This window comes from Centroberyx affinis, unplaced genomic scaffold, assembly GCF_046629955.1.
Source record: "Centroberyx affinis isolate AG114_WGS23_722 - 3 ecotype Tasmania unplaced genomic scaffold, CSIRO-AGI_Caff_v1 ptg003599l_1, whole genome shotgun sequence".
Lineage (NCBI taxonomy): Eukaryota > Metazoa > Chordata > Actinopteri > Beryciformes > Berycidae > Centroberyx > Centroberyx affinis.
In genome coordinates, this window is record NW_027281519.1 from 72,091 (window position 1) to 360,448 (window position 288,358).

Genomic DNA, 288,358 nt, shown 5'->3' on the forward strand with positions numbered 1-288,358 from the left:
GCCCACATTGATTAGATCTTGACTCACACATGTGCAAAACTTAATATATACCCACCCACACACAAAATGATGACATGAGCACAAGCTTGAATGACCGATGGAATCTGTTTGAAGGACACATCCAGGAGAAACTGCTTTATCAAAGACAGCAGGACACAATTCTAATAAGCAAGCTAGCAAGCACAAACACAACACACACACACATACACAGACACACACACACACACACACACACACACACACAACCTCTTGCTGCATAATCCTACTCTGATGCCAGTTCTTTTCTGTAATGTGTACAAAAGGACACCTGGCCTGATGCACAGTCTACTTCCAATTATTCCTGAAAATAAGAGTTATAGCCAAATCATGGTACACTATGGCCATGACTAGTTAGACTGCAGTTAGCAATGACCCTTAATTAAAAAGAGGAACACTCACAATGCTGACACGGTAGGTGAAGTGAAGGACAAATGTAAAATTTTAAATACAGTTTGCATTAACTATTGTTATGCAAATAATGATGTATGGAATTAGGAAGGCTGAATGGAAATGGAAAATTCTGATAAAAATTCCTCAAAGAAGCAAATACGTTTTTAGTGCTTGGTTGAGGCGGAAAAGATTGTTGTTGCTCAGGAAATTAGCCTGTGATAAACAGCTATTGAAATGTGTCAAATAATAGTGGGGTAAGCTTGGCATTATCAGTCCAATTATCAGCCTGGTTCAATCTAATGGCACAACACAACAAAAGTGGCTTTGAATATTGTGAAAGCCATTAGTTGGTGCATTAGTATACTGGAAAAAGCAATTCTTTGTTTTGGCATTCAGACAGCATGAAATATGGCCAACATCAGCTGATATGAAAGAAGAGTAAAATCTCACAGACTACTAATCAATTCTTGATAGACTTTTTCCATTTTTTTTTAAGGGTATTTTCTGATACAGTTCTACATTCAAGAAACCGATTTATTTGCTTCAACCCAGCTGATGGAAACACACCTAATTCTCATTTTGTTTTTTGCAACATACCAAAGTTTTGCTTAAAATTAGCTTGACAGGATTGAAACATAGCTAACGAAGTGTCTGGTGAAGTAAAATAACCAACTAAAAATGTCTAGCTACCCCAGTATTGTACTGTCTCTGACTGTGTACAATGGCACACCATCACAGAGAAGGGAAGAAGACAACAGTGGTGGGCAGGCTACAGGACATCATGAGTCCTGAGAGCAAGCACGGGGCTTGCAACACACAACCTTTGCCCTCTATCCTCTGACAACTCCAACAACAGCTAGTGGTCAGTGGTCAGTAATGCCTTAGGGTTAGGAGTGAAGGAAAATGGTACATGATGTAAGCTCATAAGATTTGTATTTCTGATCAGATGATTTATATCAGGTAAATTCCAAGACTGGGGTATTTTTATTTTCACTCAAATTAAAATTGTTTTAAAAAAATCTCACAAAAAAGTCATGAAAGTCAGATAAACTCTGGGTCAGATACTCCTTACATAACATGTGAAGTTTGTTTCCCATCAACATGATCAAATTTGACATACTCCTTTAGGACAATCTGCAAAGGTCAAAATGCATCCTGACTCAATGTCCAGGCCTTAGGGTGGTGTACCAGCTAAAAACTTCACCATAGGCCCTGGTTGCTTGGACTCAGCCCCGTTAATCCCTCAGTTTTGTTTTTGTACACATTCACCCATGCCTACTGTCTTTGATGCTGCTTTCCTGGTGCCACAACTATGGTCTGTTATGTGAAAGTAATTCTATGCCAATATTATATAGAGGTTCATATTATCGATAAACCCAAAGCCAATGGTGACGCTAGCTTGCTAGGAGACAGTCCTGCCCTCAAATTTCAAGTTTAATCAGACATCTTGATGCGTGCATGATCAAAATGTCTCCACAGAGGAAATTCTACACTCTGAGGCAATGGTGGTGGGAGGGAAGTTTATTGACTGGTATATTACCCAAGGGCCTGGACACTGAGTCAGTCTCCCATCCACACTGCAACAAAATACTCAAAGCTCAAGGAGTCCATCATAATGCTGACATCTTACAGAGATGCAGTGTGCTTCAAGAGGCTGCATTTGGGTCTTAGCAGAGAATCTTAAAGCTACAACATGCAAGTTTTCTCCTTGAGGCAGGAAGTGTATTGTTAGTCCCTCCTCCCCCTCAGTTGGTCAAGTTCACGACCCAACACTTGTCACTCATCTTGATGAGCTGTCTACCTTGAAAAGGCTTCCAGCCTGAGGCTGAGACAACCAGCCTCCGTAAAGCCCACAACAGGCGTTGAGGAAGCAACGGTGAATGCAGGCAATCTGCATTTTTTAAAAAAAAAGCAATGTCGACATCTTTGCTGTTTTTTCATTCGTTACTGCTTTCCACCATTGCTGTTGTTGCTATGACTTGCCTGCTATGCCTGATAGTAAAAACCCAGCTCACCGCTGGCCGCACCCATATAACACTCACCCACAATAAGTGGTATACACCCAAACTCATCCTGAACATCATTGAAAAGCCAATTTAAGCATGTACAAAGAGGACCACAGACAGACACAGACTGGTAATGTAGAAGATATCCTATTTAATTATTATTTGAAAGTAAAAAATGTGCATATTCTAGTGTCAATATTCTGGAAATGATGATGGGTCCAAAACTTCATTAGAAAAAGAATAATAATGTTAACCCAATACTTGGAGAATGACTACATAATTGATACTTTTTTTTTTTTTTTACATGCAAGTAAGAATATCCCAAACATGAATAGCAGATAGTCTATTCTCCTCATATATACACCTGTTATCAGAAATACTGATGCATTTAGTTACCAGCAATATGAGCCAATGTCACTTCAATGTTTAAGTACTTGCGAGACTGACTGCATATGACCAGACAGACCCTGTCCTTAAGTATTACACACCGACTTGTAATGGGGGATGTGCATTTAGATTAAACCCCCCGCCAACTGAGAGACCCATTAACTAACTGGGGCCATTTGTTTAAGAGCATTGACCAGATTAATGGACTAGGTTCAGTTGTCAGTTTGCTAAGACCTGTTTGTTTATCTGTTGTTGTGTCTGGCTGCTGTGGCTGAGTCTAGTAGTGAGCCAGGATGTGGAGACGGTGGTGGTAGAGAAAGGTTGGGGTGCTACAGGAGATATTTCTAGGTCAAACATGGCTGAGGACTGCTACTCCTGTCCTCTGTCAGGCTCACAGTGACAGGCGGCCTCCTGTCTGCTCTACCTAGCTCTGCAGGGGACTGCAGTAATCTAGTAGGCCTATACGTCCATTACAGCCTAGCATCTCCATTAGTCACCAATCCACCAGTAAGCTTTCTGCAAATGCACAAATGTTGAAACTGATTTGTATCATAATGGCAGTTTTATGATTTCCATTAGTTTTTACCATGACACAGTCACCACAGTACCATCGTCTTCAAGAGCCAAAGTCAGATCAATCAGAGGTTGACATCCTTCACTCCTCAATGCCTTTTTTAAGATTTTTTTTTTTTTACATTTGCAACTTCATTGGACAGATCAAAGTAGAGAAAGACAGGCAGGATGGGTGAGAGAGAGGGGGATGACATGCAACAAAGGTCTTGAGCTGGCTTTGAACCCAGGATTCGCACCTTAGACCACTGAGCCACCAGGACACCCAGCATACTGTTATATAAGCAGTGTGTAAGTATGTAATATCTTATAAGCTATGTCTGCTAATGGCTCAGTTGCTAATGTTAACTAGCAAGCCAAGTAGCATACCATTACTGTATTCTCCATAGAAGAGATGAAGGCAGCTGATCATCTGGGGAGCCAGAGCGGAGATCAAATTCAAATAAATTGATAATTATTTAGGTCCACCATAAATAATGAATCAACATAAACATAAAAAAGACATTAAAAGGATATGGAAATGTAAGATATTATAAATACATACATTTGCCGTGGGACTGTACAGAATCTGTACTTAAATTTTAGTTTCAGTTTACAAAAGTGTTTTCAACTCATAGCTTTAGCTTTAACTTTAAGAGTGCAAACGTACTAGTCCTTCTATCTTAACAGGTAAGAGGGTGGATGCCAGGGACGATGAAGAGTTTAGCCAATATCGGACATGTTGTGCTAGAGTGATAAGAGGAGAGGAAGGGATTCCAGGGAACAAACGAGATGGTGCTCTAGAAGAGATTAACTAGGCCAGCTAAGCAAAACATTACACATTAATGAGGTTATCCATTCATGCACTCTCGTATTTTCCTTGAGGTGTGATTGATAAAGACAAGAATGGCTGTTGACAGAGATTTATGAGGCTGAGTGTAAAGCTGTCTATAATGCGTCTACCAGGACCCTCCTCAGACCAGCCATCTCATTAGAAGTCATTGCATCTTCTAAATCAAACCTAGAAATCAATGCCAGACTACCTGCCAGAACATGTATACCTTACTATTGTCAAGTCCTGCAAATCACACACAACAAAATAAAACAAAAGCCAGGCAAATCCCATTAGTAGCAGATTAAGAAGTGGCTGGGAATAGAAACTAAATACAGAGATTAAGGCAGAAGGTCCAACAACGCCTCCACACTGCCCCCAGAACCGTTACCTCCCCACTTACTGGCCCCCCAGGAGCCGGCCAGGGCCTTGGAGCCAGTGTGTGTGTGTGTGTGTGTGTATAGCCGGCTTATTCTTCAGCTCCTCAGTTCCAGGTTGGAGATATAATTCCAAATGTCTCTTTAATGAGTAATCAGTCAAATAAATCAATCAGTCCATAAGCACACAATTGCAATATCTCTCAGCCTTAATAGTCCATGCCCTCCTCAACATCATCATGTCGAGTTATGGGCAATTCCTTCACAAAAACAGATTAGGCCTACACCGTGCGACAGATTGTGGTGTGGTGCTGCTGACACAGAGCCAAGCGGTGAGGTATCTATGCAGCTCATGTAACCAAAACCTCACTGCGTGGAGCCAGGAGCCACCAAGAGGACACAGCTATCCAGGACAGGCCCAGTGGCCATGGAGACCATGACAGTCTCTCTGTGGATGTGGAGCAGGGTGGGGTGAGGGTGGGGTGGGGCCAGTGAGGTGACGGGACTCTAGCAGTGGCAAATGGAGGGCAATCCTCTCCTCGTTGCGAGTAGGAAGAAGCGCGGCTCAGTGTCTGCTCTAATCGCTCCTCAATGGATCAGACAAACAATCCCCTGACCTACTATGATACAGCCTACTGTACTCATCCTCCCACACACAGCACACTGTGGCACACAAACACACACGCAAGCTACTGTAAGCTGCCCTATCCCACCCCCACCGCCCCCTGCCCCACACACACACAGAGACTGTGCTTCTAACAGACACACAACACACCCACACCACATGTAACAATATATCAACACACAATATGGGTCCAGTCACCACCTACACTCATGCTAGCCTGAGTGATGTGCAAAAGCCTCCACACTAGTCGATACAGTCAAGAAAGAAACAAAATGGACTCGGAGAAAGAAAATAACTCCTCAGGAACTATAAGGAAGGATGAACTACAAGGAAGCAAAAAAGGGGGCCTTCTAGTCTAGTATTTTTCATACATAAACCCTCTGAAGACAAAAAATATTTCTGCCACGAAGCCAGTATGCAACTTCCAACCGTATATATATATAGCTCATAATAGAAAAACAATATCACACAAGTGTTGTCATTTAGGCCTGTGCACATCCATGCCCAACCAATCAACTGACCAATCCCATTAACACAAAGACCATTCAACCACACTCATTTTCAACAATGAGAAACAGCAATTATGTTAATGTATACAGTGGAAGATTTGTGTACCCCTGTCCCGGGCCAATGCTGTGATGAAGACAGATAGATAAGCCTGATGTGGCCTCGCTCACCCCCTTCTTTGTGCACAAATCATGTCAGGGGCCATGATAGTGGTTCTATGAAAGAAAACCCCATTAAGACCAGATCGGTCTTTGAGCCGGGCTGTGACAACACTCACATAACAAAAAAAAACACATAGGCCTAATAGATGATTTCCCAAATGTGTCCTTCATATGTTAATATGTCACTGAATAATTGTCCTCTGGCCCTTTACCAAAGCAATCATGGAAAACAAACAAAAACTAACACACAAAGAAATGCTGTTACAATCAGCCTGCCTATCATGGCCATAACTAGGCAATGGGGCACTGCTGAGACAGAGAACTGGTGGAGTAGTGAATATCCTCAAGGTGGGTAACAAAGCATGGCCTACATGAACACTAACCTTTTCAAAACATGGCAGCTGTATGCTTTCTCCAAATTCAAAATGGAAAGTGGGGCATATAAGTGCGACGGTTCAGAAGAATAGCTCTTTTCAAAAAGGCGAGGGTGAAAGTGGGGCATCGAGGAATGCCTCGGAGCTAAACCCTCGCCTTTGACCGGGCAGACACACATCAGGCTATCGCTCGCAGGGGAGTGACAGCAGCTCAGAAAGCAGGGCAGAGCCAGCAGCATGAGGGGCAGCGCCACCACCTCTCTCCGTCTACCCTCCTGTCCCTCACCCCTCCTCCCCTCCCAGAGCTGATTTCCTCTTGCCCAGCTGGTCTGTTTTTCACTGCACCAGTTAATCAGGGAGAGGGAGAAATAGAGCCCAGCACAATCAGCCGCCCGCAGGGAATTAGGTCTGTGCACATGTTAGACAGCCACACGGCCACCCTGCACCAGGGGAATGGGACACTCACACAAACACACACACACCTCCCTGCAACACCAACAAAGGAGCTATGAGCCTAGACATGCACCACCCACCCCAACCCATCACAAAAAAAAATAAGCTCATCTTTCTCCTTGTTACAAATGGAAGGCAGAGTGAAAAGAATATAACAAACCTGAACGACACACCCTGCTGACCGCATAATTACGTTGTTCTGCTTATCAGGAACATCAACAGCGGAAAATTGGGCTAGAAAGTAACTAATTACATTTGTTCTGTTTGTACTGTATGAGTATTTCTGTACTACTCTCTATATATATATGGTGCATATATGTGTTTCTTGTGTTTCATTTGAGTTTTTCCAATTTAGAATTTGAATTTGTGCTTTGTCTCCACTCTATTCATTTTTAAAATATGCTACTGAAGTGCAAGCATCATATTTCTCCATCACTGTAATGCAGCCAAGAACCTCCACTCACTTCACACCAACTGACACCCTCTCAGTGAGTTTGGGGGTGGCACACCTCCGTGTTGCTCCAAGTCAGCTTGCCTGTTATACTCAGATGAGCCTGGGGGGTGGGCAGTCAGATCCCAAAAAGCGGCACACAAAGCCTGTCCCGCCAAACTGGCCCCATACAATGGAGGAGTCAGCAGAGAGTTGGGGCCAGCAGTCCGAGCCTTTCCTGTTTGCAGAGATGAGGCAGCCAGAGACACATATGCATCAGAGGCCCCTCCGCAGGCTGCTGATCCAGGCCTGAATGCCCTGCTGAATAGGCCAGCAGCAGCCCATTGTTGACCTGTAGCATCACATTCATCAAACACTCAAGCGGCCAGCACGCCCTCCACACGCAGACACACACACGGTGTGGACTTCAGTTTTAGGCACCAGCTCGGTATATGTTCAATATGTCAAATGATAAATGGTTTACTCAAATAAGGATTATTTCATTTCTAGGCTTATTTTTTAAATGAAAAACACTGTTTCTACAAAATTAACTTAATTCCAAATAAATATAGAATAATCTGAATTAATTATCCCATTCTATTAATGAAAAATGTCTACATTATTCAACTATTATTCATTCATATTAGTCATATTCATCCTTCAATAAAATATTTAAATACAAATCTGTGGAGAAAAACTATTTGTGGTTAATTTACTTACAATAATATAATTTACTTATTATAAAGGGGAACACCATTAAATTCAAGAATTCATACATGGTCCTGTGATCTTGGACAATCTAATCAATATTTGTAATCATGAATAACTCTCTCATGAATCTAGGAACCAGACAACCAGGATTTTATCTGATATCAAACTAATGTATAGCCTGGAGCTGCTCCATGTACAATGGAAGCATTGTACATGACTTTGTAGAGAATATCAGTCTTAATGTTCACATCCAAATGAGCTTGATGTTATATGAAGACTTTCCGGACTAGAAAATGCAAGCCTATGCCCAGAAAAATAGTGTCAGTGTCACATTTTCAATCTTTTTGAATTATTAGGCAGTGAGACAAGCTCCATTCTCTTATCTCTGTCAATGGGAGACATTAGTGAATATTCTCTAAAATAGACTGAACTATCTGTAGGAATAGCAAGTTTCAAAGCTGAAATTTAACCCTAAGTATTTTCCCTAAGAACTCCCTGAAACTGTGTATATAAGTGGAAGCGCACTGTGTATATAAATAATTTTGGAAATGTTAGCTGGCCATGTAACTTGAAGAATATTCTATAATAATCCTACTGGTTGAATATTATGCATCTCAGAAGGTCAAAAGGATGCAACGCTGTTTAACAGGGAAGTTAAGATAATAAACATCTACTGCATCTGCACGGCCTTCTTCCCACTGTAGCAATTTTGGCCCAATCGTTGCATTAGCCTATTTATAAGAACCACTTTCAGATTCAATTGGCACAGCCTGGACAAGGAAAGGCAGAAATTATACTGGCTGCAGCTCATGCCCTGCTTCTGTTGCTGAATGAGTCCTGAGTTTAGCCTGTGCTTTGAAGTAGGGTTGGCTGGGGAACTCAGGGAAGCGGCATCAATCTCCGGGGCTGCAAGAAATCCAATTTGAGGGACTTGTGACCAAATTAAAAACATGAGTGGATGAAATATTCATGCAGATCAGGGTAATCTACTGTGGATTGGTTGCTGTCATTCTAAAACAGGCAAAAACCAACCATGTGTGAGCATTGTCAGCATGCCTAGGTCACATCCTGAACTCTGTCTCTCCCCATGGACCCAAAGTAGGCTCACTTGCAGCGGCCTGTTCCTGTGTGTGTGTGTGTGTGTGTGTGTGTGTGTGAGACAACCTAGGTGACTGACACATGGACTGATGTCAGCGCAACTTGATCTAAATGATGTTGCACATCATTATAGCAAAGTTTGGGTAGCCTATGATGTTTTCTATCTTTGACTATACAGATAAGTGACTGTATATGGAGCATGGGGGTGGCGTTCTGTGGGAGAAAATGTGTTTTGCAATAACAAAGTATTAACTTGTGTGCTCAACGTGCTATTGTGTATATTACAAAATTGCTAATTACTGAATTCACCAAAGCAAAAGTAGGAGGTCTATCTCATGTGTACCATCTTGTGCCCTTCATGTAGTATACAGGATGTTTCAAAAGCAGGTATAGGCTACATTTTTAAATACATGAAATCAATGCAGACAAAGGACTGTGCAAGACGATGGGTGACAGCATCGCAGAGTGAATGCAAGAATAAGTAAATGATGGGGAACAATTGGAACATTTAGGCTATGCAAGTGAGGACTGAAGTCGTACTACTCCTGGTATTAACGTTCTATAAAGTAGGCTATTTGTAGTATTAGGCTACTAGGCAAATGCCTAAATTTAATTGTTTTGTTAAAATTACTAAATAAGTTAAAAATGACTAAAAGTTTACAGCTTTGATTTTCATTATTATTATTAGTATCAAAAACTGTATACCTATTTTTGAAAAACCCTTGGTGAATTTCAAGAATTTGAGCACATCCAGTTGGCAAAATCTTCCATTTTCTTCACAGGCTCTATGCTGAGCAATAATGTGATGGAATGTAACGGTGGAAAATATCACAAGAACAACAAGCAGCCTATAACATTTCAAGAAGCTTCACCACTTCATGGACAATATACGTAGACTACATCACACCCTGCAAACTGTTCACATATTTTCTCATGAAAGCTGTACTATAAGGACATGGATATGGAACCTGAGCACCACATTTAAAACTAATAAAGCCCCCTAGCCATTTTGATATGTAAAAAAACCACCGTCACCATTTTCATCCCAAACTGTTCTCACCCAGTCTGTTTGCCCCCGCACCTCCCCCTGCCCCAACATTGTTGCTTTGTGTCAAGAAAGGTGAAAAATGCACAATAACTGATCTTTAATGGACAACTTATACCAGAATGTATCACAAACTATAGACAATGTGTGACATTATCCTGCTGCCTAATACCGAAAGCAATGACTTGGTAGATGACACAAGCAAATTATCAGGGAAAGTAACAGCAGCAGACATCCACACCAAAGTGATGTGCCATCCAAAAATATAGACTACAAAACAACATTAATACTAAAAAAACGTGAGAACCACTATTTTATTCGATCACAGCCAAAACAAGTCCGAGCCGCTGCTTGAAGCAGTCTGACTTCTTTGTGGACGACACGGCACGATTGTGAGCCTTCATTCAACAAACTGCATCTTACAAGTCTACTCCTCAAACTAGGGCTGCAACTAACGATTATTTTCATTGTCGATTAATCTGTCGATTATTTTCTTGATTAATCGATTAGGCCTAGTTGTTTGGTCTATAAAATGTCAGAAAATGGTGAAAAATGTCGATCAGTGCTTTGCAAAGCCCAAGATGACGTCCTCAAATGTCTTGTTTTGTCCACAACCCAAAGATATTCAGTTTACTGTCATAGAGGAGTAAAGAAACCAGAAAATATTCACATTTAAGAAGCTGGAATCAGAGAATTTTTATTTATTTTTCTTAAAAAATTACTCAAACCGATTAATCAATTATCAAAATAGTTGGCGATTAATTTAATAGTTGACAACTAATCGATTAATCGATTAATCGTTGCAGCTCTACCTCAAACCAATCAAAAGCCAGCCCAAGCAGCACCACTACATCACCCACTGCAGGAATCACACCAAGACACACATTTATAATACCAGACCTGTCATCCAGCACATACAATGTCTCAAATTCATCATATCTGAAAACTGACTTTGTAATTAGCTGAGTCTTATCCAGAAAAAAACGTACAATGACTAAGCACAGAGGGGTTCAGAGTCTTGCTTAATAACACTTCAACAAGAGATATGGCTACTGCGGGGATTGAACCTGTGACCATTGGTTACAGGATGCTTTACAAATGTTCAAAATTGTGCTTAGATGGCACCTGTCAGCATGTCTTGTTATTCATGCATGCAGTTGAGACGGTCCAATACCAACAATTCTTGCATTTATGAGTACCCAAATAAATGGTCAAATAATGCTCAACTCAAAATCACAAATGTCAGAGTTGTTTGGCATAGGTCTATGACTTGAATGGGCAGTGAGACATTACACTTTCAGATTCCTGAAGTGATGAGCAACATTATGTAACCCTGTGAAGCACAGGTGCATAGATGGCACTGTGTAGAATGTCTGCCTCTGCATGAAAAATCTGCCACACCAGGGGCACTGAGTATAAAACAAACACTTCCAGTCACACAACTTAAAAAAAACAACCAGAGTGCATTCATTAAGAGCATGAAGCATTGGTCGTCCTAGCGGTGCCTCTTGTTTTTCTGTGGCAAACTTTATGACTGTTGTTGTAGTAAAGCATGAAACGTGCAACAGTATATTTTGGGACTCATCAGCTGTGATGTATGTTCAATTCAGACAAGATTCTGTTCCAACCATCGTCAGACAGTGTGAAATGCATGTCATTATAGTCTTGTGACATTTCTGAAAAATTTCAACGTCTGAGGCTGACGTAAGGTGTGCCCAGATAATCATGACAGGATCCAATCCGGTCATGACTTTCTCTCCTGCATTGCCCTTACTGTCTCCCTCTCTGTTTTCCAACTATCTTAATAAATAAAAAAAATTACTAAAGGTGAGTGGACAGCCTTGCATCCTTTTATAATTCTATGTGATCTACGTTTCCATTTATGTAACATCGTACAGCAGACTTTGAAATAAGGCAGTCAACAGTCAACACCAAATCCAACAAAGCAGTCAGAGGATGCCTGCCACCACTAACAGATAATGGTCTTCCCATTTTATTTCATAGTGGCTTCTCAGTGATGACAACCAGAGTGATGCATCGGCTAAACTTTATCTATCTAGGTCAAGGTCATAAATTCACTCATTTTCATCCTAGGTCCCCAATTCTGGGTTTTGTTTCATGGCTCCATCCTTAATGGTTATAAAGATATGGTGGTGGATGGGCGCACAGAAAAAGACACAGAAACATGGCAAACATAATAGGCTACATCTCTGTGTGCACAACATGTAATCACAGTTAGGACTTCTGTACATGAAAATTCCTTTGTGAAGTGAACACTCCCCATCAAACTGATGTATGTCTTTCTGCTTATTCATTACAAATATTTATGTGTTGTTATTAGTGTGTATAGCTCTTAGTAAAAGAATACTCTGGACTGGCCACCTATAGGTGCAGCTTGCTTGCTGATTGCTACTTCTAGCCCATCGATTCCACTAAACAGCCTACAAAAAAATCCATGGAACAGCTGTGGCTGTCTGTTGTATGTGTTGGATCTTAAGTAAAAATGAACTATTGAGTATATAACTGTCTCACTTTGTGCTTCCGCCCTGGAGTGTTACACTCTACAGTCTTTAAATCAATACTCCCACACTCTCCTTCACAGTTTTGTGGCCTGCGGCATAAGATATTGGGCTCAGGGTCATAATATACTGCAGTCAGGTGAACCCTACCAAAGTTAGGTAGTACTCCCAATGTAACTGAAATACATACAGTATTTAATTACATTTCTGAATTTTGTGACTTCCATTTGACAAGCATGACATAAGCAATGTACTTCTGAGAACAGTGCTTTTGTATTTTAAAAGAGTCTTCTACTTCCAAAAACATCACCCTGATTGGTTGGTCATCACCCTGGTCGTCCCAGCTCTAAACCAGTCCCTGATTAAACAGCTAGAATGAAAACTATCTGGAAGATCAGAAAAACAGTAGTACTCTGGATGCCGAGGACCGGATTTGAGAACCACTGGTCTACATCATAAGGTCTTAGCAATAGATGAGGACAAGGACAACTATAGTCCTCTTAACCAATGCAAGTTAAGGGGTTTAAGGGGATACTGAACCAGAACCTCAGGACCTTTTCAGCAGCTTTAAAACTACACTAAGCAATTTTTTCTGACCACTAGAGGGTGACAGAAACCGCAACACATTTTGTAAATACACACAGCAAAGCTGCTGGGCGACGGAAGCCCTTAAGGACAAACCGTGCATAAAGGCTAATGGCTAAAATAAACGTACCTACGGAGTAATATTGCCGGTTACCAGTCTCGCTTTGCCAGCTTTTTCTCCCGCTGAAGGTTACATGTCCCACAATGACAAGTGAAGAGGTAGGTAGGTAGCAAGTTTACCAGTTGAAAACGTTTACTCGCTCGCTTCATCGATTTCGCCATTACGCCGAATTTGACAACAAGCTTTAGGAAAGATACACAGCTGGTCCGCGTGTGTGGCTATTTGTTTATATCATTATGTCTCACGGAAATCTCCACGTAGCACACGTTAGTTTCAGGATTGGTTACAGGGTCTGAAATTGCTTATTGCAGGTTTAAAGACCCTATAGAGAACTTTTTTGCTTTAACTTATCATTATGAAGTAAATGTTGATTGCACAGTGTAATGGCTATAGAATAATGACACCATCGGCATTTAGATTGGTTCCCTATAAGCCTCACTTTCACTATGCAATTCTGTCTGCCACCGGGTATGATCTCCTGGGAGAATGAAGGCTCGATTTACGGCACAAAGGAAGTGCGTCATCCATTGCTCAACCAACAATAGGTTTTCCCTGGTAGCTATCGGTAGCGGTAGCCATGTTGCTACCGCTACTGCTAGCAGCTAGAAAATGAACCAGGAGCTACAAGGAAGCCAGGACCAGCCAGAAACAAACATAGTTAGATGTTTGTTGCTGCTAGCATTAGCTAGTGTAGCTAGTGTTAGCAACTTTAGCCATGTTGCTAACGCTAGCTAACGCTAACAGCCAGAAACAAACAAATGATCCATTGTCCATTTGATAATCTAAACAAAGAACACGTTTTCTTGCAGTGGCCTTTCTAAAATGAGCAGTGGTGAGAGTTAGGCTACTATATTGTGTTATGATCAAGGAGTTGATAAGTAGACAGATGGTTTGTTCTGTTGCACGGAGCTAGGCTCTAATAGAAAGCGATCCGGTTGTCTTTGCGACAGCGGCGCAAACAACAATACCACTTGGAAACACTAGGGGGAGGCCAACGGGGGGAAAGTTGAAAAGTTGTCTGTATCCACTTGAAGCCAATAAACACTGAAACACTATTTTTCTATCTATCCAACTACTAGGGACAGTGGCTACTGGCAGAAGAAATCAAGAACACATGTTCAGACGTTGGCAGGGTGCATCACAAAAAATGAATGCAGCTCAGAAAAATAGAGAAGCTTTTGGTATTATTTTTTGCTTTAAGAATTAAACCTCCTTTACCTCCCAGATGGAGTGACTTTTAGGACCCATAGAATCCACCAATTGAAAATTTTGCTACTCCTAAATAAACATGACATAGGCTTCCTGCAAGCTAGCAAACATTTCATGTAGGCAGGATGATAGCCTCTCCCATCAAACATGTATGATGCAGCTAGCAGATAGTGCTACCTACAATGGCAGGTTATAAAACCTACAATATTATACTCAGTGCTTTTGCATCTGTGCACGAGGTATATGTTCAGGATTAGTAGTAAAATTATTTATTTTCACTCACTTTTGTCAAAGAATGCAATTTAAGGTTGCTGGGTCATGGGATCTGAGAAGTCCACCAGACATATGAAGAATTTTTACCATGGAAAGCTGGGAGAACTAAGTGATTTAAAGCCTGTAGCACTGACAGTAAATTACTCCTAAACTCTGTTTTTCTCTGGAAGGTAGTTAAGCTATTAAAGCACTGAAATACCTCTTTCTATCTACCTCAATCAGCCAGTCAACTCTATTAAGAAGAATTTGAACCAGGGTTTAAATTTTAGACGCAGGGCTATTTGCCATCTATATTAATAACACGGTGCCACTGAATAAATGTGAATTGTATATTTTATGCAGATGACACCATTGTTCACTCCAGTGCTTCAGTTTAGTAGACCACTGTTGGTATTCAGGAAAAATGAATTTGTTACACAGAAATAAGTTTATGGTTTTCTGGAGATACACAATATTAATGCTGATGCTGAAAAATTATACTTAATAAAATGCATAAAAAATACATTTTCAGCATTTTTATGAGTTTTGCAATCATTTTCTGTCCTTAAACACAGGGCACACCTGAGTGAGAGCTTTGTTTTCAGGATGCCAAGTTTGACAGGAGCGCATGTGTGTGGTGTTTGACTCCTGGGACAAATTCAGCTGGAGAGAAAATGGCAAACTATCCACGGTACTGTGGTTCCACAGACCTAAACAAGAAATGAGGGCCGAGAGTCTGCAGGTTTTCATTCCAAAGACTACACCAGGTGATTTTAGTGATTAGCACAACCAGAGAGGAAGAACTGATCAGTGAAATCACCTGGTGTTGTCTTTGGTTGGAACGAAAGCCAGCACACTCTCTGCCCTCCATGGCACATGGTGTGAGACCCCTGGCTTAGGGTTACTGATATGGTTCACTGCAGCACAATGAATCTGTGAATGGCAGGAATTGAAAAAAAGCTTGTTCGGGAGGGATTTTGAGCATCAGCACTACGGGGGGCCCACATTCACATTCCCTTTCCATTGTTGAATGCTGTCCATCTAGCCAGCCATCCAGCGAGCCAACAAGCCAGCCATTCCTCATCCATTTACCGTCCGGATCTATTGTCTCACCATCATGAGGCTTTACAGGCATTTGAACCCATAGGCATGAATACAATGAGTAGGTATGCTCCGACTGAGATTTTTGAGGCAACAACTATAAACAAACAAACAAAAAAAATCACTTATGTTTTAATACTAATTCACTGACATGTAGTATGTTTAACATATTTTTCTGGATTGTTTTGGTAGATGTTCTTCCTGGAAGAGCTAAAATGCAGTTCAAACTGGAAAACTGACTCACTAAGCCATTTTATTGCCACTGCATCCATTGTCAAAGTCAAGATCAATATGCTGGCATTCCTTTGTAATGCAAACCTCTTGTAATGGTTATAAAAGAACATTTCTGAAGCACAATTTTTTTTTAAATATTTTGATAAACAATACTTTTAGTTTATTAGGCTATCACCTTGTTGACAGATTGCACTGTATAGAACTTTTGTGCATTGTGACATTTTGATTTGTTAATAAATTATGTTACATTAAAATTACATTAAAACAATACAACACATACAATACATTAAAAAAAAAAAAAGAGTGTCCCTCTCTGAGTAGCTCTACCAAAGGTTTCTTCCATTTTTGTCCTAATGAGGTTTATGTGGGAGTTTGTCGTTTTCATAATGTGGGCATTGTGAAGCCCTTTGAGACTGTAACAGTGATTAAGGACTGTACAAATAAACTTCACTTTTTAATAGACATGAAGGCTACTAAACACCACCCTAACATAGGATTACATGGTCCTTTTGTACTTGCTTTGAGGAATTATGATAATGGAACAACCGCATCACCCAACTGGGATACTATATCTGTGGCTTCCCTAGAGGTCACAGATAACCCAGATAGGATATATGGTTTAGGTGAGAATAGCTGAAAATAGTGAGGCAGCACTCATTTTCAAGAGATCTAGGGACCAGTGTGTTATGATGTCACCAAGTAATACAAGAAGTTTGTCTCTGCAGCTTTACCAAATATATACATATTGGAGGTTCACAGGGGTACTTAAGTTGTTGATGTGCTGATATCCATTACTCCTCATATCTATTACTCCTGATAGAAACGGACAGATTTAATTTCATGCATGTGGCAGGTGCCATTAGTTCATCAGAGGCCAAGGACAGGCCTTTAACTGAGAGTTATGAAACTGTTTGTAGGAAGGTTACTCACAACTGATGTTGTTTTGTGTGTGTGTGTGTGTGTGTGTGTATGTTTCTGACCTGCCCGCTTTAAAGACAAGAAATAACTCTAGCAGAAGCCTGTGTGAGCACTGTATGATATTCTAATCTGTAGCTACACTCTGTTGTGCTACATTTCACTTTATCAATGGAATTATGGGGATGGGATCTCCTCAATGTAGAGTGATGAATACAAGAACTGCACAATAGCCCATAAATTTTTCTAAGTGCACTTAAAATGGTACCATGCATAATCCATGGTGTCATTTTTCCTGTAATTCCAACACGAACAGTGTTTTCATCACATCCATGTAACAATAGCAGGCCTCTGCTGCCAGATTTCAGCCGCGGCTCCAATGGGATTTTGTTAATTATGAAATATGCTTGGTCTGGTACACATTTACACTTCATGTACGCCAGTGCTCTGCGTGCATCATATCAACAACAGTGAACAGGGGGGGAAGTCATCATGTCGCCCTCTGGTGGCACCATTCAAAGCTCAGTGAGAGAAGGCCTGACTTCTCTATGGGGAATTTTACTTGAATTAAAAGATTCTATTTCCATATGAAAAAAATCCTTTATTTTACATTCTTTTATTTTATTATAGGTTAAGGTTTCTATACATAATGTATTAAGTTTTATGTATAATGTATTAAAACAACTGGTCTGGTCATTGGTCTGGTTCATTCAGTTAATTATTTGAGAAATTATTTTTGTCAGTGGGAGGATGAATGGTGGTTTTCCGCAGGATGAATGTAACGAGCAGGGGTGCTGGATGTTATGGTACTGTGGACGTTTTAATTCATTCTGGGTAATATTTCTTGTTTATGGATTCATTCAAACCAGATTTGGGGAGAAAGAAATTCATTTACTTAGCTGTTAACCATGCTACCTTGTTGACTTCCTTTAATTGTGAACAAATGATTTTCATTGATGATGGCATGATAGCAGTGAAATAAATGTGACTACATTTGGGACTGAGGGGCTGGTAGCAGTGGTTTCCATTCCTGGTCCTCAGGACCCAGGGTACTGCTGGCTTTCTATCCTACCAGGTAGTTAATTGCAATCACCTTGCATCCCAGGTGTAAAATAGTCCTTGATTAGATGGGTAGAATGAAACCCAGCAGGACTCTGGGTCCTGAGGACCAGTATTAAAAACCACTGGCCTAGTGGATAGTAGCGACCATCCCGTAATGGAAAGGTAACAGGTTTGATCCTTGCAACAGCCATGTGTCCCACCAAAATGCCCTTGAGCAAAACATTGAACCACTTCTTATTCCATTGAAGTTGCTCTGGATAAGGACATCAGCAAAATACCATAAATGTTGATTTTTTTTACTGATGCGGGTTGACCAACCCATCACACCCAGTTAGCCAATCTAATGCTGTACTCTTTAACTACATTTTTGTCCTACAGTGTCCCTCATCCATGCATCTCTTCTTCCCCAATTTATCTTGTTTTCACAAAAATACATCAGATCACCATGCCTCTTTGGTGTGGGAAGATAAACCTTTATCAGTAATGACCACTCCTCTCCATCATGACAATAACTAATGAGTATAGTTGCCATGTATGCCATCCAAAAACATTGGATTTCCAAAGGCTTTATTTATAGGAATGGAGAATAAGAGGTTGATTTTATTATTATACACGCCCATCCGTTTTTTTTAACAGCAACAACAATACATGTTCAATGTATTGCCTTGTCCCTGGGCCATGAACCATGCCCTGCACGTGGGATGGGAGACAGCAATGTCAGCTCGCAATTACTTCAAAAGGTAGTATTGGCAAAATTGGAGATAAGATGTTTACTTGCTTGTTAGGAATATGATGCGCTTACACTTTTCAAGTTGTTCAAAGAGCTTTTGTTTTCAACCATCCTTTACTGGAAAGACTACCTTTACATACTTTTACCTGATGCACTCGTGCTATGACTCACAGCCTAGGCCATGCACGCAGTAAATCTCAGTCCTATCATAACATAACCACACAGCCCACAATGTCGAAAACAAAATTGCAGCTTACAAGATGCCAGCACTATGGCCAGTCTTGATAAAATAACCGGTAATAACCTGGATGGCAGGCAACAAGGTATTTAGGTTAATAGCTGATGTTACATCAAAGATCCACAGGCTTGTTGTACACGCAGATAAAATGTGGCTGCGTTTGACATCGATTCAAACAAAGGCAAGAGACAGACACAGAGAGAGAGAGATGGTTCCCAATCGCTAGTTAAGTAACGTACGGCATTGCAGTCAGCTACACGTTTCACCAAGGTAGCTAACATAGTAGACTCGTATATCTTCTCATTTAAGCCGTGATCTCTTTCAGAAGAGTTGCAAAAAATGCACTGGCTGCAATACAATAACGTTATCTGTTGGCTGGAAAGCTAATAGCTGTAGCTAGCTAACAGCAGCCAGCCACCTGAATATTACAGCCAGGAGCTTCCCTCATTAGCCTTGTGTTTGGCGTTGTTATTGGTGGGTAGCCTACTGGTGGTGGAGGATGAAAAAGGAAAAAAAAAATCACGCTTACCCCTTATTTTTCTCTTCTGGCAAGGAGGCAGTCGATTTTTTTTCTACCGCGTCACTAAATAGGATATTTCACCAGACATGAAAATATCTTCCCTCACTACCGAGACAAACGACTTAGCTACTTGAAATTTTAACGGTTAGAATCCCAGGTGACACTGATAGCGTCTTTTCCGTTAAATCCGCATCCTTGAAACAGATCTTTCCGCGCTGCTAGCAGTGCAGCACCGCATGTTACGAAACCAAACCAGTCTTTTTTATCTTCTATCCGCTAGCTTTACACATTACACGGACGGGTAGCGGGAGAAACGGCAACGACGATGAAACCCCGTTTTGAGGCAGTTTATCAGATGGATATCCGCAGCAGCTTCCCCCGTGGCCGAGCATCCGAAGGGCCGTCCCTCACTCCCTGCCGCTTTACTACTCCCGTTCAACAGGGAGAAGAAAGAAAGAGAGTGGATGTGGTGATGATAGTTAGGATGGTGGGTAGGTGGGTGGTGGGTGGGGGGCTGACCCCACGCAGTCAGTCACATTGGAAACACCGTGCACAGCTTCCAGTCTTCTCCACGATGACTACATGACATTGCATGAGGGTAGGATGTCCTGTCCTGTCCTGTCCTGTCTCTGGTGCTGTCCCTGGTGCTAAAACTGCGAGCTTCCTACTTTTATAGCCTCCAGACTCAGCTACCATTATTGTTGTATTTCAAGTGAGTTATTTTGGGAGGATACAATCAGATTTCCCATATGAAAAAGAACTACAGCCCAGTAATCCTATAATAAACTGCACGAGGATGCTATTGAAATGCCATACCAGAACTATAAACCACATTGCATATACAAAATATTAGGGACATCTTCCTAGGATATGATATTGAGTCACAAGCCACATCTGTTGTCTCAAAGCTTAAAAGTCCTGCTTATAGATAAGGAAAAGTCAGCCTCTCTTTGTCTGCATCTCCTCCTTTGTGATTGGTATAGATTTAATGAGGGAAATCAATAAGGGATAATGGCTTTATACATGGATTCACCTCATCAGTGTGCTTCATGAAAAGACTAAGTGTCCCCAGTATTTTGCACATTCAGTGTCCTACTATATCCATATATCCTGCAGTAATATTATAGGGTTATATTATAGTGATACCATAGGAGATACAACTACTGTAAAGCACAATATGGTCACTATAAATTCACTACTGAGCACCACAGACACATTTTAAGTCCCTGAATAATATTGTGATTTTTCTTCAGGGTTTACTAGGGCAGACGACATCTTGCAGAGGGGGGAGTAGCTGTGGATGGAGGGCAGTTTCTCTGAAAGCCATTTCATGCTCTGAATACCTGTGTGACATGTTCAATAAAACATGGATTCCAGCTCTACTTATCGCATTGGTTGCCAGACAGATCCTTTAATTAATCTAACCAGTTTAAAATATAAACTACAGGTTTCATGTGTTTACAGATGGTCACTAAGAAAGGTCCTTGACATTTTGTTGTGCTACAAAGTGGTTTTAAAATAAATGCATTTATTTGCTGTTTTATGCAAATATATTCACGCAAGATAAGCTGTCTAAGAATATATCCGAGTAAAAGGAAACTCTGGCAATTTATGTCAATGTATAACATTAAAATGACTGAGAAATCTAGTTCATAAATGGCTTTTAGTGTTGTAGGGAGGGTGGTGCTTTCTTGAGAATACTTGAACACAGTGTAGAATACATAATGTCTTTTGTCAGCTCCAGAGAAGAAAAAAGACTATACTATTCTTAAAGATGCTGCTTGTGGGATAGTAGTCCCAATGACCTGATTTACATTTTCATGTGGTCCAATTTTGGAGTTTATGGCCTTAAATGCCTGCAAAAACTAATTAAAACCTGCCCAGTAGAATGACAATTTGCACATTAAAGCAGTGGGAAAAGGAACATGAAATATGTGGATAGAAATCAGCTCCTATACTATAGTACTATACTATAGATGGTCATTAATACATTAATTTTACAATGTGAGTGCTATCATTTGGACATCACACCCTTTTTTGGTTCATGCTATTATCAATTTGAATATGAAATGGCATAATGACTATGAGGTCCAAGTGCAGATTGTCAACATCAAATTCATTTTTGACTTTCAGCCATATCAGCCCTCTTTAGCATGTAGTCACAAATTCTTTCTCTCCAGGTTTCTAGACATCTGAAACCCATGAGCACCAGACTCTTGATATCTTATTTTCAGTTTTCCTTTCCATCCTTTTTTTTTGCATTTCAGTGTTTCTCTGTGCCTGTTCAGCTGTGGCTCCACATGGCTCTAAATCACTCCGAGGCAGCAAGCTGTACCTGGTGGGGGATATGAGATTAAGAAAAAGATGTAAGCTAGGCTCTGGGTTATTCATAACGCTCCGAATGATCTTGCTTATGCAACAGAGCCTCAAGATTGGGATAGCAGGTTTTTTCCCCTACTACTTTTTTTTCTTTTGAACGTTTTGTGTAAATCAGCAGAGAACTGATAGTCATTGCAGTTGAGTCAGAAAGGCTCTTTTAAGGAGGGCTGAGCAGTTTGGAAAATAAGCTATAAGCAGTTATTGGTAATGAAGAAGGCTCTGCTGTCTTAACATATGATAGAATGGTTCCAGTATTTTGTGTTTTTGCTTTGTACGTGTTATTGTATTTGAAGCTATTACCAAGTAGGCAGATTCCTTTCAGCTGTGGCTTTAGCATCAATGGGCTGTATTGATTTGCGCTGTCAACATATTTGAGTAAATTTGTTGCTACTCAGAAATTTGTATTGCACTAAGCACCTGACTCAACAGCCTTTTTTTTTACTGGGGCTGATGGACAATATAGAGTTTAAATAGGGTCTGGCAATACCACTGTGATTAAAAAGGGTTTTTTCAATGTGCCTCAAAGAGCTCACTCAGCCAGTGTCGCATGAAAACTGGGTGTTGTAATTTTTTTAATGAATCAAAATAGCCTGGTATATTTACATATCAAAAGCAGGGATGGGATGAAATATCTCAAGAGAAATGAGCTGATGGCTATAGAACACAGCAAAGATAGTTGTAAGCTCAGTAAGTATTTGGATAGAGACACGTTTTTGTTTTGGCTTAATATTCTTATTATTTTGGATATGAAATGATTCTATGACTATGAGGTTAAAGTGCAAATTAACATCAGCTTGAGGGGATTTTCAACCATATCAGATGTACTGCTAAAGTTTAATCTTCGAGAGAAAACATATTAGTGTGAGCTTGACAAAATGAAACAAAAATAAAATAATGCCATGTCCCCGCAATGAAATGAGGTCTGTTTGTCAGCATCCTTTGGCCAGTGTGTTAGCAAGCTGGAGATGGCACACATTTGTTTCCTCAGGTCTTTGTTTGGTGAACTTGTTAATTGGATCCCCACTCGTTCCATACAAAGCTCTCTCTCTTGTAGTGATGTTGCCCTACAAGAGAGAGCCTGTAAGGTTGCCTATCAATATGTGCCTAGGAGTGGTTGTCCCCAAATTGCCTTCAACCAAACTGAGACAAATTGTGATCCTTGATGAAAGCCCTGAAAATGTCTAATTTTCTTCACATCAAAATCATGAAAACATCAAATTCATTTGTCTCTTGGTCCTCAAACTCCATATATCAAGCTTATATTGAACATGCTCTACTACCTTTACCAACACTGCAAAGATTTGATGGTTTTTGTCTTTTAATCAAACTGAGAGATCCATACATGTTTTTATGTAATTTCACTTGAACTGCTCTAATGCCTTGTTCTCCTGTCTCATGATAAATGAGACAGGAGAACGAACAAGACAAGGCACAACTCCAGATTGTGCATAATTTGGCTTTTAGGTTATAGAGAGCGACTAACAACAACAGAACAACATTACTCCTGTTTTAGCTTCTTTGCATTGATTGGCTGTTGCATTTAGAATTGATTTTTAAGATTTAATTGATCACTTTTTTTTTTTTAAACATCTCTTTATTGAATTTTCAAAAGGTCCTGGTACACATAATACAAGATCATCATATAATATACAAAATATAAAACTGCCCTCCCCTTTCCCAATAATTGATCACTTTTAAGGCTCGGCTAGGTGTGATCATTTTGCTGTATTGGCTAAAAGTCAACATTGCAGGCTTTGACACGCCCTGCCTGAGGAGCTTAGGCTGGTCACTGTCACTTATCAAAGCACATTTTTACAGACAAACTTTTATTTAATTTTAGTTTTTACTCTTGTATTTGCCTGTTTTATTCTTCAGTAACACTGTTTTTAAATCAGATCAATTTTTATGTTTATCTCATTGGCTTTTATTTGATTTTGTTTACTGCCTGTAAAGCACTTTATAACTCTGCTTTGAAAAGTGCTGTACAAAAAAAAATATTTTCCTATTAATAGTAGTGACCATCACAAGGTCAACAACTACTAATATAAAAAACAACTTTCTGTTCTTGAAAATACCTTATTTTGATGTGTCTTGCATTGGTCTGTTAGAACTTGCTGGATAAAATATTTCACAATAAAAGATGGGTAAAGTGAGTTCAGGTGGATTTACCCATTACTTCCCTGGGGGCAAAGTGTAAAACACACCAGGCCGTCTGTCCAGATGCTATAGGGTGGGAGAGAAAGCCCCAGGGCTAGAAACACCAGGCATCTGAGCTGTGTGCATGTGTGTGTGTGCATCAGCGTTGATAATACACACACACACACAACTTGTTTACGCCCACGGCCCCTGTCCCCACCCCTACCAGCCCCCTCTGCTCACAAACCCACACCCACAGCCCAGCAGAGAGCTCATCCACAATCCACTGTGACAAAGGGAAAGAGCTGAGCGCAGGATATAAGGGTGCCACTGGCTGCCAGACTGTGTCCAGCACAGTGCTTATGAAAGGGTGCTTTCTGCAGATTGCAGCAGTTTGAGCTAACCCCCCCTCTGTCTGCTCACTATAGACGGGACCTAGTGGGGGGGGATTGGGGGGGGGGGAAGGGTGGAGGCATCATGAGTGCATGCAGTGGGCCGGGTGGGGTTGGTGGCTTGTGTTTGGTGAAGTTGGTGTGACTGTGTTGCTTCACAGCTGGGTGGCCGAGATCTCTACTGTTTTTTTGCCAGCGTGATGTGTGTGAATGTGTGTGTGAGGTTGATATTCCCAACCTTAAAGCTGAATCATATGAGTCCAGTCCCGGGTGAGGGAGGGGGTTTCTGTGTTGCCCCTTGGGAAAGTCTCTGAGGCAGGTACAGAAACATGATGAAGGAAGCATGAGAATTTACCCCAGATATTGGAAATCAAACAGGTTTCTGTAGCCTGGAGCAGCACAGTACACACATATCCTGCTGCTGATATGTTCAACCTTATCCCCCCTGCTGCTGTGAATGCAAACCTTTTCTCTCAGCTTGTTTTTAGATATGTGACAGACATCGTATGGCATAAAGATGAGTTATTAGAGCCCTATGTGCTAATCTTTATGTTGTTAAATGAATAAGCTGCATGCATATCAGGAGGAGGGCCATATCATTTTTATTAATAACAAAAAAAATGACTCATAAAGAGACACATGACTCATAAAAAGACACAGCGCTAACTCAAGGCTGCAGGTTTCTAACAAGAAGCTCCAGTGCAAAGCTTGGACCATTACAGTCCCATAGTTATGTTTACTTTCAAAGATGTATTCATTGCCACTGGGCAGATTACTTAAGATTCAAACCCCTTCTTTCAAAGAGCATAATTCATAGTTACATCCTAGTTTATTTTAGTTTATGTACTTCCTCCCTACAAGGCTGTCCTCCTGGCATTTGTTACCTTATTGGCAGCACGTCTGATGCTCTGATAGCGATTCTTCTTCCAAATTTGGCCAGATTGGGAGATCTTTCTTTGCTTATGCAGAGAAGCTTTACCTCCCATCTCTCCTCTAGTAAAGCTGTTGTTCAATCATTTTTCATTTTGAAGGTTAATGATGTGCCAATGTTGTGGGATGATGCGTGACTGTCTGTCTAACCAATGTTTTGATTCTATTAGACCAAAATCTATAAAGACTGACAAAGATCTACCAAGATCTATGATCTACCTAAACATTTATATATTTGTTTATTTAATATTTTTGCAGGCCTTTGGTAGGCTATTATTTTCTCATGATGATTTTCTCAATGTGCTATAAATAGCACATTGTCTAGACTGTGTAAAAAGTATTAGAATATAGTACTCCATAAGGAAAGATGATGGATGATCAAAATAAAGCCATTTCAGAACACATCAATATTATTTGGTTATGTTGTAAAATTTAGTTGCCCAACTTCCTAGTCCTCTGTAAGCTGTATTTGACCAACAAAGAAGAAAGTTTCAAAGCGGCAGTCTTCAGCCACCAGTACCCAGTGGGTTACTCTCCGGTCAATGCGACCTACTAAAAGATATTTATATTCCTCCACCACTTATTGAGTCATCTCCCAAGGACAGCTCGGCTATTTCTGTTGTGGTTCTTGCTCATTCTCTGTCTCTCCCTTCCCTTCCCTTATCTCTCTTTCTCCCTAAACTAGTTGCTGGAGGTCACCCTGCTGTTCTAGTTTGAAATTATATAATAATTCGACAGAATGAAACCAGGACAGAGAGGAGCTATGGTGCCACAGCAACGTGACTCGCTGAGCTCACAAGATGGGAACCATAGGTCTGGGCCAGAGATTTCCTCAGAGGAAGACATCGCTCTGTGAGTTATAACACCCATTTCAAGATCTGCAAATCAGCAGGCAGACTGTGTAACATGCACTTAACATTTTTGGCTCACATGATGATGTTATGTGCTCTCACATGGTAGCCCCATTCATATGTCACTAGAGGGGAGGAGCATTTCCAGGTGTAAAACATACCTTGTCCTGATGAAAATAAGATGTGTCCAATACATGGGACACAGGGGATGAAAGACAGTATTTCTGTTCATCTGTGCCACTCCTAATAATAATCCTAGATTTTAACCTCTAACTTCTTGCAACTACTAATAACATAATCATGTTTAAGCCAAGCCAGAAATGTTGTTTTGTTGCCCTTTACCAGCCCTGTTTCAGTAAAAGCTGACTAAAACGTCTAAAACTCTCAATGACTAAACTGACTAAAACAATATTTTCCTTTTACTGTAATGTGTCTTTGGTAACAGTAAAGCTCAAATAAATAGAGGCAACACCGTGTATGTTTTTGCTGACTTTTCACTAAACCGTTCACATGGGACATCTGTTGGTATTAAGATAGATTGCTGATGATATAATCCTAAAAACAAACAGCAAAAGGCCTAATACCATGTCTTTTTTGTACAGCTATGATGCAGTGAGTGGTCTTGTTTAAGTCGGTGTGAAGTGCACACACAGTATAGCGCAGAGTGGGGATATTGCTTAATAACAAACTGTGTACTACGACCATAAAAATACAGACAGATATGGGGAATAATTATGTTTCAGGATTCCTTCAAAGCATGGCCCACTTTCCACACATTATATACATATGAGTGGACAAAATTAGAGTCCATATGTGGTGTTAAAGGATGATCCATGGTTCTTGTTGGTTTTACAAAAAGGAATGTCTGCATTAGGCATTATAGGTTGGCTAATCTGTAAAAGCAGATCCCAAAAGGCACTTTGTTTTTCATTAATTCATGAAAAATCGACACTGTTTCTTCTCCACAACTTGGAAATAAAGAATGATGAACACAAATCATACAATCAATGATTACTGTAGTGGCAGTGAGATACTGTGTCTATATTGACACACATAATGACTTGGATTTACCTCACCTCCACTCCTCAAATACATTTAGCCTTCTTTGCCATTTTGCTATTTTGCATTATTGCAACATAATAGGAACAAGATGATAGTGATAGCAAAGATTATGAGCACTGAGCTGGACTAATGGCATACATACATGTACAAGCAGCTCCCCCTAGTGAAAGATGTTGTGAATGATTTTCCCACCCATTTTTTAAATGGTTGAATTTTGGCAAACAAAAACAGATAATAGTAATAGGTAATAATAGTAATAGTAAATGAAAGGGTTAATTTGGTTATCTTAAAGTAAGGCAATGACAACGACTGACTTGGGCAAGCAAGAGAAAGACTTGTGTTTAAGGATAGGGTTGAGGTTTGCCTCATGGTTAGACACTTGGTTGTTAGAAAACAAATTTAAAAAAGTGTTATTCCCTAACCTGAGGCTTTATTCGTGAGAGTTAGGTTAAATTATAGGCTGTGTGACAGGTTGCAGCTCGTGTTTTTGGTGCAGGGTGTATTCTGAAGCTCTGGATCACATCTCTTCTCACATCTGTGACGTCCCCCAGTGATCAGACTGGCTGATAGAGATCTGCTGCCTCCTCATCGGGAAATGTCACTCTAGACTAATTATACTCTAATGAGGTGCTGCACCTTTGGGGCCTTAAAAACTTCAACAGCCTATTTAAAGCTTTTATGCAGGCATTTTTGTTTTATCAATTATGGATGCACATTGATATCTAAAGGGTAGGACTTGCTGATAGTGAATATTCTCTTTTCATCTATTAAATTCCAATGTAACTCAAAACACAGGCCCATTTCTCCTTTTAAAAAGCATGCAAAAGAAAATAAAGCATTTACATCTTGACCGTCATTTGAATCTTATGCTCAGTTACAACATCATCCCTGTCCTTATAATAATTAACTCAAGCAAACTGAGGGTACAAAATTTGTCCAATGCAATCAAGTAAATGAACAAAACAAGCACTGAGCAACACACACCGAGGCGTGACCAGGGAAAAACGCACGTCACATACAGTTTTGCATCCCGGTTTTAGCCGCCTTGTGTGACTCACTATGGCATTTAAAGTCATGAGCTGTACAAGGCCATTTTTGGCAACAGTCTGCCACTGAGGTCACTTTGGGCATCAGTGATCAGTTTTTCCTGTGAGTCAGAAAAGCAATCTACTAGATAAAAACTATCAACGTGAAAGATTGAACGCCATCCACATGCATGTCAAATACGCATCTAAAACAGGCTCAACAATGTGGCATTCAGGATACAAAGTGAGAAAAGATTTAAATTACAGTCGTAGAGCTGGTCCTTAATCTTGCCAGTTCAATGCGATGTCGACTCTGTAATCAATATTCTAACCATATCATTATCCAAAAGTGAGTTCAAAGCATAGTTCAGGATCCTCTTTTGACTGCATTTAAATTTCAAGTGACAAAAACTGTGATTTATGAATAAACCCCAGCTCAGGGAGACACAGATGCATCATGGAATATCCCACCAGTAGCCTATTTATCCATTCTCTCCTGTGTGAGCCTTGTTACCCCTGGCAGCTATTTCTGTCTTTGCACAGCCACTCCAGGTAGTAATCTGGAAGGGGGGGACCTCATAATCTCCTCAGCAGCAGCTTAATTTGATGACACTTTAATTTAATAACTGCAATACTAACTAAGGTTCAACTGATATGGGTTTTGAAGGCCAATATGGATACTTATCATTTTCGACTGAAGCTGCTGATAGCCTGTATTTTGTGCTGATATTTGATCTCTTTGAATTTGACCATTTTCATGTCAAAGAAATTACAAGTATTTGGTGTTTCCTCCAGAATTTTATTCTTGGAAGGGATGAAAAGCCTCTGAACAAGCATTTAGTGGTCTAACTGCTTGTTCAGAGGCTTTTCATCCCTAACACTACACTAAAACTCTCCCATTGAAAGCCAGACTAATAAAATTATTTTAGGTGGGTAGAACTTCAGGAGGCAGGAAGACCCACCCCACCTGTTAGGGTAAACTCTGGGATGTATTTGGACTTTAAAAGGAGAATTAATTTACAAAAACATAACTGAACAATTAAATGAATAGATGTAATGTAGGCCAGTTCACCTGTAAAGACAGAGAGGCAACTCCTGTCTAGGCAGAAGCTCTGCGTCAAACTCACCTCCTCATGTTCACACCAACATGCAATCAGCTGAGCAGGAATTGATGTCATCCTCACCGATGATGTCATCCTTATTGATGTCAGCTGTGGTGGAGGGTTATGTTTTCTGCCCCGGCTTAAAATTAGAACTGGCGGTCCCAAAACTGAGATATAAGAACCAAGTTCAAGTGTCACTGTGCCCAAAACCTGCCTTCAAGGACCAGGTTAAGTAAAAAACAATTTCCTTCTGTCCTCATCTCTGTTTCCCTATCATATGTAGGGATTCCAGTATCACAGGAGTATTTTGGTAGATGTGTTGTCAGACTGTACTGGTTCTGATGCCTGCACTCCTTACTATTGGTTGGCTGTGATGTTGGTAATCTAGGAATTAAAGCCTTTCTACACTCACTGTAAGTCACTGTGGATGGGAGTGTCCGCTAAATGTCTAAAACGCAAACATAATGCTTCTTTATGCTGCAAGATAGCCACAGACCGCTATAGACGGCGTGTAACAGCCATGAAACACTTACTTTACTTTACAAAAAAAAGTTGCTTTAAAAGTGAAAATCAAGTCTGTAAATGTTTGATGTTTGTACAGTGAGGTGAGGAGCAAAAGAGCAGAGGAATAAACCTGTGGAGGGAGGCCTCCCCTGCTGCGTGCCCAGTTTATTTGCTTTCCAGGCGTGTTTCAAAAGGTCAGCACTGAATCCCACATTAGCAGTCCCCCATACTGCTTAAAACGACTGTATGGGAACTCTTTGCTTCACCGGTTGAAAGTGTCTGCCTGTCAGATATGTAGGCTTTGATGTAATACTCACTATTTTCAGTTCTCATAAACCTATCCATTTTTAAACCAGATGTCTTCATATAAAAGAGGAAATAGCACCCATTAATCAGTAAGTATTTAAAAATCCATTTATAACTGAGCGTTAGAAAGTGACAACCATGCCATAACCATCAAAAACCACACACACAAAAAATAACAAATGTCTGAGTGGTTGACATCTGTTTTTTAATTAAAATTGTTCTTTTCTCAAGAGCCTCTTTGGTTTGTAAATACATAAATGCAGCAATTTTGTCAAAAGATGTCACAAATTTTCTTTTTTTTTCCTGAATCAGCTACAAACATTCCCCCTAGATTCACTGCTAAGCGCATTACCTTTTTGTCTAGCTTAAAGTCCACTTAGGTGCACATGTCAAAATAATACAAAACATTTAGGCTTCCAATACTATACATCAACAAAAATACAGGGGTAGATAGGCACCAATCTTTCAGAAAAGGATATTCCACTGAACAAACTGTACAATCAATCAAAATCATCAGTCAAATTGACGCATGGTTAAAAAATACAATTCAGAGAGAGATATTTCCCAGATAGAGGATGTCCACTTAGAATTAGACATTAAAGACCGTGGCCCTAAGTGGGAATGTAAAGGGGAATACAACAAAATCTAAAAGTTCACATGGCATTCCTATAATCTGGGACAGTCTGATCAATATTTATATATATAAGAACAACTTTCTTCCAGAGATAGAAACCAGAGAATAAACATTTGTAATGAAACCTGTGACGTTATTCCAGATTTTACATCTTAATTCACTAATTTGTGTCTTAGTTCTCTGGTTTGTGGCTTTGGAAGGGAGAGCTACAAGTTCACAAATACTGACTCGTTATAATGTTATAGACAATAGGAATAACATATATAAAGCCTTAAATTTGTGTGGTATTCTCTCTTTAGCACGTTTCCTCATTAAAATGACAGAATGTTTGAGATCAAGGATTGAAATTAAGAATAGAAGATCAATGCAACAGGGACACGAATAAAGAAATTCACAAAATGCACATTAAAAAGTTAATGAACAAACAGTTAAAAAAAACAATAATTACAAAAAATGCGTAACAAAACAAACCTATGTCTTTGTCTGCGTTGATTTATTTTTTTAACATGTGCAATGGGGAGTGAAAGAGGAGCAGACAACGATACATTTTGTACATTTCAAATGAGCCTTTCCTATGATTTGGCTCGTAATGAAAAGACATGATTTTAGGAACACTGTGTACACCTGGTCCCATGTTTTAAGTATGAGACAGAGGTGTACTGCAGTATGTGCGTGCGTGTTTGTGTGTTTTGGGTAGATAAAGATAAACAGAGAGACAGACAGAGGTTACCGAGCTCTGGGACGGACACACATGTTGGGCCTCCGCGCGGCCACAAAGCCGTGTTTGCAGTAGCACTTGAATGAGCCTATGGTGTTCACACAGCGGGCGTTCTTGCATGGATTAATACGAACTCCTGGTTCAGCACACTCATCAATGTCTGAAAAGACACAAGGACAAGAGTGTGTATCAGTGTGTGTGTGTGTGTGTGTGCATGTGTGAGGGAGAGAGTCATCTGATTTACAGTACAAATAATTAAAAAAAAGGCTATTATTTGAGGTTAAATGTAATTGTAACTTTAAATATGCTACAAGTAGGAATTTTGGTTTGGTTTGCAGACAGGGTTAATAATAAAAACATTATAAAAAATTCATTTAAAAGATTAAAAAACACAATAGAAACAATAAAAAACATTCTTAAAACACAAAAAACAACAAAAACAAAAACCTAAAAGCAAACTTCAATATAATAAATAAAAACAAAATATACAGTACAGGCAATATCAGTTGAGAAGACTAGATAGGGAATCAATACATTGATATGGTCCAATAAAAGATCGCTTATCAGTGCAAAATACAAACCTTCCTACACAGGCATATGATGCTAAATCATTTCATACACGCTGCCATGCCAGTATTCTCTACATTACTGTATCTGGAAACCTGTATTGACTGTATTCCTCCTTAATAATACAAGCAATAATTCATGACGAAAAAGGAGAAACTTCAGTCAGTGGTCTGATGAGAATTTAATGAGACAAAGAAAGCGGAGGTGTAAACGTACCTGTGCAGCGGGTGCGGGAGTGGTCCAGCCTAAAGCCTGGGTTACACTCACACATGGTGCCCAGGTAGGAACGCACACAGCGGCCATTGGCGCAACTGCATTCATCTGAATCCTCCTCCGAACTGTCACCTTTAGACCATAAACAGGTGGGATGAGGGAAAGAGAGAATGAGAGGGAAAGACAGAAAGAGAGAAGGTGAGGGTGGGTTGGGGCCGAATACATCATTGTGTTACTGAGTCTGACACGTTTGTGAAGAAAGATATCGTAGGACGCTACCTGGGTTGTAGTTGGCAAAAGCTGCCAGGAAATCTAGCTCCCCGTCAGACTCGGTCTCCAGATGCATCTCACACAGACGGCTGAAGATCACTGGACAGAAGGAATAAAGGACTCGTCAGCTCAGGAGAAAGTGGGACTCGGGAGGACAATGCGTTCAAAACTGAGAAGCTCGAGTGCCAGCGGGTCTTCCCCACCTGAGTTTCTCTGCGGACAGGTGCGGCACTCGGGCCCCCAGCCGCGGCCGTAGTGACAGCAGCACTCTGAGTAGGTCACCACCAGGCCGCTCCTGGGCAAGCTGCAGATCAAATCCTCATCAACCTGCAGGAAACACACGTCCTTATGGGCTGCGGTGCGGTCTGGGCGAAAAAAGAAGGATGGAAAACATGTGTATAATGTTACTAACTGTATATGCATAACAATTAACAGTGAAGTGAGATCTTCATTATTTTCTTCAAAACTTTAACGATTAAGGAACTGTCAAGTATACATCAAGTTTTTGCGCTTGTATTACAGTATTATACTGTAAGCAAGCATCATTCAGACACTGCTGATCTCTATGATTTACATGATTACTCAATGTGTTGCAAGCCAATAAGAAGATATCCACAGTGATTTTTGCCTGTTAAACATCAATTTTGTAACTTTAAGCATCCATGTCATGAGTGTGCACAACTGCAAGTATTCAGCAACATGGAATTTCATTCAAAGTGGAGATGAAGCACGGAAATTCAGGGTTGTTAGAATAAAATGATATGGCACACTACTGACAAATGTACAATATTTGACTTGGAGGGAAATCATTAAATCGATTCACATTTTCAGCAGTAGGGCACAGCTGTGTCACAACCTAGATGATGGCATCACTCACAAGGCTGTGATAGCTCAATAAATGTTTAAGTTATGAAACCCAGTTGAGGTAATAAGCTTCAGTAGAAAATACTTGTCAACATGAATAAGAGGGAGTGTAAAATAGGGAGTGTAACTGCATAAAATATACCACCCCATAATCCATGCATACTGCTCCATTTAACAGATCCATTTACTGTACCTGCCATAGCCTACAGCAGCGAGCCATAACACAGGATTTATTTTATGCTTTTCAGCTTGCTAGCTTATACATTCCCTGTGTAAATAACACATACAGCAAAGAAAATGTCTTGATTTTTTTCCCCAGCTGGACCGATTATTTATACCAGCGGCAGGCTGTTTATACTGTATGGAGACCTGGTCATGGCAAGTGGAAGCTGATCCGCTTTACTAACTTAGCTTATTTACTTAATTTAATTTAGCTACTGGCATCTACAGACTAATGTAAAACTAACAAACTAATCTAAGAACCAATGTAATATCTACAAACTAGATGGAAACCATTTACTTTGCCTCCGCCTAAGTATTCATTACGTTCACCTCCAGGCTACATACAGTATATGTGGCTGTAGCTACTTAATTGCCCATAACAGTCATCTGAAATGTCAGGTTGATTTCTCTATACATAATCATCATCTGAAATTGCTATAGGTGCCTGTTGCCAATGACAAATGAACTGCTACAGGCGTAAGATAAGTTGATGAGAAGGGCAATCAAACGCTGACCTATTTAAATCGTTTTTTGGTAGAGTCACTGATGTCTAGCTACCTACTTACCAATCTCTCATGCACAGTGCTTACTGGTAAACATGATGTGTGGTTGTGTGATACGCTTAATAGGATGATGCTGACTGCAGGTGTTGCCTTTATGCTCACAGTTCACAGTTATGCTCACAGTTCACTGTCATTACAGGAAAACATCTCACTGCCAGAATAGTTTGTTACTGCCTGACTGCTTGTGGATTAATGTGTCAATAATGTCAATAATGTCCTACTGCTCTTCTGCTGGCTATAATGCTTCATGTTTAATCAATTTCACTCATAAAAGTCCATTATCTTACCAGCTTTGTAATGTAGCATACAGTACAGTAGATCATGCCAACCATTATCATGACATCTCTGTAAAAATGGTGGTGCACTAGCATCAAAAAGCATTTTAATATTGTGGATATGCATAAGTGATCATTTGTATCTTTACATGTCAAATTATCACTAGTGAAGCTTGTTGGGTAGAGCTCAGACCTTTCTGCAACTGAATGTACAGTTTAATCTATCATATTCCTACCATATCAAGGTCCAAATCAACATTATCATCTATGATAGTGTGTGATCAATCGATAACATCGATAACACAAAGCAAGACATGAGGAGAGAAAAAAACGATTTGGGAAAAATAAACATGCAGAGAAAATGCCAAAAGCAATCACATTTTCTCATACTGAGCATAATTTGATATTACTTTGCGTGTATAAATGCATACATACGATATGTATTTTTAAAAGTGCTATCATGTCATCTCTCACCAGTAATGGAAGCTGTTTCTACAGAGCAGGTAATAGGGGAAGTGGTGTACCTGAACATAAAGCCAGTACCGGCCAGATGGGACACAAATTGGGAGGAGTTGAAAAGAGTAACATGAGTGGCAGATGTCAAGGTAAGCCAAAACTCATTTTGACTGGTCAGGCTCGGGTGAGCCGACGCTCGGTTGATTTTACCCACCGTCATAGACGCACTGTTTGAGCGCTGCACTGAAGGTGAGGGGCTGGTTGCAAATACAGTGAAAGGAGCCGGGCGTGTTCACACACCTCCCATTCTTACAGTACGAGGGGTCCTGGCACTCATTCACATCTGCAAAGGGCACCATAGACACTGGTTACAATATGAACATCTGCTTGGGGCCAGCTCTCAGCTATGTCCCGTAAGCTGTGGGTAGATATGTAGGCAGATCACTAGGTTTACTTTCTGAGGACATGCCGATAATCAGTATGAAACAGCCCGCCGTTGAGCTGAAGATTCAATCATTTAATTCATGGCTAGGAACTAGACGTTAAGCAGGGTTTGCGATTAATTCTGTAATTTGTGTGACATTGCTGCCAGATGAAAAATCAAACGAGGGAGCAAATAGCAAGTGTCTGTGCCGGGTTGCATAAAATATCTAACTTTCTACCTTTAAATCTCTCGTGCAAGTTGTTTCCTTCACCTTGGGTATTTGCTGATGGGTACTGCTAATGCTGCTTAAGTCAAAGAATTGAGTGTTTTACAGTGGCTTCAGGCATAAGACTGTAATTGGGTCTCTAGTTACCATGCAACTATTGCCTGCACTATTTGCAGTAAAGTTGCCGGTTAAAATAGAAAGCTTGATCGCAGTGGCACATCAACCAAGGGATCTTCTATTTACCAAGTAGTTTGCAGCCACTGTGTATGATGGATTACTTGCAGAGGTAATGATGCTACCATGTATTAAGCTAGTGTGACTTGAATGCAGCAAGTTGTGTTTGTGTGGCTTTGAATTTTGAACAGACAAAATTTTTCAACAAAAGCTGCAGTGCATTATAAATTTATGTTATATCAAATCATGTTTAACTACTTTCTTAAAACCTATTTCTCTTTTTGGCCAGTGTCATAGAAATGGCTATATGCTTGCTAAGTGGAATAAAACTTGAGGAAACAGTTAGCTTGGTAGATACTTGGCTAAAGTTTAGACCTAAAAGACTGAGTCAAAAAATCAACAGACTGATGTAGGACATTATATCAACTTTGTAGACTGCAACATCATGCGTGACCGCAAAGAATGAGTGCCTTGTAATTTGCGTATGGCATGTTCAAAATAGACATCCGGATGTCTACACCAAGTTTTATAATGATGTTCCAAAGTTTAGATGTTTCTTGTCCCCAGAACATGTTTACCAAATTTGATGAAATCCAATTGACCAGATTGAGTGAAAGTTTTGGTGTTGTGGTGTCCCCAATTAGATCTGTTTTAAAAAGCCTTTGCAGACATGATTCCTTATCTGTCCTCAACATGGGTACCAAGGTTCATGATTAATGGACAGTTATCAGCAATTTCGTGATAGGCCAACCCCTTTCTCAAGTTCATTAGTTAATGGCAAATGTTGTTTATCCTGCTGGGCTGATTTTAAGATCATTACTCTTTGCTACTCAAATAATAATATGTACCAACTTTGGTACATGTTATCAAATTACTAACCAAAAAAAAAAAAAAAACACCCATTGTGGAAAGTCCATCAGGCTGAAAATCCATCAGGGCAAATGTGATTCCATGGACAAATCTGAACAGGATGTGAGATGTGAGATATATGTGTATATGTACCAAGTTTTATTGTGTAGGATCCATGATGAGGGAGTTACAGCCTTTTAAACGGTTAAAAATCTATATCTTTTAACACTTCCTTCAGACCAAATGGGGCAAGAACCTGGATTTATTACCTCCACCGGGGAGGTCATGTTTTTGCCCATTGGTTTGTTTGTCTGTCTGTCAGTAGGATAGCTCAAAAACTAATGAATGGATTTCCAAGAAATTTGGTGGACAGATCGGCCTTGGGCCAAGGAACAATTCATCTGGGATTTCCATCATTAGATGATTGCCATAACTATGAAACTAACGATTCATGATTCATGAAACTAATGATTCCAAATCCTAAGGATATGTTTGCAGTTAAGTTATATGAAGGATATCTTGTAGGAGCAAGTTGGAGAATTGTTAAGCATTAGCAGAGGTTTGCGCTCGGTTTTGTTGTCGTTTTAAATTCATGATTTTATCTTGCTATTTTTGTCTTGCTATTTTAGCTTGCTATCGGCTATAAACACATATTGGTGGGCAAACTCAAATTCAACAAATTCAAATACATGAACATAACACATCTCTGCAGATGCCTTATTTATATACTGTATATTTTCATAAAATGCTATCATATAAGATGGCAGCATAGATCAAATGACTGCATATAAATCACTAACTTGCCTGAAAAAAACTTTTTCCTGAAATATCTCTTTGTTTCCTCAGCAGTAAAAATCAGCGTCACAAAATCCCAAAACTCCTTGTGCCAGATGTCTCCATGCAGCTTCAGAATTGCAGGGCTCATTTCATTGAGAAATATAGATTCCACACACACACAGACGCATACATACATGCACACATACATACATTTGTGCACAATGCCTACTGTCCTAGCCAGGAGCTACTCTCTGTGAAGTACAATTGGTCCAGTTCATTTCAGTGTCTCTATATGTTTATTAAAGCTAAAATACACAAGCTAAATCACACAATGCTTATCAGTCATGTTTAACGGTACGGTACTGTCTTATTTGACTTGAAACGTGTAGTTCATTTCAGCTCTTTAGGTTTCAAAGAAAAAATAAATTATCATCCATCACTATATGTGAAAATACATATGGTATGCTCTCATTCTATCTCAGGATATTATTGTCAATTACATACTCAAAGTCACAATGTAACGTGATGAAAACACTCTGAACTACTTGAAAGATGATGAAAACACTCTGAACATGTGTATTATAAAGATAAAAATTAGCATAAGTTACTTAGTATGCTCGCATAATTTGCTAAAATCTCCAGTTGTGACTACAGTACATTATGGGCACAATGCTTGACCTCCCTATTCAGCATGATTATGTTGATATCTAGTGCTTTTCATTAGTTCTAGGGTAGCTAGTACCTGTTGCTACTTAGAGAGATGGTATCTATCTTGTTCTCAGGCAAACTAGCTTGCAGAGTTTGGTGCAGCTCATGTGGATAGATGACCATTAAGGAAAAGTTGGGGGTAAAAACATCCTTAACCTTCTTTATGCAACCGGGCACTGAGGAATAAGTGTGAGGTATTATCAAACTCAAGTGGTTTTGTCTCATTCATCCTATCTCCCACATGTGCGCACAGGCAACACTATGAATTTTCTCCAGAATACACGACCCACTGCCTAGTCACCCACCGCAATCTACCCACAGCACAGGGCCTGCACTCACCAGCCTGCTCCTCGGGCGTCACACAGCTGTTACGGTCGGTGGCCAGGGTCCAGGGTGGGGAGCAGATACAGTAGTAGGACCCCGCGGTGTCCACACAGCGGCCGTTCTTACAGTTGGCCGGGTCCTGGCACTCATTCACACCTGCACCACAAAAAGGTCGACTCAGTACTCAACACTCAAGGTAAGTCTTCCAGCAGTTAGAGCAAACCTGCTAGTTCAGATGCAGAATAAACTGTCACACAGAAAAATAAAGGTGCTGAAAATGGTTCTTTGGAGTAATGCCATAGAAGAATAAATTCTGGCTCCACAAAGAACCATTTCTGCACTCCTTTGCTTAGACACCTGCATTGTGTTTTTGTTTATATGCCCTTGTATAGCCTCATTTGCAATAGCACAATATATAATATGGAGGGGTTTGGTTATTTTCCACATTTATGCCATCAACCACCATCCAATAACTAGGAATTAAGAACCTTTTAAATACTAAAAGGTTCTTGAAAAGGTTCTTTGTGGACCCAGAAATGGTTCTTCTATGGCATCACTCCGAAGAACCATTTTCGGTTCCAGTTCCAGTTTGCACCTCTATTTTTCTGTGTGTGGTCTTAGAGGGGAAGATACAAGTTGAGTCACCTGTTACTGTGGTGATCACACACTTCTTCTTGTTGGAGTCCGGGGTCCAGGGGGCGTTGCAGTTGCAGTAGAAAGACCCTCTGGTGTTCACGCACTGACCGTTAGTGCACAGAGACTCGTCGTGGCATTCGTTCACATCTGAAGGAGAACACGCAACCATAAACATCAGGAATCAGTAATGAAGCATCAACAAAAGTATGTGAGTGTGGGCGTTGCATAACTCAAAATATATCTCTGTTTACATTTACCTTTACAAATGTTGACAAAGCTTTAACAGCCTTTTACAGTGTGTGTGTGTGTGTGTGTGTGTGTGTATTTTAGTAATTACCAATGCACTCGAGGAGGTTGCTGTCATAGTAGAAGCCCTGCTGACAGTAGCACTCATAGCCCGGCTGCGTGTTCATACAGCGACCCTCCTTACAGATCTCATTGGCAAACAGCACACACTCATCGATATCTGTAGACGAGGACAGAAAATCCCATCTCAGTGACAGACACTCGCAGGTGGATCACTAACAACATGTGATCAGGGATGATGAAAGATTACCTGTCAGTGAAAGGGTATGAAAGGTTACTGATTACTGAAATTTAAAGGTATTATCGATTACTGCTGAATGTCTCCTTTACATGAGGGAAATGTTTTTGGAGTAGGTTATCCACATGCCAAAGGCTTGGTAAAAAAAAAAAAGATACAGGTCTGTTTCATTAGAAAAGTAAACAAAGATTTTTACAGCCTCAAAATAAATGTAAAACTCATATTTAGCTGTCAAATACTGTCCTTACATCAAAAGCTCCAATCATAAATTTCAGAATGAAAAAAAATCAGTATGTACACAAAGCCATACATCTGAAATTGCACTACTACATACAGGTACTACAATTACTACAATACTACAATTTCAGATTGGGCCTTTAAACTATTTTATTGCAGATTACTGCCAAACAAACCACCCAACCCACTTGTTTGGTACAACCCTTCAGACAGAAACCCAAAAATAAATGACGAATAAATAAATGATGAACCCGAAATAAACGGGGAGGAATGTTCTTCAGAGCTGAACTGGTATGCACTGATATAGAGACTCAGGTTACATAATATGTACCCCGGTGGAGAGACAGGCCGTATTCAGTGGTTCCTTCCTCATGGTAGAAACCTCGCCCCACTGGACACAGGGAGTGGAACTCGGCTGGGTAGAAAACACAAAATAGAGACCAATCAAACTGCGAGTCAAACACATTTGAGTAGATATCATGCACACGATATAGAATATGACGTAATGTAAAACAATTGTTCACAAAAAAAAAAGAATATGACGTAATGTATGCCATTTGGTGGACGCTTTTATCCAAATGCAACCCCCACCCTCACAGTGTTTGTACTGTACCATGCTTAACTCAGTGAGCTAGAGCAACGGTTCCCAAAATGGGGTGCAGGGCCTTCTACAGGTCCTTGCAAGGGTCCTAGAGGGTCCTCAGCAAATGATAGTTTAATTTCGCTATTACTGTTACTTCATCCTCTACAACTTAGTGTAATAAAAGAATGTAGAAGAAATCATGTCTTGCTAAAATCTGCTATTGTGTGTCTTGTGCTTTGTTCTGCTTCCTTTTGTCTGTCCTATATCATTCTGTTCTACGATTGATTGTTCAGTTAGATCTAGTTAGGCTCATTCTCTCTACAGTAATTTGAGACATGCTTGTGATAAAGGGCTATATAAATAAACAAACTTGAACTTGAACTTGAACTTGAAGAATGACACTTATCTCACTCTCTCCACTGTCATCTCCCCAATTATAATATGAGCAGTTGTTTACTTCTTTTCCAAATCAGCTCTAACAAGAAAAATCTTCTGAATAGGGGATGTGGGGCAGAATCTTATAAAATCTGTGGTTTGATGTAAATCAGTGTTGGGGGTCCTTGAAATGAAAACGTTTAGGAAGCCATGAGCTCACATGCACTCAACACATGCACTGTATGAAGAGTGTTTGAATGTGCATGTACAGTATGTGCGTGTGTTGTCAATGTACCAGAGTGGTAGACAGGGCAGGGGTAGATCTCACAGTGGTCGCCCCATCCCACCCCGATAGAGCAGCAGCACTCCTGCTTGGTGACGTTGGTGGCCAGGACGCTGTCGCAGAACACAGTGTCATCGAGGTTCAGGTAGCACTCCTTCTTATCGTCCATCTGCATTTCAACTACTGGAAGAGGGAGAGGAGGGAGAACGGGTCAGCGTGACTGTGGTGAAGGTTGAGAATGAGAGTTAGGAAACATTAGAGTCCAAAATCCGATGACTTGACAGGACTGCAAGAGGGTTCGCCAAGCTGGCCTGAATTTCTCATTCCATTGTTCCAGTTTGGATCGGGCTCAGGTTCAAAAGTATTACAGAAAAATACAGGTATTAGTAATTTATCATGGCAAATTATTATAATTTTTAGGCTTTCAGGCCCTCAGGTTTGGTTTGGGTTTGGACTGAAATGTTTTGGTTTTGGGTCAGGCAGGGATCAAACTTTCAGGCCCCAGTAAAGCCGTGGGATGAATATGGTTCAAGGGGTCTAGAGTAAAGCAGCAGATATCAGAGCAGGCTTACCCTCACAGCTGTGTTTGTCCTCTGAGAGGACAAAGCCGTGGTTGCACACACACACATATGAGCCCGGTTTGTTCTCACAACTTCCATAGGGCTGGCAGAGACTTCTGTCTGCTGCACACTCATCTACGTCTGGAGAGGAGACAGTGAAATGACACAGGCTGCTTTGAGTGTTTCTAACATAAGCTGTGTTTCTATACAACTGTCATGCAGAAAAACTAAATGTGAAGTAAGTGTGTTTCCATCAGCTGACATAAATAGGCTTCCTGAATGTCAAAAAACATCTTTTAAAAAATGATTTGTACTGGGCAAGTTATTGGTCTTTCAGCTAAATTTGGCTATATTTCATGTTTTTATCCAATAAAAATACAATATATATGTATTCTAATACACCAACTAATGTCATAAAATCAAGACAGGCACCATATACATCATATACATAGGACTGACAGCAGGTTTGTCGTTTCAGAATGTCCAAAGCCACTTTTAAACTGTTATGCAATCAAACTGAACCATTCATCAGACTGATCTTGCTGAGCCTGTGTCATTATTTCTTTGACAAATGCATTTCCATCTCTATTTCTCATATAATGTTTTTGGGGGGATTTTTTTATAAAGAAAAACACTTTCTGTTTCAAGCAAATGTAAAAACCTTTTTGTGGTACTGGATTGCTGTTTCTATTCAACTTCTCTAATTCAATACATCACATTGCTCAAAAAATACTTAAATGGAAACCCAGATGTAGACTCCATTTCAATCAAGCATGCACATTATGCACGTTAGAGGTTGCTAGCGTGAAAGCGACTGACAGCATCCTTTTTTCCACTAAAGGTCTGATCACAAAGGTTTCAGGAGCAGGTGGAGACTGACCTTGGCATTTCCTGCCTCCCACCAGCGTGTAGCCCTTCTGGCACTCGCAGCGGTACGAGCCCATACTGTTGATGCAGCGGCCGCTCTGACAGTTAGCCGGCCTCTCACACTCGTTGACGTCTGAAAGGAGGAACAAGAAATCTTGACAAGTAAATAATGGTTCCCAGGGATGATAGAGTGTGTGGCTAAGCAGGGAGGTGCACACCATTATAGCCTGACATTTATGAATCCTGAACTGGAAAAGACCAAACTAGACTAGGTCACAGTTTATTTGGATAGTCCAGTCCTGATACTCAACTTACTAGCAAGTGAATACAATGTATCACTAAAAGGTCTACTGAGTTTCAGGTGATACAACAGTGTGAAAAATAGTCTATAGATATTTAATGTCTGGATTAGGGTTAATCTTAGGGTTGCGTTAGGGTTTGGGTTATAAAGCCTGTAGAGATGCAGCAAATATGCAAGTGCCCCTTTGTTAAACATCTACTTTTTCTCACCTGATAGTTAAGTATCAACTTTGGACTATCATATAATAGTGTTACCCTGTACCCAACAGGCTTGGCTCGAGAATAATTATCAATCAATTGGTCAGGCTTGGATTTGAAAAACATTGTTGAAACATTATCAGGAATTTCAGGCTTTAGCCAGGTTTTGAGCTTGCAAAAAGGAATCTACCCCTTGGCTCAGTAAAGCGGTGGCAATAATGTTTTGGGATTTGATCAGACCGGGTTTAAATTTTCAGGCCTTTTTCTTATTGTTATTGTTGTCTTTATTGTGTAATATTGTTGTATTGTAATTGATGCTATGATGAGATACAGTCTGTGGTACTGATGTGATGTATATATAATTATGTTTTAATTATTTTGTCGAAGCCACAGATGAAAATAATCTTTTAGTGTGAGGATACCGTGAAGCAAACAACAAAACTGCTATTAAAATTACAAAAAAAATCCCAAGAACATACCAACATGCTGTGCATCTCAGTGTATCACACCCACATAATTACAATATATGGTGTCTGTAATGAGAAATAAGTCATGCCTTCACAGTGGCTGCCCTCCTGTGTGCGCTGGTATCCTGGGTAGCACTGGCACTGGAAGGAGCCTTCTGTATTAACACAGCGCCCATTGGCACACAGCCTGTCATCCTCGCACTCGTCAATGTCTGTTTGGGAGAAGGAATAACAAGCAGGCTGTAAATATCTGCAAAACCTCCACCTCCTTTTAGAATTCCCCATTATAGCTTCAGCATTGCATGGCTCTACTGTGTAATAAGCAACTCAATCCCATCTAATCCCACGCAAAGGTGAACGACACGTTGTCTGTGTTACTGACCGCTGCAGCCTTTGCTGTCTGCAGATGGGAGGAAGCCTTCATCGCACAGGCAGCGGTAAGTGCCAGGGAGGTTTTCACAGCGGCCGTTAGGACACACGCCGTGCTTCTGACATTCATTGATATCTGGTGGAACAGGGATAGAGAGCAAGCGTCAGATGGAGTTAAAATACAGTGACGTAATGATACACAAGTAGCACCGGACAGCTGGTTTTTATTTGGATTCTTGCATCATGAAAGAAATATTCTCCAAATCCCCTTTATTGAATTATGTCCCTAAATTATACGTTCATCGCACGCTAACTAATCCGACTGACTTCTTTTCTTTTTATTATTTTAATTTTCAGCAAGTAAAGTTCACGCTTTATGGAATTGTTTTGAATGGTAAATAAGGCCAGATTGTCTTCAGAGTGTATTTGCAGTCTTGCATTGTGAGTAACTTTTCAGCAGGGTGGGCCCCCGCTGCTGAGTGAATGCAGGGTAAACTGCTGCCCACTATGATTGATGTCGTCCATTTTCCACCATAGATTCGCTGCTGAATTCTTCGCATATTACCCTTCAGATGACACATGGGAATGGCATGGTTACAACATGCTCTTAAAGGGTAATTCCCGTTATTTTCAGCCTGGGCCTTAATTTTCCTGCTTTTTGCCTGTTTTTTTGCCAACAGCATTGCTTTGTTTTCAGGAGCAGATTATCTTAGAAGAGTTTGCGCAACAGTAATGCTCACTAGCTGGTAGTGCCTCATAGAAACACACTGACAGAAATAAAGTTAAAGAGTTAAACCACCATGGCGATGCATTTTGCTGTATGACAGAGCGGCTCTCACCGTAGCAGGTGCCGCCTCGCGCCTCATGACCATGTAAGCAAGGAACACACTCATAGGAGCCTGGCGTGTTCTCACATTGCTCATTGGGACAAGTGTTGGGGTTCAAACACTCATTAATATCTGAAATAAGAGAGTGCATGTTTTACATACCTGGATTGGTGCAAGAACTCACAAACACACGCATATATTTGAGCAGAAATATAAGGACACACACACTTTGAATGATGCTTGAGTGCAAACACTTTCACTAATATCCAAAATGAGAAATGCCCTGCATACCTTCACAGGTTGGCTGACGGTGTGACTTGCTCCTGAAGCCTTTGTGACATTCACATTTATAGGAACCGGGCAGGTTCACACACTGACCGCCCACACCGCAGATGTCTTGTTTAGAGCACTCGTTCACATCTGTAAAGCAGAAACATTACAGCAAATGCCAGATCTGATAACTTAGAGAAGAAATGTTTCAACACGGCAACCCCTCGGCCGAACTCACCTACACATTTAAGTCTCCCATGATGCACCATGTGTTTGTAGCCTTGGCGACAGCGGCATTGGTAGGCTCCTAAAGTGTTGATGCAAATGCCTCTGCCGTGGCCACACGGCTCTGAGTCACATTCATCATCATCTAGTTGGCAGGAGTAAGGACAGGGAAAGCTACATTAACTGCACATTATAATTTCAATGTGACTACATATTAAATATTAAAGACAGTTAGAGAGGGTCACAGACCTCAGAGGACACAGTACTGTGATTCCAGGAAGTGTTTTTCCCTGTTTTCACCACCCACTGCAACATCACTCCTTTAGCAATAATTGCCTGTGTCATATACTAGATCAGCTGTCCCCAACTTAGTACCAGGGTGAAGGCCCATTCACGTCTATGATATCTATAAAGATAACTATAAAGGCCCATTCACATCTAGAACGATAACTATAACGATAAAAACATTTAAATCATTCTATGTCAATAGAATGAGTAGCTGTATTCCCACTACAGCGATATCTATAAAAAACATCCAAAATTATACTAGATGTTTGGTTCGATCTCAGAGTGATTTTTTTGGATGCAGAGACAACAATAAAACATTTTGAACCAATCAAATTAAAGTTGTAAGAAAGAAGGGGACGGGAGAATTCGGTAGCTCACTGCAGTGATGCTTCATCTGTTGAGAAACTGAGGATAGATGTTGTTGTTGTGTGAAAGCTTGAGCAACAATGTATCATTATAGTTTATAGTTATCTTTGTGGTTATCATTCCAGATGTGAATAGACCTTTACAGTCAAGGCAAGACCAGGACTGGGTCTAGTTGTGAGTGTGCAAATCTTCTAAAATTGCTATATGATACACTAAGATGACATATATCTATTTTCAATTCAGAGTATATACTCACTGTAGCCTATGTAATGTTGCTAACTTAAATTAGCCACCTAGAAGAGGCATTGGTGGGAGAGAGATTACAAAGAAAGAGAAAGTGCATAAAGTCAAGAACTTTGAAAAACCTAAGACCAAGACTAATTCAGTGTGAAGTTAGGTGAAGTTTTTAGTGGATGTCCTGCTAGCTCTAAGTAACAGGAGATTTTATGCCAGCTGATCTTAACAATATTAATGAAGCAAGTTCCCTTTCTATCCATCCTCCAACTGTTTGGGTGAAACAGTTTGCTACCAAATGAATAATAAAAATAATTTCCTGGAAGCACAGTGAGTTGTGTTTGCCAGGGGATGAGCATATCAGCCTGGAGTATTTCTGGTCACTCTCACTCTCTCTCTCTCCCATGCCCACACTTCCTCTGATCATCATTTGCGGCGTTTTCTTCTCTTACCGACACAGATGTTCCTCTGGGGGTGCAGACGGTAGCCGGGGTGACAGTGGCAGGTGTAGCCGCTCGGGCTGTTTTCACACTCTCCATGGCCACAAATGTTCCTGCTTAGCCTGCATTCATCTGTCTCTGCTTCAAGGAGGGAGCACAGAGCATTCTCACTGTTTATCTTTTCTCATCTCGTGTTCACCTGTAAACTTACATAAAGCGCCTGCTGTTCGCTGTTTCAGCTGCCGCAGTTTGTTGGTTCTGGGCATATCTGAAGTGTTTTCTGAAATATCCAGGGGACTATTTTACACACTAGTAGAGACATGACTGTCACAATGACAGATAACTCATATAGGTGAGAAATTAAGTATCCAAAGTGTGTTTTAGATGCATTTTGGAGACACAGGGATTTACTTCAGTTTCAAATCAAAATTTCTGCCAAAGCAATGGATAGAAATAAAGCTGCTGGGGGTAGATAGAAAATCAATGGTAGCTAATGGAGGTTGATGGTAAAAAAAAACAACCTTGATAACATGAGTGCCATACTTGAATGCCTCTGTGCCTGTGCTTCTTTAAGGCAGAGTGAAGCACTTTCTAATGCTCAGACAAGTTCAACATCTCAGAGGAACATGCACAGCATGGACCGCTTTTTTGAGAGCGGACCAATCACAATGACAATGTGTTGGGGTTTCACAGTACGCAGGCAGTTGGCAGTTTACAACAACAATGAAAATGGAGAAAGTAGTAGCAGAGAAGTTCGTAGGAGTTGTTGGCAAATTCTCTGAAACACTTCATACTCATAAAGCATTGCAACATTGGCTGTGTTGTGGGGGTTTGTGTTTGAGAGTTGGACACAAGTACTGTTTGCTGATAGTAGCAGCTACTACAGGTCACATACAATTTTAATGGAATTCTTTTGTATTTGTGGAAACAAAGTCACCCGCTTTTCATTATCAGCATAAAATGCAGTTGAGGCAGCGTTTTTTCTACAAAAAAAACCTAATAGTGTGACCATAGCCTTACAGTACTGACTCTGTAGGGTAATGGAGAATATATCTAGTGGTGGTGCTAGTTATCTTGAGTGTGCAGTGGAACTCACGCGAGACTTGCGTCTGTGTTTCAAAGCGCTCGTAGTCTGGGTTCTTCTTGACGATGGGCTGAGGGGTCGACTTAGTAACTGTGGATCCAAAAGAAGAGAAATGTAGTGGGCAAAACTTTAGTCCTGCTATTTTTCTTCTCCAAACACAAGGAGAACATTTCTACATTGGTCTGTCAGGCATTGTTGTGTATTGGGACTGATGGGTGCTACTAGCCTCAGCTAACAGACTGTGTTGTTGTGTGGCCTGCAGTAGCAATTTGGATAACATGTGCTAACATTAGCTATTGTGCTAACATGAATTTATGGTTAACTGAAGCACCAATAAAGAAAATTCCCCCATATTGTGACTGGTTAAGAAAGATAACGTGTCGAGGTATCTCTTACATGTTCACTCGTGTTTCGACATGCTCTATCGTTGGAGTTATAGAGTATGGAGTAGAGTATGGTTGTTGTGTTTAGCTGTGAATTTACCAGGCACTCGAGGACTGCTGGTGCTGATGGGAGCCTGCTGCACGGCGGTGCTCGTCTCTGGTGGCCTCTCCTGGTCGAAAGACATGATCAGATCTTACAAGAGCTAAAAATAACCACAAGCTGTTATTATTACTGTATTAGCCACAGAAATAATGTCTTACCGGCGGCTTGATTTCTGTAAGGAGAAGGGATAGAGGAGAGGTATTAAAACTATGAATTTGAATGTTCCTTAGGCAGGACTGGCAAAGTAATATTAGTAATGTTTGGTGCCTTAGAGAAATCCTGAGTGGTGTAGCCTACTGTATTTGAGGACTCACCCTCCTGTTGCGTCTTGTCAGGCTTGCGGATGCCCTTCTCTGGGAAGCTGTAAATATGGGGACCGAAGGCCACAGTCTCTCTTCTATTCTGGAGGAAGTAGCCTTTCCCAGCAGGGCAAATCTTACTGAAGGCCACTGAACACCACAAGGGACAGGCAGATAAAGAGAGAAAGAGGGGATGCTTACAAACTATGGATTCTATTGCTGTTTAAAGACACATTTCACTTAGGTAGAATCTCACATTTTGCAAAATAAACATCGCACAAAAAGTTCGGAACTTTGTGTTTGGTAGATTATTTCTCTGTTGTAACAATGCTTCTTGGCAATACATTTTATACCGTTGGAAAGCCTGTTTATTTCCCTTTTAAATGGTGCCTCATTTGTAAGGAACATGCATTTGTGGGATGAGCAGCACAGCTGAGTATGTGGGTTGCGCTCATGTAAAATTTACTAAATCTCCTCTGCCAATGCCAAACAGCTTATTCTGCTGTTGCTATTGACTCTTGTTTGAGCTTCCGGTACCCCCAGGTGCTGACAATCAGGTACCTGATTGGCACCTGCACTGGAACCTGAACATGTGGAGGAACGTTATGTTCAGCGATGAGTCCAGATTCTGCCTACGGAAGTTGGATCGTAGGGTCAAAGTGTGGAGAAGACGGGGAGAACGCTATGCTGATTGCTGCACCGATAGAGTAACACCTTTTGGTGGAGGCAGTGTGATGGTGTGGGGCGGCATCTCCATCACTGGAAAAACGAGGCTTGTCATCATTGGAGGCAATCTCAATGCAGAGAGATATCGAGATGAGATTCCGCAACCGGTGGCGATCCCATATCTCCACAGTCTGGGACCGAACTCCATCCTCCAAGATGACAACACTCGCCCCCACAGAGTGGGGTTTATCAGAGACTACCTCCAGAATTTGGGAGTAGAGAGAATGGAATGGCCTGCCAACAGTCCTGACCTCAACCCAATTGAACACTTATGGGATCAGCTTGGGCGTGCTGTTCGTGCTAGAGTGACCAACACAACCACGTTGGCTGACTTGCGACAAATCCTGGTTGAGGAGTGGAATGCCATCCCACAGCAGTGTGTGACCAGGCTGGTGACCAGCATGAGGAGGAGGTGCCAGGCTGTTGTGGCTGTGTATGGTTCTTCCACACGTTACTGAGGCTCCTGACTGTTTGTTATATGAATAAATTGTAAAATTGCCAATATGTCTTGTTTCTTCCTTGTTACTGATAGACTTCAATCATCCAATCCACCAAACAACACCAAACAAGAGTCAGCAATAGCAGAATAAGCTGTTTGGCATTGGCAGAGAAGATTTGGTAAATTTTACATGAGCGCAACCCACATACTCAGCTGTGCTGCTCATCCCACAAATGCATGTTCCTTACAAATGAGGCACCATTTAAAAGGGAAATAAACAGGCTTTCCAACGGTATAAAATGTATTGCCAAGAAGCATTGTTACAACAGAGAAATAATCTACCAAACACAAAGTTCTGAACTTTTTGTGCGATGTTTACATACAGTAGCAGGCCCAATAATCAACAATTCCAACTTTTTCCCCCCAAACTTGTGCTTTTGATATTTGCAAGCACTAAAAATTGCTTCTTGTAATCTAACGCATAGTTTGTATATATCCATACAGAATGTATAAACTTAAATCTTCTACGAAAGTGATACTGTAGTACAGCAATCCACCCACCTCATATATTTTATTAAATTTCATGACAGTAGATGATATAGAGAAACATAGAGATATATAGTGTGTAGCATGAGCTGTAATTGTAACCCCTGTAACCCGTCTAACTTGTATTTCCCACACAGTACACTGGGATGTAGCGATTAGCCATATTCACTATTAATCACACTTGACAGATACTGCAATGTAAGCATTTTAGTGGCTTATATTATCATTAGCTTTTATTAAAAAGGAAAAAAAGGAAAAAAAAATTAAGACCATAAAACTATAATATTATCTGAGACTGTTATTGTACTGTCTAACAATCTCACACCTTTACATCCACAGTTTCTATTAAGACAGATGAGGAGTATGAGCAACTCTCCTCATGAGGAGCAAGAGGCACTTGAGCTGCCTAATGTCCCGCCGTAATCACCATGATATATTAAACATAATGAGTATGCTAATGAAGTTATTCATTAAGCTAATTACTGCATTCATTTGCAAATAGTTCTATATCAACATACTTGTTTTCACATGAGTGGTATTAATATGAACTCCATATATTAAAGCATTAAGGAGCTAGTTTCAAGAAAATCAGTTTTCCTCATTAATATGCAAATGTATGTACACAGGTGCTCCAAAATCTAATCAGATAATCTCCTCTATAGGGGGAACCTGTGTAAGTCTGAAGTTTCTATGTATTTTTCTTGAATTATTGTGTTCATAAGAATGTATCTACACACAGACAGACACACAGACATGTATATGATGTATTACGGTATATAATGTATGTGTATGACAGTATGTAAAGCCCTCTGAGACATGCTTGTGATAAAGGGCTATATAAATAAACATGACTAGACTAGACAGCATAATGTCCCACATGCCATGACATACTGTAAAAGAGGCCTGTAATTGGGACTGCAGATTATCTGACATCACAGAAATCCTCAAAGCATTTCCCCGGCCGCCCCGGCACTCGTCTCCTTCCACTCACCTGTGCCCACCTGAGGACATCGCTCACAGCTGCTGCCCCAGGCCGAGCCCACCGTGCAGCAGCACATCTCCTGGGTGAGCGGGGTGGGCAGGGCGTGCTCACAGCGCCCCACCTCCGACACCATCAGGAAACACTGAGCCTGTTCAGCTGGAGACTCTGACACACAGACATAAGGATTTCATCTGAATCATCTGTCCATATCTCCACAAAAACAGATGATTGTATCTTCAAAAAACACAACTATTTTCAGTCAAAGGTTTTAAGATAGCTTTAATTCTAACCCATAATGTGGTTTACTGTGATGCCAGCAATTATATTGTAAGAGCAACAGTTAATTTTCTCAAATGTTGAATATCCCACTTTGGAATGAAACCCTTCAAGTTGCTCGAATGATGACAGGGTGCAACTGGGCACAGAATGCTAATAGGGAAAACAGGAGAATCCCACATAAAGATCTGCTTTCTCTTGGTTTAGCGCTGAGGCAGGCTGATCTGAAGCGAGCAGCAGAGCAGAGCGGGCAGAAGACCCAGAGAGGCCTCTTACTCACCGACACATCTGTTCCTGTCAAGCACCAAACCAGCCTTACAGGAACACATGAAGCTGCCCAGTGTGTTCAGGCAGTCTCCGTTCTGACACACGCCCTGCATGGAGCACTCATTGATGTCTTCCAGGTGAGGGGGCCGGGGGGGAAAAAGGGCAGTAGAGGGAGATATTATTATTTTGACATAAGAGATGACAGCAATTAAGGAATATAGGAACTTTGTAACACAGAAAACTATAAGTAGCAAACTTTAAGTAGCAAATTAATAACTGGAGATGATTTTCTTTAGTTATCTTGAAGTCATTTTCATGCTACAGCTGCCACATGTCACAAACTGTGTTCTGATGGGTGATTTGTCTGTGCTATCAGCTACATCGTGCCCGTGTTACCTTGACAGTGAGTGCTGTTGAATCTTTTATAGCCCTGTGGGCAGGTGGAGCCGTAGTCCTCCACTATAGTCTGCTTGACTGATGCATCTGAGGGAGAAGGAGACACGGCTGAGTAAGGAAGGGAAGGTGAGAGGAGCGAGGGAGGAGGGGTGGAGGTGGAGGACAGGCAGAATGATGTGAATCGCCCTTGGAAATAAACTACTTAAAAAAGTAAAAATAGCAGAAAATCTATCATGACACATTGACAGAGGAAGGATAGCTGCATAGGTGGAGCGGGTATAATGAATATACTGTAGGGCTGACAGTGGCTTCAAGGTTTTACAGTTTTACTTATTTAAAGCACCGCAATTGGGTCAGGTGATGGATTACCATTTTTGATCATGGTAATCAGGTTCAGGTCTCTTTTCTCTTTCAGAAGAAGAAGAAGAAGGAGAAGAAGAAGCTTGAACACCTAATATAACAACGGATTTCAGCCCTTTCAAGGCTTGAAACTCTAAATAGCTGCAAATCCTCTGCTCCAGCCTGTATGGGAATGTTAAAGATTTAACACTGTCAGGGTCAAGAACTTTATGGGGACATTTAACGATTATCTTTTATCACTCACAGTATGTTTCATCCACCTGTTCACATGGTGACATTTATGATGATGTATACGCAGGCACCTTGTGATTCTGTGTAGGTACAGTAAATGGATGGAAGGCACTAAAACTGAGTTAGGGGTTCAATTCCTACTGGGGCCACCCTTGCTAAAAAATATAGGCCTCTGCTGTAAGGTGCTTTGGAAAGCATCCATCAAACAGCACTTGGTATGCTGAGGTTAATCTGTGTGTTTACATTACTGTGAATGGTGAAACACTGAAATGACTAAACTTCCTCAAAGGTTTATTAGACAATACTGGAAAAAATCTAATATTTCTCAAAAAAATCAAAATACCAAACATTTCAAATTATGCTTCAGGAGGCAAATCGGTAGAGGAAGGCAGACGGGCCAAGTCTGTTATGGGTGGAAGTTTCATATCTCTAGCGAGTAAAATCTCCCATGAAATTGAACAAACAAGTTTGGAAAAACAAACAAAAACATACAGCAAAAACAGGGTTACAGGGTAACAAACCAATAAACCAAAAGAAAAACAAAGAAAGAAATCACAAACAAGGAAAAAAAAGGCGAGTCTCTACTTTCCATATGGGAGTAGAAACATGTAAGAATGTTTTAGTGGAGATTTTTGAAAGCAGAATGAAGAGAAGGGCAAGCTCCAGGTTTACATTTGCCTGTTTCATTATAAAGAGTATCTTAAATATAGATATGACTGTAGCAAAATCGACAAGCTTTCCAGACAATACTCCAGCTGTCCCCGTCTAAAGAATAACCAGACCTATCAGGTTTTGTCAAAGGCCGCATTGTCTGAGTCAGAACCGAGAGACGGAATAATAGCGGAGTGGAAAAAAGTGAGTAGCCAGGATTTTCTTGAAATTCAATCTTCAGCAATGTGATGACAGTCCTCTACTGGGCAGGCCCATAGGAACATGCTTAAGTAGAGGGTTATTTTCCACATTCTCTCTTTCTGTCTCACTGTCTGCGCGTAATTCCCATCATTTCTTCCGCTTTCTCCTTCCCAACCTTTCACACACTCCCCACTCCTCCCCACCCCTAACTTTCATCTGCACATTCACACACACTTTTATAGATGTATAAATTGATTGTTCTAATGCAGGGCCATAATTTCACGAGGTGGAAGGTATAAATTGCTGGGAATGCTTGACATTTTTGGCTCCACAAACAATGATTTAGTTCCTGGCACAGACGCTAGATGTAGATCAGATAAACATCTGCCAAACATTAGTTTGAAAAAAAAACAACATGTTGCACCTTCTCATCTGACGAGACACATCAGATAAGAGTCAGTAAATAGTATGTGACATCTAGGAGGCCGGAAAAGAAAAAAAAGATGCTGAAAAAATCAAGTAAAAGAGATATATCATCATGCGGAACAGATACACAAAGGCTTCAGTAAATAAGCAGACATCTTAACAAATATGTATTGTAACTCACTTGGCAGTTTGGGGCATTGATAGCATTTGTTTTGTCCCCACGAATTCCCCACACTTCCACAGCAATCCTCCTGGTTGGTCAGGACTGGAAGCGGGGTGCTGTTGCACTACAGCAGCGAGACAGACAGAAGGACATGTGATCGGCGGAAATGACAAAATTAACTTTCGGAGGTAATCCGCGGTAATCATCAAATCAATCAAAACTCACAGCTTGTTTGGGCGTGGTCTCCTGGAAGCAGCGGCCCTTCGGCTTGTGCCTCTGCGGGGGCAGGCGGGTCACGGCCTTGTGGGGGGGCTTGGCGTCCGACGGGTCGAGAGGGTGAATGACTACAGAGGTGTCCGGGGTGTGGTGGACGCGTACATTAATCTGCACTGGAACCAGAGAGAGAGTGGAGGGAGAGAAAAGGTAGACAACGGAGGAATAAAAAACGTCACAATATATATTTTCGCTGTCGTTCAAAAACCAGCTGAAGGAGGCTGAAGTTCGACAGGTGCGCTTGTCATTTTATGAATTGCTGTTGTCATTGGAATAGAGAGTCATTCTTATCTGTTAAAGTAATTTTAATGTAATGCAATGGTTTTAATCCATTTATTGTTTGTAATCCATTTATTGTCTTAATCAATCTATTATATGTAAAGCATTTTGTTTGCATTAGGCGTGAGTGTGTTATGTGTAGTGTGGTATACCATGTATATGATGTGGTGTATAATGTAGTATATGACGTATTATATGATGTGTAGAATGTATATGGTGTTGTAAACAATGTATATGACCTAGCATAGGATGTATATGATGTGTAGTATGTATGTATGCATGTATATGTATGATGTAGTGTGGTATATGATGGTATGTAAACCCCTTTGAGACTTGACTGTGATAAAGTGCTATATAAATAAACAAGACAAGACTAGACTAGACATTCTATGTATGAATGGTGCTGTATAAATAAACTTCTCATTGTTATGATAGATACCTTCTGATGAGTGGTGCCCTCCTTGTGTCAAGGGCAGGGTGAAAATGGAGTGTGTTTGTGCCAGCTGGGTGCGCCCGATGGCCGTTTGCTCCCCTTGGTTGTGGCTGTCTGGCTTCAGCGATACGGGGTAGACGGGCTGCTTGTTGCCGCGTGCCGCCTGAGCTTGCTGCATCTGCTGGAGTGGAAACTGGCACAGCCGGCCGGTGAAACCGGGCGGGCACAGGCAATGCGTCCTCGAGCTGCACACTCCTCCATTCATACACGTCAGCGGACACACGACTGCAGAGACAGGGGAGGAGAGGCGTCGTTACCAAAGCTCGACAGATCACAGAGGTAAATATCCCACAGCATGACGTGTGTATGAATCACATCAGACGAGAGGGAGAGGAGTGACTTACAAACGTGGCCGACAGCATGTAATACTCAAGATTAAGGATGGGACTTTATATCGAAATTCAATATATCGCAATACAAACATGTGACAATACGTATCGTGGGGCAGAAAAATGAATCGCGCTATTAGCTCCATTTTATTCTGCTGTAGTAGTCACAAATGAGACGGCTCGCGCATCACAATTTCACAACCTCTCCGTACAAATTATATTATCTGCACTTTGTAATGACATTTTTAAAAATGTTGTTTACATTCTGGCAAGCCAATGCCCTCGCTAGAAAGATTTGTGGCTCAGAAATAAACATAATTCTGCACAGTCACACTTAGTTTGTTGTCACTGAACTTGTATTTATTATATTGTATTGTAGTTGTATATCGAATTCTGAACCCCGTATCGCATATCGAATCCTATAATGAGACAAGCATATTGTCCCATCCCTACTCAAGATATAGAACGAAAAAACTGAATGTTAGATGCAAATGTCAGATCTGTCAGGATACTTTCTATCAGCCTTCATTCATAAGTCTCCTCAGGGTGGAACTGCTGATTTTGGATCAGTTTCCTTCAGAGTCAGACTGAGGTTTATATGATCATGTGAACTGCCCGCTGGTTTTCGTTTAGCGCTACCATACTTCAAAACTTCATAAATATGGCTCAACAGAACAGCTCTTGGCATGAGCGGAGGCAAGTAAAAAATTCACTTTGAATTGTACCATGGTAAAATCACATGAGCTTGATGGACTACCAGGCCCCTCCAGCCAATCAGCAGCAGCGGGCGGCGAGGCTGTCTGTGCAGGAAAGCAGGTAAAGGCAGTGATCTGTTTGACAGCTTTTTTACTAACATATGGGAAAGATCTTGAGGTCTATGGGACGACTGCTGGCAAGAAAGAGGTTTGTGGCATAAACAGTATTTGTGACAGATTTATAAGGCTTCCCATTGTGTTTATTTCAAGTCCAGTTGTTCTTTCATTCACACAATAGAACAATCAAAGGAAAGAGAGAGCTGAGTTGTGGGGAAAACTGCAAGCACATAATATATCCAGAGAGAGAGCGGAGAAAGTGGTGAAACAAATGAACCAAATACTATTAGTAGTACTACTACAACAACAACTACTACTACTGCTACTACAACTACTACTACAACTACAAATTCTATTATTACTGCTGCTGCTACAAATAATACATTAAAACTGCACTAGGCAAGATGTTTCTGTAAAAATACACCCGTCTTACCAGCCTAAATCACAGAGACCCTGTAGATTCACTGTATTTGCCCAAATGAAATGATTGCGTTGGGTTTGTAGACTTCTCTGTCCACAGGAAGCGACAAATCAAAACTTAAGAGCGAAACACAAATAGTCTCCTATACAGCAGCGAGTTTAGGAGAGAAAACAGGACTCACTAACATTAGATCTTTTACCCGTCTTGTCCCTGTGGGATCATTTGCTATAAAGGAATCACAGATGTTACATTACATCAGGGTATTAAACATCAAATTTTTAAACCAGTTGCCTCTCGTTTCCATTTGGAGCTGCCAATGTGTGAAGTCAGCTAGTGAAGCTTTAACAAAGCTTGAGCGCTTTTTTTTTTTTTTTTACAAATCTATCAAAGAGAAGAGAAGAGAGGAGAGGATAAAGGAGAGGAGAAAGAAGAGAAAGGAGAGGAGAACGGAGAGGCCTCTTTGTGTTGCTGAGCCAAGTGTGCACACATGGAAGTAATTAGGTGTGGACTGCCAGGGAGTCTGGGCCGCGGCGTAATTAGGGGACTAGATCACTTTAAACGCAGCAGGGACATCCTCAGCCAGTGAAAGTCGGGCAGAAAAGTTCAAGGACCTCGATGAAACGACGCGAGGTTGTGGGGTAAAAATGTTCGAATCCATAGCAAGATGGATTGTTCTGACGAGGCCTTCCACTACCTCACCATAACAACACGTGACAGTGGTCTTTAACCATAGGATTCGGAGCAGGCAGCAACATGCAGAGTCAGCCTGGAAGGCTCAGACACGGCAGGGAACACGAGGAGAGCAAGTCCAGACTGTAAACGACAGACTACCCAGCCTTGTCAGACTTCTCCTGGCATATAAAGTGCACTCGAGTTACTGCGGGTTCAGAGTTTGTCTCAGCACTAGATGGAGAATAAAAGGAAACTGGGAAAGATGTGGGATTTGAAAAATTAGGATTGCAGACACAGAAAGAGAGGAAAAGAAAGCAAAAGAGGAACAGAGGCGTAACCTCTTTCCAAATGTGATTATACAACCCAAGTCTACACAGAGGCTGGAGAGACAACGTAGGAAAAGTTTGGACAGAGGAGAGGCCGGCATGGCAGGAGGAGGCGTCTCAGTGAGATCAGGTCAATGCCAGACTATAGAAACACAGGCACACACACACCCCCACACACACACACATACTCACACACACCTTGGCATAAAGCTACCCCAGCTTTTGGGTAATATTTATGGGTGGGAGTGGGAGTGGGGCTCCTGAGAATGAGTCCGTTTGATGTTGTGAAAGCAGCCCAGCATGAGGCCAAGCAACACAGAATACACAGCACAACACACAGCACACCTCTCTCTATAGTCTTCACATTATTATTCCTTTCTCCAGTAACCACCATAAAAAGGGAGAAATAGAATTCATGGTTAGACCCAAAGTTTATGCGGGACCTGCCTATGGACAAAAATTATATTATTAAAATGATCTTTTTAAATTGCTTTTGAGTTGCTCTTTGAAACATAGCTGCTGATGTCAGTTAAGTGATTTAAACATTTAGGGTTACATTCACAGTCAAACAAAAATGGAATACGCAAAATTAAAAACAAGTGGAGTAGGAATAATCCCAGGAGTAAATAAAGGTCACATACGCTGACCAGTAATCAAATGCAGCACAGAACAAGATGATTTTTGTCCAGAACATACACAACTGTAGAAAATCCTGAAACTCTAAGTACTGTCTGTACTAACTGTACTACATTTTGTTACAAACAGTGCTTGAGAAATTTCAATATGGTGCACGATAATGTCAAATGGTGGTGCATGGCTGGTGTCACACAGGTGATGGGACTCTGTGATTGGTCAGTTTTACCATTACTCACACAACACACAGTATTAACCATTTAGTGTTTTTTTCTTGTGTCTACTAGTAGTAAGTAGGAAATATACAAACGAGCTGCTGGTGATGGCATGTGTGTAGCTCACTGAATTATTTTTTAAATATCTCATATCTTCCCGATTTGATCAATAAAATGACATTTTTATAATCCAGAAATGAATCATTTAATTCATACTTGACGGCCACAAAGGGCAAGATGTAACCTCGCTGTGATGAAAGTTATTGATCGGAGTCTATCGGATGTCTATCACGTCAAGGTAAACACATCCTCCTTCAGGTGAGGAGGAGGGTTTCCAGTTCCTCTCATCACAGCTTCACACAAGACCGCACTAAATCTTCCTGACAGCAGCTCGTCTGCCTGACAGCCAGAGGTCGTCTGAGTCTGTTGTAACTGCTTGACTGTGTGTTACTATCCACATGGTATCAGCCTTTGAAACTGCACTTTTAATTCACGCCTGTATTATAATGATTATTCGACTCTAGTTGAATTAGTCGTCTCATGTCTGATCAATTTATATGTTATCATACTGTAACTCCTCTCCTTCACATCTGCCTCCTCTATCTAAACCCAGGCCATATTGGCAAGACGTACCGTAGGTGCAAACGATGCATGGGCTAATGCATTCTGCAGAGCTTGTACATGTATGGGTGTGTTCGTCTGTGTGCGTGTGTGTGTGTGCTTTCTGCTAGTGCTATTAACTGGGGAGTGTACCGTCTCCTGGAGAACCACTGTGGTTAGGTGACTGTTCCACATTACATACTGCAACAGAGCACAAAGGTTTAGGGCTGAGATCATAACGAGGATTTTCTTCTCTTTTCGAGTGGATTTTCCCTTTTTAAAGCACCGCCTCGGAGTTCATTAGCAGAGCGTACGATCTGCAATCGCTCATTCAGTTGGCTTGGCATCGCCAGTTGAAGCTCATTCAGAGAGGCAGTCACTCTCCATTTCGCCACACCTTTGTCTTTACAGATCTAAGACATTTCTGAGACTAGAGCTGGTGTGTTATTAAAAATCAAACACACCTAAGTGTTATTTGGTGGTATGAATGAATGTGAGGCATGAGCGGAGTTGGCTGCTCAGAGGAAGAAGGGGGGGGTGGGATCTGTGAATGTGGAGCTGTTATCATGATCCTTTTTTCCACATGGCCTGGTTGAAGAAACAGTTCCTGGAAAAAGTTAAGACCAATCCAGGATCCCATACAAAGGCTAATGATCTTGCATTTATGGTATTTAGACCTATACAAACTGGAGCTACATAACTATTTGATACAATAATTTGATTAAATGCATTTTCCAATTTGAACAGAGACAAAACTACACTACCATAAACCATAAAGCCGCCTTTTTATAAAAATATGGTTTGAATTAAGCTATGACAACATTCAATTTTTACTTTCTTCTTTACTGCCATGGCTTTTGAACCTAATTTAATATTGAAAATTGGCTCGCAGGTACGTTCCAAGACAGTCAGGAAGCGTATAATTTTCCCATGCAGCATTCAGCTGCAACCAAAGGAGAGAATTGAGCGGTGAGTGAAGAGTGAGAAAGGGAAAAAAAAAAAGAAAAATCTTTGTCTCAGAGCTCTTCTCGTCAGAGTGTTTCATGTGACAGAGGAGTGAGAGCTCCCTCCTCATAATGTCATGATTTACTCAGAGACAGTGTGAGGAGAAAGACAGGTCTCTCCACAGCACGAAATGGAAGGGGGGGTTGAAATATCATTTGAAATATCATATATCAGGGAAAGCGAGAGACAAAAGGAAAAAGGGAGCTACAAGAGAGAGACAGAGAAACGGGAAAACTATGTAAAATCCAGAGAATAATAAAAAATAATGTGATGTTTCAGCTGGGCTGTTGTGTCTCCCAGATGTTTTTTTTTTTACTTTAAACAAAACCCATAGGCCTACATTCCTTAACTGGTGAATGAACTGGCAACTGGAAGAGAAAACACAGACACATGCGTGACGAACAGAATATACTGGAAAAAAAAAACGTGTATTGACCATACATACACACTGAGACACACATTTTCATATTCATACCAAATTATGTGTGAATCATTGCTTGTGGGAAAATCCTACTCGTCTGTACATTTTGTGCAAGATGAATAGAAAAACGTCTGTGCCTGTGCATCTACGGAAGAAAGAAAGAAAGTAAGAAGGAAAGAAAGGAAGCAAGAAAGAAAGAAAGATAGAAAGAAAGAAAGAAAGAAAGAAAGAAAGAAAGACAGAAGAAGAGGGGGAGGGTGTTTGCCCTCTGCGTGCCCTGTGACCACCCACCCACTCACTCCTGTCTGTCTGGAGATGACGCACCGTCAGCCCCCTCCCCTCCCCTCCCCTCCCCTCCCACCACAGCATCCCTTTCAGCCACAGCCGCACCCTCCCAGCTCACATATTCCCAGCACAAAAACAACAAATTATAGCTCTTAAAACTGCAGTTCAAACGCTCACCAGCTCGCTGAGCTCAAAGCTACAGCAGACATCGTTTCTGGAGTGAATGTGACAGCTCTTGTGTCTTGGAAGACTGTCCTGAAATACTGCAGAGGGCTAGAAAAAAATACAGATCAGGCTTATACAATGGCTTGATCTGACTCTTTTTTGGATATATAGTTATATTGTGGCAAAATGACACATGGCAATTTGTGTTGACTGAGAGTGATGATGATGCCCAGTGAGTCACTTCTACTATGATTCAATCTCAGTAATAATTCACAGCTCATCCTGAATCAACTATTTAAAAATGTATTCCATTACACTTACCATCGCAAAATTCAGGATGAGACAATGAACACCTGCCACAATTTAAACGGCCTTCTGAGTTTCTCACTTTCACTTTAAAAGTATTCCCATAAGTTATCCTCTAATTTGTGTCTGTAATCACAATACATTATGGTTTTTAAGCAACGTAACGCCATACGGTTCGATATTTTTTCTATTCAGAGTACGTAAGAGCGGTTCAAGTATTCCGTCCCTGCCCAACCCCGTTCACCACCAGAGCTGAAGGGACAAAGGGAAAAACAACACTGGATCGCAAAAAGGGTAAACAGTGCTGCCGTTGGAGCCACTGTTTAAAAAGAGAATGGTGACAGCAGTGGAACGTCTATCATCTCGTGACGCGCTTCCCTTTACGATCAGTTGCAAAGCAGGAAACCGCATCCCCAAATACGCCTACGTTCTCCTGGCACTGGCACACCGCATACCACACGGAGAGAGACAGCGACGTATGAAGTGGGTCAGACTCCTGCACCCGAGCCAGTCATTGGGAGTAAATGACATAATCACTGCCTTTTGAAAACACAAACCTGAGTATCCATTCCTCACCCTGCAGCCCCCGGGCCTCTGGGCTCCATCAGCCCCCAGGAACACTTGGCAAGGGAGCTGAGCGGCCCTGGCCCCGGCTATCCAAACAACGGTGTCTCCCCACGCCGGAGTCGACCGCAGTCACAAAGCATTCATCAGCCTGTTACAGTCGGTCAAAGACAACCGTTCGTTACCTCCTTGGATCGGGGCGGCGATGAGCAAACTGAATCAGCCCTCATCAGGAAGAATCAGGCCTGATCTGAGCACAAAGGTTCACAATTATCCAAATCCCCGCAATCAAACTCCACATTGGCCGATGTGATTTTCACATGTCATGAAAGTATGTGGTGAGTGGTTTCCATAGCTCTTGGGTGGGATCCAGAGTTACCCTGTCACTCCCCTACTGGCAGCGATGTTTGTGGAAAGAGAGTCAGAGAGTCAGACAGGATCTTGGCATGGCTGTGAATGATGTCATATAATGAGGGTCTAAATGCCTCTGCTATAGGGACTGTGCAGCGGGCAGGTAGAGGAGTGCTGACACTGCTGCGCTGAGGTTATGTCAGATACCTGCTGCGGGACGCCCAGCGCTCAGCAGCGGAGCGAGTGGCAGTAGAACGGCAGTAAAGGCCCGGCTGGCTGGCTTTCTGGTTGGTGGGTTCAGGCCGTGGCAGCGGCCCTGGCAGAGGCCGTGTTACTCTGTTTACCCTGGCTAATCGCTGCAGCTACAGGGTCCTGTGTGGAGCGGCTGCAGTCTGTAGCGCTCACATTCCTCTGCGCTGCTTTAAATAACCGCTCCGTTTCTCCCCCCTTGCTAAGCAAATGGGAGGAGAGTGTTAAAGATGGCAGAGAAGGCTGTTTGTTTGAGCTGGATTCAGCACACTGCTCTTGATTCCCTCCACCCGTATACACACACACACACACACACACACACACATACTCACACACACATGCACACACAGTGTTCCCTTGTGACTTTCCAAACAAGACCTCTAATTGGTGCTTTGTTTTGGTAACTTCATTTACCCGGATACTTTTTTCAACCTGCACAGCACTATTGACTTTATTGCAGGCAGTGATGACATGGAGGAGTCTGATTCCATGGGAAACTCCTGCTAAAGTAACTAAATAAACGTGGATATGTGCATCTGGGTGCCGACTGTTCTGGTGCTGTATCAACCCTAACAGATGTCAACACATACAAGGAAGTGACTGTGAATTTAATGAGATTGACAGACCCCAAATAACCCCATGTATTATTTTCCCTCCATACCGAGGAGCATAAATAGACAGAGAGGCGGCCCGAATACACATCCATAAATATTCAAGCACAGCCTTCAGAGGAAGTTGATGATATGGCTGCAAACACACACGATGAATGCAAATTTCACCAAAGATGAGGCAACAAGAAGCTTTCACAATCAATCAGCTACAAATAAATGCGCATGACTCTCTCTCTCTCGCGCGCGCTCGTGTGTGTGCCTGTTTGTGTTTGGGAGGGTGTGAGAGGGTGGGAGCCATGCCCAGCTTCACCTCTGGGTGCAGTCCAACCTGTGGCAAAATCCGGAGTGCTGCAGGTTTTTGGTTGCCCATGTTAGACCACCCTTTCCAAAAGTTTGGCATAAGGGGAGGAAGAGTGTGTGGGGAAGAGCAGAGGGCTTTGAAAGGTAAAATAAACTAACTTCCTAAATAAGGGGAAAAGCAACTCTGGCTCTGTCTATTTGACTGACTTCTCCTCATTTTCAGTCTCCCATGGACCTCTGACCCATGCCAAGGGGAAACCAAAACAAACCACAATTATACGCAGGGTTACTACTGTCACATTACTCCCTAAATACAGAACCACATGGGATATCCTGAAATAGCTGTACCCACTTCTCATGATACCCATCTTAGGTGGAGACGTGGGCAGAGCGGGACGCGATAAGACCGTTCCCTGTACGACTCGAGGCACTCGGTTATAGTTATGCCAGTAAAAGCCAAGAGCGGAGAGAGCAGCCCGGACTCCTGGAGCCCTAATGAGAAGGGATGCTGCTGAGATGGAGGAGAGAGACGCGGCTCAGAGAGCTGTCTGGGAGCGGAGCAGCTGCTGTCAGTACGGCTGATAGATGGGATGCCTCTGCGCTAGCAACGCCAAAATAAGCCAAGCCGGGCAAATGCCAAACGCAGCGAACCGGAGAGACCGGGAGCAGTTCGCACTAGGATTTCTGTTTGCCGCACAAAGTGTCTGCTTGGGTTTCAGTTTGTTGGACAAACTGAATTCCAGTCAAAACAATCGATGCGTGTGTGCATAATATGTTAAATTATTACGTAACCACTAGATTTCAAAATGAGCTTTTTGTCAGCAGCTGAAAATAAAAGTACCCAAAAGATGATAACATATGACTTTAAAAAATTTGGAGAATAGATGCACACACACACACTCACACACACACACACATACACACACACACAGTCCCCAAGGGGCAGAGAAGGCTCTTCATTCACCTCATAACACACAGGTCTGCCTTGTCCTCTTTCTCTCCACTTCCCTCCTTCCTACATCTTACAGCTCACTTTGAAGTGTCCAGGATAAAAAATAATTTGGCTGGTCTGTAATTTCTCAACCAAAATTACAGAGATAATTACAAATACAGTCGTCCATCTGAGACGCATTGTTTCCCTTCCCAACTGGTAAATAGGCTCAAGAGAGAAATCAGTGTGCGAAGACTTATTCTAGGCTCTTATGATATTCTGATTTAAAATCCAACTAATAACCTTTGTCACATGGCATTTCCTCTTTCCTCTCTCTTTCTGTATGCCGTACTGTCTAATAAAAGAAGAGAGAGAGAGAGGGAAATTAAACTGCAGAGACCAGAATGACGTGCACTCTTTCTTTCATTCCTACTGTGCAGCAAGTAACTCACATAAGGGCGACCCACGCTGGTCCCTATAGCTATCAGACAGCTGGAGGAATGCTGTGCTTTCCTCCACCCCGCCGAGTCCGATGACGAGTTACAGTGCCCTTCACTGATATACGCCGCGGAATCCAAGAATAGGGCATATGGGCTATAAACATCTAGTTTTTTTTCCTGCCTGCCAACATGGCTGGGAGCCTTTCAACTTTCCACGCATTCATCATTTGTAGGAAGTGCATAGGTAAAATACAGATGTATCAGTGACATGTAGACTCCCATTCCACATCCCTGGAAACATATGACCAGAGATTTGGTGTATTTGGCATATTTTACACTGGTTGTAATGTGGTTCATGTCGTGTAGGTAAAGTGCATCCTTCCTAAAAAGCTTCTTATCCTGATAAACATATTAGCATGACAGAGAATACTAGAGCTCAGGTAAGATATGTAATGTAATGATCACATAGAAGAACATTTATGGACTGGTATGATGCATTATGTACTGTACATTAAATAGACTAGTACTAAGTCTAACAGCTGTTTACCTAGCTATAACAGATCTTCTATAATCTCTGTCAAGACTGTCTGAGTATGGATACGAATCCAACGTTACAAACAGCTAGAAGCCTCTCTCTAATAGCAACTTAGTACAAAAGAGCGAGTGATTTGTCCTCATGTGCAGCAGGTAATCCAGACCAGGATCACACACACTCCTCTACAGTAGCTGCTGCCATGGGTCTCACCTCACATCATCCAGTCTGGCAAGAGCTGATAAGGTTGAAAAAAATCATCTCCACTTCTTTGAGATGATGTATGCAGAAAACCAACAACAAAAGTTAACGCTATGATTGTTTACCTTCACCACTTGATTGAAATTTAAATGACTTAAGCTTATGTTTATGTACAATGTTTGCTTGGTGCCCTGATGAAGACGGCTCACCCGGCGAAACGTCGGTGAATAAATATTCTCTGCATCGGAGTTATGAGTGTGCGGCTACTTTTTTCAGTTCAGTGTTTGCTTATAAACATAAGCTTATGCATGTAAACAAATGAAGAAACCAGAAGTCACTCGGAGAGTGCAAACCACCGCCAACGCTGAGCTGAATTCAGCAACTTGCTGTAACACCCAAAGGCATGATTCCTGTGACTTAAATTTGAAGTGAAATTGATTTCTTGACCCTGCAAACAGACCCTAAGGATTTGGAATCAAGTCTCTATACCCATTAGGGTTAGGGTTAGGGTCTCTATTCATAGTTATGTTTCATAGTTATGGCTATAAAATGATAATAGCAGAAATCCCAGATCCAGATCACTACCAAAATCGAATCAGTTGTTCCTAGGCCCAAGGCCCATCTGTCCACCAAATTTCATTGAAATCCATTAATACTTTTTTGAGATTCCCTGTGGACAGACAGACAGACAGACGAAGTAATGGGGATGAAAACATAACCTCCTTCCTGCTGACAGGCGGAGGTCATTATAAAATAACTGTACTTTCAATCACACTATAGCAAACATGTATTGAAAGTTGTTTCAGATATTCTGAAAATGTTTTGACAGAAAATAGATTTTTTTGAAGAAACGTCTGCATCAGGTTTGCTCAGTATAGGCCTGAGCCTCGGTGCTGCTGATGTCACAACCACACAAATATGGAAAAGTCTTCATATTGTTGCCATGGCCGTTTTAACATGGGAGAGAGAAATTTCCACTCGTCCGCACCACATTCCAGTCCACACACAAAACAACACACTTCTCCTCTGCGAGCTGAAGTTGAACTCTGTTTCCCCTGCCAGACAAACCCACGCAGCCGAGCAGCCGCCTTTTCAGATACGGCTCACCTCAGCCGTGAAACCCCAGAGACAGGTGACGGTAAAGCAGTTTGATTATCCAGACCAAATGTGAGGCTGCATGAGGTATGCGAGGAATTTAAAATGTCTCTCTTGAGCTATTTGACACAGAAGCTCCAAAACGTGACGTACCGCAAGGAAATCAGAGAAGAAAAGGGAGGACTGGTGGCTTGCCAACTCTCTGAGTCTGCAGCACTACATGGAGTCAAGGAGGGAAAAATACTGTCATGATTTTACAAGTAGAATTCACTTGACCTCGATCACATCCACCACACTTACTTCCACCTGCACATATCAAAGAATACGGCTATATGGGCTACTTCTATATGAGCAGCACATACCAGGAAACACATGTACTACAAAACTGTGTGTGATAGATGTAAGAGCCACCACATCCCAGCGAACAAATGGTCAATAGCTTGCTTATGATCTATACTTATTGACTTCCTTATTGACTTCCTTCATTGACTTCCTTCCTTCCTTCCTTCCTTCCATGGATAAATATCTATTGTATGTAAAGGGATCGCTTAAGAGACGTTTTTCATTCAATAGCACTGCAACTGCTTTAACACCAAGCTTCTTCGAGCTTCAAGCTTCTTCTTCGAACCCCATTCTCTACATATCTGGAGCACTGAGCTCCACATGCTAACTGCAACACAACACGCATCTGAGCATCCAGACATCAAGACAAAGCCCCCCTTAGGACTTGAAGCAAAAACAGGGGTCCCAACATTAGCGATATATGGTTTTAGAAAATGTCTAATTTGAATGTGCTCTATCTCTAGGAAGACGCAGTAGAAAGGAAGATGGTTCAGGCGCCAATGTGGCAAGTCTACAGGAATGTGAGGCTGCACACTTCAAGTGGAATGCAGGTGGACTTCATCCGAACTTTATCAAACATACACACATTTCCATAAATGAAAAGCAATAGTCCAAGGATGAACCCTAAATCACGCAATGTCAAGTCAAGTCAGATTTATTCATTAAATACTTTTAACAAAAGTCACAATGTGCTTAACAAAGCAACAAAGGACTTTTAATCTAGATAAAAAAAAACAAGAAAGGATAAACACATCCTGGCTCTAAAGTATTGTTGTTATCTATAACATATTACTGTAGACTGCTGCTTCTTATATATATTAGTTATAACATGTGGCTTCTCTCTCACACACAGCTAAGCTAACCATTTCAGAATATACCCATGAAAACTGCAGTGCTCCACTTTAGAGGTTAAAGTGATTGACAGCATCTTACAGCTTAAGAAAAATACCAAGGGCAAACTGTTACTCATGGAAGTCAGGGTTTTATCAAGCTATAGCAGGGCCATACACATGGGATACCTTGTAAAAATCTAAATTGAGTTTTGTAAAGAATATGGGGTTTATGATAATACAGTTTTGATGAGTTTGGGGAAACAGGATGAAACAGATAATGGATGATAATTAGCGTCTCCTGGTATAAAGAAAGAAATAACTCTGTGTTTATCTCCTGTGGAACAACATCCGCGAGAGGCTGAGGCTCCTTTATCAGTTTTGCACTTAGTTTATCATGGCCCGGCTTCTCGGATCGTTAATACCTTCCATTGCTCTCTCAGTATTAAGTAGCGTTAAGGGAGAGAAAGGGGGGACAGTGAACTCCAGCGTGGGCTTCAGGCTGGTGTAGACTGTGAGGCTCCATGTCTCACCACAGCTGATCTGATACAGCACAGAAAGGCCCGACTCATGCCAACCAGGCATTGTGGAGAGGAGACTGGAGCAGGGGAAAGTATACAGCTAATGTATACTGTGTATCTGTGTGCACTTATACAGTAATGAGCCATGTCTCGGTAATGAAACTGTTATTGTCACATTTTCCAGGGATGTAGTGGAGGGTAAACCTACTTCAACTCATCTTACGCACCTTTTTGTTTGAGGAACACAGTTTACTCGCCTGATATAAATATTAATGAGATAAGTCTGTGGTAAATATTATAGCAAGTATCAAATTGATTAAGTTATATGATGATATAGGGCCTTTTGAGGGGGATAAAGCATGAATGAATGCTTTTCTGAAGTTATAAATGCTTTCTGTTTAGTGGTTGTTAGTCTTATGGTGATCAATGATAGGAAGTCATAGTTTACCTTTTTACTCACCACTACATCTCTGATTACACCTAATAATGATGGAAGGTGATTTGTAGATACAAACAGCCCATTTATGGACCAAGCAGGCCTTTCCCCCCTCTTAAGAGGCTTGATAGGAAAGAAATGCCATTAGACAAGAGTTCAGGGAGCACTATTACTTAATCACAGCGGCCTAACTATATCCCCTTATAAATAAACACCATTGTTCAGGACAGTGTCACTCACCAACCCTGAAGCCGGGTCCGGTAAGCGTGTCCGCCGCCTGTCCGTTCTCCCCTATCAGCGTGGTGTTGTTGCCCTGCTCGCAGGTATCCTGGCACTGTCCCTTCAGGCAGATCCTCTTGCAGATCAGAGGTGCGATGACCACTTTGAAGCGCTCCCGTGTGGAGGAGCGCTCCGTGCACCACACCAGCCTGTGGACGCTCAGCCAGATGACAAGCAGATGGGAAATCAGAGAGGGCATCCTGGCATCTCTTCACTGCCGTCCACGCAGAGCTTGGGACTAAAGCAAACGGGCTCAGCTCCGACCCGAGACCGCTCGAGCGCTTTGACGGGGTTCACTCCGTTGCTGCCTCGGCCGCTGTGGATGTCTCACACGGCGGAAAAGGGAGTAAACTCCAGTGCGTGCTTCCTCCCCTCTTTTTTCCCTCAAGGAAAAAAATCAATCACTTCCCTCGCGTACATAAGTGATCCGTCTGGAAAAGCAAAATGTTGGGCATCTTTGGAACTTTGTTGCCAAGTTGCCGAGAGGGGGGTAAATGTGATTTCAAAGTTGCCGAACTCCTCTTCGCTTTTGTCGGTCTTCCTTCTCCCTGTTGCTTTGGAGAGTTGGAGAGTGCGTATGAGGGTTTAGGAAAGAAAGAAGGGAGGAGAGAGAGAAGAGAAGGGGTGAGCCAATCCTCTCTGGAGAAACCTGGCTGCGGGCCAGGCAGTGCAGTGCAGGAGCTAAGCTGAAAGTGGTTTCCTTGTTGGTTATTTCTCCCAACACCCCCCTCTCCCCCATAACCCCCATTCTGCAAACGATAACTGCACAGCTGTGCGCGTCGCTCTGAAAACAAACACACACACACACACACACACACACACAAATATAAGCCTGTATTACACCATCCAGTGGCATTTGGCGAGCCTCTCTAATGTGTGAATGTGCAATAATGTGAGAATGTGACAGAGCTATGGAAATGTTATAATCAGTGATATAGTGGTGAATACAAATGTGGGTGAACTATGACCTCCAGCTGATAATCACGAGGCAGAAGACCGCCATTAATTAATGACCTTATCCTCAGGTGACTTACACCAGTTTGATATGACTTATGAATTTGTGTCAGCAAAAATATGTCAGCCTAAAAACAGTGAGTAAACTTATTCCACATATTTGAAGGTGAGTAAACTTGCGTTGAAGTAGGTTTACCCTCCACTACACCTCCACCTGCTTATGATAGAAGTAAAGAGGGGGTGGGGGTGGGGGGAACAGAGACAGGGAGAGAGAGAGAGAGAGAGAGAGAGAGAGACAGAGAGAGAGAGGGAGAAAATGTTAACAATAACACAGTGAGTCTGACAATCTGCAACATGAGTCATTGCAGTATAGCAGTATAAAGATGTGATTTATTTATTTCCACTTACTCTGTCTCCAAAGATCATAGAATACTACATTAATCACATTATCTATTACAAATTATAGACTGTAACTCGAACCCTGCATCACTTGCAGCCATGACAAACCAGTACAAAATGATTTGTTTGGCTTCAGTAAAGCACATTTCTTTCCTTTTCAACATGTCTCAGTAATTAAAGACGTGATCATCCAATTTTTCCCACAGATCTACTGTCAGACTGTAACAGATTCCGGTCCCCATTTTTTTGTAAAATCAGTGCATGTGACCGATTAATCCCCAAACCTGCTGCTATCCAGGAAAAAACAGTTATTTACCGGATCTGATGCTCTGCAGTCTAGAGGATAGACGGCCTGTAAAGCAAAACCTCAAGTCAATCCAATGATATTTTAATTGGCTGTGTAATACCTCCAAACAGCCGCCTGCCTGGTATACAGCTGAGGGAAACACAGCATGCTGATTGACCGCACATTACAATAAAAAAAAAGTGAAGGTGCACCATTGTTAGGATCACTGACCGGCCAGTGAGTGTTTGGGGTCACGTGACCAGCCAGGGGGTGAAAGTGTGTGTGTGTGTGTGTGTGTGAAAGAGAGAGAGAGGGAGAGAGAGAGAGAGAGAGAGAGAGAGAGAGAGAGGATTGAGTCACTTCCTCTCCAAAAAAGTGAGAATGTTTACTTTCAGTCGCTAAGGAAATGACTGCATGGGCCTTCGGAGAGTTCACAGCCTGCTCTCACATTTCTCTTAGCCTCTGCTACCCGCCATTACAGCGACATCCACTGCCAAGACACACACACACACACACACACACACACACACACACACACAGGGGAGATGAGTTGTAAATGACACATAAACCCATCCCTGCCCTGAGCCTAATGATTATTATTATTATCATTATTTCTAATTATTATTTACACATAGCTCTTCACTGCCCTTTTCCCCAAATTCACTGAAAATGCTGTGCTAGAGCTCAGCACAACTTTATATATTATAGGGGATAAGAAGAAGAAGAAGAAGAAGAAGAAGAAGAAGAGGAAGAAGAAGGAGAAGAAGAAGAAATAAATGAGTCTATACGTGCCTATATACGGTATATTTATATGGGCCTGCACACAATGGGAAGAAATACTAAAAAAGAATTCTATTTGAGGATGAAATATATAAGTGAGGTTATTGCCATGCTTGCATCTGATTCAGAGTATGTCTGAAGATGTGTGTAATGGCCTAATGATGTAATTCAAACATTTTCAGCTTGGGATACAAGGATTTAGTGTCCATGGTATCCAGGCTAATGAAGACATATAGCCATACTCAATGTGGGTAAGGATATTAAAATACCAAACTGACATCCACTGCATTTTTCTGATTATATGAATCAATGCTCATAAAAAATAAAATTGTATGAAATCCCGTTGGCATGGTCTTGTTACGGTTGGCTGAGTCAATTAAGAGACAGGAAAACGTGTTAACTTCCAAACTCTCTCATGTGTTGGAACGAAATATCAAAGACAGGAGGAGAATGAAAACACGCACACTGGTCTTGCAGTGCGGCTCTATTTAGTCGGATGAATAAGCGCTTTTGTACTGCAAAAGCATATTTGCAGTGCATTTTGTGTGGGATTTCCTTTGCCCTCTGGGACTGATGTCATTAAAGTAGCTGTTGCGACTTGTTTAGATGCTGCTCTCTCTGCTCTTCACCACACTCAGACAAAACCACTGAGGTGCTTCACCCTCTTGTTGTTCATGAATCAAGCTTGGTACAGGTTGAGCGTTCAAAGAGCTTCCACAGGCCATACATTCAAGACAATGATGTGTGTAAGAGCACTTTTCTGTTACATTCAATTTGAGTTTAAGTAAAGGAAATCCGTAGGTTGCCTTGTAATGTATGGACCGACCGCATGCAGGCCGACAACCCACTGGGTCCTAATATAAGAGTTTCAGAGACACTTTATTCTTTTCTAATGGGATTATCGACAGGTAATTAAATAGCTTGGCTTACATCTATAGCATTTCCAATTTCTCTCATACAACACCAAAACTGTCTCAACAACATGGAACATTATTACAATCATAGAACAGCTTTGTCTATTAACGTGTGAAAACAATTTTACTCTAGTGAAAATAACATTATACAGGCTTACAGTACCTCAGTCCTGTAAGAACAACACTGAAAGGAGTGTATTTGCAACAAATTACCAACTTGTCCTACTAGTAAAAACTATAGTCAGAAGAAAGTGGTTGACCTGTACAAGACCAGGCCTTGATTTCATTTTCTATTTGAGGCTATATCTTAGAAACTTGCCATATTGTACAAAGAAAACCACATTAGACTGTTTTTGCACTGTAAATTCTGTAATTCTGTCAGTTAACGTAAGCTACTATCACTACTATCCACCATTTATCAACTCAATTGCCTACTTGTAGCACAAAAGAGGAGTTTTCTCTGACTGTGCTAATAACCTATTTATTTGTGTACTATGGCAGTAAAGAGCATAATTCCCCCAGACTGTGTAAGCAGTTATACAATGAGAAAATCAAAGAGTATAACTAGAATCTGTAGTGCTGTGGATCTCATTGATATGTTAAAATATACAAACCTAAAATCTTTGACTCATTTATTTTTACTACAAATGAACCAAGCCCATATAAATACCTCAGCCAACCCAGAGGAGCCTGGCAGGCCCAAATCAGATTGAAACTCCAACGTTATTGTGATTATTTTAATGGATCAGTCTATTCTGTTCAGTCAGGTTTAGTAGATAATTAATTTGCACTCGACATGTAAATGTATTCAAATTGCATTTCAGTGGGAAGGAATAGCAAACAGCTTCAAACTTTATGGAGGGACACGTTAGTGAATTGTTTTGTATAAAATAAGTGAATTTGATCAGATTAAACTTTAATGATCCCTGTGAGCCAGTCTGGTAAACAGGGACGTCTTAGGAATTAAATGAAAATCAAAGAATTACAATCAAATATATAATAATCTCACAAGCAAAGCCATAATCCTTTGTAGAGAATCAGTTAAGGATGGGACAAAAGTTCAGATGTATGTTGGGTGAAATGCCACTTTAAAGTTCTAGTGTTTTTTTCAGCAACATCTAACTAGTTAGGTTTTGTAATCATACCAAGGGACGCCTCAAATAGTAGTTTGTGTGCAGGCACACAACTGTCATTACTCAGCATGGATTGAGAGAACAGCAAGGTGTTATTTGCGACTTGTCTGTGGGTGTGTCCATAGCACCTATCCATTTGGGAAAGTTTGAGTAAACCAGCTTTGGAAAATCATTTCCAAGGTTGGTAATAATGGCTTTCTCTATTCTCTGCCATGAAACAAACAATGAAATGTTCACATCTGATCGAGAAGTAGAATAGTGTAAAGAATAGATTGGGCAAACCATGTAGCTCACACAGAAAAGGCATCTAAATGCTCATATACTCATAGCTTTAGCTTAACTGCCATACAGTCTATCCACTTATTAGACATTATGCTTTTTACTGTTGCCATGATTTTTATTCCAACCCATAAAGTATTTTCAGTGAGTGAGTGGGTTTTATTTGTTCCTCTAATGGTCCCAGCAGACTGACAGAGTCTTGAGCGATGCATCGCAGTCAGGAACAATCCACCTGGTGTGTTGTGGCTTAAAGCTTACAACATTGTGGCCACAGCAGAAAGCCCAACTCATCATTACTTTGAGGTAACCTCTTCTTAATTTCAAACAGCAAAGAAACACAAAAACAGTATAAACAAAGGCCCTTTAATATAGTAACATTTAGGTAACAGGATGAATGAGACAGGGCGGAAAAATCTATTTTAAACACAGAAGCATTAAAAAAAAAAAGTCATTCATTTCACATTTTACACTAACTTCTTAGCATGAAGGAAGTATGCCATTTCAGTTCAAATCGACATGCAAAGGCCCCCAGGATGTGGTACAAAAAACAACAAATATGGTATCGGGGGCAAAGACAACCTTGGCAAAACTTGTTCCAGGTATACAGTGACAGATATTTCATATTTTGAATGCATTTAAAAACGACTTACACTTGTAAATGTACATAGTATAATTACATGAAGATCAATATAGTAGTATACATGTTTATATGACACCAGAGACCTATAGCTCAAAAGGTTGTGACAAGAACTACGCTCGGCTGTTCGATCGTGATGCGTCACATCAGAGCTTCTGTTTGTGTCTTAACAGCTTGCTATCAGGAAGCAATTGAATAGGATTACATATTTACATTATATGGTAGCATATTAATGGTTGCAAAGGACATTACTTAAAAAAAGTCTTTCAACATTGTTGCACACTAACCTTTCCACATAAATTTTAACCCTTATTTAACCAGATAAGTTGACTAAAACTACATTCTTATTTACAGAAACGGCCTGGAGGCGTTTGGTGCAAGAGGAACAGATATACACATGCACGCACCAAAGTCTGTCAGACAGTAATTGCCAGTAATTGGCTGGTAACAATAATGGAAGTCCAGAAAAGAAAAGGCTTTCTAGATATAGCAGCTGGCACAAAAAATGGAATGCTGTCTGTGAAGAAATGGTCCGTAATGAGAGAGATGATAATCAGACTCAGCAATTGGAAAAACAGCATTTAAGCTGTTGGTCTGTGGTATTCTGCATACTGAGGCCAAAAAAATATTCCCCCTCTTCTAATCAATGAATGAAAGAAAGAATGAAAGTTTATGTTCCCCAGCTCACAGCTACTCTTCAGCTAGCCTGCTGGGGCAGACAGCGGTTACAATAATAGTAATCAATTCTCACTTGCAATTTTGCTTGAAAAAGTATCCACCAGATAAAAATAACTTAAGCCTGACTCAACAACGTAATGTTTGTGCTGTTGGAGATGAGAGGAAGGGATGAGACGGGACAGAGGCAGGGCTCGAGGAAGAGGCACTGCAGACTCAAGGACAGCAAGGATCTCTGTCTTTCTTTTTGGCCAAGGCATTCCTACTTAGTAGTTGAAGAACGTATTACATTAGCAAATTCACTCCATGGCTAATGTGCACGTAGGAAATTGTCATGGCCAGAAATGTAACAGTTGGTCCTAACTGAAATCCAGCTGGGAGCTGTCCAGCACAAACAGTCTTGAACAATCGGCCACAGAGCAGCACCACTGAATCAGTTGAGGGTTGAGTGCTTTGCCCAAGGCACTTGTAGGGTTTTTTTAAAAGGTGGGGAGACAGCTTTTCATTCACATCCTCCACCGATTTCCCCAGTTATTCCTGGGAAAGCAGCAAACTGTCTATTCCCTGTGCCAAGAACGCTTCTCTAACCTTCAAGCTACTGCCACTGCTTATATATATTTTATGAGAGTAGGGGGAAAACTACTTGCTGTTACTTAAAAGACCATGAAACTAGATGTACAATTGATATTTTAAAAGCTACTTTTACATCTAAGAATGTAAAACACAAAAATGTCAGAATAGGCTACCCTGATAACTGAATAACACTCCAAGGCTAGAGTTATACATAGCCTGACTCTTTACTAAAAGGATGGAACAGACTTCCTTATCCACCACATTTTCAAACTATAGGAAGACCATTTTTAACGTTCCATTTTTTTAACTGGAGTATGTACTATGGTGAAAATGAGAACGGACAATCGCCCCGTTAAACATACCCTACACACAGTCCACCACCGAGCTGTCATCCTCCTCAGCGCCCCACTCCCCAAACCTCATCTGCGGGGAGGGAGCGGCCGGGTGAAGGTTGTTAATATCGTCCATGGCGTCCGGGTCCGTGTCATCTCCGGCACCCATTCCCATGTGGCCGCCTTCCTCCCGGTGCGTGCGGACGTGCTTCCGCAGCGCCGCCGGCTCCTTGAAGCTGCGGTTGCAGAAGGGGCAGCAGCAGGGCCGCTCTCCGGTGTGGATGAGCTGGTGGTGTTTGAGGTGCTGCAGGCGACTCAGACGCTTCCCGCAGATGGCACACACATAGGGTTTCTCCCCCGTGTGAGTGCGGCGGTGTTTGCGCAAGCCGTCCAAGTGGCGGAAACTGTTGCCGCACTCGGAGCAAGAGTACGGCTTCTCGCCGGTGTGAATGCGCAGATGAGTCTTAAGGGCTCCCGACTCGCGGAAGCGGCGGCCGCAGACTCCGCACGGGTACGGCTTCTCTCCGGTGTGGATGCGGATGTGCTTCTTCAGGCTGGAGATCAGGCGGAAGGTCTTTCCGCACTCCAGGCAGTGGTGGGGCCGGTCTCCGGGGGGCTCCCCCGCCGTGTCGGAGGCCGACGGCCCTGCGGAGTCGTCCGCCCTGCCCGGTGAAACACTGTCTCCCCTCACGGCTCCAGAAGTCCTAGCCAGAGCTTTCTGTTCGTCCAGCCCGCCCTGCGACAGGGCGCCGGAGCGCGGCCGAACGGGTCTAGGGTGGCGGAGAGGGTAAGTAAAGGAACGCTGGGAACCCCCGTCCTCTCCGACAACTTGAACGTAGCCAAGTTCATCCACATTATGGCCCGACTGCTCGCCGTCACCGACTCTGTTGTCACTCCGCAGCCCTGGCTCTTTCCTGCTGGGCTGACCCGAGCCGGAAGCTGGTCCCTGCTCCTCTTTAATCTCAAACCTGGATCCTCCACCTCCCTGGGACTGCCTCTCATCTACAGAGATCAAAACATACAGAAACGGTCAATTTATGAGCACATTAATGGAAAAACACAGAACTGAACCTGATTTGTGTTTTTAATCTTTATTTAACCAGGTCAGTCACATTGAGATTCAAAATCTTTTGCAAAGGACACCTAAAATGTGAGGCATTCATGTGCATATCCTATAACAAGCAGCAATGTCAAGTTTTATATTTACCTGGTCTACTGGAGTCGGAGCACATGTGAGATGTGTTGGTTGCAAAGGAGTCAAGAGCATGGTTAGTCACAGAGCCATCTGGTTGGATTGAAAGCTGGCACATTTTGTAGTCATCTCTTGGCTCAAACCCATGAAGGGACTCATCCACAGAGCCACCAAGACCCAAGTCCACACCGGCTCCGTTCACATTTCGGGAGTTCTGATGGTCCCTGTCCAGGCCTGCAGCCATGGAAGTCATGGAAGAGAGTGAGGGGGCAAAAACAGACTGACCAATTGCCTGAGTGCCTGTGTATGTAATCTGCAGTTGATCTATTAGCTTTTGAGCGCTACACAGACAGTCTTGTAATGTCTTCAGTTCCCTTTCCGACACTTCAAGGCGCACTTTAAGTCTTTCGTTCTCTTGCTCCTTATTTAACAACTCTTGCTGTGTCTCGTTTAGTACAAGCACCACCTCGCCCAAAAGAGTATCAACTGCAGCAGACATTGCAGTTTGAATGGTCGGGGCAAGACGTGATTTCAGTGATGTTACAGTCATGTTGCCCTGGGAAGTTGCGTATCCAGCCTTGTCCACTTTCCGATCGTAGCAAGACTCTGTCCCAGTCCTGTTGGGAATGTTGATTATACTTTGCTTACGATTTCCACTATTGATTGTGCTGCTACCACTCCCCGATGGAGATGAGTCCATGCTACCAGCATAACCTGTCCTCCTAGAAGTCATGATATTATTGTGGGTAGCTTTAGCTCAGTTAGCTAACGTTAGCAAGTTACGCTTTGATCTGTTATCTAGCGATAGCTATCGCAATTGCAATCCAATTGGATTATTTGTGTGTTTTTGTTGTTGGAATGAGTCAGAACAGTGGCTGAATTGTTCCCAATCGCATCTGCCACATTAGCTGTCTATCTAGTTGGCGTCGCTTACAAAAACAATGTCAGTCAACTCTGAGATGCGAGTTGGCGAGTTGATCGTCGCTGGGCCTGGCTAGCTAACATTAGCTTGCTAGCTAAAAAACAACTTAGCGATGCCTATCGGTGAAAAGCGTATTTTATGCACAATTTGGCTGTGCGGCAATAATATGCTGATGCTCGCGAATTGCCTGCATAACATTTATCAAGTCCATAAGCTAGTGTTAAAAGTGTTTGATACCATGGCCCTAGTCCTACCGCTGCGGATCTCCCATCTCCAGCTTCTGTCTGTACTGTACAGTGAGGCCTGTGTATCACTTCATTGGCTGATGGAGAAGTTTCTGTCGCACATAAATTACGTCAGTGAAGCAGCTCTGCCAACAATGTGTACACGGGTAAAGTCTGACCCGAGTGCTGACTTGCAGGCAGGTTAACCATGGAAGTATTGCTTTTCTACTGTCAAACAGCAAAAATGAGCAAAGGTCAAAGTTAAAATTATCTTGGTTAGTAGATATATACTTGAAATCAATGCTGATTCACTGTTCTAGCAAATCGATAATCACAATTACAAATCACAAAATACAAGTTGTTGAATCTCATATTGTTGTATGTTGTTGTGCAAATTTTTTTCTCGCAAATTTCTCACGTTTTTTCTGGCAAATTTCTGATTTTAATCTCAGAAATTCTGAGTTTTTTCTCACAAATTTCTGATCTTTTTTTGCAGGGCTCCTCTGTGGAGTCACTTCCGGTGCAGGCTCCGCTCTCAAGTCGGCTCCACTGTGAGGACAGGAAGTGCACGCAGAAAATACAAAATAACGACATCAATTCATAGAAAACGACATCAATTCATAGAAAAACATAAAGCTCGTTGATTGAACAATTGGAGCTTAAGCCTCTCTTCCTGTCTTTCTCAAAAACAGAATAACAATAACAAATAATTAGCCTTTTATTTATTTGAAATGAATGGTGGTTAAAAATAAGAATAGAACATAAAAATACATGAAGGAAGCTAAAATGAAAAAAAAAAATTTAAAAGTCAAGCAATATACCTAAGCCAATAGTGCAGTACAGTCTAAAAGTTAAATGATAGTGAGTAAAGTAGCAGCAAAATATAGTGTAGTAGGAGTTAGGTGGAACCATCTACTGTAATAGCACACAACAGAATAGTGTATATAACATGATAAATATTATACATAATAAGATGTTAAGGCTTATGACATAAATAAGAGGCTAATTATTTTAAGAAAATAAATATGGTTTTACCTAACTATTCCTGCCCTTCATGTGTGCCGACATTGCTTGCATAGTTAAAATATTTATTGGCCTATATTAAATTCAGCTGATTGCAGTGAAAGTGTGTGTCTGTTTTTTGAGAAAGACAGGAAGAGAGGCTTAAGCTCCAATTGTTCAATCAACGAGCTTTATGTTTTTCTATGAATTGATGTCGCTAGGCTATATGGACAGAGTTTATGTCCTATTTTGACAGAATAAATCATAATAAATCATAATAAATTTGTAAATAAGATACTGTTGAATTGAATTGATTGAATTGATATACAGTATGTTGCTACACTGGCATAGATACCCACGTTACGTGCTACGTAGACAGAATAGGCAAAATCAATATATATGCTACATTTAAGGAATTAATAGTTTTCACGTTACAATGTTGACTAATTAATTAAATATAAATCAACGACAAAATCGCTTCCACCGGAAGTGTCTACACGGTTATATTTTGTATTTTCTGCGTGCACTTCCTGTCCTCACAGTGGAGCTGACTTGAGAGCGGAGCCTGCACCGGAGGCGACTCCACAGAGAAGCCCTGCAGGCAGACACTCTTGTAAATTTCTGACTTTAATCTCAGAAATTCTGATTATATTCTTGAAATATTAGCCCCCTCCCCCCAGCTGTGGTAAAAAAAAAAGAAATTCACCTACAATGACCCTAATATACTGTCATAATAACTTGCATCAGCAGTGGTATAAAGAAATCGGAAATCTTTTGCTATTTGCTGATAATTTTAAGAGGTCCGATGATCACAGCACTTCCCAGTGTGGCCCTCTCAGTCCGCTGAGAGGGACTGTAGCAAATATTGTTATATGCAAATTAGTGTGTGACGTGTACAACTACGACAGGTGATCCTTTTTGAACAGCCAATAGCTGCTTTCCTTGAAAGACCGCTGGCAGTGGTTGACTGTGGCAGAGTATTTTTGCACCCAGTTTGAACTTCTCTCCGTCTACTGCGTGATTTTGAAAAATGCAAGAAGGTGGGCGAGAACAGCCGGGGAGAGGAGAGGGGTTTGGGGTTGGGCCAGGTTGGTGAGAAGATGAAGTGGTGGAGTGTCTCAAATCTACCTTTATACTAACATGTTTTTTTTGTTTTTTTTTATTAAATGACGTATCTTAGGACAATCGTTGTTGAACACGGCTGCAACTGAACTCTCCAACTGAACACCAGTTGCTAATTTTAACCACTAGAGGGCGAAATGAGCCAGGATTAGTCAGATAAATACAGCCATACATTGTTGTAGGCTATTTCATAACTTAACAGTACTAAATATGATTCAACTCAAAAATGTGTGTGTTACTTAATCCCAAAAGATCTGACTTTTTTTTCACCCTGACTACCCTAACTTTGACTAATTTCAAACACTTTTCAGAAGAGTGTGAGCCAGTGTATAAGCCTGGAAAACTGATAAGCGCCCCTTTTTGTGAAGCCCCTGCAAGTCAGCGTTCAGGGTGAACTGCGCCCGTCGGCGACTGACGTGCAGCAGCCATTTGAGGAGAGAGGCAGATGTTTCTCTCTTCAAACTCTGCAGTACCTGCACATCAGCAAGCTCTCTCAATACAATAAATCTGAAAATGGTTGAGGAGGCTGTGTTTTCTCCAACATCGGTTCACTTTAAACGCTAGGATGTTGCAGTAATTTCTGAGTTTGATTCAGTAGATAATTACAAACCATGAGTGGGCAAGATGCTGTTCTCAAGTGTTCAAGTTCACGGTCACAGCATCAGCCGCCACGAAAACTTAATTTAATGTCATAAATATCCAAGTTCTAGGTAGGCTATCTGAAAACTAACAGCCCAGTTTGGCTTATTTGCCTCATAGCTTTTACTTTTGTTTTCTTCTGGAGTCCATGAGCCATCAGCTTGATGACTGATTGTAGGCTGCACTACAATCCTATGATGGCTTTTTCATGTAAATGTTATTCATCAGGCTGTCACATTCATGGCTGTCTGCTGCTAGATGAGTCACATTTCCTTTTGGAATGGCTTTTTACAAACATGAAGATACACTGTTTAACATGGTTTATTGGGTTGTTTACAAAGACCATATACAGAGCAATCATTGGGTGATGTAGGCTATTGAGTCCACTAAATATTGACTCCACATTTTACTACTTTGTTATTGAAAGTCTTCCTTGGTGTCTCAATGTCTCATTTCCAATTTGTTGTCTGGTCTATATTTATGTAGGACCGATGTGTGGGTTGTAGCCTACTATGTTGTAAAGCTGAAATGAAGTATAAAAAAATGTACTATGTTTGTTAATTGTAATTTTACAGGTCTTATTAAGTTGTGTTCTTTTCTTATCTGCCACAAATAATAGATTTTTTTGACTATCAAACTTTAAACTGGTAACATTATTATAGTTGGCAGTAATGATGACATTGCTCATCACAATTGCCACATTTTTCCAAGAAAAATAAGTAAAATGTTAGCTCACTGTACATATTGGCCATAAAAAAACAGTCATACTATAATTGTCATATCCACATCCATTACCACAGGATCATTTGTACCACAGGTCTTGTGGCAGCCTACTGCTATGACAGTATCTTGTAGTATTCATTCAGGTTGCCTCCATTTCAAACAAGGTGATCTTCTCCTAATGGAATAGAGTAGCAGGTTCTTCATTACACTACAGTGGTTGGGGAAAATCTGACGTGGTCCGTGGCAAAGAGGGATGAGCTGGTGGAGTTACATAACAAACCCATGTAATAATAATTACCATCTGCTGGTAGTTGTGCAACATCCAGAATTACACCAGAAATATGTCTCATTCAGTGACCCTCCCACACACACACACACACACACACAAAGCAGCTGTCCAATTAACTAGCCAGGTGGCATTAACTATACTTGCTAATCTATTCGACTCCCTCCCTCTCCAATGTCCACTTTGCCTGCCATAACATCTTTATTTTATGAGTATCATAACTCTGTTGTCCTGCAAAAACCTAAAACCTAAAACCTATCCTCCAGTTGAAAGATTGGTCTTATTAAACCCTTCCTAAACCCATTGGATAAACTCAAAAATGCATGGAAGGCTGTTTTTCTTAGTTTCTTAAAAGTTGACATTTTGGATGACAGGGGTTTTCACTGGACAGCAACGATAAACAAGTTTGTATCTTAATTTATTTAGTTTTGTGATTAAACCCTTTAAAGACTTGGCTTTGCACATCTCACACTACACAGATATTGTGCCATGAATATCAAACATGGATGAAAAGACGAAGAGCCTTAAAGAGACATCAGCCGTTGCTACTGAGTTGTTGACCTGCTCACACAATGAGAGCTGCAGGGCCAACCAAGCTGCTTTGATCGCTCCTCCAGCCTCCTGATCTCAAGAATTTGTTTGGGACAGAAACATCTGAGCTAAATCTGGTCAAACATTCTTGCATACTGAGTTCTGAATGTCCTGTTGGATATGAAGTCACCACTTTGGGAGTTTTCCACATATCAGCACACCACAATATCACCACAAGTTGTGTGACGCAAGACACCTTGTGTCACACAACTCAACAAAGAGTCTTTCAGTTTGGTTCTTGTCTTCCTTGAACATGGATTGTTTTGGATGTTGCTTTCCTGTAGTGATGATGTTGATATAGAAGGTGGCATTTTTTTTTTACATTTTCGACATTTTCCTTTTATTTTATTTTTTTATCCACCCATCCCACTATTCACAAACACCAGTGTGGCACTTACTTACAAAACAAGTCCAGTCAGGTTGATTTCCGGTCTTTGGTCAACTCCTGCACACCAGTCTCAACACTTAAAGTTTTGGCAATGTGCAGTCTTCACGGCCAAGTCATGCAGTTTATGTAGGTGAAAGGTTAGGTGGGTAAGAAGGTGCAACAGTCACTGAGGCAGCTGGGAGTCATTGGTGTCGGTCAACGGTGACAAGCTGCTATGAATCAAAGCACGAACCTTGAAAAATGCCGATCCTATTCATTTGTCCTCATCCCTAAAAGGCAAACAAGCGCTCATTAACAAGTGAGACATGCTCTGAAAAACCTGCACACTGCAGAGGAATGCACTAAGAATTTATGCGGTTCACACCAGAAATGACCTTTTCACATATTGGAATAATGAGATAACTAATAGCACACTCACTCACAGAGACACACACACACTCGCATAACTAAGCCACTATGGAACTGGGAGGAGGGAGTTGGAGCTGGGGGAGAAGGGTCGGGAATAAGGGAGAGAGAGGAATTGGGGGAGGGCGGAAAGAAGGAGGTGATTGTTGGGGAGAGGGCAAAAAAAAAACATATAAAGAGGGAGAGACCGAGAGAGGGAGCAAGTGGAAGAAAAACAGACAGAGAGAGAAAGGAGATAAGAGTTTGATGAAGATTATTAACTATTAGAAGCAACAGGTGAGTTCATATTTTCCACTATTTCGTACACATATTCACTCTACGCAGGAGTGATTCTAGCTGTGGCAAAAAAAAAAAATGTAAATTACTATTTCTTCTTGCTCTTGTGGTTAAATCTGGACTTATGCTAAGAGATTTGAATGGGCCGTGTTTGTGCAGCACTGTTATCAAGTTTTCCTCTGTATGCATTTACACCCTGGAACATATTTCAGGTATGTTTTTGTGGATTCTTGTGGAAATCGCAAAGGCAGCTTTCCTGTAACTGGATCCAGCTGACAGGGCTGCGCTGTATCTGGGGTGTGTAGCCATGCAGACTCTTGTGCAATACAGTCTGGAATGCTGATTTATACTCAAGCACCTCCAAAAGCTTAACAAAATGAGGATTATTTGGGGCAGCTATATACAAGCTTGAATAACCCTTTCATTGGCCATAAATCATTGATAAAAATGCCACAGGATATAGCATTTTCCACTGATCTAATGTCCAGATTTTTTTTTTGCCATTCAGCCACTCAAGAGTGAATCCATTGTGCTCTTGCTCTGAGACAACAGTTAAAGTTTTGTGTCGACGGTAGCACTTTAGTTTTTAATTTTCCAGCTGAAACTAGGCTTGTCCTGAAGCTGTTTGTTCCATTCCACACAGTCTTTCCCCATTGCACTCAGATAATCTCGACAGCATCAGGGGGGAAGCTGTGTAGTCTGTTTCATGACAGAAAAAACAGAAACTGACTCTAAATGTATGTACGACTGGAGACCCAAGGGGATAATAGCCTACTCGTCAAACTGAAATATTTTCACTGCTATGCAAAAACAAATTTTTCTAATACACTCATGGAATATTACTCCCTCTGGTCTCCAGATGCCATGATGGCTGCCAGCAGGGACCTCGCTCTTCCCCTGGTGCTCGTTTCCCTGCTGTTCATCCGAGGATACGCTTCCTTGGCAACGACAGGGACGAGTCTGACGCTCCCTCTGACGCCGCGCGGGTCTGAAAACGCAGCCGCTGAACTTCCACCGGAGGATTACTATGACACACCTGAGGATACAGTCACCACCCGGCCACCCAGGCGAGTCTTCCTGACCGGCAGCAAGCCTCAGCAGTGCGACTACGACGCGTGCCTGGAGATGCAGCCCCCCTGCGCCGACCAGGCCGCCTCCACCGGATGCCTCTGTCGCGGGACTACCTTAGACAACGTGGCCCCGGAGGCCCCCGCCCTCAAAAAGGTGTCCCGGGAAGGGTCCGAGGTGGTGATCCGGTGGTGCGCGCCTTATTCGTACGTGACAGCTTACAAAGTGACTGTAGGGGGAGAGGAGCGGGAGTTCGGGGAGGGGCAGAGGAGCTTCTCCGCGGGCCGGATAGATGACACAGTGGAGGTGTGTGTGGTGGCAGTGAACGATGCTGGAGCCAGCGAGGGGTCCTGCACGATGTACAAGCCCGAAGGCAGCAGCGTGTCTCTTAAAGCCGGGCTCATCGGAGGAGCGCTGGGTTTCCTCCTGCTCTTCTCCCTGGCCGTGCTGCTGTGGAGGCACAGGGTGCGGAGGAAGTCAGGAGTCAGGATCTCCACACGGGACATGGAGGAGACACCAAGGACTGAGCTCGAGAGCAGAGGAGCACAGGACGCTCTATGAGATAACATGCGGCCACTTCAGAGCTGATGCATTTTACTGATTATCTGGAAGGCAAAGTGAGAAGTCCTTGTTCAACATCTGACATAAATACATCTGACTCAAGTTCAATACCAAGTTCTTCTAGATAATTTACCTTCGCAGTTGAGACCTAACCTACACAGTTGAGGTGTAGCCTAATTTAAGCACTTCAAGGTGAATCCAGGAAGTGCAGGACATGCTGAAGCCATTTATTTATCACTCATTCTTTGTCGTTTGTTAAAGTATTTAATTATTCTGTGCTGTCAGTGAAACAAAAATCATCCTTCTTTCAACAGAAATCCATCATATGCTGTGTATACAAGGTGACTAATCAAATGAAACTGATTAAAATCAGAAGTACCAATGGATACAGTGCAGTGATATATTCTTTCAACAAAAATTCTATAATCTTGAAATTTATAGTATGAAATACAATGAAAAGTATAATAGAGTCAGGATCAGGAACGCCAGAGACAGTAGGCTAAACCTCACCTGGGTAAGAGGATGGCAGAATTTTAAAATGTATATTTGATAGGAACAATGACCAACTGTGGCCATGTTAATCCAGTTTTATCAGGATTAAGTGACAGATGCTCATAAGACATTATGTCAAAAAAAGAGTATTTTATGGTGGAATCCCTCTGTGAGTGACAGGCATAAGGACTAAAAAAGGACTAAAAGTGAAGGATGTTGTATTCTGTAGTATTTATGAACATAGACCTCCCTATTTTCAAGATTTATATGTGTTAAAAGTCTGGTTCTTAGACGAGTTTCTTAAAACTAATGCAAGTGAACAGAGAAACAGAAAAAAGCCTGGAACATTGAGTTTGACTGATCAAACTATTATGGAGGTATATGCATGTTATAAAGTGTCACTATTCTGCTATAATTAAATATTACGTTAGTCGGTATCCACCCATATGACAGAACATCTAGTTATTTAACACTTGTTTTTCTTAATGGGTGTGTTTTTCCCGACAGTCTTATTATGAGAAACGACGGCAGTGTCTTTGCCAGTGTCTCATTCCAACTGAGACTTTTAGTCACCAAGCACTGGACTGTGCAAGGCTTCAGGCTTTTTTTTTTTTGCCATCCTTTATCATCAGCTCATGACAAAGAGGGAACTCCAATATTTGAATTCTCCCAAATTTATCTCATGTTGAAGCTTCTATCTCCATGTCTCACAGCCATGATATAATTCCTTTTTTGCTTTGGCTACCATGGGGCTGCTCTGTTGCTCCTGGCTCATTACTTATTCCTACTGCATCGCATAACTCACATCACACAGAGCTGCATAACAGCTACAAGTCGACTAGCATCTGCAATTTTCCGGCACAACAGACAAGAGCCGAAATGGCCTCAAGATGTTGCTTTTATTCTTGTAGCTACTGACACGTCTTGAGTTTGAACATGGTCAGTGCAAAACTAGGAGGGAAATCTTGACAGAACAGCATGTGGTAAAACACAGCTGGTCAGAAACAGATTGTGATAGAATAACTTCCTCCTTGGGAATATAAAACAACAATAATGTCCCTTCAGCACAAGCGTGACTGTACACTATCATGTGGTGGCAGCCTGTTTCACAGTACATCCAGGGTGAGCCAGTGGATTCTAAATAAGATAAGATAAAACTGTAAAGATCACTGTGGGGAAATGAGGCTGTGGCAGCAGCAAATGGTAACAGCATACAAAATTTTTTTTTTAAAAATCGGAATAACACAACACAACACAACACAACACAACACAACACAACACAACACAATAGAAGTTAAGAAATGTATTAATGAAAGTATGAAAAAAGATATGGATTATAACATTAAGAGGGTGTGCAAAACAGCAGCAGTATTTCTGTAGAACATAATGAGACTAAGACAAAACAAGTGGAAATCTGTACAATATGAGAATATGGCATACAATATGACATATATTCAGTATGAAATAAGTGAAAAATATTACAACATGCAATATATAACCAATGAGAATAACAAGAAAAACAATATGTGATATTGCTGATATACAGGATGTGCAAAAAATGGGCTCATATTAAAAACTGCAGATGCTGAGTAATATTCAGAGTGCTAAGTCATGTTCATTATTGTTCATTTTTAATTAGCCTTAATGTTGTCAAGATGTAGATAAATAGTAGTTAAATACAAATTAATAACAGTGAAATGTCAAGGCAATTCGTGCTGGTTGCAATTGAGTGGCATAATGCATGTAAACACATTCATATTTATTTGCCACTTGTGCACTGAGAAACCTGTTTGTGGTTGGATTTTGGCTCCATGCTGAATAACTTTTAAGATCACAGCCAGCCTCGTCTTCAGAAGTTGAGAAATGGTTCTAGGTATTAACTTACTTGTTTCCCATCTATCTGCCATAGCCAGCCAGTGTAGCTGACATAAAGCTCCTGCTGATGCTGCAGGAGTTTGCCTCTCAGCTGCAGAGGGAAATGTTACAGACTCTGAAGGACAAGGAGCATCTGGACTTTCTGCTGAAGGACTTTGACAATGGCAGCAAGATACACGCCTGATACAGGTCTGCTCTTACCTGTTGAAGATCTAGACCGGGCCGAATGTGCTGAGGCCCAGTTTTCCATTTGAAGTAACACCTGGAGGTTTGCTTTGTGGCTGTTGCTGTTTCTCCAGCAGTCATGTTTTTCTGGTAATGATACTGACTTTGTTTCTACTTATAGATGAAATGTATCTTGTTTCAAATTACAAATGCATGTCTTCTGCATTTTTTTTAAATAAAGAAAACACTTTGAGTGACAGCTCAATGTTCCTGAACAAATTAACACCGACCTATTGTCTTACAGAAAGTTAAAAAAGTGTTCAATAGGGCATCTGAAGCCGTCTGCCCTAGGAGTCTGATTGGTTCATAACTCTTTGATGATAAAAACAAATAACCTGGAAACTATAACCTCAGTATATGGGACTCAACAGTTATGACAATAGAGGAAATGACTTCCATTCACTGCTGTTATTCTTCTCAGTATATACTGTATATCCCATCACTTGTTCGCTGTTCACATTGTTATACATGGGGAAATAAGTTTGGAGATGCCTTTTAAAAATGCTATGCCAGAAAAAGTAACATAGCATTTTTAATGCTAAAATGCAAAACTACCTTCTTCAGAAGTAACTAACAAATACAAATTTTAAAATACACATTAAGTAATTAAATCTTACAAAAACTAAAGAAACATAACTGTGACATTGAATGGACACATGCTATCTGAACATTAAGTCCTGTTGTTTGGTTTTCCAGACTATTGCATAATCTCGTCTCAAAATGAGCATTTGGAAGCAACACAGGTGTGAGGCGGAGAACGTGTGCGTATGAGAAATCTGTCAGTATCTTTCTAGTCTTAAGAAGCCATTTTCGTTTTCAACATCTTAAAGTGGCGCAGTGAAATGAAGAGACAGAACAGATAGGATGCACTGGGCTCAGACGGAGTGGCAGGCTGAGTTTCTAGCTTTGCCACAGGTCAGCAGGGCTGAGTGTTGACAGGACACTTCTCACCCAGGACAAGTCATGTTGAATCACTGCGTCTCCCCCTGCAATCTCAGTCACTCATCCAGTGACTCTCACTCACGTCACTGTTCCGCTGACGTCAGGCCCATATATAACAGTGAATCAGCTAAATTCAGGCCCTGAGATTTCACAGGAAAATACCTTGTGCCTGCCGCTACGTGATACTGAATCCACCAGGTTTTGGGAAGTGCTGTTTATGTAACTGTGGGTTTTACAAAGGCGTTAGGGTTTTGTAGGTGTTGTGTAGTCTATGAACTTAATTGTTATGCAGTTCTGGATTTTACCTCCCGGTGTTGCATCACTTTATACAGTTGATGGTGACTAATACAGAGAGGGTAAAATAGGTTCAACTAATAAGCTCTACTAATTATGAAAACTCGACAAATGCACACAACAAATTTCAATAGAGAGGGCCAAGAAGCGAGTGTGAAGAAAGATTTGAAATGCTATACAGCGGATGTGACATTTTAAAGGGGCATTAAGTAATCTATGACTGTTTTCAGCCTCTATCTGCAACCAAGGGATTGTAACAACATCAATAGTCTCTGGCACAGCTTATATTAAGTTTACATAAATAATAAAGTTACATTTTCACAAGTAAGCTAGCTAAATAGAGCAGAGATCCAACTGACACATCTAATGAAGAGGTAATATCATGATTCATAACACTGTAATAATAATGGTAATGCTTTGCCATTTGCTTGTTTTGGCTTGAGAACAAAATCTCTTGTGACATTCACATGCAGCACTGCCCTCCATCATTGAAAATCACTGAGGGAGCGGATGGAGATTTTGTTCCCAAACAGATGGCCCAGAAAGTGAGCTTTCTGCTTTGAAAGGCAGGAATCTCACACAGGTATTGATCAACAACCCTATCAAACCTGTGAAGATATATTATGGTTATTTTGTGCCATGGGACAGTATACTTATACTTATTGCACCTTTTCAGTTGCCGCACCCTCCCTCTGGAACGCCCTCCCCAACCACATCCGTCAGGCTAACACCCTACCATCCTTCAAACAGGCCCTCAAAACCCACCTCTTCAAGCTCGCTTTCACCTGCTAACCTCCTTCCCTCTCTCTCCCGTCCGTCCACCTCATGATTCCTCTAGTTTTAACCACCTACTTTTATTCTTATTTTTACTATTTTCTTATTTTTAAATGCACTTATTAAATGATTTTACCCTGTTTGTGAAGCGTCTTTGAGTACTTAGAAAAGCGCTATACAAGACTAATGTATTATTATTATTATTATTATTAATTTTATAGGCATCTGTAAACTGCCTTCATGCATAGGGAAGAAAAGTCTTCATGTTGCCCTCTGGTGGTTGCATTCAAAACCTGTGACAAAAAGGCTTGACTTCACTAAAGGGGCGTCAAAATGAAATTATATGAAATTATGTTACAGTGTATATTGAAATGATTGTTATTCCCTCTCTGGGTAAAAACAATGTTCCTTTAGTGAGTGTCATTTCATGCAAGCACCTAAAAACAGTTTAAAAACAGGCTTTACAAGGTTTTATTGCAAATGAATGTAACTGTAGGCTTAAAATGTATGATGTTATATTCATCTAATAATATTACACTGATATCTATACAACTCTGACTCTTCTTATCATTTTCATGCAGCTAATTATTCATGACATTAATTTGCATTTGGCACTGGGAGAATGAATGAGTATTTTTTTGTGACTGAACCACCAGCAGGGGCATGGTTGTTTTCTCTCCCTGTTGGGGTCAGATTTGATGATGCCAAAAGTCCCAAAAAATGCTAAACATACACACCAGTGCCACTTATAAACTACTCATTCTTCTACATCCAGTGCCAATAAATCTAAACACAGGCATACTGTACATTTTTTTAATATCCAAATGTGGAATAGTTGCCCTCCTTTTGCAGACAGTGCAGTTAACATAAAAAAATGAATGAACAAACGAGTGTCAATCAGTAAATTCATGAACTCCTCGCTAAATGAGCTAGGTGTGATACAGCCTGAAACACAGCTTTTACAAGCGCACAGGGACAAACGCTCGCCTGAAGCGCATGCCTTCACCAGCGGAAGCTCCAGGATTGAGTGGGTGTTTGTAGAAACCGCTCCCCAGGCGTTTCATCCTGCTTTTCCCTGTCACGTCTCCGGCTGTCTGTCGTTCTTGGCTCAAACCACAAGTCTGTAAATGCAAGATTACTTGTGTGTGTGTGTGTGTGTGTGTAAGTGTAAATCTGAATAACTTCAGTGGATCCTGCAAAGATGGTCAGGGTTTATGTAAATACAACAGGGCTTATGCTACATTACATCTCTTCTTTTGGCATCACCGGACAGAATCAAGAGTGTGATTTGTATCATCATCCAAACATCATCATTCACAAAAGGTTCAGTCCGACTCGGGCTACTTTTAATTGTTTTCATATAAACCACTAGATGTCATTATTACAAAGAATATTGTTAAATTTAAAACCACCTATGGCATACTTGGCATATGCTCAATGATAATGTAGTGGAAATGGAAATTAGATGGTCTATTGGGGATGCAAATTAATTTGCAGTAGTAATTATCCAGCGCATCCCTACATTTTACACACATCAGACTTTGAAGCAGCAGCTGAATTCTTGCCTTGACTGGATCTTTTTCCAATCTTTCATTCACTGCTCGACAGACAGGTCAATGCACTCCTCTTAACTCCCCAGGATAGCTCAGTGAGAGCATTTCATAAAGGAGAGGAGAAAATCTTTCCTTTTTTTATTTCCTTGTATGAAGAGCTTGGTAACCATGGCAACTTGGCATTATGCAGGACAGAGCTGAGGAGGTTGATACTGAGCTCAGCTTGGAGAAGAGAGTTATCAATCACTTTGACATCAGCATGCACATACACATGCGCGCACGCACACACACACACATACACACACACACACACACATACACACATACACACCTGCTCTCTCGCCCTTCACATGGGTTCATGGGCCATGAATCATGACATTTTCCTTTTCATCAGAGCAAAAAAAAATCCACTTTCCTGTCCCTCAGATGCCAATCTCCGGCCCCTGATGGATCTGTTTGGCATAAAACGCCATAATTGTCCAGAAAATTGTATGTGCATTTAAGCAATTACAGAATTTTTCAAAACCATGGCCAGTTTGCCATGACGTATAATTTAACTTCTTTTAGTCACAAGATCAGGAGCCAAGTAACTAACTCCAGTGATAAAACCAAATACATGAATTATTCATCTGATCTCGATTTCCTTCTCCAGATGTGTTGAGGTGAAATGTGAGATTGAGACATCATGTTATTTAAAGAGAATATATCTATGTTTTGTCATGATTCAGATGTTTTAAAATAGAAATAAAGGTCTGATATTCTTTGTAGAATAACTGGAAAACGTATTGAATCTCTGTTGAGATTTCAGGCTTGTAATGAACAAGTAGAAAATAATGAAGTTGCTTGATTCTGGTAACATCAATCAACTACATTAATTAAGAGCAAGAACAAGCCAGGAACTTGCTGAGAACTAGAGCAACATTTCACTTGCTTGACTGTGCTGCATTACAGATGTATCCTGAAGTCTCAACATGAGGGGAATATTTAATGATTAGGATGCAGCACTTTATAACACTTTGACACACATGCTGAAAGACGCATCATAATGACAATCAGGGAATTTGCTACTATTTAATTCAAGGATATGTTCTGTAATTTCACAAGAATGATAATACTTAATTTATTAATATTTTAGGATAGAGCTGAATCTTTCTAATGTGAAATTTTTGATTTACCAAATTGGTAAATCTTGTTTCATGCACTCATTTATGTCCCTGCACATTTATAAAAACATGCCCCATAAAAACATAACCACTGTCACATATTTTGAGTATTTTTTTTCTTTAGGCTTACTTTATGCATGATATTCTCTTGAAGAGTACTTGGGGTTAAATGCAGATGTTAATATGTCTTCATGGCATTTGAAGCATACCTGTACCAGAGAAGATTTAGCATACACTTTCAGAGTCGTTACGCTGTAAAAGCCCACTGATCAATAGCTTGGGAAAGCATTCAGCCGCAGCCCAGGTGTTATCAGCTGAATCTCTAAGTGTGAAGGAAACCTGGAGGGACATGAAGCCAGAGCTGTGTTTAACCCTGAGAGGTTAAGTCGTTTTCCCAGAGCGACTCAACTGCTCCAGTTCCTCCCTCTCTCAGCTGGTCCGGAGGAGTGGCTCTTCACACACTTACATAAAATAAGATGCTCCTTGCAGCCACAAAGGAGAATCTCACAGCTGAAAACATAAAGCACAGAGCTTTCGCCGTGCGCAGTGCGTCGTTCTGTCTGTGCTCCTGTATGTTCACCTCACTTTCTCTCCTGAGGCGACCTCAGAGGTTCCATCCATTCATTCATTTTCTTTACTTGCTTTATCCTGGTCAGGGTCACGGGGGGGGGGGGGGGGGGGGGGCGGGGGCGGGGGGCTGGAGCCTATCCCAGCATGCACCGGGGAAAGGCTGGGAGACACTCTGGACAGGCTTCCAGTCCATCACAGGGCAAACACAGTCTCTAATCACCTCCACTGCAGCTGGAACTCCAAAAAGCATTTTGAATGAATGATTTTTTAAATACAATGACGTACCTACAAATATAGAATACATTAACACACAAAATACAACTGACGCATAAACCCAAACTAGGACTGATACACGGCCAGATGTGGAACAAACCAAATCCCAATTACCCCTCCTCCCCACCACTGCTATATAAAAAAACAAAAACACAGGAGGGGCAGGAACAAGCACTGGAACAAGAGATGAATCAGGGGACAGATTATTCAGTACACAATCACAGGGGAGAGAGCGCCAGAGAGGAGAGCGAGGGGTTGACCTTTTCTGAATATTCATGGGGCGGGCGAGAGTCACACACAGAGAGAGAGAGAGAGAGAGAGAGATGTTACACTTGACAGTTTTTCTTTTCTTTTTTTTTAGGGAGTCTAATTAAGGAAGCCAGCTTTTGATTCAGTGCAAAAATAAATATCTGTGTAGCACCGATATCTGGATACCTTGGCTGTCAGCCAGGCTGCAGGATCAATATCCATTAACACCATCATGCATTCAGTCAGAGGACAGAGGGGATCTGTGGCTCTGTGGAGCCTTTCATCATGATGGGAGAAGAATTTAATCTTTATTTACAGCAGCGCTTTCCCTTTCTTAATGCATTTCATCGCCACCAATGCATTTTTGTTTGTGTACATAAACACATTCAGCAGTCTGGAGAATCTGGGTCACTTTCTGCTTGGGATGAGAAGCCCTCTGGAGGCACAAAGTCATGAACGTGTGCAGTTGATGTGTGAACGTGTCAAAAGTCACACTGTAATCCACACTTACCTCCATCTACTTCATGAATCAAGTGAGTGTTGAAATCCTGGGAGAAAGGCAGGTGGTAAATGTGGGAGAGAAAGAGAGAGACACAGAGGAGAGAGAGAGAGAGAGAGAGAGAGAGAGAGAGAGAGAGGGGAGACAAAGTGGCAAGAAGTGCAATTTCAATCTTGCTCCAGTTCTCCTTGCTTACCCCGTCGGTTTAGCATTCAGGACACATTGCTCATTAAAAATCCAAGCCTACAGTCTTTGGGATACGCAAGGCTCTGCATCACGTAATATTGACTTTAGCTATAACATAAACACCAGGAAACAATAAAACCATGTGACATGAATTAGACATTGTTATCTAGACCATGTGCTGTATCGCCAGAGAGATTATGGGTATGTTGAGTTGTTCTGTGTCACTTCAAAGCTGTACACAAAGTCCTGTGCTATCTGACTCAGACATTCTCAATTTTTCTGGAACAGCATTTAACTGTCACTGCACAAAACTCAAAGCCATTTAGAAATCAATTAATGCGTTACCACATCCTGTGTCACTGAGAATAGCAAAGTGCCGTTCTATAGCTTGGGCTCCTTTCTGTCATCTGGGCCTGCTGCAGCAAAAGTCAAACGTTAAGTTTTATTGAACAGTGCCTCAAACAGCATTGTCTGTATACATTTTCATATGCTACACCAATGACAATGCATCTTGAAAACGTATATGATTATAGCAGCATATAGTGGCAAATGTAAGATCTTAACATTGACAAAAAGGCACTTTCAACAAATGCAATTATAGTGACACTAGTTATTTTAGCTTTATGCAACATTTCATTGAAATGATTAAATCATTTTTACATAAATGGCCTTTCAGAGATATTTATGCTATGTTAAATTATTTTTCTAAACAAACAAGACAGGTATTGTAACAGTATATTTATAATATAGTTGTTTTTATATTATATGTTGTACTTGCTAGCCTGACCTGCTGATCTGGCGCAGTGACCTGCATCGCATGCCTAGCTCTCCAGGTGGGGTCACTGTTTAGTGGGTGTGTGGAGTTTAGTGGGTGTCACAGAGTTGGAGAGGTTATTTATCTACAACATCCCTCCCCTTATCTGTCTCACCTTTCCTTTGACTCCTAATGGTGCATTTAGATTCGGGCGATGGAGGCTAGATGGTACACCTGATACCATTCATTTTCATTGCGACGACCTTAAAAGCTAACAATGCCAACCGACATTTCGCCATCCTCTGTTATGTATCTCCGTACCAGAGGTTGAGCCAGTCAATTTTTGCTCCTCGTTTTACTTGGATAACAAAAGGAGAATATCTTCGCTCTGCAATAGTTTTAGTGATAATTCAGTGACTTTCCATTAAAGGATTATAAATTCCCAATTTTTGAATTTGGAAGAATTCTGAAAAATGTGCAACCATATGCAACTGCACAAAATAGCTTTTTTGAAATGCAACAAGTGCATGTTGAGTTAATATAACCCATTGTAATAATCCTAAGGCCAGTTGCTTCTAAACAGGACAAGAGCAGGCACAAAAAATACAACCAGAGGCACCGCTGCAACTTTTCATTAATAGGATATAATGAGGATATCATACAGCTCTAAACAAAACTCATCTGACAATTACACAAACCTTTCATTCTTTGCAGCAGCATAAAGCAAACGCCTTGGACACCATATGCTGCTATTTAAGTCTTAATGGGCCAGAAGCAGGTGGGCAGATTGTGGGTGACACTACCGTCTGTCTTGATCCTGGGAGAGGAGGCAGCAGTGGCAGAAGAGCCTGCTGCCCCTTAAACACTGGTCAGCAGCATAATGTTTCTATCACTAGTAGCTAATTAAGTGCTTTAAGAGTTTTTTTTGGCTGAGCCTCTAACCACGGATTAGGCGGCTATTTAACAATGCAATGCAGGGTCAGAGATTGAGCAGTATTGACTGTTACTGGTTCCAACTGCAAGTTTTGAATTTGCATCGCTACACCATTGAAAGATGGAGGCAGCAAGTGTGTGCCTCCTGGCCCGGACGTGTCCATTTATTTATGTTTTATTGTGGTTAAATAAATCACTTTTTCAATTTCTATCAAACGGCTAATCCTGACTCCGCTGGAGCAAGCCAGGTTAAACTAACAGATTTAAACCTTTTCTTCCCTAATATTTATGTCAGATTTTGAAAGCAAACAATATTACAATTACAATTTCCCATTTGGCAGATGCTTTTATCCAAAGTGACATACACAAGTTTTTAATACAACACAAGCAAGGTTTTAGTCAGGAGAGAACAACGAGAGTAAGTGCCATAAAGCTAAGTTCTGGTCCAACAGGACATAGGTGCTACGAGGCAGTGCATAGAGCCAATGCATAGTGTGCATAGAGTGCATAGAGGCAGATAAAGAGTTTCTATATGCTCAATATGCTCTTGTCAAGTTATTGAAGGCGCAACATTCCTGCTTAGAGCAAACAGGTTGATTTGTTGTTCCACTTCAAATCTGCAGCCCATTCATTATGGTTAAATTTATAAACAAAGATCATGTCTGATATGCATCTTGTACCAGAGTCAGTAGGCTTCACAAAATACATCAACACTGTCTGTCTACAGTGGGAAAGTGAAGTAAAATGTAATTTACCTGAACCACAGCAAAGTGGCCAATCTACCAAATAAGCATAATGAACAAAAATAGACAGTAACGCAAAAACGATGGAAGGAGGTTTCTGAATTTCCTTCTCAATATGTGCAATTTCCTACGGTGAACACGTTTTTTGAGTCGTTCTAACATTTCGCTGGTTGGAACATCGTCTCCTCTCGAGGGGGTTTGGATTAGCATGGCTCTACTGTAGTCAGTAATGGAGGACAACATTTAATTTCTTTCAAAATCTCGTTTATTAAATTTAGAAAACACCATTTTGTTAACAGTTTCATAGCAATAGCAGGAAAGAACTGAAACTGTAAGAGAGAGAGAGAGATAGATGGGGCATGGGCCAACCCCTGAGTTAAAAACCAGCTGTGTTTGGGGCTCATCTGTCCCTATGCTTCTGCTCTCTGGGGTCAACGGCATCTAACCTGGCATAGACTAGAAGAGAGAGTCAGTGTGGTAGTCGACATAGTGGATCTCAAGGTAGAATGCCTAAAGAAACAAGACATAACAAAACTTCATAGACATCAGGTAGAAAAGTTGATTTGCAAAGTCACTTTTCAAGTCAAGGTATTTCCTGCCAAAATATACCGAATATGCAACATTAACATGTAATTAGGTTGCCAAACCGTATCGGTATGTGGGTTTAATCACTTGGGAAGGGGTTTCTGCACAGCTTTGGGGAAGGCGGACTTGGGGGGTACTTAGGGATGCGGTACAGATGTAGTCCAAAGAGGAAGTGCAAACAATGTCTATAAGGTGTGTGTGTTTGGGAGTGGGCGGGGTTTACAGGGGTACGAGCAAAGTGGACTCCCCCCCCCTTCGCTCCTCAAGGTGCTGAGAGGGGTGACTCTCTGGAGGGCGAGCCTGTGATGTCCTCGGGGGGAAAGACTGTGAGTGTGCAGGCTCGGATTCCGCCCAGCGACTCGGGCAAGTCAAACACTTTGTGCCATTCGTCCTTCTCGGGGTCGTACTTCTGTACTATTTCCACCATGCAGCGGTTGTTCCACGAGTAGCCGCCCACCACGTAGATCTTATTCTCGAACACGGCCACGCCCACGTCGCTCTGGCCCCGCAACATGGCGGCAATAGGTGTCCACAAGTCGAGGGCGGGGGAGTAGTATTCACAGCTCAGTACGTCGTCATAGTCACTGGTGCCCCGGAAGTGATTGCCCCCGATTACGTAAAGGCGGTCGCCCACTGTGCACATACAGTGGAGGCCGCGCACTGTGGTCATGGGTGCTTTCTGAGTCCATTTGTCCGCATCTGGGTCAAAGCACATCAGCTCCTTCTGAAAAGTGTCATGAGTGATTCCCCCTGCAGCAACAAGGGAAAAAAAGGGGACAAATTAGCCTCGACAGTAATCACTTGGGGGATAAAAACAGCCTCGCACACTAATCAATCAACTCTACATCAGACCCATTTGTGACTCAATCACCCGTGTCAACCTAGATCTACATTCATCTAGGCCAAGTTGAGCCCAAGCCACAACAGTGGAGATGGTGAATACTTAAAGTCAGGCTATGCTAACATTGTGAGGAATGAGAATCAAGACCAAGACCATTCATCTGTTGTCATCTCCTCAATCCTTTAAAGAATCAAACACAATAGCCTTTATATAACCAATAATTCTATGACATAAAGTGACATCAGCATTCATACACACCACAATATTCATACAACCACAGTCTCTTTTTCTACAGTTTGAAATGATGCCGATGATGAGTACTTACTAGAGAGAAACACCATTACAATGCACTCACACACACATACACAAAACTGTAGTGGAAACAGACTGTAGACGCCGGGACACAAAAAAGCCGAGGGAAAGTGGGGAGAAAAAAAAAAAAAAACAGGACATGTCTACAGGGAAGGCTTAAAATAAAGAGGAACACAATCCCAGCATGCATCTGGGTGGGAGCCAGCCCACCCCTCCCCCTATGCAGAGTGACTAGGAGCAAATGCAGCGCAGTGAAGATTTGCAGTGCATGCCGAATAGAGACAGAATTCCTCTTTTTTGCTCCTGCTCCTGCCCAGTGATCTTACTCTTTATTTATTGTTGAGGCCTAAGCCGTCTAATCAGCTGCCATGACTCAGAGATCTGTGAGTGATGCTCAGCCTCCTTAACTGACAGATCAAATCCCAGGACTGCCAGACTCTCCATTTTCTTTATCCAAGTAGTCCATGGGGCAAGTCTGCCATTAGAAAAATACCAAGGGAACACTGATAAGGTCCCAACTAGCCAAGGTCCTTTTAATTCCTCTCAAGAGGCCCTGCTATTTAGATTCAATTCACGGGCTCGACCTTTCTCTGCAACAATAACTTCTAATCGATATCCTAACTTCTAATCAGTATCCTCATTCTTCTAAGTGGATAACATTTTGCCAAATTGTACCTATCTAGGACAGACACAGGCTAAGTGGTTTTGTCCCTCTGTAGACAGCGAAAGTCAAGACTAGGTTGTTTGTATTGTCGGCTGCATCTGCCCATATCTTACCATATAGACACACATTTCACTGTTCAATCAAGCAGATAAAAATGTGCTGCTGTGTCCCGTTGTAAAAACTGATGACCTGCTTGGTTGAATCACAGTACTGGCACAAATGGGACCCGAAGCAAAGAGGGCGGATAGACACAAAAGTGAGGCAAAAAAAAAAAAAAAGGGGGCTCAGCATATTCCAAAAATACCCCATAATGATAAAAAGGGTGGCCAGATATGAGCTCCAATATCAACTGCTACAGATCTATGCGTGGTCTCTGGGCAAACTGACAGCCCAAAACAAATTCACCCAGGATGCACTTTGCTAAAGACATAACAAAGCTACAATTGTTCAAATTCTGAATAAGATGACGAGGAACATTTGAAATCAGAACGTATTGGGAAGCAATGAATCCTCTAATTTCTTTGGCTCCTCTTTTCTCTCCTGATGCAAAATTACCCAATGACTGCCGTTCAAGTGCAGACCGTCAGCTTTAATTTGGGGGCATTTTCTGCTACAGCAGATCAACGGTAAGAACTACAGCCCTTTTTATTTAGCCTATGGTACCTGAAGGTATATGGACATATTAAGATTATATTCATTAAATTCTCCACTGAACATCACCACACTCTTGATGTTCTCTTGTCAGGTTCGCTTTGCAGCCTTTTGGCATTTCAGTTTATCTCTATGAGGATTCAGCTGTGACTATGCATGGCCCTGAATTACTCAGAGAGTGGCTGGCAATTGTTGGCTGAATAAATAATGAAGCAAGAGTCTCAATTATCAGACCGGCCTTGAATCAATAACACAGAATCTTAATACAGATCTTAATCTTTCAGATGGACTCTGAACCAGAGGCAGTGTGGCCCTGTGCCGGTTCAGTAGTCGTGTCTGAACCCTGCCACACCGCTCAAGCTGTGATGGTGTGTGAGCTGACTGCGTTTGTCAGGTTCATCCAGCTGACAGAATGCCTTCAGACAGCGCAGCAGCACAGCCGGAGAATGTGACCTGATCCGGACTGACAGACAGACACAGAACTGCACTTCAGCATGGGTCACCTTGCACAGCGAGACTGTAACCCCTGAGACTCTGGGTGCTACTGTAGGGCCTCAGTGCAACAGAGTTCATCTAATGGGTAATGCTCTGTAACTTGCGCCTCTTGTATCAAAACACTACAGTAGATTAGTGGCATACTAAAAATTGCTTTCATTTCTTTCCCAAAAGAAAGGCATCAAAATTCCCGGAGTTTGGATTTTTAAGTTACTGAATTAGCCAGGTTTATTAACCACGTCAGCCACCTTTTATAATATCCACCTTTTATAATTTAGTAGCCACCCATTGCAAAGATCTGCTTGGGTATCTAGGTTATGTTATAAACCTATACCTATGATCACAGAATCACCAAGATGCCCCCTCATTTTTTCCATACATAGCTTTAGCTGCTGCAGGTGCAAAGTTTATGACAGTGTCACTGCTAGGCCAGCTGTTACAGCAGTGTAATGTACCAAGGCTGGTGGCCTATTGTTCACTGTATCACTGCAACATGAAGCCATCAAAATAATCACCCCATGTGCTGCTCAGCCATCACAACATCAAATAGGGTGAGCAATAAACATGCAGTGCAGAGCACTGCCTGAAGCAAAATGATTGAAAAACATCTGGCTACCTACAGATCAGCCCATCACTGCTATTACTTAGTTATTCATCATTTGTTTATTTTTTAAGGAGTGAAAATATGGCTTTCATCTTCACTCCACTGTAACATTAGGTTTGCCAAATAATGCAGTCTGTGTGGTCCCAAATATGTCCCAGTTCTTAGGCTTGCCAAGTGCAATATTAGCTAATTAAAAACATGCTAGAAAAATGTTTATTTTTGTGTTTATTCAAACAATGAAAGTGATCCTGGATGAAGTTAGTTGGGGCTTTCTGGCTCATTTTTCAGCTATTTTGATTAAAGGAATCAAATGGCCCACGTTATAAAACATTTTCACCTAATTTGTTATGTGACAACCAATGTATTTATTTATTTATTTTTTAAATCAAAATTGCAAATCTACTGTGAAACACAATTTTCTGAAAATAAAAGAATATGAAAGAGTAAGACCATGAGTAGAACTAATATGCAGGCAATGTGGTATCCACAGAACTACATGACTCACTGAAGAAGATCTGCTAGAGCAGTGAGATCTAAAGATTATACGTTTAAATTTACTGGTTGAGCGCTTCAAGTATGGCTCAGCTTGAAATCATGTAGACCTGTGTGACAGGGCATCAAGAATCTTGCAAGTTAGACAACTTTTGAGAGACAACCAGCAATCTTTTGGTAGCCAAACACTGGCTCAGCATCTCACAGCCAATTCAAATAATGGCAAACTTGTCTGTTTAGCTCAGTTTCGTAAATTTAGTGGTAGCCTGGTTAGGAGGTTAAAACGACAAATATACGTCTATTACTTGTGTTACTATAAGCAGTCACTGTCTTTTGTTGATATAACATTATTATCAGTTGAGGATAAACAGTTATCACATACTTTTATAAAACGTGCTTTAGATATTGATGTAGTGTAGATATTACCGTCTCTGTATACATCACTGTATACTCTTCTTAGGCACCAGTTGAAATACTGTTGCTATGTTATTATAGCCAACACTTGTTTCTTTTTGGGGTGTGGGAGCTGCTGTCAGTCCAGTGACATCAATGTACTGGCGACACTATTGTGATCGCAGAGAAATGCAGCGCAAAACACCAAAGCAATGACTGCTTATCACCAAAGGTGTTGCCAAAATCAAGAAAAACAAGAACCTCATGGATTATCACCTTAACTGGCACCACCGGGGAAAGAATAGATGAATAGATGAAGTGATGAATAATTTTAGTCCATAGGCTTTCATGAAATTTGGGCCAAAATTTGACATCTGGTATGGACAGAATTTAGTTTCTATATTGCTGGCTCATTTTTAAAATACAAAATTCTACGCTGCCAGAATCCTCTAGTTACCACATTTGAAACCGCAGCTGTGAACTTTTTTCATGTTTATGAACACTGTTGATGTTCATGTTTATGTGCTGCATTTATGAACGCTGACGGTACCCAAGGCCAGGAGGGATTAACACAGGCTCTTCTGTGTTACACCTCCTACACAGGCCTCAATCCTCTCCCTTGCTCCATCCTTCCCTCTCTTCCATCCACCCCCCTCCCTTCCTTTCTAGCATCACTTTGGATTAGTCACACATTGAGAAACTAGGGCTCATCTCCATAACGCAGGATTTGTTTTCAATCCTATGAAGTGAACAAGCACCGAGGTGACTCCTAAAGAGCAACAGAGGATTGATTGCACCCAAGCCTCTGACAAGCAAAGAATGTCATGTTCATGTTCCTTCGCCTTTTACTTGACCAAAATTATAATGACATTTCAGCAATTTCATGTTAAATTCTATGATTTACTGTATTATTTTGGCAGAGAAATATTTAGCAGGCATTAACATACTTTTATGGCTCCCATCCCTGACCCAATTACTTCCAAAAGCGTACTGCTGTCATATTAAAATATGAACAGTACATACATAGTCAAATCTATCCGATAATCCTGAATTTTATATCACTGGAAGTCAATTTCTTTCATTTGAGTCTATTTGCATCCTTGACAGATGAACACAGCAGACACTGGAGCTCTTCAAAGTAACCATGCCCCTCATTCCTTCTCTTATTTTTGCCTATTCATGTCTAAACAACATTGTGTTTCTCATCTTATTTTAACGTCTGGGAAAGTTACAGCCCAATCTGTGAGAAGGTTCTCTGATCCGAACCCTTAAATTCCACTAAATGCGTCACTATCAGTGTAGCATCTCCGCCAGTATCGTATCAATGTGTCGTTCTACCTGCTCTGTTGTGCACAAAAGTAAACAAAAGCCGAGCTGAAACAAACTACAATACAGCTACATCAGACAAGGTAAACGTAAAACAAGTTTTATGGCTTTGAAGATGATTTCACCAATCATCCTTTTTTCTTTTTCAAGTACTTAGTCATACTATGCTATTAGATGTAATCAATTGTTTACTGCAATAAAATGGTAGAGAAAAAACAGTCTAATGAATCAAACTGAAAATCAGTACATTGACAATCATGCCAAATGTGACCCCAAGAGGTGAAATCTACTTGTAAGCTCAATATTGATCCTTACACCGTTACAGAGGCTCTCAAAACTAGACAACCTGAACATTCTGGAGGAAACATGCCAGTCTTTATTTAGGCCAAATGAAAATTAACTTTGACAAATCCAGTATTATAGATATTTGAGCTCCCTGGAGCCACTTACCTGAAATATACATATAACCGCCATACACCGTCCCTGCATGACCGTAATGTGGCTCATTCATTTTGGCAACATATGTCCACTCGTTTGTCCTCGGGTTGTAGCACTCCACAGTAGCTTGGGGGAAAAAAGGACAGAAGCAAAAAAAAATACAGTATTAGTAGAAAGTAGGTCAAGACAAAACTAAGGAGGACAAACAGCAGCAAATGAGGCCTTAGAGGGTCTCAGTGTGGGAGCTAAAACAAGGATTTAAATACAGAACACCCCACCCCTCCTCCAGCAGTGACTGCAGTGACTAAACAGGAAATATGGAGACTGTAGGATGCAACCATTGACAGAGCAGCATCCTTTGTTCCACAGGTTTATCAGCATTGCTCTACTCCACTGATGCTTTAATATCAAAATCATTTTATTCCATAAGTCACCTTAATTTTAAGACCCCTACGAATGGTTTTATAAAATCTGAGAGAACCTCACCCTGAATAGGGATACCGGGGCACACTCCTGGAGCCAGGCCTGGGAGTGGTGCTCACAGGTGAGCCCCTGTGGGTGAAACCCGTAGCTCAGCTAGGTACAGCCCAAACAAGCAGTGTGGGGTCGTTACCTTGTGGGCTCACCACCTGCAAGGTGAAGGGTAGGGGTCAGGTGCACTGCCTGTCCGGCAACGGGCAGGAGCGGTGCAGACCTAGGTGTCATGGACCTTGGCAAGAGACTTCTTGGAACATGGAACATAACCTCTCTTGGGGGGAAGGAGCCTGAGCTGGTGTGACAGGTTAAGTGGTACCAACTAAATGTAGTTGGGCTAACCTCCACACACAGTATTGGCTCTGGGGAACTCCCTGATAAGGGATGGGGTTTTTTTTCCGGTGGATGAGATATCACCTAAACGCAACTCTGAGTGGGTTGTGGAGAGGAAAACTCTGACCATTGTTCTAACAGTTCCGACGTTAGGGATAGGAAAAAGCTTGGAAAAAGCTTATGACCGTGTTCCCTGAGGTGTTCTGTGGGAGGTGATGTAACAGCATGGGGTGCCAGGGCTGTTGCTGTGAGCCATTTGGTCCCTGTGCACTAGGAGCAAGAGCTGTGTTCGCATTGTTGGCATTAAGTTATCAAGGTGAGCATCGGACTCAGACAATAATGCCCCTTGTCCCTCTCCTGTTTGTAGACAAGATATCAAGCTGCAGCCGAGGTCTGGAGAGTGTCCAGTTCGGTGACAGTATCTTTGCTGTTTGCGGATGATGTCATTCTTCAAGCTCCATCAGACCGCAATTTCCGATGAGCACTGGAGCAGTTTGCAGCTGAAAGTGACACAGTTGGGATGAGTTTCAGCACCTTCAAATCTGAGGCCATGGTTCTCTCCCATAAAAAAGGTTGCTTGTCCCATCCCAGTAATGTCTGAACAGCTGCCCAAAGTGGAAGAGTTCAGGTATCTCAGGGTCTCAAGTGAGACTGACCTTCGTTTAGGTGAATCAGCAGCAGTAATGCAGCCATTTTATTGGAATGTGCTGGTGAGGAGGGAGCTGAGCCACAAAGAAAAGCTCTCGATTTACCGGTTGATCTTTGTTCAGACCCTCACCTATGGCCACAAGCTCTGGATGGTGACAGAAAGAATGAGATTGCGAAGTGACCGATGAGGTTTCTCCGCAGGGATATGCACGCATCTGATGCTTCTAGTCCATTTTTGGCTTCAGGGGAGCCAGTTGATGTGGTTTGTGCACCTAGTAAGGATGCCCCCAGGGCACGTCTTCCTTTGTAGGTGTACTGGGCACAATCAACTGGGAGGTGATCCCGGGGCAGACCCAGGACACGCTGGAGGGACTAGCTCTTCCAGTTGGCCTGGGAGCCCCTGGAGATCCCCCAAAAAGAGCTGAACGAATTTGCTGGGGAAAAGGACATCGACGCTGCTCTTGCCCTGTTGCCACCGCCACCCTGACGTAGATAGAAAATGGATGGATGGACCTTTATTTAACCTGCAGGTTACTTAAGAACAAAGTCTTATTTGCGATCAATTGGAGGTAGTTAGGCTATAACTTCTGAAGGAAGTAAAAGTAGTTGGTGAACTGACTAAGAGTGGCCAGAGACAACAACGTGCCTCAACCTATCTCTAAGAATAGAATGGTGCACGTTTTTGAAGGCTTTGGCCATATCAATGATAGCAAGTGAGCAAACAAAAATTAATCACAATGGTTCCAAAATAGAGAAGCAAGCTGGTGACCACATAGTTGTGAGAGCGATCCCTGGACCAGCTGGGAAAATCTGAGTGGGAAAAATGAATAGCCTAAGTACCTGGCTCCACCTCAACAACTACAGTCAAAGTGACCTTCAGCAGGGCACTTAATCCCCAGTTGCTCAGGTGCAACTACTCAGTGGAAGAAGTACAGACATTGTAGAAGACTGGTTGTACTGAGCAGATCCAACATATGAATGTGTTTAATTATATGAACGTGAAGCAGCAGTGATGTGAAAAGAGCAGGCGTGCTTAGCAACAATCCTTTAGATAAATATCTGGATAAGTGGTCAAATAAACTCTGAAAATTGATAATTTACCTACAAGTGCAGAAAGCCAGAAGACAGATATAAAATTTAGTATGTTGCCAGGTACACAGATTTAACTTCTCCTTTAATCATTAACTATCAGATTCGCCCCTGACCAGCTGCACTGGTTACATTCCTAATTAGCGTGGATTTCTCTCCCTGCCACTCCTCAGCCTTTTCCCTTACCTATAGGTCCTTGCTGACCTGTACTTATTACTTTTCTGAGGGAGAAGACAATTCAGGGCATAAAAGAGGCCTATATGGGATTCAAACAAAAGCCATCGTCTAGATTTAAAAACAAGCAATTTCTATTCCTCTAGCTTATACCTTCCCAGCATAAGGTGAGTGCTGGAAGAGTTAGGTAGAGAATTAGGTAATCACTAGAGAAAGGACAATATAAATCTACTTTCTTGCAAAGGTTTACAGTAAATGCAAGTAATTGTAGAGGAGATTTAGTTTCATGCTGCTAAGTTTGCAAGGGCCTCAAACAAATGAATTATTTAACCCTTTCAAGCTCCATCCTCCCCTCGCTCACACCCATGGTGAGTTCTTGATGTGCGTTAAGCTTCTATCTTTAGTTTCCACAGGCTGTGTGCAGCTTCCCCTCTGCAGTAAAAAAGGGTCATGCAGCTATTGTGCAAGTTTTTCATTATCAAAATAAATAAGCTTGAATAACTGCCAAAAGATCATCAATGGGTGTTCAGATACACTTTTCACAAGATTTTAACTTGAATGTTTTTCCCATTGGTGCAATAAAAATGAGGGATTGCTTTGTTACAATTAGTAAACAGGGTTTTTTTCTAAGCTCCATAAAAGGTCTGACAATATGGTAAATTAGAATGGTTTGTCTGACAAACAAATCCAAAAATGTTTGTTTCCAAAAATTTTAATTAATGAAATCAGCACTGAACCAGGCATGAATGGGAATCAAACCTGACTGTCCCATCACAAACACATAAGTGGATCAGTTCGGATTGAGGGCTTCCTCCTGGAAATATTTTGTGAGCTTTGTGTGTTTGCTGTTAAGCTACATTGTTAAGCTATTGTTTTTATGATGTGGGCATTTTAGACGCAACACTAAAACCACACCCACATGACCTAACCAGAGTAAACAAATAAAATGCAGCAGCTGGACACATTGAGCAAAACAAGGATAAAGCACACTGAATTAAAGAGCTGTGCAACTTAAAACAGAAAGGAGCAGTGGTGTGGACAGGCAGTGAATCGGGCCATGCTCATTGGTCTAATTATAACCCAGAAGAGAGGACTGCTTGCATGGTGGCCGCTCCGTCCACTGCAGTTACAGAGCTGCATTTAAGTATTGGGTGGCACCGCTCTGTGGTCCACAGTTAGGGGTGTTGGGATTCCAGACTGGTTATTTTGCATGATTGGTTATTTTGCATCAACTATGAGGCTACAATGAGTTGATATCAATGAGGCATTTTCTGCCAAAACAATGCAGTGTTGTGAATCCAAATTCACCAAATCACTTTTAAATTATAAACACAACCAGGTTACTGAGTAGGGATGCACTGATGCCACCATTTTTTAAACACCCAAACTGTGATAAGTGATAAATCATATGTGACTTTCCACTTATCCCTCTCTGCTGCTGTGGTCGGCGTACTGGCTGTAGCTGCCTCTCTGTACCTGAATTTCATTTAATCATACAGAGATGATGCATGTGGCATGCTGGGACAACAAATGATGTGTATGCATAGACGCTGTAAATAATCTGATGCAGAATTAAAGAAAGGCTTCTATTGTTGCTTAAAGAAGAGGGATAAAACAAACAAGCAGTGAAATAAACTCACCGAGCTCCCCAGCAGCATTCCTTCCACCGACAGCGTAGAGGTGTCCCTTGAGTGCGCTGAGGTGGAAGAAGGTGCGTTTCTCATTAAGGCATGCCACCTGCATCCACTTGTTGTAGCGAGGGTCATACCGGAACACTGTGTCCACCGCTGTTTTGCCTTTGGTGTCATAATTGCTTTGGCCACCCACCACATAGAGGAAGTTGCCAATGACTGCAATGCCGTGTTGGTAACGAGGTGCGTCCATGGGCGCCAGCGCCTTCCACTCGTGGGCCTTCTCATCGAACAGACGCAGCTCCTTACTCACAACTAGTTGCTGGCGCAGGACACCACCCAGGGTGACCAGGTGGGCGCTGTCTGAGCGGATGGCCGTCCGTTCTGACTGCATAACCGGCTGCATGTAGGGCATCATCTGATAGTTGCTGGCCTCCAGGAGAAGGTTGACACAGGTGTTATCTGTGCGCATAAAGTCCACTGTCTGCACGTGATTGATGAGCTCCTGTGGGTTCATGAGGGGAAAGCGGATGTTCTTCATGAGCTTTGAGGCATAGTCCATGCGGCCTTCTTCGTAGCGTAGCCAGCGGCAAGCAGCCTTGAACAGGTCCAGCTCGCTGCAGTGCTTCAAGCTGTTGCTGGATAGTACAAAAGCCAACCGCTCAAATGGCAGCTTGACAAACTCTCCCGTGCCCAGCAGTGAGGGGAAGTTCTTCAGGATGAAGTTGTTGACATATTTGTCCACCTCTGTGAGGTTGTACGTGTTGGCAATGCGCCCCACCTCTACACAGTTGTCAAGAGAAACCTGCAAGAAATAAGAAATGGGAAGTCTTAGGAATGCTGCACCTAAGATTGACAACACAGCTTAGGACATAAATAACTGGATCTTCCACACTTTTATGCACACTAAATCTTTTCCTTAGACAGATTCCTAATTACAAATTATCCATGATTTAGCATTGAGGGGTGCTGCAATCAGAGGCAACTTAACATATAGTCTACACCAGTCGCGTTGCATCAGCAGCACATCAGTAACATGTCAGCAACACGCATGAGGCCTGTGTCTGCACTAGTTCTGTTTTCGGCGTGCATTCACAAGCATGAAATCAAGAACATAGCCTCTAAATAAACCAGCAGAAATTGAAATACATCATTGAAATGGGCTCAGCTGTCCTGGTGGGGGATTCATCTTGAACTTGGCCCACCCAAGGTTTCCCGCCAGCCATTCAAGTGTTGAATAGCGGTGGAGGAGAGGGAGAGACATTTACATCTGGGTACCAACACCCTGTAGCCCTTGTTCTGGCAGAAAATGGGGGTATTTTGTGGGGAAAAAATTGCGAAAACTATTTTCATACGTTAATTTATTCGAATTCTGAACAGGCAGGCCTTTAAACCCAAAATATTTGGAAAAATCATGGAAGGATGAGGCCATAGCAGAGTGTTTGAGAAGGGTTAGTTAGAGTTAGTAGAAGGGAATTTAAATTCTCAACATCCAGTTACATCAGCCCATGGCCTTCCTAGTGTTATAAAGAAAAATACACCAAAATACTGGTTTTGGATAGAAAAAAAAGACGAAGCATAAGAAGATGAACTAGATCAAAGTGACGTGCATATGACGGCGCTGAAGCCCATGCTTGTACAGTTTAATTCTGGTGTAGACTAGAGGTAAGCTGCTGTGTATAATACCCCTAGTTATATGTAGTGGTGCTGGGTGTATCAGCTTCCTTACCCCAGATATTAGAAAGACCTTGCAGAAGTCCAGTACAGGGAGGATTTGAAGGAAACTGGCTGCCTCAAGTGTGTCTTGCAGATTCTCCATGTTGAGTGAGAGCTTGGCTGTGTAGATAAAGTCAATGATCTTCTTCAGGCCTATTCGGTTAACACCATGAAGCTTGATGCACATTAAATCCTGCTCTTTCATTCCACCTGCATAAGAGGAGAGTAGGGAAAAGAGAGATACATGTAGTAAAACTCACTCACTCATATTTGGTTGAAAGGTTTGAGAGCAACCAGAAGTATCACATCTATCTGATTTCTGAGTACCTTTGAGAATAAAGGCTACATGGCTGAACAAACCCAAGCTGAAAATTTATTCATTCATTTATACCTAGCCTACGCCATTATGCCTAAATGTCAAAGAAATGTATTCATCAGCGTCCCCGGACTAATTCTCAGAGAGAGGGCTGAAGGTCTCAGGGAGAAACCTTTACTCAGCATCTGTGCATGGTGCCCACGCAGTTTCCTTATCACTAATAAGCTCTCCTTCACTTTAAATACAGTTTCCCCTTACTCCTCCTTCAATAAGCATTCTCTTACGCTCTCATAGCAGGAGCTTCTTCATCATATACTGCAAATGCCAAGCCTCCAAACTAACGTTTTTCACTACTGCCCTGAAACAGTCACAAAGCAACTCCAAGTAGTAAATGTGAACTGTTCCAATTTCAAAATCTAGTTTTCACTTTTGTTGCCCATTACATACTGTGTGTTTTATGAGCATGGTCCCTTACTGATCAGAGCCCTAATGGCATTAAATAAAAAGCTATATTTAAATAAGATACAGATTTACACAGGGTTCACTTTTACATTTAAAGGAGAAAAACAGCTTTTTGGCAAATAGTCACTAACCACTTTTTTCAACCATTGTGTGACAAGAACAGTTGTATAAGTTTAACTTCAAGCCACATTAAAACAAGTACATTAATATTAGCTTTTTCTGTTCAAATACTGTTTTACACCCTGGAATGTTGGGACCATGTTCAAAAAATTAGGTACATTATTTTACTATGGATAAAAATACCCTTAAAGCAGACTGTTTGTACTTAAAAGTCCTAAAGTTTCTTAAGTAATGTACCTCACCATGCAGTGCCCCAAGGAGATGATCCAGGCTCAAAATTCACAAAATTACCATTCATTACAAGTATAAATTACCATGAACATGCATGCATAACAATGACTTGACCAGGTTAGTGTTTTAACATGGAAACTTTTATGAATTATAGAGAAAGCATTTGTTTCAGAGCATAATATTGGAGGGACGTAGGTACTAGGTGATTCTAAGTGAATTCCCATGAAGCAGCATGACCATGACTTAACTGGGACAGTGTTAAAGCATGGGGATTTTCATGAATAATAAACAATTTACTTTAGAATAGAGCGCAGGAAGGAAGGAAGGAGATACTAAGTAACTAAATTAATGCATCATAACAAGGGGATGCACATCCTACAATCGAAAAATAAATAAATAAATCAACATAATTGGTGCCAGGAAAAATGAAGGTCTGTTCCAAACAGTACATATAATATATAATTTCGAAATCCAGTTCTTTACTGGATTTAAATACTTTACAGCGTTACCTAATGAAGTCTCTTGGAGGGTGAAACATTGTTCAGTGATGATTTTGCATTACATACAGTACATAAAAAAGTCATGCAGCTCACATATAATCCCTTCAATGATGTTTTAATTTTTTATCTTTTGCACTTAATGTAAATTTTTAATCTTTATGATACATTCATAGGGTTGAAATGAAAAGCTATTTACGCTCTTTTCAAAATAAAAAAATGAATGTAAACACCCTTTGTAATCAGCTTTATGAGTTGTCATTTTGTCAAAGCTTTTCAAATTGATGATATTCAAAATTGGTGTCATGCATCAGCTATCAGCAGCCATAGTTAATCCATTATCATAAAACATCTCCTTATGGGTCAGCTGCCAACCTGATCCCTGGGCTAATCCACTGATCAGCACTAACGGCAATTTGCTGCTGCTGCTGTTCTGGACCAGTGAGAGGCTGTGCAGACCCACCTGTGAACATGGCTTTGAAATAGTCAGAGGAGGAGGCCATCATGGCACGGTGTACAGGGAAAGCTTCATCTCCGTCCCCAGCCACCAGTGTGACGTCACATAGTAATCCCTCTATCCTCAGCTGGTCAAATCCCTGGGAAGAGGGGAGAGACAGGAGAGAGGCCGGGCTGTTAGTGAGCTATGCTGAGCGGAGGGAAACCTGCACCGAGCAGTGGCTTCATTCCAGAGAGGTTTACCTCGTACAGTCCGGGCCAGACTGGTACCCAGCAAGGTCACATGATTAGGCAAAAACAGATAGACAACAAACCAGACAAAAACACACATTCCATAGTTTGCAAGTTTGGAATTATAAGGTTCTATATCACTTTTTTTATTATCAAAATTGAATTATCCATATGTTCTTAATCTTTGAATATTACTTTATACATGAGATAGAAAGTTCTATCTCAGAAACTGCATGTCAGCTGCAGCTTGGTACTATAAGGTTTTATTTCTCATCTGAACACAAACTTCAATGTTTCATTAAAGACAATCAAAATCAAAATCTTCCTTTCAGCCACATCTTGACAGAGGCTTGCTAATGCAGCCTGAAAGGGCAGTAATAAGGGTGCGCAAACCAGAAAATAGAAAAACGTATGATGATATCACTCCACTTTCTCGTCATAATAATGAAGGATAAATTAGGATTTTAGGCTTAATCAAGGTTAATCCCTGGTTCACTAACTGAATCGCTTGCTTTCTGATGCACTAGGGAGCAAAGTCTAGCTACAGAGCCTAACACTGATGGCCTAGAATAATCGTTATTGTTTCCTAACAGGTTAATTCTCTTTATCTACTGATGAATATAGGCTATAGTATGTGGATGTCATATCAACTCCTGTCCAGTGGTTAACATCTTAGTTAATGTATCAAAGTTCTGTGACACACTGAGTTAGCCAATTGAATGTTGAATGAATATTCCATCACAAACTGTGTGTAACCAAGATGTGTAACTACTGAATTTGAACTTTTTAATGACAGGTTGAGGGCAACAGAAAAACAGAACAGTAGAGAGGAGTAAGACAGATGAACAGAGGAGAACAGCAGAGAAAATGAGTGAGAGATGAACAGAGGAGAACAGCAGAGAAAAGGAGTGAGAGATGAACAGAGAACAGCAGAGAAAAGGAGTGAGAGATGAACAGAGGAGAACAGCAGAGAAAAGGAGTGAGAGATGAACAGAGGAGAACAGCAGAGAAAAGGAGTGACAGATGAACAGAGGAGAAAAGGAGTGACACAGATGAACAGAGAAGAAAAGGAGTGAGACAGATGAACAGAGGAGAACAGCAGTGAAAAGTAGTGACAGATGAACAGAGGAGAACAGCAGAGAAAAGGAGACAGATGGACAGAGGAGAAAAGGAGTGAGACAGATGAACAGAGAAAAGCAGCGACATCAGTAGAAAAGGAAGACAAAGGGAGAAATAATAAGGACATGCTGGTCAGTATATCACTGAATTGATATAGATGTTGTCAGTTGTTTAAATATATTAATATTCAAAAGGTTGTGTGTAAAGAGAAATCTGTTTATGAAGGTGAAATTTCTTGTTTGGAAGCATTGTGATTACCAAGGTTCATGATATAGGAGTTTAGGGTTTTAAGGAGCATAAATATAATTCAAATAGAAATGCTAAACCAAAATGGATTTATTTTGATGCAATCTAGCCGTAATGTGCTTCAAAACTGACTCATCCTTAATCCCATTGAAACTGAGGTTATGCCATTGTAAATAATCAGATGGAACCATATAGAACCAAACCCAGATTGAATTTACAGAATTATAAAACTCTATCTCTGTTCGGGCTTGCTTAAAAACTCAATTTCTAATTGTCTAGCATTTTGGTATTTTGCATTCATAGTAACATCAAGGTGCAGGTGCCTTGTTGAGTTATAAAGATAGATTTGACTATGTAACAGTTTTGCCAGTTGAGACGTTTGATGTTCAATATCTCATAACTGCATCCAGCTCATGCACTGTCAGCTATTGTTTGCTGACAGCAAATGAATATAGTTGTTTTTTTTTAAATGTGTGTAATGGTATTAGTAGCAAATCTTTTGATCATTTTTGGGAACATTTAGCAGACATTTTATTAAAACAAAAAATGCTACATGACACAAAATGCGGACGTGAATATATCTGATTTCTTCCACAGTGGCTCACTCAGCTATATAACATATAACATGTAGCCTGAACAGCCTCAAGGTATCACTGCAATTTATTTGCATGGATTTGCTTGAGGCTGAACATGACCCATGCAAAACTTTGGAGGAAATCTGGAGCACATGCTGTGCGGCAAGAAGGGGCTGATCAAAAACGGGATCTGATGCAGTGGCCTCCTCTGGGAATTCCCATCCAGCTTATTTCCATTTTCTTACCAGGAATATATGTAGGTTAACCAGGAAATTACATACCAACTCATTTACATTAATAGCCTGGATATTTATTTGTTTCAACAACTAAAAGCACCTTATTACTTGGAGAATTAATTTAATGTCAATGTCAAACGTCTGCAGCCAGGTTTCCTCAGACAGGCTTCTTGCTACAGATGGATGGTTCACATTCCCAATTGATTCTGCATTGGCGGTTGTATGTATGACTAGTAGATAAACAAGTTTAGTTCCATATAATTTTTTGAATTACCCAATTGGAAATTGAAAATGATTAAAGAGATAACATTTTTGTTACGTCTAGTTTCTGAATTGTTTAAGAAAATGACTGAGTTTCTGAAACAAAATTTTGTTTCTATCATATTAACCGTAAAGTTCCTATGTGTAGAATATTTACCTCAATCATTTGCAAATTAATTTTGATAGCATAGTATAATGGCTGTAGAAAAATACTATTACGGTGAAAACTGATTTATTCTGTATTGCTTTCTATGTGTTTATTCTGTGTCACAGTTACAAGCCCCGCCCCTTTTATGTGAACATGCGTTTAACTGGATTGGAAAATCCTGGGTTGACAGAGCAGGTGATTAGGGTTAGGAACAGAGACATGGTTCCATTGAGGAACCATTTCCAATGTTCCCAGAAAAGACTGAATCGAAACACATTTGCCTTATCGATTCCTGCTAATGATTCCCAGTTTTTCTGTTTGTGTCCTTTTTAAAAAAAAGAAAATTACAAAATGCTGAATTTTTCATCTATCAAATTGTTTCACTTTCCATTCCTCTTTGGCAGCGTGTGTGTGTGTGAGTGACTGAGAGGCACAGTGATCTTGGGTGGGACCAGAGTGTGTTCAGTTCTCTGCAACATAGGAGCTGTTATCTTGTAGCTGAAGCACAGAGCAGCGAAGCGAGTATGGCAAACGTTAGAAAGAAGAGCTCAAAGTGTAGCTACACTTCAGTAAAGAGACTAGTTTGTGTTCTGTCAATATGCTGCTATGTCTTCAGCCACACTGCTCCCAACTGCTCCTGTTCTTAACGCATTCTTTATGAAGGATGAAAAAGTCAAAAGTAGGTCACTTCAAGAACCTTTGTAACTAACAGACCACTTGAAGTTCTTATTTAAAGCTGTCCCGTAACACTGGGGACTGGTCGTGGGGTGGGGGGTACTGGGGGGCGTGTCCCAAGAGGGAAAATGTTTTGACCTGTGCAATGAAAGACGCCATTTTGAGAATAAACTGGAAGCACTTGTGTCGAAAAAGAGGACAACTTCGCCCATCAGGCAGTTTTATGGTTTTGCCCTAGATACAAAGGGAAACCCTAAAGACCCAACCCAAGCTATTTGCCGAATTTGCTTTGGTATGTAAACACTAAACTCACAACGTGTATCCAACACACAAAAGATCATCAACGATGTTTGCTCCGAAGAATTGCAAAGTAAACAACAGATGTTCTATTGATGTTTTTCCAAGTTAGCACACTTTTGTGACTAAACATTATTACTAGTTTTGTTAGATGGACCTGGTGCTGTGATCAGGATACCGATTTGTATTACTGAAGATTGATGAGTCGCATTATTTGTGGACTTTTAGAAGTCATTGAAGGTAAGGAATCAACATTTTGAGTGAGTCCGTTTTGTGCACACTCCGGTCACAAAGAGGGGGTTTTATTGGTATAACATTGGGATCATAAAACGGTGTATACATGTAGATTTCACACTTTCAAACAGTCTAATGCATGGCCAGAGTGATTGAAAATTTCACCCTAAAAAAATGTAATCGACGTTAATAACACCCATTCTGGCTCGTATTCCCATAAATGGGCCGGTGTGTGTTAAGGTTATATAGGTCTTTAAATCGGCAAGGCAATCAGAGCAAAAAAATCCATGACATAAATCTCATCAACATGTGTTTGCTTTTGCAATTAGGAATCGGTGAAACTACAAAGAAATTCAATAACGATATATTTTCCAATTTGCAGTCTTCACACAGATTCTAGTCCTGTGTTAAGCATAGCTTAACTTGGATAATTTTAAAAATGATGCAATGATAGAATCTGGATCACGGTCTCATTTTACTCCCAAGCAGCAACATTTTGTGGATGCAGCTATATACTGCATCACTTCATGACTACATCACTCACAGGATCTCTCGAGGAACATGAAGGAAAGGTTATTATGAGGTTTATTTGTCTATACATTCACTTATTCATTAGACGTGACAGTGTGTCTGAACTCTCACCTGAAGAACCACTGAGCTGTGTGTGTTGCTTGTGAAGAATCGAGTGTTTCCCGTCTTTGATGCCTGAAGGTGAGCAGAGATGCCCATATCACCATACCCCAGAGCAACTTTCATGTGAGCGTCGTCGTCCTCCACGAGGGATCTATTAGGAAAAAGGAAAGAAGGTTTTTACCTCAAAATGGCAGCGCAAACACGTGTTTCCACCTAATTTTAGGCTTTTGAAAAGTAGGGCAAAAGAGTTTTCAAAATGACACTACTTGAGGATATGTGGGGTGGCGGTAGAGAAGAGTTGTGATCGAAAGGTTGCAGGTTTGAATGCCTGGATCAGCTGGGAAAATCATGGCAGGGGAAATGAGCGAGACATGCGGGGGTAGCATGTCTCGCTCATTTCCCCTGCCATGATTTTCCCTCAACTACCGCCAAGGTGCCCTTGGGCAAGCAACGTTCACTGAAGCTGCTCAGTGTCTTCCAACATAAGACTGGTGGCTCCCTAACCGCTGATTGCGTGTGGCAGTGTAAACCTCCCTCCCTTTGCAATTTCTACCCTGAAAATAAAAGTGTTCTTGAAGAAATACACAAAACAACTCAGCAATAGTCTACGAAATTTGTATTGAATAAGGTCCTGGAAGTGGGAACTGAGCACAGGTGAGAAAATATTAGCTGCATGACATTTTTCTCCATAATAGAAGTAATGAATATGACCTTGTAATGTATCTCATCATTCTCATATAATAATATTTGGAACTCAGATATCTGAATTGTAGATCATGCTCACACTTATTAACAACTTAATTGGGTAAAACCAAACAATACTTCACATTAGCAGTGTTGTGTTATGCTAATATGCATGTGCATGCATGCATACAAACGCCTGGTCCCATACAGTATAAGCGCACAAACCCATTAAGACTAATTTATTTCCACAGTGAAAAAATGTGTTGTGAAATGCCATAGATGATACATAGTAATTTTATTCTGAGCCAATCTGATCCAACTAAATTCCTTATTTATATAGAGGGACACACTAGCTTTCATATGTGCTAGGTATACAACCAGAAAACATTTTTTAACATTGTAACAATAAAAATAAGATTACAAAATGAATCAAGACAAATGAGCATCAAAGCAAAACACAGGAAACACGGGACATGAAAAAACCCACAGAAAAATACAACATTCATCCAGTGTATTTGCACAAATAATAGCCTTCAAGTGGGACAGTGAAATGAGTGAACCCAACTTGATGCTTTACTGCAATATTTTATATTTTTGTGGCGCATTAAAACTAAAAGCAAATTTCAGTTTTACCCATGGGTCTTGTTCAGTCCTGAGCTGAAGAATTGCAAATAGTTGATCTGTGGAGCCTTGCACATAAAAAGGCAATGCTGCTCTCTTCTAACATGTAGTGACTCTCAATGTGCGGACTGATGCAGGGTACAATGATGAGTGCAGAAGCTGTCTCTTTTAATAATCCACACAGCTTAGTGGTGTATCATCTCTGGGAGATTAAAGGGGAACATCACTAAATTTAAGAATTCTTATAAGGGCTGCACAACACTGAAAAAAAGATTGTTATGGTTTCTGGATATTGTAACTGCAATATGAATGGCAATCTATGTGGAGACAGGTTTTTCATCATAAATCAGTTTTTCAGCACTTGGAAAAAGAAAAAATGACTTGGGAGAAAAACTGAGATGCTAATGCAGAGGGCTCCTCAGTGTGAATTAAATGAAATATTTTCTCTTACATGCAACTTGAGTTGTAGGACAGGGATTCTACACTATAACAAAAACACTGTTTTGGAGAAAGTCTTAAACACCCTTCCAGTGAGATGAAATTTCAGTCCCTTGAGAATTGGCAATTTCTAGTGTTTCTCAGGTATTTGTTCTAATCCCTATGTTATTCCTGTGGTCTAGGACAGTCCAATCAATATTTGTGAAGATGAAATACTCTCTCCAAAAGCCAAAACACTAGAGAATTAAGACCCAAACTTGTGATGTAATTTGGCATCAAGGCTGGAGCTGGTCCACAGAGAATGACTGTGGAAAAATGGCAAAAGTGACTCAGAGCACCAAGGGGAATCTTCTTCATATGGGCACATTTTCTGCTTCAGAACTGACATTAATAGAGAATGAAGCTCATTTGGTCTTAAAAATCAAAACATTCTGTGCGTCCACAAAATCAGACAACCATTCATTGTCTGTTCGTTATCAAACAGCAGAACTGTGTCAAAAGGTTATCCCGCAAGCAAATACTGTGCATTGCGTTGCTTTGACTGGGTTGTCTAGCCCCTGTGTGCGTCCTTTCAAAAGTGTGATTGCTGCCTCTATAAAATCCATTGCCTTGGCGTTATAGTCCAATTGTCAAAACAAATAGCCTATGAAACAATTCTGTGTGATAAAGTGCCTTAACCTGTTTTGTTTGTAATAACAGATGATGCGGAGAAACAGAAATGCTATGAGATACAATAGCCTACAAAGAACAGAAATATTTCATCTATTGAATGCAATGTGAGCTTAAAATACTGAGGCCATTTTCCACGCAAGATATGGAGATGACAGAGGAGCCAACAAATGTGGCATCTGAAGCTTTTTAGGCATTCATTTTCAAAAGCAGACTGGCCCGGTTTTAATGAAATATTGTGATATGAAAAATTCTGGCTCTCCTATAGCAGTACGTTTGTGCCTTATAATAGTCCTTTGATGAAGTAGCGCTTGTCAGTTGTATAAGACTAATGGTTTTGGGTAGGCTATGCTTGTAATGAAGCTGTGGTAAGTCCTTGTTTAGTTGAGCAGTGGAAATTTTTTTGAGGTTAGCAGAATAGTTCTTCACTTTGTAAATAAGTGTCCCCTCGTGGTTTGAGTAATTCTATCTGGGTGAGAATCCATCGAAGAAAGTAGGCCAAATGTGAGCTATCTTGAATAAAACATATCTTCTAGTTGCTATTACAATGTTTGGCAAGCTATTGTCAAAGTCATCCAGTTTTTCTCAAACAAATGATGTGTTTGAGATGCGTTTGTGCACATTTTGGCAAATTGTAGGCTATTTAATTTGTAAGCAAGACATAAACGGCCTAAATTTGTAATCTGTGATTTTTCAATTTGCTTCACCTTTAAAATTCAACAAATTTTGTCTCTCTTGCTCCCTCCTTAGTTTGATGATGGAGACACAGAAATATCAACATTTATTAAACATACTTCTATGTTCAGCAACCACTGCCTTTAACTGTTACTTCAACTCAATTTAAAATGGAACAAGAAGCTCTGATATCAAATTAAGGTTAGAGAATAAGTGCATGAAAATTAATGAATAGGTCATTAGGACAGCATTTTGCCCATAAAGGTCTCAGTTGTTTTTCAGAGTAAATAATTTGAAACAAACACTGTCTAAATATTACAAGTTACGCCAAGTAAAGAAGAGGGCAGCAATTTAAAGTCATAATTGTGTAAAATCAAGCTTTAATTTCCTTTTTATATTACGGACTATAGGTGGAGGAAACATCTTGCTTTGGTTTATATGTTTGCTTGAGTGGGTTGTGATTGACAGAAGGCGGATCCAAACAACCACAGAGAGGTTGAGAGTGTAATTTTAGAAAAGGCGGAAATCGGACACGTAGTGAACTGGAAACTAGCTTTATCTTGCTTTGTTTACAAGCAGAAAGTGGTAGTAAGGAGACCCCTCCTGTCTTGTCTCGGCTCGGTAAGGTGCGCATTAATATGAAATGGTGAACAGAACTTTTTCAAATATAAGTTTATAGCCTGATATTAGCGTTCTGATGCAACTTTGCAAAACGTGATTGTTGGCTTCTCATTCACAGTGATGGATTGCACGACAGTCATTCTCAGGAATCAGACCGAGAGGTATGACAAAACTTTAACAAAAATGTAAAATATCTTTAATCATGGTGCATGCATGCAAAAACATTCAGAAATAACTTTAAAGGGGTGGAAGAACAGCAAAAAACCCAAATCACACAGGATTTGTCCTTTAAACGCTGCTTTATGTGGGATGAAAACTTTTCTCTTTTCTTCTTATGAATTAATTTTCACTGAATAAAAATCAAACAGTCTGTTTTAACTCAATCAGGCCAAAACACATTTGGGGCATATGAGGGATAAGCATGAAGAGAAGGTCAGGTCCAATATCTAATTATCATTCCCATCACATGCCAAACAACCTCCAAGGAAAAGGAAAGATGATCGATGGTGATACATCAAAAACAAAGACACCAAACATGACACAGGTATAGACTTTAGGGGCTGGAGGGAAGCGTCTGCCACCACAAGAGGTAAAGAAAACTAGATACAAATCTACAAACTAGGCCACACATGCTTAAAGTCTATCACATACAGATCTAGATAATTGAGACTTACACAGCACCATCTTTTTAAATGGAGATGAGAGGATGGGGTCAGTTATTAGGTACATTTTACAGGGAGATGATCAGCTTCTAGTAGGAATTTGTGAACACCACCATCACTAGATGCTGAGAAATTTTCATGGCTACAGAAGTGGTCACAATCACATTGACACACAGCACAGGCAGTGTACTGGTACATTTACCCCGTCAGGTGGTAAGTCGGAGAGGCAGCGAGGAGAGAGTGGGTTGTCCAAACCACAAAGGAGTGTTGGTGGCTGCCGGAACGAAACAAAGAAGACAACAGCTACAGCATCCCACATAAAAGTTCTGCTCTTCCCAAAGACAGCAGAAAGCAGAGATTGAGTCTCCAGTTGCATCCATACCCAGTGAAGAGTTTAAAGACATTTATGGTTAAAGCATGAATTCCCGCAGTTCTACATTGACTTACGCAAAAATAATTTATTGAACCTCTACTACCTTCTCAAAAGCCCAATATTGATGCTAATAAAAGTTCTATTTTAGGTCAATTTTATGAGCTCATTCCTTATTAATTACTAATAAACATCAATTAGGAAGTTATTGATAAAAAAAAACACTTAAGTATGTAGTATATGACAATACAAACTAACATAATACATTTTAAGTTGAAGTAGGTATCTGTCAAAAGCCTAAGTATGATATTTACATCTGTCATTACCTTAGCTTCCTGTTGAATGACACATTTACAGTGCCAATTAAATATGTGAAGAATCATCACTGGCTTTCACAGCCAGTGCGTGGGTATGGAAGAACATTGTGTTATTAATTTTAGGGCTCTCTCTTGAATGATTGCAAAGATATCTTGGTGGATAGACACATGAAAAAGCAAGACACAAGATGTAATTAGTTTTGAGCATGGCTACTTTTGCTACTTTTGTAAAGTTTCTTTCTGACAGGTTTCTTGCCCACAGGGAGCACTGCAAATCAGACTTTTTAGCTACAATGGAAATGACATGATAGGAATGTAATGCTTCCCATTCTTATGTTGTGATAAGACATTTTGCATGAGCTCGGACAAGCCAGCAAAGTCATTTATTTTTGTTGATTTAATTAACAAATTTTGCGCAGGAGGAGGGGGAAGAAGACAGGAAAAGGAAGGAAAGAAGAAGAAGAAGATGATGAAGAAGAAGTAGGAATAATGAGGAAGAAGCTAAGAAGGAAGTAGGGTGGGAGTCTATCCAGTCCCCTAATCATATGTCACTGGAAAGCTTAGAAACATATCTTTCCACCAGTGACAGTTCAGGAAGCTGAAGTCAACATGATATTTCCTGGAATGGCAGTGGAAGGGTCTTAAAAGCTTAATGAGCATGGGTAGCTTTACTGTTTTGTCATGTTACATGTGCATTGATAAGAACTTCATTAATCTCATCCTTTTTAGGGTATGAAAATAAGAACTTGTATAGATGGCCATTACATTGCCATTACAACCTCTCAAATGCGGTCTTGTGCATCACAAATGTGGAATCTGTGTGCTCTCGCTGCTACAAATCTTCCTGAAAATATGATGGAAAAAGTAATTTGTAGACTTGTGACTCAAAACACTGAGCAGAGAGGGGGAGGAGTGACGGCTCTATAGTGAATGTGTGGCCAATAAGAAGTGCCATTTTAACTTTTAGCTTTTTCTTGCATTTTTTCCCCCTTCACCTTTTCCTGGCGATCTAAAACCATATATTTAAATCATAAAAACCTCACAATGTGAGATATAGGCTACTCCTCCAGAGGGTTCCCAGCGAGATATGTTTTATCACCTTTCAGTGTTTATCATAATATATTCATAATGGACAGTTAAAACCTAGCAGGCTACTAGACCCGGTACATATTGACGCATTGGGTCTCGTAGCCTGCCACAGATAAACCCTTCATGGTGTCAATTCTTGACCCCTGCTTCAAACCTATCCCTTACTCAGAGGACCAGAAGTCCAGTCAGCAAAAAACTAAAATCTCATTAAAGCTAGAGAAGAAAAACAACATGAGTGTGCAATAACTAGGAAAAATTTATTGTGTTTTTTTTTTTTTGCTTTTTCATTGATAAGGTGACCAGAGGTAGGCATTTAACAGTTTCATTACACTATGCTAATTGATTCAGGTTATACTGGACTAATGGGACATATTTGTTGTTTTAGTAGGAACAGCCTGAGACGGACAATGAGGTTGTTGTGGAAGTGCCAGAGCAGCAGGAGGAGAGCAACACCAACGCTATTCATGAGCAAGAGAAGGATAACTCTGCCCCATGTCAAAAAGATCAAGGGACTCCTATGCTTTGGCTGATCTTCTCAGGACATATACTCCAGTAGCAGCATCCAAAACACACACACCATACACACACACACACACACACAAATGTAAAGGCACAAGAAAAGGTGACAAGATAGATGGAGACAAAACCAGTGCCACTCTCCGAAACCCTCTGAAGTGATATGAGTAGTATCAGGGGGGGAAATCTCTATTTGCCCTCCCAAGCAAAGCGATGTCAGACACCTATACTGAGAGTTTTCTCAACCGCTGAGCACAGGAATGTAATAAAGCCAGAACATGTTGAACAGCTTCTACTCCTGAAGAAAAAACCTTAAAAAGCAGGCCTGCTGTAAAGAGGCTCTGTTTAGATCAGTTCAGCTGCTATACCAAGTGTCTGTGCCAGGTAAGCATCAACTCAATGCTATGATAACCTGCATTTCAGTTTGGTGAATTTTAGTTTTTAGCATCGCAGTGTACTAAAATCACATTGAATCGCTACCCATGTATTATGATATGGTATTATGTATGGATTATGTATGGAAGTATGGAGGACAAGGGATTGCCCATGGTATGTCAAAACCAAAACCAAGTACGTGTTCCCCCAGGTTAGAAGTGCGCTGTAACAGAGCCCGACTCTCATGGAGGGAAAGTGTCAACTTATGCCATCTGCTGGTTGCGTTCAAAGTAGAGATGCACCGATTGCAATTTTCTTGGCCGATTCCGATTTCCGATTTTTTAAAAGTCTGACCTGCCGATTCCGATTTTGGCCGATTCCGATTTTCTTTCTAAGAACTATAATTGACAGCACACACAAACATTTTTGTAACTTTTCTTTAATGGAAAATTAAAATTCAATTGTATGTTCATAATAAAACATTGACTATTAATTACATTTTCTCCAAAACTGCACCAGGTTACAGGACCTTCTCTCACTCTCATTCAAACAAATCTCAAAATAAAAAAGTGCTCCAGGTTACTGGACAGAGCTTTTTTGAACAAATAAAATCCAAATTAAAATGAATTGCAGTATATCCCACTTTATACTTTCCTGAAAGAAAACAGGTGCAACAGATCTATATAACAACACACAGACTATTACTATTATGGACTATTATACAACAGGTAGTTCCGACCAAGCACTCTGATTGGTCAACTAGACATTTAGAACGTGATCAAATCATCATGACAGCACACCTAGCCGTGCTCATCACTAAATATTACTCCGCCATATTATCATACAATATATTTAAATATAACGCTACGCTAACTCTGTTCAGCCTTGATGTTACCAGACGCTCTGGCATCCTCCATCAGCTGTGCCGGTGAGTCGGTGACACGGCGCTACTTGCTTAAAAATACATGTGAAGTTCGCGGACATAGTAGCTAAATCTGTCCATGGAAAAAATATTTTTTTCAGCAGATATCTTAGTTACAACAAGATTGAGCTAGCAAGGCAGTTTTGTGTTTATATGTGTGGTATTTATTCAGTTTAGGAAATCCCGCGATCTCTAGAAAGCATTAGCTCAAGTTGGCTGGCTGACTCAACAGGGACTAGAAATCGTCTCTGTTGCTAGGTCGTTACTAAGGCTCCGCCTACTTGCTGGAGTAGTAAACTAGGTTCCATTACATAGGAGTCTACTGACGTGACTGATTGTTTTCCAGTTATTAGTCAGACCCCATGTATTTCCAGGGAAACGGAGATAACACTAGCAAAAAGTTTTTTGTTGTTGGTAACTTGTATAATCGCAATATTACACTCGAAGGTGTGCGTTACCGTCATTATTGGCACGACAGTGATGCGGTCAGGACCGTAAGCAGGTCCGTAAGCATCACGGTAACGCACACCCTCTCGTGTAATATTGCTTAATTACAGCAGAGTTTTTACCGTTGTCTTAAATTTGACCGGCACAGAATCGGATATATGAGACTGATCGGCCGGTCACCGGTCATGGCCGATCAGCTGAAAACCGGCCAATTCCGGTCACCGGCCGATCGATCGGTGCATCTCTAGTTCAAAGGAAGAAAAAAAACGTATATAGGGGTATTCGAAAATGTTCAAGGTATCATATTCAATACAGTGATATGTTTTACATTGTTTTCTGTTAAAATACCATATTGTTCTTGCAATTTATTAATTTTTTTGTGTATAACAGCGCCATTCATAGTTACGGCTGGAGCACTTATGAGACTGTTATCCCCTCAGGCAAGTGTCAACTAACTTTGAAAAAATCACTGAGGGAAGATAAGGGAAATTAAAAAGATTGCTACTGCAGCTGTTTGCTAGTCAGATGACACCAGAAAGTCAGTTAATTTGAATCAATTTGTATGCAAGCTTTACATGAAAAACATTTTATTAAAAGGATGGAAAAACAATGATCAAATGCAGAGCATTTTCCATTGATGTCCAGAGACGCACAAAAATACTTGTGCATCAGGTGATGCCTCAGTATGGCGGGAAATACTGTATACTGACCCAATTTCCAAGCAACTTAAGCCAGACAAAGTTAACATCAGTGTTTCCATACATAGGCTCATCTGTGCCACACCACCATAATATCGGCATGGTTGCCACAAAATAAAAAGTTGGTCAAAGTATAGAAATTGACCGATCTCTAATGTTGTGCCCAAGAGGTGCACATCATGTTATGTTCTCTGTCAGACCCATGGAAGCATTAGGCTATATATATGTACCGTATATATATAGATTTATTAGAGACTAATCTCGCGAGGCTGGGGCGCTCACTCAGCTGTTGCTTGTAAACACACTGCATGCACATGCCTTTTTCCCCTCATCTGCTTGTGTGGGACAGACATCACCTGCTAGATGGACTTAGGCGCAGTCTGACCTAAAAAAAAAAAAAGCTCTGTCCTGTGTGGAGAGTCTGACAAAAACCTGATATCGACTCAACAATGGAAAGTAATGGAAAATGAATTTTCTCTCGTGTATTGAACATCGAGGTGGGTGTGCAACATTTTATGATGCACAGAGCAGTAGGCCAGAAGAACTGCGCCCAATCTGACAGAGCCTCTGGCTGTGAAAACTAAAGTGAAACTTAAAATTATGTATTTATAATGGTATTTGTAAACAGGAACTTCACACTTTCTAAATCTAAGATTTAAAAGGTTCACAGCAAATTTTAATTTGATTTGATTTTTTACTGACAACTATTTTTAATTGACAAGACTTTGAACATTGTTTGTCCACTCAGAGCTGATATGACTCTGGGGCAGTGCTCAAAATGATCAAAAGTATTTAATTTCTCTGATGGGTTTGGACTGATGTAAACACTGGCATAGTGTTGATTTTTTTATTATTTTGCTGTGTTTTTAGCAGGTCTGAATTGCGAGTTAGACTTCTCCAAAGCAAAAAACATCATCTCAAACAGGCAGCATCAAAACAAACTGATACACTAATGGGCCCGTAGTTTCAGTGTTCGGGCCAGTAACTTTGAAAAACTACTGGCCCAGGTGGTCAATGGGAAACTGGCCTGAATGTCAACCGCTGCATGAACTCCAATTTGAGAAGCAGAAAAACATTTTGCAAATACTCAAGGCTACCCAAGGCTAAGAGGCAAGCCTACTAATTCTCCACTGGGTTATTTTTACTCTAGGGTTAGGGTTACATGCTTACATTTGGTTAGTCTTTTAACAGCAACAACAGATTTTCTCTCAAGTCAACTGAAAAAAACAACAAAAAAAAACATATGAGAGAAGCGGGTGCTACACCATGTTTCCCCTCCCCCACCACAGCGAGAAGCACTACCGAAGAGAGAAGCATGTCCGTCACAGAAGCATGGCAGCCATCACCAGTAAATAGGCACTCTTATAATTCTCCTTTTCCCATACTGTCTCTATTCCAACAAACAACAGACTTTGATACATCTACTATGTAATAAGACAGCTGGTGGATAGATTGCCATGTGAATAGTGAATATGTTGATCATCTTAATGAACACAGTCCTCCCCAACCAGCAAAAGGCACAAGTCGGGCAACCGGCCATAGTCTATTTAATTTAGATACTCCATACATGCATTATATTTCCTTGTTCATCCATTCATAAAGTTCCAGTAACAAAGGGAGTAATCTTCTCTTGCACCAATTCAGACATCTGTGCCCTATGTGTCTGCCAATTGTCATTTGCCCATTCTGACTAAAACTGGCACCCTCCTAATTAATGCTCAGGCTTATCTAATTTGATTAATAGTTACAATGCAAAGTTCACTAACGTAACAGCTAGTATTACAATTGCTGGGAATCACACATGGAATCTGGATTAAAAAATGGAGTAACATGGAATAGGGAGGTTTTAGGGGAACCATATAAAAGTATAGTAGAACACTGATTCTTTTGAGTAGTTTCCAAACTTAAAAGATAAACATAATATCTTTAAATATTATGGCAATGTGTTTGGGGAGCAAGGCTGTCTTTGTGGGATCCTGTAAATATACAACAGAAAATCCAGGTAGGTTTTTTTTGGGGATGATAAACCCAAAATGTCAGAACAACAGTCATCAACTGCATAGGCCTACAAGCAATTCAAATTCAATTCCACTCTGAATTGAATTGAGTATGTGCTGATGGACTGTGAATTGCATACAGCTTTTGCTTTGAATGGTGAGGCTGCTTGCCTGTGTTACACTCCAGTATTAGCCTCCTACATATTCCGTTTTTGCCATACTTTTGCCTAGTCATCAAGTGCAGTTAAGAATTATGAGATAACAGTTAAGAATTAGGCGCACATATATTTCCCAAAGTATATGCAGCTCTGCCAATCCAGTCACTTTCAAACTATCCATTATCTGCGGATAAAAACTGCAGTGACTCAAACTCTCAACATTCTTTCTGTATCCATCTGAACCATTTAGATAAAGCCTAATGCAGCTACACTTTCTTTGCATGATGTTTTGGCCTTGGTTAAGATTCACCAAAAAATAATTTTTAACACCATCACTGCTCATAATCTTCAAAGATGGTTTTTAAAATGTCTAGCTGGTGACCGTGGTTGTCATGGCAGATAAGGAGTCTCATAAAGATCAAGGGCAAAAAGGAAACACAAACAGCCTATAATCAGAGAGAAATTTAAGGTCAAGGCTTTTACATCAAAGGGCTGGGGATTTTATGCATATTTAATATTATGACTGTCAATTTAAAAAACACTATCTATGGTTTCAACCTGCAGTACAAGTAGTTAAGCATAACAGGCATCATGATGTGTTTGCGTGTGGGAGGAGCAGGCAGTCTGTCAACATGTACCAGTCAGCCTGAGGGGTGCCATTACAAGGGACAGGACCTAGTTGAATATGTGCGAACAAAAAGCAAGAATACACCCAAATTAATACTGAATAATTGCTAAGTTTGTAGGTTTGAGCTACACTATAGGCTGCACTGTATTGTCACTGCAGATTTGTGGATTTTTTCAGCATGTGTAGGCTAAGCAAGGGAGCTGTACCAGAGGAGAGAGTCAAGATCCTGAGCAGACAGGCAGGACATGGGAAGTCAGAAGCGTCAGTGTCATTGTGCCTGGACTCAAATGAGTAGAGAGGCACGGTTCTATATCAACTTGCTAACAACAATTAGGTAGAGCCAAGCAGATATGAGCAGTTAATCTAACCGCTACCTTAACAAACTATAATAAAACATAAAACTTAACACCCTGAAACTTGCTTCATTCTGTCGCAGCTCATGATGTGCGCTAGGGATACTGTGTAACGGCCATTTCAGATGGAGTGCAATAGCCGCATGCGGACGCATGCTGACTTGTGTGCCATCTGCATGGTTCGCTGCTCCTTGTGTGAAGAATGGGGGCTCCAGGCGCTTCATGCACGGTAACTGGTGCATGGTGGACGTCTGAATATTCACTGCTATAAGCTATAGCACATATTTTTATAGCTAGCTAGGTATATAGCTATACATTTCCTTTGTTATAACATCAGAATTTTCTCATTGTGAATTTATATGTTTCTGAGTAATCATTTCAGTTGTAGTATAAGTGGTTAGTATGAGTTGTAGCCATGGACCACCACAGAGGGACTTCACAAGGAAAAAAGCTGAAGGTCATTGTGGGTACACCTTGATTCTCAATAGCCCCTTTCACACATGAAACCAGTTTACATTTTTCCGGAAAAGGTAGCAGTTTCTGTTGTGCCGTTCCACTTTTTTACCGTAATGCTACCATTCACACAACGCTGGCAATATCGTTAAATTCCTCTCTTGCCATTTCCTGGAAATTACGTTTAATCGCCGGAGTCACTGCAGTTTGAAAACACGGTGAGTTAATCTCTTGGTACGCCAGGATCTCTCTTATTTCTTCTTCCTTATCTCTCTTATCTATTATTTCTGCCCAATTCAACATTTCCGTCAAAAAGTAAAGCTACAGCCCGTTGTATAGTGGTTTGTATTTCCCTCCTACAGTTCGATAACAGAGTGTCCTGACGTTGTGCGTGCTTGTGCCGTTAATGTTACGGCATCGTTCACACATACGGTCGATACAGAACTTTACCAGTAATGTTACAACATCTTGGGCAGTGAAATTGGCAGAAACCATTTACCCGCATTTAGACACCGGCTCCTTTTCTCACATGATGCCGTGTCGTTACATTTACGGAACAGGCTGCATGTGTGAAAGGGGCTAATGCGTGTGCACCGGACACCACATCTACTGATTCAGAGCATTCGGGTAAGCACTATCACCTATAATCAGACAGGAGCATGGTTAGTATCTCCATCTGATGAGGGAGCTAAGCAAAGTTTCAGTGACATGTCAGCTAACTGTTGTTTCATTGCTCAGTCATGATGGCATCCAATGATTAGTTAACTGTCTGGTGAAACTCTGCCTTGCACCTTCCAAAGTTCAGGACAATTCAACTCTGAGTCTGCAGGTGGGCGGGTGTGTGTGTGAAGAGCACGAACACGACAGTTTAACGGGATCAAGCCCACTTGACGGTCCGCCAGCCAGACTGCTTGTGCCTCCCCACTGGCCTCTCACTGAAAATGAATGATCTCTGGGCGGCTATCGCATTCCGTCCAAAATGGCCATAAGTCAGAGAGAACTTAATTTACGTTTCCAAAGGGCAAGTAAATGAAGTGCTCCACCACAGTTCTCTACAGTTACGGCAGTGTTTCCCCGACAATTTCTTCCTTTGTGCGCATGTGTTTCACAGTGGTTCGCAGGTTTATCTGTGACTGGATTCTGTGCGCGCGCACACACACACACATACACACACACACACACACACACACCTGTGTACTGAGGCCATGACTAAGATCCTAAATTTAAAGAACTGACTACAAAAATGTATTTTAGTGTCGGAGTTTATTCTTGTACTGACACTCAAAATAAATAAGTAATGAGCCACTGAAATAGAATATAAAGAACAAACAAGTCCCTTAAGAGAAAAACTTTTTCCATGGCAGAGACTGCACTCAAATGAGCATTTAATCTTTCAGGGTTTTTAAGCAAGTAGTTAAGCAAGCTCATCTGAAAATTTAAATGAAAATGATGACTATGTTTTTTCACAACACCCTGATCAGCGATATGAACCTAGCCAGATGATTAGAGAGCATAGTTAGCTCTCTTGTTCGCTGATAATCTCTCCCTTTATGTTTCAGGCGAGCTACTTTGTAACTTTTCCTCAGCTGTTCTCACACACCAGCTGATTTCCCACCGTTCGTGCGGACCAGTTCCATCAAAATGAGGCATTCAACACGCAGCTAAGGTAAGAATCAGACGGGAGCAACAAAGAATATAAGAAGAGATTCTGACAACAGCCCCTGAAACATCTGTTCAATATATTCAACACTGGTGGATACCAAGCAATGTTTGCTACATCTTTGAGAAATTGATGTGAACTCATTCTCATCCCACCACAGTTGCAGTGTAAGGAACAAGCATGTACAGCACTGCGGTTTTCAACATCTCTGCTGTCAGATTACCCCAGATTGAATCAATTTAACACAAAGCACGGTGCGCTATGTTTGGCTATAATCATCATAATAATTCTGATGCTTGATGTTTTTAAATGAGCAAAAACCTTTCATTTTTGTCAGCAGGAGATGACGTTCAAAGTGAAAGCAAATGAAACACGGCCAGTGTAAATCCAGCTATGGTTCAGTTTCATGTCTTGTATGAACAATGGCTTTCAAATGAACAATTTTCTGCAGATTCTAGGGTAGATGAATGGTTTAAATTGGGCCTACAAATGAATGTGGGCTGGTAATAATGTAGGTAGGTTTCAAACAACCTCATGTGAACCAATGCGCCATTTGCCCTGAGTAGCCTATGTTTGCAAAACTCATGCTCTCATAGCAGCTGTGCAAGAGATTCAGCACCGGTGCTGCCCTATGTATGGGAAACACTGGTTAGCGTTTGACTCAGCCACATCCTACATGTGAAATCTGAAGCATGTACATTTACAAAATCTGTTAAATTCACTGTCACAGCTTTCATTTTACCCATCTCCATACAGACCAGAATTTAATCTGGTCATACTGGCTTCAACCACTGTATCAACTCCTGCTACATAAATTGAAAATATTTTCTAAAGAGTAGCTGGCTCAGAGTAAAGTCTTAAACCATTTCGCCAGCAGCCAGGATATTTTGAGAATACTGTATTTTAAAACAGTGCAGTACTTCCAAATGACAAATTATAAATAAATAGAACCAAGACCAGATGAGTTACTTTTAGACTAATGTGCTTAAGCGAAATATGGAAGTCACAGCAGCCACACATGCTAACCGCTCAATATGAATATCACTGTGGAATCCATGTATCCATGTGCTAGATGCAAGGATGACATTCATTTCAAGGACTTTATGTGGAAACCAAATGACTTTCTACTGAACTTTAGATTATTCCACGGGTCATACAGGCAGTGAACCTTTACCATTCCTCGCTAGCATGAAATCTGCACTACAGGCAGCAAACCAGTCTATATATAGACTGGGGTGGGCTCACTGCAGGCAAGCACACACATGCAAACACATTTCCATGATAATTCTCTTTTTTTCAATTTAGATACCATCATAGGTTATTCACACCAGACGCTCCAATAACTTCACTCTCCCGCATCCTCCATCATTTTGTTGTTTTGGATACATATACAGAGCATAACCTACCAGTATACAAAGTTAAATATGATCCCAAAGCCAAAAGGATACAGGCTGCACTCAACGGGCCTATAAAGACTGACTGTTCCCTGACCACAGAGTAACCTATAATTGGGGGTCCAATATCAGCCTGCCTAAAAACACAACTTACAATATACATGTTTCAAAATAGTAAGTGGTCTGGTAGGGCAGGGCCAGACTGGGCAGAGTAAGGTGGAGCCTCAGTCAGTACTGGATGTTACTGTGGCCACATGAAATTACTCTTACACATGTAATATGGATGCTATGTTGTAAACATAATTTGAATTGACAGGATTTACGTAAGAATTTCAGTTCACTGGTATAGACTTTAACCACTGTACTGTAACATTTTATTTTTGGCCACTCTACAATAACAACTCATATTACACTGTTAGCTACAGATCAGTGTTACCACCATATACCACAGTGTAACCAATGAAACAAAAATCATTAGGTCAATAGTGTCAAAAAATGAAGGACCTTCAAATCATATAATTTGGTAAATAGCTTATCAAGTACAGAGTGACACCCTTTTCTATAAGACTTCCTCAGGGTTAAGGAATCTGAAAATTAATGTATGGGGAATATAGAGATATCTTTTCTATTATTCTAAAATGCTTTTTGACATATGAAATAGCCATGTTGCAGGTATCACCTTTTAAATTGAGGTCATTTTGAAGCAGTAAGCCACTGAAAAAACAGAGGGTAGCCTATAGGTCATATTTTCTGTGCTATCTCTGGGGTGCAATAATATTTTAATGCAACATTTCTGTAAAACTAGGAAAATTTTAAGCGGTTACGATTATAGGTAGAGATGTATGAGACACACACATATACACATAAAAGACCACATTAATGTAATTTTGTAAAAATCCTCTTGTGTTAGCCTTGTTAGCCTAAGAAATTACCTACAAGTTACCATTACCCCACTTATGCTAGCTTGCCTTGATAACCCTCTATCTGGTCTCTTCTTTTCTTTTTCTCTGACTCTGTTTAGGCCTACGCCAGGTTACTGTTCAAAAGTCAAACAAGACACCCGTCCATTTGAGCGGAGCACTGAAAAAAAGGCCAGATAAGAGAGGATGGAGAGAGCCTGTGTGAACCATCTACATTCTACCCTTCCCCCTCCTGAACAGTAGCAGATGACAATAGCTCCTAAACCAGGGCACGCCAGACATCCTGACAAAGGCAGGCTCCTCCCAAGCTTGCTGAGTCTCTGTGCCCAAATAAACATAGCCACAGGGAGAGGGCAAGAGTCGGGGATGTGGTCCTTGCCATGACCAGACTAACAGCAAAATGAGCCTCACTGCCCAGGACCACGACATTCTGCAAGCAAGCAACCCATATAGCGCACACCGGGCAAGGCGACTCTCTCGACACAGCACAACACTCAATCATATTCTGCCTAATTAGGGCTGCAACGAAAGGGAACGGTTTCATGTATTCAAAATAATTTACTAAACTAAAAACCTCCAAAACTGAAAATCCCAAAAATCCACCTTGATGTACATCACCACGATGGCATAATGTGAATGCTATTTTGCTCGTACTCACATGTAGGCAGGCGAAAGAGGTGAGGACCTGGATGTCTTAAGCACTGGCACTGGGAATTTCCAGCTGACAGGAGAACCGCTTTTCCATTTTAATGGCATGTTGTTGTCACCAGAACGGTGCTAGAGCAATACCATCAGCAAAGAGCATTTCCATGAAAAGGCTTCCAATGCGGGCTTCCATCCCACTCTGCCCACACCATTTAAGGGGGAGGGAGAGCAGCAGCAGCAGCAGCAGCGGTGGTGGCTATAGAAATACACTGGTAGAGGCAGTGCAGGCTACAGACAGGGTTGTGACATTAGCGGCAGCACTGAGAAGCCAATAGATTGTATCCGCTGTGACTGCTTGCCCTGCTGCATTCACAGTCGTCTCCTGGTGGGAGGGGGAAGAAGCCCTCCCTTCCCGTCACCCTTTCAGGGTTCATGAATAGCCCAGTAGCTCAGCAACAGTGCCACCTTGTTAAAGGAGTGGTGATTGCAGCACTGGGTTTGCCATCAAAAGAAGTAGAGGGGAGAGGGAGGAGTGAGATAAAGAGAAAAATCATTGCAAACAACAAAACAAAGGTATGAATACAACAGCATTGTACAACCTTTGAAGAGCTGTGACCAAAATAGCATTCATATAGTGCAAAACAATACATCAGGAAGGCCATGAGGGATTCTAACCTATTTCATTCAAATAAGATAAACATGAAAAGCATTTTTTAAATGTATACTATTTAAATACTACCAATCTTGGAAACTTCAACCACCCTCACAGCAGTGTGATGAAGTCAGCAGCCTTGTGACAGTAAAATAAAACGTTTCCAGTGGATAATGTCAGAGGTTTCAAAAGAATGGCAAGGAAATGAATACATAAATTACCCCCAACTGTTTTGCATATTAACTTCAGTACATCCTTCCTTTTACATTTAATTTGTCTGTATAATTTCTTGCAATTTTATACTTAAATGGCCTTGAAACTTCAAACTGTTGTTTGAATTATATTCCATGTAGGAAAATGTCAATAAAAATGTTCACAGGTGACAGATGATTTTTTTTTTCTTATGGGCAGAGATTATCTGTGTGATAAAGGCAACAAGGATGGAAGGATTAAGGGAAATTAAAGAGGACTAACAGATGAGTAGGCATCACACTGTGCCTCATGCGAGAACAGGAAAAACAGGAGAATATTCATATCTTATTGGAAACACAATTTGCTATGCCAATGTGGCTTGCCCCAATTTTATCAAATCAATTTGAGTATTTGGATTATTGTGCAACAGATTAAAAAATAGCCACTTCTGATGGACTCCATTAATCCAGGAAAATACAAGGTCATGTAAGGTAAAGCATTAGGTTATGTTAAAGGGGGTCTTAACACCATATTGACACCAATAGGCTTATATACAGGCTAATGCACCATTTAGTCATTATGTTAGGCCTACATTCTTAGATTAAAAGGGATTTTCCTTTTGACCAGCTAAGTGTGTGCATTAACATTCATTTTCTTTACCCACTTGGAATAAGTGAGCACAAAACAAGAGGCACTTGAGCTGCCTAATGTCCCACCATAATCACCACATATTAAAACATAACAAGTTATGCTTATAAGGTAATTAATTATTGTAATTGATGCATTAATTAGCTAATATTTCTATCTCAACATATTTGTCTTCTCATAACACATTGGCAGTAGTAATATGAACTCTGCATCTTACAGCATTAAGGAGTTACAGTTTCAAGAGAACCTTTTTTTCCTCATTAATATGCAAATGTATGCAGCAAAGTGCTCCAAAATCTACTCAGACCATCTGCCCTATAGGGGGAACCTGTGGTTAAGTATGAAGTTTCTATCATCTATTGTTGAGTTATTGTCTTCACAAGAATGCATCTACACACAGGCAGACACACACACCATGACGACATAATGTCCCACATGTACCATGGTGGCAGGACATAAAAAAAAAATCTCAAGATGAAATATAAGGTTGCCAACAACCTGCCACACCAGTTTCGACCATTGTTACTGTGCCTATATGCAATGTCTTGCGTGATGTTAATTTACGGGTTTCTCCATGTCTTCTGCTGGGCCTGACAAAAAAAATGTAGGGGGAACCCTGGATTTATTAATAAACAATTACTTTATTAATAACTAGCAACCATAATGTGGTATTTGAATAGAAAACGGAACATAAAAGTTATCACGGCACTGAATATGATACTAGAATGTATTTGATACATTCTGAAATACAAGATAAACATACAGGCCCGACACCAACTTTTAGAAGTGGTTGCCAGGCTCGGCTCAGCAACCAGGCATCAGCTTTTGGTTGCCGAAATTGATAATATAATATAATATATATAATATATAATATTGCAAATGGATTGTATTTGGAATGACTACAGTCCTATGATTTGACTTTGATTATACCAAGTCATTGTGGGAGCCACACGTAATTGTTCAGCCCAGTCGAAGGGAGTGATATTTTTTCACAACACATTTCTGTCCTCTCCTACAAACCCAACCTCACCCCAAACAACACAACAATGTCCACATTACTGTACTTCACTTAGTCTCCCATCATCAAACTTTAGCTGCATAGTTTTCTCTCCTCTCACATTATGTAAATATATAAGTAAACATCTGCCTTGATCAGGCTCAACGAGGATGTTTAAGGAGTAGGATTTAAGAACAAGTAACTCTCCTCTAATATTTTTAGGATGATCCTAAAGAACAAACTGTTGTGAGAGACCCGAATCATGGACACAACCAAGTTTTCGCTCTACAACATCCGCTGAATCAGCCCCTCCCTCAGCAGGTACTCAGCCCCTCTCTTTTTCCAAGCTAGTTACCTGCCATCTGGACAGCTGCCAAAGCACTCTCTTCAGCCACTACAGCTCATCCAAAATTCTCCTGCCCACCTCGTCTTCAGCGTCCCCAAACTCCCATGTCACCCCTCTCCTGCATTCCCTTAACTGGCTGCCTGCGGTTGTTCGCATCAATATCACAACTGCAGAGCTGGTTTATAAGGCTACTGGGGAAACTGCATCACTTTACATGTAGACCCTGTCCCTGCCTTCTGCTACGACCTGCTGCTTGGCTTTCTTCTTTGTACACACACACCAGCATCTCCTTCTTTCACTGAAAACCCATCTTGTTTAAAAAAAAAAAAAAAAAGACATCTAACATTTCAGCCTCGCTTTTATTTCTTCACCTACTCAACCACCTACTTAACTTCAATCCTCGCTCTCCTTACTATTGGTTGCTTATAGTGCCAACAATCCAGGAATTTAGGTTCACTCTATTGTTGCACTCTCAAGTGGCTCTGGATAAGAGCGGCAGCTAAATGTCTAAAATGTCAAATGAAGTTCTGCAACTACCAGGGTTTTAACATTCCTTTCCTCTCAGTCTTACTCAATAGCTCCATGTACAGATGTATCAGAGCAGCATTTGATGAAGTAAAGGCTTCTTTCCCAATTTAAATTTGAGCTGGACAAAACTTCAAATGTGATGATCATGCCACCTAATCGTATTTTTCATTTCATACCTTTTCAACATAACTTCAAAATAATTGATATTGAATTGCAAACAGGAATTCATCGGAAAGTCATCAGCTCTGCGCAAATCACAAGGAGAACTTATTTTGAAACTATTTTGAATAGTGAACAGCAAATTTCAACGAAAGGAGACGAGTTTGCAGCTCTGACTCTAACCCACTGAACAGCAAAGGTCATACAAGGTCATTCATTGTATCCAACTAGATGAATAATGAAAGGAAATGAACTGAGGGAGAATTGATGTAATGGAGCTTTATTTTTCTTTCACTCATTCAAACTGGCCAGCAGGTTGTCCTAAGAAGCAGCACAGATATTGAAAGCATATTCAGCAGCGAGCCTGTGGACAGTCATCTGCATAGATTATGGTACTCCACATTGAAAATGGTGTCCAGACAAACTGTAAGCAACTGTCAATCCAGTTGGTGTAGAGTCTCTTCCACCTCCACAAAGCCACAACACTGTCCATCAGGAGAGGGGAATCTTTCACCAACAGATTGGACACAGGCAGGAAGTACCAGGGAAGTTCCTCTCTCCAGTCTTTCACCATGAAGGCACAATTCCAGGAAGAGTCTGTATGCAGCCAAGCGGTATTGGCTACAGTAAGAGGTAAAACAGAGGAACAAAGTTAGTGACCATATAAATTCATCTGTGCTCCACACTAATTTTTAAGCCACAGACGCAGACTAAGCTTTTAACTGGCTGGCAGTTGTGTCCTGAACTATGTAGTTGAATGCATGATGGCCAGCTCTTATTTCCTGGTGTAGCTTTCTTGAAGTTGTGAAAAAACATGAACTGAAATGATCAGCCTGCTGGATAGAAGAATATGTAGTTGTACTAAATGGGCAGTAGGCTAAATCAAATGCATTAGCTAGCTTTGATGATTCAAATAAATATGTCAAAATGTTAGCAATATCAATATGTTATATATTAATTAATATCAGCTCACTGTAAAAGCTGTTGTAATCCAGTTGGTAGTTAGCCCATCAAAGCCTTTTTCTGCATTTTGAATTGCAATTTATTTTAGTTTGCACTATAAATTGCACAATTACACTGTATAACATCCCATACAAGCCAGCCAATTTATTTCTGGGCATGTATCATTGCGGCACAAATTCTAAATCAATGGGCCTCATTCAAAAAACATGCATATGATCAGATTTGATCTTAAAATGTACTTATAAACGTTTCCACGGACACGGCAGCATTTTCTTTCCTGAATTTGTTCTTTGACACAATCAAAGTCTATGTGTTTGGGAGATAGGCTGAAGAGGTTTCTACTTAGAAAATTTTATTGTTTAGCCGCAGTCACTTTAAGTAGTTACAGACCTCATTAACAACAAAATGTGTATCAATGCATTTATTGGCATAAATAGGCTACTGATAACCAATTAACAAAGCTATGAACAAATTCATAGCCATAATGGGCAATTATATTCAGTTGGAAACAGATGTTTAACTTACTGATCAAAGTGATTCATTATGATTTAAAGACCCATGAGCGTACAGCAAACCCCAACATTTGCCGTTATTGCAACAGCCTTGAGTAGAGATTGAGTGAATGGCTCATGATGCATTTTAGACTACCTATGGCAATTCTCCTAGATCTCTGCAACATCCATGGAGCCACAGCTGAGCAGGAGAACATGTAGGAGAACATGCCTGCCTGGCCACTGGACAGGTCCAAAGGCAGATAGGTGACCAGGCCGGCATATCACAGCCATCTATCAGCCGCAAAGATGGTATCATTAAGCTGGCACCATAATATATCAAATTCCCATATTCTGCAGTCGAACAGACTCAAATAAAAAGAGATTTCCATGCTATTGGTGCCTGCCAAACACTATCAGAGCAATAGACTGCACATGTATGTATCAAAGAATCGTCTCCATAAGTCTATGCTTATTTAAATTCATTCCTCCTAAATGTGGTTTCCCGCTGGACAGGAGGGACCCACGACTTGAAGTCAGTGTCCAACTCCACTGATGACTGAACAACTGACAGCACAGTCTCTCCTATTATTCCTCTAATTCTTTCAACAGCGCCCTGCCCTCTGCCTGTAGCTAATAAACTGCACCTATTTTGAGCTATACGCTTTTTAGATTCTAAGTCAAACCATGTATTTTTTATTTTTATTTATTGTATCCAAGGTGTGTGTCTCTGATGTTACAGCATCAGTAATTTCTTGCCATGCTTTTTTTTCTCGGTTGCTGTGACTCCACTGCTTACTCTTTTAAAAAATAAATTTCTTTTTTCACTCACTCCTGACAATAATGTTTTTTCTTTTCTTAGTAGGCACTTTTCCCAATAATAAAAGTGAGAGGAATTTACAAAAAGTTTTATGAATGAGGCCCAGTATGTTTATATCTATGTGGTGATGTGGATTTGAAAGCTGGCAGAGAACAAATCACAACCTATATCATGATTGTGATTTGGCTAACGTGTAGTTGCTCTAGGCTACAGCTGCGTTAGTAGTGATTTTTAAATAGCACAAAACACTGTGTAACCATGGTGAGCATTTCACATACAAACTATAATAGACAAGATTTATATTAACCACAACAACAAAACACATTGGTGTCCTAGTGAGAAAATATTTGGTTATTTGTACTTACTCGACTGTCATTGTTCCTCCCGGCCCTGCAGGTCTGGGTCTCCTACGCCAGTTTAACTTGGGGATCTCGAAAAATGTGTCCAAGACGGCTCTCTTCACATGTGGTTCAAAACTTTGATGTGATGCGAGACAGACTTTTCCAACTTGATCCTTTTCTTCATCTGTCACTGGTGCCAAACGAAACCGAGCACCGTCCCATTCATTACAACAGACACTTCCTATCTCCATTGGCATTGTAGAGAAAGTTGCCACATAAACTTGCTTGTCCCTTCACTTGAGGTGACCCAGGAGCAGCAGTGGAAGTCTCTGCTTCTTCTCCTCCCGTCTTTCCTCCAGCTCTTCTGCAGTGTACTCAGGCCCAAACCCATAACCCTCTAAAGCCAATTCATGAAGTTTGACAAATGTAGTGTCGTCCAGTGTATCATCTTCTCTCACACTGGAAGCCATTTATTCTTGAATAGTGGCTAAAGTTAGCTAGCTGTAGAGGGACTAGAAGCTCAGGCTATTAATGTACTTCTCCTTGAGTCTTTCTGCACCAAGGCCTGTGGTCAATGGTCCTCTGAGACGGCCCCCCTTAGGTCGGGGAGCAGAAAATTCGAATCCTCCACCTGTTGTAACTCTTCCCCAACAGTGAGAGGCAAGAGGACCACGCCATTTTGATGTCAACCTCTTCCAAATCTAGATACCGCAATTATGAGAATTTCACACAGAGAGCGCATTGTCCTGTCACCTAGACATATTCAGTCAAAACTCAATCTGTTAAATGAGCTAAATCTTACTTTGTGGTTGAATTTCTCTTTAAAAGGGTGAATTTGCATAATAATTAATATTGTTCCATAATCACAGATTGAATGCTATTACCATGGCCAAACGGCCAGTGCCGTGGATGCCCCGGAGTGTGGCCGTAATGCCCCTTCTAAAATTAACTATCCACATGGCCAGTTTGGCATGCCCCGTTTTGAACTGGCCGTTGTGCCCTTAAAGGAAAGTTGCGGATTTCCTCATTTAAAACTATATGCGACGCAACAAATAAACAAACTCACGTTTCCCAGTGTCTCCGTCATCACATCTGTAATTTGTAGCTACAGAAAATAACCTGGGTTACACTTAGCCTATGTTATCGTATGTTACTTGACATGTAACTAACTTCTAACTAACTAACTGCAGTCTGAGCCATTTTACATATGTGCTGTATCACACTGCAGCACTTAATTTTTCTATTAGGATATTTATTTTGTTGAGGAAAAAGGACTGAAAAAAGGATTTTAATAACCATTGGTTTTGGCCTTGGTGCCCTACATTTTGGCCGCGATGCCCCAATAAATTTGTATTTATCAAAGGCCAAAGTGGCCTTGCCCTAAAAATGACTTAAAGGAATAGTTCACCCAAAAATGAAAATTCTGTCATCATCTACTCACCCTCATGCCAAATGAAACACAGGTGAAATTTGTTAGTCCATATAACACACAGGGAGGTTGCCAGCACTTGGTAGCAGCCTTCTCCAAAACAACTGAAGTCAATGGGGACCTGTTCTTTCTCTCTCTAGAGTTCCAAAACAAAAACAGCCAAACAATCACACTGTGAATAGAAAGACCTATACACCATCATTTTAAAATCAATCAGCTGTAGTTAAGATTTGCACTAAATTATGGTGTAAATACTGATCTTTTTGGAACTCTGAAGAACTGGTCCCCACTGACTTCAGTTGTTTTGGAGAAGGTTGCTACAGAATTGTGCTGGCAACCTCCCTGTGTGTTATATGGACAAACTTCACCTGTGTTTCAACTGGCATGAGGGTGAGTAGATGATGACAGAATTTTCATTTTTGGGTGAACTATTCCTTTAATTCCAGGCCTGATGTAGCATTTTAATATCTTTGTATCGCCCAGGCCTATTAAGGTGATAAGACACTTTGGTAAGACACTCTCATTTTTAGCGCACATACCTCTGCAGGGGTTTAAGAATGGTCAAACACCAAAACTGTGTCAAGGGTTATCCTTTTCAACAAGTAATTTTGACTGTTTACAATTAGCCATATTGAGAGGTGGGGAAAAGAATCTTGAATGCCAGAGGTGACAGCGGATCCTCAGGGCAGCTAACATTGGAGGCTGAGAGCTCCTGAATTTCTGGGGAGGTAGGCTATGTGTGATGAAAAATGAAAATGTTCAATCTAAGTGAGATTTCACTACATGTGTTCACAGTGGCCAAAGAAAGGCGCGCACACAACACATTGCACAGTACCTGTCATGCAGTCCGATGGGCATTGTCTCCCCTCTGTGTGCAGGGTGCTCCATACCCTCTCCAAAACCACACCTCTAAAAACACAGAAGCGGAACATGCTGGTACTCGTGACATTTATAAGAAATATTTCATCCCAATAGCAATAAACCTTCTGAACCAGGAAAAAGAAGATAAAGACAATATGTAGTTTTGTTTTAACACTTGCAAACCAGTTTTACTGCCTGTCCTTTTTACAGCATTTTCATTTTACGTTTCACAGTCTGCATTATCATTTTAGTTTACTATGCTTCTATGCTTTCATTGAGGGGACTTTCACAAGCAATTAGACAGACATTTAACAGGTAGGCATTAGACAGTTAAGTTTTCTGAAGAAGTCTGCCAGTTCACACACAAAATATTGTTTGTAAATATAAATATAAACATTCATTTTCTGCAATACTCCATATAATTTTAACTGATGAAGTTTAAAAATTGCCTCACAATAATATTGGCACCCTAACCCTTCATTAACTATTACAACATAATAATAGCAATAATAAAAATTAGTAAGGGACTAATTAGTTTCTTACATTACATCTTTACACAATTGTTATGTCCTGGTTTAATCAACTGCTCGCACCAACACACTACAATGCAGTGAATGGGCTTAGGCTTTTGCTTCGTAATCTACTAAAGCCTTCTTCTTTCAATACACACTCCAGTTAGTAAATCTCTAAAACCATAAACACACAAGTGAGTGGATGGCACATGGTTAACAACTATAGGATTGAACTCTAGCTTGCTTTGCACTTGTAAACTGTCTTTGCTTGTACACCTGAAGACATGAGATTCTGAATATGAAATGGAATACCTGCAAGTTGAAGCTGCCTAGTTAAAGGTTAGGCTGGGGGGATATAATCAGTTTATTTTAAAACAACATAAACTTCAACCACCAGTGTATGAATCAAGATTTTTTTCTTACATTTTCAGCCTGTGGTCTTGTATAGCTAAATGGGCGGAGTATGACACCACTGATAAGAGTCGGGGGTTTAATTCCTACTGGGGTCACCCATAATAAATATATTTACACTCATGTTGCTTAAAGCACTTGGAGTATAAAACGTCCACCAAAGGTTAACGGCTAGGCTTAAATTTAGGGATCTCCACTGTTCAAATCTGGCTGTTGCATCATATTTCTAACTTGTTGCTTTACACAGAACTAGGCTAATTGAAGTTAAAAATATCTCTCGTGTATGCTACCTAACACAGGGCATTTTGCCGAGTATTTGAACTTGAAAAGCTTAAAAATAGGTGTATTTTTTCATTAATCGCGACCTCGTGTTTAACGAACGACAGGGAACACAGATCCACTTGATGACAACATTCTGTCTTTCTTACCGCTTACAATCTATATCAGTTAACTGCATGTCATGTACATTTAACAACACAGTACATGATTTTTGGTGCCACAACCCTGATGAGTGAGTTTGAGTTTCCAAGGCGCTCTATTGACAGGCGCGGTGCGTTCAGACAAACGAACTCAAGTGCTTTATAATTGTCCTTTTGTAGCCAAGTGCGATACACTTGGGTAGAAATTAAATCCACGGTGAAGTAGCTTGCTTGCTAGCAAACGCATTAGCCCTGCCATCAACAAACTAACGTGTCAGTATTTGTTAGCTAGGCTAGTCAACAGTATTGTCATGAGAGGCAGCGCTGTGAGACCGGGGCACAACTAATTTTCTGGCCATGTTGCGAACACTGTCGTGCCATCTTCAGTGGGAATAGGCTAAGGCTAACTAGCTAACCCTTTAATGTTAACATTGGCTAGCTTGAATAAGATGAGGACAATCGGCGTGATTGCTGTCATTTAGGTTACTCTGTTAACAAACGTACACTAGCTAGGTTAGGTTAACTAACGTCAGCGTAAAGGTTAGTGATGTTAACGTGAGTTACTTAGGTTAGTTATTAGTCTGGTTGGGTGGTTGGTTGGTTTGCCACCACCAACAAATGACTATGACTAGCTGTTAACGTTGTATTAGTTGATAACAATATATTATATACGATATTTCAATTGTTGTATGTATCTTGAATATACTCTGTAAACTTTTAAATAATTAAATCCATACCTTCAACTACGAGATAACGTTAACTAGCGTCCTTGTTTTCCTTCCAAACCCTCAAATCCACTTATGTCAGAGGAACCGCCTCCCTTCTAATATCCAATGGAATTCTTGCTTACTAGAAGCGCAGGAGCATCCAAACTTTTTATTGGTGGAAGAGTATGGCAATCTTTTCTCATTGGCTCAAAACTTCCGTTACTAAATAAAGTGATTCTAAAGAAGTACTGAGCCCTTCCAAACATGTGTAGGCTGGAACAAATGTTTGTATAGGCTACACTGCAACAAAAACGACAAACAATCATAATTTAAAGTGGGTCCATGAAAAGTCCAGATGTAGTAGGAAGCTACAGGCTCTCAATTACAAGAATAGCCTTTCACAGAGGACTCTTGGCTGTCTTTGCTGACAGCTTTGGCCCCTACTGACTTCTACTACCAAGCGACAGCCTATCACTGCTGCCTCAGAAAAAAAAAAGAGAAAGCAACTGCTTGTTTGGTGGTTTTCTCTTTTGAATTAAACTTAAACATTGGACAATAAATAATCTATCTAACATTATATCCAATTTATATTGTTTTAATAATACAAAGATGTCAATGAAAAAATGAGCAGTCCTTTCTTAATTCCTGAAAAACTTTATTATTGTAGATTTGTTTTGTAGATAACGTTTTTGTCCGATAAACCCACGATAAATGAACTCTGATAAACTTAGATAAGTTATGTTGAGTGTCCATCATTACAGAGACTGCCCTATAAATCTGCATTGCAAATTTTGCAAACTTCCTCTAAAGTTGATCTTTTGTTGTTCATTGCCAAAGCAGTGCAATTCTCAAAGCAACTGTGTGAGTCAAAACTGAACACTTCAATGTCATAGCTTAAAGCAAAATACATAACCACATTTCAAGTGGTAAGATTTCTACAATTAATCTTCAATCCCAAATTAATAAAAACATGAATCTCCAACTACTTATGATTAAAACAAAATGCTGTATAGATTCACTGATATCCAATTAGGTTGCTTCAATCATCAGTCATCTAACACGGTAACACCTCCACATTTTTGTCCTCTAAACCTCATTATTAATCAACTGATGCATTAATCTGGGACAAATATTGCTTATTGAATGAATATATACTGAAATATATATTGAAGAGAGTTTCATATTCTGACAATTCAGTGGGTTCCTGAGGTGCTGAGGACAAGAGAGTACACTAAACAGTCTATGCCTGAAGATGATTTATTTGTTTGTCAAAAGACAAGGCATCTTGTATTTATTGCCAGTGACATGCACTAAAAGTGTAACCAATCCCTGGGAAGCCTCCGGGATCCATCGCCCAATTTAACAACAAAAACATATTCACCCCCTTGACTCTTTTCTGGATCAAGAGTCTGGACCATACTGTTATATTGAATTGGTTAGTAACTTGAAAGGGGCGAGTTTGTATGATGTCGGGTTTGAGAGCCATTCTTAAAGGTTCCAGTGTGTGGCGGTAATGCAGCAGAGTGAACGAATGCCTGCCGCCACAATTCATAGTAGAAGAAGAAGATGCCCGTGCCCCGCCCTTTGACTCACTTCGCTAAGAGATGTACCTTTTTGTACCACTCGTTTGTTTACGAGGCGATTCCCAAGGCAGTTAGTGAGCCAGTTAGCTTGCAGGCTAACCAGCTGTATGCCGTTTTAAATACGCGACTTTGAGAGTCTGGTTTCATGGAAGACACTGCGCCGGTGACGATACATTTCCGAGGCTGTTAACGTGATTGATTTAAAGGGCGTATAAAGCTGTAGGTGGTGGTCAGTCGCACGACCAGATCAAATTAATAGCCTAGCTGTAGTAGGCTAGCTTACTTTAACGTTATGGCGTGACGTTAGACAGGAAAGAGGTTGTTTGACGACGTGTAGCCTGGACCAAGGCTTTTTGATGATAGCATTTTATTGAAAACGCCGAAATTGGAGAGACAAGCGCATGTGTTTACTTTGCAGCGCTAGCAGGTTAGCCTGAGACAGCTAGCGGGCGACTAACTTGTATTAGCTAGCTAAATTCACGTTAGCATGGCGTCAGACACAAGTGACACAGAGGAATTCTATGATGCTCCCGAGGACGTTAATTTCACGCCATCTCCAAAAGTGTAAGCAAACCTCTTTTGGTAATTCGGGAGGGATATAACGTTAGATATTCAGTTCTTCAGCTTGCTATGTGCCAGCTGTTATCTGTCAAACTAAATAGCGAGCTAGGTAACTTAGTAATCACACTGACCCTCTATTGAGTTTTGCAGAACACAGCTTTAAGTTGTTATTCGTTTTTTACAACTCATCTGTTTTGAAGACAAGTCCCTATTCGAGTGCTTAATGACTGTGCAGTCGGTTTTGGATGTTGTCAGAGTGACATCTTAAACAACTAAAATGTCAGAAAGACAGACTGACAGATTTTACATTGCATGCCGTTTAATGTTAGTGAAGGGAAAGTCCACCTTAACACACAAGTCACATGATGTTATTCCTAGGATCTTGGACAGTTGGATAAGGTTTTTGCACAGGAACAGGTCTGTCCAAAAGCTGGGACCGAGAGCCAAGTCAGCACTCCATTGTTTGTAACCAAATTGTAACCAAAAACACCCTCCCAGAGTAATGTTTTTGTAATGTTTAAACGCCAGGAAGAAAATACGGGGCTGTCATTTAGGGGGGCTATCAAGTCAAATCAAACGTTTCAATCATTATTGACCAAAGTTATCAAAACTTCACCAGCACACTGCCGAGTCAATGGCCAGCTTGATGTAAATGCTCAAAAAAACATTACAGTATGTCAGACCTACCATTTGTTATAAATGGAGCACCTCCAGAAAGTCTTGACATTAGAGATCTGAAACTTGGCTCCCTGTATTTTCATTTTGGGAGAAAATAGGCTCGTTCTTGTTTACAAATATTAATTGAACTGCCTAAGGTAACAGTAATAAAATAAATTATTATGAATTTGTTTTTAGATTGGATTTGCCTTTGAATCTTGTATGTTAGATGAGGACTTTTGTTGTATTCCTGAACTGTTTCCCTGTGTGTGTTTTAGGTCACCTGCAAAGTTTGTCATTCCCTCGCCTCAGGTAAGTTTATCTAAAACCAGGGTTTGTTGAAAAGAAGCAATATCTCTTGATTAAACACTCGCTATTGGAACTGAATTTGCACCAAATAGCCATGAGTGTTGGCTTTAGCTTGACTGTTGCCAAGGCTCGAAGACGAAGCAAAAGTAATACAGCACACAATAGTTTTACATGTAATTGTTGAAAATAAAGTGTCCCACTATCTAGAGGTGACTGCAATGTTGATAGTCCTCCTTGCAGTTGCACCTACCTTGCCTCACTTCAAGGGAAGATATTAGTGCCCTATGTGAAAAACATTCAAATGTAGCCTATGTTTTTTCTGACTGCAAGTGTTCAACACCTTGCCATGATAACTTTTATATGACAAATGTCTATCAGTGTTTCGCCAGTGTTTCCTTTAAATTCATTTAAATGCAGTGTTCCCTGACAGCTAGAAAAAATGTAAATAAAATGAAAATGAATCATGTGACATCGTTGCTCAGCCCGCAACAGTTACAATTGAAATTACAGTTACAGTTATCAAGATATGATATAAATATCCAAATAAGAGCCATTCTTACACTGCAATACATCCTGGAAGCGACACTGGAATGGGCCTAGGAGTGAACCTGGGTCTCAGAACCGACACTGTCCTCACACACCACATCTACTAAAAGTAGACTGAAAACACTGGTTTAGCAGTGAGAAGTGAATTGAATCTTGGAACAGCTTTTCATGCAAGGATAATCTTTGGTGAATCAGATGGATAATTGGGTTCTGAGAAAAAGTTGAGTGAAAAAAAGTTCAAGTGCAGTGGAGTTTGGCAGTTTTGGGCAAAGGAAATCAAAGAAACAAGCTTGTAAACAATTACAATAATTTGGTGAAGTATTTATTCTTCAAATGGGTTTCCATCAGTGTGAATGTGTTTCACAGTGGACATTACTAGCCTACTACAAAGTTGGCATGTCTGCTACTTTTGTTGTATGTTTTACAGGTTAATGATAATATTTTCGCTGTTTGTTTTCTGAACATCTCTTGCAGAGATCGGTGAACCCTGTACAAGATGCGACCAGTGGACTGGCCACACCCGACACTCATCAAGATGATCCCCTTCAGGTATGGTTCTCTCTTTCACAGAATACTGGCCCACACTAGATGGCCCTCATATAAAGGAACTCTGGGAGTGCCAGATCCTCAGAGCTGAGAAACGACAAGAGAGGGTTGGCTTTGGGTCATAAAAATGTACTGTTCAGGCTTGTGGAGGTGTCTTTGGCCAAATTCAGCAAACATCTCTGATGGGAGGTGACCACTTTATAAGCACAATCATATATCCCACATTCACACCCTTTCCTGTATTATCCAAGGCAGGTTCTATGCGGGTGCTTACTCTGTAAATGTGTATTTTTGTGTTTTGTTTATGATTTAACTCCAGTGATGCCAAAGGCAAACCTACACATTATGTGGACAGTAACATTGTTCTGTTTTGTTCTGTTGTAGTTGGGCTGTACATGGGAACTTATATCAGATTCTGTTCATTGTTAAATCGACTGACTGTTATTTTCTGTTCCTCATACTCTAGATCATTGACAGCATCATTGAGGAGAGTCAAAAGGGAAGTGTTGGTGAGGTGGCTGAGCTGTTAGATCAGCTGCATGTTGATGTAAGGGCAGAGCCGGAGCTGAAGAATGACAGTAATGCTCAGGAAGTTCCTGTGGAGCTAGCGGAGCCTGTTGTGGAACCTCAGCTTGTTGAGAGGCCAGAGCAACCACAGGAAAGTGCAACAAGGGAAGGAGCATGCTCCATATTTTTCCCTGAACCCATAGATTTCCCAGGCCCATCAGCTGGGCCACAGGAACATGTTCAGCCCCCAGACATCACCAGCACCCTAGGCCAGAGTCAGCCTGATCTGCCTCTTGCGGGTGCAGAAGTGGAGCAGGAGCAGAGACCTGCAGACATCTTAGATCAGGTCCCCCTCACAGACAGGCCCGCTGACTCAGACTCCTCTGGGCCTACCAAACCCCCACGGCAATTCACAGTGGAACCAGACATTGTAGCCAGCACCAAGAAGCCTCCTCCCACACGACCACCCCCACCCGGTGGTGCTCCACCACCGAGGCCTCCTCCACCGTTCAGGCCGACTCTACCTCCTGGCAAGAAGTCTCAGGAGTCTCTGAGGCCAAGTGGACTTGAAGGTAGATAACACAGTACACAGTCAAGGGCATGAAAGTTGATAAGCGTTATGTTGATCCAAAATGTTTTTTGAGCAATGGAACTGAACAACCTTTAAAACAACAATGGAACAGTCTGTGTGTTAAAGGATTCACTGTTGCAGGTTAGACAGCAATAGTTATTCTAAGTTCCAGTTTCATGAACATAAGCAAAGCAGTCTCAACGGTTTTGCTATTGGTTTAGGTACGGCAGATAGCATGACTGAAAAATTTCCATACATGCCACCAGCTAATAATCTGGGAGATTTGGTGCAGCATTACACCCACCCTATATCAGTCAGCTCAATCCGTTGCTTACTGTGCCAAAATGTTAGAGAGCTTTACCTATGTTATTATAACTTGAATTGACATGCCTTATTTAGGCTTAGTACACACTTTGCCTCACATGGACCTTGGACATGAACCCACTGCTCAGAGTTGAGGGGAAAATTTAAAAAACAACACTGATCACCAAAAAGAGAATCAAGTATTTGGGCCCTATGCTGTTATCTCCTGGGCATAGTCATTTCTCTAGTCTCACATCCCTCGCACCGCACATCACAACTTCTTCTCACTTCCTTTCTTTAGCAGTGCCAACAGTAGAATAGTAGATGTAGACTGACAGCTCTGTTTTTTTGTTAAAAAAGACAAAAAAAGTCCAGTCCAGTGACCAATATGTCACCTGGTTTTGACCTGTGACTGTAGCACCCCTCCCTTGGGCCAGTCAGCGTAACTTTGAAAATGCCAGAACACAGTGGTGAGATGCATCATTCCTGCCAAGTTTCGTCAAAATGCTATCATTGGTGTCTAGATATACCAAACATACAAACGAACGTTTCAAAAGTTTTGGTTGGCAGAAGACAAGTAAGAAATGCACTGTGCTTACATACTTGATACTTGACTGTAGTTCAGATTGTTAAGAAGCCTACCTGATGTATTATAAACTGGAAGGATTTTCACTCCATTCCCAAAAGCGCTTACGCTAGTGTTGTTTTTTGAGGAAAAAACAGCCAAAATTATTTGCATTTGTTAGCAATGCTAGAGAATGGCAGTGTGGCTGAATACAATTTCTTTGAAGTGAAGACAGCTAATCAGATCCTGATTGCAGTTAGAGAATTGTAGATTATAAACACTTGAAGTACCGAGCTCTGCGAGTGGGTGTTACATTCCTGAGTATCTATATATTATCGAGGGCGCCAAGACCTGATGTTTTTTGACTAAAATCAGGTGTTTCTAAATTGACTTAAAACCTTGTGTTTTGTTGTGTTATTATCCAGTGTCTGTGCCCATTGCAATCAGCGTTGATGCGCTGGAGCCGTCCGGCCTGGTGTCTCCAAGCAGCACAGTGAGGAGTATCACTAAGGAGCTGCAGCATTCCCTGGATCTGGCCAGTGCCACCAGCGGGGACAAGGTGGTGACAGCACAGGTCAGTGAGGCTGCATGCCGGACCACTTAGTCAGGCATCTGGTGCCCAACCAGAACTTAACGCTCGGAGATCAAACTACATAGCATGTAGGAGTTCTGTTCTTATCTATTGTACCGTTGGTTGGCATGTTTCCTTAGGAGAATGAGGAAGAGCAGGCCTCAACTGCCAGTGGGGGAGACACTCCAGGCCCCCAGCGACCTCGTTCGAACTCCGGTAGAGAACTGACAGATGAAGTAAGAGTCCCTGCGTGTTTGTTTCTTACTCTTTTATTGCCGTTATTCAGCTTGAATCCAAACCATAACCCAATGTACCTCTTGCATATCGCTTACAGCAGCTTTCTGTGCATCTGTATCTAGGGATCATATTTTGATGTGTGGTCTTAAAACAGGAAATCCTGGCCAGTGTGATGATCAAGAATCTGGACACTGGGGAAGAGATCCCTCTAATCCAGGCCGAAGAGAAGCTTCCTGCTGGGATTAACCCCCTCACCCTGCACATCATGAGGAGAACCAAGGAGTATATTACGTGAGGGGAAAATGCTTTTTATGTCTTGGCTGCTCTATTCTATGAAAATTGTTGAATGTTTTAGTGCTCAACACAGATCATGTAGAAACAAATATGGTACATTTTCTAGAGGAAGTTGATCTGTTATTTTTTTTCCTCTCAGGAATGATGCAGCACAGTCAGATGATGATGACAAGGGCCAGGCTCCGCTGTCAGACACAGATGGAGGAAAACTGAAACAGAAAACGTAAGGATGATGACTTGTTGTCACCTGTTGCTAGAATTGATTTTTTTCCCCTTTTCTGTTACACAATCTAGCATTGGATACAGTCATTTTCTTGTCCCTTAATACTTCCCCAGAACCCAATTTAAAAAGTTCCTGGGCAAGTCTGTGAAGAGGGCCAAGCATTTTGCTGAGGAGTATGGAGAGAAGGCAGTCAACAAGGTGAAAAGTGTGCGTGATGAAGGTAAGATAAAACGGCAATTTACAGCATTTGTACAGATGCTTGAATTCCAGAAAAATGCTTCAAATTTAATCGTGTCTTTTTGATGTGGAGAAAGTGCTTGAATTATGAATAGAGTACTTTAAAGTACATTATGCAGTACATTGTAGGTTTATATTTTATGCTGTCATCCAGAGCTACTTACAATAATTGCACAGTAAAAACTAGTGATAGGATGGTTGGTCTTTTTATAAGTGGAAGTAGAGGAAGATTAAGAGCTTAGTTAAGTGCAGGCAGCAGAAGAGAGTTGGGCAAGGTGGCCATTTTGAAATGGATGTGGGCACCGAGGCCAGTATAGGATACAGGAAGGAGTGTAATTTTGTCAAACTTTCCACTGTCATAATCAGAAATACTAGTCAACTGAAATGAATAAATTACAGCACCAACAAGCCATTTGTGGGTGCAGACGGTTCTGACCTCCTTTTCACTGCTCAGTGCACTTTAAGCCCACGCGTTTATCTGCTTGTCTCGTTGACTGTGTATCTGCATGTTTCATGAAGTAGAGTATGTGGTAGTATTCTGTGATAAGTAGCAGACTCTTACAGATAAGCCAGGGTGTCTGTTGAATTGCTATATTCTACAAATATTTCTCGAAAAGGTTGCCAGATTTTACATAGCTGCTTGAGGAATGCAAGTGTCACAAGATGTTTCACAGTTGCATGTGTGGCTGTAAGATCTTGCATGAACGTTAGATGATGATGATAGTAACAACAGACAGTTTTATCCCTGAACCCCTAATACAGGAAAATGAGGTGCTGAAAAAGCTTGAAAATTCACTTTGAAAGATTTGCAAACCCTTCACTTCCTTATTATAATTTAATGCCACTGTTACAAAGGTTTTGGTATTCTCTAACTGTGGTCTTTTGTTCTGGGGGGGTGGGTCAGTGTTCCATACAGATCAGGACGATCCATCATCCAGTGACGATGAGGGCATGCCCTACACCAGGCAAGCCAAATTCAAGGCAGCGCACAGCTTCAAGGGCCCCTTTGACTTCGATCAGATTAAGGTTGTCCAGGACCTCAGTGGGGAGCACATGGTAAGAGGACCTCTGTTTTTTTTGGTATTTTGTTTGTTTGAATGATGTTTAAAGGAACATGTATATTTAATGAATCCTTGTCTTGTCTTCAGGGGGCAGTTTGGACCATGAAGTTCTCTCACTGTGGGAGGCTGCTGGCAACCGCAGGCCAAGATAATGTGGTTCGCATCTGGGTCCTAAAGAATGCCTTTGACTACTTCAATAACATGAGGATGAAGTACAACACTGAAGGTAAACTCGTCAACATCTGTCACAAATGTGGAATATGTCTTTCTTTACTGTATAATGATTATTGTTTAATTGTCTTAATGTATCTGCCACATCTTTGGTTATGGTAAACATTCTTTTGGTTTTGGCTTATCCAGGTCGAGTTTCGCCTTCTCCCTCTCAGGAAAGTTTGTGCTCTTCTAAATCTGACACAGACCCTGGGGTGAGTGAAATTAGGAACCCTCTTATTTGTGGGTGGTCTAGCATCGCCTGGAAAACTTAATTAACATTGGAGATTTGAATGTACTCTTTTTCCCAGGCTAGTTGTGCTCCGGAGGACCCAGACACAGAAGACAGGAACGCCCCCTTCCGTCAAGTCCCCTTCTGCAAGTACAAAGGTCACACGGCTGACCTGCTGGACTTGTCCTGGTCAAAGGTGATGTCTTACTTCCCTGTCTCCACCCTCATACCTTTCAAACACCCTCGATTCATGTTTTATTTCTCACTTTTTCCATTTTTGTGTCCATGTAGAACTTTTTCCTGCTCTCCTCTTCCATGGACAAAACGGTCAGATTGTGGCACATATCGAGGAGAGAGTGTCTCTGCTGCTTTCAGCACATTGACTTTGTCACAGCCATTGCTTTCCACCCCAGAGTAAGTTGACTCACCTAGTATTTACTGCTTTTAAAGATCCCATGAAATGGCTTCTTAACTTCCGGGATTTGATGCATTTTCTGTTGAAGGGAGAGAAAGGCAATTTTATTTGATGGGAGGGGTGCGGAGGTTTGGGATTGTTTTATTGGTTAGAAATGTATATTTACGCCTACTGGTGCAGCATGAAGTCACCACTAAAGATGCTGTATTTTCCAGGAAGTACAAGTAATGGCCGTTCATTTCATGGGGATCATTTAACACAAGTCTTACGGAATCTTTTGCTTTTGGCTCCACCACAGTATTTAGAGTAACATAATGTCCCTTGTCTCCCAGGATGACAGGTACTTCCTGAGTGGTTCTCTGGATGGGAAGCTGCGGCTCTGGAACATTCCAGACAAGAAGGTGGCGCTGTGGAACGAGGTGGACGGCCAAACGCGCCTCATCACTGCTGCCAACTTCTGCCAAAATGGGAAGTACGCTGTCATCGGCACCTACGACGGCCGATGCATCTTCTATGACACAGAGGTACCCAGCCCAGCTACTTCCTCTTTTCTAACCACAGTTCTTTGTTGTTCTGTGTAATATCATAGTGTTAGATCCAAGGTGACCAACCAAAATAAACATACCAATGATGGTGCTCAGTGGTTTTCTGTTTATATATTCCTTAGCGTCTCAAGTACCACACCCAAATTCACGTGAGGTCCACCAGAGGTAGGAACAGAGTTGGACGCAAAATCACTGGCATTGAGCCTCTACCTGGAGAGAATAAGGTAAGGTTGAATCTGCTCTAAGAAATAACTGGTCATCTGTTTGATTTCTTTGTAACATGACAGATCTGTTAAATGGATCTGTTCTTTTCTTCCCCTCAGATTTTGGTGACCTCCAATGATTCCCGCATTCGCCTGTACGACCTGAGGGACCTGTCTCTATCCATGAAATACAAGGGTTATGTGAACAGCAGCAGCCAGATCAAGGCTAGCTTCAGGTCAGGGTGGTTCTCTTTCATGTTTTTTTGCCCAGGCCTGCAGGTGATATTGAGCATTTTGGGATGTGCCAGTTAGGATCTGTGATGCCTCGAAGTGTGGCTCGACTAGTGGAGATGTGAGGTGTTGCTCTGCCTCGGGTGTGCTGCCTTTTATTCTGTTTGTAAATTGTAGTAGATGAGGTTAACACTTCGTCTTGTAATTCTCCATGTTGAAGTTTTCATTGTAATTGGATTGTGTCATCATGCGGTACCCCAAACTCTGTCTCACATCTATGAATTTCTTTAGTGTTGGTGTCATCAGTGTCCAGTATTAAACATGGGCAAACACAAAAACAGACTTAAAGTGTAACACTCTTCCTACAGCCATGACTACTCCTTCATTGTCAGTGGCTCAGAGGATAAGTACGTGTACATCTGGAGCACTTACCACGACTTGAGCAAATTCACCTCTGTGCGACGGGACCGCAATGACTTCTGGGAAGGGATTAAAGGTAATGTGTTTTGAATGCTAATCAGTTTATTTAAAAAAAATTAACAAGCTGTCTAATTTGTTTGTTTCATGTGACTAAAGCTCTTTTTATCTTTCAGCGCACAATGCAGTGGTCACCTCAGCTATTTTTGCGCCGCACCCAGGCCTTATCGTTCCACAAGAGCCCGGGGCAGAGAAACCTGATGCAGAGTGTAAGAGCCTGGACTCCACTGACTCTGAGACCATTCCCTCAGGTATGTTAACTAGTATAAAGTAGGTATAAATATCAGTATGCTGCACTTTAAATGCTGAATAAAAATGTTTTGTCCTTTGCAGGAGCCCTAAAGACAGATCACACAGAGGTTTTACTCTCCGCTGACTTCACTGGCGCTATCAAGGTTTTCATCAATGTAAAAAAATATTGAGCACTTCAGCAGCTGTCGGCTCTTCCCACATTCAGGCCCGTTCGTCGGCGTTCAGCCCTACAGATGAAGAGCACCCTGTCAGTGGCCTCTAAACTCAAACAACTACCTACTGGCAAGCGCTCTGAGACTAGGAGCTTTTCTGGGAGAACAGGGACCCTAAAGAGTGGACGAAGTGGACTGTAAAAAGCTGACAAGATGTGATTTTCCCCGTCACATTTCTATTTTTTATCTTTAATACCAAGCAACTGTGAACTGTGTTTTGCATTAAAATAAGTTAAAAACCAGAGCCAGAGAAGCCAAGTGTGTGGTTTCAGCAGAAACTGAATCTGTTCAGAAATGTGTAAATTCACTGTTGGAAATTAAGACTTAGTAGAGTTTCGAAGCTACCTGTAACAGTATAATGGGCACCTTACCAGTTTCACTTGCTCCCACGTCTCAGCAATTTCTGCAAGGAATAACTCTCTCAAAAAGTGCAAGCCACTGGCCTAATTATGTCAGTTACAAATCTTAATGTGTCTTAATTGTGCGTAAAAGATGTAATCATTTATCTTGAAAACAAGGTTATTTGTTTGAAATATTTGTCATTTACCAAATAATCGTTTGTGCCTACAAAATCTAGATTGCATTTCTAAATTTATCAGTCAGATTCTTAAGCTTTCCTCTAAAAATGTATCGAACATTTCAGCTAATGACAGTATCAAAAACAGGTACAACAGATCTATATGTGGTTACTATTGATTAGGGCTGGGTATCGGAATTTTTTTCAAAACCAATACTGGCTCTTAAGTACTTTTGATACCTTTCTTTGTTGAATGAAAGCACATTTCATTATATAAGAGTACTGTAAATTTACTGTCTAACATTTGCACATACTGTCTGCTTTTCTAAACAGAACCAGATCATGCTCTATTAATTTCCTCAATAAAAATGCACATAAACTATAAAAGCTTGTTGACACCTTTTTGATGCCTGAAAATCAATCAATGCCAAAAATCGGTACCCGGCCTTGATACCCGGCCCTACTAATGATATCCTCCACTCCCAGACAGGTCTGGGAAAGTAACACTCGCCCCCATCACCAAGAGTGATTTATTAAGTCTCATAGACTTGCAGCAACATTCTGATTAGTCCTCATTTTAAAAACAAACAAAACAAAAATATATATAACTAATTACAGTGTTCAAACTTCATCATACAAAAAAATGTGCTGAGTCTTGCCTGGAGAAGTCGGGACCAAAGGAAGTAGGAGAACAAAGAGTTGTCAGTTTTTCTGAAGAGCAAGTCAAAGACAATAGTGGGAGAGAGGAGTGTGTCGCGCACACTGCGATGTTAAGCACTGGCTGAGCAATCCATGGACGCCAACAGGCGGATTCAGCGCAAAAGTGAAACACAAGGTCCAGAGTTGAGGGTCAACGTTTGCTCTTCTTTGTCTTCTTGTGGGAGCGATGTGGTGACCGGGATCTGGACCTGGACCGCCGCGCCTTCCTGTCCGGTGACGGTGATCTGGAACGTTTGGACCGTTTGGGAGACCGTGCCCTGTGAAATAAGTATAACAGGATAAATGAGACAGAGTTTGGGAAGAATAATCAGGGCAAATACGTTGGTAGAGCTCAGAAAATATCTCATTGCACTTGCTTTAAAGGAGAGATGCTTCTGCATTTCTGGGTCTGTTCATCGGCGTCTCTACTCCGTCCCCTTCTTCTGTCCCCGTCTTCACTTCTTTTGCTCCTCTCTCTGTCTTTTCTCTCATCCTTTGACCTGTCTTTGGACTTTGATGTGGATCTCTCGCTCTTTTCCTCATCGTCCTTCTCAAACTCCTAAGGTAGACGGGTACAACATCCAGATGAATTGAGATATGGGCCTGTATCACTATCTGCCTCTCTTTTAAAATAATTTATTTTTTACTGTGGCGGTTAACTGTCACTTTTTTTTATCTTGGTTTTCATTCAATGTACTGTCATAGTTACTGTGATAGAAATATTCTTATTTTGATTATTATAAACAAAGGCCCTCTATTTGCGTTGTTTGCTTTGGAGGCTCACCACTACTGAATAAATACTGGGGAAACTGGTCTGTATGCTTCTAAAACTCAATACAACAATACCATGTGCACCAAGGGCATAACGAAACAACATGCAGTATGAATTAAACACTATAGTATTATAAAGCTGACCAGTAACCCACCTTTTGTAGCAGCTTGTTCCTGTAGTGCTCCACCTGTTGTTGCATGCTCATTCCAGACTTCCTGGGCCTCTTACCAGACTCCAACTCATCCTGAATCTTCATAACCTTCACCTGTGTCAGAGACCGCACTGAATTAACTCTGCATATCTCTATCATTTCACTATTTGAATGCTTGAAGCTGCTGCCACAGAGAATAGCTCTCTATAGAGTCAAATTTAGGTTGGTATATATGGATATTGACATGATACAACAACTAAAGCACTAATTGTTACATTTGAATGACTAATGTTTGGTGCCAAAGATGTTTGAGATCATTAAAGTTACAAGGAAACTACATTTCACTGGTGTCTTGCTTCTGTAATCCAGTGCTTTTCCAGTTGGGGCAGGATGTTGGAGTGGGACGTAACAACTGTTCAAAAGTGGGTTGGACCGTAACAAACATCAGGACTGCAACCATGCTGTCTTAGCAAAGGAAACAGGGTCTTCTTACAGGTTTTGTATGATGGGAGGGGCAGAGGCGGGCAAATCTGTGATGGTATTATTGATTAGAATTTGTATGTATGGCTCCTGGTATGCCATGAAGTAATCACTAAATATGCGGTACTTTCCAGTAAAATTAATTGGATTTTGATATAAAAATTCGAGAAAATTTTAAAAAAAATTTCACATTTATTGTTCAATAGGTGTACATTATGATATGGAGAATTAGCTGACAAGGTGAAAAAGTCTTTTTTCATTTCACAGTGTACTTGCCTCCAGCTCTCTCAGCCTTTTCCTCTTGCCCTCAGACATTTGAAAACTTCTGAGCGAGCTCTGGAAGTCTGCGCTGTCATATTTGGACGAACTGCAGGAGTCATCACTGCTGTCACTCTCCGAATCCTCGTCTCCATCCTGGTGGTTTAAACTGTCGCCAGCAGGGGGAGGAGAACTATGAATCTGCATACCGTTAAGTATTATGTGTATATGGCTTTCACAGATGCAATAGAATCTACATGAAAACCAACCAGTGAAGCCTTCACATAGGCCTTACCTTACATTCATGTCGTCTTCACTGTCTTGCTCCACCACAGTATCCCATTTAGACTCAGTCTTGGCTGAGAGACAAAAGGAGAAAGATGAGTAGGGTGAAAGTAGACATACTGATATGACTCAGAGGTCATCGTGATCTAGGTGTTCACAATACCTTGGGGAAATGTCTCAGTGTCACCCATCTGCTCCCATTTAGACAAAGGCACTCTGGAGAGAGGAACGCTGCCATCATCCACTAAGGACAAAAAAACAATTATGACCAAGATGATGAGATGCTTTCAGTCTGGTCCTAAATATATTCTGTGCCTCTGGAAATTTGTGTTTATTTTTCCTATTTAAGTAATATAATGTTAATGATGTAATGATGGGAGACTTTATTCATCCCTGTAGGGAAATTCTGTTTTGGTTGCCCCCTCGACAGGGGGTCAGCGTGCACAGCCAGATACAGAACAGCACAACAGGGGATAACAGGGATTCAGTGTCTTGCTCAGAGACACTTCAGCAGGGCAGATAATTGCTGACACTGGAAACTGTGGTGCTTCGGGTGACAGATTGTGTTTTGATGTATGATGGACTCACAGGGCATTCCATCAATGTCGTCGATGGAGGCTCCCAAGGGAACACCATCTATGTCATCAACAGGGACTCCGTCCAGAGGGTCCCAGCCCAAGGGGCAGCCGTCGAGGTCGTCCAGAGGAGCTCTGTCCAAAGGTAGCCCATCTATAGGAGTCCCATCCAGCGGCGCACCGTCCAGATCACAAGACACCTCCTATGAGAGGACAGACAAGTGCAGGTATGCTGGGAGTTGTTTATTAGATCAAATAAACAATACAGCAACAGACATCCCATTAGGTCAAGTGCCACTGGAAAAAGGAATAATGTCAATAGTATAGAGTAGATAAATATTCAGCTCACCTCAGCTTTCTCTATCAACTCCTCTCCTGCTTTGACAAAGCCCAGAAAGATATTTTGAAGCTGGATTAGATAGGGCTCTGGGTATATGGCCCAGTCCTCCCACGCCCTAAAACAACTCATTACCTTTTGCTGTGGAGACAGGAGACAGAACAGGGTGAAAGTCCAGTATGAATTTTTTTTGTTAATATCCTTGTATAAGTCTGAGGCAATGAAAGTAGACATGATTACCTTAAACTGTTCAGCCTGCAATCTGGCTTGTATGTTTCTGTGCGCTGCGTTGAGGTCTCCAAATATCTGGGGTAGCTTTGTTTCAAAGCTGCACAGACAGAGGCAGAGACACTTAAGGGACAGCAGATGGCCAAGGAGCATAAATGAAATACGAGAGAAGTGTTATGCTGAATTGAGGGCAAGTCTCTTACTATTTACGATAATATGATGCACCGGCTACTTTGGCACAAGAGTTGTGCAAGATGTCTGACACAAGATACAATCTGGCAATCTATAGGAATAAGGAGAAAAAACATGTAAAATATGATGTGAGTCATATCACCTACGCCTATGTGCTTTACATACACATATTACATAACTGTGCAATGCTCATATTAAGGCTGTAAAGAGGGAAAATGTTTTTTAACTAACCTTCTTCTGTAGGGGCGTCTGAAGCAGGGCAAAGGATTCGGTGATGTGTCCCACTACTTCCTCCGCTGCCTCTGCTCTCTCAAGACAGAACAGCATGGCACTGCCAATATCTTCTCTCCGTGGAGTGAGCTCTTTCAGCAACGTCCCCAGTCTCTGTTTGTGCCTGAATGGTGCACACAGAAGAATTAACAGCGGTCTACACTCCATCTTACTAAAATTAGAAACATAAAATGTCACTATACCCGCTAGATCAACTTACTCAGTTCTGAGCTGGCCTTTCTTCACTTCCTCCTCCTCCTGGGAAGCAGCACCCTCCACCTCAGCCAGCTCCTCCTCTCTCTGGCTGTAAGGGTTTAGAACAGGGGCTCTCCATATGGAGCCTCCCCGGAACATACGAAAGTCTGAGGTCCTCCACTCGGTCGGGGACTCGCCCTGCGGTGGGGGTGAAGGACAGGAAAATGGATAACGGAGAAAAAAAAACAGCGGCTCCAGTAGAGATACAGCATGGTCTCTTTATCGTGGAGTAAAACCATCGATCTGGAAAGAGTTGGGCTATTGAAATCAGCATGGCTCCAATACTTGCAGATGGAACGATCATACATTTCTAGTCAGTAAGCAGAGATTGGCTAGTATTGCTTGGCAACACATTTATTTCCAGAAATAAAAAATAAATCTCTGGATTTCTGAATTGGGGACGAGTCAGTGCGGTCCTAGTAATTCTTCCTGATACACTGCAATGTTTTGGATCCAAGACTTTGCCATGGAGGAGACAGAGGAGAATGTGACATACCTGGAGAATGGAGTAGAGTTTCCAGCGGTAGTACACATGATCTTGGCTTTTGTTGTCAAACAGGAACCTAAGATGATAAAGAGGCAGTAAAATAAGTATGTATCCCACAAGGTTACTCAATAGACTAATAAATAAGCAGGCAGAGCAATCCTGACAGGAACACCTTACCTGTATTCTGGGTTGTTCTTCTCCTTGCTCATAATTATGGCTTCAAACATGGGTCCTTCACGCACCACAAACTCTATCATCCTGTGAATAAGGACTAATAGATTCCTGTGGGGTAAGAGGAGACTAGATAAGGCCGGGGTTGGGGTCAAAACTCTTAATGCACACTGGTCCTGAGCCCCTCAGCCTCTGTCTGTCAGATGCAGCATGAGATCTCTCATAACTCTTTCACACCGGACTAGTGACCTGTGAGATTTGCAGGTCGACTGTCAGAGCGAATGTAGTCGACCTGGTTAAGTCGACCCTGGTCAAGAAGTTCAGTGCTTAACCTGTGTCATTCTGCATCTGGGGTGTCGTGTCATCCACCATATTGAACACAGAGTGTAACACATAAGGTACAAGGCACAGTATGAATTGCCTTCGATACGGGACGGGCCTGAATCAACATAATATTCCCAGGTCAACATGTGCGTGAAAGGGGTATAAGAAATCACACTGCAGCACAGAGCAATATCCGTTCATTAGCACTGACTGAAAGTTGAGTTTAAAGCCCCAATCCAGAGTTTGTTTGGCTATATAAACATTTTAGGTCATTTCACCTTGATTCTTAAAGAGTTTCATTTCTACGTCAAAACTATTTAACTCATTGTAGCTCAACATGCAGGTCAGTTTTCACTTTGGCTCTGTAAGACTCTTGTAATAACAATTACAATCAATGGTTGTAGATTTGCCTCATCAAAATACATGGTTCTAATTCAATTCTAAAGGCTAACAAACCTGACATGTCAACTTATATAACAAATTGATACTTCCAAATGATGTGAAGACACATTTGGGCAGAGCTGTGAAATCAGCAGCAATTCAGAATTATTCAGGATCTTTTACAGCCTCAAAATAAACTCATATTTGTCTGTCATCAGTGTTGGTATCAAGAGTTCAGTCACTCAACCAAATTAAATAAGTCTTAATAACTAAAAGCCAGCAGCGGGGTAACACTGTTTCAACTGCAATTCTGGATTGGGGCTTTAAGCCTGAAACTGCTCTAAACTGGAACAACAGCAATATATACAGTACATTCATGCAGTGTTGCTCATTATGTGTCAGGTCTACCGCTGCAATTTAACTCTCATAAGTCTCATTATTCTCACCTGAAGAAGTACCTAATTTGATTAGTGGCACTACCTGTAATAGTGACAGTACAACTTACTACTGCTGACATCAAGTGGCACTGGTTATTAAATCTATCTGCCTTCTAGCTGTATCGGTCTGCAGTGTCTCAGCCAACCCACAGGAAACCCAGGGTGCAACTGATATTAAGACGTTGGCATAAATAAATGGCTCCAGTCTACTGCTATCCATTTTCCAGAATGACAGTGCTTTATTATAATAGAGACAACATGAATAAACTGAGGTGTTTGCGTAAACTAGAAAGAGAAAATACAAAATTACGTAAATCTGAGGCCATGGGCACCTCTGAATTTAAAAATAAGAGCCCCCAGTCCTAAGATGCAGGTGTCACATAGGCTATGTTGTCAAAATGTCCACTGGCAATGGCTAGTGTTACAACACTACAAACAGTATGGCAGAAGTTTGGGTTATGTGCTTGGTTACCAGGTCCTATATGTGAAGTACAGTGACAGCTCTTAGGACTGGGGCTTCCTGCCTGTAACAATCTGTATGGATACAGGAACAGTGCACCACGGCATCTGTCCTATAACACGTGTGTGACAACAGCTGGTCAGTCGTAGTAAGAAGATAGAGTGTGTGTACCTTTCGGTTGGGATAACCACTTTGACTACGGCTTCGGACAGAGTCTGTTCGTGAAGTCAAATCAAATAGTGAACATATTAAAAACTGATTATTTGTACAGATGAAACACTGCAGGATACATACAGCATAGAAAACGACGATAGCAGTCATAGTCATTGAAATGGGGGAGGGGAAACACACAGCTATACTAATTTACTAAATCATCTACAAAATACCCCTGTCTTTACATTTGCAACATTTTGATTACACAGTGAACTACTATGTTATTTTGAATTAAATCTGGGCCAAACCCCTTAGGATTAGGATATAATGTTCATCCTATGATATGGCACTACGCAGGTAAATAAGAGTTCTGCAAGGTGCTCTATAACTGAATGAAGAAGCATGCTGAACATTACTCAGTGTTCCCCCAATTTTGTCATTTTTTTTTTTTTTTTTACATCAGATAATTTTGCTTCTGGGACCTGGATTCATTCTTGTTTTCAGTCCCAGTACCTGTTACAATTTAAAAGTGGCTTTAATTTGGATATTTTACATCCATCATGATATATGGACAATTGTACTGTGGTTCTCTTGTATTTGTTTCATCTGATTAAACCAAAAGGCCAAATGGTGAATTTTCACTGTCTGTCATTTTTCTAGAAGTGGGGGCAATTGCGGGGAGCCAATTCTGCTCTATAAATATAAGGGAAAACCTCAAATAGCATCTCCAAAGGCTCGTTCTCCCACTCTCGCAGATTGCAATCCCTAATTAAACTGCAAGTCATGTCCTGTTCATTCATTGAGCGATGAATGTATTACACCAACACCCCAGTTCACTCCACACCCATTACTTGTCACTAAGATATAAGAGGCTACAGTGCCTAGTGAAACTTCACATTATAGAGAAATGACCATGCAAACACCCCAGAGTACAGAGACGACGTTACCTTGTCAAACTCCACCTTGGACCGGCCCAGCGGCTTGGTGAAGTCGTTGCGGAAGCGATCCCTTGGCTGAGCGTTGAAAGGCAGGCCTGACGGGGGCGGAGGTGTGGCCCGTACCCCGACCGGAGTGTAGAGGGGCTGAGGCGGGATGCGAGCTGGTTTCCCCCATCCCAGCTTCATTTCAAAGCCCATTACCACTTTACCTACAGCAGAAACAGAATAATCCCACGAGCACAGAGTCAGTACAGAATTTAACCGTGCTATAATCTAGCACTGAGGAAACTGCTGTTAGATAAACCAGGTACTGGAGCCTTTAAATTTTGCATCTTTTTAAAGTGATGTTGAACTTTGGTAGTAACTTGGGTTGTGTAACTTCCTGGTCATGATGTAACCCCAAAATCAGGACTTTGACAAAGTAGATTCTGCCAATATATAAAAAAAAAACAAGTCTCTCACTTTTTTTATTTCCAATTATTGGTAAACGTATTATTTTCTTCTTTCTATAAGTTTCCTCCAACTGGATTTCGGTGTTATACTTGTTCAAACTGAAAGGTTTAATAAACATAAAAGAAAACGATTCACTTGAGAACAATTCAGCAGCATGACTAGCTTTTTTATATATTGTCAGAATCAGCTTTGTTCATGTTCGTTTATGTGCTAGAAGTGAGATTTTCAGACCTGTTTCGCCATACATTGGCAGTGATTGGAGAGAGAAAAAAAACACAATTCTCCAATATCCTCTACTGGAGCAACAGATAACAGAGAATCGCTGATTTTGGGATTATATCATGACCAGGAAGCTACGCAACCCAAGGTACTACCAAAGTTCAACATCACTTTAAGTGTCAACTGTACCGTCTAGTGCAGCCAAGGCTCTCTCAGCGTCTCTCCTCGTCATGAAAGCCACAAAGGCTCTGTTTGTGGTCCGGCAGCGCTCCTCGTCTGTGCGGGGCCACATGATCTTCACGCTGGCCAGTGGACCATACTTACCGAACTCTTTGCAGAGCATCTCCTCATTCATCTGAAAGGCGACAGACATGAACACAGTGTCAATCGTGTATCTACGCTGCGCTGAGCCAATCGAAGGCGGTGAGTTCCTTTACCTTTGGGCTAATGCAGCTAATGTAGAGGTTAGTGGTAGTTGGCACTGCTAGGTCATCATATAATGCTGTAGGGGAAGAAATGGGACTGAGGTTAGCACAGCCTCTTATCCACATTCGCTCTCAAGCCACGAGGGCGAGCTTGCTTTTAGTGTCGTCTTTGACACTCCTGATCACCTGCCCAGGGCCAAATATTTGCAAATAGTGGTTCCTTTGCATTTATTTAGCTGTGGGGAAGATGTAACTACACTGAAAGTTCATCATCTGACCTAACTGCTCAACCCCCACTCCAATCTATGAAGGTAGATCTTTCTGTAATTTGTGCACTGATAGGAGAGAGGGGATGGCATGTGATATAGGCTGAGAGTAGGATTCTAATTTGAAGCTTGCTTCTATTGTGTGCTTCTATTACTTGACTGTTTTCCTCCCAAATTTTTCAACCAGTAACACACCAACAATAACCTGTGACTCTTACTTACATGATCGTCCTGATAATGGCGTGTCCAGATCTCCATATCCTCCTCCTCCTCCAGGGTCATTTTTCTTTCTTTTGTGTCTTTCCTCACGCTCTTCCTGTATTCTGTCAGTAAGACACTCATTTTCAGATATAAAAACAAGCCTGTGCCAAAAATATAACAAATGTCTTAATTGAAGCACGATATCTGACACTTTTGCGAAAGGACTTACAGCTTAAGCTCTTCTTTAAAGAGTTCGAGGTTACTCTTCTTCTTTTCTTCGGCCTTTCTTTTAAACAGCTGTTAATCAAACAAGTAACCATTATGGTGTTCAACACACATGGCTCTATATAACAGTGTTAGCAGTACAAACAGAAGAGTACAAACTTACAGGCTTTTTGCTGTCAGCAGACTGTACTGGGGAGACATGCTGGGATGCAGGGACAAACTTTGAGGCGGGTCGATACAGCTTACTTTTCTTCACCTCTGCTGCTTCCTCCTCTGCAAAAAGACCAGAAATTACAGAACATTAACAGTCCCAGTGTTACATGCAAAATTTACTAGCTTGTTAGCTTGTGGCTAGTAATTGCTAGTAATAATATCATTGCTTGTTTTTCTAGCCTTTATTTAGCCAGGCATTCCCACTGGTTTTAAGACAAAACTGGCCAAGAAAGAAGTGTCATTACAAACTACATCATGGTCAGTAGTATCTGAACCTCCAGTAAGTAAATGCAACCACCAGTGGCTGCCAATCAATAACTGCTCAAAGGTAAGAACCCATCACTAGTCCAGAATCAAATTATCCCAGTAGGTAAACGCATACAATCAATTAAGGTTCCTTCAGAGGAATATTTAACTTGGGTGGAACATTTTCCCTTTTCAACATGCATACACCTATATACAGGTTCAGGGGCAGTCAGCTTCCAACATTAGCTGCCCTGGGGATTTGCTTTTACCACCAGGATTCAGGCATTCTCAAAATCAGTAATTGCAAACAGGCAAAATGAATCCTTGTAATTATGATCCTGGACACAGAATTAAATAATATTACTTGCATCTTCTCTTCCTTGCTTGAGGATGTTGTAGAAGCATGAGTTTTACCTCTGCCAAGGAGGTTATGTTTTCACCCCAGTTAGTTTGTTTGTCTGTCTGTCTGTCTGTCTGTCTGTCTGTCTGTCTGTCTGTCTGTCTGTCTGTCTGTCAGCAGGATATCTGAAAACCTTTGAAATAGATTTCCATGAAATTTGGTGGACAGATAGGCCTTGGGCCAGGGAACAATTGATTAGATTTTGGTGGTGCTCCCTGATCTGGGATTTCCGCCATTAGCCGATTCTGTTTTAGCCATAACTATTAAACTAACAGAGATAGAGACTTGTTTCGAAGGGTATGTGTGCAGGAAATCAATTTAACTTAAAAATTTAAGTGATAGGAAGGTCTTTGAGTGAAACAGCAAGTTGGAGAATTGAAAGTGACTATGTAATGCTGACTATGGCTCCCCAGAGTGGACAATTTTTGTACTTGACCATTAAATAGGTATGGGCATGGAAAAATGTTGATATTGAACTGTGTCATTGGTGGTGAGTCAGCCTGATATTGTTTAACGATTATTTTAAATTCTCCACAGGAGTCCAGCTAATTCAGTTTAACATTATTGTAATTGTTAATAATTTATTACTTTCTGCACATTTCATGCAGAGAAAGTAAAATAACATAAAATATTCAGATATTGTTCAACATAGCTGTACAGAATTGCTATGAAGGTGAACCCTTTTGTAAAGCTATAGTGACAGCCATGATATCCTGGCTACTAACCTTTAGTTGCGTTCACAATACCCCCGCGTACAAAGGTTTTCACCCCGCTTTTGTCATTGCTCTCAAACGATGCCAAGAATTCTTCGAAAACCTCAGCTGCTTTTTCTTGCTCCTGAAAAAGTCACATTAGAAAAATAAAAAAAAAGTCTGCATACATATTTTATCCCTTCCTTCAAAAATGACTTAAACTCCTTCAAGATTTTAAGATTAAAGATTACTGCTTGATATGTCTATATTTCAAAAGGCAAGGACGGGCAGTTTCTTTGCAAATAACATGTAACATACCACAAAATGTACAGTTTTAGACACCTTATAGTACAAGGTCCAAACCAAACAGGCAGTCATTGCAAACAAAACCAAAATGACAATATGATGACCAATACTATACCATCCCCATTCCTCTCACCTTTTTCTTGAGCTCTTCTTGTTCCTTCTTTGTCAATGTTTTCACTGCACTGAGAGGTTTTCCCTTTCTATCTGCCATGCTCAAACTGCAAAAAGAAAACAGCTGGTTAGGTTACTTTAAAAATGCTAATATTTTACAAACCAATTTAGTAATTACTAGCTTTAAATCAAAAAGGTGAGTCACTAACATAGCCAGACTGTTCAAATTCTGTGACATAATCCAATGACGTTATTTTTTATTATTTCACCTCAGACATCCCTATTATATGCAGCTAAAAAATAGACATATTTATAGTTAACTGAGAGGAATTATCACAATCCCATCGACCTTAAATGATGTAATCCCATAGTTTAAAGGATAGGCTACTCCTGGTTATTTGCCACCATCTCTCCCATTTGTCTACCCTTGATGTCAAATGAGGGGAAAATGAGGCCGAGGTTGAAAATAACTTGAATGCCTCTTTACCCTTCAGAAGAAATCACCTGTCTTTTTTTAAATCAAAGTATCTGAGTTCTGTTTATGTGTAAACTGTAGCTGAGTGCACTAATAACACTTATAATTTTGCATTCATATTACTGTAATCCTGATGCATGTAATCCTCCACACACACACTCACACACACACAGATTCACACAAACAAACCCACAAGCACAGTTTGGTTTGCCAACTTGATGGTGCAAAATCCCAGCAGACTGTCTTTGCAAAAAACGACCTAAGGGTCCCCACACTGTAAATTGTTTGGAGGTGGGCGTGAGTGAGTGAATACTTGTCTGAAATCAGTAAAAGCTGCCAAAACTTTGTACTTTAGCACACTGCAATGCAAAACTAGTCCTAGTCAGATTCACACACTAACCCACATAAAGTCTAATTTACTGCTGAGGCTGAGGCTGCTTAATACGGTCAGAGTCAGGATGCGAAGCAAAGTAGGGATGTGATATAGATCCACAACAGATGAGCACCATCCTAATTTATATTACATCAATTTGTTAACATGGTCAAAATAATTTCCTGGATTTCCTGCTACCCTAAAAACGGAGGTATCGAAGATTATGAGTTTTTCAGTCAAAAACCTGAACAAAATTTCTCAGTTTTTCAGTCAGTCTGAGAGGACTGGCAACCCTAAACGTTGGTTAAAAGGCCTGGACCTAACACTTGAGTTTGCTAACGTTAGCTAACGTTAACGTTAAACTATCGTTGAAGTGCAGACAGATGACCAGCTAAGCCAATGTTAGCCTTCAGATGAGTAAGGTTAATGTTATGGTATAGCTAGTTGCTTCTTATCCATCTTCCATGATGTTGATGGCAAATCTCACAAGCCATACAGATGCAAAAAAAAGACCTACCGAGACGTTAGCATCTGCTAACCCGACTGGATTTCTAACAGTAGAAAACCTCAACGTTACTGTGCAACGTTTTCTTTCATCGCCACAAAGCACCGACTGCGCAGGATAGTATTAAAACACGCTGCATGCACAGAGCTTCCTACCTTGGCTAAAAACCTGTAACTTACAACGTGTGTTATGCTATTGCTTCACCATTTTGGTTACGACGAAAATGGATTTCCATCACAACATGCTGTCAAGAGGCTAGATTTCCGACTGGAGCAGTGGAGGCGGGGACCCCAGCTTGGTCTGCACGATATTATAATGAGTCTCCCTGTCGACTGCTGTGCTCCTAAATATTCATGACTGGAGAGACCACACGTTGAACTGGAAAGTGCTTTTTCACACGCTAAACGATAATTCTGGCCATGGTGAATGTTTTTCCAAGCGCCACCTCTCATGATATTCCTGTGGTAACCAATGTGGTAACCATGGGGATTTTGTACAGTCCTATACATTTTAACTACATTTTCTAAATTTTGAGGCTGGCCTCGGTGCGGATAAGAAACAAGCTTTTTATTATCATTAAGTCCGACTGATTTGTGCGTATACATGTCAAAGAATGTAACGTGCTTACTTGGCACCTTATTCTAATCCATTTCATATGAACTACTTTCAGTTCTTCCTCAGTTGAGTGGCTTGAATGAGGCGGGATTTAGGCTAACCACGGAACACACGGTGTGAAGTGTCTTTAGGCCATATCTCACACACCACCGATCAGGAACTTATGCACCTGCATCATTCGTGGGTGAAGACATTTTTTCAGTCATATCATTCACATCATGAACTGTTTCTGAAACACAGTGTCATCATGGATGTGAGGCAGCCTGCGCAGAGGAGGCGAGTGGATGATCCTGGTTCAGTGTGTCATCTCTAGAGGTTGTCGTGCCTCCTAGCGGCCACTAGGGGTCAGATAGGCTAACCGTGAGGACAGTGAGTGAGTTACTTTACAGGTCCATGATAACACAGCCAACAGACAAGCCACTGATTTGCTATAGCCAAAAACCATAAACATGTTTCGAGAAAATTGCATGACATCATGATTCCATGTACGTTTGTTGCAAATTCTGAACACTTGTGAATATTGAGTGTTTGCTGAATTAGCGTTTTGTTATTACGTTTGCCATTATAGCCTATCTCCCAGATATATTTTCAGCAGTAAACTAAAACATTTTCAAGTCGTTCCTATGATGATGACAACAACAGTGGTGGCTGAGGTGGTGTTGATGCCCCACAGCAGGTCTGAATGTTTCACCTGTGGAAGAGTAACATTTACCTTTTACCTTTACAATCATAATCTTTTAAGACCCAACCACTTATCCTTGAATCTTCTGTTACAGTTGGTTAGGGTCACACATCATTCCTTCTTTGTTCCAGCTCGTACTGACCATTTTACTGCCAGGTTATCTCTGTTTCAAGGCCAAGTAGCCTACATAGCTATAGGCTCTTGTTTGTTTCACAGTATAAATTGAGCTGCACTTCTCTATAAGGTGTGTATCCTGCTTGTTAGACACGCTCTGACTTTGTAAGAAACCATACTCTTGGACACTCCTAACCTGAGCTTGATTTCCTCAACACACCCAAGTGTTCTTGCTGTGTTCTTTCTGTGTATCTTGTTTATATTTCATTTTGTTATCAACATGTTATCTTTGTGTGCCCACTATCAGCACCCGTTGCACACCTGACCTGGAAGGAGGATCCTTCTCTGTGAGGCCTTTCCCAAGTTTTCTTCCATTTTATTTGGTGGGACGTTTTCCTTGTTCTCATTGAGGGTCTAAAGTTGGAGGGAGTCGTTTTCATTTAATGTTTCATATGTGAAACCCTTTGAGACTGTAACTGTAATCAAGGGTTATACCAATAAACTTGACTTGACAATCTGCCACATGAAAGCTGAAAGAAAGGGGAAAGGTCTCAATTAAACGATGCATTAACATTTTTCTCTCTCATTGCTTTAGTATAAAGAGAACACTATTGCTGATGTTATAGAAATTCACTTACTGAGAATAGTTTATCCAGGTATGTTGACTGCTGGATTGTCCTATTGCAATTCTGGAGGCAAATTTAGAGCAAGCATAGCTGGATATGTGCACCATATTTAATAAAAAATGTACCTAATAATGTAGGATATTTTTTTTATTTTGACCTGTAATTGTAGCGTAATTTTGTAAATCTAGGGCAAGATGCATCATACCTCTAAGTTTCATCAAAATCATGTATCCCCCCCCCCCCCCCCCCCCCCTCCTAGGCCAACAGGTGTAATTTTGTAATTGCCAGCATCCGATAAGATGCATCATTCTACCAGGTTTTGTGAAAATCAGACCACTGGTGTGTGACATATTGCACGTGACAGATGGCCGAAACAATCACACAACATAGTGCCCCCCTTGGGCCAATGATTGTCATTTTATAGATGCTGGAACCCAGTGGCAAGATGCATCATTCCCCCATGTTTCTCCAAAATCAAACCAGCGGCGTCTGAGATATTGCACATGACAGATGTACTAATGGATGAACGAATGAACAAACAAATGAATTAACCAACAAAAGAAAGGATGGATGTAAAGAGACCAATCCCTTCCAATATTTTTCCAAAAATGTTTAGTTTTCTCCAGGTTAAAATGCCAATCCAAGTGATTTTTGGTGGATATAAATCCAAATGCACACAAGGCCCATTGAAGGCGGATAGTGATCTAATCACCCAAATCAACTCAGAGATGCATTTAGCTGAATTGATATAAAGTGAAAATAAATGCTCTTATAGCTAGTTTCTGTGGTTGTGTGCTTGGCTGTATTTCTTCATTTTGTTTTTGTTCCTCTTGTAATAAAATACAGCAGTGCCTTCTCCATAGAGCCTGAGCTCATGCTTATAACACATGAAACAGCTAACTTGCATTTTACTGAAACACAACGTTGTCAGTCTGGCAATGCGATGTTTGCATTTTGCAAGAGAGAACAATCCAATACAGTGAATGTGTGGATAGTTTAAATTCTTAACACGGGTGAAATGTTTTTTTTTTTTCATATTTGATTGCGATATATGAACACTGTACAGTCTAGCAGGTCTACTATCTGGTTTCTAACAAGAAGCAGGCCATAGCGCATTATGTCACTCTATAGAAAATATGATCCAGTAATGTTACCCATCATGGCGGTGAAATGCAGTTTCAGTGCTGCTGCAGTGCACTGTTTCACATTAGGAGCATCAAATGATGTGTTAGTGCACTCAGGCCTTAAAGGAGGCTCATGAGCTGACAGCTGATGTTACTAGAAATGTCATGTGCTAATGGGGAATTTGCTTTAATATTGACTATTTCATCAACAAAGCTCACTAAGTTTGGGCTGTAAAGTTTATGATAGATAACCACCTGCAGAACATTTCGTTAAGCCAGACACAGAAACAATGGGGTTATGTTTGGCACTGTGCACCTGGCTTGGCCATTTGTTGCACTGCAGTGCCCTTCAGACGCCTTCAGATGATGTGTCCTTGGAAATCATTTCTGAAGTTGTGAGGGGCAACTGCATGCCCAGGCTTTCTGAAAAATCACAGTATTTCACATATCTGTGGTACATAATGTGGGTCAATAGTGAGTTTACAGTGACACAGTGAAGCCTAAGGTGCTTTATAGATATTTTAATCTCCTATGTATATAAGTATATAAGTAAGTATATAAGTATAGGATTTTCTGTTGATGCACGTTTGATATTTGTATAGGTCTAGTGTCCTTCTAAAATGACATTCACTCACTGATAGTCAATGAGTCTAAATTTGATGTTGTAGTCTTTCTCATTATAATGGTTAAATATTATAATAACCATCCACTGCCCTACAGGCATTTGGGACCCATGTCTTTTAATCTCGTCGGTATCATCAATAAGGGCCACCAGGGGCCTCTGTGCTGCACTAGGGCCCCTGGTGGGAATGTGGTATTGGTAGGTGGGAGGAAGGGTAGCCTAAAATGGCCACCGTACCCTGCCCATCATCATCATCATCATCATCACCACCACCACCACCACCACCTCAGAAGCCCATCCCCTAGCGTCCCGGGAATGCGCCCTGTATGCGCATGGGCGGAGGAACTGCCGCTGTTATTATTGTAAAGAGTAATTTCTTTTTACGAAAATGGCGTCTAGTCAGGGAGGTGTGGGAGCTGTCACGGCGCTACAAAGCCATCATTACTCCAGCGGACCTCACTGGAGCCCGGGCATCAGCCAGTACCAGCACCAGCACCACACGGCCCGCAGCCTGGACCGGGCTCTGGAGGATGCCGTGTGCTCCGGGATCCTCAACCTGAGCGGGAGGAAGCTGCGAGAGTACCCGGGGATGAGCTACGATCTGACCGACACTACACAAGCAGGTGGGTTGCTTTGCACTATAGCCCGAGACGACGAGCTGCTGCTGCTGCTGCTCACGGCTGCCTCGCATGCTTCATACAGTAATGCACTCACGGAATTATGCGATTATGAATGCATTACACCACCCCAGCTTGTATCGGCAGGTATTGTGCACGGATTTTGCCTCTGTATCTGCTGAGAGGCGTATCAACCCGTAGGTGACACTTTCGGAGAATATAGTCCAGCGAACTGACGGAACAAACGGTCGGCTTTGGAAACGCCTAGATGTAAGCTGCTTGTAATTATTGTCTATATGGCCCCATTTATCACCGCCAGTTTAGTGCACACGGGGGTCGGCTGCTGTATGTGGTTGTTTTGGTCGACGCCGATAGCTTTCAATAGCCCCCCTTGAGACGTATGAATGAGACGGCAGGCGCACCCAAGTCAGGCGCTTTGCACACCGACCTGTAGTTGATTTGGCACCGGGCAGCTGGAGCAGAATATGAATGAACCGCGAGGCCAGGCGCAAATTCCTAATCACTGACTGTGATTTTTTTTTTGGTGAGCATGTGCCAAAGATTAGATTATTATTATTTTATTTTTTCATCTCCGGCACACCGAGACAAAAGATGCATGCTGATGCTACTTGCAGCCTCAGCCCCTGCCTGTAGTGCATGGGCGCATTTAGCCCGTAATCTGTCAGAGAGGAGGAAGAAATGGATCCGGTTTTGGTTTCACATGTGGTCTGTGTGCTGCATTTCTGTTTGTTGGTCTTGCGTTTCATTGTGTTTCCTCAAGAGGAATTTAGGTAAAGAATATCATATTCTGTAAGCTACTCTGTTAAAATATTCAGTCACATCAGAGAGGAGCTGGTAGGCCCATTTTTTCACTATAGGCTGTGGCAGGGGTAAGTTATCAAATGATCAGTGTGAGATACACATGGTGCTTTAAAAGGGGGTTCTTACATTTTTTCATATCTAGGACCCTGAGACATATGCATTACACAACAGACCTCAATTTGATAAAATTTTGTCCAAAGGAACCCTGTCTAAGAACATTTTATGTGGTTATGAAGGTTATGTAGGTGGGGTGCTAACAAGTGGGGAAAATACAACATTTGATCAAATGAATCATCTTTTCACTGTGCTGATGTTTAGTGAGTGAAATAATAATGACATGAAACCATTCCTCATTTTGCTAGTGACCCCCTGGATCCCCCTCATGGACCCCTGTAGGTCCATGGACCACACTTTGGGAACCACTGCTTTAAAACATCTGTCAGCGCTCTGAAGTATAAAATGGTAGTCTGCTCCTCTGAAGTGTCCATATACCATATGGTGGCACTCTTTCTCATGTACAGCCCGTGACAGGCCACTAGTTTGTCACAGAGCCCCCTCACCCCAGGGGATTTAAATTTGCTGCTCTGTGATTTTGGTGCATCTTTAGACCTAGATAGGTGGTTGTTCATATACAGCACATTAAGAGATATAATTCAGAAGTTGCATTACCTTCATAAAATCCCATTCAGTTTGGAATTCCATCAAATTGCCAGACTTTTGTCAATATGAAGCCATAATCCGTCATTGGGAAAATGATGGATGTCTGCTTTCTGCTGGGGAAAAGGCTCTTTGTTCGTTTCATGAGTGGCAGCACGTTTCAGATAAGCAGCATTTGAACTGATGTGTGCAATAGTAAGCTTACTTAATAGTCTAATTTCTTACATTATAGACACTATTGTGTTTGGCTCCAGCCACTATGAACAAGCCTTGCACAATCAACATGTTTGTTTAACCAAATTGACATAAAGCAAACTCAGAGTGGGTATTTAAGTATTTTTGTATACATGTTTTTTTTACTACTACTGTACTGAGCCACATACTGACTCATGAGATTTGTTAACTGTTACTGAACTGTTACTACTGATGAATCACTTACCATTAATATGTTGATAGTCAGAATATTGTGGTGGGCAGCCAAGTCACTAATGCTTTTGATCATTCTCTCTCTCTCTCTCTCTCTCTCTATCTATCTATCTATCTATCTATCTCATGCACACATGAAACACTCCCTGCTTTGAAAGAACTGATATTCTGGCACTAGCGGACTCTTCATGTAGCACGTAGAGAATTGTGTCTCCAGGTCTCTGGGGATGTGAGTCAGGGTTTGTGTCATTATGGGTTTTGATGGACTGTCTGGTTTCAGAAGGGAACACAGCAGCAAATTAGCAATAGCTGGATCTGATTGCAGATTGTTGTCCTGTGACAGTGTAGCAGCAGGTGCATAAAGATGGTGGATATCTATAAGTTACTCTTCCTGGTTGATCCCACAGTAGCAAAGCACATTCAGTGTTTCTAGTAGGTCCCAAAACAGACAAGAACCAATGTTTTTGGAGCTCTGCACTGTGGGATGAGTAATGATGTCAAACTGGAAGACTGTCATTGCATGCTGCTCACACCTGAACATGTGAAAACCCTATAGCCTTGAAGAACTTTACCCCTAAACATTATGCATACTGCAAGCTGCATTTTGAAGGGAGACAGACAAGACAGGAAGTTAGCGTGCATTAACTATTTTTGGCCCTTTGGGCTGGGTGTGCCGCCTTGTTAGGATATACTGTCCAAGGTATTAGCTTGGCTGTTTCAAAATATACAGATTTGCCAAGGTTCCATTAGATTATATGTTATATTATCAAGAAATAAAATAACTGCTATCTTTAAGAGTGCAGGTAATAGTGATTGTCATCAACAGAGATGTTAGGTGCTAAGATGAATAAAACCATGCACTTCTGTTGACCTCTTGCTTAACAGTTACTAATACAGTAACTGTGAATGCATTTTTTTCATACCTTCAACTTGATGTCTTGAATAAAGACTGAACCAGGGGGAAGTCCTACTTTCCATTGTACAAAGAAAGATTAAACCCCACAGTACCATGAGGTCAACAATCTCTTCAGCCACAAGACGCAGCCTTACAAACCAGGATACAGCCTTTTCATTTCTATCCAATCACTGTCACTAGATTGAACACATCAGAAACCTTTCAGATAGAATCAAAACTCACTCACACTAAACCAGGCAGCGCCCCTGAGAAGAAGAGGAATCTAAGGAATAAGACCAGTTCTTTCTTCTCACAGTTGGTATTGGAAGATTTTGACAATTGCAGCCAGTGTGTGCAGCCTCTTAACCTGTCCTGCCCACTTAGGGGACAGCATTGGTTTTAGGGTTAATTTAGTATTTGGAGATACAGTTCATTCACACAATCTTTGTAAACACAATATGGTTACATGTAGCTACTACCCAGTCATAGATACATTGATACACTTAGAGGATTCATTTTTGTTTGACTCTTGCCATTTGAAAATAAAGGAAAAAAAGAACAAATTATTCCTTTGAAAGCTATTTTTAATAGGATTTGGCTCTGCAGGTAATTTGCAAACACTTTCTTCATGGTCAGCATACAGTAAAAAGCTGTATTGGAATATATAGAAGTGGAGCTCTCACTGGAGCATCGGCTTGTTATCCCATCATTAAATTGAGTGTTAACACTTTAAATCCCAGTGGTGGTTTCTGGAGTTTAATAGGATTTATGGAGCAGTCGTTGCACATAGCAGGGTATAACTGAGCGGTGTCCTTCTGGCAAGTGACTAGAAGATAGTTCCAGCTTGTGTAGAGACGGAGGAAGAGAAACGCCTGCTCACACAAGGGTGTCTGTTTGCGGTGTGCTGCTGGCAGTTTGTCTTCAGGCCGTTTGTTTTCCCATGGGAAAGTGCCGATCTCTGAGCCGATGACCTGACCTTGGAGAGGGGGCTGAGGAGCGGAGCGTCAACCTGGGCAGATGCTCAGGCTAATATCCTGCTGGCTGCCGTGACCCTGCCCCCGAGGGGACAAACACACACGTCCGAAACACAGCAAGGTGCTGTGGCTGCAACAAGGCAGACAACACAGTGTGCTTACATGCAAGAGTCAAGAGTCAAGATAACCTTTATTATCCCTGAGAGGGAAATTAGATTGGGAACAGGAGCAGCCAGTAAACACCCATGTGAACACAATGAAAACCATAAAACCAAACATAAGACATACAAACATTAAAAACCATATGAAGGTAGGTAGAAGATAAAGAAAATAGAGACACTGAAAAATGAACAAAGATAATAGTTTATTTCCCGGTTATGGTCTTATTAGGGTCTTCATGTCCCAATGGCGAATACCCCTATATACAACAATAATGAGAATATTCTCAGTATTAACATGGAAACTGATGTTACTAATGTTAGTCATATTGCATGTGTTGCTGTGTTGGCATAACTTCATATGTGCTCGAGGTGTCCCTGCCTATGTGGTGTGTATCTTGTATGACTGAGTCCTATAGCTGTGCGGATTGTATGTCAATTATTTGTGTTAAAGTGTAGACCCCAGGAGGAGCAGCTGCTGTATGTGTGGTAGCTCATGGGAATCCTAATAAACAAATAAAGGTTGTTTACTAGATTCAAACCCACATTGCCGTTTTTTCGAGTGAACAAGATGCCCCTATTTGCTGTTTATAGTATGAATTGTGTAGGAGGTTGTGGTTTCAGTTTGTATTCCTTCTTGTTTTGTGACTCTGCCAAGAATTTGAAGACTAAGCAAGATCTATCAAATTGCATTCTTGTGCGTTCTTGTGTCCTCCATGACACACTCGATGTAATATCTAATTGCCAAAGTGTGATTCCAAATTAAAAGAATGTGGGAACGGAGGACAGATAAAGATCCTGGAAGTTTATTTGCCAACCGAGGATGCATCTAATGGTGACTTTACCGATGAGAATGAATGGGAAGCCTCAAGATGCATCACGTCCAAACATCTACAGATGCTTTTACAGAGCCGATTGAAACAGACGGGAAAGTGAACAGCTCTGTGTCTTGATTGATCACGTGCACGACAAACACACAGCCCATCTCAAACTGTAAGGATGCTTCTCTGCACCCGCGTTCTTGAGAAGTTCATTCTCTCCAAGACAACTTGAGAACTTTCTCCACAAGTATCAACTTGGCATTCTTGGATTTGGTAACCACTGAATGTAAACAAATGTCACTGCAAGTCACATGTTGCAGACCGACCTGTCTGTCTTTGCTTGCGTCATGGCTGCTCTCTGGCTCTGCCTGTTCAGTGAAGAATGGCAGACTCTGCTGTAGGACGACACAAAATAACTGCAACAAATGGGATTTTTATGTGTCCATTTAAGAGACACATTTGCAACATTTCATGGTTTAAATTGAGAAACAACACATCAGAGAGAAACAGCAATATCACATTGTATGATAGAATCTGTGGCTGGTGTTCTTTACCCATAAGGCCGTCACCACTGCTAGTGTGTTCATAGCTACGTGAATGTACACAGTGAGAAACATAGTCTGCAAAGCCAAATTCCCGTCTGGCGTTTCCCCCCTCAGAGCTCCATGTTCCTGTGCCTCTGCATGTCTAGACAAGACATATGCATACCTGTCAGCAAGAACACAAAGCCTTATCTCTTTTATGACCCTATTATGAGATACTGGGATATTACAGTAAGACTAAATTACCTATAAAAAATAATAAAGGTGAATTTCCAATTGCATATATCTTTCCTGCTACTTAATATTTGATGCTGAAAAAAACAAATGTTTCCTTGTGATGCACGCGATGTTACGTGCTGCTGTGTATTGCAGATGATGAAGAGGTAGGGTTTAGGCTGCATTAAGAGTGATGAGTGATCTGTAATGGGAGGCGCCCACTTTATAACCCCAATGATTTACCTTCAATCGGCTGCTTTCTATTTAACAGCTGAGTGAGCTTCCTGAGCAAATGCTGATCCATTTTAGAATCCATTTTAGCCTCCCTGCACTGGCAGCCTGTGCATTTGGAAACAATTTTAACATTGCACCGATCACTTTTAAGGCGTCACCTAAAAGTGATCAGAGAATAGCCAGATTCAGTTCCTCTCGTAGGGCGCAGAAACCTCAAAGGGCATTTTAAAGTCGGGGCGGAAAACACAATGTGAAAGAGCCTTGTTCACCAGAAGCCCCAGACTTTGGAAGCACCTTCTGAGTAAGCCAGGCCAGCTTGTAACTTCATTTTAAGTTCTTTAAAAAGACACATACAGGATACATGATTATTTTTCATTTCATTACTTATACCTAGGAAGGAGGAAGTGTTTTTTGTTTTGGGTGTGCTAGCTGGGGATGGGGCCTTTGTGTTGGATGGACCATCTAACACTGAGTTGTGAAAAAAGAGGTGATAACCCAGCAGCCAGCTGTATGGCCTACTGTTAAACCACACAGTGATACTACCTAGTTGTATAATGGATTGATTTTTGATACTGATATTTTTCTCTGGCTATCTAGAGAGTGGCCTATAAACAAACCAATTCTGTAACCTGTATTTGTATTTGACCCAGACTCAGAGGTAGCTCACATTCAGGAAGTAATAGTCTATATAAATAGCCAGCAAACCCAATGAAAACTAACTTATAATATCAAGGTGGTTATGCTACATTTTTAATTTTTGTCATATTTCAAAGCATGGTTAAGTTAGATCAGAAATAAGAAGTGGCATCTCCCACCTTTTATTTCGTAGGCCAGCTGATGCTTACAGTGTCAACTCACTTGACTTTAATCAATAAACAATATTAAGTGTGGGAGAATAAGGGGAAAACAATGAGTAGGAGCTCCAAGGAAGATGGCATTCAAAATAAAGGGGCAACTGCTATAGGAATTTTGTCGTATGCATCATTCAGTGATGGAACTGACCAGACTCACCAGACCCGGGCCAGATCCCCAAACAATCATGTTTTCATTCCTTCCTATTATCATAAAGCACATTATAACTAAGTTGCTGAAGTACTTCGGGAAAAAAAGACATTTATTATTAGATTAGGCTATTATTGTTTCGGTGTTTGGGTTTCTTTGCCGTTGCTGCACTTTTAATTGTTGTCTCTTGTAGGCAATGAGTAATATGTTTGTATTTAGGGCAAGTTGACTAATTTAGACCACTTCAGTTAGGTGATGTTTCCTTTGGAGTAAGTGGCTCGCTCCACCTCAGATCTTTTTGTAATACGCTGTCGTCATTTCACCGAAGGTCTAAATAACCAAGTCCTCAAATCTAGGAATACAGTGATAAATGACTATATTGAATATGACTATATTATCTAGCCTCAAAGGTTCCTAACAAAATAGAGTTGTTACTGGTCCTTAAGCTAATGGTTCCTGCTCCCAGTCCCACCCCAGCAACAGAGATCATCAGGATCAGCCTCAGATTTGATCTTGGTCTGCTGCTTTGGTCCAACACTCAGTTTTGCTGTGCCATAGGAAGACACCATGCACATAAAACATGATGGTAAAGCTCAGTAACGGTTTTAGCCTCACTGAACTTCATCTACACCACCAGCACAAATTAATGGCTTGCTGACTAGAGAGCTGTTGGACTTGGCGATGAGGCTGCATCATTGTGAAGGTTTAGTGAGGGACTAGCCTGCCTGGTGGGCCCCGTCCTGCTGCAGCTCTGGGCAACCGGCAGGCGGACAAAAGGCCCACTGTGGGCCGCAGATGGTGCTCAGCCAGGGACATGGAAGGAGATGGAGATGGACAGGCTCACAAAGACCGCCTCCACCCACCCCCATCTCCCATCGACCCAGATGATTCCTCTGCTACGGATGAATCCCCAGTGGTGTGTGTGTGTGTGTGTGTGTGTGGAGGGGGGGTTCCTCTATATACAGCTGGGTTACAACAACATCAAGGTCCAAGCCTTAGGGAGAGTGTGAATTTACTCCTAATGGGAAACGGGTATAGCCTGTGACCCCCAGCTTTGGTCTTTCCCCATGCGGTCGTTTCTGTTTCCCTGAACCTCTCTGAACCTTTTCCCTCGCCTGTCTTTGTGTCGCTGACGGTGTTTCTGCCTCGTAGTCTGGCTCTCACTTCTGCTTACTGGCTGCTGTCTTGCTTAGATCCGAGCCACAGAGCAGGGTCTGTCTGCTCTGTTGTTGGTCATTGAAGGCTTGTCAGAGATGAAAGGCTATTTACACACACACACACACACACACACACACACAGCACGCACAGTTTTGCTCACCTCAACACCCCCATGTTGTAACCTCGCTGAATGGAGATGACGGTGTACTATATGTGTGTGTATGATATATAGTCTATTTTTAAGATGAGGAAGAAGACGCTTCCTTGTGTCTCAGAGTAGTCATGCTTCATGCAGCATATCTCAACACAGAGAAGTAGCACCAAAGGATGGCTCCTGTGTGTGTGTGTGTGTGTGTGTGTGCGTGTGTGTGTGTGTGTATGTAAAAGATAGCATTTTTCTGTTGACAGTTGTAAAGATACCTAAAACAAATACTCTGAATAGAAACTACTGATGCAAGATGTTGAATCAGTAGTTGAATTTAAGCTAATTGACCCACACAGTAAACAGAAACCTCTTACCAGTGGGTCACTGTGTGTTTACTTCCATTAAACCCATGCGCATATAGCTTAATTATTTAATAAAGGCTGTTAGCTATATGTAATTGCGTGTAATGATGGTATTGGGGTATAGCAGTGTTTCAGTTTCAGTTAGGTGGGGCAGAATAATTGAAAGCTCTGTGTGTTTATCAGGGGCTGTGCAGCTCCTCACATAGGTCTCTAATTATCGTGTCACCCAGAGATAATCCAGAAGTCAGGATCATGCGCTCACTCGCACACACGCACACACACACACACACACACACACACACACACACACACACACACACACGTGCCAATTTGCAGCTGTTGAGTCAATATGTGTCTGAAGGTGAATTCTGTGCAGTGCTTGGTTGCCTTTACATTCATTGTTCCCATGGGTTCCCATGTATCCTCATGTTTCTTGTTTAAATAAATAGATCTCTATATATACTGTCTGTGTCAGGGGGTTATTTCTTAGAAGACAGAGAGAGAGAGAGAGAGAGAGAGAGAGAGAGAGAGAGAGAGAGACAGACAGATAGAGACAGACAGATAGAGACAGACAGATAGAGAGAAAGAGAAAGAAAAAGATAGTGTATGTTTGTGTCTGTCTGCATGTGCATGAGTGTGTATGAATCTGTATTGGGCTAAGTGATTCAGCAACCATGAGGGACTAGTGTGACTTAACTGACTTTTTGTGTATGTCTATCTATGATAATTATGTTTATTGTAATACAGAAAAGCGTAATAATAATCATGATAATCATGATAATAATAATTGTGTTGTAATGAAGTGACCAAACCAAGTCTATGTGCATGAGAAATCACCAACTGCCTCTCCTACTCGGTAGTTAGGCTCGGTGGTGCTGTAGTAGTTGCTATGGGAATATATGGAAACTAGCCAATGTGGTAAAACGGTCTTTTTTTCTCAACACAAAAGCTGAAACATTACAAATGGCTGTTGCAATATGAATTAACCTGTTTCCTGGCCAGCAGGAGTCGTTAACAGTCTTGTTTGTATGGCTGAATCAGAATCACTTTATCAGCCAGGTACAATGAATATACAGAAATTTGTGACATTAGTGCAGGGATTATCTACATCTAACTTTGTGGTCAAAGCTACATACAGACATGAAATACAGTAAGCAGTAGATTAACACACATATGTACACTCAACACTAGTGGAGTATTTGTATTCAGGCCGTATGACATTCAGCAGGTTGCAGCCAGAGGTGACAGTCCAGCAGCACAGAGGAAACAGTACAGCATGACATAGTTGTACTAAGAATGAGGATGGAAATGCATTAAATCATTTCTGAGCATTGTGGAGGATGGACATGAAGCTTAAGTGGTATAGTGTAAAGTAGGGCTGGGTGATATGGTTGAAATCAATATCATGATAATCAAAGGGATTTTTTTCGATATCGATATACATGGCTCACATATGCAAAATCACATGTTAAATAATCAAATTAATGTTCATCCCTGATCAGTAATGTTAGGTGTAATGTCAAACAAAACTGAAGTGTTTAAGTAAATTTTCCTACCATACCTCATTTTGTCAGAGTTTTTAAATAATGTTATCATCAGTTTAGACAGCAGAATTGTGCGTCATGATATCCCAAAATCACCATATCATCACGATATGATTCCACTAAAAGACGATAAACAACAATATTGAATTATCGCCCAGCCCCAAGACTGTTCAAACAACACCAGGCAATGACAGTTAGGTGGCAATATTTAGTTATTGCTCTGAGAATGATGTCATCATGTTTGGTGTTCCTGCTCACCGCAGCCACTCAGGCGGCCCTGTTGTATCTACATTTGCAGCTCTGTCTCATGGGAGGTGTAAGTGATACACGCAGTCAGTTAGGGGCGGGATCTGAGGGGGAATGATGTAGTGTGGCAAACCATGCCCCCCCCCCCGCCCCCCACTACCCATCTTCCACTGAGAGTGACCCTACTGCAGAGGAAGACGCTCCCAGGAGGGCTGCTGTTTGTTGGGTGAAGGAGTGACTGAGAGTTGGGGGGCGGGGGCCAGTATCCCCTTTTTGGGCAGTAGCTGAGACTTTCATCTTTAAGCACTACTATCCACTTAAAGCGACATTAAATATGCTTACTGCCCCATTGCACAAAATTACCATAATATATCCGTGGGGGTTTGATAGGGCTGTTGATCAATACCATTGACTCAATGAATAGGCTACTTGGCCAGGTGCTGAGTTTTTGGGCTTTGAGTAAAAATCTGAGTAAACTCACTTTCCAGTTTTAATTCACTTGACCATCCTGGAGTCGGGCAAGTGAAAAAGAGAATTTCAGATTTTCATAGAGTTTCATATTATCATTATTATTATGTGTGTGTGCACAAATCTGTATTTATAGTGTGTACCTACAGCACCTGAGGGGTTGGCACTTTGGTCTCCCAGGTAGCCTCACCTGGAGCATGCATCATTCCTGCCTGCCTGCCTGACTGTAGGGGGGGGGCAGTGAGTTCATGAGTGATACAGTATTGCAGTCCATCGGTGCCTATTGTGTTCCTGGTCACATGAATTTAGTAGACCTGTGATGCTGTTGTGTTAGCTAATCTAATAACATCAACACTCTTTACTAACCCCCCAGCCCACAGTATTATGTTCATCCTACATTAAGTTGCAGAGACTTTTGTTTGTAGAGAAACAATTAGGGTGACATAACATTACCAGTATATTTAGCATTTACAAATACCTAGAATTTGTTGTTATATTTTATGTTTATACATGTTGTTATATTTGATTTGCTTATGCAAAATCAAAATTAAGAAACTCCTTCTATTAGGGGCAGTAATTTGTTCACTTTGTCCTAATCCCGGCATTAAAAATAGTCATTTGGAAGAGGATACATACAGATACCTCTCTCTCTCTCTCTCTCTCTCTCTCCCTCCCTCCCTCCCTCCCTCTCTCTCTCTCTCTCTCTGAATATTTTATCAGAAGAAGCTAAGGTTTTATGCAGATGGGAGGCTGGGCTCAGACTCATTGACCAGGACAGGGATTACAGTTATATTCGTATATTCTCATGTTGTGGAATGGAGGCACATACTCTTAGCTGATTAATGCAGCGCTGTGATTTTGCAGCGAGTATAGTCAGGTTTATACTAACAGTGTCAGCACACTGCATCATGGAGCAGTTTTGACAAGAAAATGACTGACAGGGGCTAATAACATGGCAACATCCTTGTGTAATGTAACTCAGGCTTTAGTAGAGAGCATTAAAAAATCGATCAAACGATCAATGAGATTAAAGAGCTAGATGTCCCTTGTAAGTAATTCCCATCCTAATACAAACATAACTGTCCAGGGGCATAGAAAACAAAACATACCACTCTTTGGTAGCTCCTATAATTCGTACCTCTGAACCTCCTGTTTTTGGTATTATACCTTCTGTTGCTTCAGCAAAAAACCTAAAGACGTGCAAAAGTGAGTTCCAGGTCCGACACTTTCCCCCATCCATACAAATCTGGAGCTATTACCGTGCCACTCCCAGTGAAATCGATACTCGAAGTACTGAGATATTACAGTGCCAGTAGCACTTGAACCTTAGGCCCAAGACTCCAGTGTAATTTTAAACCAGTGTTGGAGGAAAAGGCATGCTTCCCATCACTCAGTCATTCAGGCATATTGATTGATCGAATCAAAGTCTGAAAGTCTATGGAGCTTTTGTTTGGCCTCTCATGCCTAAACCAAACATACTGGATGGTGCACAGATCTTGTAAAGAATATACTTTGCATGTCATCTGTATGTTCAGAGTGTACGCATATTTATATCTGCTGTTCTTCTTTCTCCTTGCAGATCTGTCCAAGAACCGTCTCACAGAAATCCCCCCGGAAGTGTGTCTGTTCGCCCCCCTGGAGTCGCTCAGCCTCTACCACAACTGCATCAAATGCATCCCAGAAGCCATTATCAATCTGCAGATGCTGACCTATCTTGATATCAGGTCTGTCACAGCTTACACTACGCTGTTACTTTGGTCTGTGTGCCTCATTGCATTAATTTTGTCAAAAGTGACAGTGTTTAGTTTTCTATCTTTGAAGAAGTGCTTGTTTCCCTTTCAGTAAGCTGACAGGACCGGGACGCTCACATGAAAGAGGGGCATTTCCTCTTTTGCTGAAACTAGTCACATACTGACTGTCAGACACAGAAAGAACATAAGTCATCTACATACTGTTTTGACTGTATGTCAACATTTTGTCTTTGTCCATAGCCGAAATCTCCTATCAGTTTTGCCAAAATACCTGTTCAACCTCCCTCTCAAAGTTCTGGTTGTGAGCAACAACAAGCTGGTGTCCATCCCAGAGGAGATCGGCAAGGCCAAAGAGTTGATGGAACTGGTGAGCAGTGTGTATGCATTTGTGTGTGTGCGTGTGCTTTCTACATTGCAGATACATATGAACTTATACATATTATTTTGCTTGTGTAATACCATCTCTTATACGTTTATTCTAAATCACTCTATTCTGCGTCCCCCTGCAGGACATCAGCTGTAATGAGATCCAGGTGCTGCCCGCTCAGGTGGGGAGGCTTCACGCCTTACGGGAACTCAACATCAGGAAGAACTGTCTTCACATGCTGCCTGAGGGTCCGTCCACCGCTCTCAACTCTCTCTCCTCTCTCTATTCTCTCTGTGTGACCTTTAGGGATGGCACATAATTTATTGTGCTTGTCTTTTTATTAAGCCTACATTTCCTCTGCCAAGCAAGATTAATGCCTCTGCAGCGTCTTCTTTGTGCGGTTCAGCTTAGATTGTCGCACTAGCAATGTGTCGGTCAACCCCGAAGCAAGTCCAAGGTGGACTGGCAGTATTTTGGTTCGGGTTTGACCCAGATTTGTGAATTCATTTTATGGTAGCCCTGACGTATAGATTACCAATCAGGCTGAGTTTAGGTAAAATGCTTCAAGTCAGGTCAGGCGGGGTTCTGTCAGTCTGACCCACACATCAGGTCAACATAGTGTTACATCATTTGCCCCAAGCCTCACCACTCACCACTAAGCTACTTTTGAAAAGCTTAATCTCTTAATGTATTTCTTACACGTTCTCTCACCCCTTCTTCCACCCATTCAGAGCTGGCTGACCTGCCTCTCATCCGACTTGACTTTTCCTGCAATAAGATCACAGAGATCCCTCCAGCCTACAGGAAACTCAGGCAACTGCAGCACATCATCCTAGACAACAACCCTATGCAGTCTCCACCCGCACAGGTGTGTGTACAGGCATCCGTTTTTACGTTCACAAGAGTGTGCATGAGTGTGTATGGTGTGTATGTATGTGTGTGGAGCCAAAGAGGCAGTACAAATGGTTTGCCTGGATTTTCCATATGTTCTTGAGTTGAGGTGACAAGTTGTCAGTTCCCTCACATCCTAATGAACTTGGAACAGTTGCGCCATCTAGTGGACAAATTTATCCCAGTTTTTGGTCATTGATTATGAGAACTCAAACTCTAGATAACTCCTCGTATGAATTTGTGTATTTCAGATTTGCCTCAAGGGTAAAGTGCACATATTCAAGTACCTGAATATCCAGGCATGTAGGATGGATAAGAAGCCGGACTCCCTGGACCTTCCCTCCCTTGGCAAACGTTGCCTTCCACAGCCGCTCACAGACAGGTAGTAACACACTTTACATGGAATATTTCATCATGACACAACACAACACTTTCATAATTTGATATACATGTATTAATGCATTACTTCTGCACCTGCAAATCTGATGTTAATATATTTGTTTTCATATTTTTATATACTGCATGCGCTTGCTCACGTATCACTTCAGCTCAGACTCTGTTCAGACCTTTTTATTATATACAGCATACAGTACATTTATGTATTTTCTCTGCACATGTAAACTTGATGTTCATAGTTTTCCATTACATACTGCCTACATTTATTCATGTACTATTTCTGCACATGTAAACTTGATTTAATCAGTCACCGTTAGAAAAACACCCTGATGAGCAGCTGTTTCTTTTGCATCTTTCCAGCATGGAGGATTTTTATCCCAGTAAGAACCATGGGCCTGACTCTGGAATTGGTAGTGACAATGGTGACAAGAGGCTGTCAACGACTGAGGTCAGAGTTCAAACACACAAGTCATCAGATCAAGCATAAAGCAATAGTGTAGCTTGGCATCACCAATGATAAGAGTATACAATGCATTTTATACTTCACCACAATTCAAGATTGAAGAATTCAAGATTCAAGAAGTGCAGGCAATAATGGAAATTTGTCTTTCGCTGGTGCATAGCTCACTTAGAGATACAATACAGTACCTATAAGAACATAAGTGCACATAAAAAGACAACACAGTACATGTAGTAAAATGTCATGCAGTTAAAAAGTTGACCAGTGGCAGTTAAAAATTAAATACTAAGTGCTGTATGCAAGATATAAAGTGCTGTATGCTAGCTCAGCTCAGCAAGTCCGTTGGTTCCTTCTTAGATGCTGTTGAGCTGCGCAATGGCAGTGGGGATAAAGGATTATCACAGTACACATTGTGGGATTTGGAAATGTTTTTTTTGATACAAACTGCTGTTGCTAGCCAGCTAGTATTAGTTTTTGCTTAAGTCAGTCCACTCTTCAACATATTATATAAATGATATATATTATAAACAAAAGCACCACACCCACTGACTCCAGTTGCTGCACAATCTTATTCGTTTCGACAAGATCAATATAAAATAACAATTTTGCTTAATTATCCATAGTTTTCAATCAGTATCATCACAATCAGATGATATGCGGAAATATTAGCTGATTTCTACATTACAAGGAGGTTGGTCAGCAGTGGAAAATGCATTGAAATCGCCCCAATCAGTAGAGTTCACTCCTCATTCTTCCTCCATCAGCCTTCAGACGACGACACCATCAGCCTGCACTCTCAGGTTTCAGAAGTCCGTGCAGACGCCCTCTCACTCCTCTCCAAGATGGATTCTTGCAAAGGTTACCTAAAATAAGTATAACATATTCACGCTGAAAGCAATAACAAAGACAGGGGTCTACTGTATGAAGTGTATGAAATGTGACAAACGCGGATGCTTCTTCCCCCCGTCAGATCAGGATCTCTATGACTTTATAGAGCCCAACCCAGACGAGGATCCTGCTCTGTCAGAGGGTGACGGGCAGCAGAGCAGCCATGTGTCCTGTATAAAGGTATGAACCTTCTATACATGTTATATATAATATAAATATAAATATATATATAATATAAATATATAATATACTGTATAAATATGTATTGATGCATCATACTACGTTTTCTCCAAGAATGAATGGAGATGGAGAATGCCATCTCCATTTGGAGGGCGAATTTTTCACCAGCCCACTCTGAAATTAGGTCAATTAAAAGGAATTTCTTGGGAGGTCTTCGGGAGGAAAAGATCTATTTGTTGATCCTTGACTTGGGAAAGTTTGACAATGGAATAAGCACGTTTTATGGGTAGAGAATAATATTATTTTCTCTGTGTTTCAGGAACTGGAGAAGGTTCTTAATATGTCACACCAAAGCAAAGATAAAGACAGCTGGAAAGAGGAGTCGGGGTGAGTATATTGTTCTGAGTTTATCCATCAAGTGAGTTTATGCATCATCATGGCTTTGTTGTTATGAGTCATTTAACTGTGTCTATGTTACTAAGGCTTAAATCATTATTAATACAAACTGTTGCATTTTGAGATTATAGTGAAATATCAGGTAGACAACTTTTCTAATACTGTTGCAATGGTAGTCTGCAAATCTTTTGCACCACTGTTGCTTGAGCTAAAGGCATAGAGTTATTATTAGTCACTAAGAAATGTATACAAATCAAATTGTGGTGCAAACAAACCCTCGAAAAGAGCACAGTGCAAGCAAATAGCCCCATTCATCACCAGCTGCAAGCGCAAATTGTGCGCTTCAGTTTTAATACTGATCCACCAAGGCTGGCACGCTTAAAGCTTATTATAAAGTGCCCTTTATAACTGGAGCGCTCTCTGATCTGATCTGGTCTAGGAACTACCAGGTGCCAGACCCCCCACACACACAAGAAAATCAGTCTTGCAGCAATGATAGCAGCAATTCTCAATAGCCATTCTCGTTGCACAAAGTCTTTATGCCACCTCAAATGATCTGCAATAATTTGGGGGATTTGGTGTTGCAAAGTGTTAGTGAATTGGGCGCTGTCTTGATTTAAATAGCCTTGCCTACAAATCAATATTATAAGGGCATGTAATGAGATTCATTTATAATTTATAAGAGGCTTTATTTTTTGACCAGCACTATAAGGCGCACCCTCCATTCATTGCACATGGTTAGCATCAGTCAATGATTAAACTCATGTTACAACCTTGACAATGAAATGGTGAACTGTCTGTAGTTTCTAATGTAAATACCTCTGTTTCTGAACCTCCAGCTCTGATAAGGAGCAGCTAGTTGAGGAAGAGGATGATGAGCTGAAGGAGGTCCTGGACCTGAGGAAGATTGCTGTTCAGCTTCTGCAGCAGGAGCAGCAGAATAGGTGTGTGGTTCCCCCTCTCTTCTCTGGCGTTTTTTATCCCCCTGTGTTGGCGGTTGTACTCTTTGCTTCTCAATCTACAGGCAGACTCCTCCCCTTACATCCCCTAATATCGCTCCATCATCATCACCATAGCTCTCTAACCTTTGCTCTGCACTAACAAATTGATTTCTTGTCGGCTTGACTTCCCTTTGTCTCTGCTCACTCCTGTCCTTCCCTGTCCATCCCTTGTTCCCTGGCTTCTCCCCGGACTTGGCTGCTGCACACGTGATGTGTGGCTTCTAGACGACGGTCCTTAATATGTAGAGCAGAGAGTCTTATTCACCGGCGGAGGGTGACTGGCCGAGCACACAGGTAGAGGGAGAGACTTTCTTTTTCATCATTCACAGACAGTTTGTGTGTGTGTTACAGTATATAAGATGCAGTGAGAGGGTAGATAGCCACTAGTCATCAGACACACCAACGGCATTCTGAAACAGCAAGCCATTGGTGTGTTTGTGGAATATACTGTATACCATAGACCTTGAGAGATTTTTTTTCTCATTTCCAGTTCATGAATCTTTCCTGATGATGAACCACTCTGTATGTGCCTCAGCATGTATTTGCTTGTACAGAAAACCACATTCCCAGTAAGATTCTTTGCCCATCTTGACCAATGAGTAATCAGCAAGTGTTTGCATGCTTGAGCATGCATTTGGGAAATCTTTCCCAGCTCATAGTTAGAATGATCTCACTGTTTCCATGGACAGGTTTATTTATTTATTGGTTTGTTATGATCTTCCATGTGAGCAGGTGTGTAATTGTCCCCTATGATGTGCTCTGGGCAGCTGAGGACAATCAGTGTTGTGAAGAGCAGTACTCCATTGTGAACATGAAGACAACTAATGTCTAAATTGCAGAATGAAAAGTTTGTCTCTTCTAAGATCTGTTGTTTACTCCTGACTAACATTCTTCATAAACAAAGGCTCTTACCTAGAAATCCCATGCAGAGTGTGGATGTGTCACAGCATGCACATTATAACGCAGTCTGATCAGAAGGTGACCAACAGTTTGCATTTCTAATAGCAGGATAATATCCTGTTGTTGAAACATAGGGAAAATATGCGATTTTTTGCCTGCGTGTAAAATATGTCTTTGTTGTTACAGCCAAGCTGAGCCTGTTTTCTGTCTGTAGGTTCCTGAGTCATTCTGGCAGCTCCAGCAGCAAACAGCGGCCTCCGGCCCAGGCCACTCGTAGGTCTGTACCACTACCTCGCTATACAGCCACTGCTTTTTATTTACCTTGCATTTCAACTACCCCAAACTTTCACTGAACAGAGGTACACAGCTGCAGCTCAGCCCCTGTAGAGGGAATATGATATTGTTGACTGGCTAGTGATGTATCTGCTTTGTTCTTGACTATCTTTCAAAGGGAAAATGTTGGGAGGCGGAACTGTGATATTGTTATATCACTGCTGTTTGATGAAAATCTCAAAACCACCCCTCTCCCCTCCAATCCTTGATTAATGCCTAAGCATCAATCATAAAAAAAAATATGTTTTCAATTTCAAATTGGTTTCATGGGCTCAAGGGTCATGGAATTTACCCAGGAATGCAAGCTTTCAATTGAAGTGGAATTCAAGCTTTCATGCAAGCCTACAAGTAAAAACATGAAAAACACCAAAAGGAAAAAAGTGTTCACATATCAGCAGCAACATATGATATAATGGTATACATTACATACAAATAATTTTAGTCAGAAGTCAGAAATTGGGCGTGCAGCACAAAACTAGTAGTACCGCAGTAGTGTGTTTTAGTCACTTTAAAAACATGACCATGTTCATCACTGGACAATTCTCACTGTTGAATCTAGAGCTGCAACTAATGATTATTTTTGTTATCAATTCATCTATCGATTACTTTTTCAATTAATCGATTAATCATTTAGTCTATAAAATGTAGAAAAATAATGACAAATGCCCATCACCAGCTACCAGAACCCAAAGTAATGTCTTGAAATTGCTTAGTCTGACCAGCAGCCAAAAAAAGCAAGCACATGTGAAGCTGTAACCAGCAAATGTTCAATATTTTTACTTGATAAATGACTAAAATGCTTAATCGATTATCAAAATCGACTAATCGTTTCAGCACTAGTTGAATCTCTAATTCTGACTAGCCGTGATGATGTTGTGTCCTTAATGTTATCTCTAGATTACGTAATGTATCAAGGCAAATACAGGCATCTCATGTTTTCCCTGTCTCTATCCTAGCGCTTCACTGGATGAAGGCAGCAGCGGAGCGTCAGTGTTGAGCGGACAGGTACTTGGATTAAAATGTTTTGCTCTTTCACTTCAAAGCAGTCACATAGCGCTCCACATGTGAGAAGTCTATCTGTGCTTCATTACAGTCATTTCTTCCATTTCTCTGTTAGTCACTTTGTTCATGGCTATGTTTCCAGTCTTCCTGTGCTGTTCTCTCTATGTCAGTGACTGAACTTTAAACTATGTGCTCCCCCAGCCTTCCTCTTCCTGCTCCTTCGATGGCAGCCTGAAGACGGAGCAGTCGGATTCGGAGCCAAAGTGGCCTGAGGTCCCACCTGTCCTCAACCAGAATGAGGACCGCAGGAGGAACAAGTACCTGAGAAAAGACTATCTGAAGGTGTGACAGTGCATGTCTCCGTGCGGCCCATACAGGTCGTGTTGCTTCATGTTGTTTAAGCAAAAAGTTGCCTGAGGATATATTCTCAGGCAACTTCTTTCCTATTATAATATATTCTTTGGAATTAATACAGTATAACATGAGACAGACACACCTCTTGCACATTTCAGCTGGCAGTGTTTCCTTCTGACCCTTTACCACATCAGTTGGAATGTGAGTTTAAGACTGAAGTTATGTGGAAATATCAACAGATCAGTCGCTGAAAACGCTCTGGTGGAGAGAGCATGACACTGAGGTTTTAGCCTAGTCCCCTCATCCTGCATGCTGACTTGTTTTCAGACTATTCCTCACTCTCAGTCATATATGATAGAGTCAGCAGGGGAGGTGGCTTGTGTTCTCATGGAAATCTGAAATGTACTGACCGCAAGGAGAGCTATCTAGGTTTTTATAAACCTGACACATTAAAATACACAACCCCTTTATTAATGTGGCTCTTTCATTGTCATATTTTTTCCCCATATTGCCATCAAAAAATGTCAACTTCAATGAAGATGCGATCCAAGTATGCGCAAGGATTCTTGAGATCCTTGAGTCAGGTCTATAATGTTAATATAATGTATAAAGTTACAGTTATTTTATTGAAGAAATATAAAGATAGCACAACGAGCGATCATAGGTCACACCCTCATCACTGTAAAATCTATAAATATGGATAGGTAACAACAGAAATCTTCTCACATGGGCTTCTATGGTCAAATGACTATTCAATTGGAGGCCATGATTTGAAAAAAAGTGAAACTTCAAGTCAAATCATACAGTGAATTTGTTTTGTCTCTCCTTACAGTACAAGTGCCAGAGCGCTCGGAAAAGCTCAAGTGGGAATGACGAGTGTGAGGTGAGTGTGGGATGCATCCAGTGTGATAAATGTCAAAATAATAGCATCAAAGCTGTCACTGTCACAAAAGCTGTCTCATTTATATATATGCTTTGTCTTCAGGAGGGCTTGCGCAACACAGATTTCAGCACGACACTGACAGTGTTTGGACTAAAGCCACGATCAGGTAAAGCCCATTGTGTGTAAAGCTATTATGTTTACTCAGACGGCAAATACATAGTGAATTTAAGGCTTTGTGTTTTCCATTTTGCCAAAATTAGGATCATGGAAACCTGAGTTGGAATACCACACGATCACTATTGTTTTTGTTCGGATTATTATTATTCCGCTTCTTCTTCTTCTTCTTCTGCCCTAAAAGTATCTGGATCTCAGAAACCGTAAGAGCTACAGCGACCAAACTTGTCAGATACGTCGAAAGTCTCAGCCGCTACTCAGGCCTATAACTTCTGAACCATATGGGCCACAATCAAAATTCAACTTTCCCTGGATTCCTTGGTTCATTCTGCATCCATCCATATAGGCCCCGCCCATTTCCGCCTAACTAGATTTTCTGCCATTTTGAATTTTGTCCAAAACTATTTTTTCGTTACTCCTCCTACAAATTTTGTCCAATCGTCACCAAATTTGTGACACAGTCTGGACTGTCCTGCACAAAGGTTATCGAGCAGTTTTTTGATATTCCACACCGTTTTCATATAATTGACTTCCAAAGTTTGGTCAACTGTCGTGGGTGGGGCCTCACATGTGCAGGTATGTAGTCTCAACTAATATAAAAAACTGGTGTCATTTTGCCTATAGGGGGTGCTATAGCAACATTTCAGATTTTAAAAGGCCATAACTCGGTGACTGTAGATCATAGGAACAAAATTCCTCCCAGTGGACTTAGTAGCCTAATGGTTAATGAATAGGTCTACCATGCAAAAGATCGGGGGTTCAAATCCCATGGATAACGCTGTCTCCTCAAGCTTGTGATAACTAAGTGTGATGTTTTAAGTTTCTAATCTTTGGACAAATGACCATATGAAAAGATTAACTTGACAGAAGTCACGGGCCAACACAAAAGCCGGTGTTAGACTGCATGTCCGAAATTCACAGCATGTCAGTTTTTGTGTGTGTCTTTCTATCTTCTGTAATGTTTTGTCTATCTGTCTGTCTTATCAAATTGTGCTTGGACCCCTCAATCGCCGCTTGCAGCTATATTTATTTTTTAAAGTTGTTGTGGAAATGGTGTCTATGTGAGTACACACCTACCTATACATGTATGTGAGACAATTCATGTAGAGTTGAATATGAGCATATTTTTTTGTAAACAATGTTTATAAGTTCAGCAAGTACAAATGACAAGAACAAACAATGTTCCCCCTCCCCCCCACCCCACTTCCCCAGACCCTTCCCAATAACACAATAACAAAACATTACACTAACGATGACGTGTTACTAACAAAAGACGAATGGGTGGCATAAACCCACACAGAAAAAAACCGAATATGTGCATTTTAGCATAAGACTATGCACACTCTGCTTTTGAGGATTAATGATACATGTCTGCGCTCCCCGTTTGCTCCACTTCTAACCTGCATGTTCTGCTCTGCCATACAGATACAAACACTACAGCAGAAACGCTTCACTTTCAAACTGTCCGTGACCTGTTCTGGATGAACTTTTTACAATAATAAACATTGAAGGTGAAATGATGAAGGAAATGATTTAAGAAGTGTTGTATGCTTATCCTGAGTGTATAGTATGTTGTAACAATGAAACTGCATTCAAGCATTGAGTGTAAAAAGGTGTAAAAAAAAAACTCTAGGAAAAGTTAAACAGAAAAACCTGTAAATGGAAAAAAATGAAAATGGAATCTGGGAAAGATTAGAATGGATTTCATAGGACCCTATCCGTTTTAGTCTATTATTCTATGTTACTATGCAGTTGTCATATTAAGGAAAATAAAATAAACATTTGTACTTTTGTACTTTTGTACTACAATTTGCTAATTAAGCCCATATTTGGTGTGGTTGCTTAGTGCCAATACAGAGGAGATAAGGATAGAGCTTGCTTAAAAGCTGTGGCACTGCTTGCATTTCAACACAAGGCTCCTTTCTTCAGTGTCTCCTTGTGTATCACACAAGTCTATCAGCAAGCCAAAATATTTGAGGTGGAGTTTGACCCAGCCCTCTTTTCAGTGGAAGTCAGGGAGGATTCTGAGGAACTGTAAATGCTTTTGTTAGCGCCTCTATTAGGAGTCAAGGACAAAGAATAGTGGCATGAATGAGCCTTTGTCTGTTACTGATAAGATACTGTTTAGCACAACTTTTCTCTGGTTTTGCTTTGTGCTTTAATCCATCACCAGTTTTGGCTACATGGCCTTCATCAATGTGGTACAGAAGAATGTAATCACTTCCTAAAATAGTTCACCAGGTATTGTCCTCTGCTACTGGGATGAAGGCCATGAAGACGAAACTGGTGATGGATTAAAGTACAAAGCAAAAACAGAGAAGACTAATAACAGAGAAGCCAATCACAGGTCTGCACCTCGCTGTGTGTGCGTTCTCTTTACCTAACTGTATGATAGCTAATGTTTCAGTAAATGGATAGCTGGGAGTTTGCCAATACATTCTATTCAATTTTTTTCTCAGTTATGGTTTTGCAAAAAAACTTTCATGGCCACACATGAAAACAATGCCAAGGGATCATGCAACCTGCCGCAGATATTCAGTGTCATACACCATACTGGTGCCCAGTCCACAATACACTCTACTGCTCTTATCACAAGGTTTAATTCTGGTAAGAGATTTATTCTACGCCTTTTCTGCACAAAGGAGCTTTGTTTTATAGTAAGGTTATCATTTTTGAAGCAGAAAAATGTACCTAATCTCCAGATACAGCTCCAGATTGTACGCACTGATAATGTCAAGGGTTCAGCCTTAGTGCTGTGGTTTGTGGTTTTGGAAGAGAGTTGTTTGTCTTCATAAATATTGAGCTTGAACTGTCCAAGACGAAAATAAAAGCGTGGACCAGAAGTAGACCTCAGATGGCCAGAGGTTGACCTGTTTGTTTGAGGATAGCCATGAATAATAGCGATTTCTCGTATTTTGGTTCCCTCTGCATATCTCACTATACAGTATCTGTGCGCTTTCTGTATTATTTCAGCATTTACCAGAGGAAGCCGTCAGGAGTACGCCTCTACAGACCCCAGCTTCACAATGAGGAGGAAGATGGAGCATTTGAGAGAGGAAATGGAACAGATTGGACTCTTGCGGCAGGTCAGGAGCCTCACAGCCTATTCATGTCTTTGTTTTTGTGAACGAAACAGCACCTCGTCCACTGACCAAAATCCTGATACATGCCAGATCCTGCCTGAGATCCGATGTTCACGTACTAAAGAGGTGTGAATAGGATCGCTCACAGGTGGTTGTTGGCATCCTTCCAGGCTGGCAAGGCTCTCCACCTATATTACAGGCACTTCCCAGAATGATTTTTCAGACAGTGCACAGACTTGAACGGTTGGCAGTAATTAATCCTAATCATTCATTCTCACTCAGCTATACATGAGTGCTTCAGAACTGAATGCATGTGTGAACAAGCCCGACATGCTGCACTGTTTTTCTGATTAGGACTAAATAGATATGATTTTGTCCAGAATTCCATGACTATCTGCATTGTAGGTAGAGAGATAACAGTGAAACTATGATCAAAACAGTCATTCTTCTACATTCTCTATTTGTGTTCACTTCTTATAAATGAAATAATGCTGAAGTTTAACAATTCATCAGTTTGCTGGGGACCCCCTGAAACCCCCTCAAGGACCCCTGGTGGTCCCCGGACCCCACGTTGAGAACCACTGGTCTAATGACACTCCTATTTTTTAGTAGTGTTATGGATTGTATCATATTGTGAGACACTGGTATGAGCATGTTCTTGTCTGGAGTTCCACAGAGCAAGTGGATGAGTCACCGCTTGCTTTGTTGTACAAACAATGTCTATCTGTATTTCAAAAGGCCTCTGAGTGTAACTTGTTCTTAACATTGAATTCAGCATCAAACTTTTTTACTTTTTTACTAAGTGATGAATCTACATTTGTAAACATTCTTCCAAAATAAGTGAACTATAGTGAGACATTGGCTTCATACTCCTAAAACCTGTGAAATGACAGTTATTTAAGGCTAAAATGTAGACAGTCAGCTTTAATTCAAGCCCATTTTGAGTCATATACTGGAGCATGTACAGTTAACCAGCTACGATCTAATAATAATAATAATACATTTCATTTGTAATGCACTTTTCATTACAAGTAAATCTCAAAGTGCTACAGAGTAAAAAACAGGTGCATAAAAACACATCAAATGAACCAACAGAAAAGATAATTAAAAGCAACACAAAGGAAAAAGGCCTGATTAAAAAGGAAAAGTTAATAGACAATGCATAAAAACAAAGAGATAAAGAGCTGTCAGTGTCCAATTTTGGGTAATTATTTGCACATTTAAATTTGATAATTGACTTATTGACATATTACAAATTGCATGTCAGATTTACAAGTGTTGCATATTAAATAAAAGTTCACTGTCTCCCCTTTCTTTTCCTTTGGTTCTTTTGGTATGACCCTGCTTAACCACAATCTGGTCAAAGTTTAAACTGGTAAGATTGGAAGCATACAAAAACAATTTGTGTGAACATTGTGTCTTACTGAAACTATGTCAGTTATTTAAAAGTGAACTGCATCACTATGTGCCAACAGCTAAACAACAGCCACCGGGGCGCCCCAACATTATTAGGCTTGATATGTTATTTTCATGTCTCTCTATGAGAATTTAGCTGTGCATCATGATTCACTCTGAAATACCCCCAGGCAGTATGGAGCAGAGGGTTGGCTAAATGACAGCAAGCAAAGAAGAGTCTAAAGCCCAGATTCACTAAGTTTGGGTTGCAAGGGCAGTTTGCACGTTTTTATTATTTTGTGCCTCAACTGTTTGAGCTAAGAGCGCACTTTTCATCTTATTTACTAAGAAATTTATGCAAATCAAACACACCCTCAAAAAGAACACTGTGCAAGCAAATAGCCCCCTTAATCACCTGTTGCAAGCACGAATTGCAGCTTTAAATTGTTCCAGCTTTAAGACTAATCTAACCAGGCTGGCACCCTTGCACCCCGAAGCCCCTTTTATAATCAGAGAGTTCTCTGATCTGATCTGGGTAATTGGTATGTTCTCTTATTTTTCAATATAAAAGTCAAATCTTACAAATCTTACAAAATCATTTGTAAGATATATGATCCGATGTGATGAGTCAGACGACCTTTGCTTGCTTGCACTCATTTAACAGCTTTGTACCTACTGGGTGTTCAGTAGCCAGAGTACAAAGATGAGCGTTGTGTAGATATCAGTGTTTGCTCAGTGTCAAGATGCAAAATTTACAGTCTCAGTTCTTTTGCAGCCAAGTTCAAATAAATCTATTTAAAGCCCTTCATCACAAGCATGCCTCAGAGGAATTTACAAAGAATGAGCCTACCTAGATCTAACTAAACAGTTAATCACAGAGCAAAGAGATGCAATACATTATGCAAGAAAATAAAAGACAAGGAGGCAAAACAAGCACAGACACAAAATAGCATGTTGGAGAGGCACAACAAGGCTACCTAACCTTCACAGCCTAGCCTAGCTTACTCACACCACCAACCTTGGAACTTCAATGCGTGCAAGAAAAAACTTATTAGGAAAGAAACTTTATTTCTAAAATAATAAGTGTATGGAGCCAAAGCATCAAAGTGGTGCCGTCCAAACTAGGGTTGCACAAAACTGACAAGTAATCATGTTACATGTTACATATATTGCTGGGGACAGATTTTTCAATATTTTCTATTTTTGAACAAACAAGAAACATTTTTAATCAAAAACTGTGATGTTGCTTACGATTTACATTGAATACAATGAAATGTGTTTTTTTACAATGTGCAATTTAATTTATAGACCAGAAATTGGGCTCAGCAGCAGAATACCATGTTTATGAGTCCATTTTGAGCACCAACCACTTAACATACATAATTGTAGCCTCATGGGAGTTGGAAATTAAAGTACTTCAAATTGCGATTTTCATGTTTTTTTTAGTAATTGTGCCGCCCTAGGAGACAGGGCTCACCATATGAGAAAACACTTGAGGGAATTGCGATAGATATGCATTGTTTGTAAGAGGACAGTGATGTAATTGGGTCCCTGTCAATGTGTTTTCAGAACATTGAGTCCAGACTGAAGGTGTTGCTCCCAGATGATGTTGGAGCCGCTCTGATGGACGGGGTTGTCCTTTGCCATCTAGCCAATCACATTTGTCCTCGGTCTGTTGCCAGCATCCACGTCCCCTCCCCCGCTGTGGTAAGCAGACTTTACCTCCAAAAACTGGGATTTTGAAGTGCATATTAAAAACGGGTATACAGGCATCGATTCTTGAAGAGTAGCACTTCATGACAGGGAATGAGCTTTTCACTTCTCCATCAGCAGAGACTAATAAGCGATAGTTGTAAACATTGCCTACATAACCCAAGCTTGTGTTTTGTGTTCCCGCTTGTGATTGCTAACATGACTGATGTTCTGGCTTCCAGCCAAAGCTTAGCATGGCTAAGTGCCGCAGGAATGTGGAGAACTTCTTGGATGCTTGTAAGAAGCTGGGTGTCCCACAGGTAATATAAACAAGCAAACTCAGCACACACACTCATGCACACTCGCCACAGTTTGTGTTTCTCACCACAAGGGGGGCTTAACATCTGTCTTTGAAAGAAATATATTAAATGTGCTTTGCGTTATGTTTTTTGTTATTATGTTATTATGTTATTATTATTTGTTATTATGAAAACTGTATGATCTGCGATTAATATCAACAGCACATTATTTATTTATTATCAATTTAACACTGAAATACTGTACTGTAATGAAAATTATGACAAACACACGCACTAGGCTGATTTCAGCCTCATTAATTTAGCTGTGCCCCACCCCACAGATGGAAACCTTTTCCCATAGCTAGGGGGGAAAAAAAGGGAAATACAATGAAAATTCATAATCTGAATTTATTTATAAGCCTGCCCAAAAAAAAGTAACAACTGCAATTATAATCGCTACCTACTGGAACTGATCGTTGAACAGACACAGGAGCAAAGTATAGTCTGAAAACCAAAGTTTGATTTAGATGTTGACAGAGAGAATTAGCTATAAAACAGAAAGTGAACATCCATTACTCTCTGGGTAGCTGACTGTTGTGTTGACAAAGGATTACTCTGCCAAATCAGGACAAGCTGTGCCTGCCACACCACATCCTGGAGGAGCGTGGGCTGGTGAAGGTGGGTGCGACCGTCCAGGCTCTGCTGGATCTGCCTCCTTCTAAGCCCACACAACTGTCAGCTGTTTGACACCAGCCTGAATGTTGCATCCGTCCCGCAGTCATCCGGCCACCCCCTCCCCGCCCCGATCCCACACCCCATTGCCAGGGACCAGAGAGCCTCTAGGGGCGAGGCCCCGGCGGCCGCGGGAGTAGGGAGTCTGCTTCTGCCTGACTGAATCAGGAGACAGGAGGACAAAATACTCCCGTCTCCTTATATGATGTCAGCTGCTACCCACCTCCTGTCCATCACATTTTAACTTGTTTCTGTCCTAGTTACTGGGGTGTGTGTTACTGTATGACTGTGTGTTACCTGAGCTGCACAGTTTGTATTTGCTGAGAAGTGATGGACTAAAATACGGGTCCAGAAGAAGACCTGTTCGTGCCACTCGCCATGTTCAGTGAGTATTGAGCCTGCAAGTGCCAATACTGACAGACTGTCCATGCTGCTGTTGGAGACACTGGCAGTGAAGAGAGATTTTAAAAGGCATGTAACTCACTCTTTCACTTTAGAGAACTGAGCTGCATGCTGGCCAGTCAGCCACAAACCATTGACTGAACTCAAGTGGTCCTTAAACTCCTGAGTTTGTTCATTTTTTGATTTACATTTTTTAATTTTCTTTTTGTGGAATATATTTTTCCCATGAAAATTTTCTTATTTTTATAAGAGCATTCTGTTATCACATGCTGTACATCTTTTCCATATCCTCCTTTCTTAGTAGGGAGCAGCAGCCAAAACTGATCAATGTGGCACATTCAGTTATTGCCAAGTATTGCATCTGCGCAATCACAGCTACCAGTACTATTGAAGGCAAGGCTTACTTAAAAAAAAGCATGATAAGTAGGATTTGGGTGGATATTGTCTCGCAGGAGGTCGAGTTATACTAGAGACAGCATTCTGCCTGTTCGTGCCTCTCATTTCGGTGTGATTTTGGTATGTTTGAGCTGCTGCAGATCACGTGCAGCCTCATAATACTGAAGCATTATGGATCAAATATCCCTTTCTTACTGCGTCAGAACCTCCAGTCACCGGTAGAGGCGACACTTGACCACTGTGACAACTTGTGCTTTAGCTGTGGCCATTTGAGCACTGGACACAAGCACGGCGGTCATGAGCTGTAGCATCTTTCATTGCACATCAGTGTACAGGCTTTCATTTTTTTTATTTATTCACTGCGATAAATAGGCTTTTTTTTCTAACTTTTCAATTTTTTTAAGCTTTTAACTTTCTTCTGAGTAGTGTCATTTGCCGATTATCATTTGACATCTGGAATTTAGAGCACCAGTTTGCCACGTTAGACACAAAGTAATTAGGAGTTGCTTTGAATAGCCCCAGACACAAACAGACATTGAACTCCTATGTGTATATGTATGCCAATGTGACTGGTGGGATCAGAAAGGGGTTCAGTGTCTCGCTGTGAGACACTTCAGCACCGACGGACGGGTTGGACACGACGTCACTCCTGCAAACCTTCTGCTCATGGCGCGGCCTGTCTGACTGCCGGGCCACCCTGCTGTATATCATTTCTTATACAATATATTATATCAGGGAAATGAAATTATTTATGTATTTATTCATTTGTTTTATATTTATGTGTTGTTGCTTTGTGTGTGTGTCTCAACCCTGATCATCCTTTAAAAGGTGGTACCACTGAATTTCTGATCTCGCATTTGTTTTCTGTGTGATCTCGGACAAAGTTTGTCTTTGTGAAAATTCACTGCTATCCCCCATAGCCAGAAACTAGTTTTCCTGTTTTGCATAAATGCAGGATTTGTTTCTAAACTGTACAATTTTATATATTTCTTTTGTTTCTATAGGGCAATGCCAGTCTTGTTATTTGGTTCCTATATTCTTGGTATTTATAGGAGTAAATACCTCACTGTTCTGCATCTTTCCTCAGAATTGAGATATTTGAGGAGTTTCATCCCAAAATAAGATTTCCAACATTTGAAAAAATGTACACCTACTGTACTTGCACAAAATTGCTGCATTGAAGTAAAGCAAATTTTGGCTCAGCTGAAGAACTGACTAGAAAATAGTTATAGAATTATCTGTGTTGGTTATGAAACTGCGGAATCTCGTTTAGCATTTTTCACAGTTACATTGTATCTGACAACGCACCTTTAAAGGGACTTTAATCTTTGAACTTTATCAACCGCTATCGGTGACCAGTTGGAATTTCACCAGTTTCAGCAGAGCTTGCCTCCTCCTACACAAGTCTCTCGCACTCTTGCTGAAAAGTCTTCTGATATTATTCGCTTGCTCATGGCATCGTCCTCCATCTTTGAGCAGCTAAAAATGTGAGTAGATTGGGGAGGGATTGGCTGTTTTGAAATTCCAATGGGTGGGGAGTTTTTGTTAGAAAAACAGAGTAAGTTTGTGCTGTTAAGTGAAATTTGCCAACCCAGAAAACTCCGTACCTGGCATGGTAATCACTGAGTCACTGGTATTGACCAACAACCCCTCGCAGATAGATTACGACCATTTTGTGCTATGGGGCAGTAAAAATTACACTCAATGCCCCTTTAACACCGTTAAAGCCCACAGATACCACCATGTTTGATGAAAACAACATCGTGACTTAAAAACCTGATGTACTGTGCCTTAACACAGGCTCTGAGATCCTCTACCGCTCCCTCTCCAGGTGCTGTATTGACTCTCTCTGTGCCATGGAATTCCAAAGCACTTAACGCCACAGAGAAACAAAACAAAACAGGGTTTCCAATTCACATGGACTGAGTGTAAAATACACACAAACGGTCACAACCTCTCGTGCCACATCTATTTCTTATGCAGAGAATCCCAAAGTATTACAGACTGTGTTAATTTAGGTCTCCAAGCCTAATTACTTTGTCTTAACACAATACAATGCCATACCGTTTATTGTGTGGAAGGTTCAGTGTGCAACAGTGTGCACATTGTTCACAGCATCATACACAGCTGCAGGGCACACAAAAAAACACTCATGCTGACCGTATTCAGTCTAGTCAGTGTATCAAAACAACAGTGTAAAGCCAGTGCAGCTGTGAGTTTAACAACATTCACAGTACTATTAGCAGTCTGATCAGTCTAAACTGGAGAGGCCAAAAGAGAACAGAGTGCACATCATGCGGGACAGTGGGCCGCATGTTAAACAGTATCACTGAAAACAAAACTGTGATTATCTGAACAATGAGCAACTATAAGAGTCACCCAGCCAAGGTAGTATCACAGAAGCATTATAATCTTAATATAATCTCTGACTGTGAAGACAGAAATAGAGAAGATCCCAAACTCTGATCTCTTTGATATCACAGATAATTACACTGTATTTTTCTTTTTACCAAGAAATTGAACTGGTTCGTAACCTACCTCAAGTTTGCTTTGTCAAACTTTGGATGCCAATTGTTGAGTCTTTTTTATATGTTGATTTTAGATGATAGAAGATTATGGTCAAACTTGGAGGGCTAGCTGAAGGATCATAACTTAAAAAAATGACCCTGGGTGCCCAAAGTTTTCTCATAGTATGTTGCTGTACATATAAACAAGCTACAGTGTCATGGCAGTGTGAGAAACACTGAGCCATTGTTGTCACTCTCTGAAGCTTGCGCCCTTTGGACTTTCCATAGAAAATAACTTACTTTCAGTTGCTTCATGGCCTGGGATGTGTGCCAGTGTGAGCAAGGTGGTAGGATAGGTGAGAACACTTGAGTATGACAGCAGGTTAGAAGTTAGAAGTTGAATTTGGTTGCATTTACATGATGCTGGCACTGAACAAGTGAGAGCACATTGGAGCAACTGTTCAGAAAACAAGTCGTACCACACACAGACTGTTTTGGCTTTTTTCATCAAATGTTTGCTATTTTTGTGGCTTTAAAGGTGATTGAGGTACATTTTCAGATATACATGAAGCTTGTGGTAAGGGAGAACTGGCAAAATGGCTTGAATTTCTCAGTCATGAGGAAAGATGCTGAACGGTCTGAAGTAATAGCACCTATCAAATCAAGAATCACACAGGACCTATGTGCTGAAATGCTGGTACTTCATTGGCAAGAAACGACATGCATCTATGGCATTGAAAAGAACATCTTGCACCACGAGAGCTCTTTGTCCTCGTGAGCGCTGTTCATAGCCAGCCATGCACAGTTTTAAAACACCATGCTTGGCAGAGGCACTAGACGGGGCTCAAGATTTTGGTAAAGATATGCCTATGGTATGCCTCGGCGTGACTCATACCTCTGATGCTTTTTCGTGTGAATTTCATTTGACCATTTCCTTTCATCCCTTCGTTCATTTACCGTTACTCTCTTCCGTGCCTATCATGTAAAATCACTCACGCACATGCTATTACATGCATGCAGTAGCTGAACTCCAGTCTAAAGTGTCCAAACACCTAGGTTACGAGTGAATAATGCTTTGGTTGTACATTTTGAAATCTGAGCTGACTATTTATTTAGAGAGTGATTTTTGTTTTCTGTTTGTATCCAGTGTAACTCGCCAGATATGACAGCACATCGGCACCTTATGGCACCTTGTCATATCTCATCTGTGTGCTATGGAACATTAACACAACGGCTCTTTACTTGCACATGATATTCTTACATGTTATCTGCCATGAAAATTATATCGACCATTCACCATTTTTACTGTGCCACACCTAAGGCAACATTCCATCCAGGCTGGCTGTCAACACTCTGAAGACATATTGATAATGGAGTGCTCAAGCTTTTACTGCAACACATCACGTCAAGCCTAAATTAAGAAAATCACACACACCCTGCTCCTGCAGGACCTTTCGTCAAGAGTGACCAGACGTTCTGTGCAATAACGTTCCACCAAATTATAAATTATGCACACCTTGATTATATGTTTTACAGCAATTGCTAAGCCTTCATTCAACCTTGTGTCCCACTTTAAATTTGTTTTGATCAAAAGTCATTGCTGATGTTGAAATGAACTATGAATGAATGTGTTTGCCTCTGTGGGTGTTTTCCAACACATTGTATTACCTCAAGAATAGTGCTATCCAATTCTGCAGGATTCTGTCGTTCTGTTGCACAGATCAGAATAGAAAATAGCTTGTAAGAGAGTTTCCAATGCGAAGACTGCTATCTGTCATCTGTCTGCTGCGAGCCAGTTAACACTCCCTTGACGCACCTGCACCAAAATGTTTTGGACATACAAAGATGTCTACTATGACATATAATATTACCCACTGTTTAAGTCACTGAGTTGTTAGGAAATATAAGCCTAGAGTGTTTTGTAATAATTGAGTCAAACTGGCAAGTCATTTGATACAGATAGTTTAACTTATTACTACATTTTGTAATAGCAGTGTGTGTATGTGACAAATCCCCCTGCAATTTCCTGTCCTCAATTTTCATTTTAACAGCTTGACTGTGCCGGCACCATGTGTCACCACTGTGGTTTGGAATTTTTAATCAGTCAGTCATTTCATCAAAGGAACAATGAGTCATGTCTACACAGGACACTGCCGAGAAAAATTCTGATGTATGTATATAAGCTTTTTGTATTTAATAACAAAGTGAAATGCATGCAAGAATACTGAGCGACTTAAGCCCAACCTCTGTACATATCATCTGTAAAAAATTCCAGGGAGTTTCTTAAAAAGAAAGATCAAACAAACAAGGTTAACAAAAAATAAAGTCAAGTTCTTTACAACTCTGTGTGTCTCTGTGTCTCTCTCTGTGTCAGGCTCTGTCCAGTTGTGCAACTTGCTGCATGTGACTCCATATTGTCTGTTGACACTATTGCCATTTTACTGAGGAAATGTGTCTGCTCATGAATTTGATTATTATCACTACTGTGTCAATATTCAATAACTGACGTCAGGGTTCAGTTTGCACAATACAAAAGCAGAGTGAAGCTTGGAGAATGTACAAAGGATGTGATATGAGCCTGAAACCCTAAATGAGACATGATTGGGGATATTCCCCCAAAGCACCAAATTCCAAGGAAAGGGAATTATGGGAAGGGAAGCTTCCTTGCTTTTACTCAACACCAGGTTTCCTAATTGTTGGGCAAACCTGTGACAGTTATGGCAACTTTTGTGGTCACACTTAATTCACACTAGTTGAATCCATATATAAATTACAAATAATTCAGAATGCGAGATGCAAGAATTTTAACACATGCCACTACACGGGCTACCTGCCCACGTAGGAGGGGACGTTCTGGGGACCTTGCGTTCCGTAAAAGTTCTCTAAAGGTGACGAACGTCCCGAACCTTTACAGAACTTCCAGAACGTTCCTAAAACGTCCTCTTTTGGTTATGAAAGTGCGTCAGTTCAAAGTTCCCTATATGACTTTAAGGGGACGTTCCATTTTGGTTATTTTATGGTCACGTTGCAACATTACAAAAAGGAAATTTGGGATGTTAAGAGAACGTTCCCATATGGTTCCCTGTTGGTCACATGGGGACGTTTCATTCGGGACTGCATCTAAGTCGGTATACACACATGCGTCCTTTAGAATCGATTTTCCAAATCATTCGAAGTCATTTTAATAGTCTATAAAGCACTAAATGACTTGACACCTTCAATCATCAAAGCTTGTTTATTATTTTATGTCCATGCCAGATCGCCAAGGTTCCAAAGGTTTTACACATGACCACTGATGAAGCCGCCATCTGTTTTTACGCATCTATGAGCAATATCCTTTTCAAGAAAAAGTTACGGACATATTGTTTTAATCTGGCTTTTAATTAAGGTTGTTCCATGTAGTTTACACAGGCTTTTATGTTCATACTCCTCTATTTTCTCATTCTTTTAGTCTTCATAACTTATTTTAATTATTATATTGTATTACTTAAATATTAAGTATTTATGTTTAACTTGGGTTTATTTAATTTCATGTTTTATATTTATTATTATGTGAAGCACTTCGGGCTACTTTTTTGTATGAAAGGTGCAATACAAATAAAGTGTGTTATTATTAGTCATATTGGTAGGCTAGTGTTACAGTTATGATTTGGACAGTCCACTGCTGATACTCAGATTACTATCAAGTGACTATAATGCGTCACTAAAAGTCTAGTTTAAGGTGATACAATAGGATAGTGTGAAAAAGAGCCCGTAAATATACAGTGTCTGGGTTAGGGTTAATCATAGGGTTGGGTTGGGGTTAGTTTGCGGTCAGAGGTTTGGAGACGCAGCTAATAGGCAAGTGTCAATTTGTTGAACATTTTTGTCACCTGATAGTTGAGCATCAACAGTGGACTGTCCAAAGATTGTGTCACAGCTATATGCCCTTGTGTCAATGTCATGGGTTTGTCCAAAAAAATAATAATTGTAAAACAGTATAGGCTACATGAAGTCCTTATGCCATGATAACTGAAAGAAACGGTTATAGGACTGGGAGTGAACTTGCCCCCCCCACCCCTAAAGGTTTTTATACAAGAGACACATAAAAAAAACACATCTGCGGTTACGGGATGTCATTACTCAGCCGTTTCCCGACTAGGAAGCCAGGCTTCCAGGTGCTGCATGAGGGGCAGCAGGTTATTGGACTGGCTTCAACAGCTTCTGAGCAGCAGACAATCGGCTCAGCCACCCAGTCGCAGTCTGACAGCATTGCACTCTGCCTTTCGGGAGTCTTCACAGGGAAAACTGTCACTCACCATTCATGTAAGTATCTCGTCTCATGGTATCTTTCAAAAACTTTTTTTTTTTTTTTTATGGATGACATCCTTTGATCCAGTATTTATTTTACATTTTGTAGCATAGGACAAGGAATTCTGAATTCATTTTGTAGACATAATAAGTAAACATGGTAGATTGTTTTTTGACTCACACAACAGAGAAAACACTATGAGTTAAGGTGTCTTGTGTGAATATGAATTTCTGCATTATATTGATCACCCCGTAATTTAAACCCTCGATCACTCATACATTTGATTTATCAGTGTTTTATTCAGTGTTGTTTCAAGATTAACGGTCATCTTTCATCTTGTTATTGACTTCCATACAGAGCGATGGCAGGCAAAACCTGGTTGACTAGAGGAGCTGTACTGATGCTCTTCTTGCTAGACTGGAGCCAATGCATGCAATTCACTGAAATTACAGGTTGGTTCAGATTTGTGTTTCTTGATTCATTATTCATCGCATGCTACACCGGTCTCGGGTTTTTTTCGTCGCTGACGCGTTAATAAGACGCCCGAGGGAAAATCCAAGGTGTTTTCCCGTTTCACTGGTAGCCGATTCATTTGCACGGGAAAAACAATTTTAAAATGAATGACAATTTAGAAGTGAGCATAATAAATCTCTGCACTGTATGATCTTAATTAGGCACTGCAGCCATAAATATCTGGGGTCAACACGCAAATTGTTGCAAGTAAAGTTCATGTGTTGTTAGTTGCCAAAGAATGTGACTTTGTAACTTTGTAGGTGGAGGCTGACTGACTCTAAAGTATTTCTGTTGAGCCAGTGTTAACAGGAAACAGGTGTTGGAAGTCTCTAACATTTTGTTTCCCATATAATTATCTTAAATTAACTTATTCAATGCATTTTTTCCACTTGCAGTGGATCCTCCAGAGGATCTTGTGATATTTGACCCAGGTCACCTCGGACTTCTCCAGATCCAGTGGAGCCCCGCAGCCAGCCTGCTGAACATGACAGACTGCCAGCAGTACTTTCAGCTGGAGTACTTCAACACATACCAGGACAGATGGACTGTAAGTGCCAGCGCTCGCCCATCTCTTCAGAGTTTTGGGGAAAAGTGTCCTCATAATCTCCCATTGATAACAAGAGGCATCATGGTGGTGGGACATTAAAGCACATTTTTAACAATGGAATCGTAAGTAATGAAAATAAGTAGCAAGGAAAACCGAATACTTGTAACCCGTCTGAGTCACTCTTTAGGCAGCAGAGCAGCAGGTTGGCCGTGGGGTGGAGGGCCGGAATAAGAGCTCAAAAGCTAGTGGAGGATGGCTGGTATTATATCTGCAGTGCAAACAGCAACCAACCCTGCTCTGACCTGGTGAGATGTATGTGTACTCTATGTGACTCTAACTAGGAGGGATGTTCCTTACCTTACCTTGTGTAGATTGTCCAAATAAAATAATCTCAACCCCTAAAATAATCTGTTGTAACAATGCTTCTTGGCAATACATTTTATACCGTTGGAAAGCCTGTTTATTTCCCTTTTAAATGGTGCCCCATTTGTAAGGAACATGCATTTGTGGGATAAGCAGCACAGCTGAGTATGTGGGTTGCGCTCATGTAAAATTTGCCAAATGTTCTCGCGTAACCCACATACTCAGCTGTGCTGCTCATCCCACAAATGCATGTTCCTTACAAATGGGGCACCATTTAAAAGGGAAATAAACAGGCTTTCCAACGGTATAAAATGTATTGCCAAGAAGCATTGTTACAACAGAGAAATAATCTACCAAACACAAATTTCCGAACGTTTTGTTCGATGTTTATGTCTTCAAGAATTAAAGGGCCTCCAAAATGCAAAGTAAGAAATTAAAGCCCATGACCTTAGTCTCTTCCCAACAAAACAATTTTAAGGGACAATAAAAATCAGGGACTTGTGGTAACCGAACCCAAACACAAATTTCCGAACTTTTTGTTCGATGTTTAGTTTAGAGTTGAATGTACTTTTAGTCCAAAAAAGCCATGGGAGCCAGAGCCATCTTACTAGAATTTGTTCACAAATGTCATGGCAAATCACTTAAAAAAGTGATATTGCTTGTGAATGGATTTTTTAAAAAAAAACATCAGCTTTGAATACAAGTAGGGAAGCACAGGAACGTCACCCAGTTTTGCCAGAAGGACATATCTTGCGGAAATTCCAGCTTGGGACATGAAGACTCTCTGTCTCTGTCTCGTGGTTAGAACAGTGTGAACTTGCCTAAATACCAAAGCCATAACCTCTGAATGACAGGACAATGTTTTTGGGTTGCTAGGCCATCAGGACTACTAAGAGGACATACAGCGCCCAGTTTGACCTGGGGAAAGCAGTTGAAGTGAGAGTGTACACCTTACTGAGAGGATCCTGCACCAGCGGCTCCGACGTCAAGAGTGCGCGCTACACCGAGCTGGTCCAGAAACCTGACAGCACTGGTGAGTTACTCAGAAGGCAGTCTTGGCCTATTGTACTCTTTAAGCCCGTGGTGACAGTGATAAGAGCCCAGTAGGGTAAGAGGTGACAGCGATGAAAGATAGACAACAATAACACTGACACATAACTTAATAACAGTGACACTTAAACAGTTAAAAGGTAACAGTTTTATTCCACAATAGTTGGAATATAAGTGTTTTTAGGTATTCAAAAATGTATTCAGCCACTCTACTTGTTGCCCAGGTTTAGTGATTTTTTGGAAAAGCAATACATTTTCCGGTGAGATGGTAAATTTTCACATTAATAGCTACTTGGGCTGTGAGCACAAAAACGATGAAGCCAATGGTACAAAAAAGATCAACTTCAGCGCGTCTAGTTGGGCCTCATGTTGCTTGCTGAGCTGTAGAAGGTTTAGACCATGTAAAACAGACGATATCTTACCAGATTGACATGGTGATGTCCATCTTCCCACCACGACACCGTCCAAGCAAGAGGGGATTCCAAAACACATTTGCATTTGATGAGAGTGGCAAGAGAAAGGAGAAACATCTATTGTGTTGTGATGAAACTTTATTCATCTTTAACCAGGAGACTTATAGATTTGTTGTAGAAAAGTTAAAATGTTCTCTCCAAGTGACATATTCCTGTAATCCGTGCTGGTTTGAACAGATTCTTAGATTGACATTGATTGTTTTTTGTTCACCTCTCTTGAATTGTCTCTAGGCCTGGCGGGCACCAAGGTCCAGGATTTTGTCTGTGTGTTCCATAAGATGGAGTACATACAGTGCAATTGGGAAAGAGGCCCAAAGCAGCCGGCCAACTCACACCAACGTCTCTATTTCTGGTATGTAATGTATTGATAAATAAATCAAAACAAGACAAGAAAACCAACATATTGCACTAATCAAGGACAAGAAGTAAAATATAAAGCATGTGGAAAACTGACATGACTCAAGACTCCTTTCTTCTCTTCTTCTCTCTTTAACCTCCAAACCACACTTTAAAATTAAAATCTAAACCATATGATTGTTTTCAAGAGAAGAGAAGACAGTTGAGCTTAACCTGCAACTAATAGTCATGAGTCAGATTTCAGTCCATGCGAGTAATTTAATTTTATCTATCCTGCCGCCACCACACACTGGCGGCTTTTATATGATTTTAAAAACAATTTTCGCACTGGTACTTCTCCAATATTACTATTAAAATGCAGTAGATACTAAAAATACAAACTGGACCAAAATTAGTAAACCTGCTTAAAAAGTATAGCTGAAATGAATCCAAAATTGAAACCACAAACAAATACATAGAGACATCCGAAAACAAACAACAGTACACTCAAGTCAATCATCAGACGTGTTTTTGCATTGAAGAAATTTTTATTTATTTAAGAGTTTGGGTGTGGTACTTCCCCAGGCATGAGCAACTTGAACAGACCGAGGAGTGCCCAAAATATATCATTGCTAATGGAGTTAGGAGCGGCTGCAACTTCACACGGAAATCGCTCCCTGATTTCATTGATATCAACTTCTGCGTGAATGGCTCCTCTCCTGGGGGACCACTGAAAACAGCATTTGTCTCCCTGCAAATCCAAAACCACGGTACATGCATGTTTGTTTCTTGTTTAATTAACCTAGCATACAGAGTACCTTGATGGATCCTAATGTTTTAGTTCTCAAGCTGCATAAATCTTTATCTTGACAATACAACCTTGCTGTGCACACTCAATTAAGCACAATGAAGTGCTAAGTGATGGTGTAATGGACAAAATCCCCATCTCCTGACTCTCACATAGCCCTGCTGTCTGCTATTGAAACCTGAGGAAGAAAGTAAACACTTTTTTATATATGTATGTGTAGTGAAGCCTGCAGTCACAGAGAAACTGCATCTGCAAGCGGGTCCAGACAGGCAGCTGGAGCTTCACTGGGAGTGTCCTGTTGGGAGGGTTCCCAAGCACTGCCTTGAATGGGAAGTGGAACGCAACCAAGAGGGACCTGATGGGAACAACTTATCGGTACGGTTAACCGACAGTAACTTAGGTCTTGTGTTTTTCTACTTGCTAACATGCTCATTATACTGACCAGAGCCCTGTTTCCAAGATGCCTTGTAGTGCAAAGGTTGTGTAATTTCCCACAACCTTTTCAACTTCTAAACATGCAGGTAACTGGGTTAGGCTGTTAGCACAGTGCAGAAGTTGCCATAATGCCTGTATCACCTGATTGTCATCTTTGTTGTATGCATTGTGAACAGAGATTAACAATAGCGTGCTTGAACATTCGCCTGGATGTCTAGCCATGGAGTCAGGGATCCAGGACACAATGGGCCTCATTCAGCAATATCTTCCTAAGTTTTTTCTTAAATTTGTTCTTGAGAAAGGTCCTAAGAAAAGTCTACGTCAGATTCATGACATGTTCTTAAACCGCAGAATTGTTCGCACCTGTGTTCTTATAATGATGAATCCCATTGTCCTCGTAAATTGAAAGCGCGTGCCAGGTGATCCTAATTAGCATAGGTAAACGCCCTGCCAATCCCCATAAAAGGGCATGAGACTGCAGGGCCGTGTGCACACAGAAATCACACACAGAAATTGAAAAGAAAAGTTGAGAGAAGTCAAGAATGCCCAAACAAAAGTCTAAAGAGGGTGGAGCACCAGACTCCAAACGTAAAAAAAACTTCAATAGTTCTTAAGTGGAGGTACTGCTGCAGGAAGTGAACACCAAACGAGCTGTCATATTTAGTAGTGTCAGTAGTGGATATAAAATAACAGAAAAAAAAGATGCATGGGATCCCAATTAACATAATTGATATTAATTGAAGTGTTAGTGTAGTGTTTATTTATTTTAAAAGACCATAATACTTTGTAAAATAATGAAAATAATTATTAAAAAATATTATAAATGATACAAATATTATTGTAATTTAAATCCTATAATATTATACAACTGTAGAATTGAAGGAAATGCAATAACCACTTATTTTGCACAAACATGTCAGCACTCAAATGTGCGTAAGTGTGCTCTTGAGTGTGCGTAGATTCTGTTCTTACCTAACAACAAATCCCAAATAAGAAAACATTGGTGAATGTCAGAATCTTCGTGAAAACTGCGTAAGTGGGTTTTAAGAAGAAATTTCTTCTTAAGAACGGTTGGTGAATGAGGCCCAATGTTCAGCTTACTAGTGCAGTGCCCATTCAAAACATGTCTGTTTGGAACAGTCCGATTGCTTGGCCTCCGGTATTGCTGCTTGCAGCTTTCTCGAGAACCACTAATCTAAACAAGTTCACACTTGACACTCCGCTTCCAGTCGCTTGCTTTGAGCCCCGCTGCTGCACACGTTAATATTGAACGTGTCACATGTCCAATCCGACACTGCACGTCCTTGGGTCCCCAGCAATACACCCGCCAAGTGTGAAGTAGATCGGATGAACGGTTCTCAAGATATGCAAAGGACACACATACAGACAGAGATTCCTTGCTTTATAGTATGATGATAACTCTCACTGAGTGAAAAGTTTTGCTCAATTGATTCTTTGGTTCATTTGATTCAGTTGGCCATTTTGCGCAGGTGAGAGAGGGAAGACTTCTGGTGAACGAGTGTCGAAAGAGTGGGTTGGTTCCACTGTATGTATACAGTACCCTTGGGAGAGTTGTGAACAATGTAATGTCTACCCAGTACCGCTAGTGGGCAGCCTACACTCATGAAAGTGGAGAACACAGTGGCTTTCAATCAATAGGTACCATGTAGACTCAATGGCTATGCACACACTGCCAGAATCCGGTAGTGAAATCGCATATGTCTGGTACACACTGGAGCAGAGCGGGGTAAAATTACCAGACTGTGTATGTACCATGGATGTATTAAACTATGTACGGGTAACAGGCAACAGGAGTCACGCCACTCCTCCGATCTCACGATGGTTGTAAAGAATGTCTGTAACCATAGTAACGTTTACTTCAGACCAATATGGCAGCTACCATTGCCTGTATTTTCAGTTTACTTGACTTGAATGAGGAGTGACAACCGTTTTTAGTTGCAGTGTGTACGTAGCCAAATGAGAACTGTGCCTGTAGATTAGAACAACCAAGTGCATTTATTTCTTGTTCATCGCTTGTGGACCTATGTAACATAAAATTAGGAAACGCTACAAATAACTAAATTAAAACAAATAGTGTAGGCCAAATAAACGAACGGGCTGTTGAGTGAGTGACTGAGTGACTCAGCGAGTGACTGAGTGACACAGTGAGTGAGTCTGGATGATCTTTAGACTAACACTGTCAGACATGAGTACTTCTAATAGCAAGCTGACTAATTCACACTTTGCATTTGCCCACCATAGTAAATGTCGCTTATTCCACAAACTTAAATTATGTAATGAAACAGCCCGGTCGGCTAGGCTACATCCTAAACTACTTCACTCTAATCATATACTTTGTTTGCATATTTATGAAAATAAACACCTTTTATATTAAATTGTTTTACTAACCATTCAACTTCTAAATGTTTCTTTGACATATCAGTGTAGAGCTGGAGCATATGCAGATTCAAAAATTAAAAGTCTCTGCGTATGTCATGAGATCCACATGACCTGAAAATCTCTATTTCCTATTTCATTTTTGTGTTGTTTTTTATTCATACAATTCATACAATTCCTTTATTTAAACAGGTAAGTCCCATTGAGATCGAGATCTCGTTTTCAAGAGAGACTTGTGTACACAACAACAAGAAAACAAAACAAATAAAATTCACGACAAGTTATTTCCAGACAATCCACATGCAGACAAAATAAGAAAACTAAGAGAAACAAGAGCAATCCCTATATAATGCATCATCCAGCAGCACCCTAAACGTCTCTATGGAGACAAGTCGGTCCAATTTGAGTGAGTCCTGAAGCCTATTCCATCTATTAGGAGCATAAAAGGTGAAAGCTGTCTTTCCTGACTCTGTGTTCATATGTGGAATGTCCAATCTAATGTATGCCTGTGAACGTGTATGATATCCTGTAGCACTGAAACTTAAAAGCGAAGACAAATACAATGGTAGCTTGCCACGTAAGGCTTTGTAAATAAACAAAAGGCAGTGTTGTTCTCTTCGAGTGGTAAGAGATGGCCATCCTACTTTTTCATAGAGAATACAATGACGTGTTCTAAGCATGTCACCGGTTATAAATCTAAGAGCACTGTGGTAAACAGTATCAAGGGGTTTGAGTGTCAGGGCCCCGCCTGCATATAAATCACATCTGCATAATCAAGCACTGATAAAAATCTTGCTTGCACAATCTGCATCCTACCATTCATTGTAAGGCATTGCTTATTTCTAAAAAAGAAACCCAGTTTAAACTTTAGTTTCTTAGTCAGTTCATTGACATGGGTTTTAAAAGACAATTTTTCATCTAACCAGATACCTAGGTACTTTCACTCTCACTTTTTATTTGGCCTAGCCTATTTGTTTTAGTTTAGTTATTTGTATTTGCTACTTTTGTAATATATAGATTGAGTGATGAACAAGAAATAAATATGCTTGGTTCTTCTAATCTACAAGCATGGTTCTCATTAATTGAATCTACATGGTTCTCATCAATGAGAACAGTGTAGATTCAATTAATGAGATTCAATCAGTGATTGATTGAATCTATATGGTTCTCATTGATTGAAAGTATCACTACAAGGCAAGATGTTGGGCTTGGAGTTTTTAACTTTCATGCAGAGGAATTTCAGCCTCATTAGCAGTGTATTATAAAGAAGATGATGAAAAACCTCTGAAAACTTACAGAATTAGAGTTTATTAAATGTTTATTAATTATTAATTATACCTGTGCAATGTTGCAGATGATACAGTTTGCATTAGAAAAGAATAGGCAATGGAATCAGCAATTGCCTTGCACACTTCTAAAAAAGTTGCAAAAAACTTGCAGACGTGTAGGTTGTAAAGGTTATGGGAAAACATAATAATAATTATGGTGTTTTTTATATTTTTTATTATAAAGCTTGTAGGCTCTGTGAACTGGGACCCAGCTCATCTGTTGAAATACCACAAAAAGTTAAAAAGAGATCTACTGTAATGAACAGGGGTGAATGAACATTGTCTTTACATGCATGAGTAATAATGATCGCTTCACTTCATTTGTTACTTACAGCAGCAGATTTTAACCAAGGAGATGAGCCTGACTCTACTCTCCAACTCTGACATGAAGAGAAACTGCTTCAGGGTCCGGTCCAGGTTGCATAAGTACTGTGCTAACAAAGGCTTTTGGAGTGACTGGAGTCATTGGACATGTCACCCAGGTAATGCTGTTTCAGTATATTTATCCAGAATTTACTGTAAAACATTACAATAAAAAGGCCAGTCTTTCCTTGCCTCTGTATAGTAGTATCCATTACAAGGAAGACCCAAAAATGTTTAATAATTTGCCAAAATATGCAAATGAACTTGACTGGTGTCAATCACCAGTCCCCTCCCATTTTGTGCTCCATGTCTTACTGTTCGGCCCCATCCAACCCATCTTTGTGGGTTGTTCTTCCTATTTGGAGATGCAAAATATCTTTTGTTTAGAATGACCCTCTATGTTTGTGGTTTTTTTTTTTTTTTGAAGAAGTTGGTTATCGGAATGTTTGTTTATATTTTGTTTAGGCGACATTATGTGTATTATGTTCTTTTAAGTAATGCTCTCATTATATATAGTTATATCCAATTGTGCTGTAAAAATTTGAAAAACTCCAATTACGATATTCATTAAGTCATGAGTTTCGATTGCTGAGGGATTGGTAATTAATCATACATTCCTGAAGGCTCTATAGTTAGTCATGTTATTCATATGTTTACATTCCCAATGGTCAATGCACACCCGCTGTAAACCAAGAGGTAAAGCACCTTGTAACAAGTCTTCATGAATCGCACTCCAACTTGGTGGAAGCCCAGCTGGTTCACACTGATGTCGTCATCAAATATTTGTGGAAACCATGAACTCTGACTCAAGGAGCATATAGGTGTATGTTTTTTAAGTATCATTAGAGAGCTAGTTATGGTGGTGTGCTTCTAGTGTGTTGGGCTTGGTGTAGATCAGGGGTATTCGATCGCGTGCCACGGAGGGCCAAATGTATTCAGATTTTCATTCCAACCAAACACTACAGCAGGTGATTTCACTGATTAGCACACCTTCAACCAAACAGGAGAATCTAATCAGTGAAATCAGCTGCTGTGGTCTTTGCTTGGAACAAAGACATGACACACGGTTGAATAACCCTGATGTACATCGTGTTTTATGGGGGGCAAAGTTGCCCAGCATCGCGATTGGCTGTCAGCCGACCAATCAGAGTCCATATTCCCACTGCATGTCTCTCTTCGCTTCTAGTGGCAGAAAAACCAGAGCAGAGATATGACACCTACTGTCAAGACATCCCCTTGGTCTTCAGCGTTCCCAGTTTGATGTTTGTATTTTGAAGCCTTTTTTGCATTTCGTTGTCTATATGACAGGTCAGCTGTGACTCAGGATGATGGATCGTCTTCTGCTTAGGCTAAGGCAACAGGGTGCTCGTTTTAACTGAATAAAGATCATGCAAACTTATGTGCTGATGTGAATCTGGCTGACTGAAGTTGCAAATGTAATTTGTCTTTGCGAGAAAAAAAAATGTGAGAGAAGCTCCTTGGAACTCCTACCGCCCATCGCTTAATCAAGCAGCAGTCAGAGTAACAAGTTCCTGCCTTCACTCTTTGTCATTGCAGAGCAGTGGTAAATTCATCTCCCTCCTCCCTATTTCCACCAACAGATCTGTCTATAGGTTCAAGATGATAGATCTAAGCTGGCTCATTCCTGGTCCAAAACATCACAATGCTGAATAAAATTTGAAATCAAACTATACGCTGTTGTGAGTCTCGTTGATTGAACTGCAGATAAGTCGTCATGCAAAGTTAGAAAGCATTCAAGGTGTGTGTGTGTCTATTCTCTGTTCCCTCTGTATGTCATAGATGAGAAAGTAACTGGTGCCGACCCAGGATGGGACGTCATAACTGTCTGTGTGCATGTCGCCATTGCCGTAATCACTCTGCTGCTACTGTCTCTCTGTGTGTGGGCACTGTTCAGAGTGTGAGTATGTGCATGAGCACGGAAATGCACAGACACGCACGCACACATACTGAGATAAATGCAGCGAAAAGAGACGATGACCTAACTTGATTCAACTTAATTTCAATTGTAGGTGGAGATCAAGACAAGTGAAAAAGCTGGACTCGCTCGCTACCACTCTATTTGCCAGTAAATCAGTTGTTACAGTGGTGGAGCCCTAAAAAGACGAGGGAAGCCGCACCTTCATACACCTGCTGGCAGTCTAAAGGTTTCACTTAATCGCTCTCAAAGGCCTGCAGAAGGATGTTTTAGTGTTGCTCTCCTCTCTCATTTTCTCCTCTCACACAATGAAGCTCTCAAAGATGTCACATATTTTAGTTTGTATTCAGTGGTTTTGCATTACAGAGACCACTTGATATTGTATCCATCACTAACACATTACTGAAGATGTTACATGTTGAACAGATGTAGGTTAATGCAGGGCTATTTACAAATATTATGAATGTTAGCAAGGCTGTCAGTACACTGTCAGCTGTGTTTTTTTTTTTTTTCTTGAATTCATAACTATTTTGACTGGTTCTGATTTGTACATTTGCCGTTACTTGGAAATATATATGTTCTGGATCAATGTAAGTGTTTACTTTTTGCCACAACTCTTGCCACTAATTTTAGAATTCATTTTATTTCCATTGTTCGGCAGTTTATAATGGTATGTAGTTTTGTTTGTTTTGTACTAGGAGTCTTTATTGCTCACTTCTTGCCAGCGAAGTTGGGAAATTGATTTGTTTTGTATTTGAAGTTTTTTATTACACAGATACATTATTCAATTGAGTTGTACTTTTTTCTTTGAATGTATTATGCAGTAGAAGTTTGTGTGTCAGGGTTTTGATGCCATAACTCTTGCCAGTTTCAGTTATATTTGGCAGCGTGTATAGTGGTTTGATTTATAACTGAACATAACTGCACAACAATATTTCTGTATCTTTCAAAATCGTTTAAAATATTTAAAGCCAAAATGCTTTGCTGACATCAAATGTCACACAAAAAATACTCCTTGACTTCTGCACATTTTGTTGAATAAAAGGATAGAATTGGTATTTTCTTTTGCTACGATTTGTTTGCGCAAATAGACAAACTGTTTGTGACTTTTACCAACATACACTCTACATCTCATGTTTGTGTCACATAGCTGATTCTCCCAATCTATAAAAAAACCCAAGAGGCATAATCCTTAACTGTAAAACAGAAGATGAAAATAAGAAAATGAATGTATTAGACTTTGCTTTATAATATTCCCATGTCTTGTGGGACTATCAGCAGTGAACTGTATTTATGGTGTTTGAGAGGCAAAACAAAATTGAATGTTTTGTAACAGGTGTCCTAATCAAGATTTTCGCCCGATGCCTGTTTGCTGCTGTTGCTGCAAGTTGCCTGCTGTCAGACAACAGAAATGGGGTTAAGGATTTTTAACTATATGTTCCTTTCATATTCATTCTAATTCTAATTCTACCTTTCATGTGAAGAAATGTGACACCAGCTGTCTTATACAGTATACTTTTCAATTAGAGTTTGGGATGTATAGTGTGTACTTCACCTCAGGACACTCTATTACAGTATGTAGTTCATTTTATGGGTGGCATTCAAAATCCATTCCTGGGGTTTCATGTAGAAAAGATTAGCACCCTTCCATTACCATGAAAATACGTTTCAGTGATTTTTTTCCTGTTTAAGTTCCCTGTTGATGTGCAGATGAGAAAAGGTAGATGCTGTATTTTTGCATATAGCGACAGAACTTGTAAATTTCTCAACAAAATGTCCAAAAAGTCACTGGGGACCTACTTCAACTGTAGATTTTTTTTCCTGTCATTTTATGGCCTATGCTTCTTTACTCAAATAAGAAACAAGTAAAATATAGATTTTTGTTTCATAATTGTTAAACAATATCAGAAATCCACTGTCGAAGTCACACAAGGCTACAGTATTACGTATTATTTAAAGAAATATGTTATCTGATATAATTCAATGGCTCAATTAGAACCAAAATTTCCAACTCAGCAGTATAGAAAGAAGTGGCTCTGTTTTTCATTTACATGCAGCTGGAGTCCTGAGTCATGGAACATTTTAGCATGAACTGTTTTGATCACAGAAGTTCATTATGGAGCTGTATCATGCAATACAAATGCAATCCCTTTGTGTCTCCTATCCAGGCATCATTAAAATACAACCAATGTGATAAAATGTTTGTGTGTTTTCATATTTGTCGTGGGGAGAGAATGCAGACTGCAGCTGCAAGTGATAATACCAATTATCAATCTCCTCTCCTAGCCTGGGCACTTCACAAAATATAATAAATAGTATGGTGGAGTTTCTTTAATCGGACGCAAGGAACCTTTTAGAGGTTAAAGTGGTTCTTAAAATTGTGATGGTTCATTAAAAACTGAGTATTTAACATCTGCACAACCCTGTCTTTCATAATGATCATAACTTATCTGATTGTTATCATTTGTTATATCTGGTGTATCTACCTCATACCACACTGGACCGAATCACAGTCACTACTGGACCCTCACTATACTAGCCTCTATAGCTGTAATTATTCTGTATGCCACGCTACTTAACTGAATGTACATAATGATTGTATATAAGAAGTGTGATATGTATTGTCTGCGGTCTATTGTACATCTTGCACTCTTGCATATGCACTCTCTCTTAGCACTGGAGTGACTTGATCATCTTGTTCAACCATTCTGTCTCCCAGCTCAAGTGCAATGTGCGGTCCTGTTGCCCTTTACAATGTGGGTCAATATGTTCTGCAAAAGGAAAGATTATTTATCCTTGTTTTAACCTGGCAAGTCAGTTAACAACTAAACCTTATTTACAATGATGGCCTGGTAAGAGATAAAAGGCCTCTTGATGGGGAATTGGGGGAAAGGGGACGAAAACAAACAAACAAGCAAAAAAAAACAGTGAGACGAAAACAAGATGTTGATAAAAACAACACAATAACAGACAAATTCTTTAAAAAATTTTAAACATTCAAATTAAAGGTTTTTCATGAACATCACAACCAAATTAATATATAGATTAGCACCAGTTTAACAAATATGATCTTTCCATTTAAAAAAAAAAAATCATCATTCATTATTATCATATCAATCATATCATTAGAATATTTTAGCTGTCAAAAAAATCTATGAATTACATATGGACCTCTTTTTATTTTTTTTAAAGATGCCTCAATTATTCTACCATACAGAACCACTAGATGGCTCTATAGTCTTCTTCTTCCCAATTGCATTTACCAGTAGAAAATGGGTAAATATTGTTTTTGTTTTTGTAAAACAGCACGAGAGGTTGGTGAAATCCCTTGACAACCACTGTACACAGTCACTGTAGTCATTCTAAAAATGGCTGCAACTAGAAGATACTATTCTCATCTCAAACAGTGAAGAGCTGCACTCTTCTGTTGTTTTCCATGGATAAAGCCAGCTCAGCTCCGATGTGAATATTCTGCTCATCACTTTAGGGACAATCACCAGAAGTGATGAATTCAAACTATTGTACTTAAATACCGTATCAGCAAAATAGTTTTTTACACCGATGACAACTGTCTTGCAAGTGCCAAAATGAGCTGCATATGCCAGATTAGACAATAGGAGTTTTGTTTCAGATTCTCAGTTGTTTTGCCCTTAGTTAACATATAAAAGAGACTAAACTGATGTGATGACAATGTGTTCACTATAGCCAACAAGCCTTGAGTTGGTTAAAGTTCTTGAGATGCTTTATAGGAAGATTGGGAAGATTCCCCAAAACCAAGCAAATGTCCTTTTTGGAAAGTGTTCTTTTCAAATGCAACTAAAGGTTATTCCTATTAAAAAACAAATTGTAGCTGTCACATAGTATGCAGGGACAATCTCTATTGCAATGCAAAACTTTGACTATTTTCAAAGTTTTGAAAGTATATATTCAATGTAGAATATCGTAATGATAGTTTCTGTCATGTTGGGAAAATAAGCATCTGGCTCCAGGCTGCCCGTGTTTTTGAGTTTTGTTTTTCAACATTTATTGACACTCACAAGGTCAACTAAGCAGGTGTGTACTTCCCACACCAAGTCACACCGTCCATACTGGACTTACTGTGTGTGTGTGTGTGTGTGTGTGTGTGTGTGTGTGTGTGTACCTTTGTATATGGGTGGATGTGTCACTCTTGTTTCCATCATTCGGCTTGTTAATAAAACAGAGACTTCTCCTCTAATTAATCAGTAAAGATTCACTAGAGCCTGAGAGCAGCTATAATGAAGTGCATGCGCGCGCACACACACACACACACACACATTGCTCAGTTTTGTGTCATGGGTGAATCATGGGTGAATCACAACTGCAGAAATAAGTTGGACGTGGCTGATAAATGGCTGTTGCTGATCCAAAAGAAGCAACCTTACTGCACGACATGACAGAAGAAGAAAATTGATCTGTGCGGCTCATTGACTCCTAGAGTCATTTTGATCAGGCATCCAAATGCTATGAATGATTCCACTGGTGCATTGACAGCAGTTTTTCCATGATCAATGTTCTCTACAGAGATTATATATGAACCTTTTCACTGTGGACACATAATAGTAGTACATGTGTTAAACCAGACCCAGAGGGGATTGCAGGAGAGCAGATGCTTGACAGAGAAGGGGAGGCGAGGAGCTTTTCTCAGGTTAATATGTAATTTTGGTGGGGCCATGCTTGATAGAGGATTAGAAGCAGGGTAATGTATAGCCCAGGTGTTGCGCTTAGCTGCCTTCTTCGTCTGCTGACCACGCTCAGGAGAACACTTCCAGCTGTCTGCAGCTCGAACACTGGACCTGACTAATCCACAGGAGGAACTAGACTACTTGAGGTTTGGGTTTACTATTATAAAACATTTTGAATTTGTATTACCTCTCTCTTCCTAGTGTACAGAGTGTTGAAATGTCAAAACAGTAACACTAAAACAATAATTTCCCTCTTCAGGCAACAAGGTGTCAGAGGCCACGCTGTCTTCTGTCCCCCAGGCTCAGTAACTGGAATCTGTCCCTGCAGAGTGAAAAGGTGCAGGGCCTGTCCTGTTACTGCACCCAGGGGTCAGGCTGCTCTCCACAGGCCCGACTCCCTTCTCTACAGTCTAATCGACTGGGACGGTTACGCGTTAAAATGTGGCATTTGTTCTCTGTTCTTACAGCTGAAGTGAAGTTTTTTTTTCTTGCCTTGGGTTTTCACTGTTGACATAAGAGCTGTGCTATCCTCCACAGAAGAGGGGTGGTCAGGTCCGGTGAAAGGCTGTCAAACAGCATGCGGTCAAGTCCAAAGCATCCAGAGGCGAGGACATATAGCAGCAGCTGCAGGAACATCCTGATCAGACCAGGGTTGGATTTGGAGGAGCAGCTTTACCTAATTAGCTATACAATTGTGAAAAAAATCCATGTAATTATTGGTATTTTAAATTCTGCCAAATGAATATACATATGATTATAAATAGTTTTTGGTTATCATTTTGAGAGTTATCCTGGCAGGACTGTCGTACGGTCTCGGTCTTGTGCCTATTCGGACTCGGACTTGTCTCAGTCTCTGCCGTTATTGGATGTTGACTTGACTTTTTCCAGCCTTTCTAATAAATGCCAAAGATACATTTTTCTCCATCTGGTTCCCCTTTGTTTATTTTCTCCCGAGCACTACAAACAGTTTAAGGGATTACTCCTGTGTAGTATGTAATGGTCCTCAAACTTCCATGTATTGATTAGTCCTATGCTTTTACTAGCTGGATGTTGAAGGGTATAGTATAGGGTTCCTGCAGAATGATCTACATCTCTGTTGACCCTTAAGAACCTCCTTAATTATTATTTTTACATTTGGAAAGAAATGTACACTGTTTATTGCCTATTTTGGTCTCGACCGAACTTTGGACCTGGTCTTCACTCAAACTCGACTGCACCTGGTCTTGGAATTGACTTGCGCTCTAGTAAAGCGGTCTTGACTAAAGCCCTGAATCCTGTCATGTGTAATATCCTTCAGGACCAAACTGAGCTGGGAGACAGAACCAAGACAGACAAGCCACCTTTCCTCAAACCACAGTCTGTAATGCTCAAAACTGACTTGGTTACATATACCAAATTGCGATTCTTGAATAATCAGTCTTCAGTTGCACCCACTGTTCAATCTCAAGGGAAAGAATTAAGAGAGATCATTTTGACTCTGGCACTGATCAGGGCTTTGCTGGGCCTCACAGCTCAAATCCATTTGACCACTAGGTGGAGGGAGGGAGCAGTGATGATAGTGTGGGTGTGGTCAGACATTTATCAAATGCAGAACAACAAAATAATAAACAAAATAATTAGCCATTAGTCTTCTAACACTCATTCACTATTACTCAGTATTGTTTTTTTCTCATTTGAGCTCTTGCATTTACCATTAACATGAAATTTCACTTTCATAGGACAATTTAATTTATTGTTGCATACACCTCTGTACTATATATAGATATTTGATAGATGCAAAGCCAGGATATTTGCTCCCCAAAGTGCTCTGGGGACCCATACTGCCCTACAAAGCCAACAAGCAATAACTGTGTGGGTAGTAGAAATATGACTGAAGTGCAGTTATAATGCAGTTATAACTTTCTGTTGTTATGAAGTCTAAACCCTTGGCTTAACCTCTGACCTTTTAAAAGACACCAAAAGTAGTACTGACTGCTGTTTGCCTGGGCAGCACAGTCAGAACCACATTCTTATTTTCATTTGGAACGCAAACCCTCCCTCTACCACATGTACTAAAGAAAACTCGCTCCAGATAATATATTTCATTCTGTGTCCTTATTCCCACTTTTTAAGAATTAATTTTGCCTGGTTGCATCTATCAGTGTAATATGTGTCTATTCTATGATTTGTGTTGTTGTTTATTATCCTTTTATACTGTGTTGCATTCTGGTTGCTGCCCAGTCTATTTTTTAATTTCCTCTCCCCTTTGCTCCCCTCACTCTTTTTGTTTTAATGCCTGTTGTTAAAGGTGTTATTGTTTGCATGTCCGAGTTTTTGTTTGATCCCCTCCCCTTTCCCTCAAGAGGCTAACCTCTTATCAGGCCGTCCTTGTAAACAAGAATTTGTTCTTAAGTGACCTGCCTGGTAAAATAAAGGTTAAATGAATAAAACTAAATATCTATATTGAGGACTGGGGGTATTATATGGATGTTTGTGTGTTGGAAAGTGAAAATGTTCTTCCAAAGTGATTCCAAATCATTCTGAGTTACAATGTCAGACCCCTCATTATCTCAAAGCATCTTTCAATTTGTGTTCTGTATTGACAGAAATGTTTAGCCGGAGACAGCTGGCATCACCTGTATCTGGGACATGACACCATGTCACAGGTGAAACGTGATTACGTGTGTCACGCTTCGCAAACTGTTCTGATGTATGTCCCCTCTGCCACCCTGCCATGCAACCATGTCACCTTTAACCAATAAGCCACGGTTCACAGATTCCTGAGAGGTCACTTCTATTATAAGGCGACCACTGACCTGGCACCTCACACACACACCACACACACACCACCACACACACAGTATACAGAGAAGCCTAGCATCGTCTAGCTCAGGTTAACATGGTAATTCGAGGCCTCTCCTTTGAAGACCTTGACTCTGGTGGAAAAATTCTACACAACTGGGGCATTTTCTCACTGGTGCAGCTAAAATAGTTTATTTAAAGATGATCCCTTTCCAGACATAAGTGACCCAGCTGTTGCAGTTAGCACTCTGCGGGGCAAGGAGAGTGTGCACAGGGAGACTTCAGGGAGACCAGGCTGTTGAAGTGCAGAGCCGCTTTCTCTTACACTAAACATTTGTGTGAAATAAACAATACAATGAAGGACAAGCTGAGCGCTTGCCGTGGCAACTGCCTCTTGTAGATGCAGCCCTCCGGTCCAGACGTGTACAGGCTGACGAAGGGGAAGGCACTCACATTTATTGTATGACTTTAGCCAAAGCACCTCATTATATTTGCAAACATTGTAACTCTCCAATTTGCTTTGAATCAAATTGAAAAGTTAAAAAGAGATCAAGTTTTAATAGTTGTTTTTTTTTTGTTTCTTCAGAATTAGTGGCAGCTGTATGTTTTGGCATCTATGCACATGCCTGTTACAATGACTAATTAACATGTCATAGTGATGGGAAAAAGTGCCAGTCCATTACGAGAATTTTTGGAATGATTGTCTTCCTGGCAATTATAAAGTTTAACTGCAAAACGTGTCTTGTGGTTAGCCATGAAATTAGTGTTTTACGCTCCTCATTATCCTCCAGCCCTGAAGTCTTATTTCGACATCCCATCTAGGTGCAAACCTTCCAGCAAAACTGGTAATAAAACTTTAAATGGGCTGTGGTTGTCTTTTATGAGGATGTGGTGTGGAGGTATGTCTATGTTTTGTGGATAATGAAACAATTATGCTTTTTTTTTTTATCTCACTGCCCTGCCATTTGGTCCAAAGAGGGGCAAAGTCAGAGTGGCTGTTTGTGAATTAAATGTGTAAGAACAATGGACAGGCTGCAACTAAAAACATCAAAGTATTAAAATAAAACTCTTGCAATGTAATTTCATGAATAATTCATACTTCCAATTCTTAACAATTGTTTATTCTGGATTTTCCTCCATGTAGAAATGTTTTGTACACATTTACAATGCTCATTTGAGACAAACTAGTGTGAGTTTTCCAAACAAACTATAGACACCTGATAGCTCCTGTAGATCTACAGCATATATCAATCACTGACTACCTTACATTTACACTTCTAATGCCAGGAGGCATTAGCATAACTAGATATGTTTCAGCTCGGACAACACGGAGGGAACAGTCATGGTTTCAGCTTTTCAGTATTTATAAAGTGGAAAATTATACCATAAATACATTAACAACATCATGAAATGCTACAAAAAGAATACAAAAGAAAAAAGTGGAGATATATCAATCCTTTTAAATGTTCAGCTGCTGGGCGCACAGGTCTGCTGCTGGGAATCTACTTTCATGTTCCTCTAACAATAGAGACCCAGGGCAATGTGCGGTGGAAACGTCCAGCATCAGTGGCCCGTGCCTGTCCAGAAAGCTCTCTGTGCTTCACCCTGATACGGCAGGGCTGAGGGACCCACCGGCTGCAAGGGGGAGGGGTGGAGGTGTGTGTGTGTGGGGAGGTGGGGGGGGGTCATACCCATACAGCCCTGGCCTAGAATAGGTCTTCACACCCTGGCTAAAAATAACAGAGAGAGGGAGAGAGTGTCTGTGCTCACATACACACTTGCTGTGCGCAGGGCAAAGAAAGCAGCACACCTTCTATAAGGGGATTTGTGTGTGTGTGTATGTGTGTGTGTGTGTGTAGTGGGGGTGGGGACAGAACTCAGTACATTGCATCCTCGTATATGTCCGTCCGCAGGCAGAAGAGGATCCCTCCGCCTAACATGAAGATGGTGGCTCCCCAGCCGAGGCCGTAGCCCCAGTTGAACTCGTGGTAGGTCTGCAGAACTGTTCCGTCAATGAACTTGATGGGGTAGAGGACCAGAGCGCAGGCCTGCAGCACCACTACAACCAAACAGAATCAAGCATCAGACTCCACAGAGAACATAGCGCTCTATTTCTTGCTGATGCTTACTTGCAAATTTAAAGTCATACATCAATGTTACTGTTGTGCAAACCTACACATTTACCAGCTAAGGCCGGTGTTACACAGTGAAACTGTTCGCGCAACTTGGCTGCGTTGGTGAGTTGCGAGTTGCATGAGGTTCATGCAACTTTACTGTTACACGATGCATTTAAAATACAATCAAAACTACACGCAACAACACGGTTTACAATAGTTTAAATGGTTGAAAGGGGGGTAAGTCATGTTTTACAACAGCAAACATTATTTTGTATTGACAAAATAGTAAAGTTAAAAAGTAAGTAATTCAGCATATTAAATCTCTTCACTGTGGAGTAATTTTAACATAACGTAAACTATGTCCAACTTGATGCAACCAGGTTGCCTGCAACAGCAGGGGGTGATACACTCTGATGAAATTCAGTTGCATACAACCAATTTGTGTGAAAATGTAACGGCAGCCTAATTTATTATTGTATAGGCAGAAATGTGGATGTGGATGTTATGACAAGAGGCTGAAGGATAAGAGAGAGTAGGACGATGTTTTTCAATGTCTGGGGTGGGAACCAAAGGGGTCACCAAACTATTAAGAAAATGGTTATATAAATATATATCTTCCTAGTCAGTGTTTCAGCTGGAGATGTCATCAGCATGATCCACCGCAAAGATTTTCCATGAGCATATACCCACTAGAAAAGGAATAATGATGAGAATTTAGACTAGTTTTACTGGTGACTGTAAATAAATAACTTAAAAATAGGGATATGGCAAAACAGGCACATGTAATTATAGACTGGTTTCCATGCTCTCTGGTTGAGGATTGTACTTTTTAAATTTACTGTCACCCTTTAGCACCATAGTGTTTTGTTTTTTTCACTGGTGGCAGAATTTATTACTCTACCATTAATCATCCCGATGTGCGTGTGCACTCAGTTACAAACATGAATCAGACAACAACAAAAAAACAACATATCGCTGTTGTCATGTGAAAACCTTATAACTCCAATTTTGGTGATTTTCATGTTTTGTAACTTCACTTGAATGATTACACGTTCCTCTATGGGTTGATTGTACGACCCCTTGGGCTGATGAAAACCTTTCAAAACCCCACTGGATAAACTCAAAAATGCATGGTAGTTCTTAAAAGGTTTAGCCTAGATATGAGGGTTTCACCTGACAGCAACGATATTAAGTAAACTGATGAATTAGATTACTCTTGATGTTTTTGGATTGTATTACAGTTCTATTAAGTCTGACATCAAAGCTTTTCAGAAAAACAATCTTTGTATGATGACGCTTCCTGCTCAGTGGAAAATAAAGACCCTGTCACTGTTTTGAAATGTCCTGTCTTTTGTCCCTGACATTGACTGTTCCTAAAACCATTCATTGTTTCTGTGAATTTCCTCACCCCAAATTAAAGTCTATGAAGTTTCTCTCTTCGGTGAATTGTGAAATATTGTCTAACAAACATCATTGCTATTTTGACCTTGACACCACAGAAGAACAATAACTTTAACACTTCCATCATACTGAATCTTTTATCTCTCTGCAATCCATCGAAAGACCATGAACTCCCAGTGGTAAATGCGTTGGCGTCAGTGCGAGCGTATGTGAGTGTAATCAAAGGCACAGTGTGCTCTATTCACACACACACACACACACACACACACACCAGTGGCTACAGTTCCTTTTTGCCTGTTAAATGCGCATGCCGGTGGAGCGACTCACGCAGAAGGGACCTTGTGTAATTGACTCAGACTCCACCTTTCCTTCCTACAGGACAAGGCGGTGGGTGTGCAGGAGGGACGACATCAGCCCAAGAATGTGGCTGTGTTGATGGAGCCCAGACTGAGCTAGCTGGCTGCTGAGGTCATATTTCTGGCCAGAAAATAAATACCGCACTCTCAGCCACACAGCCGCTCTTGCCAAGGGGCATTTAACAAGAGTCCCACCCCTCCGCCGCTGCTCTGCCGAGGACTATCTGGCTATAAGGAGACCTTATTCTCGCAAGGCTCTTAAAGCAATTACACACAGGAAAGGATAACACTGCATTTCCCACGTTCCCCAAGCACACACTGCTCCTTTGTGACTGATGCTTTCACTGACGGACAGAACAAGACAAAAATCGCTCATATCACAAACACTGGAGAGGCCCAGATACCTGTGTCCCGTTCCTTGAAAATGTCTGAATTGTTATGACGTTTAATAGAAAAAAAAAGCTGAATCCTGAGTTCAGTCTGCGGGCATGACATAAAAAAACAATGCCAGAGACGGAGAAAGGGTATCTGAAGTGAACTGCGTAACAGGACTGTCTGTTCCTTATATAATCCAATTTTATTTTGGAAACTCTGGAAAAGTAGAAGCCACAAGTTAAGTAAGGGTAAGTGGTTAGTGCTCCATCACTGTTTTAAAAGCACACAGTGTAAGCTCTGGCTATCAGTCAGTAATTACAAAGTCTATATATAGGGGGCTCTGTCTTTGTCTCCTGGCTGCCAAAATCATTTTAATTATATGCTTTATGGATTTATGGATAGATTGTCCCTCGCCTGTGTAATTTCAGGACTTTCACACAAAGCAAGCAGGAGAAGCCCAGTTCAAGTATAAGGCAGGGTTGGGTGATGAGGAGTCTGTGGGAGAAGGTTTTTTTTTAGTTTTTTTTTTACTGTGACCTCTCTCTAAGTCTGCAAATATCTGTGGCTGCTTTTTCTTGGCACAAGTGCTGGTTTTCTGAGGCTCACAGCAGACTCCACACCACAGAAAGAGTGAGCTCAACTGAAATGGTTCGCTCTGCCCCCTTCTTTCCTTCTCCATCCTCATATTTGATCTGAGCGCTGGAACAAAAGAGGCCTGTCTGTATGGAAATGGTTTTGGAGAACGCACCATGCGCCATCTTTCTGTTTCCATACGCATGTGAGCATGGTATATATAGCCTATGTATAAACGAGCTGCAGGAGGTGGTAAAAGGCATTCGATAGATATTTATCTCATCGCATGGGGTGGCGAATCGCAGATGCTTTGAGTACTTGGTGTGTGAGGGAGATAAGAGATGAGAGAGAGAGAGAGAGAGAGAGAGAGAGAGACTGTAGAACCAGCAGCTCAGTCTGTTCCAGATGTACTCACCTTTCCTTTTCCCTTTACATCTATTTACTCTTTCAAAAGTTATTCTCTTTCCAATATTGCTATGAACTGAATTGAATTGCAAAACTGAACTGAACTAGTAATGTTATTGAACTGCTTTTGATTATATTGTTGTTATGATTGTTGATATTCGTTAGATTACTGTTTATTCATTATTTATTATTAGTCAATGTTGCAATGTTACCCCATTTGAAATACTGTACTGCTTTGGCAACATAGGTTTTTCTTTCCTGCCATGGCAATAAAGCATATTTGAATTTGAATTTGAAAGAGAGAGAGTGAGGGAGAGAGAGAGAGAGAGAGAGAGAGAGAGAGAGAGAGAGAGAGAGAGAGAGAGAGAGAGAGAGAGAGAGAGAGAGAGAGAGAGAGCCTTACCTGCAGTGAAGAGGAACACAGCCACTGTGCGATAGTGCCGTCTCTGCGTTCCCTTGCACAGGGAGATGAAGGCCACCAGAAAGGCCACCAGTGTCACCACAGCTCCGGCCAGCAGCAGCACCAGGGTGGCGATCTGCCAGTCTGCAGGACAGGAGGCACATACAGGTTACAGCGGAGCGTCCTGACAAAAGCCCGATTCTGAATTGAACCGCTGTGTGGACAAACACCAAACAAGAGCTAATCCCACAGGGGGAAAGGTGTGAAGCAAAGGGGGTTCAGGCATGAGAGCGGAGCAGCATCTGAATTACAAGTATCAGGATAACAGTAATCCGATTACAAACTCCGTAACCGTAGATCAGTTACAGGAACAGTAAAAAATACAGTAATCAGGTTAGATATTTCAAATTTACCTGGATTACTCTTTGGAGGGTAATAGTTTGTTTTATTGTGAGCTTGTAGAAACAAATATGATTTTACACATCTTGAATTAATAGTTGATAACTGTTGTAGATGATAATATTCTAACCAGAGCCTGGATATTGGAAGACACTGTCAACTTTAATTCATTCCATGGATTTTGGAAGCAAAGTAATCCAAAAGTAACTGAACGCCCTCCCATACCCACAGGCACGGTCCAATTCATATTTCCTGATTTTATTTTTGTTTAATATCTTTTCCTCTTGTTTGTATATATTTTCCTTACATTTCCGTGGTTTTCTGTAGTATTTTGTTCAATGCTTTGCTAATGCCTTGCTTGTTTAGTATATTTGCTGTTATTTTTTTGGCGACATCTTTGGTACTAAGAAAAATAGATCTGGATCTCAATCAAACATTGTGGCCAGCACTGTAACGTCTTTTTCCTTGGATTTTCTGTTGATGAGGTTTCTGTAGGTGGCGTCTGGTGATGCCAACTACCCAGTTCTTCTATTTATTCCAAACAAACCGCAGTTGCTGCTGCTGGAAATGTAAAACGCATCACTTCCTGCGCATCAGAGCATTTTTTCCTTGGAAAAACCTACACAACACCAGGTGTTTACAGCAGCAAAATTCAAAGCTTTCTTGAACTGGAAATAGGTGGTGATACAAAGTAGCCAAACGGGAATTTATTCAGATTATTACTTTATCCATTGTGTCATCTTCCTTTTGTCTTCCTTTCCTGGCTACAATGTGTTTTCCCTCTCTGATGCCCCAGATGTCAGAAGAATGCCTATCCTCAAAAGACCGGACTCAAAAGGATCCCCCATTCACTTGATGAAGCTAATGAGCTCACAACACAATGCAGGGTGGGTGTGTCTCTCTCCAAGCTCCTGATTCATTTGTCCTCAGGATGGTAAAAAAGGGACATTTCCCCAAGACACATCTGAACTCTATTTGCTCCAACCTTCAGTGCAGTGTAGCCTATTCTCAAGGAAAGTTATTTTTTTCTACCGTGTTAAGTCCATTACGTATGTGGTTTTTGTATATTAATAATAATTTTTGTTTTGAGTGAAATTCCTAAAAAGCTCTGTTCTCTCTCCAAAGAACATAAAACAGAGTACTCCCATAAAAACTTTATTTTTCCAAGAGTATCTGTCACTGAGGCTGCAGGTCATTTTCATAATTTCATCAAACTGTATTTCACTCTGCATGGAATAAATGTCCTCCAGATTATGTCACTCCGAGGATTCATTCAAATTCAAGCATTTTGGGATAGGTGTGAAAACATGTGCATAATAAATCAGCGGTGTCTTTTGGTGAATTGCCCCTTTAACCTCGACACACCCCTCCACTGTTGTTCTAATGAGCTGTGCAGACACTGAACAGCGACAAGCCCGCCTCCTATTCAGCCCAACACATTCCACTATATCAGAGACCGAGCAATCACACCAACACAAGGGTTTCCTTAAATTTTCTGTAGCTGTGTGTGTGTGTGGTGGGGGGATTGCAGAGATCTGAGTTCACTCCCAGTCCAATAACAATTTTGTTCCTTTGGAGAGTTATGCATCGTGACAAACAGACTTCACTGACTATGTTTCATGTATTTTGTTTATTTTGAGCAACCAGTAATGACAAATGCTGAATTATATTTGATTTATTGATTTATTTAATCTGTTGGCCACATTGGCTGATGGATTCCAAAATTCACCATCTGTTTTCACTATTTTATCAGTCAAATATGATTTTTAGTAGAAATGAAGCTCCAGTTAATAACTAATCACCTGTCAAAGTGACTGGAGGAGCAGGCAAACTTACCAGCCACTGGCCAAATGTTGGTAAATGTTATGTTACTTTCCCACCCTGCCTGGCGGGGGGCAGCAGTTGCTGAATGAATATCTGCTTGACAAAGGGCAGCGCAGTGGGCCCAGGCCTGCAGAGAGGGATGCTGGGACAGATACTGAAGATCTCTTAAACTACTGTCACATGGAGACTAGTTTGTTCCTGCAAACCCAATCAAAGCAGCCTAATTATTGGAGTGATCTCACTATTTCCCATGTGCCACGGAGTTCATGTGGGTAACTGTTTACAGCATGTGAAGGAGTAGATGGAATATATTATCTTTTTTGTCATGAACAGTTGTGTCTCCCTCTTCTTTTATACTAATTGGTATCCTGTAAAGCATGATGGTGCTGTTGCCACCAAACTGACACTGAATCAACCTAGATTCAATGTTACAGCGTCAATGGAATAAACACTGAAATATTACATTGCCTCACCATCTATTTGTTAATTTGTCTAACACTGTTGTTCCATTAAAAATGCAATGAAGCAGACTGTGAGCCGTACATCAGTGTCTTTACCATAGTGACACCACCTCTGGTATGAATGGGGAAATTTGTTAGTACAGAACACTCTGCATGCCTCAGCTACTGGACAAAGACCAGTAATTGCTACCAAAACAAACTCTGCTTGGGAGAGAAGATGATCTCCAGAGCCACCAGTCTGGGTGCTTGTATCATTGTACCGACGACAGAGTAGATGTTTCTCGGTTTCTCATTACAGTAAGATCATGATATTTTTTCCAAGTATGGAACGTGCATACTTTACACCGAATACCAGACCCTGACCACAAGCCACTGACAAAAACAGCAATGGGCATTTGAGGGAACTGTGAATAGAATTATGTGAACTGAACTGGTGCTTTGTCAAATATTTGTGGTGACATGCCAGTGTAAAACTATGTCAACTGCATCTCCACATCTTACTGGTTAAGACTTACTAAAGTTGGCATGGTGTTCTGTGGAAAAGCAGGGATGATTGTAATAACAGTGTAATTACATTGACATACTACAGCAGGCTTATACTACATTATGCATACCATATAGTAATAGCCTACTACAGTACACCTCATGCTTTTTCCCACAAAAAGGAATTTACTACATTATACAACAGTAATAAACGTAAAAAATACTATAGTAAAAGGACACTATAATAACTTAAGCATAGTACTACACCACAGCATTTTCTACTGCAGTATGAACACACTGCACACTAGAAAAACGCCTACAGTTAAATACTACAGTGGTTTTCACTACTTTATTCGTATGTGGTGATTCTCCCTCTGTCAACAAAACATCCTACCCCGCTGGGCTGAAAGTTAAACTACACAATACACACAAATAAATAAATAAAAACAGCATTATTCTTACCAGATGTCAGGGTGGAAAAGCAGCTCCACTGAGGCTCCTGTGTGGGATGCCGAGCCTCGGATCTGGAGCAGGACTCCCACAGGGACAGGGAGAAGTGCTCGGCGGTGACCCAGGCCGGGCTGAGCAGAGCCACGACGTCCAGACACAGAGCCAGAAACACACACAGCAGGGCGATCAGCTTGAACGGCCGGAACACGTACACCTCGTTCACAGACATCTTTCCCCCTGTCAGGCTGTCCGACGAACTGCTGGGTTTTAATAACTCACTCTGCGCTAACTGCAAGGTCCGTTAGTACGTCTTCCTAACCCACCATATCGTAGCCCGCCGCTGCTTCGGTTCTGTCAAGCTAGTGACGCTAAACGTGAGGTCATCCGGTTCGAAATGGTCCGTTTTTCAAAATAACGGCCCGTGCCTTGCTAGAATGTTTTCAGAGCTAGCCTACCAAGTAAGTAGCAAGTGAAGAAAAATTATTTGAAAACAATTTTTCCCCCTATCACTTCTCTCTTACATGTTGCAGGGTCACAGGAAATTTGCCTTATTTTTAGTTAGACTATTTGGTGATCCAGGACATGAAGCTTATTCAATTGTTGCAGTAATTGTAAATCACTCTGAATAAGAGTGTCAGCTAAATGCCTAAAATGTAAAATGTAAACAGTGAAAAGTAACGTTAGTAGCCTAACTTGAAATATTTCCCCCCAAATCCCCTTTTCATATATTTGATGCTGCGAAGAAGGTTATTTACTGCCAAAAGTTCAAAAAGAAGGACTAGAACAAACAAACAAACAAAAAAAATCCATAACAAATTACTTGATGGATGGATCAGAATCAATATTTACAGTTTTGCTTATTTTTGCCCAAATCAGTAGCCTATCAGCTTGATACAGTTTTTTTTGGTTGCTACATAGGCCTAGCCTATATGGCACTGCCAAGAATTCAAACACAAGAAACAAGCCACTAAACATACAAACCACTTGGATGGACCTCTAATATAAGAGAAATTAGTTTTTAAAACTCACTGCCACATTTAAATTATAAAGTAAATTATTAAATTATAAATGAGATAATTCAATTATTAATAAATCCTGCTTTTGTGGAGTATGTGAGCTCTAACTGAGGGCCCTATTCAACCCTCCACATAAGACTACAGTAAGCTCTGGAAAAAAGGCTCAAACACAACACCTATAGTCATAAACTATAAACAGAGAGGCGAGTATGAGGACATAAAAGCATAAGGTCCTATTGAATGAAGAAATACAATTCATAAAAGTAATGCATTTTGAAATTACTTTTGATTAATTGTTGTTGTGCTGTACACCCCAATACTTGGATGCAACATTGTTTTCCCCAAAGGTGTCAATTTCAGAGCTTTTATTTTGAAGGCAAAATCACTAAACCGGAAGCTATATTTCTGCTGGTCCCTGCTGGACGCAGTGGCATCTTTTCGGAGGGTCAGAAAGTTGAGGTTAATGAAAGAGAAGAGTTTCCAAGAGGGGGAAAACGTCAACAAAGGTGTTGACACGCGCAAAGCATCATGGTTAGCCGAGACCGTTGATCTAATTGCAGAGAGAATATAATTTATTTTCAATTAAATAGGCTACATAGCCTTCATACATAGGCTACATGAATAAATACATATTATTATTATTATTATTATTATTATAGCACAGGGTACATAATGTAATTTTAAGAGGACCTTAAAGAAAAGACCTGCTTATCATTTTCACAGCGTTGTTAGTGGAAGATAGGATAGTATTTACATTTTGTTGAATATCCTCATAAAATATTAAGAATAAGGTATTTTGTATGTGTAAATTTACATTTATGAATGTAAAATGTATCCATTAATAGAATTAATCAAATGTATCTGTTCCTCTTTGCTTCGATCATACTCAAAGAAACCAAAAACAATATTTTTCCACGATGGGACAAATTTTTCACTGATATGGTCAAAAATGAATCCACAAATGTTCCTGCAAAAGGGGAGAGAGATTCTGATAGACGCAACCAGAGCTTTTCTGGATATTGAACATGTAAGAGGACAAAATCATGAGAATTATATAAATATTTATAGATAAGTCAAGTCAAGTTTATTTCTATAGCCCTTGATCACAAAGCATGTCTCAAATGACTTTGCAGAGAACGAGCCTACCATGATCTAATCACAAAACAAAATGATGCAATACATTATGCAACAAAATAAAATGTGTAAAAAACAAGTGGCGCACATAATATAAATACAGGAATAAAAGTAGATTTGAATAGACTTTGTAATAAGTTAATATTCCAGCAGGTGGCAGAAATGTGACATTTTGGATGACAATTGCCATGACACAACAACAACTACTACTCTATTTTTCGTATTACTACTACCACCACAGCTGCAACTAATAGGCCTACTTGTAGAAGTAATAGCAGATGACATTTTATGGGCAGCAGTAGTAGAAGCACCAGCAGCAGCAGCAGCAGCAGTAGCAGATTACATTTTATGGACATATTGATCAAGAAACACACTAAAACCCAATGCTTGCTGAAAATTGCCGTCAAATCCTAACAGTGGCAAGTTCTTGGTCCTTTCTGTTAATCCTGTTTTCTTGGCTTTTTCACAGAGCCAGTGTGTGTAGGCTGACAGCAGATATATATTTACCTTCTTTTGGAAATAACCCCTTGATCCATGCACAAGTATTAATAACATTTTATATCTCCATGGAACAGCTAATGAATTAAAAGCAAATACATGATAAATGTCCAAAATGAAATGACAGGTATTAAATTAGACTAGATTAGTCTACAATAGAGACTACAATACAGCCTAATCTCTCAGAGGCTGTTCATTGGCTGTCCATGTATCTTGTGTGAAATATTTCCATCTTCTGGTGAGCTAAATAACTGCAGGTTATGAACTCTATTTAGGGACAGGACTTTCTAATAATCACATACTATACACACAGTCACTGTCAGGTGAAAACCTCATAACTCCAGTTTTGGTGATTTTAATGTTTTAACTTCAGCTGAAGGATCACATGCTTCGCTATGGGTTGAGAAAATTCTATGACCCTTGGGTTTATGAAACCTTTTCAAAACCAGTAAGATAAACTGAAAAATGCTTGGTCGTCAAGCTAAATCCGCGCTGTTTTTCTTAATTTTAACATTTTGGAAATACAAGGTATCTACAGAGGCATAGAATTGCAGTCCAAAACCACCAGTGACCCTCCTGCTGTCAAGTCAGAGAGCACTGAACTGCGGGTAACTCAGACCCTGGTCTACAAACACTGCAGTCTTGAGGGACATCCAGCTATAATGAGGAACATGCATGAAGTTCTGGCGGACCAGTATAACCAGCTTTGATTTGTAATCCCATTTAATGGGATTACAAGAGAACAAGGGCTCTTGATGAACAAAAGCTAATTTAGCTCTTGTTCATTAATGTTGGACAACCAAATGGGACCGGGACAATCCTTACCTTCTTCCTGTTGGCTCACCTGGGAAACTACTGGGATTTGTAAGCCTCCATCCAGATCTGTCCTCAGAGGAAGCTGTGTTCAACCCTCATGTCTTCGGTGATGCTTCTGAAGAGGCTGTATAGCGTATCTCAACATGCTCCACATGGACCGAGTGCATGTCTTTCATCACAGCGTCATCTGGGGTAGTGCCTAAGAAAGGGCCATTCATGCCACACCTTCAACTGTCTGCTGCACCAACTGGAGCACAGCTGGCTTCTCTTCAGCAGAGGGAACCAGGAAGACCCTCCTATGGTCCAACTCATCCGCTGTCTTCACCTGGATACTTTTATTCAGCCATAAAATTAACAGACTGTACGGAGAGTAAATAATGCCTTCTCCAGTGAGTTGAGGTAATGAGAGAGAGGCTCAGCCAAGTTTCCTTGCCAACGCACCAAGTCTAGCAACATTTGTTGGGATGCACACATGAAAGGAGCCTTTTATCAGTATGAATGGAGACCCAACACCACATTGTCTAAGATAGGGTCGCCCAACCTTCTTCACACTTTTTCGGTTGAGTGATTTATTGACCAACTGTCATGCATCTGTGCCACAGTAATAACAGGGTGAGGTAACGGCTTTTTCTGTGATTTCTTGAAACATTTATAGTGTCCAGTGTCTCCTTCCTCCTCAAGTATAGAGGGAAGGGAAAATGTAAAAAAAAAAAAAAAAACCTAAAATTAACATTGCACATGTAAAATTGTAATCTGTTTCTTTGATTTTGGCGACATCTTTGGTGATAAAACACTGTGATGTTTTTGCACAGCACTTCCTAGAGATCAGTTTGCAGTCAAACAGTGTTGCCAGAGTTTCTGGAAGTATCTGTATTTTCTTTGTCTGTTCAGCCATGGTGGCCATTGATCATGCTAACAAAAATAAGCTGATGCTGTAAACATAAAACACATCACTTTCTGTACACCAGAGGATTTTTCCAGGAAACACCTACCTGACACAACAAGAACCGCAAATGTAAAAGCTTTCACCAACAGGGTCTAGGTTGAATCAGTATTGTGTTATATCAATTGGGATAGAGAGTAGCAAAACAAATATTTATTTATATGAAAATGCCATGGATTATTATTTGAAGCTATTCAGAATATGCAAGAAAATATGCCTAGGTAGAATGGTAAACTGAACTATATATCTGAACATAGCTTTTACTCTCTAAATGAAGTTTTCCAGTGTAAAGAACAAACAGATTCGAATGCTTAGAATTACACCTCTGCCTCTTCTTTTGCCCTCGGATCCCAGTTTGGTTTAAATCTACCCCCTATCATTTTCTGTTGCCTCGATTACAGGTTTTCAGCGCATCTGACATAATGAGAGTTTCAGGCTAATGCCACCCTTCTCAGTGTGAATGGTACTGCCAAGCTGCCAGCAGGGCATCTGAGTGGGGGGGATCTAGCATTAGGCGCACCCGTGGACAGTGTAATGCCCATTTCCTTTAAACGCCCCTCCTCCCCGGCAGCACAGGCAGCGTGCTCTGTCATCCTCCTCCAAAAAGCCCCTCATTAGAAAATCTGCCAAGTAGACAAAGCTACTTGAGACTCTGCACAATAGTGACTCCCCACATGGTGATTTGAAAGAGCATAAAGGAAATCCAGGTCATGTTTTACTGTGTTTTTTTTGGATTCTTCGCTCCCTAACCCCAACCTATCCACCTACCAGCCCACCCAACAATGTCCTGTTTAGTTTCATCGACCATTTTTATTACGGCGAGAATATTCCGGCTCCCACATGCCAGCACAAGGATCGCCACACTCGCTGGTTAATACGTTTTCTCTGTGCTGAAGTTAACAGAACAAATAAGAGGTGGTGTTTTGTACTGTATGAGAATTTGTTGTGTTTACTTTCAGAATACAATAACATGTTTGCCGCAGTAACAAGAGGTAAAGACAAAGAAGATGAGGGGAAGAGGGTGGGAAAGGGGGCAGGACACACACAAATAAACACACAAGATGACAGACATCTATGATTCAGTAGAAGTTATGATGATGGTGGTGACAGTGGTGAAGGTTATACAGTGGCTTTGAAAGACAGACAGCTTCTTCTTCACTCCAAACTACTCAGCAGATGACGTCACCCTCTGTTGTTTATCATGGTTTTCCTGCAGTGGCTGAGCTTATTTGGCTCAGAATAAGCCTCTCGAGGCTATGCGTCCATGAATAAGCTCCCGTAGTAATTGATGGGTCCACGTCTTCGCGATGCTGTCATCACTACAAAAGTCTTCTCTTGCTCATCTCTCTCCTTACCAGCACACCACCACCCCCATCCACAGGTCAGCGTGATGAAATGATGAGTCATGCTCAAGCCTGGTCAGAGTCTGTGGGATGAGACATACTTACTTTAACCATTACTTAACCGGAGAACACATTAGCAGTGAAACGTGGGAGTGGTCTTATCGCTGCTGTCCTGCAAAATCCGTGTAACTCCAGTGATTTTGGTGACCATTAGTTCATTTCATGGGGACTTTAACTTCAGTTGAGGGAGTCCATGCGCCTCTCTGGGTTGAGAAAATTCTACCTCCCTTTGTCTTATGAAACCCTTTAAAAAAAAAAAAAACACCGGATAAAGTAAAAAATGCATGGTGGTCAAGCTAAAGACAAAGCTGTTTTGCTTAGTTCCTGAAAAGTTGATATTTGGGAAATACAAGGTTTTCAGTGGACAGCGATGTTATGCTGCTGTCCTCTGAGCATCACAGCTGTCAGACCAGTTGGGGATTAATTGGCTCACACAAAGTCACCTTGACACCTCAACCTGTTCAAGCTTTTTCCTGACAGCGGTTCCTTCGCATTTATTTTCTGGTATTACAATTTTCTTTGACACCTTTGGGTCTGTAGTTAGTATCTTGTCACGTCCTCCACCATGTTAGTGCATCTCAGAACGGCTGGGGATGAAGTGCCTTGCTCAAGGTTACGTTGACAGTAGGAGTCGAGGGAGGCGAGTGCCTGTCTCTTTCACTTCCTCCGCTCAGAGTTTTGCAGCTGGTCAGGGGATTCAGACTGGAGCCTTCCCAGTTTTAAGCTCATGTCTAATCTTTAGACGACGACTGAAGTTGTAGTGGCTCTGCAAAATACTGAAGGACACTGATTAATTTATTCAGACTGCTGAGGGGAAAAGCTTTCTCATAGCAATCATCATGTAATCACTGTCCCACTATTTCATCCACTCAGTCTACAATGGATTTGAAGAGACGATAATCATTAAGATAGTAGCTGGGTGTTTGACGACTTTTATTTTGGGAGTCATCATCAGTAAATCTTGGTTTTAACCAGACTGTTTTGTTATTTTAAGTGAGAGAGTCTCCATAGCTGATGTGGTGGACAACACAGAGTCACATTCATAGGACTGAAGTTTGATCTCTTTGGTGGGACAGCAATGAAAAGAGACCCCCAGTTTGGTGCAGCAGTGATTATTGCAATTCTACTGACAGGGATCTATAATCTAAAGAAAGACAATTACAATTTTTATTATATTGGCTCAGGTATTTATGGAAGAGGATTAGGGCCACATGTGAAAAAAGTATTGGAATTCTTAGTTTAAAGTCAGAATTCTGAGAATAATCTCAGAACTCACAAGATACTCACAAGTTAAGTACATTTTTCACATGTGGCCCTAATGCTCTTCTGTAGGTATTATATGATAAAGATGGTTATTTATGAAACTTCAGTGTCTGCGTTCGGGGCTAAATGGTGCATATGAAGCCCCACTTGGTCTCAGTCCCTATGTGGTCCCACTGTGTTCCTGTATGCCCACCTGTCCCTCAGTGGCTCTACCATTCTGGGCCTGTCTGCCAGCTTGTGGACATCTGTTTACTTCCTCCTCCATCAGTCGTCATGGCTGCAGCCCCCCTCCCACCGTCTCCACCAAGCCCCTCCCCTCGCAGGCAGGGCCTCTCCACCCCTCTCTCGTGTTTCCCCAAAACACCAGCTGTGAACCACTTATGCTTATCCTGCAGTCCACCTCGTTCACCCATGTCATATCGACAGCCAGCCCACCACTCTTTCTCTCATTGTCACTGAACTTCACTGTCTGTACTGGTTTACCAACCCAGATTATACAAAAGGTGGGTAGGCACAATACAGATGTATGTGTCTTTCCAGGATTTATAGAAAACAAACTTGATCTGAATAAGCGTGTATGGTTGAATGGCAAAGATACGCTAATGAAATCTTTTCACCACACTGTAGGCGCACTCTTAATACACAATTACTTCAGAGTGGCTGTTAGACTATAACATGTTCAAATAAAGTTTTATTCTAATAACATGTAGCATTGGAGATGTGTGTTATGTTCATTTCTGGATTGATCTACATTTTATGATGTTTGATATGTTTTTAAAGTCAAATTAGAAATCAATCAGTATGGGATGAAACTATCTAAGTAGATGATTTGTCATATATACCTAATCTCTTGCCTTACAAACCCTGACTAAACCCTAATCTTGACATAAGCTATAGGCTATTTATTTGAGATGGTATTTAAATTCATTACATTGAATCTAAAGGTTTGGCATTACAACCAAGAAATAAAATTATGACAAAGCTACTCTACCAGAATGCATCAAATCCTAAAATTTAAGCAGCAATATTTAAAGTAGCTGTAATGACGGGGCATTTTATTTGCAAGCCATGGTGTGTGATGGTTTAACGCTGCTGAAAGACAATGACAGACAACGGTGAAAGCATTTATAAGTCATGTCGATTTGCTGGCCCTAAATAATGTAAACACATCAGTATTTTGCTTGTTTAGGCCTCCTTCTCCTGCTATCTAATTATTTCAAAAAGTATTGGGGATATTATAGAAGGCATTTGGCAAATCTAAGCAGTTTCCATCAGATATATTAATGTATTTCACTTTATATTGTCAGGCCAGATCTGGATGTACTCATCAAAATCAAGTTGTCTTCAGGAGTAAAATATCAAGAGGGAAGGATGCAACATTTTAGGAATGATATACAATGTCAAACAAATATAATGTGGCCCCATGTGTTCCTGTGTTACACAAATGTTTTCCCTTCCGTTTCTCTCTAGACAACACATTTGCATGATGATTTACATGAGTAGACTAAGGATGAACTAGGTCTCTAATGTCTAGCTGTTATCAGATCTATTTGGTTTAAAATACTTCCTAACACTGCATGTAGGGACTTTTACTATTGCAGGTGAAAGACATTTTCGCTATCAACAGGACCAAAAAATATTTTAGAAGGCCTATTTTCTTCCACTCAAATCCAAAGACCTGCTTCCAAAATTGAGCAGGTTGCTCTTTTTAGAAGCAAGTTTGGGTGACCACCTATTTTCATCTGACAGTCAGTCTAATACTTCTTATTCAAACACAAAAATATCTAACATCCATGGCAATGCTAATACTGCAACAAAGCATTTCGGTGGCGATTTCATAGCAGAACAAGGAATAATGTAGAGCAGATTTGGAAACTAGCTCAGTGCATGTTCACTTTGGCATGAGGCATTGTGCGACACGGCACCCAGCTGAGAGCCCAATATCCAAATCTGCCCCTCTTCAACCAGCTAAAGTAACCCCCCGCATGGACGCCCTCCCCTCCTTCTCCCCCTGTCAGGCTGCAGACAGTGGGCAGCGGCCCTCGGGGAGCTCACCCAGGGAGGTGCAGAGGAGCCAGAGATCACAGTGAATTAGAGTTATGCATGACATGCAAAGGAGAGGCTGCAGAATGTGGCAACAGCTGAGTATAAAAGTGAAGCTTTTACGCCTGAGGGGAGAGGAATAGTTGACAAAGAGAGCGGCCTCCCGTGAAAAGAGTTAGCTCTGTTCTTTTGTTAGCTCTTTAAAAAAGAAAACATGTTATCCATTATTGTTTTCTCTTTTAAAGAAGTGGAGGAAAAGATACTCTTAATATGTCTTTGGTGTCATATTAGAACACAAAATTAATTAATGAACATACCATGGTATAAATCATTTTTCTTTGTCCTTAACCTCATGCCTCTGGCAGTTGAAATCCCACGTGAAACCGTGTGCATATTGGATAGAAAAGAGACCTATTTCCTAAATTTCTATTTTATATGTACTACTTTTAGAATTTTGTGTAATGTTCTATTTAATGTGAGCAATCCATAAAGCTGAATTCATTGTTTATGCAAGCTTACTTGGCCAATAAAACTGATTCTGATTGTAATTCTGAATCCACAAAGTCCAATGGGATTTATATAAAAACCCCAAATCTGAGACAGAATCGACAGAGGAAGATTAAAGAAACATTCAGGCCAAGAAACTCTGTCCCATACACTCTCCTTTTGTGCATCAATAGAGCCAAGAGAATAAATAAAATCATGACGTGGTCGGATAGATTGGTGCTTCCTTGGTAGGCCTACTAATGGCCACCGTCACTACTCATTTGTTTGTTGTACAAGGTATACTGAAAATCATTTCCTGACTAGCGTGTTGTCAGCATGCACTTTGAGATAAAGTATATCAGGATTACAAAGTTAGATAGTTGGGGGAAAAACACACAGGCTCTCTTCCTGTTTGCCCTGCAGTCTCTACTGTTCAAGCACTACACCAGAGATGAGTTTTAGGGAACATTATACATTTGTATTTTGGCCTAGTTTTGAGGCCCACAAGTCACTGCTGCTCAAGTTTCACAACAATGGAGATTGTTGTTTTAATGATGCCTGGTCTGACATTACATTTTTCTTTTTCTTGGCACATGCCGGCCTATTGGGAGTATCTTGTGACATCTTCCAAGTACGTTTCCTATGTATGACGCTACCCGAGGAGCCTCCACGAGCTTGCCAGAGGTTGAAATCAACACCATACTACAATGACTACAGCACATAGTCTTTTCATTGAAATAGGTTACATAGCCATGAGGTTGACAAATGTGGACATCCCAATCGTGAGAGCCTGTCCATAGAGTGATATTTAACCTTGGATCATCATTCACTTTTCATCACAACTCCTCACAAGTTCAGGAGCAGTCCACCTCAAACATTAGCTGCCTTGGAGATTAAGAGCAGCAACATCAGGCTTTTTTTCCCCCCTCCAATTCTCAATAACAGTAATTGCAAATGTGAAATTACTTCTTGAAAAGTATGATCCACAGAATAAAATACAGTTACCTTGATCTGCTTTTCCTTTGTTGTAGCTGTGTGAAAAGTAAAATTTTCAGACTAGGTGTTCAAAATAAAAGTAAGGAGGTAATGCTGAATATGCGTCTCCATACATGATCTCCATCCGTTCTTGATCTCCCATAGAGGTATTCACAGTAAAAATAATAAGTATAATGTTATACCCTAGAGTGAAATGTCCCTTTAAAACATGGCCTGCCAAAGGAAACTAGAAAGGGAGGTGAGACACAAGCACTGAGGTGTTCAAGCTTTTATCTCCTCTCAACAAAGAGCTCCACCAGACCCAGAGTACCAACTGTGCTTTCTCTCAAAGGGATACACTCGTGATGATTTAGACTCAGTTGATTACACACAGACACTCACACAGACACTCACACAGACACACACACAGACACATTTTTCTAGGTGATAACAAAATAACAAAGTCAGGAGCTGAAAGTAATCTGTGAGTGAGTCCTGGAGGAATTCAAGGAGGGTTTCAAATTCACCTTTGGTCAGAAAGTAAAATCAGTTCCACCTCAGACCATGATGTTGCCATGATGGATGGGGTCCAGCAGTGGTTAGCTTTAGGACCCTGTAGCACATACACACACACACACACACACACACACACACACACACACACACACACACACACACACACACACACACTGGCCCCATTCCCCACACATCCACACCCTATAATCTTTCAGGGGCCATTAAATGAGACATAACAGTCGATTTCAAATCAAGGAAGGTTTCACTGTACATTTACCTTGGGGTGAGAGAGTGATGTCAGCTCCACCCCAGCCCATACTGGGCTCAGTATTTTCATGGTGGGCGGGTCCAAGGCTCGTTGGCTTTAGGACCCAGTGGCTGCTCTAGTGAGGCAGGCAGCGGCTCGGCTCTCAGACTGAAGCAGACAAAGGCGAGGGGAGAGACGGCGTGCCGCTATCCTGCAGCATCGACACCCACTCCCTTCACTCCGCAAGCAGCGACGCAGGTGAGTCTCTTACCGGGTGGGATTAGTCTCATACTTTACTGATTCAAAGAAAAATGAAATGTAAATGTTTTCGCCTCGGAGTGGGCAAGGTTGAGATGTCATTGTAGTTATTTGAGTATGGAGCAATGTTTAGGATTTCTTCTGCTGCACAGAGATGTGGGGCCATTGAGCAGGTGGTTTGTGGGTAGGTGTGCGCACACCCAACCCTATTTCTAAAAACTTGCGTTAAAACCTAAAACCCGGTGGCCTCTGCCGTGTGACCGCACTGATCCATCCTCATCACCTGAAATTGAGAAGTGTGGTGCCAAAAAACTTTTTTTTTCCTTTTTCAATAAGGCTTATAGCTACCTCAGAGTGGCTTAGTGTTCTTAGATATGACAGATGAGCCTTGATGAAGATGACTGGACAGTCATAATGTGATGCTGGTCTTTTGGGAGTGTGTAGTCACTGGGCTGTTGTGTGGGTGGCTCTGTCAGTAACACAGAACCAGACAAAAATGTCATGCTACCACGCAGTGCAACTGCATTGCTGTCTGATGCTCAGGGCAGGATTTGATTTGGGAGCATGCCCTATATGCTTATGTTCTAATGGTGATTTTTTCCCCCTCTATTGATGGAAGTCTATACACTGTATCAATCAATCATGATGAAAAAGATAATCATGATAATAATGGATGAGATCAATATAGTTCAGTACTACTAACATATGATACTACTAACCTCTGGTATAGTGTTCTGACCATAAAGAAAGCAGGATATTACAGTTACTTCCCTTGAGAAGATGTACTTTCTTGACTTATGCAGTCAGTCCTGGAGAATGAGCAGGCTGCTGCTACAGCTAGCGGCAGCAGTGACGGTGATGTCACACCGAAGGCACCCTGTTTGAGACAATGGACTGTCCTAGTTGATGCTCCGGTGGGGAAGGGTCACTGTTAGCTCTGCCCATTAGTGCAGCAGATGGGCTTGAAACCTGGCCTTTGTCAGCCGAGGAGCACCCATTCCACAGAAGTCCCACCCCTATCCCTATCCCTGAATGTCATAAAACCCAGCCAGAGCCAGGAGACAGCAGGGGATTGGAAGGCCCAGGCACATGTATGGGTGGCGACAATATGTTTCTATCTATTTTAATGCCCTCCGTTTGTCATTGTGGTGAAATATATATGGCATTGAGCCATGAAGGATTAGAAATGGGCAAATGAGCATTATTAGGCATTGTGTGATTCATTGCTTTTCATGCATAGGCACAATGGAACACATTTTCTGCAGAACGTGGCACCAGAGGTTTGCATGGAGATTTTTTGTGAGGTTTTAAGGTGTTAAAGGTTTACTTTCAGATGCACTGGAAGCCTATGTCACTGGCAAATTGATAGAACATTGCTACAAATATGGTGCCAAATATGGTGAAAAATACAATGGTGTGACTGTATTAAAGCCCATCAAGGCAAGAGCAACTTAGAGCCCACAGAACATAGGTGTTGTCCTTTTAACAAGCCACCTTGAGTTGTGGTCAAAACCCAGTCACCAGATCTTCTAGCAAGTCTTGCAAACGTATCAGTTTACAAGGCAGCATAGAAGTAACAAGTGACAGACGTCACTGTGTATCCCCTCTGTACATCTTGGCCTCATTTTGACATTTTGATTGTAATTGTGACATCACTTTTTAGTTTTAAAGAAAAAAAAATATTTGAATGAGGAGATTATGTCACTGGAGCGGGGCTTTAAACTGTGTACAGATAGTTTCCTATAGATCATTTCCTCTTTTGTGTGTGTGTGTGGGTGGGTGTGGGTGTTCATGGGTGTGTATCAGTGTTGGTTGAAAGGTTTGGTTCAATCACTTTTTGTGGCTATTGAGGACTGAGGTGTGGTCACAGCCACCAGGTGGGGGTTTAGCAGGAAGTGACCAGGCTTTAAATAGAAAAGCTACTCCAGTCCAGTCCTTGGCCTATCCACTGACTCATTGCATCCCCTGGTGTAAATCGTACCATGAAATGGCTGAGCCAGTTCCCGTCACACCATTTCTAAGAAGCAGGATGAAGTGATAGCTGGTAACAATGTTAGTCAAATATCCATAATGTATAGGGAGCAAAGTCAGAGCTGACACCTCCCCAATAGTGATGAAAGCTTCATGTCATTCCAGTCTTAATGTGGTGAAATTGGACATGAATTTGGGAAGGGATGCACTGGTAACACTTAAAACCTCCTGAAACCATTTCCAGCTGTAGAACATCTAAGTACTTAAACACTGTACTTATCAAATCCATTACTTTTACTGAACAGTGTAGATGTAGATCATTAGGTTGGGACAGGCCAAAATGACTGAGATCTAACATCCTTCTATGTATGAAAAGGGTAGAAAGTTACTTGGCACATTTCTGCCATGTTACATACATCTCTTAGTATCAAATTCATTTTTATTATACAGTACAATACCCATACCCTATTTAAAATTGTTACCAGCCTGATACTGATACCAGGGTTGGTATCATTGCATCCCCAAATTTGGTAAGTGGAGTGATACACTAGTGGCATGGCAGATTACTGTTGCGTGTTTATTCTAGAGAGGGGAATTCAGCCTCGCTGATAATCAAACTGATAAGCACTGATGTAATGCCAAATCTAATAATTGTGTAGCTATATACAGAGCCAAGGGTTTGAATATCATTTAAATAGTTGATTTTATCTCATAGCCCAATAATCATTTTGATCAATGAATCTAACCTCATACCCCTAATATAGTGGGAATGCAAACCAGAATTTGCATGGTTCAGCTGTTTCAAATGTAGAACAATAGGTTTTAGACCATAATGAACTGGCCACAGCCTGTTCGCCCTGACCTGCAAAAGCAAAATGTAGGTAGCTCTACTACAACAAAGAGCCAATATGGGTGAGGGACATCTGTAGTTGATTATAGATCTATAGTTGACGCAAGGGATCTATAGGTTTGTTGAATCTGGAATTTGTAATTATGTATGCTTAATAATTTATAGGCATCAGAGAAAAGAAACTTTACAAAAGCACATCCTGACGTGAGTGGCCCATACAGTTCAGCCTGTCATGTGCCAATCCATCGCAACAGCATCTGCTAGAGAGTTTTGCCATGTCATCATCACTTGGTTCCTGGAGATTTTGGGGCTTAATCACTTTTGAATGTCGAAACCAACAATTAAACAGTTCTATCACACGACCCTTTTAAGGATTTTTTTTTTCTCTATTCCCTGTGTACCTGTTCCCTCAAGAAAGTGCAGTGCCATTGCACTTTGCAAGCTGGCCAGGTGCCAATTACTGATTTGTGTAGGCAACTGTTCACAGGTGTATTTAGGCCTAATGCTGATGCTGCGACTTAAGAGGTAGAGACATATGCAACTTACCACATGTCACACTGGATTCTAGTCTTAATCAAGTAAGGCCAGCAAAACGGTCACCTTATTTCATGTAGTTTAATCATATTAAAATTATTTTCAAGTCTAGGTCTGGCTCTCTTTATGTGCATTAGAAAGGTCATTTATGGATTTATCTTAGTCAAAAGAATTCTAATAACTCTACTCCTAACAAACAACTTCTTTTTCACTTAAAAAAATTCCTCCAATAACCATGGGTTTTCATTAGGCAGGATGTAATCATTTTTTGTGACATTGCGTTTGTTAATCAAATCTGGGTCAATGGGAAACCTAGTTACTGTCTGTCCGTCAGTCCATCAGTCAGTCAGTCAGCCAGTCAGCCAGTCAGCCCTCTTGATTCCCAGCTCTGTGCCTAATCCTATTTTAACACGCCTAATTCTGTTACATTTCCCCAGTGAGGCACAACTCTGGCCTTCTGATTATTTAAATATGACATTAAGAAATAAGAGGACATAACTTATTGTCATCATGACATCAAAGCACCTAGTGACAAATTCCCCATCTGGTGCCCAGGGGCATCGGATCTGCAGAAGCCTCCAAGGTGCGGAGGCCTCTGGCTCTGCTAAAGTTGAATATTTAGTGCAGGGCTTTTAGGCTATTTTAATTATCAGGGGCTGAAGCTCTGTAAGGGCTGAAAACCCTTTTTTTTATTCAACACAATAGGAGTTCAAGGGCTGAAATACAATTGTAACTCTCCTGGTTTAAAGGCAACCTGGATTAAAAAAAAAAAAAGTTTTTTGAACGCTAATCCATCAATCCAAGTGTGCACAGTGTCAATATTCTTTGAAGTGGTTGGGATACATCGCTGTTTGAGACAAGGATGTCCAGTCTTACTGCTAATCTTTCACATTTTGAGCCCAAAGACCAGTGCATCTAAAACAGTCCTAGTCTCACTTAAAATAATTGGTGCAACCTCTCATTCTGTATGCAGATGAAACCATTATTCTCATGGCAGATTTGTAGAATTCACATCCTAATGAAGTCCAACTGACAGCTGTTTGGTGTCCACCATAAAAATGAATGAACACCAAGTCCGTATTAACAACTCATGCAGGTGTTGTGATGGACACTGACTTCTGATTGAATTTACTGTTGCCAAAAATGGTCTATTTCTGTCAGTAATCATTTCGTCAGTCTTTGATGTCAGACCATGATTTTTACTCTGTATTCTTTTCCCCTTTTTTGCCAGACTCCCCGGAGCTGATCACCACCACCACCACACATCTGTCACAAACCATCACCAGTTTCAGCCATCATGGAGCTAGACTTTGGACATTTTGACGAGCGAGACAAGGCATCCCGTACTCCACGTGGCGGGCGCATGAACGGACTCCCCAGCCCCACCCACAGCGCCCACTGCAGCTTCTACCGCACGCGCACTCTCCAGGCCCTCACCAACGAGAAGAAGGCCAAAAAGGTGCGCTTCTACCGCAATGGAGACCGCTACTTCAAGGGCATCGTGTACGCCGTGGCCGTCGACCGTTTCCGCACCTTCGACGCTCTCCTGGCTGACCTCACACGCTCGCTGTCTGACCACATCAACCTGCCGCAGGGTGTCCGCTTCATCTTCACTATTGATGGCACACGCAAGATCGCGTCCATGGATGACCTAGAGGAAGGTAAGTCGAGTTGTATAGCTCTACCAAGTGGTTATGATATCTGTAGTTTTATGCAATTTCTTAAGGAGTTAGGTGATTATACTCTTCATTCTACAATAGATCTATGTGAGATTGAATTGAGATATCACAGTCCACCATGTTAAAGAAGATCTGCAGTTTTAAATCGGTGTCTATGCTGAGATTAAGATTTAGAAGCATAACATTTCCACTACTCTGAGATTAGGAGTCTTATCTGTTTGGTCTAGACTCCTGTAATCTCTTCCTATGATGTATCAACTTCTAATCTGAAGAATTACTTTGGACTAGAGCAGTAGTGTGGTCAATATATTTTGAGTAACCACAGTTGTGGTGATTCTGTCTGCTACATTGCTAAATGCTATTCAGTGAGCAGGAGATAAGTAATTGAAGGGCAATTTTGATGATGAATGACTATGACCAGGCCGGAATTACTGTGTATGTTTGTGAGTGCTACTCTGGAGACAGAAATGAAATTATCTCAATTATGTGCCTCTGATAAGTAGAAAGAATTATATTATACTGGGTAAATTTAATGCTGAAGATTAAGAAGATCTTTGAGATTCATCTTTTGTCGTGTTGTGTGCCACATAGACTACAAGTGACTGAGAAGACATACTGTACTGTATGTGATGCACCAGTTTGTTTTTTACTACTTCACAATGGAACTTTGGAGGCAATTTTCACTAAAAAGCAATATTAATTGAGTCCTTGTAACATGTATAAGCTTCTAAAAGCTTACTCTTAACAATATACTGTAATGAACGACTACCCACACAACCAGGGTTTGCCCTAAAAGGTGACTTATCAGCATTGTTACCTTACAGTCAAACAGCTCAGCCTACTCACCATGAGAGCAGGAGCTGTGCAATGTTGTGCAAAAAAAAAAGCTCTAAAGAGTAAATCCTTGTAATATAGTTATTTTTTGGAGGCATGCAAACTGTTCCTCTTGTCATTTGGCAGGTAAGATAACCAGCTAAAATAGCTAACCTCAGCTACAGTATCTGGCCTTGGCTTTGTGCAAACAGCTTGCATTACTGACCTTTTTAAATGACTAAGTGATTGTAAGATAATGATGATTGTATCATCATTTCATTCAGCAATAGGCTAGTTTTACACCCTGCCATGCTATTTCATATTGTTGCTGCCTGGGAAGCTCTGTTGTGCTTCTGTCTGCTTTAGGCAACTTCATATGCAGCTGCCTCTAACGCTGATGCAGTGTACGATCAGGCAGATTTATGATTTATAGGATAGAAAGTAGTCGGCTACATTCAGCATCGGAAGGCTCATCAGAATAAGAAGTAATTTAACTGCCTTAGAGACAAATTCATGCTGCCAAGCCTCCAAAGCCGCTTTGGAGTCCTTCTTTCTGTTTGAATGAAATCATTGCACGGGATTTGACTGGTTGATCCATGCGTTCGCCTGCCTGCATGAAAGGCTGACCTGTCAGTTTGCTCACAAGACAGTGACAATTTTGTAACAGTGACAGTTCTTTTTTTGGTGGGATGAGGTTGGTTCAACCTGCTAGCTCTGTAATATTGATGCTGAACTTGTGTTTTCTGAGGACAACGATGTTACTTAAATACAGTTTAGGTCTGGATATATGTCCTCCATCATTGTTTCGACACCCATGGCCAGTTTGCAGCATGGATGTTGTCCCAAACTGCTTTAGGACCATTTAAAGCAGTGCTGGTTCAAGCCTATAAACAAGGGACAGAAAAATTGTCTCGAGACCCAACGATCCAAAAATATCCCTCAAAAAGATTTTTGAGGGCTATTTTGTAAACTAATGCAACAAAATCAACCCTTTTTTAGGCTACTAAAACTGCAAGGAAGAAAAGGCTTTTGTTCACCAAATTTTACATTGCACAGAAGTAGGAATGCCATAACGATGCTCTAATCTTGCCACAAACCCAACTTTGGGTCCTGATTCATCTTCTGAGAAACATTACTTCTTTCTGAGAAACATTACTGAATGAAATCGCACCCCAAGGAAGCGGGGTGAGGTGGATGGGGTGAGCTTGGTTAAAGCAAATGAAGCAAAAAGATAAACCCAAGCTTAATTTGTTCAAAATGAAGTGATCATCTCTTCTATTTGAGCTGCTTAGGAAATGGGCACACGCACACACCTCTATTTCCTAAGTGCTCTTCTGCATGTGTGTGTGGTGGGTGCAGGATGGGAACAGTGGAAGGTGCACCACTCTATGGGAGAGGAAGAGTGTGTGTCTGGGCATAGAGTCTGACTGTGTATGTACGTGTGTGTGTGTGTTGGGTTTTGGGGGGGGGGGGGTGTACCTCACTGTACTTCCTCTTGGGGGGGGTGTAATTAATTACTCAATCTCCCCTGCACTGTATTATCCCCTTTTAGTGCCTTTGTCTGTGCCGTAATTTCTCTACATTTGGCCTAATTGATGCCCTCTGGATTCCCCCTTTGCCAAACTGTCTGTCTGTCTCTCTCTGTCTCTTCCCCCTGCTACCCTTTGTCTGCACTTCAGCTCCTCTCCCTGTCTCTCACCCGCTGAACAAGAGCAGCACAATCAGAGGTGCTGAATGGAGGGTGGAAAATGGAGATGTACTGTAGACGGAAGCAGAAAAAGATTAGTTGAAGGATTAGAGGAAAGATGTGTGGTTTTAGGAAAAGTGATTTGAGGTGTGGCTGGAGCACGTTTTCTTATTTATGCCCCCGACAGCGTGTTGTTGGGAAAACCCACACCGCTAAGGAATGCTTAGTGACATGATTTCAGTCTGATCTGGTAGCCATACCACCCGAGTATGTCTTCATGACAGGAATCCTCCCTTAATGTCCAACGTTAAGACTTACTTGATGGGATAATTCTTACAGGAGAAAGCTATGCTTTATCTGGAAGGAGGACTGTCATTGTGCGAGCATGGCCGAGCCTAGGGATATATGCTTTACTCTCCAGGAAAAAACAAGCAATATTTAAAGTGTGAGGATGTGCCACTGTACTGTGAAGCAGCGTAGTGTGAGACTCATCTGCGCTGTGCTCTCATGGGAAAACCTTGAAGCTTAAGATCCTCTCTTTTCTTCAAACACCAGACATGTACATGTGCCACTGCGAGCTACAGCAGAATTTGATTATCACATTGCCAATGGTTGTTATACCATCACTTCAGGTGTAATTCATGGCTTCAGTGAAGGAAATGCATTGTTTACACAGATTTTATAGCGTAGGATAGTCTATTCAGTAAATATGAACATGAAACTCGATTAGTTTGTTTCCATCCTCAACAATTTTTTAGGTATCTTCAACCAATGTTTACCCTAAGTATGTGTTATGTTTTCTTTCTTTCCAAAGCAACAAATTAGATTGCCCATAATGTGATATTTGAGATGGTCGTGAAATCCTAGAGATCGTTTCTCCCACTGGTCCTAGTGTCTCACATAACTCTAGTTCCTGTTGGTACAAATATTTCCTCATTGAGTTTGACGCTACTGGGGCTTCTCAGGTGTCAAACCAAGTTGAATGGCTCATCACATTACAACGCACTAACCCGATTTCTCTCTGCTGTCTCAGGGGAGAGCTATGTCTGCGCATCAGAGAACTTCTACAAGAAGGTCGACTACACGAAGAACGTCAACCCCAACTGGTCCGTGAATGTAAAGGCCTCGGCCAGCCAGAAGAACATGCAGTCCCTGGCCGCCAAGGCTGCCGGCGAGGCCAGAGAGACCAAGGACTTTGTTCGGCCCAAGCTGGTGACGGTGATGCGCAGCGGCGTGAAGCCACGCAAGGCCGTGCGCGTCCTGCTCAACAAGAAGACGGCACACTCCTTCGAGCAGGTGCTCACCGACATCACAGAGGCCATCAAGCTGGAAAGTGGCGTGGTCAAGAGGATCTACACACTGGATGGAAAGCAGGTATGACTCATTCTGAACTACGGCCTCACTTCGTGTTCTCAGATCAGACAGAAGATCGCATCGGATCGGATATGATCAATGCTGGAAAACTTAACTCAATGTGTTAAGAATAAACTGACCAATGCAAATGAAAAATTCAAAGCTTCTGCATGTAGTTCACATATAATGACACACTAATAGTTCTTTTGTCTCCATCACGCAACATATATTTTCATAATAGGGAAAACAAGAATAAAGGTAGTATGTGAGCAAAGCGGCACAATAGTAAAATCTGTGGTCAGGCTTCAGGACAATTACACATTCATACATCCACCCACACCCAGGCAACTATCGGCAGGATCAAAGGAGGAAAACAAATATGATTTACTTTGATATGTAAAAAATAAATAAAAGCTCATGTAAATTTCTCTCTAGAAAAGACTGATTAGATCGCTTTCAAAATGGTCATGGTAGGTAGAGAACAAAATGTTATTGTTGACTCTTGCCCTCAGTCAATGATGACAGGAACAAGAAATCCATGAGAACAACTTCTCTTTACACAGTGACCTTCATTGTCACAGTCTTTATTCTGACTTTCAGTTTCTCACGCAACGCATTCTCCTACTTTGTTGTTCCAGTCATTGCTGTCTTGTCCATCAGCCTTTGTCATGGAGTTACTTTTTAGGCCATTGGTAATTCTGAGTCCATCTTTGTTTCAAAGACTCAAAAGTCTTGGGAAGTGCTGTCTTCCACCCACTATGGTGTTCAGTCAGTGTACACAGGGCCAAGCCCTTTATTGTTATGTTTGATCCTTGCACCTTGTTGCCTATTGTTAGCCCATTTGGGATGGTGCAAGCTGGTGTTTTAGAAAAAGCACTGATAATATGGGTCATGAAACACCTCGCTGAGTGTGTTAACATACACACCGATACCAATATTAGCTGGGATATCGAGGCTTGCGTCTTATTCCTCTCTGGCTACTCTTGGTTTTTGCGATCTGCGGAAGCTCAGTTTCTATGATAATGCTGGGAATGTTCCTTTTATTCATGTGTGTAAGAATATTTTGTGAGTGCGATACGCACATTAAGCAGCTTATCCAGACATTAACTTGGATATGAGGTGTTATCTGGAAAACTGAGGTTGTGACTGGTATCTCTTTTGTAGTATCTGCATGCTGAGACACACCCACTTTGAGGTTGGTGGGGGGGGAATGTTTGGAAATAATGCTGAAGACTCAGATTAAAAGGATCAGCTTCTTCTGAATGTAGCAAAAGCCGGACTGACTTCAGAGACATCACACAGTCCCGAGGTCGATCGATCCGTCAAAGACACTTACACATCTAGAGTTTCATCATGAACTCCCACTGTCAGGCTATGCTATGTAGACGCTGCATGTTAATGTGTTAAAATAGGGCATGTCTTGGTTAATATAACAGAAGCCATAGCACAAAGGGTGAAAGTGTCCTGAGCAACCTTGAGTACTCTCTTGTGTTCAGTTCAGCGATCCATAGGTGGTTTTAGCCAAACCGAATCCAGGGCACAGGAAGCCCCATGAGAAGAAAAATCAGTGGGTATGAACAAAAAAGACTTATATTGAAATCACACCTACAGCAATATACAGTGAATTTTGAGATTAAAGAAAAAACAGTCTCTCCTGAACGAAAAATCAAGATCTGTTTTAACACAAAGTGAATGCGCCACAAGGTTTTTTTTTTATCGATTTCACTACTGCAACATTACCAAACATAAATGTGGTCAAGCTATTGCCACAATCAGCCTTGCATTAATAAAGGCAGTCCTGAAAGTCATGATTGTATCATAAACAAGTTTGGAAAGAACAGAAGTTTTGCCTTTTTAACACAAGCAACTGCAGATTGTCAGCGGCAGAAGCAGCAGCAGTCACTCTGGAGCTTCTCGCTTTGAAAGCCAAAGTGCCAGATTGTGCAAACTCACTCACTCATTCACTAGAGGACATACAGTCAGCTGAGGCAAAAGCCCAAGAATGGCGAGAGGTAATCAAACGATCCATACGAGGCACACTTCCACGCTTTAACTTTGCCTAAAAGTCACCCCTGGGGAAGACTCATTGTTTTCTCAACACAAGGGCTAAGCTAAAAGGACAGCATGTTTTATTCATGTTCATGCTTTACTGGAGCTGTCTTGAGGGAGAACCACAGCCACCAGGGTCACCCACCTGGAAGGATGTGAAAAGGTCTGTGGGATGGGTGTTGGACAGTGCCCTTAATATTGTGTGTGCTCCTTTATAGTAATGTAATAGACAAAATGTGAGTGATGGATGTGTTCAAACAGGACTGAGATGGATATGGATAGAGCTTCTGTGTCAAAATTAGTCTACAGTAGATTGTGACAAACAAAGATCCTCAGAAGGCATAGTTTGCAGATGGAAAATTATGGTTTTTTTTTTCAAATTTGTTTTATTTTACCTTTGCTGCTGAAAATACAGATCTGTTTTTTCATTTAATCATTTTTTCAATAGTTTTCTATTTTTCTCAGCCTGTAGTTATCCAGGGAATAATAAGCAAGCATGGTCTTTTTTTTTTTTTTTTAGCAATGCCCTGCTTCAGATTCAGATTCAGTCCCACACAATCACACCTGTAATTTACTGTATGGGCCAAACAACTGTGGCGATGCTTCACAGGCTATTGTGAAGCATGGTTAATGAAGGGAGGCAGGGCTGTGGTGGAGCGGACGTGAAAGCATGTGTGGATATGAACATGTACATCTGTTCCTCAGTCCCGTCTCTTTGATATGGTTAAATGTTCACTAATCCTCGTGCAGGGACCTCTCTTATATTATTCATTACAGAAGGACTGGGGGCCATGCCGTGTTCAGCCCCTTTTAGGTGTTGCGCTCCTTCAGTTTTTTCCTCTCTATTAATATGCTTACTACAAGGCCAGCATCACAGTCTCTTGGAGGAGGGGAGCTGCACTCAAATGATAAATGGCGAATTTGATTTTAATGCCCTCTCCCAGGGGCGTAGTCTGGCTGCCCTAGGTTTTTTTTTTTTTTTTTTTACTGTTTTTTCTTCCTTTTTTCACAGAAACACTTGTTAAGATGTTTGGATATTGGAAGTCACTGCACCTTCTTTCAATGGTTGCAGTATGGTTGTCATCATATTTTGTCTGTGCTTTTTATATTTGAGTGTGTATTTTTCTCTGTGGTTGGGTTGTGGTTAGCTTTGGTTCCTCTGTCTGCCCCTCTCCCTCGCTCAGAAATATATATATATATAATTTTTTTTTTTTTTTTTTGCCGTGCCATGCATTTTTAATGCTAACTTATTTCCACAAGTGATTTTAATAACCACCATATGCTACAGTAACTACCCCATATCCGAGCATATTGATTCTGCTCGTGTCATCACCGTAGATAAATTAACCTCATGGTAATTAGCCTTGATTGATCTCCGACTTGTGTTGAGGATTCTGAGTGTCATTGTAATGCACAGAAATGTGCAGAAACGCTGCGTTGCGTGCATTATTGGGGTGTCTTTGTGTGCAGAGGCGGAGAAGGCTGCAGACTGCAGCTGCTCTGTGGTGGAGGTGATATGGTAGAGGCAATATTGATGCAGTGCCCGCCCCTCCCTGACTCTGCACCGATCCTCCTCTTCCCATTCCATTGCGATAGCTGCTGGGACCGGTTGCTAGGAGACCACATCCCAGGCACAAAGAGAGCCCAGCTGGTGTGGACTGGTCTGTCAGTTACCACATCCTGTAGTGGGTGTGAGAGTTTACTATCTATGTGAGCCTTTTCGATTTGAAAATCACCTGTCATGTTTCTGTGTACGTTCAGGTCTGTGTAGGTGTGAACTGGAGGCATGGCGGTCCTCAGGGTGTGTATGTATATTTTCAGTGTAAGAGAGATAAGAGGTGATTTAGAGGGTGCTTTGTAGCATTTATAAAATGGCTACTTTTCATCCTTTGATTTTTTTTTCTTCCCTTGATCACTGGCTTTGCCACTCTTTAGTGCTGTGTAGACTCTAAAGACAACCAAACCCTCCTGTCTTTGTCAGCGTGAGCGAAATCACTCCCATTTTCCCCTCAAATGCTGCTGCTTTTCACTTCAATCGAGAAGGGTGGGGCCAGTGGATTCAGGAGGCATTTTCCATTCTTAAAGCAAATTAGGATCATTTTATATTCACTGATGGGGAGTAATTATTCCTCGCGTCTCAAAATGACTACATTTCTTGATTTGCCCTCACCTCCTCTAAAGGCTACATTAAATGAGAGAGAGTTTATTTAATTGCCGGCAGCCATTTTGTATTCATTCCTTTTGATAGAGGTGTCTGCGGAAGAGAATGGCTCTCTGATTTGCATCGTACTTCCACTACTAGCTCTAGCTCATCTAAATTGCTTACTGGGAAGGTCCGTGTCTAATAGATGGCAAATTCAAATGTCATTTTCATATGTGACTTATGCTGAAGTCATACTGTGATATTGTTTTTATGAATTATCTTGACGATGCCACTGCATTGTCGTGCATCCTGTCATGCTTTGAGTGCTCATTATTCTGACATGGTTAGAATTGAGGTTTGCCTTCAGTCCCTTTTTTAAAACTGATTTGTCAACAAAAGATGATAAATTGAATCTCCAAGCATGCTCCAAGCACAAGGTCACACTGTTATTGTCGGAGAACAAAAGATTCCAATTGCTTTTAAAAGTTAATCATTCTCGGTAAGAAAATAGTCTGACTGAATAGGGGATGGATACAGGCGTGGGTTCAGGGCTTCATAGCAAATAAAATACATCTGGTAATAGGGAAGAAAACCCTGCTTTTCCTTGGTTATCAGTGCTCTTGCAGTCTGCCTGCTCTTTGCCATGCTGCAGAAGCAGTTGTCATGGCAATAAGCTCCGCTGTGATGGATTCAGTTTGTGACAATGGCTGTAATACGCTGAGTGTGCTCTTTACATTGGGTCCTACCTGCCTGCTCTGTGTTCCTCCCCCGTTAACACAGTTCACTGCAGACACACTACGCACACACACACACACACACACACACACACACACACACACACACAATGCGAAAGAGAGACAGACAGGCTGACAGAGGGGCGTGGTTCACATGATAAAGCATCTGAAGCAGGCATGTCAGCCGGTTTGCATCCGCTGCGTCTGCTTCCCCTCTCACTCCTCCCCACTCCTGCATGCACACCACATCAACAAGTGAGCATAACCTGGGGGGAAGAATAGGAAACACAATTTAATAACGCTAACGCCACATCAGTCAGCCAAATGGCAAGCCTACTTCCTTGGGGTCAGGGAGGGGTGGAGGAGGGGTAAGGGTGGGGGTGGGGATGGGGGGATGGGGGGGATGGGGGGGTGGGGGCGGGGGCAGGGGCAGCATCAGGCACCAGCTGCTCCCCATGACTGTGCAGATATTGCTGCCTGACTGGCTCATCTGTGGACCAACTGCATCCGGTGCAGCTCACACTAACACGGGGCTGGTGATTAGGGTGCAGAAGCTGGTAAGCAGGGTCACAGTCGGATAAAGACAGGCCAGAAAGGTCAGCGGTGATAAAACAGGCGCTCCTTGTTGAGCCATTGAGCCGTTTAGATACACATTCATATTCAGAATATGAGCCGTATCCTGGCTAAGGTCTTAGACAGGATACAGCTTTTACATGGAGCGATCTGTAACCAGTTTTTTCATATACCCGTATACAAGGAGATAGTCTAACATTCTATAGTTTTCCCGCTGTGTTCACTTTTGATGCTTACAAGCCAGAATATACCGGTTAATAATATATATATCGGCATGTCCCAGCTAGCATATTCTGGTTTTTCATATTTTGGGATATGGGCTTATCCTGGTTGTTGTAAACGGGATGTGGCGTCTACATTCTCCGACTCATAAAGAGTATCCCGAATATAAATGGCATGTTAACATACGTGTAAATGCACTCGTTAGCGATGCCCCATCATTGGCTTTGTTTTCATTTTGATTTACCGGATTGAAGACCTTTTTTGTTTCTCCCACTCTGAGATCTGCCAACTGAGTTACTGATACATGGGCTGCCACTATGTGACATGACGTTTTAAGCCTTTTTAAAGCTGCTTGTTTGTTATACTCTTGTATTGTCAGTACAACACTGAAACAAAATGGAGAAATGGTGTGTACTTTGGAGGGATATTCCACTCTGTTTTGTGCGGAGGCCATAATATTGATCAGGTTTGTGTGTCTACAGTGAAGGAAATGGAGTGGGAGTTTCCCCAAGGGCATCAGAGCATGAGGCACTAGCTCTTTTTCAGCCTTCCATCTTTTTTTCAAATCCTCCCATTTTCTCTCGCATAGCTCAGTAATGTTGAGACTATATAACATCCAGTTAGAATTTAAATGTGATACATTTTTTCATAGTGGGATATGTTTAGGGTTGCAGGTCTTTTTACCCATCTACCTTTCCTCAAGGTTTAGTTGGTGTGCTCAGCCGTAAACTCTAGCTTCCCTAGAGTCCTATCGTCTGTTAACATAGAGAAAGCATGGTGAAGTAGAAAATGCTGCGGTGTGCACACTTACATTGTCCCTATCTCACTTTCAGGGGCTTAAATATTTTACACGGCAGTTATGTTTTAGAGTATCATACCGTAGCATTCCTAGCTGGTGTGTTTGGAGGCGGAAGGAAATTGTTGTGAATCGTGAATCCTTGTTTCATGGTGCGTTTAAGGGCAGAGCAGATCATTAATTAGTGTGATCTGTTATATTTGGTTCTACTGACTGTCCGTTTGCTTAATTGTTAACACTGCCTTTAGCATTCGTCAGACAAGTGCTGATTAGATGAGCCACGCAGTTCATGACAGAGTCAAAACACTGTTACTCAGCAGTAAAAGGCATCGCTTGTGCACAGAGATCAATTAACACATCTGTGTGAAGGCAGAGATGAGACAGATACCTTGAGAGTCATCAGTCATTCATTTCTCCTCAAACTGAAATGCTGCTGGAAATGATGAACTGAATGAAGACCTGTAGAAGAAAAGGGAGATGCTTCCTGCTGCTTGTTAGGTTTGGCTCTAAGAATAAAGGGCTGGGCCAAGGAAATGGTGTTTGGCCATTATCTGACCTGAGATATAAAAATACAACCTTTGTTCCTCGGACTAAATTGTTAAAATAAACTACAATAGAAGAATAAGTCGGCACTGGTTGGCAAGACCATATCTCTTATTTGAATTACACTGGAAATGATTGCCTTCACCACCATTTAAAATGTAAGACAAACATCTTTAAAGCCAGCTGGCACTGGTCAGCCGAGTTTATAATGACTGGGATTTATTTTCCTTACTTTGTATTTGCACTAGGTTGTTCCCATAAATGTATGCCCATCTACAGCCAAAATGTGAAATATTACCTCTCTACAAGCCTGACATAGACTGATGTTTATTATTCTGTTTTGTTTGCACTCTTCATCATAACATGCTTACAGTACCTGAGAAAAGGGATATCATAGAATGCATTTGTCTATTATATTAACTCTCATAGAGGGGATATATTGTGTGTGTGGATATATTTCACCTGCGCCTCAAGCGTTTTGTTCCCCCATGGTCTGAGGAATGAATTCCATAAAAGGTGAGGCATCTGATCTCAGTCTGAGGTAATTCCCGGAGGTTTATCGTTTCTTAGTAAGAGACTGGAAAGAAAAATGTTTCCAATACTGCAGAGAGACATTGTAGGATTTATAGAACTTACGGGCCGCTCTTAATGTTCTCGATGGTTAATTGAATGAGTGCAGAATAACAGATCACCTGATTAGTGTATTCTCCATTTGACCACCATCACCTAATGAAGCTTCTGGGGCTGTGGACCACTGGTCAGGATTGGGGGAGGAGGAACTCTGAATAATTCAGTTGCTGTAGTTGCTGGGTCCCTGCATGGCTGCTGGTGTGTTGGTGGTTTTTTGGGGGGGTCATGTGGTCCTGACAGCTGGTGAGGCAGAGATTAGGGATGGGCTTGGTGGGACAGAGGGTGGTGGGCACCTGGAGTCTGGGAGGAGCCAGCCCCTCAGTAAACCCCACGCCCCTTCCCCCAACACACACACACACAAACACACATACACACACAGGGAGGGAAGGGGAGAGACAGAGAGAGACTCAGATTTAGGCGCTGCATGTGCAATATGTAAAGGAGTTCAAAGCTAAAAGACTTCAATAAAGACTGAGCTGAGAGACTTTGGCCATCTTAAAGGTGAATGGCATCATGTTGTCTTATATTGTCCCTCTCATAGATACTGTTGCCAGGCGGGTCTGGTCCACACAATGGACTGACCTTTTAAAATCGAGAGATGATGCCTCGATACCTAGATCTAATGTTCTCACGCTGGCTTGCTCTTTCCTTAACACAGCCGTGTTTCAAAGGGACTGCGACGTTTCACATTTGATCTGAAAGGACAAGGACCAGAGTCTTTTTCCCACAACATCTCTGCTAACTGTAGACAGATGTCAGACCCAAATTCACTAAGGGTTACAATAACTCTTAACCCATGATACGCACCCCAGATGAAGAGAAAACATTACTTACCACATGCAATGAATGATCATAACCAGAATGTGCATGTGCAGCCAGAATGTGGTGCACCTGCAAGCCATGTTTGGGAAATGTTTGGGGTTTTTGCAGGACATTTGGTACATAAATTAATTATTATTAACGATACAAAGAGGACTGGTCAGGGAATCACAATGCTGCCACACAGACAATGTGATTTTATTGATCCCCTTTTTTGATACCCGTAGGGAAATTCTCTTGTTGTTTGCCCCCTTTCCTCAGGGAAATCGGAGCAGAGGGTCCGCTAGTAGCATTCAGTGTTTTGCTCAAGGACACTTCAGCAGGGCAGATGCTTGGCGACACAGGGGTCTGAACCCTGGTTGTGTTTCCAAAAAGTTGTGGTGGGAAAGTATAAATGTATAAATGTATGTATCCATGGAGTTATCAATAGCCCTGTTGGATGGATACGTATCACTCTAATAAGCTCTGTTCAGGCCTCAGAGCCTCAAACATGGACCACCCACTTCCCTCCCTGCCCACTCCAGACTATTTCCATCTCCTCTCCACCGCCCACTGCAAGGGGTTCGGCTTGGGAACTGGAGAGCTTCCTCATGCTCCCATCTTACATTTAATCGACAAACCTGCAGGTACTCTTATAGCTTCATCCCCAGTAAATACCACGCAACCATTTAGCTAATGAAAGTATCTTGTGTCTAATCTCTGGATAATGACCATGAGGGAAACACTACAATATGCGCAGTCTAAAAGTGAGCTCGAGCTCAAATAACAATAAGAATGGGATTATGCGTTAGATTTTGAACCGTCGCCCCTATACTCTTCTTCCAGGCTTGTATCCAGGGAATCTTGTGGGACGCAGAGAGGGTACAGCTGCTGGATGCCACGCCAGCGAGTCACCACCGCACACATTTAGCTTGTCTAGCAGTACAGAAAACCAACATGGCAGCTGCTGGGGTGGGGTGTTCCCGAATTATCGGCAGCTCATAGTTTGGATGTGTATCACAAAGGAGGCCATGATGCATCCTGACTATCCTGGCGAGCGTCCCAACACGGCATAATCTTTGAGGCATGGACCTCTTAAGAGAGACCAAGGGAGAGTCTTGTTCAGTGTTTCCCCCTGCATTTATTCAGCGCTGGTTCCCCGTCTGCAGCTAGAAAATTAAAACTGTATGAAACAAATGGAAAGGCAAGACAAACAGAGACAGATACAAACCAGCTTTAGCTCGTTAGTTCATATGTCATGATGCAAGAATTCAAGTGCGAAACAATAAACAGGTACTGGAAGCAATAATGGAAACGGGCTGAAATCCTGGTTAACACATCATGCCCTCACCGCTGCAACAAATCCGAGGGAAAACACAGCTCTTTGTTTGAATGGCTATAATAGGCGTGCCTTAGTTGGTTAAAGGGGCCTATATAGTGGAGAGCAGGGGAGAAGGTGTGGCCAGAGACATCTGTCCACTAAGTAGGCCATATTGTGTCAACAGCTGCTGTAGAGGGAAAAGAGCCTGGAGGAGCGGGTCTGAACTAAGTTGAATCATTTAGACATTACAGGAAAGGTGTAATATTATACTCTGTTTTTGTGTGTGTGTATGTGTGTGTGTCTAGTGAGATGCAGCTATAGCTAAAAGGCATGTTAACATGTCAAGTATAACACAAAGCTGACCTACTTCTCGAAGCTTAATACAGCCTTTGGTCGGCGGACAAGGAGAAACCTTTATTTTTACCTGTGTCTAGCACATCCAAGGTGCCAGTAGGCTGGGCAGGATTTAATTTATTAGATGTAGACCAGTCTCAGTTTGGCTATCCTTCTCTTTTAATTAGGATATACACAATGTTTCAGAGCCGCCTCTTTTTTTTTAATCAAATGTAATTGGAAGTTAATACAACATTGACTTGCACTGAATCTGTGAGCAAACCATGCATCCTTTACACAACCTCACACCATGCATGATTATTAGTAACACTTCACCACACTGGAATTTATGGGTAACATCATTTTTTAATTAGTCCTGAATCAGCATTTCAAATGTACTTCATGTAAAAAATGCATAATAATGAAGCCCTCTTGGCGATTGCAAGCTCCTCTTTTTCTGTAAATCTCTTTTGATTTTTATGTCTTATATTAATGTAATGTAATTTAGCTTCGCCTAACAGAATATAGCCAGCAGTCATTGTCAGCATGATTAGCCTTTAGAACAGATTTTACATTTGCACCAGTTGATGCCAGACTGCCAGCGGTCTCAAGCAATCTGTCTTTGGACTCCACAGGTTACCTGCCTCCAAGATTTCTTTGGTGATGACGATGTCTTCATTGCATGTGGACCGGAGAAATTCCGCTATGCCCAGGACGACTTCTCTCTGGATGAGAACGGTGAGCCCAAGCACATTAGTTTACATCACAGTACACAATGTACAGGCTAGTAACTGTATACTTGAATAGAAAATACTAAGTCCTGATGGCTAAGACCTGATGGTGAGCAGTAAATTAGCATTGTGCAGTATTTTTTGTAAACCATGGTAAATATTCTCTAGAATAATCAATGTTGTGCAGCAATATTGGCCTAAAGACAGTAATACATTGCCTTGTAGTTGAGAAAAGATGATTATAAACATTTTGCTTACTTGCTTTAGTTAGAATATATATGTTTGAGTCCTACTTAACTCCAAAAGAATAGTGCTACTAACTGAAGTCAGACTTGATTCCTGGTTACTAAATTGTATTTACATGGTAACTAACCCCTCCATTGGTTTAGAAGAGTGATGAAGTTGCGACATTATTACTCAATATCCACAGTGAAAGTAGCAGATAACTCCAATGGAACAGTATTGGCAAGTCAGAATGGCCTATTATGAAAGTACAACAGCATATAACACCAACTGTATGAGAAATTCACTCACATGCATTAATATGCACTTGACAGAGGGCTAAGTTACAACATTTATGCAAGTTTTCACATTCTAAGAGGTGAATGTGCATTTATTTGATCCTGCTCACATCTGGCTGTTCACAGGAGTGAGTTTGTCTCTGTTAGAGGTTGATGTTATTGTTGGTTTTTAAGATAAGAGCACTGTGTAAGTTGAAGGCATCCAGTGGACTGCGTGTTACTACATTTCTCATTTTAGGAATTTAGCTCACGCTCTCTTATCCTGAGCGACTTACAGAAGATGCAAACTCTGGAATAGGTGAAACTGATACAGTATATCGCCATGGTTTTATGGTTATATGTGGCAAGAGATGTTAAGTGACTTCAAGGTTAGTTTTCTCAATATTCTGGACTTACCAACTGGAGTCCGAAGCTTGGGTTGCACTTGAGCACCTACATTAGATCATGTGTATGTAAACTGGATACGTCCAAACAGACTGAGCGATAAGTAGTTCCCAGGGTGTCATTTAATATAACACTTACCCATTACGGGCCCTTTTGATGTTTCATAATGGATTTGTCTGTAAGACTCTGGAACAGATGTTATGTTAACATACTAAGCTGTATGCTTGTATATAGTGAGGAAAAAATATTTCTGTGAGGGAGAGAGGGGGTGGGAGAGCGAGAAAGAGACAGAGGCAGACGACTGTTATCTGCAGCCAGCAGCAGGGATAGCAGTAGGTAGAGGGAGAGCCATTAATCTAGGTGGTGATAGGTTTAGGCCAGTTGATCTGGTGGTGCTGATATTGTTGAGTAGTCGAGGAGAGGAAATGTAAAACCGCTCGTCTCACTGAGTCTCTCTGCTCCCCACAGACCCTGAAAACCCTATTTTTAACAACATGATCCACTGAGCTTTCTTTCGCTTAAAGCCCCCCCCCCTCCACCCCCACACTTCCATGTTGTACCTCCAACATTCAACATCTTATGAATAAGAATGTCTCCTAAACCTTACACAGCCCTAATAAAGGGCTGATTTGTCATGTGCATTGTCTGTGACTCTGTATTTCCCTCCATCCCTGCCTGGATGGAAGTGGATCTTGGTAGGATGGGGATGTCAGAGAATTTATAATGATCTGGGTGCTTTTCCTTTTGCCTACTCCCCCGATTGAACCAAACCTAAATTGTTTCATGGGGCCTATAATAACCTAGGTTAGTGGGGCAATGCCAAACAAGATGGCATTGAGCTGGCCGAGAGAAGGAGAAAGCCCTCTGTGCTACGTCACATGGACATTAGATGGATAGTGTCGGCATAACATAGATCACATCCAATGATTTATGGTCAAATCCTGATGTTTCGGACTGCAATTCTTCCCTGCAAAGACAAACAGCAGTAGCTACTTTTTGATGTGTTTTAAAGGTCAAAGCCCATGATCAGGATTTGGATTTCCACAAACATTATAGCCACATTAAATGATGTACTGTCCAATTCTGTACCCGCTGTACTTTTGTCAGGGCAGGAGACAAACTATTTTTCTCAGTTTCTCTGCTCTTTGGCTTTGTAGGGCAGAATTGCTAAAATAGACCTTGATCCCTTGTGGTGGTTTTTGACCCTCTTTACATTAAAATGCAAGACAATGTGGATGGACGTTCAGATAAAAGAGAATTTATGCATGTCTGTTTATACAGTAACAGCATCACTTGTAGTCGAGCAGGAAATCTGTGCAGATGGACTCGAGGCTATTTTGAGGCTACTGAGTAGACGAGACAAGCTGTCAGTCTGAAGTATACTCGAAAGCATGGTGGGATGTCTGCGTTGCAAACAATGGCACATGAGTATATGTCTGTCTGTACCCACTAGTGTGTGAAGGTTAAGAGAGAGAAGAAAGACACAGTAAGATCCCAGGAGATGGAGGGAGGACAGATAGTATAATTAGCATCAATAGTGGAAGAGAAGAGAGAGAGGGGGGGGGGGAAGAGAGAGAGAGAGAGAGAGAGAGAGAGATAGAGAGAGAAACAGACACTCACGGTACAAGTGGAGGGGAAGATGGCGAGGGAGGAGGAGAAATGTCTGGAGTCTGTCTACCCTGATTAATACAATGACCCAGAATATTCTGCACAGCAGCATACATTTCTATATGCTGTACACAAACACTCACCTCCGCACATTTACATGAAATTCACAGACAACAGATCTCCAGCAATGTAAACCCAGGAATATAAAAATAGCATGCAGATATTGTATCAAACTATGTACACAAATAATCACACATTAAAGTGAAATCTAAAGATTACATGCCTTAACAAAGCTGCTAATTGTTGCTCCAGCAAGATTAACACAATGACCCATACAGAAAACAATGGAGCGACAATGAAGTTCATTGTTGTTGACACATCTGTGTACAATGTGGCTATGATTTAGCATTATAAAGCCACCATGCTCTCATAGAGACTGGTGTCAGTCTCTTTTGAGAGGAAGAGGCTTGGTGACAGTCTGCAGAAAAGTCTTTTCCTTCATCCATGTTGCCTTTCATGCTTTTCCTGGGGATGCTGCTGCAGTCACTCTTCTCTTTGTCTCCTTGTCATGCTCATGCTGTGAGAGCGTGTGTGCTCATATCTGTGTGTGTGTTTGCATGCTTGTTTGTGTACACATATCCTTGTGTATCTACGGTGTGTATTGTACTGTATGAGTTCATGCGGATGGGAGTTTGTACCTACGGTATATGGCTCTAGCTAATGCCTGCAAGGATGCAAATATTCCTTCACCATGTCCTCCTAATTTGTATGTTTCCGGAATCATTCAGCCTGTCAACAAACAGGCATTGAAATAAAAAAAAAAAGCATTTGAGTACATAGTTCTCATATGCAGCAGCTCCAAACAAAACATTCATCAATTGATTCTCAACATTCAGTTACCTTTTGTTTTTTTTTCAGATAGAGGGCTTCACCTAGATAATGTTTCACAGTTATTCTCCAATATATAATTTCCATTAATTTAATTTTGATTAACTTAAACTCATTTTGGGCAGGGCTGCACAACCAAACCTACACACACACACACACACACACACACACACACACACACACACACACAGCGCTCACTGAGGCACTGTGGGGGAAAAAGTGATGATGTCTAACTCTGTGTGTGTTTCTCTCCACAGAATGCAGGGTGATGAAGGGAGCCAAAGTTCAGAGGGGTTTGGCTAAGAGTCCTGGTCCGATCAGGCGCAGCAAGTCTCCTGCTGAATCGAGTGAGCCCCTTATTATCTGACCCACACTGTAACTCTCCCTGTTTGAACTGCAGCATAAACTGGCTTCCCCTAATCCTATAAATCAAAACAAGGAAAGTTGGTGGCAATTAAAACTAGGCCAGTGTAACGCCGGGACCTTAAATGAACTCTATAATCTAATATAATAATATAATTTATAAAAAAATATAAATAATGCATGATTGTTTATTGAGGGTAATCTGATGACTTGAAAAACTGATGCTTGTGTGACTTGTACCGTATTGCCTGGTGTACGAGCGCACACTGTATTTCCCTTACGGGGCTCTGTGCGACCTAAATGGTGCATACCATAATTCCACTGACTGTCCTTGCACCAGAAGGCCCGGGTTCAAGCCCCCAAGTGTCCTTGAGGAAGACGCTGAATCCCAAGCAGCTCCAGGGCTTTTGTTCTGCAGCTGACCTCTGACCTCTCTCTGAAGGAGGGCAAACATTAAGATGAATTTCTCCTCATGGATCAATAGAGTCTCACAGAAAAATGGCACAAATACACACACTACGCATTTTGCACATCTCCTTCAGGAAGTGGTCATGTTTGTTATGTAAATAATTCAGTTAAGGTCCTAGCGTTGCACTAGCCGCCTCAATTTTGCCTCCAACTCTCTTTTTTTTTTAACCCAGACTACAGCAGGTTTTACTCATCCAGCATCAATCAAACGGTAACAAAATGTATCCAACTATATGATGGGTGCATGTGGGGGTTTTTTTTCCATAAACTTCCATGGTGTGTGGTTTTTCTTTTTTTTTTAATTTGTTTTTGTTTCCTTTATTCTTTTGTCTGTAATCTGCAGTTTTGCTGTCTGGGATTTGACACAGGGCAGAGAGGGAGTGAAAAGCCCGGCGCTCCTCTTTTGTTGTCGCTCTGTGCTCAGAGAGCTGGAGTCAGACTGTTGTGTTTATTGGGGGTCCAGAGGACAGCAGCTCCTTAATCTCAGCACAACACCTCATAAAAACCCACTAATACACTAGAATGGGGACAGTGAAAATCCAGCCTTTGTTTATTGAGGGTAATCTGATGAGATTTAGAATTTCATAATGTTACTAATGCAGATGCTTTCATTTACCACTGAAAAAAATATGAAAAGTAAACAAAGGTAGTGGCTCAATGAACAGCTCACAGCTGTCTGTTTGGCTGTTAAAGGGGAACACCGGCCATTTCAAATGTTTTAATATTATTCAGAAGGTAATAGAAGAGACTTGCTTGAATCTTTCAGGTTAGCAATAAATGCTTTTAACACAGGAAAACAATGCCATATCTCTGTGTTATTTCATTTGCCAGTGTTCATAGTTTATTTGAGGGCGCCACCAGTTGCCTTCCATCTTTGGCTGAGGAGGACAGCTGTGCTCCGCCATGACTTCTAACCATGTAAACAAATACAGCGCAAGCCAGACATGCACAATAAAACCTGGCATGCATCTGTTTCCTTTGACAGCGTTCGCATAAACTATGAATACTGGAAAACAAAATAACACAGAAATGTTTGTCATTGTTAAAGATATGTCAGTTTTAACAAATAACTTGGAGGAAAGGGGTGATTCAATGGCCAGATTGCCACAGTGACAGGTGTGTTAAGTACCGTGTAAGGCATGGACTTGAAGTGATGTTGAACTTTGCTCGTGCCTTTGGTCGTGTAGCTTCCTGGACAGGATATAACCCCAAAATCGCTGATTCTCTGTTATCTGTTGCTCCGGTAGAGACGATTGGACAATTGCGTTTTTTTCTCTTTCCATTCACTGCCATTGCATGGCGAAACAGGTCTGAAAAACACACTTCTAGCACATAAAAGCATAGCAGATTCTGACAATATATATATAAAAAAATAGTCATTCTGCTGATTTTTTTTTTCTCTGAATTGCTTTCTTTATGTTATTAAACCAACAAGTTTAACACTGAAATCCAGTCAGAAGAATTTTGTTGTTACACTTGTAAACGTAAAGAAAGCGATTCACTTAAAAAAAAAAAATCAGCAGAATGACTAGTTTTTTTATGTATTCTTAGAATCTGCTTTGTTTGTGTTTTTTTATGTGTTAAAAGTGTGATTTTCAGACCTGTTTTGCCATACAATGGCAGTGAATGGAGCCCCAGAGCAACAGATAACAGAGAATTGCTGATTTTGAGGTTATATAATGTCCAGAAAGCCACACAACCCAAGGTACGACCAAAGATAAACATCACTTTAAGTGCAGGGTTGAACCACAGCCTGGAGGGATAGTCCAGCCCTCTGTCCCCCTGTCCCAGTGTGTCAGTCCACAGTATACGTTTCACGCCTCTCCACATGGTAGGTGGGAGGGCTGTTGTCGTCTCCGGCCCTGCTGGCTCACTCAACTCCTTCAGCGCTCTTTAATATTTCAGAGATCACTGATGGGGGATGGCCTGGCCTTTCAGACACCAGACGGATGGCCAAGAGGCTGGTGAGGCAGTAATATGGCAAGCGGCAGCCTCCCCTGTAGTGCCGAGAGGTCAGCAGGGTGATGATGGCGGCAGAAGAGGATAGGATATTTAGTTAACTTGTGTGGTGCTGGCCTGGGGTGCAGTTTGGGATTGGAGTAGTTACAAAATTTTAAGAAAATTTCAAACCGTATCTCCCCACCTTGTGTTCCCCTTTCAACACCAAAACTCTGTAATCAGAATCTTGAATACCAGAACGCCATAAAAGAGCTGGATCTTGGTATTTCTCATTCATTTTTTTGTTTTGTTTTGTTTTTTAAATATGTATATTATAGCAGGCTCCTGAAATTCCTGAAAAGATGTCCTCTAAGATCATTCATTATTTAAAAAAAGCAGGTGTATATTACTATGGTTATGTGTGAGGCTGAAATCCTTTATTCTTTTTGGGGTCTTATCTTTATTTTTTTCTATCATCTTAATTTATTAAATAAAAGCCATATATTCATCCATTGAGTGCATGTTTCTGTTTAACCCTTTCCTGACTTTTCTTTTAAAGCATCAACTAAGGTTTGTAGTTATTTTAGTTTTTTGTTTTTTTTCCCAAATATCAGCTAAATTTTTAGAACTGTCATACTAAATATCTGAACTCATAAATGTCTTTTTATGTGATGTAAAGAAAAAATCTTCTCTCCACGAGAACTCATGTTATTTGTATAACCCCGAACAGTTCTGTGAGCTCAGTTATCCACTAGTTGGTCTAGACTAAGGCTGTATGGCTGCATAATGTGGAAAACATTTTTTGTGTCAACATCTCTTTTATTCATTGTAACAAAGCTGAAAGCACAGATTCAGTGGTCTAAATCTGTAGAATATACATACTAGTATTATAATAAATGATTTAATATATTATATATTATATATTATATTCTAGTATTATAATACTAGAATTTTTTTCAAAAGTGTATAACTGTAACTGGCTGAAGCACTCCACAACTGAAAATTACACCTGTCAAATTATGAGTAATCACGAATAGTGTAAAACGTACACAAAGCTATATATATATATATAAAATATATCATCATCTGGCTGTCTGCCTCTTTGGCTTCTGATTGGTCAATAACTGGTATGGAGGCTTCTGATTGGCCAACAGCTCAACCACAGCTGTGCATGTACCTAGCGCATGGACACTGCAGAGTGAGATTCGTCAACAGATGCGGTTCGGCCTCACACGTGTGTTCAATCGGTAGTGTGTGAAAGAGATAAATAAGTGATAAAAAAAATCACAGTCTCGTAGCTTAGAAATTGCACATGCTCAAATCACAATTTCAGCTTGGATTTGATTTATCATGCAGCCTTACTGAGCAGCCGGCCTGCTAAACGGCCACATTCTCCTCTCACTGGTGTCTGGTCACGTCTCTGGCCTCCAGCAGCCACCTTGTCTCTGTATAATATGGGTGCGCTGCTTTTAGTGAGCAATGCATTGAAAGGCAAAGTGTGTTTGGCCAGGCACTGAGGTGGAAGCCCATATATGGCTGGAAAACAGGCACCATGCTGAAACGTGGTGACCTTCAACTAACCAGACCCGCGCTGGCTTGGGTTCGCCTCAGAATATGAACAGAGAAATCTCTATTGACGATTACTGGGAGACTTTGTTGATGTATAAGAAGAAACCAGGGTGCCTCTGCATGAGCAATACAGTGTCACATTTGGGTAAAAATACTCATTTGGCTGTAAAAACTATGAATTCACAAAGCCATTCTCCAAGTTGTTGGCACTGCAGCAGCTCACGGTTTGGTAACTGCAATCTTCACTCTCTCGTTTGTAGATTTGGGAGAGAGTTGCTCATGTTCAATTTGCACGATCAGAGGATATGTGAGTTCTGTTTTTAGGGTGGGTCTTTCCTTTAATGCGTTCAAATTGCTTGCGGATGCGAGTCTAAATTTGTAAGTGTGTTTATTTGACAGAGTGGTGCAATGAACCTAGTGGCATCGGAGCTGGTTAACAATGAAGCTTTATCCGCACTGTTTTCAACTTGCATTGGCTCAAAGTTACACTGGCCATCTGGCTCATAGTCTTTGGAATTCTTTTTTATCTCTCAAAGACAAAAAAAAGTCTTTTAAAACGTTTAACACGCAAACTACATCACATCACACCACTCTTAAGATATAAACACAATGTTCCACACAGAAGGAATCCTAGCAACCTGGCAGGACGCGGAGTAAGTGAATAAAATGTCATCTAGTAAGAGGGGAACAAACAGAGAGCCAGTCAGCCACCTAGACCCAGACACACAGCCGCTGTCTGCGCTGCAGCCAAGTGAGGCCATGGTTCAGGATGACTTTCCTCCACAGCCAAGCAAGGAGCGCAGGCTTCTCTTACTCACTGCCTAATCCGCACTACTCTCTGTTTACCTCTTTACTCTCTTTCTCTCTTCTTCACTCTCCCTCCCTCCCTCACTCTCCCCCTTTTATCCCTCCCTCTCTCTTATTTTCTTTGCTGCGTGGGCTCTTGCAGCCAACGGGACGGGCTCCAGCAGCCAGCTCTCCACCCCAATTTCCAAGCATTCCCCCACCTCCACCCCTACCAGCCCAGGCCTCAACCGCAAGCAGAAGGTACCTATCCGCTCCGTCACTGACCCCGCTGTCCCCTTACATCCCATCGCCCTTTTGTCTCCTGCTCAAGCCTTTTTTTATGTCCTAACCGCTCATTTCTAAATGTGATTTTGCCCCCCTGTGTCTGTAGGATCTGTACCTGCCCTTATCTCTGGATGACGACGATTCTCTCGGTGAATCTATGTAGACTGTCCTCCTCGCAGCTGCAGCCTGCCTGCTTTTTGGCCTGAAACACAGAAGTTTTTACCTCTGCTGCTTTCCACCTTCACTGACAGTGCCACCTGCTGAACCACTCTTGTCTCTTATTAAGGCCTTAGCCACCAGGGCTATGACACCATTTGCTGCTTGAGAATTATACACACACACACAAACCACTTTTTTTTTTTAATCTCGTTTCTTGATGGAAAATGTACAGCTGTGTTGTAAGAATCGGCATTGCTCGATAAAGTGCACAAGGATGTTATTGTCTACTGGCAACTGTTTCTCAAAAGAGCACACAATTCACTAATAAGCAGATTCCATGATGTAAAATTTTCACTTTGATCTCATGTTTTTGTTACAGAATGGAGTCAGACTTGGCTATTTCAATAACAAAATTCCAGGCAGCAAATGGATATTTTTTAGGGGTGTTGGTCAGAATTGACTGAAGTTTTGTATCACTTGTATTCGTGATGTTCCTCCATGTCCTCCTGTCTTTCTGCCCTAGGGTTAAAGGTGTGAAAGGTAACGGTATCTTTTAAGGGGAAGACTGCTAAGCCAGATAAAGTCTTTCTCTTCTGCTGTAAATACTCTGTATAGCTATCATGACATCTTCGCCCAAATGTCCATTGCTGTGCTTCCATAACGTCAATAACAACGTCTGTCTAACATTTGCTCAACATGATACAGGGTATGGTCAAAATAAAAGAAAAACCAAAATGAAGTCCTGCCACACCGAGGGTGATGCTGTGTGTGGGTTGCATCTCCTGGCTGAAGAGGATTGTTGGCCACAAGCCAACGCCTTCTCAATCAGAGCACATGTTCACAAATGAACATACATGAGAGATTATGTGTAAAATTGTATTTTTCAAACTCGCCATAAATATGGAGGGCCCAGATTGTGAGTCAAAATCATTATGTTGGCAACGATTGACGATGAGCTTGTCCTTTCAGAGACAAGTAGATAACAACCATGCAAGAAAAAGCTTCCCACATCACCCTCAGGGAAATCTTTATGTTGGCGTTTCTTCTATTTTGACCCTATACATAGATAATAGGCTATACATGGTATATACCCTATGTGTTTTAGATTTTCACAAACTGCAGTGCATGATAGTGATGAATGATTATGAAACCATGGGCATGTAAAAAGCTGAATTGAAGGACCTAAAGGTGTGTAAAAAGAACCAAAGGTGAACAATTGGGCCTATTTTGAAAAGCAAATGCACATATAGTATTTTATTGACAAAGACTAAATAATTCCCTTTTAGGCCAGCTTATTAGTAATTTCCTTCCCCTCCTCTTTACAAGTGATTCCACCACAGCTACTGGTGACATAGGTCTATTTTATCACTAACACAGTGAGTAAAATTCAGAGATGATAGCGGTCTCAAAGCCAAAGTATGTATTAGACCGAGAATTATAGAAAGGGGAAAAGTATGTAAAGTTCTGTAAAATGCTCTGGAGGAAGCACACTTGGAGATTTATGCATGTTACTTTTAACTCATCAAAATAACGTCAGACTAAACCATGATCATCTAAGGCAATTAGATTTTTACCAGGGCACTAAACAGTAGTGGGGCTTCTCATATTTTGCATGGCTCAACATAGTGCTTCATCACAATTTTCAGATACAGGGAGATGGAAACATAACGGTTGTCTCAATCTGTGTGCGGGTTGTAAAATCTTAGAAAATTTATTGATTTATATCAAGGGTATCCATTTCCTCTAGATTTATCATGGTCAAGTGAGCTATCATACTGACCGCTAGTACTTTTCTCAAGCCTCTGTGTGCAGTTTTCTATAGACATATTCCTTTATTTCCCCCTCACCGCTACTTTTGATGCGTGTCATACAAATCTACTGGAAGAGCTTTCTCAGATTTTGCAGGGAATCAAGCCTGGGAAGCTCTAAATTGGACTTTAAAATTAAAAGCACAAAGCAGGGAGTTACTGTTCATCACAGCAACAGACACTGTACTGTATACTTGCCAGCATTAACGATGCGTCACCACAACTAATTTCACAAAAAAATATACAGTACTGTGCAAAAGTCTTAGGCATATGTCAGAGAAATCCATAAAGCGAAGATGTTTTCAAAACTAATGAAATGAAAAGTTTCTGAATATCAAAAATTTACAATAAACAGCAGTCTACTGATACACTAATGCAGAAAACAAATAAACATCTAAGACTTCTAAGAAATTTATATAAACAATCTAGGGTGCCTAAGACTTTTGCACAGTACTGTATATTGAGAAAATCCTGCATACGTAGCATCTTTTAAGTAACATCTATGCATTCGGATTTTCTTGGAGAATAACATGAATAGTTAAATCAGTGTTTCTTTTAATTTCAGCTCAATAAGAAATGAACTCAGTCCATTTGCAAGGAGAAATTTCAGTGCAGTTTTTCCACTATGAGACTATGACTGTCTGAAAGTCATATTATATGTCTGCAAAGTGATGTGGTGCACTCCCTCTGTCTGGATAAGCTTTCAACAGCTACAGTATGCTCATCAGCTACGTTTGACCCCAAAAAAAACGAACAGCCCATCTGATTCTGTCAGCTACACCCTTCTCCTGCAGGGAGCGCTATGACGCCAGCACAGCAGCTAATAGCAGCTAATCCAACAGCAGGGACACCTCACCTTTTAATGAATCAACATTTTTGTACAAAAACCCCCATTTGTAGTCATTTTTCTGAAAATATCGGTTCTGTATCATCTGTTTAATATCTTTGTCTGTTTTCCCTAAATTTTCTACAGCTTATTACAGCTCTACAGCATATAAAAAACATTAACGGAAAATGTCAGTTGTTTTGTGTGAATCTGCCGCCACCATGTAAGATGGATGGTGTGAATTCATCACCTACAGTGGTGCCTTTTTTTTAGATTACTGTCTTTTGATAAAAAATTAAATGGGACGACTAAGACATGTGTTCTTTGTTAACAGCTGTTTGTAAAACATTTTTAAATGTCTTGAATGAGGAGAGCTCCCACCATGCTTTGTTTTGTAGAGGTACAGGACACTTTATCTTGGTGTAAATATGCTCCCCTCCTGTTCTCTTACATATGTATGCCTTCTCTGGTTGAATGAATGACTTTTTTTCTTGGGAATTTACAATGTCCTTTTTAGTGGTATTTTGCAATGTCACAGTGGCTTGTTTCAGTGCTTCATTCAATGTATTAACCGGTATCCTTTTGCAATTAAAACAGTTGCATTTCACCTCTGTGTTTGAGTTTTTTTATTACACTTATGGACCGCCTCCAGCTTGCTTTGCCACTGCGGATTTACACAGTCAGGAACACATTTTCATGTCTCATTGTTTGTCTCACAGCACTACGCCAACACACTGCTTATCCATACCTATTTTCCTATTCAGTTATTAATCCATAGTATATTCAAATTTTTTCCCCCGCAGAGGCAGACAGAAACAGTGCAGACGTGTGTACGTGCTTGCGTGCGTGTGTGCGTGTGTGTGTGTGTGTGTGTGTGTGTGTGTGTGTGTGTGTCTACATGCACAATGTTCATGGCAGCTGCTCAATGACTTACAAAGCTATCTAGTTGGCAGAAGTATAAATAGATAAAAGAGAGTGATAAAAAATAGTATTATTTTGTTCATGTGGAGATCACCATAAGGCCATCTTCATCTCCATGGTAACTGGAAATCTCTCTCACTTGTAAATGCTGACTTGTGCATCAGAGGTGGCCGAACAAAACGCTGGGCCAAAGGCCAAAGTGTTACAGTGTTAGTGGGCTAAAAAAAATGCCATTGTTAGTAATAATATTGAAACATAGTGTATATTTCAAACCCTCTTATGTCTTATATTATCAAAATGTTTGGGAAATTATCTAATGATAAGCAAGCTGTTTGAAATAATAATACTTTTGCTATTGTTAAAATCAAACTGTTTGTTGGGCCAAATAATTGTGCGGAGGGCCAAAATTTGCTCACAGTTCCCATCCAATCAGCCCAGGATTTTAGGATTAATTGATTACCACCCACTGTATTGCAACTGTTCCCATCAAAATATGCCTCGCTTGAAGAGTAGCCAAAGTGAAAGCACTTGGTATTTCCAGCTAAACAGAATACATCCATGCACCTTTATGTATATGCATGCCAGATCCAGTTTATGCCTTATAAATGTAAAGCATCAGCAATACAAACATCTTACAGTACAACTGAACATTCTGTACAGAATCATAAATTACAGCATTAAATGTAGTTGTAACAACCAATTCCACCCATGTTCCTCTCATTATAGTCAACTTCACACTGGGGACACAATTTGTACATTCAGTGACCTCTAAATGTTAACACGTTAGGCATCAATGATTGCTCAATAGTGCTCATCTTGTCTAAAGGTATACAACATACTATTGGTGCTGATCTGATTATAAAATATTCATATGGTAACATGCCAAACGACAGTCCAGAGAATCTGAGAGTCTGGGCTCAAAACAAATCCATGCATTTATTGAAGGTGACCACCTCAAACCGTATCTGCTGATATCTCTGCATTATATAGATCTATTATCAGGACTGGAAAAAGGCTTCCCATTCTCACCATTAAATTCCCAACATCTTGATCTACTGCAGCACTTTGGTTGTTTCTGAACTGGAACTGCACAGTTAAAGCTGTCTTGCACATTTCTTCTTTGTCCTTGCAAAAGCAAGCCCCCTCCTTCCTCTCCTAAAACAGAAGCCTGAGTCTGACATGTTGAAGTTTGAATAAGATTGAATGTGGCTCTGGCGGCCTCTGCTGCAGGGCCCAAGTATGGACAAACACATGCTGGTTTTAGCAACGGACAAAGACTTACTGTGGGCGTTACACAGGGTTGGAAAAACTACCAACATACCCTACTCTAGTTTGTTACTTTGCTGAAGTTTTACTTTAGTAGAGGTAAAATTACTGTTGTAAAAATCTCTACGTAATATAAGTAAAGAGTAGCTCATTTAAAACGTACTCAGAGTAAAAGTTTTAAGAGAGTTACTTTTTAGAAAAGAGAACATTATTACAAGTAATTATCTTTTCCATGCAGTTCTAAAAGGACGAGAGGACAGAGTTCAAACTGTTTTATTTGCTACTGGAAAAAAAAAAAAAAAAAAAAAATACATTAAAAATGTAACTTTACAAAATAAAGCTAGATTACTCTTCTCTTCTCTTCTGCAAAATGCTGAACAGTCTGTGAGTTTATGACTGACCAGTTTCTGATACAATGCTTATGGAGAGTCTGCAAAATCTGTACCCTGTAATGGTGTGATTTTGTCAAAACATACTTAAGTAAAAATAAAATCACTGATTTAAAGAAATACTCAAAAAACTACAATTACACAAAAAAGCTACTCAATTACAGTAACAAGAGTAACTGTAATTCCTTCCAACCTTGGCATTATCATGTTGACCTATATGAGTTTTCTGCCATCTGCTGGCTGTTCGGAGTGGATTCTGTAATTTGGCACTTCTCCCCATGGAGAGTGTAGAGTTAGCCACTCCAGAGAAAAGACCTGAGGGGGAATTCCACTGAAACTGACTTTTGAGTTGGTATTCTGCAAAGCAAAGAAATTAGAAAAGAAAATTCACTTTCCCATACCTAAATGTTCAATATTTGAACTTTTTCCAACCATCTCAGGCCATTTGAGGACATAAACTTGCATTTTCTGTGATCTTGAAAACTCATGCCTCAAATCAAAAACAAAAGGTCAGTTTGGTGTAATTCCCCTTTAAATTTTCCAGAGAGAGATTGTCATGAGGTCGCAGGCTGCCTTCAGTCTGCAGAGGGGAGCTGTGGCTGACACAGAATAGAACCAGAAGAGGCTGTTGGTGATTAAACAAGAAATCCTCCATCTGAAGCAGCTCATTTGGCCTCCTCACTTCCTGTTTTCAAGTAGAGTAACGATGATTCATTTCAGGTAGGGTGAACCACACAAAAAAACAGTCAACACATGCAAGGATACAACTTATTAGCCATACTGACAAAATCACTATAATGTGACAAGTGGCTGTCTGATTGGTTGTTAAAGGTCAAGCGGGTTAATATTATGAGGGAAACTGTAAATTCAAGCCAATACTTGAACTCTAGTGAAAAGGATTTGTATGAATGTTTCTTGATTTAAGAATTCATACATGTAATTCCTGTGGTCCGGTACAGTCAATATTTGGGAACACAAACAACTCTCTGCGAAGCAAACATCAGAGAACAAAGACTCTAATCTCCAATGACGTTATCAAATCTGTGTCAGATAATGTTCCTGTATCCCAACCCCCCCCCCCACCGCAAGGTGCTGTTACAGTCACCCACTTCTCATTTTATGTGAAACCGTTTCAGATTTGTACATCTTGATGACATCATGGGTTAAAGTCCCCCCAGCTTCTGGCTTTATAGGAGACCAGAGATTGTTCGTGTTCGCAAATATTGGCTGGACCGTCCCAGAACCCATAGAGAAAGATGTTCCTCTTTAACTTGTTCCTGTTCTCATGACTTTCAAACACAGCCTCCATTATCTCTCTCACAGGAGTCAACTCTGGGGTTGTGAAGGGTTTTTAGATTGATGACAAGGGAATAGTCTGATTTGAATATATTTATAGAGCATTATGGGACAGATCTCTGCCAGGACACCAGTAGAAAGCTGTGCAGTGTCGCCTTTTTAACAGAAAAACTAAACGGCTTTGTACCACATGTCCAAAGGTGAAATATAGAGTTTACTTGCAATGAATCAGTTTGATAATGTAAATATTTTAAGACTTTCTCAGTATATTTGGTCAATAATGCTTTGTACATCATTATAAGCCAGGTTCATGCGAGGGGGCGTTTCCCACTCGTTTCTCATGAACTTTTGATTGTATCTGAAACTTTAGATTTGTCTATTCTCATATTACTGCTAATCCAACGGATTTGTTTTTATTTAGGGAATTTCTTCAGGCTGTCGGTTTAACTCCTGCATGGATTTTACCATATTACTGTTGGCATAGTAAGAGCATTTTTCCTTAACTGGCCCTTTGGTCCTCAAAGCCGGAAGCAGCCAGACAAGATTTCTGTCTGAAGGAGTCAAAAGTTGATCCCAGAGCTCCTGCCAGGTCGTCTCACTCCCAAAGTTGACTAATGAAGATTATACTTTGCTTAGAAGTTAATGTTGTTAAATGACTTTAAATTTCACTGACATCTTGCTAACTGGAGGCTCTGTTAGATGTGAAATGGCAGACAGGACAAGTTTTTACTTGTTTCACCTGTGAGTTGCAGAGTGGTGGGAGTGAAGGAGTTCAGTTTCAGTCTCCCCCTTCCCTGCCTTCTTGTGAGCACAGCCTGCTGCTGCACAGATATACTTGTCAGACCAGTTTTCAGGCTGCATTTGTGTGCAGATGAATGTGTCTGGTGGAGCCCTAGTCCCAGGAAAGAGAACACAGGATAACACTGGATTTGGTGCTAAGAAAGGTGCTACAGATTATTGTCATATGGAGGGGACGTTATGACAGAAATGTTTGGTTGATGTTAGCACATCTCTGAACAGCTAAACAGGACAGTGGATGTGTGTGTGATCTCAACGCTGCAAGGACTAGAAGGCCTCCTCAGGTGAGTAGGCTACTGTTTTTTTTTTTTTTTTTAAATACTACAAGCTTAGGTTATGTTTCTTAGTGTCAGTTTTGGTATTTAAGATCCATAGTTTCATGGAATTAACAATATCTTTTTGGTATTTTAGTATAAACACCCTGTGATATATATATACTCTAAATGACATTCTTACCTTATGTCAAACACCTTTACCCTTTTTAACTGTGACGCATACTGAGTTTTTTTTAAACCCTATGGGTTGTTGTTGTGTTTTGCTGTTGTCATTTTGTGGTATTTTAATCTTTTAAAATAGACAAATAGCAAATCTACCAAAAAAACACAATTTGATGAATATCCCTGGAAATTAAATGATGCTAATAATTGATAATGATAATAATGATAATAAAATTAACTCTGGCTTTATCCATGAAGAAAAGGTGTTTTCAGGTACGAGTTGATATATTCTGTGTCATTTGCCAATTCAAGAGGCAAAAATATCAGTAATTACAAAACCGGCATTAATTAATAATAATACCTATATATATTTAATCATGGCTGTGGCATGTTGATATCTGTAGTCTTTTCTGATTTTGTGTCCAGTGGCCTTGCTGTGATCACACTGAAAGAGAATGAAGCCTCACAAAGCCTCCATGTACCAACATGCATATAGGAAATATCTGGAATGTGAACTATTGTTACCTTTACACATATCATACATACTAAATCATTCAGTAGAATAGAGAGCCAAATGTTTTTTTTTAATTCTTCAAGATTTCTTGTCATTCTCTGAGGCAGAAACATTCACTTATTGCAGAGTTTTACTGCACTTCACTGTGATCGACGACAATGAAAAAAAAAAACAGTTCACATTCAAATGCACTAACTGCAAAATAACCAACCAAAAATAACCTGCTTGACCGCATCAGTCTGGAACTCTCAAACAGATAACACTCACTCACACATGCACCTCCCCCCCCCCCCCCCCCGCCCACCCACACACACACACACACACACACACACACACACACATACATACAGGCACAAACGTCAGTCTACTTCCGGGTCTAGAATGACATAATTGCTTTGGTCAAATTTGCAAGCTAGGACCTCTGGAAGCGTGTAGCAAATTTTTAACAAAATTTTAGTCTTGAGTAAAAGCAGAACACAATACACAGTAAAAGCAACACACACCCTGGGCGTGGCTCTGCCCATGCACATGCATAAATAGGTCAGTGTGTTGTTGTGTGGGAGGGTGACACACACACAGGTACAATACCTGGAAACTCTTTCCTTATGCTAGAGCAGGAAGGCAGGAGCGTCTCAGTACTGACGGAGAGGTAGAGTATAGGCATTTATTGTTTCATTTTCTTTTAGGCTCTCCATTCTCCTCAAAGTTATCAGATGATTTCTCAAATATGCCTTCATACATTTATACCTACTTTCTCATAGAGTAAAGTTGTGATTTTTGCCTCTCCAGTACTCGGCATTTCATTTCTTGCTGCCTACTGGATATTTTTTGTTGATTTTTCTTCCCCCTTCCTATTCTTACACTCCAAATGTATCTGCTCTACAATCAAAGATAATCACATTAATTTCCCCTTGATTATTTTTCACCTGACTTTTAAAGAAATACATGTCTTTTTGACTTCTTTGGTTTTATAGGGGGAATATATAATTACCAGAACCTGCTTCCGGGACACCACTTAATGAATTTCCTTCGGTATGTAGTGCTGTGCTGTTCTTGGCAAACACAAAATGTCAGATTATATTCAGTAGAATTATATTGGCTCATGTTTATCCAAACACAGGCCTGTAGGGTCAGGGTGAGGGGGCAAAGTGGACAATGATCAAGAGTTAAAATAGCCTTATACCAGTTGTGTTGTTCAGTGCTACTTGTCTCATAAATACTTCTTTTACATGGGAAATCCACCCTAAAGCAGAATTCATGTTATTCCTACATGACTTTGGATGGTTTAGGTCAAGATTTGTTTATAAGAACAAGGCTGTTTTTTTGTTTTGAAATTAGAAATTAGAAATGAAAGAGCCAGACTTATTCTTGTTGTATTATTGTCATCTATAGAGGTTACATCCAGCTACTTGTCCTGTACTCAGTGTTGTATTCTACAGTAATTTGTCATTTTACTCATTATGAAGAAAAGAAGTACGAGATTACACTTAAAAAAGGCTATTACTGCTATATTTAATCCCCAATAAACCATTAACAAGCTGGAATCATGATTGCTTAATTTCTCTTTGTATTCAAAATAGTTGCCCATGATGTGCCGATCACACTTCTATGTAAAGACTGGGACCATTTATGTGTTTTTAATGTGTATAACACACATAACCCACTTAGATTGCTTGGCTACTAATCTTGGTGGACTAAGAAAATGTTGGAAATCACCGGCTACATTCTTGCCCCGTCACAAAAATGTCTGAGTCTTTAATAAAAATAATAAGGTCATTCACTTCTCAAATGTTTTTTGGCTTGTTTACCATGTTCAGTATTTAAAATATGATGATTATATGGGGAAAATAAAGGTTTCCCTTCAGACTGCCGCAGCACTGCAGGCTGTTATGAGCAAGTTCACAGCTATGTAACTAAGTTTATTTTGGTCAGATATATCATTAAAAACCAGACAATTCTTCTGTCTGTCTGTGAGCTGTTTCAATACAAATTAACGCTGTTTGGCACATCATACACTTAATACCTCACCACAGCCCAACACAAACACTGTATACCCATCTGTAGACCTAGACTGTCCAGTGGGAGTTGGGGTCACAGGGCCGTCCACTGCTGATCTGGAAACGTTTCCCCTGAGTTATGCCTTGGGGTGTATTTCTGCATGCTTTGTTGTTCAGGGAATTGTTCAGGGTCTGAGGTCAGACGGAGATCCTGTCCAGATATACTCTCCAGAATATTACAAAACACTATAAAATCACTAAATGTCTGCTGTCTGTGATCACTCTGCAGTCGTGAGGCTTCAGCATCCGGACCATGTTCTCCTCTGCCGTTCCACACAAAAACCAGCGCTACGCCGATCTGAAGGGGGAATGCATCAAGGACAAGAAACTCTTTGAGGATCCCGAGTTCCCCACCACCAATGCATCGCTGTTTTATAGGAAACCACCTCCTGGTAGGGTGGAGTGGAAGCGACCTGGGGTGAGTGGTGTGTGTGTGTGTGTGTGTGTGTGTGTGTGTTTGGGGGGTGGTTGCTAGGTGGGCAGGTGTTGCTAAGAAAATATTACTCACGTTTATCACTATTGATAGGAGAATGCTGTTGCTACTGCACATCTCTCTCCACAAGACTTTCTGTTTGATCCTCAGCAAAGTCATGTGACACTGGTCTTATGTTTGAGTTTTATTTGCCTCTATTTGCTCATATTTGAGCACAAATATTGGGCTAATGTCTTATGAACTTGTCTGAGAGCTGACTGCTTGTGCGAGGAGCAGTAGGTGCCATCGTGAATTATAAGGTGGCATTTGGAACTCCTACTTGTTGTGAACATCTGTACAATAAACCCTAGCATTTTTCACAAAGTTGCCAGGTGTTATGACTTCTATCGCTATTTTATTGCTGTTAAGTTTACAATTAAGTACTATTCTGCCTTCTGTTCAGAACAAGACATAGTATACGTAAGGTAGGGTGGGTGAAAACGCCTCGTCAGGGAGGTTTCCCTCCTCTTATATTTTTTTATTTTGAAGACATGATGATAGAAAAAAAAAGAGCTTCTTTGCTTGCAAATACATATAGTTTTAATGAAGTGATGGCACACTTTGTGAAAAGATAAACAAATGTGGTCCATATAAAGGAATTATCCAACTGCATGCTGTTAGACTTTGTTGACAATATACTCACTTCTTTATTTTTCTTATCGCATTTGCAAAAATAGGCAAAAATAGGAGCGAACAACGCGTATCGCTTGTTGCTTCCTCAGGTTTGCTTACTTAAAAAAAAAATGTGGCACAGAGGACAGAACAAACTGGTGTGCAAAATACATGCAACGCGTTTCAGCCAAACAGGTCTTCCTCAGGCAGAGCAAGAGGACTGAACACTCCACACCTACAGTATACATATACAGGACAAGAACAGGTCA

At 41.0% G+C, this 288,358-nt stretch overlaps 11 protein-coding genes across 16 annotated transcripts in view; 6 read left to right on the plus strand and 5 right to left on the minus strand.

Annotated features, from left to right (window-relative positions):
- Positions 1–30,352: 30,352 nt before the first annotated feature.
- On the minus strand, positions 30,353–69,488 carry ltbp3 (latent transforming growth factor beta binding protein 3). Its single transcript, XM_071540276.1, has 29 exons — positions 68,903–69,488; positions 55,016–55,294; positions 54,250–54,413; positions 54,043–54,148; positions 51,993–52,079; positions 51,610–51,726; positions 51,063–51,218; positions 48,376–48,510; positions 48,220–48,233; positions 48,059–48,128; positions 47,588–47,665; positions 46,504–46,632; positions 45,177–45,308; positions 44,960–45,088; positions 44,681–44,800; positions 43,855–43,977; positions 43,562–43,684; positions 42,521–42,640; positions 41,653–41,781; positions 41,093–41,263; positions 40,171–40,254; positions 39,396–39,524; positions 39,068–39,205; positions 38,438–38,578; positions 35,155–35,283; positions 32,764–32,925; positions 32,570–32,659; positions 32,294–32,422; positions 30,353–31,670 (listed from the first exon to the last, which is right to left on the minus strand). Exons 1-29 carry the CDS (start codon positions 69,138–69,140, stop codon positions 31,519–31,521), a joined length of 3,774 nt encoding a protein of 1,257 aa, XP_071396377.1. The 5' UTR covers positions 69,141–69,488; the 3' UTR covers positions 30,353–31,518.
- A 4,561-nt stretch (positions 69,489–74,049) lies between these two features.
- LOC139661723 (uncharacterized) lies at positions 74,050–78,289 on the minus strand. The gene is made up of 2 exons (XM_071540277.1): positions 77,111–78,289; positions 74,050–76,905 (listed from the first exon to the last, which is right to left on the minus strand). The coding sequence occupies exons 1-2, from the start codon at positions 77,826–77,828 to the stop codon at positions 75,935–75,937; spliced, it is 1,689 nt and encodes a 562-aa protein (XP_071396378.1). The 5' UTR covers positions 77,829–78,289; the 3' UTR covers positions 74,050–75,934.
- A 5,285-nt stretch (positions 78,290–83,574) lies between these two features.
- Positions 83,575–87,013, plus strand: LOC139661734 (LRRN4 C-terminal-like protein). Its single transcript, XM_071540297.1, has 2 exons — positions 83,575–83,673; positions 84,533–87,013. Exon 2 carries the CDS (start codon positions 84,538–84,540, stop codon positions 85,300–85,302), a length of 765 nt encoding a protein of 254 aa, XP_071396398.1. The 5' UTR covers positions 83,575–83,673; positions 84,533–84,537; the 3' UTR covers positions 85,303–87,013.
- Positions 87,014–96,920: 9,907 nt separating this feature from the next.
- Positions 96,921–144,300, minus strand: klhl13 (kelch-like family member 13). Of its 4 annotated transcripts, none has more exons than XM_071540286.1 (8): positions 144,249–144,300; positions 142,144–142,217; positions 116,440–116,581; positions 111,783–111,915; positions 109,707–109,903; positions 107,987–108,782; positions 103,641–103,754; positions 96,921–98,162 (listed from the first exon to the last, which is right to left on the minus strand). In XM_071540286.1, exons 2-8 carry the CDS (start codon positions 142,194–142,196, stop codon positions 97,675–97,677), a joined length of 1,923 nt encoding a protein of 640 aa, XP_071396387.1. In that variant the 5' UTR covers positions 142,197–142,217; positions 144,249–144,300; the 3' UTR covers positions 96,921–97,674. The 4 variants fall into 4 exon arrangements, with proteins under 4 accessions (XP_071396387.1, XP_071396386.1, XP_071396383.1 ...); XM_071540285.1 differs by lacking the exon at positions 144,249–144,300 and adding an exon at positions 121,003–121,074 and having other exon boundaries at positions 142,132–142,196; XM_071540282.1 differs by lacking the exons at positions 142,144–142,217; positions 144,249–144,300 and adding exons at positions 121,003–121,074; positions 133,756–133,853.
- A 1,558-nt stretch (positions 144,301–145,858) lies between these two features.
- Positions 145,859–156,651, plus strand: wdr44 (WD repeat domain 44). Its single transcript, XM_071540287.1, has 20 exons — positions 145,859–146,365; positions 147,298–147,331; positions 148,349–148,423; positions 148,887–149,499; positions 150,792–150,940; positions 151,078–151,173; positions 151,329–151,465; positions 151,608–151,691; positions 151,805–151,911; positions 152,833–152,984; positions 153,077–153,215; positions 153,350–153,414; positions 153,511–153,627; positions 153,723–153,845; positions 154,179–154,370; positions 154,514–154,615; positions 154,715–154,830; positions 155,194–155,321; positions 155,419–155,553; positions 155,636–156,651. Exons 1-20 carry the CDS (start codon positions 146,289–146,291, stop codon positions 155,722–155,724), a joined length of 2,730 nt encoding a protein of 909 aa, XP_071396388.1. The 5' UTR covers positions 145,859–146,288; the 3' UTR covers positions 155,725–156,651.
- A 177-nt stretch (positions 156,652–156,828) lies between these two features.
- Positions 156,829–169,488, minus strand: LOC139661729 (U2 snRNP-associated SURP motif-containing protein). The gene is made up of 24 exons (XM_071540288.1): positions 169,259–169,488; positions 167,916–168,000; positions 167,510–167,621; positions 166,089–166,198; positions 165,930–165,997; positions 165,722–165,822; positions 165,246–165,310; positions 164,998–165,163; positions 164,146–164,345; positions 163,217–163,260; positions 161,450–161,554; positions 161,282–161,348; positions 160,751–160,923; positions 160,492–160,654; positions 160,272–160,351; positions 160,081–160,168; positions 159,853–159,981; positions 159,517–159,706; positions 159,092–159,172; positions 158,939–159,002; positions 158,662–158,812; positions 157,909–158,019; positions 157,360–157,541; positions 156,829–157,260 (listed from the first exon to the last, which is right to left on the minus strand). The coding sequence occupies exons 1-24, from the start codon at positions 169,270–169,272 to the stop codon at positions 157,134–157,136; spliced, it is 2,676 nt and encodes an 891-aa protein (XP_071396389.1). The 5' UTR covers positions 169,273–169,488; the 3' UTR covers positions 156,829–157,133.
- A 3,929-nt stretch (positions 169,489–173,417) lies between these two features.
- lrch2 (leucine-rich repeats and calponin homology (CH) domain containing 2) lies at positions 173,418–207,120 on the plus strand. Its single transcript, XM_071540281.1, has 21 exons — positions 173,418–173,652; positions 185,896–186,040; positions 186,308–186,434; positions 186,577–186,682; positions 187,166–187,302; positions 187,577–187,707; positions 188,082–188,169; positions 188,946–189,039; positions 189,152–189,249; positions 189,569–189,636; positions 190,485–190,589; positions 190,872–190,940; positions 191,761–191,823; positions 192,836–192,884; positions 193,083–193,223; positions 194,068–194,118; positions 194,221–194,284; positions 197,266–197,378; positions 200,340–200,477; positions 200,705–200,782; positions 201,389–207,120. The coding sequence occupies exons 1-21, from the start codon at positions 173,418–173,420 to the stop codon at positions 201,506–201,508; spliced, it is 2,220 nt and encodes a 739-aa protein (XP_071396382.1). The 3' UTR covers positions 201,509–207,120.
- Positions 207,121–208,944: 1,824 nt separating this feature from the next.
- Positions 208,945–221,818, plus strand: il13ra2 (interleukin 13 receptor, alpha 2). 3 transcript variants are annotated; one of them, XM_071540289.1, is made up of 10 exons: positions 208,945–209,103; positions 209,447–209,541; positions 209,998–210,149; positions 211,389–211,545; positions 212,267–212,387; positions 212,957–213,141; positions 213,400–213,554; positions 217,674–217,821; positions 219,503–219,620; positions 219,733–221,818. In XM_071540289.1, exons 2-10 carry the CDS (start codon positions 209,451–209,453, stop codon positions 219,818–219,820), a joined length of 1,215 nt encoding a protein of 404 aa, XP_071396390.1. In that variant the 5' UTR covers positions 208,945–209,103; positions 209,447–209,450; the 3' UTR covers positions 219,821–221,818. The 3 variants fall into 3 exon arrangements, with proteins under 3 accessions (XP_071396390.1, XP_071396392.1, XP_071396391.1); XM_071540291.1 differs by lacking the exon at positions 219,503–219,620; XM_071540290.1 differs by lacking the exons at positions 219,503–219,620; positions 219,733–221,818 and adding an exon at positions 219,304–219,477.
- A 6,433-nt stretch (positions 221,819–228,251) lies between these two features.
- On the minus strand, positions 228,252–236,696 carry LOC139661736 (transmembrane protein 47-like). The gene is made up of 3 exons (XM_071540299.1): positions 236,379–236,696; positions 232,753–232,893; positions 228,252–229,181 (listed from the first exon to the last, which is right to left on the minus strand). Exons 1-3 carry the CDS (start codon positions 236,593–236,595, stop codon positions 229,000–229,002), a joined length of 540 nt encoding a protein of 179 aa, XP_071396400.1. The 5' UTR covers positions 236,596–236,696; the 3' UTR covers positions 228,252–228,999.
- An 11,192-nt stretch (positions 236,697–247,888) lies between these two features.
- Positions 247,889–279,896, plus strand: LOC139661735 (neuronal migration protein doublecortin-like). The gene is made up of 7 exons (XM_071540298.1): positions 247,889–247,964; positions 252,551–252,980; positions 256,532–256,872; positions 267,629–267,731; positions 271,383–271,472; positions 276,413–276,510; positions 276,641–279,896. The coding sequence occupies exons 2-7, from the start codon at positions 252,617–252,619 to the stop codon at positions 276,695–276,697; spliced, it is 1,053 nt and encodes a 350-aa protein (XP_071396399.1). The 5' UTR covers positions 247,889–247,964; positions 252,551–252,616; the 3' UTR covers positions 276,698–279,896.
- Positions 279,897–284,042: 4,146 nt separating this feature from the next.
- Positions 284,043–288,358, plus strand: part of LOC139661720 (calpain-5-like) — a gene marked incomplete at its 3' end in the record, with an annotated part of 7,898 nt that continues 3,582 nt past the window's right edge. Inside the window, exons 1-2 of the mRNA XM_071540275.1 lie at positions 284,043–284,281; positions 287,235–287,423. Coding sequence (XP_071396376.1) covers positions 287,259–287,423 — 165 coding nt within the window. The remainder of the gene's footprint in view (positions 284,282–287,234; positions 287,424–288,358) is intronic.

Excerpts from the sequence above, each read along its gene's own strand:
- ltbp3 (XM_071540276.1), bottom strand. The coding sequence starts at position 69,140 with ATGCCCTCTCTGATTTCCCATCTGCTTGTCATCTGGCTGAGCGTCCAC. Across the intron at positions 55,295-68,902 it reads CGGACCCGGCTTCAGGGTTG|TCGTGTGTCCGCTGACGTGT; the intron begins GTGAGTGACACT and ends CTGTCTCTGCAG. Across the intron at positions 39,206-39,395 it reads CAACCTCCTCGAGTGCATTG|ATGTGAACGAATGCCACGAC; the intron begins GTAATTACTAAA and ends GTTCTCCTTCAG.
- LOC139661723 (XM_071540277.1), bottom strand. The coding sequence starts at position 77,828 with ATGACTTCTAGGAGGACAGGTTATGCTGGTAGCATGGACTCATCTCCA. Across the intron at positions 76,906-77,110 it reads CTCCGACTCCAGTAGACCAG|ATGAGAGGCAGTCCCAGGGA; the intron begins GTAAATATAAAA and ends TGATCTCTGTAG.
- LOC139661734 (XM_071540297.1), top strand. The coding sequence starts at position 84,538 with ATGATGGCTGCCAGCAGGGACCTCGCTCTTCCCCTGGTGCTCGTTTCC.
- klhl13 (XM_071540282.1), bottom strand. The coding sequence starts at position 133,853 with ATGCCATTAAAATGGAAAAGCGGTTCTCCTGTCAGCTGGAAATTCCCA. Across the intron at positions 121,075-133,755 it reads CCTCTTTCGCCTGCCTACAT|CCACCAACACTCCTTTGTGG; the intron begins GTGAGTACGAGC and ends TCGTTCCGGCAG. Across the intron at positions 109,904-111,782 it reads TTTCAAAGCCATGTTCACAG|GTGGAATGAAAGAGCAGGAT; the intron begins GTGGGTCTGCAC and ends CCTCTTATGCAG.
- wdr44 (XM_071540287.1), top strand. The coding sequence starts at position 146,289 with ATGGCGTCAGACACAAGTGACACAGAGGAATTCTATGATGCTCCCGAG. Across the intron at positions 154,616-154,714 it reads CTCTACCTGGAGAGAATAAG|ATTTTGGTGACCTCCAATGA; the intron begins GTAAGGTTGAAT and ends TCTTCCCCTCAG. Across the intron at positions 154,831-155,193 it reads CAGATCAAGGCTAGCTTCAG|CCATGACTACTCCTTCATTG; the intron begins GTCAGGGTGGTT and ends CTCTTCCTACAG.
- LOC139661729 (XM_071540288.1), bottom strand. Across the intron at positions 159,982-160,080 it reads TGCAGGCTGAACAGTTTAAG|CAAAAGGTAATGAGTTGTTT; the intron begins GTAATCATGTCT and ends CTGTCTCCACAG. Across the intron at positions 157,542-157,908 it reads GGAACAAGCTGCTACAAAAG|GAGTTTGAGAAGGACGATGA; the intron begins GTGGGTTACTGG and ends CGTCTACCTTAG.
- lrch2 (XM_071540281.1), top strand. The coding sequence starts at position 173,418 with ATGGCGTCTAGTCAGGGAGGTGTGGGAGCTGTCACGGCGCTACAAAGC. Across the intron at positions 186,435-186,576 it reads CCAAAGAGTTGATGGAACTG|GACATCAGCTGTAATGAGAT; the intron begins GTGAGCAGTGTG and ends GTCCCCCTGCAG. Across the intron at positions 194,119-194,220 it reads GTGGGAATGACGAGTGTGAG|GAGGGCTTGCGCAACACAGA; the intron begins GTGAGTGTGGGA and ends CTTTGTCTTCAG.
- il13ra2 (XM_071540289.1), top strand. The coding sequence starts at position 209,451 with ATGGCAGGCAAAACCTGGTTGACTAGAGGAGCTGTACTGATGCTCTTC. Across the intron at positions 209,542-209,997 it reads GCAATTCACTGAAATTACAG|TGGATCCTCCAGAGGATCTT; the intron begins GTTGGTTCAGAT and ends TTCCACTTGCAG. Across the intron at positions 212,388-212,956 it reads CACCAACGTCTCTATTTCTG|GCATGAGCAACTTGAACAGA; the intron begins GTATGTAATGTA and ends GTACTTCCCCAG.
- LOC139661736 (XM_071540299.1), bottom strand. The coding sequence starts at position 236,595 with ATGTCTGTGAACGAGGTGTACGTGTTCCGGCCGTTCAAGCTGATCGCC. Across the intron at positions 232,894-236,378 it reads CTTTTCCACCCTGACATCTG|ACTGGCAGATCGCCACCCTG; the intron begins GTAAGAATAATG and ends CCTGTCCTGCAG. Across the intron at positions 229,182-232,752 it reads TGTGTTCCTCTTCACTGCAG|TGGTGCTGCAGGCCTGCGCT; the intron begins GTAAGGCTCTCT and ends GTTTGGTTGTAG.
- LOC139661735 (XM_071540298.1), top strand. The coding sequence starts at position 252,617 with ATGGAGCTAGACTTTGGACATTTTGACGAGCGAGACAAGGCATCCCGT. Across the intron at positions 271,473-276,412 it reads CAAGTCTCCTGCTGAATCGA|CCAACGGGACGGGCTCCAGC; the intron begins GTGAGCCCCTTA and ends GGGCTCTTGCAG. Across the intron at positions 276,511-276,640 it reads GCCTCAACCGCAAGCAGAAG|GATCTGTACCTGCCCTTATC; the intron begins GTACCTATCCGC and ends CTGTGTCTGTAG.